General features: G+C 40.4%; 4 protein-coding genes and 1 long non-coding RNA gene across 9 annotated transcripts; 3 read left to right on the forward strand and 2 right to left on the reverse strand.

Moving 5' to 3' along the window:
- Positions 1 to 4,145: 4,145 nt before the first annotated feature.
- Positions 4,146 to 22,356, reverse strand: KICS2 (KICSTOR subunit 2). The gene is made up of 3 exons (XM_047787118.1): positions 22,090 to 22,356; positions 15,578 to 15,863; positions 4,146 to 5,382 (listed from the first exon to the last, which is right to left on the reverse strand). The coding sequence occupies exons 1-3, from the start codon at positions 22,322 to 22,324 to the stop codon at positions 4,566 to 4,568; spliced, it is 1,338 nt and encodes a 445-aa protein (XP_047643074.1). The 5' UTR covers positions 22,325 to 22,356; the 3' UTR covers positions 4,146 to 4,565.
- Positions 22,357 to 22,569: 213 nt separating this feature from the next.
- Positions 22,570 to 157,920, forward strand: LOC125131044 (uncharacterized). Its single transcript, XR_007135848.1, has 6 exons — positions 22,570 to 22,624; positions 45,041 to 45,187; positions 60,380 to 60,629; positions 97,209 to 97,289; positions 157,220 to 157,458; positions 157,874 to 157,920. It is a non-coding gene; the product is annotated as an uncharacterized LOC125131044 (long non-coding RNA).
- Positions 57,516 to 158,665, reverse strand: C7H12orf56 (chromosome 7 C12orf56 homolog). Of its 2 annotated transcripts, XM_047787116.1 has the most exons (13): positions 158,338 to 158,665; positions 132,847 to 133,009; positions 122,997 to 123,069; positions 112,412 to 112,820; positions 107,665 to 107,738; positions 97,066 to 97,210; positions 89,098 to 89,204; positions 87,888 to 87,977; positions 70,458 to 70,581; positions 68,317 to 68,391; positions 67,690 to 67,764; positions 63,923 to 64,101; positions 57,516 to 60,067 (listed from the first exon to the last, which is right to left on the reverse strand). In XM_047787116.1, exons 1-13 carry the CDS (start codon positions 158,587 to 158,589, stop codon positions 59,941 to 59,943), a joined length of 1,893 nt encoding a protein of 630 aa, XP_047643072.1. In that variant the 5' UTR covers positions 158,590 to 158,665; the 3' UTR covers positions 57,516 to 59,940. The 2 variants fall into 2 exon arrangements, with proteins under 2 accessions (XP_047643072.1, XP_047643073.1); XM_047787117.1 differs by lacking the exon at positions 63,923 to 64,101 and having other exon boundaries at positions 59,932 to 60,067.
- Positions 158,666 to 169,319: 10,654 nt separating this feature from the next.
- Positions 169,320 to 215,229, forward strand: XPOT (exportin for tRNA). The gene is made up of 25 exons (XM_047787115.1): positions 169,320 to 169,707; positions 173,230 to 173,363; positions 177,501 to 177,583; positions 180,044 to 180,100; positions 181,031 to 181,100; positions 181,881 to 182,099; positions 183,602 to 183,786; positions 183,891 to 184,059; positions 186,153 to 186,389; positions 187,380 to 187,418; positions 187,554 to 187,616; positions 189,081 to 189,205; positions 189,566 to 189,710; positions 189,871 to 189,990; positions 190,612 to 190,706; positions 191,503 to 191,572; positions 193,933 to 194,171; positions 195,637 to 195,922; positions 197,669 to 197,858; positions 203,933 to 204,049; positions 204,241 to 204,356; positions 205,632 to 205,679; positions 209,363 to 209,434; positions 211,450 to 211,506; positions 214,623 to 215,229. The coding sequence occupies exons 2-25, from the start codon at positions 173,304 to 173,306 to the stop codon at positions 214,647 to 214,649; spliced, it is 2,889 nt and encodes a 962-aa protein (XP_047643071.1). The 5' UTR covers positions 169,320 to 169,707; positions 173,230 to 173,303; the 3' UTR covers positions 214,650 to 215,229.
- Positions 215,230 to 220,658: 5,429 nt separating this feature from the next.
- TBK1 (TANK binding kinase 1) lies at positions 220,659 to 269,662 on the forward strand. Of its 4 annotated transcripts, none has more exons than XM_047787120.1 (21): positions 220,659 to 220,798; positions 223,573 to 223,685; positions 228,304 to 228,444; positions 231,694 to 231,823; positions 235,036 to 235,217; positions 239,548 to 239,708; positions 243,979 to 244,089; positions 247,949 to 248,128; positions 250,180 to 250,376; positions 251,397 to 251,455; positions 251,990 to 252,081; positions 256,827 to 256,928; positions 257,736 to 257,814; positions 263,263 to 263,384; positions 263,483 to 263,559; positions 264,161 to 264,200; positions 264,713 to 264,814; positions 264,952 to 265,048; positions 265,738 to 265,844; positions 266,068 to 266,139; positions 268,913 to 269,662. In XM_047787120.1, the coding sequence occupies exons 2-21, from the start codon at positions 223,599 to 223,601 to the stop codon at positions 268,962 to 268,964; spliced, it is 2,190 nt and encodes a 729-aa protein (XP_047643076.1). In that variant the 5' UTR covers positions 220,659 to 220,798; positions 223,573 to 223,598; the 3' UTR covers positions 268,965 to 269,662. The 4 variants fall into 4 exon arrangements, with proteins under 4 accessions (XP_047643076.1, XP_047643075.1, XP_047643078.1 ...); XM_047787119.1 differs by having other exon boundaries at positions 220,667 to 220,798; positions 223,568 to 223,685; XM_047787122.1 differs by having other exon boundaries at positions 220,716 to 220,807.
- The last annotated feature ends 18,696 nt before the right edge of the window (positions 269,663 to 288,358 follow it).

Raw genomic sequence — 288,358 nt, forward strand, 5'->3', positions numbered from 1 at the left:
TTCCTAGGCTGGGGGTCGAATCAGAGCTGTAGCTGCCGACCGAAGGCACAGCCACAGCAACATGGTATCCAAGCTGTGTCTGTGACCTACACCACAGGTCACGGCAACGCCGGATCCTAAACCCACTGAGCGAGGCCAGGGATCAAACCTGCATCCCCATGGATCTTAGGTTCATTTCCACTGAGCCACGATGGGAACTCCAAAAATCCTCATAAATTCTTATACATTTCTTTAAAAACTCCCCAGTGTCTCCAGAAGATGCTATACAAACAACTCATTATTTTTAAAAGTGGTGTAAAAGGGGTTCCCGCTGTGGTACAGTGGGTTAAGATCTGGTGTTAGGTATAGGTTGCAGCTGTAGCTCCGAGTCTACCCCTGGCCCAGGAACTTCCATATGCCCCAGGTGTGGCCGAAAAAGAGAAAGAAAAAAAAACGGCAAAAAAGAATTAAGCGTTTACCCAACCATTCCTATAGGAACTGTTCTTCAAGGTACCCTAATAGTTGGAGGTGAAATTTCTTTTTGCAGAAGATTTGTCTAATAACTGACAATGGAGTGACATAATTAGAATTATCACTATTTCGTAACCTCTAGTGCTATAACTGATCTAGGTAATGCCAGCTGCCTAGTAAAACACACGACACTTACTACCAAAAAAAAAAAAAAAAAGAAAGAAAATATTGAATCTGATCAAACATTCTGATCTAACCCCTGGTGTAAGGGGGGCGGTGAGAATAGAAAGCATGTGAAATGCTGGTTTGAGGATACCATCAGAAAAACCATGACTTCAACAATTTCATAGGAGAAATGAACTAAACATTTCAATCAAAAAGCAGAGATTGCAGAGTTCCTGTCGTGCCTCAGTGGTTAACAAATATGACTGGGAACCATGAGGTTGTGGGTTCGATCCCTGGCCTTGCTCAGTGGGTTAAGGATCCAGCCTTGCCATGAGCTGTGGTGTAGGCCGCAGACACAGCTTGGATCCCGCGTTGCTGTGGCTCTGGCGTAGGCCGGTGGCTACAGCTCCAATTCGACCCCTAGCCTGGGAACCTCCATATGCCACGGGAGTGGTCCTATAAAATACAAAAAAAAAAAAAAAAAGCAAAAAAAAAGCAGAGATTGTCAGATTGGCTAGCACAGAGTCAGTTACTCTTTAATCAATCTTCTCTTCAGTTCTTTACAGACAGAGAAATAAGTGAAAAGTGAGAGGATGGAAAAAGACAACACGCAAACAGGGAGCATAAACAAGCTGGAATAGTCATAAAAATATGAGGCAAAATGGACTTCGAAGCAAGAAGTAGTAATGGAAATAAACTGAGAACCTTCCTTATAATAAAAATGGTTAACAGATGAAAAACTATAACTATAGAAAAATGATACATGTATATGGGACTAATAAAAGGGCTTCAAAATACAAAATGCAAAAAACGGATAGAAATTCAGTCGCAGTTGGAGATTTTAATACCCCCATCTCAGTCATTGATAGGGCAACCTGATTAAAAAATAAGCAGTAAGAAAACAGAAGTGAAATGATGCTATCACCAATCATAAAAACTGGGGAATGAAAAACGCCAAAGATTTTAAAATAAGTAGAGTAGGTGGGTTGATTAGACATTTATCTGCCTCCTCTTCTAAACTAAATCTTTAAGAACTTTTCAAACTTAATGACTAAGCATAGGTTTGTCACTGATCCGAAGGGAAAGACGGAGAACAGGAGAGGTAATGAGTTTAAAGAAAGTATGGTCCATCTTTTATTTAGACAGCATTCGAATTCAAGTAAGAGTGCAAAGCCTTTTTTACACGCATGACCTTACTCTATTCTTCCACGTCCTTTGAAAAAGGTGGCCCACATTTCCTCATCCCCATTTTACACATTAGGACGTCAAGCTCAGAGGCTGACTTGCCAAAGAAACAAAACTGCAGGTGTGCTCCTGGATCAAAAGGTGAACTTAGTTTGAAAATCACCTGAGTGACTCTATTGGGAGTGCGTTGAAAAAACAACTGTTTTCTTCCTTGAAAGTAAATCTTCTCCAGTTTGTCCAAACGTACAAAGGGTACTGGCTCCTCAATTAAGAATTCAGCTCTATTTTCACATACTCCCTAAAATGACATAGTCAGATACCAGGTTGGGCCCAAAAGAGCCAAGTTGTAAATATTCACCCTGTGTCCGAACAGCATCCTAAAATGAACACTCCTTGATGGACTTGTTGGCAAACTCAGTGTTGCCCACACTCCTGGTTACCCATGACAATTAATCAAGCAGTGATTTAGAAACAAATTTCAAAGCAAGTGGTCTGTGGAAATTATGAGGATTTAATCTTCCAATCAGGAAAGCAGACTTTTTAGATCATTTCGTTACAGATTTTAGAGGACAAAGCTCAGAATAAAATGACTTCGTTTCTGGGTTTGGACCAGAATATGTTTAAGGAGAAATACACAACTCAAATATGTTATAGGCAAGGACTAATTAGTTAAATATTTTATCTCTGTTTTATTTACACTCTCCTCCCTGTTCCACTGAGGCATATTTCTTTTACGTACACAGGAGACCATATCATTAAGGCTAATGGTGGTTTTATCTGGTTAAAAAAAAAAAAAAAAACATGAACAACAAGGAATCTCTTTCGGCTTCTTGGCAAAACACAGAAGGGATTTGATTTTTTAGTTCCAATTGTTTTCAATGTTTTATGTTAAGTTCAATGTTGTGAAATCTGCCCAGATTTTTATAGAACCTAATTGAAAAAAATGCAGAGGTAAATCACTGCTATCTATTTAAAGCAAAACTGGCGTTTTACAAATCATATGATTTTTATTTAAAAAAAAAAAAGGAGAAAGAAAGAAAAGGAAAACACATGTTCTCCCCAGAAAATAGGCCAGTGGGTTCTTCCACCAGGGAGTCCCGTCTGAGGTGGGCAGGCCTCCTACACAGACTCAGAGGGGCTCCCTGGTCTCTGCCAGTGCTGCCAGCTTGCCTGCTGTGGCTGCCCAATAAAACCACGGCACCATGTACAACCATGAGAAACAGGATTGTTCTGATCTTTACACTGCACACGAATTTGAAGGAACTATTAAATTGTAACGACTCAATTACTTTGTGGCTTATTTTCATTCTGAATCAATAACCAAATGTGAAGGTCTCCACAACCTATTATGCCTCCACTGATCCTTCTCCCTCCCCACGAACACCCACTGAAGCCAAGTGTTAAGGCAGCCTGTGTTAAGATGTATCACTGCCTCTAAAAATAATGTGGAGGAGACAGCCATGAAGCCCAAGTTCAGAGGTGCTTAACTGCAGAGTTGATTTCTCAACTACCAAGAGGTCTTTTAAATGCACAATTGATTTTTAGCAAGTAAAAGGTATCAGGACCTCCATTTGGACTTTTCAAAAGTAGGCCAAGTCACATGAATGTAAAAGTGCCTAAAAAACTGAGACTGTGTGCTTTTTCAGCCTAAAAATAACCAGGGAGTAGAGCCAAACGTGAACGCACATTTCAGCAGGAAGGTGATAAACAGAGAGCCAAGCAGCTAACATGCTGAGGAATGAAGAAACTCCACTTCATGGCTTCTGCTGACTTTAAAACAGAGTGGAATTTTCAAATTTTATAAGGGTAAATACAAATGCAGCCGGGTGCGTAGATCACCCCCAAACAACTCATGGCAGTAAAGTTGCCACGAGGCTCTTCGGAATTGTTAAAACCTGATGCTGTGCTGGCCACTGTGATTCACCTTCGATTTCAATAACTGACAGAGAAGTTCCCATTGTGGCACAGCAGAAACAAATCCGACTAGAAACCATGAGGTTGCGGGTTCCATCCTTGTCCTCACTCAGTGGGTTAAGGATCCGGCGTTGCCATGAGCTGTCGCGTAGATCTCAGATGTGGCTCAGATCCTGCGTTGCTGTGGCTGTGGTGTAGGCTGGCAGCAACAGCTCCCATTAGACCCCTATCTTGGGGAACCTCCATATGCAGTGGGAGTGGCCCTAAAAAGACCAAAAAAAAAAAATCAATAACTGACAGAAATTTCTCACCAAGACCTTAATTTGGGCATCAAAAATATTAAATTGTTTTATGATCAGAATCATAAAACTTATAATTTCATGTTAATGTGCTAATTTACAAATAGAAAACCGTCCTTGACTCTAAAAAAAAAAAAAGCTATTTTATATCATATCCTGATTACTCATCAAGGGAGGGGGAGGAGAGGGCATTTGGAATTGCATTGGAACGCAATGTTTAAAACAATATAAAACATCTGGAGAGAAAAATCAAGGGCCAATAAATATTCAGTCTACATGAAATACAAGAAAACGGGAGAAAACGCCGAGAGTACCTTGCTGTACCACGGAGACTCAGCAGCCACGTTCACTTCCTAGGTTACTCTTTGGATACATAACGCAGTTGGCCTTAATTGCTTATAGCGTGCGCAACACAATTAGGGAGGCTCTGTCTCTAATTTAGCTCTGAAAGAAGCAGGAATGGATGGCAACTCAAACCACGGACCCCTGCAGCTGGTGAGAGCAATTAAGAACGCAATTTCCAGTGCTAAAACCCTTCACACAAAGCACCTGCTAACCTTTGGATCCCGGTTTGAGACCTGCAAAAACCTTGGGGTTCTTAAGGGCAAGGGAGATCTCGCTCAGGAAGGAAATGAAGTGGGAATCTCTTTCGGATTTCTTTGACTCGAAAATGACAACGATGGTGAAGTGAGGTTCTGGACGGGTGAGGAAGTAGGTGCTCTGGACTTTGTCATCGTAGAAGTGGACCACTTTCTCCAAGCTGTTTAGGTCGGATGTGCGGTCTGTCATGATCATGATGACATTGGGCCAGTGCATGACAGGCCGGTCGCTGGGCAGAGACACCACGGCCGGATACTGATCCACGCCCTTCGGAGCCTCTCTGTAGGAATGGGGGTGGTGGTAGCCGTGACCCTGGAAGCTCTCCGAACCTCGGTTGTCAAAGATTAAGGACACGTTGGCAGCATCGTATTTCCGGATGAAACTGGAAATCTTGCCAAAGAGATCTGGATTGGCTTTCGCAGTCAGCGTTTTCATTTCTGAGGCAGTCGTTTGTCGGCTCAGTGCCTCGTGAAAGTAAAAGCTAAATTTGGCAAGAAGCATGTTTTTCAGTTTCATCAGCCAAAGGAAAAGGTGTGGAGGCTGAACGGCCTTCTGAGACTGCCCTCCAAACAGATGTTTCTTGGTCTCCCTCTGCTTTTCAAAGATCTGGCCCCAGGTCTGCAGCTTGGTGTGAGCGCTGTGTAAGTTAACCAGAGACGGCAGGAACTTCCACTCAGAGACCTGAGCCTGGGCCTTCAGGAGGTGACTCAGGACATCGACCTCCAGCTGGAAACTGCTTTCCAGGGGACTGAGGATAGGGTGGTGAAATCTAGAGGTCGGGAGGGAAATAAATAGAAAGAAGTGGAAATGTGACTCCGCGAAGACATCTTCTATCCTCAATAAAGGAAAAACCCACAATGCAGTCAGACAAATAATATTGTCTGGGGGCAGGGGAAGGAAAGATGGAAGGATTCTATGTTGATTTATTTAAAGGGTTGTACTGACATAACTTCATCTCAGAATTGTGTCAGCATCATAATAGTTTCCCATGGAAATAGCCTGACATTAAAAAGAGAGAAAGACAATGGTGGCTACCTTCTTTGCAAATACAAAGAAGCTGAATTAGCTACAAATCTTTCTTATTCTGGGAATTCCATGACAAACTGGGACATAAGGTCACCCTTGCTTTGAGCCCCTTCTGAGGGGAAGTAAAAGCTACCTACGCCTTCACTCCTTTATCTCTCAAACATACGGAACATAGTAGAAATTCGGTAAATGTGGTAACTGACCACGTTAAGGTTTGAACCCTAGTTTCTGCCTCCTGGATTCCCTCTGTAGTTTATGATCTAAATGAAGTTCTGTGACAATGAGATGGAATGGTTAAGGAGAATCCTCTCTGTAAGGACCACTTAGAACTTTCCTGTTCATCTTTTTCTGCTGAGAAATATCCAGGGAGTTTCAGTGTCAGCCTGGCCTGATGCACTCTCCTTCTCAAGGAGCCTACGTGAAGCTCTTAGACACTTTCTCAAGTTCCAAGGCACCTGCAGAGGTTTCAGGAATCATTTTAGCAAGTGACCTCATTTTAAAGATGTGGGCAAGATCCAGCCCTTCCTGAGCATAGCTTATGCCCCAGGCACCATGGGAGAGATTTCCAGGCCTGAGCCCAGGTAAGTTAATTGCTTCACTGTCAGTGAGACAGAAGATTCTTACACAGCTGTTATGGCCTCTGTTGAAGAGACAAATGCTGGTTATCAATTAAACAGTTGGGGAGAAAAAACCACCACAAGTAAATCTAGAGTTTTTAAAAATCTACTTAAACAAAGGATTAAAATTAAGAGAGCCCATACTAGGATGGAGATTATAAGATAGAAACTGATTACCATGTGATTAAATAGGATGTAGTTATTCACATGACAAAAAACTGTATTGGGTTTTTTTCTTTTTTTTTTATCACCGGCATTTTATAATCAACATCCTTCAAGATAGGGAAGCTAAAACATGGGTGCGGTGTGTAGTCTAATAAGACACTCAAAGAATCAGAAAAATACACCAGATCTCAAACCCTCTACCTCATGCGCTCAATTAATTAACTTGGATCTTTCAAACATTACATGCTTCAAAATAAACATTAAGTCTAACACACACACACTCTATAGCATGTCTTAAAATTTTTGCATTCTAAGATATGCTCCTACCACCTTAGCCTTTAGACAACTTGACAATGAGCCTTAAGCATCAGAAGCTTCTGTAACCCTGGTTAGCAAGAAAGTCAGCCAAGGAACTCTGAACACAGTAAGACTGTTAATAACAGGAAAATGACATAATCTTACCCCCAAGAAACAATACTTTAAGTGACTTTTTTCTGCTTCCAGTTGGAAATCATCATTTATATCCAATATTCTCCTTGAAAGAATAGGAATACTCTCTATACACCTTAAGAATTCTGCACAAGCTCTTCCATAAACATACTAGAAGTGTCTAAGTGTTCAACATTTATTAGGATGAATGTGAATGCCAAAGCGACTTTTCATGCTTAAGAAGAGGATGAATTAAAAATTCATGCTAATTCTATTCTGCCAAGACTTTGAGATTAGCATTAATGTAGCATTTTCCCATCCCCATCTGTGCCTCATACTGAGTCACATCTCACGCCATAGGGGGGTCTGATAAACTGTTGTGTTCCAAAAATATACACCTCAGCTATGATAGCAAGCTTGAAAGAGTCTGAATACAGAATAAATGGACAACTATGCAAAAATGTTTGCAGAGAACATTTGCTCCAAAATAGCCAAAAATGAAGACAGAAAGAGAGGAGCGAGAGAGCTTGTGTGAACTCCCTCCTTCAAAAACCCCCATCAAGAAGTTCCTTCCAAAATAACTATGCAGGTCCCATGCATGTGAAAAGTCAGAAGCCCAATTAAAAACACAGCTGGGAGTTCCTGTCGTGGGGAGCGGAAACGAACCTGACTAGTATCTATGAGGACATGGGTTCAATCCCTGGCCTCACTCATTGGGTTAAGGATCCGGTGTTGCTGTGGTTGGGGTGTAGGGCGGCAGCTATGGCTCCAATTCAACCCCTAGCCTGGGAACTTTCATATGCACAGGTGCAGACCTAAAAAGACAAAAAAAAGAAAAACCAAAAACACAACTGTAGCACAATGTGAATATATGAAATGTAGAAATATGCACTTAAAACGATTAAAACAATAAATTTTAGGTTTTCTATATTTCACATTTCAAAAATCTATAATCTCCTTTAAAACAGTTTACTAGTTTTTAATTTTTTTTCTTTTTATAGCCACACATGCAGCATATGGAAGTTCCCAGGCTAGGAGTGGAACTGGAGCTGCAGCTGCTGGACTATGTCACAGCCACAGCAATGCTGGATCTGAGCCATATCTGGGACCTACACCACAGCTCATGGCAATGTGGGATCCTTGATCCACTGAACAAGGCCGGGGATTGAACCCACATCCTCATGGATACTATGTCATGTTCTTAACCCGCTAAGCCACAATGGGAACTCCTAGTTTACTAGTTTTTAGAAGTAAAGACATTGAAGATATAAAGATGAAGTAGCCAAAGGTTTGCCCTACAGGACCTCTCTTGGCAGAAGGAGGTATTTAAAGTAGATAAAAGTAGGAAGTAATACATCTCTTATGAAGGGTACAAATCGAATTAACAGTTTAGAAAAAGGAGCAATTCCTTTTGGTTGAAAGATTGTGCAGGCCATTGAGGAGATAGGAGTTGAATTGAACCCTAAAGCTTAAAAAGTAGGTAAGATTAAGGCATGCAAGGATGAGAACTTAGATTTCTGGCTCCAATTCTTTTCTTTTTTGTTTTTTTTTTTGTTTTTTTTTTTTTTTTTGCTTTTTAGGGCCACACCCAAAACATATGGAGGTTCCCAGGCTAGGGGCAGAATCGAAGCTACAGCTGCCGGCCTATGCCACAGACATAGCAACGCCAGATCCGAGCCGCATCTGCAACCTACACCACAGCTCATGGCAATGCTGGATCCTTAACCCACGGAGCAAGTTCAAGGATTGAAACCTGCATCCTCACGGATACCAGCCAGATTAGTTTCCCCTGAGCTAAGAGGGGAATTCCAGTCTGGCTCCAATTCTTCATCACTCCTGATTCCACAGCTTCGCTGTGTGACTTTGCAGCCCGTCCCACCAGAGGTGGAGTGTACTTTCCCATTCCTGGACCATGGATTGGACTATGTGACTTGCTTTGGACAAAGGGAAATTAACAGTTCTGATGCAAGCAAAGGCTTAAAATGAGCTTGACTGAGCTTATTCTTCTGCACTTGGGCCATCACCACTGGGTAGCTGCTTCCCTAACCTTGGGCTCAGAATGAACACACGTGGAGCTAAGGCCAAAGCAATAAGCCAATCCCAATGAGACCAGCAGTTTTAAGCAGAGCTGTCCAACTAAGCCTAGCATAGGTCAGCCAACTCCCAGTAGACCTGCAAGCCCACCAGTGTGAATTGGGGGTGGTCTGTTATACAGAATGATTGTCAAAACAGCTAATACATGATAGAACGCAATAGGGTTCAGAACATGCTACCCCCAAATATACTATTTTAAGCTGAATAAATTTGAGAAATGACATGAGCAGGGAGGACTTTCTGACCCTCTCCTGAAGCAGGTCATAAACCCTCAAGTGAGAAGTTCCCTCCCTGCACCCTGAAGAAAGGAGCATTCTTATCTCCAAAGACAAAAGGTCACAGCGAGGAATCTGAGGCCTTGCTGTTTCCCCCAGTTAGGCACACTTAGCTCATACCCTTTTTCATGCTAGCGCATTTCCCCACAGCTCTCCACTCTTCATCAATCTAGCATAAAAACACAGGTTTAATGACTTCCCCATGATGGCTCTCATGCCGCAAAAAACCTACATTAAAAACACAGGTATGCTTTTCTCTTGTTAATCTGTCTTTTGCTAAAGGGTCCCCAGCTGAGAATTTAGCATGGGTGAGGAAAAAGATACGTTTTCCTCTCCTACAAATTCGAGGACATACAAAACACACAAAGTAGTAGGGACCAAGGTGGGAAATGGCAAATATTCATGGAGAGTACATTAGATTATGGACTGGTTTCTTTCCTTTTTTTTTTTTTTTTAGCTTCTGCTTAAAATACTCAAAGTTTTCTCTTGAAAGCTGCTACCTTTTTACTAAGAGTTTGAGTGCAATTTAAGGCATTTGATGGGCCTTAGATAACTGGAAAAGGTACACTGGGGCAAGATCACAGAAAGCCTTGAGTCCCCACTGGTAAGATTCAGAATCTTAAATCTAAATAAGAGTAGAATGCATCCCACAGAAACTGCACTATTGTTGGTTTGCTTATGAAATTTTCAGTGAGCAATAGTTAACTGAGTTGAACTACATACACACAACTGTTTCATTACCAATCTTATCATCACAAATCTTTTTTTGAAGGAAAAAGGGCATCAAGCCTAAATGAATCACAGTTCTGCCTTTGGTGAGAATTCTGTTATTTGAAGCATTCAGATAAAAAAAAAAAGTGCTTCCTAAAAGGCAAACAGAGGAGTTTCTGCTGTGGTACAGTGGGTTAAGGACCCCGTGTTGTCTCTGTAGCAGCACCGGTTCAATCCCAGGCTGCAGGAAGTAAAGGATCTGGCATTGCTGCAGCTGCTGCATAGGTCACAGCTGTGGCTTGGATTTGACCCCTGGCCCAGGAACTTCCATATGCCTCAACTACGGCCAAAAATAAATGAAATGGAGCGAAATGAAATGCATTAAAATGGAATGAAATAAAATGCAAACAAGTTTAACTCAATTTTTTTTAAATGTTCTTTAAATCCTAGCTATAAAGTTATGATTAAAGAACAAAAATCTCTTAATGGAATATTATTGCCATATCAGACAGATTTTTAAAAGCTATCTGGAATGAATAAATGCTGACTTCTTTAAAAGAATTATTTCTTAAAAATTATGTTCTAAAACTTACCAGTGGGGAGAGGGAAAAAGGAGGGGCAATACAGGGGTAGAAGTTTGAGGTACCAGATATTATGAATAAACTACAAGGATATATTGTTCAACACAGGGAATATAGCCAATATTTTATAATACTGTAAATGGAATAGCGCCTTTAAAAATTTTGTATTTTCACTATACTGTATACCTGTAACTTATATAATACTGTATATCAACTATTCTTCAATTTTTAAAAATTATAATCGTGATTTAGGAGAGTAAATATTAATTTGCATTTATAATCTATCTTGTTTTTGTTCTGGCCACACTGGTGGCATATGGGAGTTCCCAGGCCAGGGATCAAATCTATGCCACAGCTGCAACCTATGCCATAGCCGTGGCAGTGCTGGATCCTTAACCCACTGTGCTGGGCTGGGGATTGATCTCGTACCTCAGCAGTGACCCGAGCTGCTGCAGAGACAATGCCAGATCCTTAACCCACTGTGCCACAGTGGGAAGTCCTCTTCCAGTTTTGTTTTAACCATGAAACAGAAAGATTAGCCAGTTTTCTTTTATGTCCACTGTACAAAACAGGTAAATAAATTCAAAACAAATTCTACAAAATCAAAAAACATTCCACCAACACTTCCTTGGAAAAAAACCCCAAGTTCTACCTCTCAAAAGTATTCAAGGAATAGTAGTTACCTTGACCCCGTATGAGTTAAATCCATATTTTTTTCTTCTAAAGGGCACAGAATGAAAACTCAAATGATTAATGTTAGTTATTCAATTTGAAATTCAGCAAAATGACTGTGATTCTTAAACAAGGATTTACATTTGGTTAATAATTTGATAAGTTTGCCAAAAGAGGAAATCTTTAACAGCATTCTACTCTGAGTACAACTGGCTTCTAGGGGAAAAAAACAAAACATGCTTCCCCTTCATCTCTACAAGCAGACTTGACATTGCAATAACTCATACTGGATCTGCATCTCAAATCAGGGCCAGAAGTTCAGATTCCACAATATACATCACGTTTGCTAATTTTTTAATACAAAAGCATTTCATTGCTTGAAAGATGAAAGGTTCACATGATTTTTTACAAGTATTCTGACATGGATCAGGTATACGGTGCAAGTAAATATTCCCTGAAAGATAAATTGGGTCCTTTGGAGAAAGGGTTAACTCTTTCAATACAACAGAATACAATTATTTCTCTACAACATCTGAACCATCAAAAATTTGTGTTTCATTGGGTTGTGATGGTCGTTATACAACTTAAATGTAATAAAATTCATTGAGTTAAAAAACTGTTTCATACAGCACAGATGCCAAATCAAAAAGTCTACAGAAAAAAAGGATGTCATCCTAGCAAAGAGAAAATCATGTTAATTTATCTCTAAAACAATTTCACTTCCCACAGAAAATCAATATACTATACAGAAGAATTATTATATTTTCAGAAGTTCTAAAGAATTCATGTTGTTCAAATTAATCCCAAGCCTTTAATTTAGATCATTTTCAGGCTACAATGTGTCTATGATCGGTAATTTCCTATTAATTAGACAGGGCAGCATTGGTGGAGGATGAAGACTATAGATGAAAACATCCATTGACCATATGTGACCTTACAGCCCAGCTCCATCAGTATCCATTCAGCAGGGGCACAGCCAAGTACAGCCCTAAGATCTTCAGATCTTCAAGAATGAAATCTAGGCTTTTGTTACAGCAATGGAAGAAATTCCTAAAGCTCTGGGAAGTGGGATGTTTCAAAGAAGGTTCAAAGATGATAGACAACAAATCTAATAAAATAAAAATGAAAACAGTTAAATAGAAATAACCAGTCATTACTCTGATACAACATTTACACATACACACACATTGGTAAGGTTCAATACCAGATATACCCTAGTGTTGGCATCTTTCTCTTATTTATCCAAGTTTTTCTTATTTATTTATTTATTTATTTTTTTGTTTGTCTTTTTGCTATTTCTTGGGCCGCTCCCTCGGCACATGGAGGTTCCCAGGCTAGGGGTCCAATCGGAGCTGTAGTCTCTAGCCTACGCCAGAGCCACAGCAACGCGGGATCTGAGCCACATCTGCAACCTACACCACAGCTCACGGCAATGCTGGATCCTTAACCCACTGAGCAAGGGCAGGGACCGAACCCACAACCTCATGGTTCCTAGTCGGATTCGTTAACCATTGTGCCACGATGGGAACTCCCAAGTTTTTCTTGCAGACTTACGAATCAGTATCACAGGTAAATTTTAAAACAGACAAGTTTCTGGACACCCAATCCAGAATTGCTAAATCTTACTCCCTTGGGAAAGAAGGACCCACATATTTCTCTAAAGCTCCCCAAATGGTTCAGCAAACACTTTCCCATTAGTATTTGGTAATAAGATCTCTTCCCCTTGAGAATTACATCTTCAGTTGTACTATAGTTTGGGGGGGGGGTTCATTTGTTTGTTTTTATAGCTGTACCCATGGAATATGGAAGTTCCCGGGCCAAGGACTGAATCCAAGCCATAGTTGTGACCTACGCCACAGCTGCAGCAATGCTGGATCCTTTCACCCACTGCACGGGGCTGGGAATCGAACCTGTGCCTCCACACAGGGTATACAGCCACTTGGGTCACTGCAATAGGATTCTTAACCCACTGCACCACAGCAGGAACTCCTGTAGTTTCGGGTTTAAAATAAATATATTTTATTAAAAGAAATTATATACTCGGGGTGTTCCCAGTGGTGAAATGATCCGGTGTTGTCACTGCTGTGGCACAGGTTCGATCCCTGGCCTAGAAACTTCTACAATGCTGCAGGCATGGCCAAAAACAAGAAAAAGAAAAAGAAAACATATACTTTTCAGATTTGAGGGAGGAATAAAAGAATATTTCAAAACATAAAAAAAATGTGTAAACATGGGAGTTCCTGTTGTGGCACAGCAGAAACAAATCCGACTAGTATCCATGATGTTGCAGGTTTGATTCTTGGCCTCGCTCAGTGGGTTAAGGTTCAGGCGTTGCCGTGAGCTGTGGAGCAGGTTGGAGACACAGCTTGGATTCTGCATTGCTGTGGCTGTGGCATAGGCCAGCAGCTACAGCTCTGATTCGACCCCTAGCCTGGGAACCTCCAGATGCCATTGGTGCAGACCTAAAAAGCAAAAAAAAAAAAAAAAAAAGGGTTTGAACATGTAAAATTTGTTTGAAAAAAGAAAATGTGTGTATTTATATGCACAGACTATGTCCTGAGAATGATGGAACGTGTTAACATTCACTGACTCTTAGGAAGGGAATTAAGCTGCTGAAGAACTAGGGCAGAAGGTGGACTTTTCACTAGTACATTTTTTTATACTTTTATGTAAATTCTGAGCCATATTAATATATTACCTATTAAAAATAAATAAAAATCGATCCTTGGATGACCTGGGTTTGAACTATGATGGTCCACTTATATGCAGACTGTTTTCAATAGCAAATACTTTGAAACCTTGTATGTGGAACCATGGGTACAAAGGAACCACAGATTGCTTTGTTTTCTACCTACCTTTGTTTTCAAAATCCTACCTGCCCTGAAAAATCTGCCTCCACCATGAAGTCTCTTTTGATCTCCCCATTTTGCCCCCGATCCCATTAATCAGATGAGTATTAGCCTTCAATTGGGAATATAAATTAACATATTTGTCTTTCTTTTTTAAGAAAAACTATCCCATCTCATATATCCAAAGGAGTGATATTCCTCAAAGTTATCACTTCTCATTTAGTTCATCATAAAATTATTGAGCACCTACTATTGCAGGGCTCTATGCCAGGCTCCAAGGACCCAAATAAAGCTGGGTCATGCATAGTCAATGACAATCCTAACACTTCTCAAATTTTTCTGAAATTGCTTTTTGGGTCAAGGCTGTGAGCAATACAAAATTACAACCAGTCTCATTTCTTTATAAGTAGCAATTTCCTTCAAAACATTTTTTCCAGTTGATCAATATCTTCTAAAAAATATTAAACTGGCTACAAATATCTTTTGACTATCAAAAAAACAAGGCCTCCTCTAAAACATATATGCCTGCCTCCACCAAGGAGGTTTTTTGTTTTTTTTTTTGGCTTTTCTAGGGCTGCACCCATGGCATATGGAGGTTACCAGGCTAGGGGTCAAATCGGAGCTGTAGCCACCAGCCTATACCAGAGCCACAGCAACGCAGGATGCGAGCCGAGTCTGCAACCTACACCACAGCTCACGGCAACGCTGGATCCTTAACCCACTGAGTGAGGCCAAGGATGGAACCCAAAACCTCATGCTTCCTAGTCGGGTTCGTTAACCACTGCACCACAACAGGAACTCCCCAAGGAGGTTTAAAACAAAATCAAAACTATGCCACTCGTGCTGAAAGCAATTATAAAGGCTTTTCCAACACATGTTAAGTAAAGGTTCCATCAGAGGAATCAAGTGGATAACTCACCAAGGTGATGACTTTGAAAGGAACATTTCCTTGAATAGCGGTTTGTCAAAAAGTCACATTATTGGATACACGACTCTCTTGCTGTGTGAATGCTTTCATAAGCAGAACAAATCAGTTACAATACATCTTTTAGGGATTACATAACTCCTTTTTTTTTTTTAGGGCCACACCCTTGGTATGTAGAGGTTCCCAGGCTAGGGGTCGAATTAGAGCTGTAGCCGCCAGCCTACACCACAGCCACAGCAATGCCAGATCGGAGCCGCGTCTGCAACCTACACCACAGCTCACGGCAACTCCAGATCCTTTAACCCACTGAACAAGGCCAGGGATCAAACCCGCAACCTCATGGTTCCTAGTCGGATTCGTTTCCGCTGTGCCATGATGGGAACTCCGGATTACATATCTCTTGATCTTTTGTTATTGCTCAGAGAAGCATCCATCCATCCCAACGAAGATGCCTAATGTATACCTGTTGATTGATTATGTGCATAAAATGTAATACAGCTATTTCTCCTTCATAGTTATTCCAGCATAGATTTCCATAGGCAGGTGGGGGAAAAGAGACCCTCTGTGGATTTGTGTGGCTGCCACGTTCCATCTCTCCCTCCATCCTCATCTACACTGACCTGGAGCTGTATTTCTTGAGGATGGTGTCCAAAAGGCCAACGAGCTCTTCAGCATTGATGAACTTCTGCGTGCTGAGGGTGTACATCTTCTCATAGAAGTCTGCGATCTCCATCCGCGCCTGAACGAAGAAGCAGAGCTGCTCTGATAGGTGGGAAAGGAGTTCTTCCACGTGAGGAGCAGTCCCACCAAGGGCACCTCGGCCAGTCACCACCTTCTTCAGCTCATTATGCAGGGAAGTGTAGATGGTGCGGATGGAATCCTTCCTGCTGAAGAAAGACTGGCCCCCTGGTAGGCAAATGACATAAACACATGACAGGTAAGGAGGAGAAACCAGAAATACAAAACACCTCCTGGCATCCAAAAGGAAAGAATCCGAACAGCTGAGTTTTCATCTACCATCGTCTCTGACTTCCATGATTTGGATTTAAATATTTTGTGATTCATAATTTCACTGTGGAGTTAAGTTACGTGAATGCCTGATACAACCCTTAGTTGCAGCAAGGGACCTATGTTTCATTTCCTTACCCATGCACCAATCAGCCCCCACCCCACTTAAATGAGGATTTATATCGAATTCAGAGGATGATGAACCTAGCAAGTGGATCTATCTCAACATTAACCTGGATCTAAAAAGCCCTCCTTCCACATAAATATTTAAAATAAGAGAGAACACCCAATTATGAAACACTGTTCTTATTCCTAGTAAATCAGAAAAGTTTACTTCTGCTCTAGAGTTGTATATTCCTTTTAAGCTGTAGCAGAAAATGGAAAATACAGATTAGTAAGATCTGAGGGGATAAAAAAATGTTAGTGATCTTAACAAGGTTGACACTAAATGTTAGTGATCTTAACAAGGTTGTGGCTATATCATAAGCACCACATTGTGAATTATCCCCCCCCCCTTTTATTTTGTCTTTTTGTCCTTTTTTAGGGCCCCACCCATGACATAAGGAGGTTCTGAGGCTAGGGGTCGAATCGGAGCTGTAGCCTCCAGCCTAGGCCACAGCCACAGCAACTCGGGATCTGAGCTGCATCCTCGACCTACACCACAGCTCACGGCAACGCCGGATCCTTAACCCATTGAGCGAGGCCAGGGATCGAACCCGCAACCTCATGGTTCCTAATCAATTCGTTAACCACTGATCCATGATGGGAACTCCACACATCATGAATTATTAAGAGTAGGAAGCAATTATTAATAATTGCTGCTGGAACAGAGAGCTTCCAAAGGAAATCCACAAAGAACAAGACCAAATACATCCTTTTCAATAGTCAAAAAGGTTCAAGCGGCATTGACAGCATTTCCTTACTTCTATATTAAGACATCATCAACTATATGTCTATAATTATGATGCCAGCTTCATAGATGTTTTCTTAAGCAATTCTGCACCCAACCAAAGGGTCAGAGGCAAGACTGTAGAACAAAAAGAAACAGGGCAAGTTTAAAACAGTAATTCTTAGAAATATATAAAAATCTCAGAGATGCGTGACAGTTTACTTTTTCCACTGATATACACAGAATGCTTTAATGAATGAATTACTATTCTAAACATACCAATTAGGAGTGAAAATTACTTAAACGGGGCATTTGTAAAGTATCCTCTTAATTAATGAACATTTCACAATATTGCTTTAGTTCACTACCCAGTTTGTATTTTAAGAAATGATTCTTATCTCCTGTACTACTACAGCAAGCACCTTGTCCCAGCTCACTCGTGTCTTTCCAGGTTTTATCGCTGAAAGTCTGGCTTCTCAGGAAACCCTTAGTCCCATGTCCTGAACAACCCCTCAAACCTAGGCAAACCTACAGGGTTGGTCTCCTAGACAAACTGGTCTCCGTAGACAAACTACTAATTCTTTTTTTTTTTTTTTAGGACCACACCTGCAGCATATGTAAGTTTCCAGGCTAGGGGTCGAATCAGAGCTGTAGCTGTTGGCCTATGCCACAGCCACAGCAATGCCAGATCTGAGCCACATCTGCAACCTATGCCACAGCTTACTGCAAATGCTGGAACCTTAACCCACTGAACGAGGCGAGGGATCGAACCCACATCCTCATGGATACTAGCCAGGTTCTTAACCCAAATGCCGCAAGAGGAACTCCCTAAACTACTAATTCTTAAGAAGTGTTTTCTCCAATGTACTGCCCAGACTGACGACTACCATTCACATCATCTCTCCTACCAAAGCAGTAAATCCCATATGGTACAGGCGGATTGACCCTGACACCAACATCCCATACAGGACTGTATCCTGGAAGACTTGCCTTCCTTCCCCACTCATGTTCAGTCTAGCTTTGCAGAGTTTGTAAAGCGATGGTATGTCATAAACAGACCTCTGTGCCCAGGTCTAGGACAAAATCTCTTAGGTTAGGAAGGTAACAAGAGTACCAACTAAAACCTAAATGCTCTTGAAGTCTGACAGACTTGGTTCCAAATCCCCAGGATCCAAACTTACAAGTGGTGTCGTGTGCTCACAACTTAGCCACTTTGAGCCTCTGTTGTTGTTTTAACGTGAAACTAGTACTAGCTGCTAAGAAGACAAAATGAAACAACATTCGGTATACAGAATGTCTGGAGCAAAGTATATATTCAAAAATGGTAATCCTGGAGTTCCCTGGTAGCCAGCCTAGTGATTAAAGAGTCTACACTGTCACTGCTATAGCCTGGGTTGGATCCCTGGCCTAGGAACTTCGGCATGCCGTGGGTGTGGCCAAAAAATCCTAATCCCGTTTCTTTCCATTTATAACTAATATAAGAAGCTCTCAATGCCACATAGTTGGGCTTCTGAAACTCTGTGGTAAATTAGGAGCTTCTAATAATATGAAATGAAAAGCTAGCTATTTGATAGACAGCTAGGTGTCTTCAACTAACTGTGTACTCATTTCCTCTGTTAACAAGGTGAATGTGGGTAAATTTTTAACTCTGGATGAAAAAGGGATACCTTCCTTCATCAGATTATCCTTATCTGGGGACATGGAAACACCACCTAAATATAAAGCATACCTTTTAAAACTTATCGATAAACATCAATCACTAGTTCCTGAAACCAGGTAACCTGACAGCTGAAGGAAGAGAGAGACCACCAGCCAGCCCATTTCTTTTAAAGAAGTCTCTCTTCTCAAAGCATTCCAGAGCAAAGCTGATTTGGTGACTATCCTGGTTAGGAATATCCAATGGGAACTGGCCTTCCTACTGGGAAACACGGAATCGAAGACATCAGACTTCTTTCTCTTTTCAGTTTTTTGAACTTATAAAATGATTATTTTGAACTATTTCCAAAAGGCTCTTTTTATGAATGCTCACTATATTTCAAGATTTCAGCAGTCTGTCTCACATCAGGAAATTGCAAGTAACAAGTATATTAAAGGAGTGCGAAAAATATCTAATGGAATATTTTATTCTACAGCTTCCTGCTAATGATAATCTTTAAACATTAGTTCTTAAATTCATTTTTACCATGGTAACTTCCAGCACAATCAGAAGTTGAGGAAACTTTCCGGTATTGAAACAAAGAGGAGAAAGTTATGACCTTCCAAAGTCTTCCTCAGGTATTGAGTCAGTTTTTTATTTTATTTTTGTCTTTTGTCCTTTTAGGGCCCCACTCTCGGCATATGGAGGTTCCCAGGCTAGGGGTCTAATAGGAGCTGTAGCTGCTGGCCTACACCACAGCCACAGCAACGACAGATCCGAGCCACATCTGCGACCTACACCACAGCTCACAGCAATGCCATATCCTTAACCCACTGAGCGAGGTCAGGGATCCAACCCGCATCCTCATGGTTCCTAGTTGGATTCATTTCCACTGCACCACGACGAGAACTCCGAGTCAGTATATTTTAATCATTGGTCCTTCCCCAAACAGGTATGGTCTCCTCACAAAGAGAAAGCTCCGAAATAAGGGCTCTGCCCATAGTTTTGCTGCTGAGTCAAGACAGGAACAGAGGGCTCCCTGCCAGGTCTGTTCTTTGTCTAAAGACTCACGCTTGCATCTTTAATCAGGATTCACTGCTAAGGTTTCCAATAAACACCACTCACACCACTCAAAAAGACTCACTTTTTTAAACCATGCTTTCTACATGTTTAAAAAATACACATAAACTTTTTGTTTTGCTTTTTAAAGAAAACCATTTAAATGTTCTAAATAGCAAAGCAGCTGAAGAACATGGGACTGTTTTATGTTGCAACACAAAAATTTTCCCAAGTTCTTAAGAAAATGGAGAGTTAATCATGAAGTTACAGCATGTTGATATCACAAATACTGCAGAACCAAGAAAACTGTAAGGTATTTGCAAAGTTAAAAATTTACATCTGGAACATATACTTGCTGTACATGCAAGTAAATTATTAAGTATTAAAGTTAACATGCCATTTTCAGAACATTCACTCCAAAGTGACAGGTCACCTGGGAGCCTGAACAGTGCATGAGAAAGTTTCACAGTATAAATTGCTCTGTGGATCAATTTCAAAGCACAGCCCTCAGGCTCACCTATACAGGCTGGGGTCCATGCAGAACTAATCGCTTTACATAATAAGAGCCACTTCACAGAACCCAAGTCGGAGACAGTGATAGCCTAATGCATATTCTTAGGCATAGCCAGTTCTACTTACATAATATCAGCCATGTATAACAAACTACAGTAGCAGATTTCGTCACTGAGCTCTATAAGCAGGCTTTAGGAAATCCAACTGAACCCTCTCAGACTGTATACAAAATTATATTACATATATATTTTTCTGGGGAGTGAGGCCACAGGTGTCATCAAATTCTCATAGGTGAGCTTAAAAAAAAAACCCTAAGAATCATGGCATGGCAATCAATCACCATTCTTCAGGGGGTGGAGGAATCTAAAAACACTAAAACTGGGAGTTCCCGTTGTGGCGCAGTGGTTAACAAATCCGACTAGGAACCATGAGGTTGCGGGTTCGGTCCCTGCGCTTGCTCAGTGGGTCAAGGTTCCGGCGTTGCCGTGAGCTGTGGTGTAGGTCGCAGACGCGGCTGGATCCTGCGTTGCTGTGGCTCTGGCGTAGGCTGGCGGCTACAGCTCCGATTAGACCTCTAGCCTGGGAACCTCCATATGCCGCAGGAGCGGTTCAAGAAATAGCAAAAAGACAAAAACAAAAACAAAACAAAAAAAAACCACTAAAACTGCCAGCAAATTAGCCACATTCAATTTAACAGCCAGAATCCATTTTCATATATACATAATAATATGTAAATTACATAATGTATAATATGTAAATTATAAAACAGCTACGATTTTTATAAATCATATGGATACAAACACAATCTAACAGTTCAAAGGTAGGTATTCTGATGTGGGCTCTGTCACCTACCCACACAACTGCACACCCACTATTTGCCAACCTATACAAAGGGGAATAATAACACTGCAACACTAATTGTAAATTTACGAGAAGTGCCACTGTTAAAAGGGGAGGAAAGATACACCAGGTGAAACTATTTCACCAGTTTTGGCCAATAAGTCAAAATACCAAAAAACAAATTAATCGAAAAACTACAGCAAAGTTAAGATCTCAGAAAGCCCTGCTCCTTGAGTGTTTACTTAAAGCTAGATGTACATGGTCACCTTCAGGCAATATGAGGAAACTGAGGGGGGGGGGGGGAGCGCCTCGAAATGGAATCAGCACTCGATTGTACATTTCTAATTTTATACTGTATATATGTGCCCTTCATTCACACCAGACCCTGTGCCTATGATATTCAAGGGCCGAAAATAGGCCAAAGAACCAAAACAACTCTAAAAGCTCTGGGATTCATAATATTGGTAATTATAAATAGTAATTTTTGTATGTATAACCCTTGGCCCTCATTTACATTATTTCCTTCCGATCTACTCATACTAATTGGTTCTATTAGTGAAAATCTGCTGAATAAGCTCCTCGTCTTATTTCCAGGGGCAAGATTTATCACGGGATGATAAGAATGTTTGCCATTTTCCCTGTAAGGCCCTTCATGCTAGTGTTAGGCATATCTCTTGCCTTTCCTGCCCAGTATTCATTTATTTCTTCCTTCATTAAATATTTATTGAAGATCTACAAAGAGGGGATAGGATTCCACTTACAACTCTCCGGGGCCTTAACCTTAAGAGGATAGACAATAGTGTTCATTAACTCTAACTAGGTTGTACTGCCAACTTTTGCTCCTCTGACCGCATTGTCACTGGTTAAAAGAGCGAGGGCACAGAGTTTGTTTAACTTCTCATTTATGGCACCAATCCATGCATGAATAAAATGGATACAGCCATCGGTTTGGAGCACAGCCTTGCAAAGAGCATCCACCCAATCCGCCAATCTATCTGCAGCGGAGGCCGGTGGGCGGGGTTTGTGGAAACCGAGGGAAGGAAGGGATTCGTGGGAGGAGACCTGGGAGTGCAGAGTCGAGCCTGTGGCTAGGAGTGACAGACACAGGGAACCCAAGCCACTGCCGATCGGGGAATATATTCCCTTTCTTTCCTCCTCAAGGGGCATAGGGGGCGGGGCGGAGGTACCTAGTTTCTGCCCCAGGTAGGTGAGGCTGTGATAGACCTTCTCGGCCGCAGCCAGGTGGGCCAAGGCCGCCAGCAGCGACAGCCAGCTGCCCCCCGCGCTCTTGTTGGCCTCCCGTTCCTTCTCCACATTGTCCTTGGCCTTGTCGTAAGAGAAGATACCCAGGTGAGAGAAGAACGTCTCCAGCACCGCCTGTTCCACCGGGACCGGGGCGGCCAGCGGGATAGACTCCCCCATGCGAACTGCGCTCCAGCTCCACCCACGTGGCTCTCCTCTCCCTCGCACTTCCGGGTTCTCAGGGAACGTGCGCACCAGCGTGCGTGCGCGTGACCGCCGCAAGCGGCGGGTTCGTGAGCGCGCTGCCGCCTGGGCTTTAGAGAGAAACTCTGTCAAGGGCCGAGGCGAGAGAGAGGTGGCCACTCCTCATCTCTTGAGTGACTTCTGCGCTTCGGTTCCCGCAGCTCTGATTATTCGGACCCTCAGGCCAGAGTGCGAGGCTGCCAACTCGCTGCTCTGTGGAGCTGACGGCGTTCTGAGGTGAGCTGAGAAGCACCTCCCTGCAAGACTGCGTCAGTGCCTATGACGTCACGTTTCCGTGACGTCAGTAGTTCTTAACATCTGGCTGGGGCTCTGCGGTCCGGTAATACGCGAAGCGAGAATGCGAGACGCGAGTTTGGAATTGTGCTGACTTTCACAAAAACAAGTCTGTAGTCCTCATTGTTTTTAATCCAACTCCATTAAGTGGTTTCTAGATTAGAAGCCCCACATGGGTAAAATTATCCCCTTGTCTGATTTTCATCCAGTCACACGTGGTGGTTAATGTTTGCCTTGATTCCATTTGTTGTAGTCATCTCGGAGTCGTGCTAACGAAAGGGCTTACAAGCAGAGCTGCTCCTTAAGCTCGGCCATTCTTCCCACACTATTAGGCTTCCTTAAAGAGTTATCATCATGAGGGTTACGTTAATGTAACGTCTGTTAAAGCATCTGAATTGATACTTTGTCACTAAGATTAATTACAAATCCCTCTGACGTTTAGGAAACACCGTAAACTCGGCTCATAGATATGTCCGTTATGTGAAACACTCCCCACCGCTCCCGGAGTTCGCAGAGTTTTTACCTTTCTCTTTCCTTGTACATGCTTATTTATTTTATGCCGTTTAGTCATGTTGTATTTAATCACATGTATTTGCATGTTTCTTTTTCCTACTAAGTGGTGAACTCCCTAAAGCAGAATCTAGGGTTCATCCACCTTTGTAATCTTTTCATCATGGCTGGCACAATGATGTTTGTTGGACAAATGAAGGAATTGCCTATTTTTTTTTCTTTTTTGTTAAATGAAATCTGTTATGCCATCATTACCTGTTAATGCAAATCCCATAATAGGATTTTAATGAACATATAGTATACCTGTTCCTTTCTGTTAAGAATATAATTGAGTAAGATCAACTCTTTTACTGTGATATTGTTGCCGCAAATTTGGCCTCTGTCAGTGCCAAATAGAGACTCAAGACAAGAGTTTTTGGTGAAGGAGAAAAAAAAATAGCTTTTATTGCTTTGCCAGGCAAAGGAGGCCACATCAGGCTAATGCCTTAAAGACTGCCCTCCATTGGGAAGGGAGTTTTATAGTAAAAATGAGAAAGGTTTTTAGATAGGAATCAGGATTGGGGCAGACACGCATTCTTCTTTCTTTGGGGGAATCTTAGTCATCAAAGCTGGCATCAGGAGATCTCAGAATGATCGTGATGGTGGTCTTCTGAGTTATTGCCTAGAATAACAGTACTTGCAAAAAGGGATATTGATCAGAGATTAGAACAAACACAGGAATTTCCTGAAAAACCGTGTGCTAATAATCTTTAACACACAGACATGCTCAGGGTAGTTGTGTTCAGAGTGCAGTTAAGCCAGGGAGAAAGACAAGGAAGGACTCTAAACTCTTCAATTTTAAAGTCTTCATTTCTAAAAGAAGCATACGGAATATAACTTTTCTCTTAGGTGTGTCAGATGCCTGCATCATTTTATATATATATATATATCCCTTGAGACGGAACCAGGATTCTGCCCCAAGGCTGTACTCTTGTTGCTTGACTCTTCCTCCATTGTCTTTGCATCCCCTTTCTTCCCTGATGAGCAACTGTCTGAACCTGTCCCTTGGAACTCAGGGAAGGCCATGGAGGCTGAATGAGGCCGATTTCCTAAGAACAAGAAATGGGGAACACAGAAAGGCATTTGTGCCCAGGAGCCCCACAGAGCCCTGCTCAGTTTCAATACAAGGCAGAATTTTATATGTTATAAAGGTGGAAAAAGAGGCAGCAATAGTATCTTTTTGGGAGAATCAGGGAGGATTCCTGGAAGAGAATGTGATGGTTCTTGAATGAGTAGAAGTCAGCAATCAAAAAAGTTGTAGTACCAGCACCAAAACCAATACAGAGGAAAAGTGTTATAAAAGTCATAAACATACTCAAGTAATATAAGAATTCTGTGGATGGTAAAGGTGGCATCATAAATCAATGCAGAAAGGAAAACTTACTCAATTAATAGTAAAGGAGACATGATTATGGGGGGGGGGGACACTTTTACCCTGTATCCTACAACACAAAATAATTACATGTGTAAAAGCAAAACCCTAAACTCGAGAGAAATACAAGTGAAAATTTAATTGATCTAGAAATAGAGAAGAATCTAATTACAAAAGAATTAAGAATTGGAAAAAATTACAAAGCAAGAGATTGACTTGACTGAGAAAATTTCAAGAAATTGCCAACTTGGGGTGGGGGTGAGGGTGGGGGGATATTTGTAGCATATGTCAAAGGTTTGATGTGCTTAAAATATCAAGATCTAGTAAACACAGAAATGCAGATTAAAAAATTCTATTTTTGACCTATCAGATTTTTTAAAAACTTTTTTTAAAGTGCTGGTAAACATGCAGTGACTCTGTTCTTATACCTTGCAGATGGGAGTATGACTTGGTATGATCTTCCTAGAAAACATTTGGCAATATATATTAAGGTTAAATGAGAGTATATGCTGTGTCTAAAACTCTAGGAGAAAGTAGATGCTTGATAAATATTGGTAATATTAGCACTGAGAACTATGTCTAGTGACTTGTGATGGAGCATGATAATGGGAGAAAAAAGAATGCATACATATATGTGTAAATGGGTCACCATGACATACAGTAGAAAAAAAAATTGTATTGGGAAAAAAACAATAAAAAATAATTTAAAAAATTTTCATAGAATAATGGAAAAATGTATTAGTAATATTTATTGTTACTATTATCATTGTTTTTATCATTCACATAATCATACCTTTTAACCAGCAGAACACCTAGAATAATGCTTTGAACTTATCAACTTTAATAATAGTTACTTTACCAGCAAAAACAAGTTTATCCAGGAATAGCCAAAGGAATTGCAATTCAGTTATGGGAACAATGGTGGACAAATCCAGAGAATATGGGAGGGGAGCTTGCTTTTACAGAGAAAAGGGTGGCCTTGGTAGGGGCTGTCATAACTAAAGAGTTCATTGGAGGAAGCTGGGAGTCCAAAGTATGGAGGATTCTCATTGGTTGGGGTGCTGCAGTCTCTGATTGGCTGGGCTGTGGCTGACCAGAAAGATGTTTTTTCCTGCCTGTTGGGTATTAAAGTAGGCAGTACCTTCCTGTGGGAGAGATGTGGGGATGTCTCTTCCAGTTTGGAGTAATTGATGATGCAGAGCTGTGAGACTCTCCCTGCAGACACATCCTGACTCTGATTTTATTTATTTGTTTTAAAATTTTTACTGAAATATAGTTGATTTAAAATATTGTGTTACCTTCAGGTGTACAGCAAAGTGATTCAGTTGAAAAAAAAACATATATATATATTCTTTTTTTACATTCTCTTCTATTATAGGTTATTACAAGATATTGAATAATAGTTCCCTATTCTATGCAGTAGGTCCTTGTTGATTATCTATTTTATATATACTAGTGTACATATTTTAATACCAAGTTCCTAATTTATCCCTCCCCCCCTTCTCCTTTGATAACCCTAAGTTTTTTTATCTGACTCTGGTTTTAGCTGAGGCTTCTTTAATTCCACAAGCTTAATAGATGTTTGCTAAATATTTGATTGGCTGATAACCTTGTCTCAAGAATTTTATAGGAAAAGACTTTTTTTTTAAGGGCCACACCCACGGCATGTGGAGGCTCCCTGGCTAGGGTTGAATCGGAGCTACAGTTGCAGGCTTACACCACAGCCACAGTAATGCAGGATCCAAACCATGTCTGCAACCTATACCACAGCTCACAGCAACACCAGATCCCTGACCCACTGAGCAAGGCCAGGGATTGAACCCACTACCTCATGGTTACTAGTCAGATTCATTTCCACTGAGCCACAACGGGAACTCCAGGAAGAGATGTTGAGTTAATGACATGACGAGCTGGTAAAACATTGATGTTACAAAGGTGCAAGTTACTTAAATGGATGGTCATCTGGTTCGGCCCATAAGAAGGACACTTTGAACAGTAGCAATAAATTTTTGGCATTGATGATATTTTGGCCATCTATTGCTGCATATTAAATAACCCCAAAATTGAGTGGCTTAAAAACAATAAAAATCATGTGTTCTCTCACACAGTTACATGAGTCAGGAATTCAAGGGTGGCTCAATTGGCATTTCTGTTTCAGTGTTTCAGAAGGTGGCAGTCGATGTTGGCTAGGCCTGTCGTCATCTGAAGACTTGTTTGAAACTGGAGAATCTGTTTTCAAGGCGGCTTTCTTACATGTTCAGCAGGTTGGCACAGGCTTTTGGCCACATGGGCCTCTCCACAGGATGGCTTGAATGTCCTCTTCACAGCATGGCCCCTGGCTTATCCTGGAGCAAGTGATCAATCTGATGGACCAAAGCAGAAGCTGCGGTGCTTTTTTATGACGTAGTCTTGGAAGTCACACATACCCTGGCCATATTCAGGGCCATCCTTTTTTTTTTTTTTTTTAAATTATAGTTGACTTAAAATGTTGTGCCAATTTTCTGCTATATAGCAAAGTGACCCATCCATATATGTTTATATATCTGTATCTATATATATAGATATCCATATCTATCTATCTATCTATATCTATGTTCCCTTTCTTATGCTATCTTCCATCGTGGTCTGTCCCAAGAGACTGGATATAGTTTCCTATGCTGTACAGCAGTACCTCATTGTTTATTCATTCTAAATGTAGTAGTTTACATCTGCTAACCCCAAACTCCCTGCCCCCTCCCACTTGGCCACTACAAGTCTGTTCTCTATATCTGTGAGTCTGTTTCTGTCTTGCAGATAGGTTCATCTGTGCCACATCTTAGATTCCACATATAAGTGATATTATATGCTGTTTGTCTTTCTGACTAACTTCACTTAATATGATAATCTTTAGTTGCATCCATGTTGCTGCAAATGGCATTATTTCCTTCTTTTTTAATGGCTAAGTAATATTCCGTTGTATAAATGTACTACATCATCTTAATCCATTCTTCTGTCAATGGACATTTAGGTTGTTTCCAAGTCTTGGCTATTATGAATAGTGCCACTATGAATATAGGGGTGCATGTATCTTTGTGAAGGAAAGTTTCATCAAATACATGCCCAAGAATGGGATTGTTAGATCATATGGTAGTTCTGTATTTAGCTTTCTGAGGAACCTCCATACTGTTCTCCTTAGTGTTGTAACAGTAACATTCCTCCTAACAGTGTAGGATGGTTCCCTTTCTCCACACCCTCTCCAGTGTTTGTTATTTGTAGACTTATTAATGATGGCCATTCTGACTGGTGTGAGGTGGTACCTTGTTGTAGTTTTGATTTGCATTTCTCTAATAATCAGTGATGGTCACCACTTTTTCATGCACCTATTGGCCATCCATATGTCTTTGGAGAAATGTCTGTTTAGGTCTTCTGCCCATTTTTCTATTGAGTTGTTTGGTTTTTTGTTGTTGAATTGTATGAGTTTGTATATTTTGGAGATTAAGCCCTTGTCGATTGCATCATTTGCAACTATTTTCTCCCATTCTGTAGGTTGTCTGTTTTTTTAATGGATTCCTTTGCTGTGCAAAAGCTTGTGAGTTTAATTAGGTCCCATTTGTTTTTGTTTTTATTTCTATTGCCTTGGGAGACTGACCTAAGAAAACATTGGTATGGTTTATGTAAGAGAATGTTTTGCCTGTGTTCTTATCTAGGAGTTTTATGGTGTCATGTCCTATGTTTAAGTCTTTAAGCCATTTTGAGTTTATTTTTATGCATGGTGTGAGGGTTTGTTCTAGTTTCACTGATTTATATGTGGGTGTCCAGTTTTCCCAGCACCACTTGATGAAGAGACTGTCTTTTTCATATTTCAGGGACATCCTTGATTGAATTTGGACGTAAGAGGGAAGGGCATGAATTCTAGGAAGTAAGGTTCAATGGACTATCTTGGAAGCCAGCTACTACAGATGATGACATTTCCAGCATGGAGAATTACCTGTCTTTTTTTTTTTTTTTTGTCTTTTTGCCTTTTCTAGGGCCGATTCCCGTGGTATATGGAGGTTCCCAGGCTAGGGGTCTAATCTGAGCTGTAGCCACCAGCCTACGTGAGAGCCACAGCAACACCAGATCCAAGCCTTGTCTGTGAACCACACCACAGGTCACGGCAACGCCAGATCCTTAACCCACTGAGCAAGGCCAGCTGATCAAACCCGCAATCTCATGGTTCCTAATTGGATTCGTTAACCACTGCACCACGACGGGAACGTCCCAGAATTATCTGTCTTTTAAAAATTTTTTTTTTTATTTCATGGCCGCACCTGCGGCATATGGAGGTTCCCAGGCTAGGGGTTGAATCAGAGCTACAGCTGCCGGCCTACACCACAGGCGCAGCAACTCGGGATCTCAGCTGCGTCTGCGACCTACACCACAGCTCATGGCAATGCTGGATCCTTAACCCACAGAGCGAGGCCAGGGGTCGAACCTGTGTCCTCATGGATCCTAGTCAGATTTGTCAACCACTGAGCCACAAAGGGAATGCCCTGTCTTTTTAAAAAATTTTAAGAATGGAAGCTCTTAACTGCTCCTTTAGCAATATTGCTGAAGAAGATGTTTCTTCATTTCAGACCTAGTATTTCCTATCTCTTAGAAAAACAACTCTGCTTAAGACCATTGATTTGATACCACTCTTTACAGGGTCTTTGAAAATATCCCTAGTTACAATGCCAGTGACAAAAACTATTTTAGTGATAAGCTTTTGGAGGGGCAAAATTATATTAAAAACAGACAAGGCATTTATTCATTCATTTATTTAAGTTTCCATTTTTTCATTCATTTGACAAACCATTGACTTAATTTTATGTATGGTCGAAGTACATAGCAAGCAACATATGCCAAAAATAATTTGACAATTTAATGATTCTGCCAGTTAATTGCTACCACAGTTTTTAAGTATTTGGGCTTACTTCATTTTTGCTGATCTATTTTCTTGATGTTATACTAACACAATAATACAATTGTCATTGATTTAGCATTTATTATGTGTCAAGTGCTTTGCACATTACTAATCTTCCAACAAGTCTTCAAGGTAGGTGTAGTTATTGCCATTTGATTCTGGAGCAGTTAAGTAGTTTATCCAAAGTACAAGCAGCCAGTTACTAGCAGGGTGAAATGCAAACCAAGATCTGCCTCTCTTTTCTCCACAAACATGGCAGGTGTTAGTGAATTTTCCCCGTATACTTTGCCTTCTACCATATACATGTGCCTCCCACTATCTCCATATGCCTCCCACCATCTACGTATGTCTCCTACCTGAGAGGTAAAAGACTTCTACATTTTTATTCAGGCATTTTCAAATTGCTTCTGTAGTTATCTTCCTTATTATATTGACATTATGGTTGAAAGACATGATTTTAGTGAGAAATCTATTTTAGCTTACCAAGGGGAACCAGATATTTGATAGGAAACAATCTTTTTTCATTTTTTCTTCAGATTATTTACTACAACATACCATATAATTAGCAATACATTATGTAGCTCTTTAGCACCTAACTTTCACCTAAATTCCTTTGTCCGTTGTATGTAAAAAAAAAAAAAAGTCCGACAACCTTTTTTTTTTTACACTTAACTCTTCCCATTTTGTTTTTCTACATATGTAAATATAATGTGGTTTTGAAATCAAGAGTAGGAGATTAGACAAGGTATTGAGTTGAGGAACTAATCCAAACGTTGAAAGAATATTTTAGATCTGTTCTCTAAATAACCAGTGCTTAGTATTGATATGGAGCTGCATAGTCCAATATGGTAGCCACTAGCAATATATGGCAATTTACATTTAAATGAATTGACGCTAAATAAAATTTAAAAGTTGGCTCTTCATTTGCTCTAGCCATATTTCACATGCAGCCACCTGCAGAGCCACCTGCAAATGTGGCTAGTGGCTACCATATTGGACAGCAGAGATAATGAAATTTCCATCACCACACACAGTTCTCTTGGCTGTGCTAGAAAGAAACAATGTCGTAAGAATTTCACAGACTACGAAGTAAGCAATAAGGAACAGGAACTTCTGCTATTATTTTAATCCTATATCTTTCTTCTTGACAATATCCACATTTATGTGTTCTCTTTAAAGTCTTACATATATATGTGTATGTATATATAAGCACAAAATAATTATAGCTAAATTTATTGAGTACTTAATAAATTCTAGGAACTGTGCTTAGTGCTTCTTGTGAATTAACTCATTTAATCCTTAGAGCAGTGCATGTTCATTGTGGAAAATTTGGAAAATATGTTTTAAAAGAGAGAAAACCAACCTTAATCCCCAAACCCAGAGATCGTCACTGTTGACATTCTGGTAGAGGCTGTGGTATGCTGCCCAGATCCCAAGATACTGCTGCCGGGAATGTTGGCTGATGATGACTCACAGTTGAATTCTTCTCCAAAATACCTTCTGTAAAGGAAACTGCCTCATACTAGGTTATCTTCCTTCCCTGGGGACAGCCCAAATCCCATGACTGGTCATTTGTGGAGGTTCAAAGGTGCAGTCCCTCAGGCAGAACAATCTGGGACCTCCCACTCAGAACCTCCCATGGGGCCAATTATAGTCTCTGTGGCATCTGCCCTGCAGTTCACCTTCTCCCTCTGCCCAATCCTGCCTGCCTCCTTTACAGGTACTGTTCTTGAGCACACTCTCCCCTAAATCACTGTCATGCACATCTCTGCCTCAGAGTCTGTTTCCTTGGATAAACCTAAGCTAAGTCACCATTTTCAGAGTATAAGTTCCATTTTTCCCTTTTTGGCATATATGTATTTAACTTTTAAAAATCTGTCTAAACTTAGTTCACCCTAACAAATTTGATGTTTTCTTATCTGTTTCATATGATAATTTTTTAGTTGATAACATTTCATGAATAATTTTGCGTGCAACTAAGTATTTTAACTTTTTTGAAAATATTAATTGAAGTATGGTTGATTTAGTGTGTTAATTTCTGCTGTACAGTAGATTCAGTTATATATATACTTTATATATGTATATATGTATACACTCTTTTTTAGTATTCTTTTCCATTAGGTTTTCTCATAGGACATTGAATATATTTCTCTGTGCTCTACAGTAAGACCTTTTTATTTATCCTCTCTAGGGATAATAGCTTACATCTGCTAACCCCAACCTCCCATTCTATCTCTCCCTCAGCCCCCTCCCCATTGGGTCTGTGCCACAATTTTGAACAACTACTTGGGATCCATATGGTACATCATACTCAGCTAGTCTTGCATTCTTGAGTTACCTCTGGATTTCTTGTTATGATGAGGGGAAAAAATGTTTTTTAACTTACTTGTATTTGGATTTTCTGTTATTTATAGCTGAAATTATTTCTAAGTGTCACTAATCCCTGATATTCATGATTAGAAGTAATGCAATGATAAACATCATTTTATGTAAACACTTGAGTAGGAACAACTTAACATAAATGTTAGGGAAGAAGAGAATTAGGATCCTGCATTTCCAGGATTTCTTCTTTTTGATCTTATGCAGCTCTGTCCTTCATCATCCCATTTTCCTTTTCTTGTGGGGACCAGAAAAATAATGCATGTAAGTCTTCCTAAATTCTTCCAACAGTCACTAGTAATTAGAAAAGGAAATGGACCTTTTATAAATCAGAATTCTGTCTCTTTGAATAGGATATTTTAGCAAATGCAGCATGCTGTAGTGTTCATACCCACGAATACAGAATCAGCAAAGGTTTTTTGGGAGCAAGGATTGTATGAACTGGCTTGTATTTTAGACTAAGTTATGCATTTACTTTATATATTTGACTGGAAATCATTAAGGTCTCTACGATTGGGATGTTTTACCTCCCAGGATAAACATGGACAATCAAATAAGCTGAACTGAACTACTGTTTGAAGTAAAAAGGAGCAGTGATAAATTGCAAAACAGATGTGAAAATTGTTTGGTTTCAGCTTCTTAGTGGCAGGCACTTGGCAATGCAAAACCTGAGTCTGGTGAATCTGCTTTCATGATTTCCACTTACCTGGTCTTGAGGCAGCCCCAGAAACCTCTGGCTGGCTGTTTCTGGTTCAAAGTAAAGCATGGGGATACTTTTTGATCTTGTAGGGAATAAAGATATGTAAGACCTGAAGTGTTTAAGATAGAGATATTCTGGCTCATTCCCACTGGTGTCTTTAGCATGGAAGATGGCTCCAGATCTGGCCAGACTGCCAGCAAGTTGCTCCAGACTAGACTTCCATTTATGAGCATGGACTAAAATTAGACAGGCATAAGTAACGGAGTGAAAAAGCAACCTAAGGAAATCATATATCTGATAAGGGGATAATGTTTAGAATATATAAGGAACTCCTACAACTCAACAACAACAACAAATATAATCCAGTTTTAAAATGGGCAAAGAAGATAAACAGATGGCCAACAAGCATGTGAAAAGATGTTCATTATCACTAATGATTACGGAAATGCAAATCAAAACCACAGAGAGGAGTTCCTGTTATGGCTCAGTGGAAATGAAGCTGACTAGTACCCATGAGGATGCAGGCTCGATCCCTGGCCCCACTCAGTGGGCTAAGGATCTGGCGTTGCTACAAGCTGCAGTGTAGTTTGCGGATGCAGCTTGGATGTGGCATTGCTGTGGCTGCGATGTAGGCCAGCATGTGCAATTCTTATTCAACCCCTAGCCCAGGAACTTCCATATGCCATGGGTGTGGCCCTTAAACACACACACACACACACAGATGTGTTTTCGCACTCTTTAGAATGGCTACCATCAAAAAACCCAGAAAATAACAAGTGTTGGCAAGGATGTGGAAAAATTGGAACCTTTGTGCCCTGGTGGTAGGAGCATAAAATGGTACAGTCCCTGTGAAAAGCAGTGTGGTAGTTCCTCAAAAAATTAAGAGTAGAACTACCATATGACCCAGTAATCCCACTTCTAGGTATATATCCAAAAGAACTGAAAGGATCTCAAAGAGATATTTACACAACCATGTGCATAACAGCATCATACACAATAGCCAAAGATGGAAGCAACCCAAGTGTCCATAAACACATGAATGGATAAAGAAATTGTGACACATGCATTCAATGGAATTTCTTCCACTTTACAAAGGAAGGGAAGAAAGGTATCCTGTCACAGGCTACAACACAGATTATGAGGACATCATGCTAAGTAAAATAAGCCAGTTAGGAAAAGACAAATAGTGTATGATTCTACTTAAGTGAGGTATCTAGAATAGTCAAATTTATAGAGACAGAAAGTAGAATGGGTTGCCATTGGGGAGAGGGGAACCGGAAATTGTTCTTTGAGTATAGAGCTTTAGTTTTACAAAATGAAAATATGCTGGACATGGTTGCACAAAAATGTGAACATACTTAACACTTAGGTGGGAGAGGGGAAGGAAGAGGAAATCAAGATCATAAGCATCCCACAATGCTTAAAATACATATTTACTCTGGTGATCCATTAAAGCAAAAGCCTGCTGACCCCTGAAAATACTACACATGACATAGTTTTCCTTTTTGTATTCTTTCGGTGTGTTCAGTGCAAGAAATAGGAACCACTCACTCATTTTAAGCAACTAGGGATTTAATATAGGGAATTGGAATCTCACAATTATTAGAAAGGCTAAGGGAATAAGTGGGGGCCTCCAGGAATGATTACTAGGACAAAACTGCTGGGCTGATCTACCAGGGAAGCTGCTACCTGCAGTAATCAGAGGGATGGGAGTCAGGGGATTCCAATGATGCTGTTGACTTCAAAGACATACCACTGTAGCTGTTATCCAAGGATCAGGAAAGCAGTGCTGCTCCTGTAACTACCTCTCCACACCCATGGAGTTCCTATCTAGACACTAAAATAATGCTGCAGAAAAGCCCAACGTGTTCACTGCGAAGTTTGCCTGCAGAAACAAAGCAGATGGTTCCAGCCTGCGATCCACCTTCCAAGTGCTTTGAATTGGCAGAAGCAGAGCCTGAACTGCAAAGAGATGGGGGGGATGTGGTTTTTCCTGCTTTAACACCTGCGATATAAGAAAGTACACTAGAGCTTTGGAATGGATACCGAGAGCCAGTTCAGAGTACCCACCACAGCTGGGTTGTGGCTTTAGGCTCTTTCCAGCTCTTGTCATCTTTGGCCAGCTCTGTGTTGCCTTATTTGAGATACCTCTGACACCCTCTTCTTGACCTTCACCCTTAGTGGGTTCCTTTTTTAGCTTCCATAACTCTTAACTCTAGTATATCACTCCATATCCTAACAGCCTGGTTTCTTCCTCCACCAGACTACAAGCCCCTGGAAAGCAGAAACTTGGTGTATAGTTGTAGAGAATAATAAACAGTTCCTATATTATAACATCCCAAATAGCATTCCTTTCTTTTTTTTTTTTTGTCTTTTTGTCTTTTCTGGGGCCATACCCATGGCATATGGAGGTTTCCAGGCTAGGGGTCTAATCGGAGCTGTAGCCACCGGCCTACTCCAGAGCCACAGCAACGTCAGATCCAAGCTGCGTCTGCAGCCTACACCACATCTCATGGCAACACTGAATCCTTAACCCACTGAGCAAAGTCAGGGATCGAACCCACAACCTCATGGTTCCTAGTTGGATTCATTAACCACTGAGCCACGATGGGAACTCCCCAAATAGCATTTCTTTTCCTATTTCCTTTGTTCCATACTTTTGTGTGTTGATGTCTGTATATAGTGAAAGCTTTAAAAAGTGTTTTTTTCTTTTTTCATTTATTTTATTGGGGTATAGTTAACATTTTTAATTTTCTTATTAAAGTACAGTTGCTTTAAACTATTGCATTGGAGTGTATAAGCATTGAGGTTCTGCTGTGTAGCACAGGGAATTATATCCAATCACTTGTGATGGAACATGGAAAATATTATGAGAAAAAGAATGTGTATATATGTATAACTGGGTTACTTTCCTGTACAGCAGAAATTGATAGAACATTATAAATCAACTATAATAAAAATGTTTAAAAAGTATAGCTGCTTTATAATGTTATGCTAATTTCTGCTGTACATCAAAGTGATTTAGTTATACGCACACACATATATATATTCTTTTTAAAATATTCTTTTCCATTATGGTTTATCCCAGGAGATTGGATATAGTTCCCTACGCTATACAGTAGTAAGACCTCATTGTCTATCCATTCTAAATGTAATAGTTTGCAAAATCCCAGTCCATCCCTTTCCCTTCCCCCTCCCCTTTGCAACCACAAGTCTGTTCTCCTTGTCCATGGGTTTATTTCTGTTTTGAGGGTAGATTCATTTGTGCCATATTTTAGATTCCACATATCATATGGTCTCTGTCTTTCTCTTTCTGACGTACTTCACTTAGTATGAGAATTTCTAGTTGCATCCATGTTTCTGCAAATGGTATTATTTCATTATTCTTATGGCTGAGTAGTATTCCATTGTATATATGCACCACATCTTCTCAATCCATTCATCTGTTAATGGATATTTAGGTTGTTTCCAAGTCTTGGCTATTGTGAATGATGCTCCAGTGAACATTGGGATGCATGTACCCCTTTAAATAATTTTTGTGTGGGTATATGTGCAGAAATGGGACTGATGAATCATATGATAATTCTATTTTTAGTTTTCTGAGGACCCTCCATACTGTTCTCCATAGTGAACCAGTTTACATTACATTACCAGTTACAGTGTTGGCGGGTTCCCTTTTCTCCACACCCTCTCCAGCATTTATTATTTGAAAGTTTTTAAATGATGGCCAATCCATCAGTGTGAGTTGGTACCTCATTGTAGTTTTGACTTGCATTTCTCTAATAATTAGTAATGTTTAGCATCTTTTCATGTGCCTGCTGGCCACCTGTGTATCTTCTTTGGAGAAATGTCTCTTCAGGTCTTTCTGACCCCCCCCCTCCTTTTTTTGGCCACACCTGCAGCATATGGATGTTTCCAAGTCACAGCTGTGGCAACTTTGGATCTACTATGCTTGGCCAGGAATCTAACCCACGCCTCAGTAGAGACCACTCCAGATCCTTAACCTGCTGAGCCATAGGAAGAACTCCTGCACACTTTTTGATTGGGTTGTATTTTTTTGTTGTTGTTGTTGAGTCATATGAGCTGTTTGTATATCTTGGAGATTAAGCCTTTTTCAGTCACATTGTTTGCAAATATTTTCTCCCATTCTGTAGATTGTCTTTTCATTGTTTTGTTTTTTTTTTTTCCGGTTTCCTTTACTGTCCAAAAGTTGTAAGTTTAACTAAGTCCCATTTGTTTATTTTTATTTTATTTCTATTGCCTTAGGGGACTGACCTAAGAAAACATTTGTTCAATTTATGTCAGAGAATGTTTTCCCTATGCTCTCTTCTAGGAGTTTTATGGTGTCATCCCTTATGTTTAAAACTTTAACTCATTTTGAGTTTATTTTTGTGTATGGTGTGAGGGTGTGTTCTAACTTCATTGATTTACATGCAGCTTGTCCAGTTTTCCCAACACCATGTGCTGAAGGCTATCTTTTTCCCATTTTATATTCTTGCTTCGTTTGTCAAAGATTAATTGACTGTAAGTGTGTGGGTTTATTTCTGGGCTCTCTGTTCTGTTCCATTGATCTATGTGTTTGTTTTGTACCAATACCACACTGTTTTGATTGTAAAAAATGTTAATTTTCTGGCTTTCTTTTTGACAGAGCAAAGAGAAGTTCCATGAATACTCTGTATGTGTATCCTTGTTTAATTCTTTGTAAACCTATGTATATTAATAAATACTATGGAACAGCTAATGTTTGAACATACTCAAACATGTAATCCTCACAGCTCTCCCTTCAGTAGATATTTTTTAATTCCTATTTTATAGATGAAGAAACTAGGGTCTGGAGAAGCTAAATAGCTCATCTACCTACAGTTACACAGCAAGTGGCAAAACTGGAACTCAAGCTCTGGCTAATTACCAAAATTTGTACTCTTAACCATTATAATTATAATAATGATTATGATCCATGATGACAGCTGATGTTTCCACACATAGTGCTAGGCATTTTACATATGTAACCTCAAGCTGTATGTTTCTTGCATAGAATTGATGCTTAATTGTTGTCATGTGGTAAGGCAGACAAAGCTGTGGTCTCTTCCTGGCTCTGCCACTAATTCACTGTGTGATCTCAGGTAACCTCCTAACCCCTCTAGTCTCCATTTTCTCCTCTACAATCATCAAATAATCTTTAAATACTTCTAGTTCTAAAAGTCCAGAACTCTGAATAAATTATACTTTATTTTTCATTCTGTAATTATTACTTCAGTATAGTAAAATTCCCCCCCCCCGAATTCTAAGCTCCTATGGAATTTGAATTTGGGTTTTTTTTAATTTTGTAGTTTTTAATTTGTCTTTTTATGGCCATACCCATAGCCTATGGAAGTTGCCACGCTAGGAGTTGAATCGGAGTTGCAGCTGCAAGCCTATGTCACAGCCACAGCAATGCCAGATCTAAGCTGTACCTTCGACCTATGCTGCACCTTGTGGCAACACTGGATCCTTAACCCAGTGAGTAAGGCCAGGGATCGAACCCGCATGCTCACAGACACTATGTTGGCTTCTTAACCCGATGAGCCACAATGGGAATTCTCTCAATTTTGTTTTATTATTTGCTCTCATCTTCTGTCGTTCCTAGCCCAGTGCTCTGCATAGTACATAACAGGCTCAGAAGAGGTGTATGTATAAATATACAGACTGAGATCTTTCCAAGGAGAAATACCACCTTCACGAGCATCTGTACTTGCTGTCATATGTTACTTTCCTTGGGGGATGATATTAAAATGTAATTTAGGGCTGTCTCAGAGAAATCAGTGCTTAGCACCTTTAGAAATGTTTCTGTAGTTAGAGATAAGATTCTTATCCTTAAAGCAGAGCTGTGGTCACTGTCCAAGCATCTACTCCTGTGACTGAATGTGAAAGGATTTCTTTTGTGAAAATTGTGTGCCTGCCTATAAAATGGTCTTGGTCTATGAAAAATGCCAGGTAGGGAGTTTTCTGCAGGGGACCAGTTCTTACTCTGCTCGCTATCTCTTAGGGCAATCAGAATATCACAAATCATGCAATACTTTTTCTTAACCTTTGAGGAATCACTTTTTTAGAAAATGCCTTTTTAAAAAAAAAAAAAGGAATTGAAATTCTCTCTAAATGTGAATGACCTATACATTAGGCAAAATGTTTTTTGACTTCACATCTGTAGTTCAGACTTAAGAAAAAGATTAAATGGGAGAATTAAGCCAAGAAGCCTATAAACAGGGAAAGAAAATAAATAACTCTTAAAAATAAGTATATTTAGCTGCTATTTTACATTCTAGGGGAATGGCAAAATTCACCTCTGAGGTAACTGGAGATTTTGTTTGAGGAGAGAGAGGAGAAAAACAAGATGAGCCTTTTAGGATTGTGAGTTAGTCTGTACCAAGGATGATTTGACTATGAGAATTACATTTCTTGGAGTAATAAAATGACAGCAATTTGGACCTGAAAACCCCAGAAAAGAGATGGAGAAGGAAATTTGGGCAAAAGGGCAGCAGGCAGGGCCTGAGAAGAAAATAGTGAGAAATGGCCATAGAACTTTTGGGGACTTATATTTCCTGTCCTCTGCTATAGTATCCTATCTCTTCTTATCATTCCCAATCTTCCAGTAAAAGTCTTTTATAAACAACTACTTGTATGTCATGGTTCTTGGGGAATAAAGGAGGCGACAATGGTTAGCACTGGGATGAGGGGGAGCAAAGAGGAGCTAGCAACCACTAAAGAGACAAAAGCAGGAATTTAGAGATGATCCAGAATTCCTTCTTAACCTTGGGGTAACCTTGGGGAATCATGCTTGTATATTAAAGGATGAAGCGGAGTTCCCCTGTGGCACAGTAGGTTGAGGATCTGGCATTGTCACTGTAGTGGCTTGAGTTGCTGCTGTGGCACAATCTCAATTCCTGGCCCAGGATCTTCCACATACTGTCTGCATGGCCAAAAAAAAGGGCAGGGGGGGGAGGACATAAGGTAAACTTAGAAGCCTGGGACAATTCAGGTCATTCCAAAGTACACGTGAAGGGTTAAAGCCTGATCCCCAAGCAGTGGGAAAACCTCCAAATTGTGCAGGATCCACATGCTCTTGAAGGGCTTCATTACAGAAAATTCATAGAGAAAATTGGAGAGTGATATTAAGAACCATTCATCTCGCTTGAGAAACTGTGTTTGAAAACAGCAACAACAAGGAAACAGAACTCCGTGACCTGTTTGTATGTGAATCTGTGTTTTTCTTAGTAGTCACCATGGTAGCAAGGCAGTTTGACAAGGGTGCCTTCGAAGCACATACAAGGGAGAGAGATAACAGCTAATCATGTCCTGTCTTATACTTTAACTGTGTTGATCCTCTGCCTCTGACCATTAGCCTCTGATGCTTTTCTCCCTAATAGCATCAAGCACAGTGCTAGACATATATTAGGCACTAAAACATATATTCTGATTGGCTGAATTAAATATATGGTGTTTCTGCTATGTCTTCCTTTCTAAGCTATAGAGAGAGTCACCCTACAGAAATTTGATTTAAAAAATGACTCTTGGGAGTTCCTGCTGTGGCTCAGTGTAGCGAATCCAACTAGTATCCATGAGGATGCATGTTCGATCCCCGGCCTTGCTCAGTGGGTTAAGGATCTGGCGTGGCCGTGAGCTGTGGTGTAGGTCACAGACGCAGCCTGGATCCTGCATTGCTGTGGCTGTGGTATAGGCTAGCAGCTTCAGCTCCGATTCAATCCCTAGCCTGGGAACCTCCATATGCCACAGATGTGGCCCTAGGAGAAAAAAAAAAAAAAAAGGCCCCTACATTTGTCGAGGGGATCAAAACTAGGCCATTCTCCTGACTGGATTTCAGCCTGAGGAGGAAAAGGACAGAGATGAGACACTATTATTAGAAGACTACCATGTAAGTGCTAAGTAGAATCCTAAGTAAATTCACTTTCATCAGTGAGGCCCAGAAGCTTTGTGTAAAGACGGGGAGTACTGTTTTCTGCCTGGGTGCAAAGACAAGTTTGGCAGCAGTTTCTAAAGTGAGTAATGTCAAGTCTGAGTTAAAGCCCTAAGGATAGGGAGTTCCCGGATTTCAAACTGAGAAAGCTTTTTAGGTCCCTACCCCCACTCAATTAACACTCAGCCTGGGAAGCCTTCTTATTATAACGCCTTGAGTTAATGATAATCTTTTATTATAGCTTTCCCCCCTAATATATTCTTACATTTCAATTGTCATCTCTGTAATTGCTCTGCATTTCAATTACTTCCACTTCTGTTTTTAATGTTTTGTTATTTCACATTTCTTTTTAAAAGCATTTTACCCTAGACATATGCTCTTTATTTTTATAGCCAGGGTGCCCAAATTTGCCACTTTAAAATCTGGGTTCTTATAGTTTCAACAAATCCTCAAAGTGTGTCACCTCCAGTTTATAAATTGGTATTCCAGTCATGTTCAAGGCTGAAAACAGCTGCAAGAATTTGTCCTTAGAATTCTTTAGCAGTAGCTTCCATTGATAAAGCCTAAATTTGGTTGGTCTGGTGGATCAGCTACTGGGATGTCATTATCATTACGAGATCAGCCCGCTGGGATAAACTGAGTAGGACCAGCCTCTTGTGGAACAAGCTGCAGAGGTCATTGTTCCCAGAGAGGCACAGGTTAAATCCTTCCAAACTTGCTAAGGAATTTGACCTAGTTCCTTGAAACTAGAGTGTAGCTGGAAAATATAATTCATTGCAAATGCATTTCTTTCTTCCTCAAAATTACTTTTGAATCCCCATCAGATAGGGATCACATGGACTCAGATCACCACTGTTAATAAGCCTGATTGATTCAATATGAAAATTGGGGAGCACACAGATAATGTGAACTCATTTTCTGAAAAGAATGTTTAGGCCTCTAATTATTGAAACTTTATGAAGATACTGTTGATATGGAAGTTCCCAAGCTACAGGTCATGTTGGAGCTGCATGTGCAACCTATGGCACAGCCACAGCAATGCCAGATCCTTAACCCACCAAGCGAGGACAGGGAGCGAACATGCATCCCCAGGAAGGCAATGTCGGGTCCTTAACCCACTGAGCCACAATGGGAACTCTTTTTTTTTTCCCCTGCCCACTGTGTTTAGCACAGTGGCAGGCTCAGGTGTTCAGTGAATGTTGAATAAGTGAGTGAATGAATTTGAAAGTTTCTCATAATCTGACTCTTACCTACATGTCCAGTTATAGTATTTTCTACTGATCTCTTCCCCCAAAACATATAGTTTATACTTCAACAAAATAACTCTTGAGTTTCCTAAAAATCTCTCCTGCTTTTCCACTTCTGTACCTTTGCTGTTACTGTACCCACTGCCTGGGATGCTTTTCTTTCATATCCTCAACTATGAAAACGTTACTGTTTTCTAGGCCCCACTTCAAAGGCTGCTTTCTTCATGAAAATTTTACTGATGATCTCAATAAGATACAAACCTTTTTACCTTCTGTTGTAAAACTCGGAACCTCCTGGCCATTTATTATCAAATACTTTGTAATTATTTTTGCAGTTAACTTATTATAAGCTTGCTGTATCATAAGTTTCTTGAAGACAGCCACTGGGTCTTATTAATCTTTTTAGTGACTAGCACATAGTTGATACTCAATAATTAGTCATTGAACTAATTGCAGTAATCAGTTTTGCTAATGCTATACTATGAACCCTACACATTTTTATCACTTTTCTTAGTAAAATCTAAATATTGTCCTCATAAATGGACAACTCCCAAACTAGACTGGAATTGTATCTTTGTCAGCATTTCTCTGCAGTTAATTCCATAGGAGATTGGAGAGCTCCTTAAGACGAGGGGACTCTCCCTTTGTGTTGTAAATCACTATGGACTTGTTTGATTCTTTTAGTGACATCATTAAAATTCATACTGTGTGCTCTTAAGAGAAGACTCTTTTGAGTATTTTTTTTAAGTATGTGTGTATCATCAAATTCTTAATTCCTCTGATCATTCATTCTTGTTCTCACCTACATTGCTAAATGGTGGCATTTCCATCCATTTAAACATAAGGCAAAGGTCTTCATGGAGACCCCTGGGGCTTTGCGTTCTGCATATTATCAAACATTTTTTTTTTCCTACAAATGACCTCTTCTTGACACCTGATGATAAAGCCAAAGATTCTCATGCATTTTTAAAAAATTAGCTGTCAGCAACTGCAAGAAAGAGGAGGAGGCTGAAAGTGAACTGGAACACTGCTATATGTTTTATTTCCTAATACATCTAGCCCTCATGAAGAAGGCTTGTAATATCTCATTTAGGAGATAATACAGATTTAAGACAAAAGATATAAAGAAGTGGACAAAATTGTCCTTTTCAAAATTTGGGATGGTCTTTATTCTGACCAGTATATGGGTAGCAGTCTTGGATTGCAACTTTCAAAGTCTTCTAAAAGCATTATTCCCAAAATAAATGCTCCTTCCATCAAGGCCTCACCAGTTTTTAAGTAAAATTTTCTTTTTACCATGCTCCTTCTCTCGCTTATTGCTACAACTCTCCCTGTGTCCTCTTTCTTTTTCACTTTTTCTCCATCTCCTTTTCTACTTTGCTAATCATATTTCTGTTCTTTTTTTTCCATTCTCTTTATTCTCATTTATATCATAGTATTTGATAATAAAATACTTTCCCATTTTTAAGGTAATTTCATAGTTTTCCCGTCTTAATTGATGTTTTTCAAAACGTTTCATATCAAAAACATCTGTTGAGCATCTGTGATGAACCGAGTCCTGGGCTAGGTAAGGTGATAAGTCAGAAACAAATCATATAAGGCCTTGCCTTCATGGAGCTCATAGTCTACTGGAGGTAGCATCCATTAAATAAGTAATAGCTTAAATAACTATCTAATAACTAAAAGTGTATAATAGAGTAGAAGGTGACATTTAAGCCAAATCTTGTGAATGCAACTATGAATGAGATATGAAGGGACTTGGCATCTTTATGATAAGATAGAAGTCTGGTGGGGCAGGGGGAGGGAAAAAAAGGAAAAGAAAGAGAAAACCAATGTGGTAGGAACATTTTGAGCCAAGGGTAGACTGATTTGAGAAGAGGTAGGTGGGACTAGGATATTCAATGCCATCACAGGCCAAGTTTTGTTTTTTGGACTTAATCCGAAGAAAAATGAACAAGCCACTGGAAAGTTTTAAATCAGGAGAGGATGTGATCAGATTTGATTATTTTAACAATAACTGTGGGGCAATTGAAGATTTAAGGGACCCACAAAAAAGCTAGTGCAGTAGCCTCGGTGTTAGTGATGTTACTTTGGATCAGTAGAAATGGAGAGAAGTGGGTATTTTAATACTGTTCTGTGGACAGAATTCATTGGGCTTAACACTTCCATCTGGATGAGTGTAGATCTATCCTGCCTAGAGGCAGAGGGAGCGGTGAAATGACCTCTCATGAAGCATAGGAATCTTACTCAAGATTAATTCATGATAATAAAGTATAGTATTTCATTATGGAGAGATGCAGATAAAAGAAGGGGAAGGAGTTCCTGTCATGGCTCAGTGGTAACGAACCCAACTAGCATCAGGAGGATGTGGGTTCCCCGATCCCTGGCCTCGCTCAATGGATTAAGGATATGGCGTTGCTGTGGCTGTGGTGTAGGCCAGCAGCTACAGCTCTGATTCGACCCCTAGCCTGGGAACTTGCATATGCTGCAAATGCAGCCCTAAAAAGACAAAAAAAAAAAAAAAAAGAAGGGGAGACTCCGAGATTTCCCTGGTGGCCTAGGGGTTAAGGATCCAGCATTGTCACTGCTGTGGCATGGGTTCAGTCCTTGGCTTGGGAACTTCCACATGCTGTGGGAACATCCAAAATAAATGAAAGAAGGGGAGACTCCATCTTATTAGATTATAAATGCTATACCATGAAGGCAGGGATTTTTTTTTTTTTACTTTTTCTTCACTGCTGTGTTCCTAGCTCTTGGAATAGTGCCCGACATATAGCCACTAAATAAATATTTGTGGAGCAAATGCCTAGGGCCACAAGTGCAGCCTGAAAGCTATCTAAGCAAGTTGCCTTGGCTAATAGTCTGATTACAAGAAGAAAAATTTAGATTAAAATTTACCATCACCCCCTCAAATTACCTCTCTAAGGAGGCACTGAGATGAAGCTTTGTTTTTTATTTTTATTTTTATTATTATTATTTGCTTTTTAGGGCCACACCTGCAGCATGAGGTTCCCAGGCTAGAGGTCAAATCAGAGCCAAAGCCGCCGGCCTACAGCAAAGCCACAACAACACAGGATCTGAGCTGCATCTTCAACCTACACCACAGCTCACAGCAACACTTGATCCCCAACCCACTGAATGAGGCCAGGGATTGAACCCAAATCCGCATGGATACTAATTGGATTCGTTTCTGCTGCACCACAGTGGGAACTCCAAAGCTTTGTTTTTTATTCATAGGAAGCTGAGGAATTTCAGCTGACCAGCTAACTGATTTAGAAGAAGCAAGATGGACAAAATGATTGCTTGCTTGGGAAGTTTGGCTAAGACCAAGTGAAGGTCCTCGAAGACTAATGGCTGTGCAAGACCCCGGTGCTGGAAACCACAGTGAGTCTAAGTCTATCCGAGTGTGTGGGCTGAATTCCAGGCTTTAATGACAAATGGGATTTCATCATGGCTTACATCATACATCTAGAAGACATATAGATCCCCTCACCAGCAAGACCCATGAACAAAGGCATATCTGACTCGTCGTCTTCCAGCTCTTCCAAATTGAATTTTCCAAGTTTAAATAGCTGAACCCACTAGTAAGCTTCCGAAAGGAGCCAATTCATCTGGTGTCCATAGCAGAGGCTGGCAAACTGTCACCTACCAGACCAGCTAGCCTTCAGCCTATTGTTTATTTTTTAACAGCTTTTACAGAAACATAATTCACATACCATGCAGTTACCCTTTTAAAGTTTATAGTTTATTTTTTTAGTCTATTTATTGAGTTTTGCTCCTATCACCACAATCTTTCAACATTTCATCATACCCCAAAAAAACCCTGCATTCATGAGCAGTTATTCCCCCTGTCCCCAAAACCTGCCCGGCCCTAGGTAGCCACTAATCTGTTTTTTGTTTCTAGATTTGCTTATTCTGGACATTTCATGTAAATTGAAGCAGATGATTTGTAGTCTTTTGTGATGGGCTTCTTTCACTTAGCATGTCTTCAGGATTCATCCATGTTGTAGCACAACACTTTGTTCTTGTTTTTTTTTTTTTTTTTTGCTTTTTAGGGCCACACCTGCGGCACATGGAAGTTGTCAGGCTAGGGGTCGAATCAGAGCTACAGCTGCCAGCCTACACCACAGCCACAGCAACATGAATCTGAGCAACATCTGCAACCTCCACCATAGCTCACTGCAATGCCAGATCCTTTAACCCACTGAGTGAGGCCAGGGATCGAACCCGAGTCCTGCTCAATACTAGTCGGGTTTGTTAACCACTGAGCCACGAAGGAAACTCCCAACATTTCATTCTTTTTTATTGCCAAACAATCTATTATATGGATGTTTCCACATTACGGTTATTACAATTAATGCTGCCTTGAACATTTATGTATAATGTTTTGTGTGGACATATATTTGAATTTCTCTTGGGTATGTACGTGGAAGAGGAATTGCTGGATCATATGTAACTCTGTGCTTAGCCATCTGAGGAACTGCCAAACTGTTTTCCAAAGCTGCTGTGACATTTTACATTCCTATAGTAACATACGACGATTCCAGTTTCTCCATATTCTTGCCAACACGTATCATTGTCTTTTTGATCATAGCCATCTAAGAGGTGATAAATGGGATCTTATGGTTTTGTTTTGCATTTCTGTAATCTGCAGCCTATTTTTATATAGCCTGAAAAGTATGGATGGTTTTTACAAGTTTTTTGTTGTTGTTGTTGTTGTTGTCGTTTTTTGTCTTTTGCCCTTTTAGGGCTGCTCCTGCGGCATATGAAGGTTCCCAGGCTAGGGGTCTAGTTGGAGCTGTTGCTGCTTACCTATGCCACAGCCACAGCAACACCAGATCCGAGCCACATCTGTGGCTTACACCACAGCTCACAGCAGCACTGAATCCTTAACCCACTGAGCAAGGCCAGGGATCCAACCCACAACCTCATGGTTCCTAGTCGGATTTGTTGCCACTGCGCCACAACGGGAACTCCACAAGTTTTAAATGTTGAAAAAAAAAAATCAGAAAAATACTTCATGATACATGAAAGTCATCTGAAATTGCAATTTCAGTGCCTATAAATAAAGTTTTAGGTTAATAATGTATTGTCTGTGGCTTCTTTCTCCCTACAACACAGTTGAATAGTGGCAACAGACATCCCATGGCCTACAAGGCCTAAAATATTTATACCTGGCCATTTACAGAAAACGTTTACCAATGCCATGTCCACAACATCGTGGGGTAAGACTACCAAGCATCTAGGGCAGGAAAGAGGAAATATGTCTGCCCAGGAGAAATGGATTTTTAAAAAATAAAAACAGGGGGTTCCCTTGGTGGCGCAGCGGTTAACGAACCTGACTAGGAACCATGAGGTAGCGGGTTCGATCCCTGGCCTTGCTCAGTGGGTTAAGGATCTGGCATTGCCGTGAGCTGTGGTGTAGGTTGCAGAGGAGGCTCGGATCCTGCATTGCTGTGGCTCTGGTGTAGGCTGGTGGCTACAGCTCCGATTCGACCCCTAGCCTAGGAACCTCCATATGCCAAGGGAGCGGTCATAGAAAAAAGGCAAAAAGACAAAAAAATAAATAAATAAAAAAAGTAAAAACAGGATGCAAGCAGGCAGAACAAGGGAGCAAATCAGGATGTTATGGAGCTACCCTATTTTCATTTAAATCGCTGTTGTAAGGTCCTTCCAGATCTGGGCTCTCCCCATCTTGCAGTTCTCTCCCAGAGTTCTGTTCTTCATCTACTGCTCTGATTATGTATTGTTTATCGGAAGCCTCCAGGGATTTCCCACACCTGCAGACCTCTTATTCAGGACCGCTTAGCCGGGGTACTGCGTGATCAGCCACATCTTAATTTTCCAGCCTTATTTTCCAGCACTCACCTTCTATCGGAGACACCTAGCCTGCATCTCAGGATTCTGTGCTTCCGCTCATACTTTCTTTTCTAGTTGGAATGTTTTTCTCTTCTCCAAATTCTGGAGACATTTTTTTATTGTCATCATGAAATATTTTCAAGCATACAGAGAAGAGAGTAATATAGAAATATCTGTTCACTCACCACCAAGCTTTGTCAGATCATACCATTTTGCCATGTTCTTTAGTGGTATGTTATTGTTGTTTGTTTGCTTGTTGCTTTTTAGGGCTGCACCTGTGGCATGTGGAAGTTCCCGGGCTAGGGGTTGAATCGGCCAGGTCCTTAACTCACTGAGCTCCGATTCGACCCATAGCCTGGGAACCTCTGATTGCTATAGGTGTGGCCCTTAAAAAAAAAAAAAAAAGACAAAGTATTCCTTACTATTATCATTCCCGTAGTTATACAAAGACTATTTTAGATAGTCCAAGGAAAAGACATTCACAAATTTTTTAATTGTGTTTTTTTTTCTCTTTTTGTATTTTAGGGCTGCACCCCCTTGCATATGGAGGTTCCCAGGCTAGGGGTTGAATCAGAGCTGCAGCTGCCAGCCTACACCACAGCCACAGCAACATAGGATCTGAGCTGCATCTGTGACCTACACCACAGCTCACGGCAGCACCGTATCCTTAACGCACTGAGCAAGGCCAGGGATCAAACCCACATTCTCATGGATCCTATTCAGGCTCGTTAACTGCTGAGCCACCAAGGGAATTCCAAAATTGTGTTTATTTTTAGAATGTACATTAGCAGGAGTTTCCTTGTGGCTCAGCCAGTTACAGATCTGGCATTGTCAGTGCTGTGGGTCTGTTATGATGCAGGTTTGATCTTTGGCCAGGGAACATCTGGTGTGGATGTGGCCAAAAAAATTAAAAAATACAATATAAATATGTAAATACAAGTATTTAAAAATAGATATCTAGAGGAGTTCCCATCATAGCTCAGTGATAACGAACATGACTAGTATCCATGGGGACGCAGGCTTGATCCCTGGCCTCGCTCAGTGGGTTAAGGATCTGACATTGCCGTAACTATGGTATAGCTGTAGTGTAGGTCGCAGATGCAGCTCGGATCTCATGTTGCTATGGCTGTGGTGTAGATTGGCAGCTGCAACTCCAATTCAACCCCTAGCCTGGGAACTTCCATATGCCATGGGTGTGGCCCTAAAAAGACTATATATAGGTCATATATGACATCTATATTCTATGGAATATCAACTCCATTATTTCCCAGATAGTCTTTATGACGTAGCTAAAGTAGGTGGAAATACTAGGAAAGTACTGAATGAATAATGATGTTTAAAAAATAGGAGTAAATAAGAGTTTCCACTGTGGCTCCATGGGTTGAGAACACAACATAGTATCTGTGAGGAGGAAGGTTCGATCCCTGGCCTCGCTCATCAGGTTAAGGATCCAGTGTTGCTGCAAGCTGCAGTGTATGTGGCAGGTGCGGCCCAGATCCTGTGTTGCTATGGCTGTAATTTAGGTTGGCAGCTGCAGCTCTGATTCAGCCCCTGGCCCAGGAACTTCCATATGTCCAGGTGCAGCTGTAAAAAGAAAGAAAGAAAGAAAGAAAAGAAAAAAAAAAAGAGCAGCTCCCATGGTGGTGCAACAGGATTGGCGGCATCTTGGGAGCCGCTGGGACACAGGTTTGATCCACAGCCCAGCACAGAGGATTAGAGATCTGGCGTTGCCACAGCCGTGGCTTAGGTTTTGACTGTGGCTCCAATCTGATCCCTGGTCTGGGAGCTCCATGTGCTGTGGGGGCAGCCAAAAATGACAAAAAAAAAAAAACCAAGAATGAGAAATATGTAGTAAATAAAAATACAGGTGATATGGCGAAACTCTTAATGGTTGTACTCAGATAATTTAGCTTAGAGAGTTTAGTTTATTAGAACAGAGACCCAATTTTATTTATTTTTGTATAGCCTAAGTATCCAGGTAATTCCAAATAGATGTTTATTGAGTTGAACTAAGACAGCAAGATCCTGGGAAATCACATGGCGCCTCCTGCACCTCTGACAGACCACGTTTAAAACCTTGTCCCCACATTGAGTGTCCCCAGCACATATGCCAGGGACAGATGGTGCTTTCTTCCCTCTCCCTTTCCTGCCATTATGACAAGTTGCCCTAGTTGGGGCTTGATAAATATGAAATAATGCTAATAGGAGTCATCATCTGAAGGAATGAGGACTCAGAATTTACAGGATGCTCTCATTAGTATCACTGCAACAGCCCAATCTCAGCACGTCTCAGCTTGTGGGCCATTTTTAGAGAGATATTTCTCAGTCTCCTTAAAAATGACTATTTCGTAGCATCTTTTCATTATTGTTAATACTGAACACTAAGTTATGTTGGCAACTGAATTTGGTCTTGAGACTTGGAGGCGAGGAATCATTTTGTTGTGTAGCAAGCCCAATGCATGATGTTAGCCAAATGATGTCATACATTACAAAACTGCTGTCCTGTCGTCCAGCTTTTCCGAATAAATGTGACTCTCAGAAGTTTTGCTCCTCCTACCCTAAAATGACCTTATATGCTCTCAAATATCAGAGAATCCTCATTGTGGTGAAATCTTTTGCTTTGTGTATTACAGCCTGTGTTTCGAGATGGTGTTTTGGGAGTGTGGGGAGTCAGCAGAACCCCTGAGGCCTCTGAGTTACAAGAGGAGGTCAGAACAGGTCTAAAGTTTGGTTTAACTCACATGGCTTCACTTGAGACATTGAGCAAGACAAGCTTCTGAGAGACACTGAAGAAGCTGCTGCTGCTGCTTCTTCATCCTCCTCCTCTGTTTTTTCTTTTCATTTCATTGGAGTAAAGTTGATTTACAGTGTTGTTTCAGGTGTACACCAAAGTGAATCAGTTACTCTTTTTCAGATTCTTTTCCCATGCAGGTTATTACAGCATATTGAGTAGATTTCCCTGTGTCACACAATAGGTCCTTGTTACTTATCTATTTTATATATATATTATATAAATCATATGCTATATACGTGTGTACATTTTAATCCCACCTCCTAATGGCTTTAACTTCGCCTTTGTTTCCTAACTCCCGCTGCTAAGGCACAGGTCTTTCCTGCTCTCTTAAGCTCCACGCAAGGACTGGCATCTAACCAGGGTACGGGTAGAACCTGGTTACTGTATCATCCAAATGAGAACACTATTGAAAATGAAGTCGGGGAGTTCCCGTCGTGGCGCAGTGGTTAACAAATCCGACTAAGAACCATGAGGTTTGGGGTTCAATCCCTGGCCTTGCTCAGTGGGTTAACGATCTGGTGTTGCCATGAGCTGTGGTGTAGGTTGCAGACATGGCTCGGATCCCACGTTGCTGTGGCTCTGGCGTAGGCTGGTGGCTACAGCTCCAATTCGACCCCTAGCCTGGGAACCTCCATATGCCGCAGGAGCAGCCCAAGAAATGGCAAAAAGACCAAAAAAATTTAAAAAAAAAGAAAATGAAGCCGGGAGTGCTGGGGAGAAAGGCAGAAACCACCCAGGGAGACTGTGATGCTAAGTCCACAGCACCTAAAACATTTTAAGCCCCTTAACCTCTGCAGCAGAGCCTCTTCGAATTGGGGTCTAGATTTCAGCTTGAAAGACTGTGGGGTTTCTAAGAAAATTTTAAGTTTTGATTTCATTTCAGGGCAGTGCCTGTGTTTGCATCGTCTTTGTCGATCCATTGTTTGTTCCTAAGTGGAAAAACCTTAATTGTCCCTGGCTAGAAAGAGAACCAAAGCAGACGTCGTTCATAGTGAAATGTTCAAACCACGGGACAGTCAGAGGTCATCCTGGCCTGTCCATAAAGATGTGTAGTAGTTCTGAAAGAGAACATGAAATGTGATAGCAGGATACTGAACCAAGAGCCTGTGTGGTATGTTCTACCATCTTTGTTTTGCGAAAGGAGATAGAGTTTGAGCGAAATATCATGCATTACATTAGTGACAGTCATTTGCATTTAATTTTGTAAACTTTTAAGTAATACCTTTGTGTTGATTTGATAAGAGCATATGGAGCTTTCCCAGGCTTATATTTGTATTATTACATATTAAAGAAGCATGGCAAAAATTAATTTTGAAAGTCAGCAGGAATTTTAAAAGTTTAAGAATCAATGCTCCTGGTTTAAAGTTTTGCTTTTCTTTCTCTGTCTTCCTAGTCCAGCTCTGCCCTCTGGTGGTTGTAGTTGCTAATAGATGTAAAATACTCCCTTTATAGTTGTGTCCTTTCCAGATTCATTTGTAGGTCAGCTGTGAGGAAGACAGAATCATTTCCCTATAGAAACAGTGTTATAAATAATGGCAGAAATTGCAGGATAATCCACAAAAACCCACAGTGGCCCTGTGCCACTTGATCCCCACCCTCCACCCTCTTCTACTGGCCTCCTTGCTCACAAAACAAACAAATCAGCACATCCACTATTACTGCCACCACCACCACCAACTACTCTGTCCTCATCACCACCAAAAGTAGAAAGAGGAGGGAAGGAGGTTAGCGCTTTGGTCAGATCCAACTTCTTTATTTATAGGCACAACTTAAGCCCTGAAAATCCCACACCCCTCCTGTGGTCTTCAAAGGAGTGGCCCGCCTGGAAGGAAACTTAAAGGACCCCTTTGCTTCTCAGAATCTTGGGATAAATATCTTCCTTCCTTTTCTCTCGCGCCACCTGTAGCCCCTCTTAGATCTCCAGGGCCAGAGTCCCCTTCTAAGTAGAAGACAACAAGAAAGGAAAAGAAGACCGGAAAGAAAGAAAAAATGAGAAGAAAAGAAAACCCTTGGCCCCAAGGTTTCCTCAAACTCAGAAACTGGAAATCTCTCAGATATATAATGAACACACCTTCTAAACCTTATCTCCTCCAAGCTTTATAATTTTCCCTCAGCAGTCCCTCTGAGGCTCTGGCTGGAAAAGGAAGGGTTGAGGGCAGAAACCATCTCTGTCCACGTGGTGTTCACCATAAACCATCAACACTTAAGTGGCCTGCTCTTATTTACGCTGTGTGACTCCAAGCCCCTCCCCAGTAAGAGACAGTGACAGCGTGGACTCTATGGTGTCTTGACAGATAGAAATCACATTTTCAAGGGAGGAGGAGAACTGTGTGGAATCCTATCAAGTAGGACACTGTCGAATCCATTTAAAGGGACGAAAGGGAAATTCGATATGATTTTAGTAATGTAGAAAAAAGCTAGAAGAACATTTAGACAAGCAGAATACTTACGCTGGCTAGAGTGCCTGATTGTGGTGATATATATATTTTTTGTTTGTTTGTTTGTTTGTTTCGCTTTTTAGGGCCACACCCGTGGCATATGAAGGTTCCCAGGCTAGGGGTCCAATTGGAGCTGCAGTTGCCGGCTGACACCACAGCCACAGCAACACAGGAACCAAGCCGCGTCTGTGACCTACACCACAGCTCACAGCAATGCCGGATCCTTAACCCACTGAGCAAGGCCAGGGATCGAACCCGCAACCTTATGGTTCCTAGTTGGATTTGTTTCTGCTGTGCCACAGTGGGAACTCCTGGTGAATTATCTAATTTGGAATTACCCTAATGCTGATATAATGTTGTAAGGTTTTATTCAAAAGGGAAATGTTCTCGTTTTGTTTACCTATTGCTACATAACAAATCACTCCAAAACTCAAAAGCTTAGAGTAACACTTTATTGTTTTAAAGAGTCAAACTCATACAAACAGAGAGTAGAAAATGGTTGCCAGGGTCTAGGGGGTGAGGGAAATAGGAAATAGGTTGGTACTTCTCCAAACTTTCAAGGGTACAGACTTTCAATAATAAGATGAATAACGTCTAAGGATCTAATTTATGACATTACATGAGATCCTCAATGTATAACATGATGACCACAGTTGATAACAATATATTATACAATTGAAATTTGATAAGAGAGTAGAACTTAAATGGTCTTCCCCCACCCCCACTGCCACCAAAAAAAGGTAAATGTGTGAGGTGAGGCATGGATTAACTTGGGGGAGGGAGGGAGAATCCTTTCACAGTAAAGAAAAACATCACATCAGCATGTTATATACTTTATTTTACAATTTTATCTGTCAATTATACCTTAATGATATCAGGAAAAATATAACCCTTTGTTATATCTCACAAGTCTCTGGATTGCCTGGGTGGTTCTTCTACAGGTCTCACTCGGGGTTTGTTGTGAGTTTGCTGTCACGAAGCAGCTGGGGCAGGCGCTCCTCTCTGTGGCCTCCTTCTACATGTTTCTTTAGCCCATTCTTTCATTCAACGTAGAAGAGGCACTTTGTGGAGTTCCCATTGTGGCTCAGCAGGTTAAGAACCTGACTAGTATCCGTGAGGATGAGGGTTCGATCCCTGGCCCCGCTCAGTGGGTTAAAGATCTGGTATTGCCATGCTGTGGAGTAGGTCGAAGATGCAGCTCAGATCTGGCGTTGCTGTGACTGTGGCATAGGCCAGCAGCTGCTGCTCTGATTCAACCCCTAGCCTGGGAACTTTCATATTGCCACAGGTTTGGCCTAAAATGACAAAAAAGAAGAAGAGGCAGTTTGTGCCAAGGACTATTGCAGGTGTTAGGGTATAGTAATGAACAAGGCAGATGAGGGCCCAGCCTTAAATTCTTACATTGTAACAAACAAGTGGAAGGTGACGTAGGTGGATGGGAGGCCAGCTTTGGATCAGTGAAGCCCTCTTTGAAGTGACATTTGAAAATCTGGGGGGGAAGCACTTGCTAGTGCATATGTCCAGGGCTTGAAAGAACCTGGAGAACTGAAGGAAAACCATCAGGGCTGGTGTGTTTAGGGAGTAATGGGTGAGCAGAGTGATTAGGTAGGTCACAGAGGTAGTTCGAGGCCAAGTCATGAAGGGCCCGGAAAGCCATGTTTAGGACTTTGGATTTCATCTTGGGTAACAGGAAGCAGTGGGAAGTTTTTTTTTGTTTGTTTGTTTGTTTTTTGTCTTTTTGCCTTTTCTAGGGCCGCTTCTGCGGCATATGGAGGTTCCCAGGCTAGGGGTCGAATCAGAGCTGTAGCCACCGGCCTGTGCCACAGCCACAGCGACGCAGGATCCGAGCCTCGTTTGCAACCTACACCACAGCTCACGGCAACGCTGGATCCTTAACCCACTGAGCAAGGCCAGGGACCGAACCCGCGATCTCGTAGTTCCTAGTCGGATTCCTTAACCATTGCGCCACGACAGGAACTCCCGTGGGAAGTTTTTAAATCAGCAATTATATTGATTTCCTCATTCAAAAAGAACACTCTGGGGTTCCCGTCATGGCGCAGTGGAAACGAATCCGACTAGGAACCGTAAGGTTGTGGGTTTGATCCCTGGCCTCGCTGTGTGAGCTGTGGTGTAGGTTGCAGGCACAGCTCGGATCTGGCATTGCTGTGGCTGTGGCGTAGGCCAGTAGCTGTAGCTACGATTCAACTCCTAACCTGGGAACCTCCATATCCCAGTGAGGCCCTAAAAAGAAAAAACAAAAAACAAAAAACACTTACCTTAGAGAAAGGATTGTAGGGGCCAAAGGTGAAAGGGTGACTAAATCATGTGTTGCAGTAGGTGATGAAGGTTTGGACAAGAGCAGCAATAATTATAAGTCAGTAGATTAGGCATAGATTTTGAAGGAATTTCCAGTAACCACTGCTGATGGATTGCATTTGGAGGATGAAGAGAAAGGAGAAAATAGATTTCTCAATTGTTTCTTTTGAGCAATAGATTGAATGAAGTACAGTTCACTGAGGAGGAGACTGGTGGAAGAAACAGATTTTTTTTTTCTTTTTTGGGGGGGAAAGCAAGGAACAAAATTTAAAATTACATGTGAATATGTTTAATTATATTATGCCCACTCAATAATTTGTAATTATTGAGATCTGTGCAAGAATAAGCCATGTTATAACAGTGCCATACTGTCTGGGAAATTAGAACTAATGACATGTATTTAAAGTATAAGTTCTCAAAGAAAGTTAGTGTTTCTTTAGGATAAGTGCTACCATTTATTGAGGAGTTTTTATTTGAAACCATATGAAATTGCAGATATTGACAGTTCTAAACTTGAAAATGACAATGCCATATGGTTTGTCTCTGTATATGCTGGCCATAGAATGATTCGTTTACATATAAATGAATGAACATTCACAAAAACCCTTAAGGCAGTCTTTTTTATTAACTTATGATTGATAAAACGGAAGTTGTGAAAGAAGTCAAAGAACCTGCCAAAAGTCTGATAACAAGAAAGAAGGCAGGCAAGAATCAAAACAAGGTCTTTCTGACACAGAATCTGGACTCTTCCAAAGTTACACGACCCAGATTTCCAGCCAGAGTCATGCTGCCTTAGCTTTAGATCCAAAAGACAGATATCCAGACACAGAATGCTTGGTCTGACAGGATGAAGAATTACTGTCTCCCTCCTTTTGAGAGCCAAATCCAAGTGGACCTTACAAGTCAGTATTGCATTTTAGAAGTCAATACAGTGAAGAAAGAGAAATCAGTGAATTAAAACTATTAAAAATTGCTCAGAAATTCCCATCAAATTCATTCCTTCGAGAAATTTCCGGGAGTTTCCATTGTGGCTCAGCCAGTTAAGAACCCGATTAGTGTACATGAGGATGCAGGTTCAATCCCTGGCCTCACTCAGTGGATTAAGGATCCAGAGTTGCTGTGAGCTGTGGTATGGGTCACAGACGCGCTCAGATCCCGAGTTACTGTAGCTGGGGCTGGGGCTGGCAGCTCTAGCTCTCATTCGATCCTTAGCCTGGAAACTTCCATGTGCCACACACAGGTAAAACCCTAAAAAGCAAATGAAGAGAGAAAGAAAGAGAGAAAGAGAGAGAGAGAGAAAGAAAGAAAGCAAGAGAGAGAAAGAGAAAGAGAAAGAAAGAAAAAGAATTCCAGCTTCCCTTCCACATTTATCAATGAACCTCTCTACTCTACAAATACATTAAATATAAAACAAGTGATTCTAACCTCAGAGAAAATATAATCTCCTAGACTGGAGAATATCACCAGGCAACAAGCTGTGACCATTTTTATCAAATGCCTCATAGCACATTTAATGCCATACTCTCAGGCCTTTTCATCCACCATGAAAAGTCGTACTACCGGTCAGAGTCAGTATAGAAATAAGTGAAATATATTATCAATTATAGGAACTTCATGCTTTGCCCTCTTTGCATAGTTTCTAGATTATCTAGATTTCAGTAAAATGAAGAAAGTCTTCATTTACTTATCCTAACACTACCTGTGAATCAATTAGGAACTGCATAAGGACAGAATGGCTAAGTCTGTTTGATCAGTTAGTAATTAGCTATTTAAGTCAAAGTTTAAAAAAAAAAAAGTTTACATGACTAAAAAAACTTCCTGTCCACCCTTGGGAAGAATATTTCCCACACAGCTCTTGTATTGGGAATGTCAGAGTCAACAGTCCTTCGTGGTAGTGCAAGGTAGAAATAGTCACTTGTCACTCCTGCTAATGGAAAACTGAATTTTCAGTTTAATAACCACATGGATCTGTTCATCAATCCCACATGGATTAGGTGCCGAGTGTAGTAGCTAATCCCCAAATTGGTTCAAAAAATAAGGGTGGAGTTCCCGTCGTGGCGCAGTAGTTAACGAATCCGACCAGGAGCCATGAGGTTGTGGGTTCGGTCCCTGGCCTCGCTCAGTGGGTTAAGGATCCAGCGTTGCCATGAGCTGTGGTGTAGGTTGCAGATGTGGCTCAGATCCCGCGTTGCTGTGGCTCTGGCGTAGGCTGGCAGCTACAGCTCCGATTGGACCCCTAGCCTGGGAACCTCCATATGCCGCGAGAGCGGCCCAAAGAAATAGCAAAAAGACAAAAAATAAAATAAAATAAATAAGGGTAATACTTAGGAATCTCGAGGTTCTCAGGCAGCTTTGACAGTATTTTAATAATAAGTACTGAATCCTTACTGCTTCCCACATTACCATGCTACGTGCTTTACCAACACTTTTTCATTTAATTCTAACAACCCTATGAGGTAGGCTATAGCTTTGTTTTTTTTTGTTTGTTTGTTTGTTTTTTAATTACTCAGGCTATAGCTTTGTTTCGACTAAAGCTTAGAGATGTTAAGTAATTTCCCAAGGTCCAAAACTAGTGCAGATCTGGAATTTCAACCAACTATTTAACCTCAACACATATGTTAATGACAGAGCTCATTACTACGACTTTACTCTTAGTGGAGGTGGTAAGTGGCAATGTTTATAGTATCAAAGTGCTCAGAGTTTAGAATCTCTAAACTGAAAACTGGCTGTGTGCGCTGGCATTTTTGGTGATTCTTTGTATTCTTAAAAGGTCACCTGTGGTTTTCCTATTCACAATTTTTCTACAGTTAGTTTCCCTGAAAAATAATTATTTGGTGGTTGAGATCAATATTTAGTCAATCACATGTGTTTGACCACTAATAGAGATGGATTATTTAATGGTTTTCTTGGCTTTGGCAACAATGCAAAAAACACATAGTAGGAAAGAACTGCGGCAGGATAACCTTCCAAGTATTCATTTCTGGGTTTTCCCTCTTCTCCCAGACTATGCAGATGAATAGCCATGTGTCATAAGAAAATCAGGACAACAAATATTCAACCACTAGCTTTCAAAAAAGCTACTGACTAAGCCCTATGTGGAAAGATTCAGGTATATTTGGATGGGGCTTTTGCTCCCAGAGGTGAGATAAAGTATGCTCTCAGAGTGAAGAGAAGAGTGAGAGAGAAGAGGCAACATGCACAGGAAAGCACATGGCAAAGAAGCCCCAAGCCCTCTCCAGAGCCTCACTGCCACTAGCCCAGCCAGGGCACTGCCGAGAAGCTGAGCCAGAGCTGAGTTGGTCCTGTGGTTCATCCACAGGCTCCATACTCAACAGTAGACAGTCCATTATTTGTCCGGTTTGAAGTGTTGCTCACCTTTCTCTTAAGAATCTTTTTCTGTTCTTCTGATTAACCATCCCTTGGGAATAAATCCCTTATCTAACAGCCCAGGACACTCATAAACACCATTTTGCTCCCCTTTCTGCCCGCAGATTGGAGAGTAGAAGACTTGTAGTCCTGGCTTAGTGGAGAAGACTGGACACTTTCTGGGCAAGGCTGGTAGCAGCCGAGACGGAAATGGTTAGTCCAAAGAAAGCAGGATTATTTGGAATCAATGTGAAATAACCCACTGGGCAAGACTAGCAGAGGAACACACCCCCCTGTTACAGAGTGTTTAACATTAGTGTCTCATCACAGGCAGAGAATGTTAGAGCTGGAAGAAAATCTAGAGAACATCTAATCCTGTCCTTCCATGTAGCAGAGGAAGCCCCGAAAGGAGACCCGACTTTCCAGGTCAACCAGCTGGCTAGTAGCTAAGCCACAACCAGAAACAAGATGTCCTTAGTGAGTTGAATTCTCTCTCTACGGCATCGCACAGGCACATCTGGCTTGCGAGCGCTTTCTTGGGCTGTGGATTTTTCTTTGATCCTCCTTCAAGTTGAATGGAGGGCCTAGTTCCTAAATTCTGAGAAGCCCAAATTCAGTAGCTTAACAGTGGGGCCACAGTTAAGGGTTTTGTTGGGTTAAGTTAGAGCACTGCCCTAAGAAATAGTGAAGACATTTTTTCAAAATAACCGGAAGAGCTATAACTGCTCATAGACCGTTTCTCTTTCATAGTCAGTCTACAAGACTGCTCACGTTACCCCCCAGGTGCCTGAGACGGAGGGAATACATTTAGTTTGACAAGAAAGCCCCAGCATCCTTCCCTGTGATAAATGAGGAACTGGCCTTCCCTGTAGCTGTGGCTGGATTCTCCTGCTCACTCGTCCATGAATACTTATGTCACTAGAATTTCTTACAGGTGAAGAAGGGGGATGTCATCCAGTTGCCCAGCATTTCTCTAATGTGATCACGTGGTAACTTATACTCCCCACAACAGTTTATCTTTGGATGTTTCAGAAGCTTCCTGCCACTCACCATTATTATACCAACAAAACTCATCAGGGTGCACTTTCTACATTTGCTCTTTGTGGGTTTCTGTTTCCTTCATGTCTAGAAAGTTTTTAGGTGTTTAGAAACCTTTTCTCTTAGAAAAATGCACGTCTTTAGCACCACATTATGTATGTCAGTGTATTTAAACATTTTTTTTGTAGCAGATTAAAAACTTCTCTGAGAGAGATATTGATGGAAGCTTCAAATAAAATCTTTGTTTATAGGATACAGGAATAGCCAGATAATGAATCAAAAATGTTTCTCATAAATATTGACTCCCAATCAACATTTTATAGTCATTAACATTTCAGATATTGTTTCTGTTCAACCAGTTTCAGAACTTCATGAAAAAGTTGAGTGGTAGGTTGGGTAATAGGGTAACATAATGGAAGCCTTTTTTCCAAGGCTGGCATGTGAATAAAATACCTGCAAATCATAAAAAGAAACAAAACAGAGAGTTTTAAAAACAAGAATTTTCACACTGGCCACATCCGTACATATGCACTTACTGGCAGTGGGAGAGTCTAACCCACAAGACTGCTAGCATTTTTCACCCTCCAGCCTCCCCCGTTTGTAACCTAGAAGACCTCTGCTGTGTGAGTCTTTCAGCTCGCTGAAGCACTTCAGCAAAGAAAGCAAACTGCATTATTAATGTAACAATTATCAAAGCATTACTAAGGAAGCCAGCACTGACCTAACCACAGTGTGAGCTGAGGCTCCTGCCTCTTGTTTTCACAGGCCATACACAACAGGGAGTTGAAATGAGTCAAGGTGGGGTGCCCACAAGGGCCAAGTCAAAAGGGAAGAGGAGAGTTCACCCCCCACGGCCTCAGGAAAAGTACAGCGACCCTTGAACAACACAGTTGTGAACTGCACAAGTCCACCTATATGTGGATTTTTTTCCCCTAAGTATATAAAAGTAAATGTGCAGGACGCCGTGTGCAAGACTTGTAATGAAGTGGATAACCTATCCTTACTAAGGCTTAAGGTGAGTGATGTTTAAATAAAAATTAATAATGTGTTAGTTTTCTTATGACTGTTGTATAATTTTGCTTTCCAAGAATTACATACCATGCATTATGCTTCTCTCTTTTGCAACTGGAAAAACTTTGTATTAGCCTGTGATCACAGGTAAGTGTTTTTTTAAAATGTAACAATGTTTCCAATACTATATTATGAATATGACTATAATACTCTATGCCATAAAATTTTATACCAGTTCATTCATTATTGTATAAGCTAAGCTACCTTGAAGCAGTCACCTTGCTGCTTCTTTGTTATCAGTACATCAATTGTTATACCTGTAAATAAGTACAAATTTCTTTTTCACATTATCTTTTCATTTTTGATGTCCAGTGTTAGAAATATGTGTAACAGTGTTTGATATCATATAAGACAATATTGATTAGGTACTGATAGACAGCCCGTTTTGTAAAGACAACATAGGAGTTCCCGTCGTGGCGCAGCAGAAACGAATCTGACTAGGAACCATGAGGTTGCGGGTTCGATCCCTGACCTTGCTCAGGGGTTAAGGATCCGGCGTTGCTGTGAGCTGTGGTGTAGGTCGAAGATGTAGCTCGGATCTGGCATTGCTGTGGCTCTGGTGTAGGCCGGCAGCTGTAGCTCCGATTTGACCCCTAGCCTGGGAGCCTCCATATGCCACGGGTGCGGCCCTAAAAGGACAAAAGACCAAAAAAATAAATAAATAAAGACAACATAAACTTACAGTATCAATAAATATAGTACAGTACTCTGAATGTATTTTCTCTTATGATTTTCTTAATAATATTTTTTCTCTACCTGACTTTATTGTAGGAATACAAAATATAATACATATTACATACAAAATATGTGTTAATAAACTGCTTATGTTATCAGAAACAACATTGGGCTATTAGTAGTTAAATTGGGGGGAATCAAAAATTACATGTGGATTTTCAGCTGTGTGGGGGTTGGCACCTCTAACCACAATATTGTTCAAGGGTCAGTGCATAGGCCAGGGTCAGTGTATAGGCCAGTGTTTCTAGGGCCAGGGAAGAAACAAAAGTAAGAAAATCTTTAGCCAACCCCTTGGATGGCTTGAAAAATGGGTTCTCAACCCTGGGCACACATTAGAATCACCTGGAGAGTTTTTATTTTAATGTCAATGCCCAGGCCCCAAACCAGACAAACTGAAGAGAACTCTACATGTGAGACCTGGGTATCAGGTATCAGTATTTTTTATTTATTTATTTTTGTCTTTTTGCATTTTCTAGGGCCACACACCCTCAGCATATGGAGGTTCCCAGGCTAGGGGTTGAATCGGAGCAGTAGTCACCGGCCTACACCAGAGCCACAGCCATGCGGGATCTGAGCTGTGTCTGCAACCTACACCACAGCTCATGGCAACGCCAGATCCTAAACGCACTGAGCGAGGCCAGGGATCGAACCCGCCACTCGGATTTGCTAACCACTGAGCCTTGACGGAAACCCCAGGTATCAGTATTTTTTAATAGTCATTCTGCTGACTCTGTTGCGTGGCAGGTTGAAAATCATTTTGTGTAAAAAATGAGGATCACAAACCTCAATGCCCACAGATAACATTTTTAAGAGGAAGGGTTAAGAGGAAAGATGGAGAAAGGAGACGGTGGCATGATAAACAGTACAGGATCCACCTAAGGAAGTAGCTGCTTTTGAGCCCCATCCAACTGTTGTCGTGTAGGAGCGTGATGCTATTTTTGCCATTGTTCTGATTTTTTAATGTGCACAACTAATTTTTAAAAATTGGTTTTTGTGATCCACTCTACAACAAGGATGAACCTTGAAAACATGCTAAGCGAAAGAAGCCAGACACAAAGGCCATATAGTGTATGATTCCATTTATATGCAATGTCCAGAATAGGTAAATCCACAGACAGAAAGTAGATTAGTGGTTGCCAGGGGCTGGAGTGTGACTTCTTCACAGGTAACAGGTTTTTTGGGGGGTTATAAAAATGTTCTGCAGTTAGATAGTGGCAATGGTTGCACAACATTATGAAATGTATTAAAAAGCCACTGAATTGCACACTTTAAAATGTTTAAAATGATGACTGTCATGCTATATGAATTTTATCTCCAAAAAAAGGTGAGGAAAAAATTGGGTGTGTGGCCCAGAGTGGGCCAAAGAAACCCTTTTATGAGAGGCAGAATGGGAGCTATGGTATAAAAATCACATGGAGGAAAAACAGAGTCCACAAATTGGGCGAAAAGAAATTTTTAAAGCAAATCTAAGGCCATAATATATGCCTTCACATCCTTGCATGTCTCTATGCAAACTGGTAGCAAAGCTATGCCTGCTGCACGCTTTTCATCTTAAGTTAGACATAACCTGAGGTTTTTTCCCTCAATGGGTGCTAATGCAGGGCTGTACTGCTAAGTGCATTTAGCTTTACCAGAATATAAATAGAAGTAGGAACCCCTGAGGTACAGAACAAGCTGGCTGATGAAACCAATGCTCACTACTGTTCTTTCATACTGTTTTGTTACTGAAAGTAAGAGAGGGATAAATGAAACAAAACAAAACAAAAACCCTAGTAACTGCCTTCATCGTTCCTCCTTTATCAGTTGTTTTTCTTTCCCAATGACTCGGTGAATTCACAATCCATAATATATCATCTCTTTAAGTAAGGTTTGTTATTTTTAATTACCCATAGCATGTTAAAATCATTACTAGTTCTGTGAGATAGATGCTGGCTACAATATAAAGACAATGGATAAGAAATAGTTCTCAGGAGTTCCCATCGTGACACAGTGGTTAACTAATCCAACTAGGAACCATGAGGTTTCGGGTTCAATCCCTGGCCTTGCTCAGTGGGTTGAGGATCTGGCATTGCCATGAGCTGTGGTGTAGATTGCAGATGCAGCTCGGATCCTGCATTGCTGTGGCTGTGGTGTAGGGCGGCGGCTACAGCTCCGATTCGACCCCTAGCCTGGGAACCTCCATATGCCAAGGGTGCAGCCATATAAAGACAAAAGACAAAAAAAAAAGAAAGAAATAGTTCTTCAGAGAGAGCTTGATTTTCACTAGTCTTTTCTGGCCTAGGAATATACTTCAAGTGACAATATACTTCAACAGCTCCCCTCCCCAAATCCTACCTTACCACAGTAAGGTAACTATTTAATCAAAGTAAACTGTTATTAAAAATAGAAATAGAATTTCCCATTGTCACTTAATCATCCAAATATTGGGCCATGTTGTAGTTGTGTATGAAAAATCAGAAATGAGTGGATCTTAGCGCACGCAAGATTCAGACTTTCTCTTACCTGAATTCTTCTCTGTAGTCATTCCTAATATACTCAGCTAAAGTCTTGCTATACTGCAGACAGCTCTTGAGGATGTAAAGTCTTTGGTACAACAGAACTGCTTGGCTAGGACTGAACAGCTGAAATGAAGCTGAAAGCCCCTTCACCACTTCTTTCACAATACTGGCCACAAAAGTAATCTAGGCAAGGAAAATGAAGTTACATGTAGGCTGCACGCCACCTGTAAGAGCACCTACTTCATCTGGAAGCTGAACTGTAAATCTAGGCTGAAGACCTCCCCACCCTTACACCAATGCCCTTGCACCATTTCTTGTTGAAATAGTACTCAAGGAGCACCAGACCATAGACCAGTTGGGTTTACCAGTTGCCCCACTACAAGCAGGATCAGAACTAGGGCTGACTGTCAAAGAAGTTTGGCTCCAAAGTGGAAGGATAACATTGGAAGCAGGAGTGGAGATGAAAGGGGAGCTCAGAAAGACCATGGCCTCCTCTAGAAGGGAAGATGTTTCTCTTCTGTTCTCCTGTTAAGAACAAATGACTCACAGAAATAAACTGCCTGTAACTTTTAAAGAAGGTTCCCATAAGGCAGCCATTCTCAATATTTAGTATGCATAAAAATCACCTAGGCAAATCACTAACCATGCAGAATTCTGAGTCCCAGGTCTAGACATTTACCATAAACAATTCTGATGAATTTGTTTCCTGGACCCCACCTTGAAAAACAGTGAGAAAGCAAAGAAAACCAGTCTTAAAACAAGCAAGCAATGTTGACATCACTACTAGCTGGAGTTTTCACCAAGAATATTTCTGCTATCATTTCTCAAGGGGGAAATTAAAACGGAAAAAGTAGCAGTAAGATGAAACCATTGGTTTCCTGTTTCTCGCACACATAACGAAGCTGCCATCCACAACAGAACCAAAGAAAAAACAAACAAACAAACAATGGATTACACAAGTCTTTTCTTTCTTTCTCTTTCTTTCTCTCTCTTTCTCTCTCTCTCTCTTTCTTTCTTTCCTTTGAGGGAGAGGGGTGCATTTTCAAACTGCTATCCATAAAGTTAGGCTACTGTAAAACACAGAAAGCAATACTAGTGCCTTTTCAGGCACTAACCAGCAAGTCATTCTGGATACTGTTAAATTAGTACCAATGAATGTTGCCTTTTCTATTAATGTTGCTACTGAACCCTCCTAAGTAAGGTGGTTTGAAGTGAGTTTTCCCCAGTCTAGAGCCATTTACACATAATTGTCTAAATATTGTGTCAGGAAAATGCAGATTGAAATCAGAGAGTCTGGAGCAGTGAAACAAAGCAATGCCTGTTTGGGGATTAAATTTTTAATTTTTTTGAGCATCTCACTCTAACCAAGTAAGAACATCAGCCAGAGCTGACTGGCATGCAATTATATTCAATGACCCCCAACAGTTTCCTTGCTAGCAAATGGTCTCAAATGGTCTGTTTCTACCCAAACTCTTTAGAACTGGGTTAATATTGAAGCTTTCAACTGTGTTAGTGGTCCTTTTGCCATCTTTCCTCCTGACATGCTTTGTGGTTACAGACTAGCCTCATATTCAACTCAATTCCTTTGGTGAACCAACCCAAAAGGTTGATAAGGAAATTTTACAATTATTTGAAGTTCTTAGGACCCCAAATTTCACATATCGGTTTAGATAATATGGTCTTCAGATACCATACAAAAAAGGTAAGGGTCTTGCCTCTTGCATATCTAAGCTTCTGTTGGTGGGAATGACTAAGTTTACAACACTCCTTGAAAGGAGCCTGAGACTGATTAGGGTCTAAATGCTGCTAAAGAAACCAAGTTCTTGGGCTCAATCTCTATAGAAGGCAATTGGCTGTACTACTGAGAAATGTACCTTCTGACTCCATGCAGGTTTTTGTAAACAAATGTCAAAGAGATCTGGTAAGAGAATCTAAATATTCTAGGACAGTTTCAACAGCACTTAAAAAAATAGCTCAAAGCCTGAAATTGCCAATGGTCAAGAGAGGCACATTCATATGTGGAAAGAGAACACATATGTCAAATACTCCTTTAGCAATGAAAATTTAGTTTGAATTATTACCTTTTTTTTTGGATTATTACCTTTTGAAAAGATTTCCAATTAAATCTGTGTGGATTGAATGTATGAATACATAAATGAATAAAGGGAAAGTAGATTTGGGGAAATGACAAGGAATTAAGAGATAAAGCCTTTATTAGAATGAAATCAGCAGATATTTTATTTAATATCTATTATGTGCTTAGCACAACAGACATATCTCCTACCTTTATGGCACCCGGAGTCTGTTTGGGGAGAAAGATATTGTATCAATCATGGTAAACTAGATTATGTTGTGGTAGCAAATCTCACAAAATATCAGTGCTTTGCTTAATATAGCAAAGGTTTATTATTTGCTCATGCTGTATGTCCTTTAAGGGTCCGTGGGGGGTTCTGCTCATTGTAGTCACTCAGGACCATATGGAATCTTGCCAGTCACCATGCCATAAGGAAACTGAAGACAGGGAAGCATGCACTGACTCCTAAACCTCTGGGCAAAAAGTGACATAGGTTACTTCTGCTCACATTCACTGGCCAAAGCAAAAAGAGAGAACTGCCTAATTTCAAGTAGGGAGGGATGTACATTCCTCCTATGTGCCTGAAAGGAGAGGGAGCCAGAATATGTGTGGATACTAATGGCTATCACAAGAAAGAACCAAATAATAGCACAAACAAATGCAGACTGCAACAGTGACAAGTCCTATGAAGAAAAGGAAGAAGACACCATGCTATGACCATGTGTGCCCACAGTGGGGTATCTGACCTAGTCAGAGGTGAGAAAGTCATCCCCCCAAACCCCCAGGAGGAAGGAGCACTGAGGCCTGAAGGACAAGTAGGCGTTAACTAGGTGGAAAAGGGAGGGAAAAGCATTTCAGCCAGACAGAGGGAATGGTAAAGATCCTGTGATGGAGTTGGGGATCCTGGGCTTAGGCAGTGAGTATGTGACCCACAGAGCTGGAAGAGTGAGGGACCAGATGAGGCTGTACGGTCATAATGTGCACAGCCTTATAGGCCATGTTGAGTTTAGCCTTTATTTGTTATGTTTTTATTTATTATGGGTGATTTTTTTTTTCTTTCTATTCATGGCCACACTTATAGCATGTGGAAGGGTAGGGGTCAAATCAGAGCTGCAGCTGCAGGCCTACACCGCAGCCACAGCAACACAAGAGCTGAGCTGCATCTGTGACCTACATCACAACTTGCGGTAACGCCAGATCCTAAACCCACTGAGCAAGGCTGGGGATCAAACTTGCATCCTTGCAGACACTATGTCAGGTTCTTAACCTGCTGAGTCACAGTGGGAACTCCTATTATGAGAGATTTAAAGCAAGGGATGATATAATCAGGTTTTTATTTTGAATAAATTCCTCTAACTGTAGTTTAGTGGGAAGATAGAGCAGACCATGAAATGCAATTGTAGTGTCAAGGAGGAGATGGTAATACTACAGACCATAATGTTTAATATAAATGTTCTTTTTGCATTTAATTATAGAGATGATATTTTAGGGCTTTTCATTAGAGATTATATAAATGTCATTTCAGTACCTTAAACATTCAGGTACCAAATATAAAAACATTTTGTTTTTATTAAAGTAAAACTTCTGTTTTATAAACCTGACTACATATAGAGAAATTTTGTTTCATTAATTAAGCACAAGAGCATCTGTTTCATTAACCTTCAGTTGTAGTTTTATTTCTGCTTCTAGTTACTTACTGTGGGAGGACGACTTTGTAGAAAGGACATCATCCAGCTAATAGCAAAATTTGTTGACCCCGAGCCAAGATTTCCCTAAAATATTCAAGGAAATAAACACATTATATTCATGAAGTTCAAGTTATACCTAAAAAGATATTCATTCTTGAAATTGCCGTTGTAGCTCAGCAGTAATGAACCTGACTAGTATGCATGAGGAGGCTGGTTTGATCCCTGGCCTCACTCAGTGGGTTAAGAATCTGGCATTGCCATGAGCTATGGTGTAGGTCACAGACACAGCTCGAATCTGGCATTGCTGTGGCTGTGGCTTAGACTGGCAGCTGCAGCTCCGATTCGACCCCTAGCCTGGGAACTTGTATATGCCGTGGGTGCAGCCCTAAAAAGATGAAGAAAAGGATATTCATTCTCAAATATATTTTATGCTGATTAATCAAATCTTAATATCAGTATTTAGGAAAATAAGCTGGATAAATACTTAAGAGCAAAAGTAGTACTATCATTTAAATCAACCAATTTTGGACATTAATACAAGCATTTTTAAGATACATTATTAATGATATATATGTAGAAGTCATGACTTATACAATAATCATACAATACAGTATGCATAATAAAAACATTTTGTACCTGCTGAAAGACAAGAAGTATCTCATATAAAAGTGCTGTAGCTGTGTCTGTATATTCCAGGATAAGCTTCTGTAACTAGAATTTTAAATAGTAATCAATGCAGTGTCATTGGCAGAGCTGGAATGAATGAAGTGGTAATTTCTCCTGGTTCTCTTTAGGTACTTAGAAAAGAATTTCTTCTAATTAATGGAATACTCTATTAGTGTGCTCAATTTTCTCATTCCATTTGATTCTGTCATTCTCAAAACAGTGACTCTCATAAAATGACCGCACACTTAATAATGGCTAAGAAAGTAGGTCAGGAACAGGAGATATAATGGCCTACAGAATACTAACACACACAAAAATTACACACTTGATTTGCAAAATCATTCATATCAACAACCCTGCTTCCTTAAAGAATGTAGACAATATGCTTCCCAGAATTAAGGTGGACAGTTCTCTGGGAAATTTAGTCTTATGCCCAACTGAAAGTATCACTCTTTCTGTGTGTGATATGGGTAAATATAGGGTTAGAGACATTAGGCTGCTCTTGTTCTCAGGAACTCTAAAAGTTGGTGAGGCTGTCTTCTAGCCCATAGGCCACATGGTGCCTGAGAACTGTGTCTGTGGGCATGCTATAGGCCACACACTTTCCCTGACAATATTTCAAGGAAGGGCTCTAGTTTGAAATCTTACACTCAATTAGACCTTGGAACCAGAATTTATATGATTTGCTCATGGCTTCACTAATAGCCCATGTGCAAAAGATTAGCAGGTCCAAAACCAAGAAATTCAGACTTATCTATGCTGCCCACTAGACATTTTCATATGAAAATATAAAAGGCAAATCAAATAAACTCATCCAAAATCAATCTCATTATTTCCCATTTAAACCTATTCTTTTTGTAATTCTCATCTGATACACAGGCTAGAGTCTAAAAGCCATCTAATCTTCACTCTTTATTTTCCATCAACCTATCAACTCTGTTTCCTAAAAATTTTAGAATCTATCCTCTTCACAACTACTGTCCCTTTTCTTCACTTGTTCATGCAACAAATATGCATCACACACTGTACTAGTTGGGGATACAATGGAGAGTAATAGAGACATGGTCCCTGGCCTCATGGAATCAACAATCTACTGGGGAGTGGACATCAAGCTCATAATCACATAAATAAATGCATAGTTACAAACCGAGACAAGTGTTGTGAAAGAAAAGCACAGGAAGTTAGGAGAGCTCTAAAAAGAAAGCCTAGTCTCTTTTGGGGGTTAAGGAAAGCTTCTTTCTGGCCCGTATTATCCCTCGCCTGGACTATAGCACTAGCTTCTTAACACCTCTGCCTGTCAGTCTTGCCTCCCTCATCTTTCATCCCTAATCCACTCACTCCACTATTGAAATTGGTATCATAGTATCATAGATGCTCTATATGCAGTCTGTAATAATACACTGATGTTATATTTGACTAACATCTGTCTCTCTAACCAGACTACAAACTAATGGGGGGCTGAGAGTGTGTCTTTTTTGCTTCTTTTTTGACTCCACTGCCCCCACTCTTTAGCTTATAACAGATGCTCAATAAACATTTATTGAATGAAAGAGTGAATTTAAGAGTTTTCTAAAACATAACTAATTGTATGTTCAAGAACTATCAAATCCTTTGAAAAAAGTATATGTTGGCCTGCTCCAAACAAAACTAATAATAATCTGATTTATTCTGTCAGAATAAGCGCATTATAAGTACTTTGATATCTCTGATGTTTTACTAAGATTTTAGAAAAACAGGCAACTCTCACTGCTTGTGCTACTTAAATAGGTAAGGAAATGGTAAACTAAGGCAAAAACATTAATCCTAAAATCTCTAAGACAGTGCTTTTTTACCCATTAGACTCCTGCTGTGGAATCATATAGTCGTAAATATTTTATATAGACACATACAAAAATAGATTTATTGAATATATCCTGAATACTGGTTATTTCTTACTAAACATAAAGTGGATATAATATTAATATTGAGAGATAGATAAGTTTTGAGGTTAATAATGAAATATTTACTCTTTGATTTAATATATTTCTATACTTTACAATGTCATGGTCCACACAGAAGAACTCAGGACCGCTATATATTATATTTAGTCTATTCCAAAATTCTCATCTCACCTCAGCATCAAAAGACATCTCAACTAAAGTTGAATCAGCCACCAATTGGATGTCAAACACAGGACATGATTTTGGAATCTGAGGCTCGCTAATTAAAATTACCACGAGATTAAAAAGTGTTCCCCTGAAAAAAAATAAAAGCAGTTAATGAGTAAATTTCAAAAAAAAACAGTGACACTAAATTTACAGACACTGAATATAATAATACTTAAAAATATGAAATATTGCACACCATCTTTTTTTAATTGAGATATAGTTGATTTACAGTATTAATGTCAGGTGTTTCAAAAATTTTATAGGGAGTTCCCTGGTGGCCTAGTGCCTAAGGACTCAGTGTTGTCACTCCTGTGCTTGGGTTACAGCTGTGGCTCGGGTTCAATCCCTGGCCCAAGAACTTCCACATGCCATGGGCACAGCCAAAAAAATTTATGGATTATACTCCACATATAGTTATTATAAAATATTGGCTGTACTCCCTATTCTATGCAATAATTACATTGTAGCACATTTATTTTATACCTAGTAATTTGTACCTCTTAATCCCCTACCTCTATTTTGCTATTTTGCCCCTCCCCATTTCCCTCTCTCCACTAGTAACCACTAGTTTGTTCTCTAGGTCTGAGTCTGTTTCTTTTTTTGTTATATTGACTGGTTTTATTTTTTTTAGATTCCACACATAAGTGATATCATATAGTATTTGTCTTTTTAATGGCCAAATATTATTCCTGTGTATGTATATACCACATCTTCTTTATCCATTCATCTGTTGATGGACACTTGGATGGCTTCGATAGCTTGGCAATTGTAAATAATGCTGCTATAAACATTGGAGTGAGTATCTTTTTGAATTAGGGTTTTCATTTTCCTCAAATATATACCCAGTAGTGAAATTGTGGGATCATATGGTAGTTCTATTTTTAGTTTTTTGAGGAATCTCTGTACTGTTTTCCACAGTAGCTATACCAATGTGCCTTCCCACCAATAGTGTAGAAATGTTCCCTTTTCTCCACATTCTCACCAATGTTTGTTATTTGTGGTCTTTTTTTAGGAATGACTTTTATTTTTTTCCATTATAGCTGGTTTACAGTGTTCTGTCAATTTTCTACTGCATAGCAAGATGACCCAATCACACATACATGTATACCTTCTTTTTTCTCATATTACCATGCTCCATCACAAGTGACCAGACATCGTTCCCACTGCTATACAGCAGAATCCCTTTTTTTATAATGATTTTTATTATTTGTGATCTTTTTGATGACAGCCATTCTGCCAGGTGTGAGTATCGCATTGTGGTTTTGAGTTGCATTTCTCTGATGATTAATGACATTAAGCATATTTTCACATGCCTGTTGGCCATCCGTATGTCTTCTTTGGAGAAATGTCTATTCAGATCTTATTGCCCATTTTTTTAATCAAGTTGTTTGTTTTTTTTTTAATATTGAGTTGTATGAGTTGATTATATATTTTGGCTATTACCCCTTATCAGTCATATCATTTGAAAATATTTTCTTCTATTCAGTAGCCTGTCTTTTCAATTTGTCAATGGTTTCTTTTGCCTTGCAAAAGCTTTTAAGTTTAATTAAGTCCCATTTGTTTATTTTTTGTTCTGTTTCCTTTATCTTAGGAGATGGATCAAACAACATTGCTACAATTTATGTCAAAGAGTGTTCTGCCTATGTTTTCTTCAAGAGCTTTATAGTTTCTAGTCTTAAATTTAGTTCTTTCTTTTCTAAGTATTGATTAGACCCCACAGACATCTGTGTCCCACCATGTAAAAACAGATACTAGTATAGGCAAAACTTGCCAGTAATCTCAAACAGATCTTTAAGCACTGGCTAGTAAGTGCTTGTCCCTGAAGCAGAACACCTTACTGAACTGAAGTGGTCAGAGGCAGAATCTGGACTGCAGGAGCTCATTCACTGTTCCTGGAGTTCAGATAGACAACACCTGAGAAATTGTTCCATCTTCCCAGCTTAGCTGAGATACTTTGGTAATGTGTGGATTACAACAGTTAAGTTGGGGAGGAGGTGCTTCTGCCACTTTACTCTTGGTTGCTGTTTACGCTTCTGCCAGAAAGCCACCTTTTATGATGAGGCAGTAGATAGCCTTAACTATCACTGAATACTGCCTTTCTATAGGTGATTTTATCAGCCAGATGTATTGCTTTATATTTGTACATACTGTGAGATTTTGATCAGTGTGTCCCAGTTGTGTAAAACAATTTTAGTGATTCATTAACTGAAAATAAGTAAGAAATACAACACAAGAAGGGTGGACTGAAACCTTTCTTGGTCAAGTTTGGGTGAATACAAAGAATGTATTGCCTATATGTGGCTAGGTGCTAGAGGCTGAAATTAGGGACAGTGAATGAGAATGGCAATATGTGAGACTGAAAAAGCAGGCATAAAATGAGAGGAATTATAAAACTACCCAATCTTAAGATGTAAAAGCAGCACAAGGTTTTCCCATAGCCAAAATGTTTATACATCTGTGAATGTTGTTGTGAGAGAGAGAAAGATTTTAGGTGGGTGTTTACTAGGGAATCATTTTCACACTGATTTAAATAATGTCACACATTTGACAGTAATTTTTCCTGTCCTACTGACTATGACAGCAAGACATATTAGCCAGAAAAAAAAAAAAAATAGGATGGAGAAACAACAGGACTGAGTTGTTTTTATGGAAATACTCTCAGATCAAGGAGTACATTTAAGAAAGTAACTTTTTTTTTTTTTTTTGTATTTTCTAGGGCTGCACCCGTGGCATATGGAGGTTCCCAGGCTAGGGGTCTAATCGGAGCTGTAGCTGCCAGCCCACGCCAGAGCCACAGCAATGTGGGATCTGAGCCGCATCTGCGACCAACACCACAGCTCATGGCAACACCAGATTCTTAATCCACTGAGAGAGGCCAGGGATCTAACATGCAATCTCATGGTTCCTAGTCAGATTCGTTAACCACTGAGCCATGACAGGAACTCCAAGAAAGTAACTTCTAGTCCTATCCTTCTAAGTCTGCTTAGGTTAATTTAAGGCCACAAGTATTTCCTCAAATATGATTAACTAAAAAAGCTTATATATCTATAGTGTAGATGTATTTACACTACCATTTACCATTTCCATAAAATGTTTTACTCTCAAGAAAATATACAGCACTAACTTCTTTTCATTGAAATTCAATACCCTGGGTTACAGCAAGTTTACAAGAAAGGTAAAACTTACAAAACCAAATTATAACTGTATATCATAAGTAAAAACAACAGATTATTTAACAGTTTATTTTCTGAAAATGGGCTTGGGTTCATAATTTAAGAAAAATGGTTGGCTTTCATCTTTTCATTCAAGAGCCCTTTGGACATGTTTGTCAAATGAGAATTATGATGCCTACTTGACCAGCTGATTGTGAATAGGAAATGTGATCATATGTGTAAAATACAACAAAAGTGTCTAAAAAAACCTATGTGATCAATAAATGTTTATTTCTCTAAAAAAAAATTTAGTTCTTTCATTTTGAGTTTATTTTTCTGTATGGTGCTAGAAAATGTTCTAATTTCATTCTTTTATATGTAGCTGTCCAGTTTTCCCAACATCACTTATTGAAGAGACTGTGTTTTCTCCATTGTATATTTCTACATCCTTTGTTGTAGATTAATTGACCATAATTGCATGGGTTTATTTCTGAATTCTCTATTCTATTCTATTGATCTGTGCCAGTACCATACTGTTTTGATAACTGTAGCTTTGTAATATAGTACAAAGCCAAGGAGTGTGATACCTCTAGCTCTATTCTTTGTTATAATTGTTCTGGCTATTTCAGAACTTCTTAATTTTCCATACAAATTTTTAAATTATTTGTTTTGGTTATGTGAAAAATACCATTGGTATTTTGATAGGGATTGCATTGAAACTACATATTGCCTTGGGTAATATGGTCATTTTAGCAATATTCTTCCAATCCATGAACACAGTATATCTTTCCATTTGTGTCATCTTCAGTTTCTTTCATCAGTGTGTTATAGATCTCTGAGTACAGATCTTTTACTGCCTTAGGTAGGTTTATTCCTAGATATCTTATTCTTCTTGATGTAAATGGAATTGTTTGTTTCATTTTCAAGAAGTGGTAACTCATCATGTTTTGTTTTTTTTTCTTTTCTTTCCAGGTATGCACCTACAGTATATGGAAGTTCCCAGGCTATGGGTCAAATCAGAGCTATAGATGCCAGCCTATACCACAGCCATAGTAGTATGGGATCCAAACCACCTCTATGACCTACACCACAACTCACGGCAAAGCCAGATCCTTAACCCACTGAGCAAGGCCAGAGATCAAACCCGCATCCTCATGGATACTAGTTGGACTTGTTTCTACTGAGCTACAATGGGAACTCCCATCATGGTTTTTTTATTGAAGTATAGTTTATGTACAATATTGTATAAGTTACAGGTATATGATATAGTGAGTCAAAAATTTTAAAGGTTATACTCCATTTATAATTATTATAAAAATATTGGTTATATTCCCCATGTTGTATAATATATCCTTGTAGTTTACTTTATACTTAATAGTTTATACCTCTTGGAGTTCCCGTTGTGGCTCAGTGGTTAACGAATCCAGCTAGGAACCATGAGGTTGTGGGTTCGATCCCTGGCCTTGCTCAGTGGGTTAAGGATTGGGCATTGCCGTGAGCTGTGGTGTAGGTCGCAGACGCAACTCGGATCCCGAGGTGCTGTGGCACTGGCGTAGGCTGGCATCTACAGCTCTGATTCGACCCCTAGCCTTGGAACCTCCACATGCCGCGGGAGCAGCCCAAGAAATGGCAAAAAGACCAAAAAAAAAAAAAAAAGTTTATACCTCTTAATCCCCTACCCTTATATTGCCCCTCTTGTGATTGTTTCCCTTTTTTTTTTTTTTTCCTGTCTTTCTAAGGCTGCACCCTTGGCATTTGGAGGTTCCCAGGCTAGGGGTCAAATCGGAGCTGTAGCCACTGGCCTATACCAGAGTCACAGCAATGCAGGATCCAAGCCGCATCTGTGACCTACACCACAGCTCACAGCAACACCAGATCCTTAACCCACTGAGCAAGGCCAGGGGTCAAACCCGAGACTTCATTGATGCTAGTAAGATTCGTTAACTGCTGAGCCATGATGGGAACTCCATTGTAATTATTTTCTTAGTTTTTCTTTCCAATATTCCATGTTAGTGTATAGAAATGCACTGATTTCTGCATATTTGTATCCTACAACTTTACCAAATTCATTTATGAGTTCTAGTAGTTTTTGGTGGCAATTGAAGACCATTCTTGACTGAGCTTTTGGATCCTCAGACATGCAAATGGATGTCTACTGGTAAGATGTTTTAGTATAAATATAATTTCTTGGTCTTTTGACTCAGAGCAAATATAGTTCTAGAAGTTCACATAACTTGGAAAGCTTAGAAAATCTGGATTTAAGGGAAATTTGAGTGATATCAATTTTAGCAATATTTTCTTTCTTTTTTTTTTTTTTATTTGTCTTTTGTCTTTTTAGGGTCACACCTGGGGCATGTGGAGGTTCCCAGGCTAGGGGTCCAATCGGAGCTAGTGACCTAAGCCACAGTAGTGAAAATGCTGAATCTGTAGCCTGCTGAGCCACACAGAAACTCTTGTTTTTAGACTTTTTTTTGTACACACATCCATTCTCTCTCTCAGATTCTTTTCCCACATAGATTATCACCGAATAGTGGGTAGAGTTCCCTGTGCAGCAGTTTCCTGTTAGCCAATCATTCCATGTACTACAGTGGGCACATGCCAATCCCAAACCTCCACCCCCACATTTCTCCTTTGGTAACGGTAAGTCTGTTTTCAAAGTCTGTGAATCTGTTCTACAGATAAGTTCATTTGTATCTGTTTTTTAGATTACACATATAAGTTATATCATATGATGTTTGTTGTTCACTGTCTAATGTCACTTAGTATGATAATTTCTAGGTCCATCCACCTTGCTGCAAATGTCACTGTTTCATTTTTATGGCTGAGTAGTATTCCATTGTATATATGTATCTTATCTTCTTTATCCATTCCTCTGTTGATGGACATTTAGGTTGTTTCCATGTCTTGACCATTGTAAATAGTGCTGCTGTGAACACTGGGGTGATGTATCTTTTCAAATTACAGTTTTCTCTTGATAGATGCCCAGGAGTGGGATTGCTGGATCATATCATAGTTCTGTTTTTAGTTTTTTGAGGAACTTCCATACCATTTTCCATAGTGGTTGTACCAGTTTACATTTCCATCAATAGTGTAAGAGGATTTCCTTGTCTCCATACCCTCTTGAGCAGTTAGTATTTGTAAACTTTTTGATAATGGATTTTTTGACTGGTGTGAGGTGATATTTCATTATTGTTTTGATTTGCATTTCTCTAATAATTATTGATGTTGAACACCTTTTGATATGCTTTTTGGCCATTTGTCTTTGGAGAAATATCTGTTTTGATCTTCAGGCCATTTTTTGATTGTGTTTTTGATATAAAGCTGTATGAGATTTTTGTATATTTTGATGGTGGTTTGGTTTGCCTGCAAAATTGTCTTTCATTCTGTGGGTTGTCTTTTCCCTTCTTTTTTTACGGTTTCCTTTGCTATGCAAAAGCTTTTTAGTTAAATTAGGTCCCACTTGTTAATTTTTTGTCAGAAACCTTTTCATTTGCCCATGCCCATGGCATGTAGAAGTTCCCCGGGCCAGGGATCGAACCTGCACCACAGCAGTAACCCAAGCCATTGCAGTGACAATGCCAGGTCCTTAACCCACTGAGCCACATGAGAACTCCTAGAAACTGTTTTTTAACAAAGCATTTCAGAGGTTTACTGTTCTACTAAAGATCACTACATATTATCAAATAAGAACTGTATTAAACTTCGTCCTGTGCTTTTAAACTCAGTATGCATCCACTAATATATACTAATAACTCACTTAAATGTTACTATGCATTGGAATAATATATTGTACTATTTGAAAATAAAAAGGCAAGCAGCAAAAAAATCAAAATTCAAAATGTGCATCCTGAGAAGCTAGGTTAGTAATCCCATTTTCAAATATTTAGTACAACCCATGTATGGTTGAAAAGGAGCTGAATGCAGACCACTGGAGAAATCAATTGCCTAATTGAAGACAATATCAAAGTAGCTTTGACAGATAAGAGCATAAAATAATTTACATATAGAACTGTAGAAAAATTATCACCCTAACCATTCCTTTCATAATAGAATAGAGAAGAATATAAACAATCTTTTTTGAGTAACATTTTAGGCTTCCTAATATTTTTATAGTGATTTAAATCATTACCATGATTACAAGTTTACCAAAATTCTAAAAAAAATATAATTCCTCTCCTTTCTCCAACTCAAAAAAAACAAATCTAGTTCTCATATCTGCAAAAGAATAAGAAGGTCACTTAGCACATTGCTCAAAAAAGCAGCATATGTCCTACAAGATATTTGCTAATGTCTTATTCAGGCTGTTTTAAAACAGCCAATCTATTTTCAAAAGACACTTCCAAAATCACCAAAGCACTCCATTTAGAAGCTTTTCCTGATATTATGTTTGAAAGGACATTCCATTCACTGTTATATTTAATTATAGTCCTTTATTTTCAGCAACAGCTTCTTTTCAAAGTACCATGTATCCTAGGCTAAGGGAAGGAACTCTCAAATTCTGGGTTGCTTGCTGTGATAATACAGGAATTCAACCATAACTATACTGGGGAAAAAAAGGAAAGGATTACGGCACTTTTTAAGAACATAGTGAAGTGGGTTAAATTAATACAATCTCCACTTATAGAAAAGATAAAGAGGAAAATGTTGAAATGAATAAAATCTTTTTTTTTACTTGTTCAAATGGAATTTAATTTGAAATCTATCCTTTCTCCCAACTCAATTTAAAATCCATTAAGCCACTAATAGATAAGAGAAATTTTTTTTTGTCTTTTGTCTTTTTTGTTGTTGTTGTTGTTGCTATTTCTTGGGCCGCTCCCGTGGCATATGAAGGTTCCCAGGCTAGGGGTCGAATCGGAGCTGTAGCCGCCAGCCTATGCCAGAGCCACAGCAACGCAGGATCCGAGCCGCGTCTGCAACCTACACCACAGCTCACGGCAACGCCAGATCGTTAACCCACTGAGCAAGGGCAGGGACCGAACCCGCAACCTCATGGTTCCTAGTCAGATTCGTTAACCACTGCGCCACAACAGGAACTCCTAATAAATAAGAGAAATTTTAATCTAAAATGGTAGTTTCAGAGTTCCCATTGTGGCTTAGAGGGTTAAGAATCTGTCTAGTATCCATGAGTATGCAGGTCCGATCCCTGGCCTCGCTAAATGGGTTAAACATCTGGCGTTGCTGTGACTGTGGCATAGGCCAGCAGCTATAGTGCCTGTTTGACCCCTAGGCTTGGAACTTCCACATGCTGCAAGTGCAGTCATGAAAATCAAAAAAAAAAAAAAAAAAGGTACTTTCATCCTGAGAATAGACTTATTATAGGATTGACATCACACTCTTAAAAATGGTACCAACAGTTTGATACTACCATTGTTTAGATCGTTATTATTTCCAATGTAAGAAATTTTTAGGATTTTTTAACTCAATGAATTTTATTACATTTATAGTTGTACAACAATCATCACAACCCAATTTTATAGCATTTCCATCCCAGACCCTGAGCCCATCCTCCCTACCCCCCAGACAGTCTCATGTGGAAATCGTATGTTTTTCAAAGTCTGTGAGTATCTGTTCCCCAAAGTTCATTGTATAGTTTTTTAAGATTCCCCATATAAGTGATAGCATATGACATTGGTGTCTCACTGTCTGACTAACTTTACTTAGCATGACAGTTTCTAGATCCATCCATTATTGCTGCAAATGCCATTATTTCTTTCCTTTTATGGCTGAGTAATATTCCATGTGTATATGTACCACATCTTCTTTATCCACTCCTCTGTCAATGAACATTTAGGTTGCTTCCATGTCTTGGCTATGGTATATACTGCTGCAGTGAACATTGGAGTACATATATCTTTTAGAGTCATGGTTTTCTCTGGATGGATGCCCAGGAGTGGGATTGCTGGATCAAAAGGTAATTCTATTTTTAGTTTTTTGAGGAATCTCCATATGTTTTCCATAATGTTTGCACCAATTTACATTCCCACCAACAGTGTAAGAGGGTTCCCTTTTCTCCACACCCTCTCCAGCACTGTTTGTAGACTTTTTTTTCGTTTTAGAGCTGCACCTGTGGCATAGGGAGGATCCCAGTCTAGGGGTCGAATCAGAGTTACAGCTGCTGGCCTATGCCACAGCCACAGCAACACTGAATCTTTAACCCATGGAGCAAGGCCAGGGATTGAACCTGCATCCTCATGGTTCCTAGTCAGATTTGTTTCTGCTGCACCATGAAGGGAACTCCTGTAGACTTTTTAATAATGGCCATTTTGGCTGGTGTAAGTGGTACCTCATCGTGGTTTTGATTTGCATTTCTCTAATAATTAGTGATGTTAAATATCTTTTCATGTGTTTTTTTGGCCAACTGTGTGACTTCTTTTTTTTTCCCCTTATTTTTATTTTTATTTTTTTATTACTCAAATGAATTTATCACATCTGTGGTTATATGACGATCATAACAATCCAATTTCACAGGATTTCCATCCCATTACCCAAGCACATCCCCCCACCCCCCAAAACTGTCTCCTCTGGAGACCATAAGTTTTTCAATGTGAGTCAGCATCTGTTCTGCAAAGAAGTTCAGTCTGTCCTTTTTTCAGATTCCACATGTCAGTGGAAGCATTTGATGTTGGTGTCTCATTGTATGGCTGACTTCACTTACTATGATAATTTCTAGGTCCATCCATGTTGCTAAAAAAGCTGGTATTTTGTTCATTTTAATGGCTGAGTAATATTCCATTGTGCGTATATACCACATCTTCTTGATCCACTCCTCTGTCATTTTGAAGCAATGGTAAATTGGATTATTTCCTAATTTCTCTTTCTTTCTTTCTTTTTTTTTTTTTTTTTTTTTTTTTTAGGGCCACACCTCCTGTGGCACATGGAGGTTCCCAGGCTAGGGGTCTAATTGGAGCTACAGCTGCCAGCCTACACCACAGCCACAGCAATGCAGGATCCTTAACCCACTGAGTAAAGCCAGGGATCAAACCTGCAACCTCAGGGTTCTAGTCGGATTTGTTCCCTTTAAGCCACAATGGGAACTCCTTCTAATTTCACTTTCTGATCTTTTGTTGTTAGCATATAGAAATGCAGTCGATTTCTATGTATGAATTTTGTATCCTGCAATTTTGCCACATTCATTGATGCACTCTAACAGGTTTCTGTTAGCATCTTTTTAGGATTTTCTAGGTATAGTATCAAGTCATCCGCAAACAGTGATAGTTTTTCTTCTTCCTTTCCAGTTTGGATTCCTTTTATTTCTTTTTCTTCTCTGATTGCTGTGGCTAGGACTTCCAAAATCATGTTGAATAAAAGTGGCAAGAGTGGACATCCTTATCTTAATCTTGATCTTAGCAGGAATTCTTTCAGCTTTTCACCATTGAGAATGATGTTAGCTATGGATTTGTCATATATAGCCTTTATTATGTTGAGCTAGGTTCCCTCTATGCCCACGTTCTCAAGGCTTTTTATCAGAAATGGGTATTGGATTTTGTTAGAGGCTTTTTCTGCATCTGTTGAGAGGATCACATGGTTTTTATTCTTCAGTTTGTTAAAGTGGTGTATCACACTGATTGATTTGTGGATGTTGAAAAATCTTTGCAACCCAGGGATAAATCTCATTTTATCATGATGTACAATCCTTTTAATGTATTATGGGATTCAGTTTGCTAGTATTTTGTGGAGGATTTTTGCATCTATGTCCATCAGTGATATTGGTCTGTGATTTTCTTTTTTTATGGTATGTTTGCCTGGTTTGGGTATCAGAGTAATGGTGGCCTTATAGAATGAATTTGGGAGTGTTCCTTCCTCTGCAATTTTTTGGAATAGTTTCAAAAGGATAGGTGTTAGCTCTTCTCTAAATGTTTGATGGAATTCACCTGTGAAGCCATCTGGTCCTAGACTTTTGTTTGTTGGAAGTTTTTAAATCACAGTTTCAATTTCAGTACTTATCATTGGTCCATTCATCTTTTCTATTTTGTCTTGGTTTAGTCTTGGAAGATTGTACCTTTCTGAGAATTTGTCCACTTCTTCTAGGTTGTCCATTTTATCAGCATATAGTTACTTGTAGTAGTCTCTTATGATCCTTTGTATTTCTGTGCTATCCGTTGTAACTTCTTCTTTTTCATTTCTAATTTTATTGATTTGAGCCCTCTCTTTTTTTTTCTTGATGAGTTGGCTAATGGTTAATCAGTTTTGTTGATCTTTTGAAAGAGTGAACTTCTAGTTTCATCAATCTTTTCTATGGTTTTCTTCATTTCTATTTCATTTATTTCTGCTCTGATCTTTGATTTCATTCCTTCTGCTACCTTTAGGCCTTGTCTGTTCCTCTCTATTTGCTTTAGGTGTAAATTTAGGTTGTTTATTTGAGCTCTTTCTTGTTTCCTGAAGTAGGCTTGTATTGCTATAAACATCCTTCTTAGAACTGCTTTTGATACATCCCATGGGGGTTTTTTGTTATTTTTTGAGCGGTTTTGGAGTTTGTTTTGTTTTGTTTTAGGGCTGCACCCTTGGCATATGAAAATTCCCAGGCTAGGGGTCAAATCAGAGCTGCAGCCACCGGCCTATGCCACAGCCACAGCAATGCCAGATCCAAGCTCCATCTGTGAACTACATGAAACCTCACAGCAACACCAGATCTTTAACCCACTGAATGAAGACAGGGATCGAACCTGTGTCCTCATAGATACTAGTCAGAGTCATTTCCACTGAGCCACTATGGGAACTCCTTAGGTTTTTGGATTGTTGTGTTTTTGTTGTCATTTGCTTCTAGGTGTTTTTTAATTTCCTCTTTGATATCTTCAGTGATCCATTGGTTGTTTAGTAGCATGTTGTTTAGTCTCCACATGTTTGTGTTTGTTGACATTTTTTTTTCTTGTCCTTGATTTCTAGTCATATAGCATTGCGGTCAGAAAAGATGCTTGATAAGATTTCAATTCTCTTTTTTTTTTTTTTGTCTTTTTGCTATTTCTTTGGGCCACTCCCACGGGATATGGAGATTCCCAGGCTAGGGGTCAAATCGGAGCTGTAGCCACTGGGCTACGCCAGAGCCACAACAATGCGGGATCCTAACTGTGTCTGCGACCTACACCACAGCTCACGGCAACGCCGGATCCTTAACCCACTGAGCAAGGCCAGGGACCAAACCCGAAACCTCATGGTTCCTAGTCGGATTCGTTAACCACTGCACCACGACGGGGACTCCCTCAATTTTCTTAAATTTACCAAGGCTTGATTTGTGGCCCAGAATGTGGCCTAGAAAATGTTCTGTGTGCACTTGAGAAGAATGTGTATTCTGCTGTTTTTGGATGGAATGTTCTGTAAATATCTATTAAGTCCACCTGCTGTGTCAATTAAAGCCTGTGTTTCCATATTGATTTTCTGTCTGGGAGATCTGTCCATTGCTGTAAGTGGGGTGTTAAATTCCACTGGTATTATTGTGCTATTTTCAGTTTCTCCTTTTAAGATTGTTAGCCTTATATATTGCGGTGGTCCTATGTTAAGTGCATATATATTTACAATTGTTATATCTTCTTCTTGGATTGATCATTTGATCATTATGTAATGTCCTTCTTTGTCTCTGAAATATTCTTTATTTTGAGGTCTGTTTTGTCTGATATGAGTATTGCTACTCAGTCTTTCTTTTGATTCCCTTCTGCATGGAATATTTTCTTCCATCCTCTCACTTTCAATTTCTATGTGTCTCTACAACTGAAGTTGATCTCTTGAAGACAGCATATATATGGATCTTGTTTTTGTATCCATTCAGCCAGTCTATGTCATTTGGTTGGGACATTTAGTCCATTTACACTTAAGGTAATTATTGAAGTGTATGTTGTTATTGCCACTTTATTAACTGTTTTAGATTTGTTTTTGTTGGTCTTTTTTCTTCCCTTCTTCTCTTGTCCTCTCCTATTGTGGTTTGATGACTATCTTTAGTGTTGTATTTGGATTGGTTTTTCTTATTTGAGTGTGTATCTATCGTAAATCTTTGGTTTGCAGTTACCCTGAAGTTTTGATATAGAAGTCTACATATATACAGGATTGTTTTAAGTTGTTGGTCTCTTAGTTGCAAGTGCATCTCCAGTGTCCTGCATTTGTACCCTTCTCTTCTCATGATTTCTGATTTTGGTAGCATATTTGCATGTGGATGATTTCCTACCTTTAGTATATGTATGCCTTTACTGGTGAGCCTTGTCACTTGTAATATTTTTGCTTCTAGTTCTTTTCTGCCTAGAGAAGTTCCTTTAGTATTTGTTGTAAAGCTGGTTCGTGGCACTGAATTCTCTTAGCTTTTGCTTATCTGTAAAGTTTTTGATTTCTACTTCAAATCTGAATGAGATCCTTGCTGGGTAGAGTAATCTTGGTTGGAGGTTTTTTCCTTTCATCATTTTAAGTATATCGTGCCACTCCCTTCAGCCTGCAGTATTTCTGCTGAAAAATCTGCCAATACCTAATTGGGATTCCATTGTATGTTATTTGTATCTTTTCTCTAGCTGCTTTCAATATTTTCTCTTTGTCTTTAATTTTGGTCAGTTTGATTAATATGTGTCTTGGGGTGTTCCTCCTTGGATTTATTTTATATGGTACTCGTGCTTTCTGGATTTGAGTGATCTCTTTCCCATGTTAGGGAAATTTTCGGCTATTATATCTTCAAATATTTTTTTCTTGTCCTTTCTCTCTCTCTTCTCCTTCTGGCACCCCTAGAATATGAATGTAAGTGTGTTTATCATTGTCCCAGAGTTCTCTTAGACTGTCTTCATATTTTTTCAATCTTTTTTTCTTTTTTCTGTTCCACATCAATGATTTCCACTAGTCTGTCTTCCACCTTACTTATTCATTCTTCTGCCTCCTGTGTATTCTCCTGTTGGTTGCTTCTAGTGAATTTTTTATTTGTTATTGCATTTTGCCTCTCTGCTTACTTAATCCATAAATCTTCTATTTCTTTGCTCATTTTTTTTTGTAATTTATCAATCTTTGCCTCCAGTTTATTTCCAAGATCTTGAATCATATTTACTGTCATCAGTCTAAAATCTTTTTCATGGAGGTTGGTAATTTCCAGATCACTTAGCTGTTTTTCTGGGGTTTTTTTCTTGCTACCCTACCTGAGTCATAATTCTCTGCCTTTTCATTTTGCATAATTTATGGTGTGGCCTCTCTTTTGCAGACAGGAGAGTTGTAGCCTCTCTTGCTTTTGTCCAATGTAAGAATTTTTAATGTATTATAATATCTTAAAATACAGACTTTGAAGGGAAAACTCATGGTGTCCTAAGCCATCCTGTTAGTGTGGTAGGCAGAATTTTAATAAGGCTTCTAAGATTTCCATCCTCTGGTATATTCACTTTATATGATCCCTTCCACTTTAGTATGGTTAGGTTAGGATCTGTGAATACATTAGGCTGTCACATTTGTCATTTATGTTATGTTAGATGAGAAAGGGGAAGGGGTTTTTGCCAGTATAATTAAGATCCTCAATTAGTCGATTTTTGAGTTAATCAAAGGGAGATTATTTAGGGTGGGCCTGATCTCATGGAATGAATAAAAGAAAGTTTAGGCCTTCCCTGAGGTCAGAGATATTATCCTGCCATGAAGCAAGCTGTCATGAGTTTTACAGCCATAAGGAAATTAACTCTGCCAATGACTACCCAGATGAGTTTGGAAGAGGACCCCAAGCCTCAGATAAGGCTGCAGCCTTGTGAGACCCTGAGCAGATGATCCAGTTAAACTGTGCCCATATTTCCTTATCTCTATAAACTGTGACATAATATAATTATGTTGTTTGAAGCCACTAAATTTGTGGTAATTTGATACATGGTTGTAGAAGATTATTAGTTGTATTAGACATTTACTGTGCAAGTTAATGGTCTAGGTAAGTGATTTGACCCTATGGATATCAAAAATTGACCGAAAAGTTAGTATTATAACCAGACTCTACTATAGCAATACAATATATGTATCAAAGGACATGAAAAGAATTAGTCATATCAAGAAAGTAGCCTGATATAGTAGGACTGATGTGGTCAAACCAAGAACAATTAAAATGCAACATTTTCCAACATAGATTGGTAAGAATGATTTTTTCCAACTTGGATAAAGAAAAGTAAGGATAAAAATTTGGACAAAAAGAGTAGCATGATCTAGCAATAATTTCAATATAGGAGAAGACATAAATATCAGAAATAATCTTTAGTCTCTATCTTAGAGATGGGGAAATGGCAGTACTGTCAACTGCATAAAGAAATGTGCAGAGTAAATAACAGAGTATATTTTCCTTGTATACTGTAAAGCAAGGGTAAACAATTGGTAGCATGCAGGTCAAATAGCCCAGAGCCTGTTTTTGTAAATAAAGCTTTATTGGAACACAGCTATGCCCATTCCTTTGCATATCATCTATGGCTGATTTTGTGACAATGGCAGAATTAAGGAGTTTCAACAGAGATTATATGGCCTGAAAAGCCAAAAATATTTGCTATATGGCCTTATAGAGAAACATTTGAACACCCTTGCTATAAAACAGTATGCCTATATAGTTCCCGGCACATAGCAAGTTGCTTAAGATATGCCAATGAATATTTTCATTAAAATGTATTTGTAAAGGTCTTTAATAAATAGCCTGGATAAATATTACTAAAAGTTCTTATTCTTCCCTTTGGTTCAAATGTTTTAGGGTCTATGGTTCTCCTCTTTCTCCCACCTTCTTAATACGAGAAATGTAGATAGACAATTGATAATGCTGGTAAAAAAGTAAGATTTTAGCCAGAACATTGCCCAAGGATGTAGTTCATAGCCTATGAGCCTCATAAAAAGGTCAAGCAGGGAGTTCCCATTGTGGCTCTGTGGTCATGAACCCGACCAGGATCCATGAGGATGCAGGTTTGATCCCTGGCCTCACTCAATGGGTTAAGGATCAGCATTGCTGTGAGCTGTGGTGTAGATCTCAGACACATTTGGGATCCCATTTGGCTGTGGCTGTGGCTGTGGTGTAGGCCAGCAACTATAGCTCCAATTTGACCCCTAGCCTGGGAACTTCCATATGCTGCAGATGAGGCCCTAAAAAGAAAGAATAAAAAGGTCAAGCAGATAATATGCAAACCATGTAAACATATACTTTCTATGGCAAAGAATGCTCTTGTCCCTCACTACACATTCTTCATTTAAATAATAGATGTCCCCATTGCCATCTGAAGTGTAGCTAGGTGCTTAGCCAGCCAACTACAGACACATTTTGCAGCCTCTTTTGCAGCTAGAAATGCCATATGCCTAAAGTTCTCACCAATAGAATGTAAGCAAAAGTCTTACATGCTTTGCTTAGAGGAAATCTGCTTGCCCTATACTTCTCTGCCTGCTTCCCACAAGGTGTAATGAAGGCAAGAAGTCCAGCCAGCTAACCCATGAGGACAAAGACAGCAGGATAAACGATAGCAGAGCAAGAAAAGAAGGGAACCTGGATCTCTAGCTGATGTTGTAGAAGAAAGCATGGCTATTTACTCTGGACTGTTATGTTAGGAAAGATGTAAATCTCTATAAATTTGAGCCACATATTTTTGTGGGGTTTTTGTTTGTTCGTTTGTTTTGCTTTTTAGGGCCAAACCCACAGCAAATGGAGGCTCCCAGGCTAGAGGTTGAATTGGAGCTGCAGCTGCTGGTCTACACCACAGCCACAGCAACTTGGGATCTGAGCCATGTCTGTGACCTACACCATAGCTCACAGCAACACCAGATCCCTGACCCACTGAGCAAGGCCAGGGATCGAACCCACATCTTCATGGAGACTAGTCGGATTTGTTTCTGCTGTGCCATGATGGGAAATCCAGGGCCACATATTTTGGAGTGTCTTTATAACATTTTCCTCTCCAGTGTCATTTATTTCAAGGTTGCGCAATTTTATATTAAAGTCAGCTACTATAATTCTTGCCTTTACAATGTAATTTTTCTGTTATATTGATAAAAGAGTACTCTGGAAAATTCTAGTAGAGACTCCCTGGTTTTTACCATATGATGAGTCATTTGCTCTTTTCCAGACAATGACCAAAATAAACTTATGCTAACAAAATCTTTGTGCCCTCAATAATCAGAGAGAACTCAGTATGCACCAACTAATTAGTTCATCACAGAAGGAAGTGAGTGATGAGTTTCATATATTTACAAGGGGATTGAACAGAGAAGTCAGAGAGTAACGAGTTCTGGAAGACTTTCCACAGAGTATTTAATGGGTTGCAACTACAAGGTCTCAATTTTTAAAAAGACTTACTTCTTAGCTGCCAATGTGTTCAGGCGTGATGACTCAGTTTCTGTTTCTCTGAACATCAGTCCCAGAGTCTGTATAATTTCAATGCATGCTCTAGAAAACAAAGGCGGAAAAAAATCACAGAAATGGCATGATTTCATTTATAAGTTCAGAATTCCACACAATCGGTTATCACTGATAGAACTGCATTCAGATACCCATGTATAAAAAAATAGAGGAAGGAAATTCTGTATATCAAACAACCAAGGTTGGTTGAGTGGCTACTCTATGATTGCTACATAGTAAGCATGCAGATATGTTTGTTGAATGAATTAATTGTGTAAAGATTTAAAGTCATTTTCATATTGGTTTTTGTACTTATTTTTTGCAAAGTTTTTATGATAATCACACACTATTTTTAAACTACATTTAATAATTTTAACTATTTCAAGTAGGATATTTATTTATTTGTTTATTTATTTATTTATTTATTTTATTAGGCCACACATGCATATGGAAGTTCCCAGGCTAGGGGTCAAATCGGAGCTGCAGCTGTTGACCTACACCACAGCAACAGGAACACCAGACAGGAGCCACATCTGTGACCTATGTGGCAGCTCACTCAATGCCAGATCCTTAACCCACTGAGTGAGGCCAGGGATCAAAACCACATCCTCATGGACACTAGTCAGGCTCGTTACCACTGAACCAGAATGGGAACTCCTCAAGCAGGTAATTTTTGGCTCAGAATTTCAAAGGTAAAAAAAGGGAACAGAATGAAAGTTATCTTTCCTTCACACATTCATTTTTTTCCCTTTTGGGACAGCCACCATCACTAGTTTCTTGTGTAGTTTTTCTTTAAATATTAGAACAAAATGAACACTATTTTTAAAAACCCATGTGATGCAAAACTTATAACACCATTAATCATTAATGCAGTATATATATACATACATATATTGCTTTTTATGGCCACACCCACAGCATGTGGAAGTTTCCAGGCTATGGGTCAAATGGGAGCTACAGCTACCGGCTTACTCCACAGCTCACAGCAGCACTAGATCCTTAACCCACTGAGCAAGGCCAGGGATTGAACCTCATGGATGCTAGTCGGGTTCATTACTGCTGAGCCACAACGGGAACTCCGGTACAATATATATTTTGTCCAGTGCATTCTATTTATCTTTAACATCCTACAGAAAAAAATATCTCTGAATATCCAGTTAGTACTTACAGCAGCTCATCAGCCCTTTGGCTTTTATTTTGAAGTGCATTCTTATCCCTAGACTCTGGCAAGTACTCATGAAGTTTGTTCACGAGGAAATAGAAAAGGTCACTGGTCTGTGAAAGCAAACGAGAAAGAAGATGATAGTTGAGGTATCTGTTGGCAAAACTATCCTTACATAATAAAAATAAGAAGAAATGACTTGTTCTTTGATTAGAGAGGAAGTGATTTAGAGCTTCATTAACACTAGCATAACCCAAATTGAACATACACCTTTACTTAAAACCAGGAGACCACTGTCGTGGTGAACAGAGCCAGAGCTAAAACCTAGCAGATGATGCTGGGAGATGCCTTTTGGCCCAGCTTGACCATTAATACTGAAAGTCATGCAGAAGTAGGTGTATAGGAGTTCCCGTCGTGGCGCAGTGGTTAACGAATCCGACTAGGAACCATGAGGTTGCAGGTTCGATCCCTGCCCTTGTTCAGTGGGTTAACGATCCGGCGTTGCCGTGAGCTGTGGTGCAGGTTGCAGATGAGGCTCGGATCCTGCGTTGCTGTGGCTCTAGCGTAGGCCGGCGGCTACAGGTGTGAGTCGACCCCTAGCCTGGGAACCTCCATATGCCGCAGGAAGCGGCCCTCGAAAAGGAAAAAAAAAAAAAAAGGAGTAGGTGTATAATCTTAGGCAAGTCATTCAGTCACCTTGGAATAATCATATTAAGTGGGGACCACCATATTTCCCACCTTTCCAAAGTAATTTGCCCTTTATGAGGATATAATGAAATAATGGATAGAAAAATGCTTATTTTAACATGTTTACTAGTTCAAAAACAAATGTACAGCACTGGGCAGCCTGTGAAGATGGTACAGAATGAGAGTAGTACTTAGGTTAATACAGCAGAAATGTAGATCACCATTCCTGCCAAAATAAACACTGACTTAAAAGTGGGAGAACCAGTTTTTTTGTGTTCCTATATAGTCTCGTAGATAAGTGAGCATGAAAATAAGCATTGGCCCATGAAGTCAGGCAAGTTGGTACTAATGAGAAATAGAATGCAAGTGCTTCTCTTTTCTCTTCCTTTATTGTTCATTTTTTCCCCCAGCACTTTTGTTTGTTAGCGGCAACTTACAACTTAAGACTCTTTGCTTAGACAGGTATGTGTGTGCTCTTATCTGGGTGATATGGCATGAGAAGAGGCTGAGGATGGCAAGAGGTACAGTAAGAAGTGCTGGGGTTTACCCAGTGCCCTAATAAATTAGCAGAGTGTGGTAGTTTTCCACACTGACTCTGAAGCCAGGTTATTTGAGTTCAAATCCCCAGCTCTTTCCTTGGGTCCTAAATGACATTTGGCAAATTATTTATACATTCTATGACTTGGTTTCTTCATCTCTGAAATGGGATTAATAGTTAGGATTACATAAGATATATTTATAAAGCCTGGAGTTCCTGTTGTGGCGCAACGGAAACGAAACCAACTAGGAACCATGAAGTTGCAGGTTTGATCTCTGGCCTCATTCAGTGGGTTGAGGATCCAGCATTGCTGTGAGCTGTGGTGTAGGCCGGCAGCTGTAGCTCCAATTCGACCCCTAGCCATATGCTGCACATGCACAGCGTGTGTGGCCCTTAAAAAAATAAATAAATAAATAAATAAATAAAAAGATGTATTTGCAAAGCCTGAACAGCTCTCAGCACATTGTAAGTGCTTAGTAACTATCAATTATCACTGTGATCTCCCTCCTGCTCAGTGGTGCAGGATTTTTTACTTTTACCATATCTTAGGGTTCCCGTTGTGACTCAGTGGTAATGAACCCAACTAGTATCCATGAGGACATGCCTTTGATCCCTGGCGTTGCTCAGTGGCTTAAGGATTCAGCATTGCCGTGAGCCTGTGGTATAGGTGACACGTGCTGCTCAGATCTGGCATTGCTATAGCTGTGGTGTAGGCCGGCAGTTGCAGCTGCAGCTGCAGTTCATCCCCTAGCCTGGGAACTTCCATATGCAGTGGGTGCGGTCCTAAAAAGACAAATAAAATAAAATAAAACAAAAATCTTCCACCTACCAGCAACAGCATGAAAGAGTCTCAAAAATATTGTGTCGAAAGAAGCTAAACATAAAAGAATACAGAGTCTACAATCCCATCTAAGTGGAATTCTAAGACAGAAAACACAATAGTTGCCTACCGTCAGGGTCAGAGAAAACTGACTGCTAAAGGGCATGAGGTAGCCCTAAGGAGTGATTGAAATGTTCTCAATCTTGACTAGGGTGGTGGTTATGTAGAAATATACTTCTGTTAAAACTTTAAACTGCACTCTTAAAATGGGTGGATTTCATTATATGTAAATTGGCCCCCAATAATTTCTTCAAAGAAGATATACAAATTGCCAGTAAGCGCATGAAAAAATGCTCCACATCTCTTATTGTTAGAGAAATGCAAATCAAAACTGCTAGATCCCTCACACCCATAAGAATGGCTGATATCAAAAGAATCAGTAAATTATACGTATTGGCAAGGATATAGAAAAACTGGAACCCTTGTACACTGTTGGTGGGAATGTAAAATGGTCTAGCTGCTGTGAAAAATAGTATGGTGGGGCCTCAAAAAATTAAAAAATAGAATTACCATTACAAACTGGACATGGTATCTGTACTCCTAAAGTTTCCAGTTTAGTCAACCTATGGAAAAGTGTTTCCATAATTTTAAATATCACTTGTAATAAAATTGAAGAATAAAAATTACCTAGCAGAAAAAAATTATACCCTAACAAAGATGATTCTTTTTTTTTTTTTTAATGGCTGCACCTGCAGCCTATGGACATTCCCAGGCCTGGGACTGAACCCAAGTCACAGCTGTGACCTACACAGTAGCTGCAATGCTGGATCCCATGAAGATCAAATCTGTGCCTCCTGCTCCAGTCAGGTTCTTAACCCACCGCACCACAGTGGGAACTCCAGTTCCTAAAAGGGAAAATAATATACACTTGGCCCTTAAACAACATGAGGTGGGGGATTGAAGGGAGCTAGAAGTGCCCATCTTCTTTGCAGTCAAAAATCTGATTATCACTGGAGTTCTCTTGTGGCACATCAGGTTAAGGACCCAGTGTTGTCACTGCAGCAGCTCAGGTTGCTGCTGTGGAGCAGGTTAGATCCCTGGCCCAGGAACTTCCACATGCTGTGGGCATGCCCCACCCCCAAAAAAATTCTGAGTATAACTTACAGTCAGCCCTCCATACCTGTGGTTCCACATCCATGGACTCAACCAATCACAATCATGTAATACTATAATATTTACTATTGAAAAAATGCACATGTTAAGTGGACCCATGCAGTTCAAACTTATGTTGTTTAAAGGTCAACTGCAGGAGTGCCCGTCGTGGCTCAGCAGAAACGAATCTGACTAGCATGCATGAGGATGCAGGTTTGATCCCTGGCCTTGTTCAGTGGGTTGAGGATCCGGCATTGCCGTGAGGTGCAGTGTAGGTCACAGATGCAGCTCAGATCCCGAGTTGCTGTGGCTGAGGTGTAGGCCAGCGGCTACAGCTTCAATTTGACCCCACTGCTGGGAACCTCCATATGCCATGGGTGCAGCCCTAAAAAGAAAAAGAAAAAAAAAGTAAGGGTCAACTGTATATATTATTATAGTCATATAGTATTATATGTTTATTATAGTAATATACCTATATGTGTTACATGTTGTTATTATAGGAATATACCTATAATTATTAATTATGTTAATTTTATTATAATTTATAAATACATATAATTTTCCATCCTCTTACCCAAGAACCAAAAAATTAGAGCTGCCTCTAATCTACCCTCCCCAGCATGGGTTCTTAAGGGAGTTTCACATAAACGTATGTTCCCAGGGAGCCCAGCACAGAGTTGGGAAAAAAACACTGCTTTAACTTAAGGCTAAAATAACCATTTAAATGTAAAAGCTCCTAAAAGAAGATTAAAATGTTGGGTTGTATAAATCATGTTTGTTAACTGTGAAAATGAATATAAGACTAGATTCTGGTTGCGGGTTAGAGAACATGACAGCTTCCGGGCCTGAGGGCACAGTGGTGGAGCGGGACACAGGGTCCTCCACTTAGGTAGGGAGAGACCTCACAAGAGTGCCTTTTATTTCCCTCGTTATGCATTTTGACCTTTCATTTTTGACAACTAAATTAGAAGATATTCTATTTAGTTTGTCCGAAGTAACATTACATTAAAGAACAGCTGTAGCATTTTCACATAAGAAACCAAACATGAAAGCTTTACTCCTAGACTTCTGATCAGAGGAAAATAAATTTTTAGTTCATTGTGAATTGATTGTGGGACCTGGTATATGCTGGCACTGTGTTAGGCCTTAGGGAGAGCACAAAGATGAGTAAGACACATGCCTATCCTGAAGAAGTGCGTAGAATATTATGGTAAACAAAAATATCTCAATAACTATAGTAAAAGAGAGAATGACTGTGTAATTCTTGAAGGTAGGAACTGTATCTTAGTCATGCTTGCATTTCTAGTGGCTGTTACCATGCCTGGCACAGAACAGACATGCAATAAATGTTGGTTGACTTGTTAAAGAGAAAGTGCTAAGAAAGATGCATTAGACTGCCTTGTCCAACACAGAAGCCACTGGCCACATGTGGTTATTTAAATTTAAATTGATTAAAACTGAATAAAATTAATATTTCACTTCCTTAGTCACTAACAACATTCAAGTGCTTAATAGCCACATGTGGCTAGTGGCTACTTTATTGAACAATGCAGATTACAGTATATCAAAGAACATTCTGTAGCACAGAACCGCCATAATAGATCAAAAAGAGGAAGGTACCAAAGCCCCCAATGAAGATGACAGAAAAGGCAGAATAGCCTTTGAGATGAGCCTTGGAGAATGAGTGGGTAGGGTTTTTTTTTTTTTTTTTTTAAGAGCCCCATCACGGCATATGGAGGTTCCCAGGCTAGAGGTCAAATCAGAGCTATAGCCACAGGCCTACACTGCAGCCACAGAAACGCCAGATCTGAGCCGTGTCTGTGATCTATGCCACAGCTCACAGCAATGCTGGGTCCTTAACCCACTGAGCAAGGCCAGGGATTGAATCTGTGTCCTCATGGACACCAGTCAGGTTAGTTACTGCTGAGCTGCAACGGGAACTCCAAGTGGGTAGGATTTTAACAGGAGAAAATGGAAGGAATATTCCAGAGAAAGCAAACAGTAGGGAAAACGTGGAGGGGCTGGAAAGAGCAGGGTGTTCAAGTCATCCCACACGGTTCAAGCATTTGCAGAAAAGAGTTGAAAGTGGCGAGGTGGTGGGTTGAGTGGGTTAGACCTGGTTTTACTCTCTTTCTCTGCATCCCTCTTTTGCTGCACAATGGAGGCCATCTATCAGGCCTGTTTTAAGATGTGTTAAATGGGAGTTCACATCATGGCTCAGTGGTTTAATATCCATGAGGATGTGGATTCAATCCCTGGCCTCACTCAATGGGTTAAGGATCCGACGTTGTCATGAGCTGTGGTGTAGGTTGCAGATGCGGCTCAGATCCTGAGTTGCTGTAGGCCAGCAGCTGTAGCTTTGATTCAGCCCCTAACCTAGGAACATCCACATGCCACGGGTGTGGCCCTAAAAAGACAGAAGACTAAACAAATAAATAAATAAATAAATCACATTTTTTTAAAAAAATGGCTTAAATGACCTGTAGACCAACACTCAGGTATTCAGCATCAACACCCTTCTTACGTCCAACCCTTACATGGTAGCTCAATTCTCCTACCTAGACACATCTGCTTTAAATCCATCCCTGATCCTGTCCAGTTTGTCTAAGTGGACTTCTTCTTTGGGCTCTGTGCTAAGTCCTTTGCCTGTCCTTTCCCAGCTACTGGCTGTACTCTTGACTTTATATCCTTGCAACCCCCCAACCCCACATTCCATGAAGTCCCTGTTCCCAAACCCTAAACATGCTCTTCTTCCCGGTGCCAAATGTTTATGCAGACATCTGGGTGTAATCTGTCCACATGCGGAAAAGCCCTGATACTTCATTTCACACATTCTCTGTGTAGTGATCACTCTCACCCTTGGGTCCTGTGCCTTCTTCCTTAGCATCTACAGCTGGATTTGTTCTCCTGGCACTTGCCCTCTGCAAATGTCGGCCCCTTCCTGCTAATCCACCCCACTAAAATAAAGGTCATGCTTGTGCAAATTTGGAATGGGGGTCATTAATGGAGACCTTAAATGCCAAAGCCAAAGTGTTTGTACCTCAGTAAGGAGAGCTTCAAGAGGTTTTTGAGGAAGCAGAATCCTCACAATCAGGGTTATAGATTAATACCATGTGTGGGATGGACTGGAGAGGTTTATTTGCATGGGGATAATACCAATTTCCTTAGTCTTTCCGAGTAGACTCTTCATAACTATATGTAAGTCATTTTTTTTTAATATGTAAGTCATTTTGATGACTGTCCCTATATTTTCCAGAATTCTCTGAAGTTCCAGAGTTAAAACTTGGATGGTATATTCCCAACAGGGTCTATCTCATATAAGCATTTTAGACTATACAGCACTCCATCATCCCTACCTCCCTCAATGTTGGGGGACCCTTGACCTACTATTCTCTGTAGCTACTACACCCTCTAAATAGGGTGATCAGCCATCTCAATTTGCTTGGGACTGGTCTAGCTTTTGCACTAAAAGTCCCACATGCCATACTTCCTCAGCCCCAGGCAAACTGAGACACTCTGTTACCTAGTCTAGGCGAACTAGGATAACTGATCATCTAACACATGAATCTCAGAAATGGCCAAGACCCTGTTGTACGGCTGGGAATACTATGCACTCCCCATCTGTGCTGTAAAATGCTGGCAACTGTGTGTGAGACCACTAACCAGAATTACCCTCCTTAGCACTGCACCAGTGCTCACCTGGGTTCTCAATATGTTCACCTAAACCTGAAACTGACGCTAAGTCAGTCTTACAGAGGAAGTATCTTGCCAAGTGATAACTAGGTTGCTTTGACTCCCCAGGAGTCACCTTTTTATTTATTTATTTATTTTTGTCTTTTTGCCATTTCTTGAGCCACTCCTGTGGCATATAGAAGTTGCCAGGCTAGGGGTCCAATCAGAGCTGTAGCCGCTGGCCTACACCAAAGCTACAGCAACTCGGGATGGGAGCCAAGTCTGCAACCTATACCAAAGCTCACAGCAATGCCAAATCCTTAACCCACTGAGCAAGGCCAGGGATCGAACCCACAACCCCATGGTTCCTAGTCGGATTCATTAACCACTGAGCCATGACGGGAACTCCCACCTTTTTATCTTTTATTATTATTATTTTTAATCTTTTTAGAACTGCACCCACGGCATATGGAGGTTTCCAGGCTAGGGGTCAAATTGAAGCTGTAGCCTCCAGCCTATGCCACAGCCACAGCAAAGCCAGATCCAAGCCATGTCTGTGACCTACACCACAGCTCATGGTAACGCCAGATCCTTAACCCACTGGGCAAAGCCAGGGATCAAACCTGCGTCTTCATGGATGCTGGTTAGATTCGTTTCTGCTGAGCCACGACAGTAACTCCAGGAGTCACCTTTTTAAAAACAACAATCCAACCCTCAAAAGTAATTTTTTAATTACATTTTTATTGTAGGGGAACCTGCATATAAAACTTTTGAAGTCTACTTTCTCATCTCATGGTCTATGCTCATACTTCTCACATGCCAAAAACTTCCCCTCTATCTCTCTTTTCTTTGACTCTGCTAACCCCACCCCTGGGAGCTACCACTCTCCTCTCTTCCGTCTCCCCGACTCCAACATACACATTTACACTGATTACATCACAGCGTTTCAAGGGTCAAAACGATTGCATTCAATTCAAGCGATATTTTAAAACACAGCATCAGAATGCAAGACATTTATTTATATTTTACCTTATGCTTGAATATGCTGCACTTGATAAACAAGTGAAACAAGTTTTAAAGATTAAAAGTAAGACAAAACACCTACTTTCCAGAAAAGCCTTTTCAAAATGAAGTTTTTCTGGGCTGCTCCTTTAAGTTCTGTGGTTAAACAAAGTATCTTCCTCAAAGTATTGTCTTTAAGAAAAAGTTCAGATTTAAGTTGACCGAAGTGCTTAATTTTCTCCTCAGATCTACAGAAAGAAAAGAAAAATGTCCATGGGAAGAAGTGACAAGAAACAGCAGTGGAGGAATATCAATGATTATTGACAGGTTTGTAAAACTTTATTACTAAGGAATTTTGTACTTTTGGCTTAATTACTTATCAGCAATGAAACCGGCTCCTCCCAAAATGAACTATTTCTTACTCTCCAAACATACTTTTTGCCTTGTCCCTTTACTCAAGCTGTACACATCTTGAATTTTCTCACTGTGCCTGGTAAACTTCTGTTCCTCTTTCATAGTTTACCTCGGAGTTTGTCTGCATACCATTTACCGCAATCCATGAATCACACGTAATATTATTTGCTTAATGTTTTCCCTTTAAATCAACTCATTTTTTTCCTTAGAGTAACTTATCTATACAGAAAACTTTGTATCACTACTTCACAAGGGAAACCAGAACAGTTGGCTATAAATTGAGGGTAACTTCAAAAATAGCATGAGGAGTTCCCATGGTGACTCAGTGGGTTAAGAACCCAACACAGTGTCTGTGAAGAAGCGGGTTCAATCCCTGGCCTCGCTCAGTGGGTTAAGAATACAATGTTGCCACAAGCTGCGGCACAGGTCACAGATGAGGCTCAGATCCAGCATTGATGTGACTGTGGCACAGGCCTCAGCTGCAGCTCCAATTCAACCCCTAGCCTGGGAACGTCCATGAACTTCCATATGCTGCAAGTGCGGCCTTAAAAAGAAAACATAAATAAATAGCATGAAAGCAACAAATTTCTAAGTATCTGCTCCCTATTCTGAGCCTGAAGTCTGCCCTCCTTCTGACAAAAAGCAGACGAGCGTGTGTTAGAGAGCTGCCACCACGGGCACCAAGCACAGAGGTTCTCCCTAACGAGATCAGACGAGTTGGAAAATTCTACTTTTTTACTGTGGAATCCAAAGTTATTTGACCCCAGGGCAGAATACTACATGAAGTCATCTCCCATGACAGCCCCAGGTGTCTCCCACACTTTGAGAAAAGCTGGCTTAGCTGAAATGAAACCTTCCTTCTCTTTAGCGCTTTCCCAGCTCCACCAACGAATGAGGACCCTCTCCCTCATGAGCACCTGCTCCACACTTAGACCACGCTCATCCTACTTCATCCCATTATAGTTATTTGTGTACTTGTCCTGGCCCCTCAGCAGATCTGCAGCAACTTGGAAAAACGTTATCAGGTTAGATATTGTTTGCATCACTAATGACAACTTGCACTTAACTGAGCACTGACCCTGTGGCAGGCTCTGGCCTGGGTACTTCCCATGGACAAGCACATTCCTGCCATGAGGAGGACTGAGCTGAGAATTACTATTGCATTTATAGGATGTTAGGTTAAGTAGCCTGTTTGGGTTTACACAGCTGGTGATTCAGAAAAGCAGGGTGAAGAGTAACCATAAGAGAAATGTTTCATGTTCTGTGTAGGTTAATTGAAACGTTTTAGAATGTCTGACCTGAAGTTAAAGGTGTTTTTACCACTTACTCTGTAAATCTTGATATCAGCCACTTACTCCAATAATACTACATGGAATGTTGGTTACTGTCCACTGCCTAGATCTTTATTTTAAAAAGATCTAAGATGCTCTCCTCTATCCAGCCAATGAACCTCTCTTAACACAAAAATTAAGACTTCCTGAGAAAGTCTCTTTTCTAATGGAGACACTGAAGGAGAAATGATCATTAAGAATTCAGTCTGGAGTTCCCATCGTGGCTCAGTGGAAGCGAATCTGACTAGCATCCATGAGGACGCAGGTTCAATCCCTGGCCTTGCTCAGTGGGTTGAGGATCCGGTGTTGCCATGAGCTCTGGTGTAGGTTGCGGACACGGCTCGGATCTGGCATTGCTGTGCCTGTGTAGGCCAGTGGCTGTATCTCTGATTTAACCCCTAGCCTGGGAACCTCCGTATACCGTGGGTGTGGCCCTAAAAAGACCAAAAAAAGAAAAATATTCACAATTCAGTCTTAGCCATCAAAAAGACCACAAATAGCAAATGTTGGTGAGGATGTTAAAAAAAAAAAAAAATGAACAAGCCTTGTACACTGTTGGTGGGAATGTAAATTGTTGCAGCCATTATGGAAAAGAGTATGAAGTTTTCTCAAAAAAACTAAAAATAGACCTACCATGGAGTTCCCATTGTGGCTCAGTAGAAATGAATCTGACTAGCATCTGGGAGATGCAGGTTTGATCCCTGGCCTTGCTCATTAGGTTAAAGATCCAGCTTTGCCCTGAGCTATGGTGTAGGTTGCACATGCAGCTCAGATCCCTGGTTGCTGTGGCTGTGGTATAGACCAGAAGCTATAGCTCCGATTCAACCCCTAGCCTAGGAACCTCCATATACCACAGATGCGGCCCTAAAAAGACAAAACAAAAACAAAAACTACCACATAACCTAGCAATTCCATTCCTAGGTGCTTATCTGAAAAAAATGAAATCACAAATTTGAAAAGATACGCGCACCGCAACATAGCAACATTATTTACAATAGCTAATATATGGAAGCAACCTAAGTGCCCAAGATGAATGGATAAAGATGTGGGGTGTGTGTGTGTGTGTGTGTGTGTGTGTGTGTGTGTGTGTGTACAATGAAATATTGATCAGCCATAAAAAAATAAAAGTTTGGGGGTTCCCATCTTGGTGCAGTGGAAACGAATCCAACTAGGAAACATGAGGTTGCGGGTTCAATCCCTGACCATGCTCTGTAGGTTAAGGATCTGGCATTGCCATGAGCTGCGGTATAAATCGCAGACACAGGTTGGATCCCAAATTGCTATGGCTGTGGCATAGGCTGGCAGCTGTAGCTCCAATTCGACCCCTAGCCTGGGAACCTCCATATGCCATGGGTGCAGCCCTAAAAATATAATGATAATTTTTAAAAAATGTTTTTCACTTGCAAAAACATAGAGGGCATTATGTTTAGAGAAAGGCAAATACTATATGATATCTCTTATATGTACAATCTAAAAAATAAAGTGGTGAATATAACAAAAAAGAAAGAGACCACAGATAATGGAGAAAAAACTAGTGATTACCAGTGAGGAGAGGGAAGGGGGTAGGGGCAACATCGGGGTAATTCTGAAGTACAGACTCTTATATATAAAATAAATAAGCTACAAGGATCTATTATACAGCACAGTGAATATAGCCAATATTTTATAATAACTATAAATGGAAAAAAAATAAATGGAGTATAATCATTAAAAATTATGAATCACTATGTTGTATACCTGAAACATAAATAATATTGTAAATCAACTATACCGGAATAAAAAGAAAATAATTCACTAATAGCAATCATAGAGGCCTAAGAACATGATTTTGTGCATGGGGACAATTCACACGGGCCAATAAGTATCCTAGATCTGCCTCTATTTTGCTAGGTAATTACCACAGGCAAGTTTCCTTGTCTCTCTGTACCTCAGTTTCCTCATCTGTAAGATGGAGTTGATGATAGTATCTATCCCTTTGTGCTCTTTTGATACTTTAGTTACTGCATGTGCTTATTACCACATGTTGAGTGTATAACAAATGTTACCTAAATAAAATAGGATGGGAGTTCCCATCGTGGCTCAGCGGAGATGAATCTGACTAGCATGCTTGAGGACGCAGGTTGTGCTCAGTGGGTTAAGGATCTGGCGTTGCCTTGAGCTGTGGTGTAGGTCCCAGATGCGGCTCAGATCTGACGTTGCTGTGGCTCTGGTGTAGGCCAATAGCTACAGCTCTGATTCAACCCCTGACCTGGGAACCTCCATATGCCTCGGGTGCAGCCCTAAAAAGACAAAAAATAATAATAATAAATAAAATAGGAATAAGCTTTGAGATCCTGCTTCCCTGTACATCCATTTCTAATTACTGCCCAATTTCATTTCTTTTTTTATTAAGGTATAGCTCGCTGATTTACAATGTGCCCATTTCAACTGTACAGCACAGTGACCCTTTCTTTTATTATCTTCCATCATGGTCTCCAAGACACTGGATATAGTCACCTGTGCTGTACAGTAGGATCTCATTGCTTATCCACTCTAAATGTAATAGTTTGCATCTACTAACACCAAATTCCCAGGCCATCCCACACTCTCCCTCCTTCTCCATTCATTTAAAAAATAACCATAAAATCCTTCTACTCTCGGAGAACTTCAAAAAACAGCAGAAATGTAGTTTTCACAAACAAATGCACTTAGAAAAGCAAAAGCTCAGAAAAAATACAATATCTGCAATTATTTTGAAATTGATTTTCCATTTTTTCCTATTAGGAGTCAGCAATTCAGGGAGATCCATATAGATTATAATACCAAACAATTTTTTTTCAAAAAAGCCAGAACAAGTTTCATAAGAAAAAACACACTAACCTCTTCATACTAAAAATCAATTCACATATAAATTAAGGTCTCACATACCTCATAAATTCAAGTTAGATTCAGTTGCCTGTGTTTCTACAAAGAAGCTATGCGTAATTACAATTTCTTTGAACATTCAGAGAATATTTGCTTTTAGAAAGATGACAGACTTCCTTTGGCTCATTTAAATAAGAAAAAGTCTAGTGCCAGAAGACTTCATTATTCAATTTAGGAATAAGAGGAAATTTTATATTAATGTTTACAGATATTCTATGTTTTCATGGGCCAGAAAACATACATTCACTGAGCAATGTGGCAAGAGGATTCTTGATCTAATGATAAGCTCTGTTTTTCCTATATTTGTTCATTTCCCCAGACATTTGATATGTCATACCTACATTTGTATAATGCTTTATATCTGGAAAACCTTTTCATACATTACCTCAGAAGCACTGTGTGTATGTTCATGATGGTCAGATTACAGAACTCACCACTGTACAAAATCCTAATTTGAAAACCCAAAGAATATTCACTTCTTTTAAACTGAAGGTGCCTTGCAGGCAGAGACTGTTTCCTGTGTATTTTGTGCATATATTTGTATCCTTCGTGGTGCATTAAATTACTACATTTTAAATACATTGCCTTCAGAAATTAACTTTGCAAGAAATAGGCTTTTCCTGAGTCAAGAGTGGCAGACTCTCATTGCCTTCAGGGATAAATTTCATGCCACACACACAAAGTTAGAGCCTCTTTTATTACACAATTAGCTTTAAAATCACTTTGCATACGGAGTTCCCCTTGTGGCTCAGTGGTAACGAACCACAATAGTATCCTTTCTCAGTGGGTTAAATATCTGGTGTTGCCATGAGCTGCAGTGTAGGTCGCAGATGCGGCATTGCTGTGGCTGTGGCTTAGGCTGGCAGCTATAGCTCCAATGCAGCCCCTAACCTGGGAATTTCCATATGTCCTGGGTGTGGCCCTAAAAAGACAAAAAAAAAAAAAAAAAGAATCACGTTACATACTATAGCACCAAAATTAAAACTGATACTTTCCTTTTTAAGAGTAAACATATTAAAACAAGATGGAGTTCCCACTATGGCTCAATGTGACATTGGCATCTTGGGAGCACTGGGACACAGGGTTTGATCCCTGGCCCAGAAGAGTGGGTTAAGGATCCAGCGTTGCTGCAGCTGCAGTGCAGGTAACAATGCAGCTCAAATCTGATCCCTGACCCAGGAACTCCATGTGTCACAGGGTGACCAAAAAAAAAGCAAATAAAATATGTAGAAGAGTTCCTATTGTGGTTCAGGGGATTAAGAATCCAAAACAGTGCCTGTGAAGTTACAGGTTCGAACCCTGGCCTCACTGAGTGGGTAAAGGATCCACTACATTGCCGCAAGCTGCAGTGTAGATCATAGATGCAGCTCAGATCCCCCATTGCTGTGGCTGTGACTTAGGCCTGCAGCTGTAAATTGACTCCGGGGCCCAGTTTGACCCCTAGCCCGGGAACTTCCATATGCCACAGGTGCAGCCCTAAAAAGAAAGAAAAGAAAACAAACATGTAGAAATTCTAAGCTATCTGTATAACCATCTTTTTTAAAAAGAAATCCCAAACAATATTATTTAACCCCAACATACCTCAGAACATATCTCAAAATAAAAGGAAGATTTCCTTAAAAAATCATCATCACACCAACAAAATTATCAGTAATTATATGATATTATCTAATACCCAGTCCATATTTAAATGTTCCCTGTTGTTTTAAAAATATTTTGTTTTTATATTTGGTTTATTAATATCAAGATCTAAATAAGATAATTGTCATATTTGCTTATTATGTTTCTTAAGTCTTTTAAAATCTTTACTATGGAAATTTTCAAACATACACAAAAAATGAAGAAAATCTTATAGAAACCCCCACATATCCATCACCTAGCTTTAATAATTTTCAGTATTTTGCCAATTTTATTTTATCTGCTCTTTTACACATGCACACACACCTTTTAAAATTTTAAGATAAAATAGGAGTTCCTATTAGTGGCACAGTGGAAACGAATCCGAATAGAAACCCTGAGGTTGCAGGTTCAATCCCTGGCCTTGATCACTAGGTTGAGGATCCGGCATTGCCGTGAGCTGTGGTGTAGGTCACAGATGTGGCTCAGATCCCGAGTTGTTCTGGCTGTGGTATAGGCCGGCAGCCCTAGCCTGAGAACCTCCATATGCTGCGGGTGCGGCCATAAAAAACAAAATTAATTAATTAATTTAATTTAATTTTAAGATAAGATATACATAACATAAAACTTAACATTTTAGGAGTTCCAGGAGTTCCCGTCATGGCGCAGTGGTTAACGAATCCGACTAGGAACCATGAGGTTGCAGGTTCGATCCCTGCCTTTGCTCAGTGGGTTAGGCTCTGGCATCACCGTGGGCTGTCCTGTAGGTCGCAGACGCGGCTCGGATCCCGCGTTGCTGTGGCTCTGGCCTAGGCTGGCAGCTACAGCTCTGGCTGGCAGCTACAGCTCCGATTAGACCCCTAGCCTGGGAACCTCCATATGCCACAGGAGCGGCCCAAGAAATGGCAAAAAGACAAAAAACAAACAAACAAAAAAAACATTTTAGAAGTTCCCATTGTGGTGCATCAGAAACGAATCCGACTAGTAACCATGAGTTTTCGGCTTCGATCCCTGGCCTCACTCAGTGGGTTAAGGATCCAGTGTTGCTGTGGCTGTGGTGTAGGCTGGCAGCTGTAGCTCCAATTCAACCCCTAGCCTGGGAACCTCCATATGCTGCGGGTGTGGCCCTAAAAAGCAAAAAAAAACAACAACATTTTAACCATTTTAAGGTGTACGAGTGCATTCACAATGTTGTGCCATCCTCACTACTATCCATTTCCAGAACTTATTCATCTTCTGAACAGAAACTCTGCGTCCATTGAACCATATCTCCACTCCCCTCTCCCCACAGCTCCTGGTAACGTCTATTTTGCTTTCTGTTTCTGTGAATTTGCCTGTTCTAGATGCCTCACGTAGGTGGAATCATACAGTATTTGTCTTTATGTTTGGCTTATTTTACCTATTAGCATAATTTCTCCAAGGCTCATCCATGTTTTCACCTGTGTCAGAATTTCATTCCTTCTTGGAGTTCCCATGGTGACTCAGTGGTAACAAACCCAACTAGGATCCATGAGGACACAAGTTCGATCCCTGGCTTCAATCGCTCGGATCCCACATTGCTGTGGCTAAGGATAGCATACCCACACTTTTAAGTCAGTCTTCAAGTTTAATTGTTTGAACAAAGATATATCATGGTGCTATATGCTTCATGCTACATCCAATAATGAGGCACTTCATTATAGCATCCACTTAAGTGATGCTAAGACTGACCAACGGGCTTAGTTATTTACATGATCCCGCCGTTTTGAAGTTCCATTTCACCTTTGCATCAAATGGCTCCAACCACTAAGGATCATCGCATGCATCTTATTTCATCAGAAGTTAAACAATGGTAATTTTCTTTCTTTTTCTTTTTTCTTTCTTTTTTTTTAGGGCCAAACTTGTGGCATATGGAATTTCCCAGGCTAGGGCTTGAATTGGAGCTACAGCTGCCGGCCTCCACCACAGCCACAGCGACATGGCATCCGAGTTATGTCCGCGACCTACACCACAGCTCACGGCAACACCGGATCCCTGACCCACTGAGCAAGGCCAGGGATCAAACCTGCATCCTCATGCATACTGGTCGGATTCATTTCTGCTGCACCACCACAACGGGAACTCTGGTAATTTTCTAATTGTATTAAACTTTCCACATTCATTAGCTGGGATTCTGTAAAATGCAGTTTGCTGTCATCAACTTAGGCTACTTGGTTACCCCGAACTAATTACAGTTTATGCAGGAAAGGCAGGATAAATGCATAATTCTTGGCATTTGTTTGCTGATTTGCAGAGAAGTAAATTAGTGCCCTGTTTATGCCTACTGGAATTCAGCGCATTTTTTCTTCTTACTGGGGGTGGGGGAAGAATGTAGGAGGGAAGACTTTCTCTCTATGATGCATCATTATACACTTTGGAATTTTTGTGTATGTGTTGTGCTTCAACCATCTCATTCATTACTTTTTTGAATTCCATCTTTGGTTATTAGGAACCCCATCATGCAGGCTCCTGTGTCCTCTAGTTGGGGCTCTATTACTCTTTGCATTCTGGCACAAGCTGGTTCAAACTCATGTGTATATTTCCTGCCCTAGACCTAGAGTCAATCATTCTTCCAAGGAACTTTGGCTCCTTTTAATGGGGAATGGATATGTATCTTTTAAAATGAAACTTACCCTTAGTGCATTTACACGACCCCCAATATACATCACTGTCATAAACCTCTCAAAACTTACCCATGACCTAATATCAACATTATTGGCACCCTCAATTCACAGAGGGTGTGTTTTCTATGTGCCAAACACAGTTTTAAGCCTGAAAAATAGACAAATTAAAAAGACAGGAGTTTCCATCGTGGCACAGTGGCTAACGAATCCGACTAGGAGCCATGAGCTTTCGGGTTCCATCCCTGGCCTTGCTCAGTGGGTTAAGGATCCGGCGTTGCCATGAGCTGTGGTGTAGGTCGCAGACACGGCTCAGATCCTGTATGGCTGTGGCTCTGGCGTAGGCCAGCGGCTACGGCTCCAATTAGACTCCTAGCCTGGGAACCTCCGTATGCCTTGGGAAGCGGCCCTAGAAAAGGCAAAAAGACAAAAATAAAAATTAAAAAAATTAAAAATAAAAAGAGAGCTCCTTGCCTTCCAGGGGCTCACAATCTATTGGAAGAAATAGTCACATCACAAGTCACTACTTCAAAGTAAGGCTGACTATGATAAGAACATGATAGAATCATGAAGTCTGGATAAAATCCAAACTCCTTAGCTTTTCATATAAGATCCCAGACTACATCTTATCTCATTCATTTACTCATTCATTGCATAAAGGTTTATTGGCAGCCTACTGTATACCAGTGACCAAGGTATAGTCCCTGCCCTTAAGAGCACATTACCTAATAACGCAGCACATAAACAAACAACCCATAATATAGACTCGGCAGTGCTGTAAGATATGTAAGCACAGGATATTGTGGAGGGCGACTCTCTTAATTTAGTTTTGAGAAATGATTCTCAGACAAAGGGATAGTGAGCTAAGATTTGAGGAGTTAAAGGGTTTTTTTGTTTTGTTTTGTTTTTTGTTTTTTTTAATTTTAGCTGTACCCAATGCAGAAGTTCACGGGCCAGGGATCAAAACCACACCATAGAAGCAACACAGGTTGCTGCCATGACAAGCCTGTATCCTTAACCTGCTGCACAAGGGAAGTCCAGGAGTTGAAGATTTTTTGGAAGAGGAAGAAAAGAAGAGAATAGGGTTCTAGGAGAGGCCATCGTGTTAGGGCCCAGATTAACAGGGAGCTTCCTGAGAGCTATGAGTTTATTTGAATGAGGAGCTTGGGCAGGAGTGTGGTGGACACGATAGTTGAGGATGGAAAAAAATAAAGAGACATCAGGAAGATTTGTAAATCTTCTAAAGGAATGGGGAGCTATTCAGAGGCTTTAAGGGAGGAGCTACATGATCAGATCTGTGCTTCTGAAAGACTCTGCTGTTGTCTTGAATGATCTAGAGAGGGGCAAGAGGGAAGGCAGGGGCCAGCCAGGAAACTAGTATAGGAGCCCAGAACAGAGACCTGAGCTTGTGGCAATAGAAAAAAGTAGGTGTTCTCCAGATATATTCAATAAGTACAGTAAATGGTGTAATGATTGGTGGATGTGGAGGATGGCAATCTGGGCAATCTAGGACTCCAGCTTAGGCTCTCTGGAGGTAGTGACATCAGGCCCTGCGTTAGGAAACACAGACAGAAGTTCAGGTCCCAGAAGGAAGATGCTGATGTCTGTTGTGAATATGCTGCTTTCATGGCTCCTATGAGACATACAAGAAGTGATGTCCAGTGGGCAAGTGCAGTTGCAATCCAAGGCAGAGAATTAATGTAGATATAAATATGTTGATTAACAGTACGTAGAGTTGGGAGAGGCAAAGAGAGAGAACACCCCCCATGCAACTTTGCCCTGTCGATCACTCCTTACCTGTATGGTCTTTGACTTCCAGTAGCAAGACTGAGCTCACTAACATATAGGGGATCTTGCAAAAGAGTAGCTTTCTGAAAGAGGGGAAAAAGTGGGAATAGTTAGAATTTTTGTTTACCAAAAATCAATTCCCCCTACTTTTAGTCAATATCATATATCTATTCTTTAATCCCTCCTACAGTACATGACTTTTAACTCATTCCAGTATTTGATAATATCACAGGGAATTTTTTCCTTATGTCGTTTTTTAAAAAGTTTTAAACAGGAGTTCCCATTGTGGCATAGCAGAAGTGAATCCGACTAATATCCATGAGGATTCGGGTTCAATCCCTGGCCTTGCTGGGTGTGTCGGGGATCTGGCACTGCTCTGAGCTGTGGTGTAGGTTGCAGATGCAGCTCAGATCATGAGTTGCTGTAGCTGTAGTGTAGGCTGGCAGCTATAGCTCTGATTCGATCCCTAGCCTGGGAACTTCCATATGCCGCAAGTGCAGCCCTAAAAAGCAAAAAAAAAAAAAAAAAAGTTTTAGGCATAATATGTGCTCATTATAAAATGAAATAAGCTATAAATATTAAATACTGCAAAAATGCGTAAAATAAATGATCAAAGTCACCTATCTCACCCTACTTCTTCTGTATCAGTATTCAGAATACTTTACTTTTGTTAGTTTGGTTTATATTCTTCCAGGCATGTAAAAACATATTACTTATATGCTTCTATAATATTTACATATTAGATGATATATTTTTATAATGTGTATTAAAGGCCGTTCCCATTGTGGCTCAGCAGGTGAAGAACCCGACTAGTATCCATGAGGATGTGGATTTGATCCCAGGCCTCACTCTGTGGGCTGGGGATCCAGTGTTGCTGTGAGCTGTGGTGTAGGTTGCAGATGCAGCTTGGATCCCACGTGGCGGTGGCTGTGGTGTAGGCCGGCACCTATCACTCTGATTCAGCCCCTAGCCTGGGAACTTTCATATGCCTTGGGTGCAACCCTAAAAAGAAAAAAAAGTGTATTAAATACCAGCTACATCACATCAAATATATTAATCTGGAAATTTTTTTCACTTAATACATGGTGGAGAGGTTTTTTTTGTTTTTTTTTTTGTCTTTTTGCCATTTCTTGGGCCACTCCCACAGCATATGGAGGTTCCCAGGCTAAGGGTCGAAACGGGGCTGTAGCCGCTGGCCTACACCAGGGGCACAGCAACGCAGGATCCGAGCCGCATCTGCGACCTACACCACGGCTCACAGCAACGCTGGATCCTTAACCCACTGAGCAAGGCCAGGGATCGAACCCAAAACCTCATGGTTCCTAGTCGGATTCGTTAACCACTGAGCCACGACGGGAACTCCTGGAGAGTTTTTCTTGTCTATGTAAGTAGATTTACTTTAGTCTTCTTTAATGATTACCTAGTATTACAATATTACATAGCTGAGATATACAATACTTTTGTTAACTATTCCCCCATTGGTGGGGTTATTTTTTCTTAAATCTATATTGTTGTCATTTCCCATTCATTCTGGGTCTTATATAGTGTTCAGCAAGTTCTCTAAATAATTTTTTATTTATACTGAGGCTTAACAGACAGGTCAGGAAGAATTTCTGAAGTGTTGCTGATTTACAACTCCAAACAAGCTTTCCCGGTCTTACTCCTTCATAACAGAGAAGGTGGGGTTGGGGTGGGAGGAATTATGTGCTTTTTGTTTGTATTTTCATCATTGCTCTACATTAAAAAAAAAAAAAAAAAAAAGCTGCCCTTTTTTCCTCTCCAAATGTTTATACTTGCCTTAAATCTAAAATTTCAATTTGAGGAAATTCCATATTTATTTAGATTTCTAGCAGTTATCGTCACAGCATATGATGGGCAAAGTATTGCCATATTTAAAAAAAAATTTTTTTTAAGGGCCACATTGTGCAGCATATGGAAGTTCCCTGGCTAGGAGTTGAATAGGAGCTGCATTCAGTGGCCTACACCACAGCCACAGCAATGCGGGATCCAAGCCGCATCTCCAGCCTACACCACAGCTCACGGCAAATGCCAGATCCTTAACCCACTGAGCAAGGCCGGGGATCAAACCTGCATCCTCATGGTTACTAGTCAGGTTCCTTACTGCTGAGCCATAATGGGAACTCCAGAATTCCCATATTCTGTCCGTAGAATTTAAGATGCTAAACAAGCAGATGTAATTACTTTTCGTGGACGTTACATGTAAAACCAGTTACTGACAGAGGTAACTCTTTAGAAATTCTTCAAATAAATATGAGTACTAATTTCTAACTGGATGGTTCAAGTTAATTTTACCTGAAAGTATACAGAGTTCAGATGTCTAACTCCTTTCCCAGGAGCATTTACATACCCAACAGGAAAGAAACCTTGAGGCATAAGAGATCAAGATAAGTCTGACTGATTTAGGAGATTTTTTTTTAATTTCCTAAAATTTATGAAGATAGCACCAAGACTAATCAAAGGTGACCAGCCTAATGAAAACAACTCAACAATGTCACAAAAAAATCACAACTTTTAAAACGGTTATATTGAGTTAATATCTTATTCTTACTAGAACAAATGCTGACTTGACTGATTCATCATTTATGTATGAAATATTTACTTGTTTTCCATCTTTCAAGGGATAGAACATCGTTTTAATGATAATATCTGCCAGCTTATAAAGATAACCCCCCTTCACTCACATTATTTTGGTAGTCATAGAAAAAAATTAGACCATCTGGGTTCAAATCCCAGATCTATATTAGTTGTAAAAACTTGACTATATCATTTAATTTCCCTGTGCCTCAGTTTCCTCATCTGTGAAATGAGAATGGCAGTCCTAGCTCAAAGGACTGTTTGCAGATTAAATGAGTTAATATACAGACAGCGTCAGAAAACTCCTACCAATAACAACAATACGTATTAGTTGTTATTTGTAATTGCTTTATAATCAGAAGGGCTCTGAATTGGACTATCTGACTTGCCCCAGCCATCCCTCTGCTGCAGAATCAAACAGTAGTACTTGAAACTGGGAGCTAGCTATGAAAAAGAATATATATATATATCTGAGTCATTTTGCTGAACAGCAGAAATTAACACAACATTGTAAATCAACTCTACTTCAACAAAATTTTCTAAAAAACTGGGAGCTGGAGTTCCCACTGTGGCACAGCAGAACGGATCCATATCCGAGTAGGAACCATGAGGTTGCAGGTTCGATCCCTGGCCTTGCTCAGTGGGTTAAGGATCTGGCATTGCTGTGGGCTGTGGTGTAGGTCACAGATGCAGCTCAGATCCTGCATTGCTGTGGCTGTAGTGTAGGCCAGCAGCTGTAGCTCCGATTCAACCCCTAGCCTGAGAACTTCCATATGCCATGGGTGGGGCCCTAAAAAGCAAAAAATAAAACAAAGCAAAACCAAACAAAACTGGGAGCCAATTATATAATAGTTATTTTGAAATATTTAGGTAGATTTTTCAAAGTCAATTAAGTTTTGATTTTTCTATTAGAACATATGAAACCTTCTTTTAATAGATCAGAATTTTTCCCTCTGTGATTTATTTACATCTTGATTTGGAGAAAGCTGGTTAAATTTTTGAGAGGAGTTTTAAACCTTTAATGTTTAATTTAAACATTAAACATTCTGAACCATGCTATGAGAAAAAAAAATTAGAGTTATCTTGTAATCTTTCACAGTTTGGGGGCACTTATAACCCCTCCCACCCCCGCTTCCTAGCTTCTTCTAAGTGAAAAGAATCCTGTTTTTAGGAGTTCCCGTCATGGCGCAGTGGTTAACGAATCTGACTAGGAACCATGAGGTCAAATGTTTGATCCCTGGCCTTGCTCAGTGGGTTAAGGATCCGGAGTTGCTGTGAGCTGTGGTATAGGTTGCAGACGTGGCTTGGATCCTGCATTACTGTGGCTCTGGCGTAGGCCGTCAGCTGCAGCTCCAATTAGACCCCTAGCCTGGGAATCTCCACATGCCATGGGAGCGGCCATAGAAAAGGCAAAAAGACAAAATATATATATATATATATATATATATATATATAAAATTATATTAGAAGATCGATAATAAAAATGATGTATCCCTAAAGATAACTATTATTATTCTTGATAAATTACTTATTTTAAAATTGACCCTAGTATAATAATAAAGATCCCTAAATGAGAGTTCTGACTCTGCCCTAAACTTATTATATAATGTTGAGTAAGTCACTTAAATTTTTGTGCTTCGGTGTCTTCCTTTAGGGACATAGAACAAGTGATCTCTATAAAATTATCTGATCCTATGACAATGGCTCCCACTGAACTACTCTCAGCAGTGTAGCTAAGAAATACAAAAACATATTGACAGTGCTGAACTTTATCCGAGCTCCATGCTCTCTGAAAGCAGAATGGTTGAGAAATCACCTCGGATAACTGGAAGAGACCACCCTGCTCACACATATTCTAAGACCTGTCTGCATCCTTCCTCACTGATTGCCATGAGACTCACTGCTGACCCGTTTGTTTCTTATCTGCCTCTATAATATCTCAGGTCCATCTCTTTTTCTTTAAGATATTTCTCATTTAACAAGCTTTTTCCCTATTGCAATAGCTTGAGTAATCTAGCTATCTCCTTAATTGTTTAGTACATTGTGTTTTTCACAATATTATTAAATTCCAAGGTTAAATTTCCAAAATGGGGAAGAAGTGCAGGGACACCTACTCCAAAAAACAACGCTCAAGTCAAGGTTAACTGAAGAGGACACTTACTATAATATAATTGTTCCATGAACTTTTCAGGTGCAGAAACATTGAAGAGGTTGTAGAAATAATGTACAAATGAAGTTCTGACTCCTTTTTCTCTAAGTTTGGGTTGCTCTGTAAAGGAGAGGCCATGGAGGAATTTCCTAAGTAAAACTCATTTCCGTTCCCATTGCACTTGAAAGGGATTTCACTTAGAGACTCTTTGTGATCTGAAAGCCCCTGGGGTTCTTTTGTGTTTGTTGTGCCAAATGGCACACTGACAGCCTTGCCAGTGGCTGATGCAGACTGACAGCTCCTCCTGGAGGGGGTAGGTAAGGGTCCACAGGCACTTTGGCCATGAAGGGACAGCTTCTTGAGGTCTGAAGGAGGGCAGAGTGTGAAGTCCTTCGATGGTGTGCTGCTCTCTTGATGGTACCTGTCAGGCAGAATTTAGAATTAAATGTAATATTCAGAATTTAACAGTAAGGAACAAAGAGAACCCAGTGGCCCAATTGTAGCAACTTAAGTCTGAAAGGAAATGTCTTCATATAAAAAGAATGCTTGTTAAGAGAAAGGAATGATTTACTCTCACCTGCTATTGACCATTGATCTAGCGGAAGTAGAGCACAATTCTTCAGTATACTTTCCTGCTTTCAGAAATAAAATTCTACCCTCTGTCATATAAAGAAGCATTTTTAATATCTAAAGCATTATGCTTTATCCTTCACAGAGCCCAATATTCCCAGTGACTTCACATTCGAGTTTTGAAACTTGATCGTTTTTTCATTGTGCATTTCTAATGGATCCTATAAAGAAAAAAATATTCATATTGAGAGACAAAGAGAGTTTTTTGGGGGCCACATCCACAGCATATGAAAGTTCTTGGGCCAGGTATCAAACCCTCACTGCTATTGTGACTGGATTATACTGGGTCCTTAACCCACTGTACCACAGGGGAACACCAAAGAGAGATTTTTTTTTTAAAGAATGGTTTTTTTATTCATATTTTGCTAATATTCTTCTGATTTTTTTCAATATCATCCAGTGTTTTCCAATAACATCAGCACTTTTTTCAGAAGCAGTCCTGGATCCCCGTCTCTTACCTTCCCTGTTCTCTCCAGCTCACCACAACCCCATTTCTTTTCTCTGCAGCACAAGAAAGCAAGTGGTGGATGCTAAGAGGTTGTAAAGTATGAGATCTAGTTCTAATCCAGGCTCTGCCACTCAGTGGTTATATGACTTTGATTGACCTAAGCCTCAATTTCTCCTAATTTTAAAATAGGAGCAATAATAGAACCAATCTCATAGAGTTTGTATAAGGTTTAAATAAGAAAATACATGTTGGAGTTCCCATTGTGGCTCAGCAGAAATGAATCTAACTAGCATCCATGAGGACACAGGTTCAATCCCTGGCCTCACTCAGTGGGTTAAGGATCTGGTGGTGTTGTGGCTGTGGCCAGCGGCTACAGCTCCGACACACCCCCTAGACTGGGAACCTCCATATGCCACGGATGCAGCCCTGAAAAGATTTAAAAAGAGAGAGAGAGAGAGAGGGCGTTTCCCTTGTGGCTCAGTGGTTAATGAGCCCGACTAGGATCCATGAGGATGAGGGTTTAATCCCTGGCTTCGCTCAGTGGATTAAGGATCCGGCGTTGCCATGAGCTGCAATGTAGATTGCAGACATAGCTCGGATCCCATGTTGCTGTGGCTGTGGTGTAGTCCGGCAGCTACAGCTCCACTTCAACCCTAGCTTGGGAACTTACATATACTGCACGTGCAGCCCTAAAAAGGAAAAAACAAACAAAAAAAGTGTTTAAGAATATACATTGCTCGGGGATCCAGCTAGGAACTATGAGGTTGTGGGTTCGATCTCTGGCTTTGCTCAGTGGGTTAAGGATCCGGCATTGCCGTTGCCATGAGCTGTGATGTAGGTCACAGACACGGCTTGGATCTGGCATCGCTGTGGCCTAGGCCAGCGGCTGCAGCTCCAGTTCGACCCCTAGCTGGGGAACCTCCATATGCCGAGAGTGCAGCCCTAAAAGACAAAAAGACAAAAAAAAAAAGAATATACAAGGCTCATACTAGGATTTTCACATCAATGAATACATCTAGTCCAGAAATGGATAATACATACTCAATCTTCTTGAAAGTAATAGCTTTTCTTTATTCTTGCAGTTAATATTTTCTAAAAGTTTCTCTAAAGAAATTAAGAGTTAAATAATCAGTGTACCTATTATGTTAGATAATGTTATGAAATCATGTTAAAATGTTCATTTTAAGCACTGAATATGTTTCATGTGAAAGGTCAGCAAAAATGATTTCAGGTAGTTATAAAAAGCTCCACTTCGGAGTTCCCGTCGTGGCGCAGTGGTTAACGAATCCAACTAGGAACCATGAGGTTGAGGGTTTGATCCCTGCCCTTGCTCAGTGGGTTAAGGATCCGGCGTTGCCGTTAGCTGTGGTGTAGGTTGCAGACGCAGCTCAGATCCCACGTTGATGTGGCCCTGGCGTAGGCTGGCAGCTATAGCTCTGATTCAACCCCTGGCCTGGGAACCTCCATGTGCCACGGGAGCGGCTCAAAAAAAGGCAAAAAAAAAGCTCCACTTGAAGTGACTGTTACTCAGTTTTATGAAAAAGTTATTATTTTACAGAATTAACAAGGATTTCTAAAAAGGATTACTTTTTTGGTAGCATAAATTAAAATGCCATGGACCTTATAGCTTCAGCAGTTAAGCAAGCTAATAAAGCTAAACTGTAGTCTTCATTTGAAATTCAATAATATCTACTCTTACCAGTCTAATTAAAGAGTAGTTCATTACTAACCAAGAGTTCTAGAAACTTGAGTTTGCACATATGTCAACTTCATATTTACAGAACTAAGTTGCTAAAAGTCAAATGTTCTTCTTTTTTCTTTGGGGCCACACCTGTGGCATATGGAAGTTCCTGGGCCAGGGATCACATCAGAGCTGGAGCTGTGGGCTATGCCATGGCCATAGCCACAGCAACACCCACCAGATCCGAGCCACCTCTTCAACCTACCCTGCAGCTTGCTGCAATGCTGGATCCTTAACCCACTGAGCGAGGCCAGGGATCAAACCCAAATCCTCACATAGACAACTCAGGTCCTTAAACTGTTAATTCACAACAGGAACTCCAGGTGTTTTTCTAATGAGCTGATTATGTATCTCTAGGGAGAACCCAGCTGCAAAGGAGAAAGCAATGAGAGAACTGAAAAGGAGAACTCCAAAATCAAAAGTATGACAGGAGTTTTCTTGTGGCACAGTGGGTTAAGGATCCGGTGTTGTCACCACAGTGACTTGGGTCAATTCCTGGCCTGGAAACTTCCACATGCAGCAGACACAGCACTCCCTCCCACCCCCGAAAAAAATATACAGAAGTCATTTTTCTCCTTTCTCTCTTTATGCAAAGTACATAAATACCAGCATATTGACTCCATCAAGAAATGAAGAAAAATAGTAAATAGAATTTAACTTTTTTCTCATTCTTTTAAAGTGTTTTAAAGTCAAATAGAAAAGGTAACTATTTGATTTTTTAAATGCTAAAAAAAAGATAAGAAAAAAGTTAATGTCAAAATGGAAAATTTAGTTTTCATGGAGAGCAAAAAACCTATCAGACTGAAATAGAATAACAAGCAGAACAATAAAGAACAATGATTATTCCATTAAAAAAATCTTATAGACTTAGATCTCAAGATGTAGAATTGAGCAAAAGCAGAATTGGTGAGATATAAGCAACTCTATGTAAAATAACTTAAAGCTAGAAAATAATTCTCAGATACCTAAGGGTAATCAAGAGGCTGGCAGAGTCACATAACATAATATCCAGAATTACTTGACATTTGAAAACCCAGGAAAATCTCAATAACCTATGAAGACAATTAACAGATATTCGGAGTTCCCATTGTGGCTCAGTGGTAATGAACCCAATTAGTATCCAAGAGGTAGTGTGTTTGATCCCTGGCCCCACTCAGTGGGTTAAGGATCTAGCATTGCTTTGAGCTGCAGTGTAGGTCTTAGACATAGCTCAGATCTGGTGTTGCTGTGGCTGTGGTGTAGGCCAGCGGTTGCAGCTCCAATTTGACCCCTAGCTTGAGAACTTCCATACGCCACAGGTGCAGCCCTAAAAAAACAAACAAACAAAAAATAGATATCAATTCTGAGATGACAAAAAATGTTGGAATTATCAGACAAAGGCTTTAAAGCAGCCATCATAACCATGTTCCAACAAATAAGAGTAAGCCCCTTTGAAATAAATGGAAATATATAAAGTCTCAGCAGAGAAATAGATATGAAGAGGAACCAAATGGAAACTTTAAGAGGAAAAAGTACACTGCCATAACCAAAAATTTAAAAATCCTCTGAATGGTCTCAATAAAGAGGGTAGAAGTGACAGAGAAAAAGAGTCACTGAATTTGAAGGTAGAGGAATAGAAATTATCCAGTTTGAACAACAGAGAATAGGAATTGAAGAAAAAATGAACACACTCTTAAGGGACTGTGTGACAATATGAAAAGATCTGATATTCATGTCTTCACAGTGTCAGAAGAAAAAAGAGTGTGAGACAGAAAATAGTATTTGAAGGAATAATGGTCGAAAACTCTCCAAATTTGGCGAGAGGCAGAAATTTACAGACTTAAGAAACTTGGTGAATCCCAAATAAGAAAAAACTTGAAGAATTCCACACCAGACACATCCTAATCAAACTACTGAAGATAAAAAAGGAAATTAAGAGATACTTTGAACTGAATGGCAATATGTGTCAAAATACATGTGACTCAGCTAAAACAGATTTTAGAGGAAAACTTACAGGTTTTGTTGACTCTGGGTCTTATTTAACTTCTATGGGGAATTTTTTTTTTTTTTTAAATCAGGCAATCAACTGCTGGGTGCATTCTGTTCAGGACTTTTATTTGCATTCAGAAGGAGAGGTAGGGGGAGTTCCTGTCCTGTCAGTGGCTAATAAATCCGACTAGGAACCATGAGGCTGCAGGTTCAATCCCTGGCCTCGCTAGGCGGGTTAAGGATCCAGCATTGCTGTGAGCTGTGGTGTAGGTCGCAGACACAGCTCAGATCCCGAGATGCTGTGGCTGTAGCATAGGCCGGCAGCTACAGCTCCGATTAGACTCCTAGTCTGGGAACCTCCATATGCCGAGGGTATGGCCCTAGAAAAGACAAAAAAAAAAATATTACATCAAAATTTAAAGTATATTCAGTAAAAGACAGCACATAGAATAACCTAATAGATAGTTGACAACATGGGAAAAGGTATTTTTAATGTCTAGAACAATAAACAGAGTAGTAGAATATATATTGGTAGAATATCAAAGCAATTCTGCTCCTGAGTATATGTCCCAGGAAATTTTTCAAACAGGATAGAAGCGAGTGAGGGGAAGAAAAATGAATACTGGTTCTACCCAAACACTCAATATTTTTTGTATTTTTATAAATGTGTAATTGATCAGTGAATATTTGTTAATAATTATAAAGTGGGCAAACAGTGTAGAAGAGAATATATATTTTCAGAGTCAATTTTGAGAAATAGCAAGAAATAAGGCTAATTACAAGAACAGCTTTTGAAGGCCTTAACTCCTCTTGTTTCTAAACATCCTGAATTCATGTACTTAACACACATGGTATATTTACATAAACTCAGGACTTTGTCCCTTAATATAAATACAACAATCTATTAAGAAATTCTTAGAAAATTAACACAGATGGTGCCTCATGGCAAATTATTGCACAGTAGCATTTTTATTTTTTTGTTTTATCCCATTTTTTTGGCCATGCCTACAGCAAGCAGAAGTTCTCAGGCTAGGGATCAAACCCATGCCATGGCAGTGACCTGAACTGCCGCAGTGACAATGCCAGATCCTTAACCCACTGCGCCACCAGGAAACTCTGCATTATTATTTTTAAAATACCGTGGTATTCATTAGTGAGAGTAGAAAAGAAGAAAGTTATTCTGTTCCAAGACTTGAGCAAAGATTTTGAGGATGCTGACTAGATTGTTGCTCAGTGACTGACTCACAGATAATCAGTAATAACAAAAGAGCTAAGTTTAATAGGGATTTACTAAGTGCCACATACAGTGTAAGCACTACATGCACAGTTTAACACTAGAGTTGGGGGTGCTGACCCTCTGCACAGTTGAAAATCAGCATACAACACTTTACAGTCACCCTTCCATATCCAAGGTTCCACATCTTAGTACATGTCTATTGAAAAAACCTGCCTGTAAATGGACCTACAGGAGTTCCCATCGTGGCACAGTGGTTAACGAATCCTACTAGGAACCATGAAGTTGCGGGTTCGATCCCTGGTCTTGCTCAGTGGGTTGAGGATCCAGCATTGCCGTGAGCTGCGGTGTGGGTTGCAGACTCGGCTCGGATCCTGTGTTGCTGTGGCTCTGGCATAGGCCGGCAGCTATAGCTCCGATTAGACCCCTAGCCTGGGAACCTCCATATGTCTCAGGAAGCGGCCCTAGAAAAGGCAAAAAGACAGAAATAAATAAATAAATAAATAAATGGACCTGCAGAGTTCAAACAAACCTGTGTTGTTCAAGGGTCAGCTGTACATGATTTAGTCCTTTACGTGTCATCTGTGGGATACATACCATTGTGAGCCCCATCCTGCCCAGGAGGAGGGAAGCCTGGGAAGATTAAATAGTCCAACACAGAATCCAGATTTGAACTCAGCCACTGTGGCTACAGAGCCTTCATGGTTTTTTTTAGTTTGTTTTTGTTTTTCGTCTTTTTTTTTTAGGGCCGCACCCGAAGCATAGGGAGGTTCCCAGGCTCCTATGGGTGGAATTGGAGCTGTAGCCACTGACCTACTCCACAGCCACAGATCCGAGCCATCTTTTCGACCTACACCACAGCTCACGGCAATGCCGGATCCTTAATCCACTGAGCAGGGACAGGAATTGAACCTGCATCCTCATGGATGGTAGTTAGATTCATTTCCACTGAGCCACCCATGGGAATTCCTCCACAGAGCATGCATGTTTTTATCAACTTTGCCAGGAAGAATAACACAGTTCCTTTTTTCTACCTTCTGCCAAGAAATGCTTCTTCTAAGAGAAAAATATATGGGTTTTTCTCCCTTCCACTTTGCTAATAATGTGCAATTAAATGCAACACATTCTCATTTCATAAGGATGCCAAGGTGGTCAGCTCTATATCTACTTATTAAACAGATGAGTTTCTTCAAAAGTTCATCCCTCTGCTTGCATGCACTGTGGTTAGAAGATCTGCTTTTAAGTTTTCATTAGCTAAGTATCAGTAGAAGCTATAAATACATGTAAACTCAGATCAAAATCTACCCTGGTGGGTCTGAGCTTAGCAGATCTGGACTAAGGTGCTAAGTATTGTTACTCTTTTCCTTTTGGATTATTCAGGGTGAGCTCAATTAAATTTATACAAATCTTTTCTTTTCCAGTACTAGAACAATAGCACAGTAAAAATGTTCTAATGATCTCTATGTTCTTTTTTATACTTGGAAGCAATAGGCAATCTTTTTTTTCCCCAGCTTTAGGGGACGCTTAAGTAGATCACAGTAAACTTCTCCTAAAAGAACACTTTGGTGCAATACCTATTGGGGTTTCCTCCTGTACAATTCATGAGTACATGGAACTCACGAAGAGATACACCAAAGACAGAAAAACATAAGTACTAAATCTCATTATCAGAGATCATCACAGGTCTGTTTTCTATCCCTTAGGTGTTAAAAGGCCTGTTGTTTACTCTTACCTTGAAAAGTATTCATATTTATGTCAGTCTGATGTCCCAAGATAACCGCATGCTTCTTGTGACCTGCAGCTACTCATAATTAAGGCCAAAACTTTATACCTCAGAGGTGTTTCAAAGCTCCGTACATGATAACATTCCTTAGTCCTCTAATTAGTGCTTTCTTTCATAACCTGACTTCTGTGTACACCTTTGACTCACATGTTTCATTATGAAGATGACAATAATAGAAAACTGTGGGATTGTAGACCTAACCCCACCACCCCCACTTTTACTTGGAAATCACTCCTTCCTTCATACATGGAGCACACAGAAGCTGCCAGGTTTTAAACCTCTTGGCTATGGTGGATATTTTTCAGCAGGCAGTCATTTATTCAAGGTAGGCATTGGAGATTTTTTAGTTTGGTGCAAGAAAATGTGTGAGTTAGCCTTTGTGTGGCCGTTGGAGCAATAAAAAGTGAACTTAAAACAGTCAGTGGAGGAGTTCCTGTCATGGCTCAGTGGTTAACAAAACCGACTAGGAACCATGAGGTTGCGGGTTCCATCCCTGGCCTTGCTCAGTGGGTTAAGGATCTGGCATTGCCATGAGCTGTGGTGTAGGTCGCAGATGAGGCTCAGATCCTGCATTGCTGTGGCTGTGGTGTAGGCCAGCAGCTACAGCTCTGATTGGATCGCTAGCCTGGGAACCTCCATATGTTGCCGGTGCGGGCCTAAAAAGAAAAAAAAAGTCAGTGACTTTGTTTGCTGTCCCACAGAGGACATGGTATCAGTGAGATAAAATGAGAAAATGAAGCTGATTCACAAACATCAGAGGAGACAAAGACAGAGTTTCTTGGCACTCAAGTTCCCAGTTCCAGATATGCCTAGATCCAACTTCATCCTTACCATTCCTACATTCCTATGATGTGGTTTCTAACTTCTGCTGATTGCTGATTTTGCTCACCACTGTACTTCTAAAACTGAACACAGAGTCTAACTAATAGAATATGCCAGATTTAACAGGTAAATAGATAGGCCTACATTTGTATCTATATGTATGTCTATATCTATATACATTTGCTGAATGGATGTTGAATTGCATAAAGTGCCTTGTAAGTCCAACAAATTCCCCTTTTAAACTAAGCTGGACTTCTGCCATTTTTAACAGAGTTCTGACCTCCACAATAACCTAAAACAACTACTATATACATTACTTTTATTTTTCTAAATGGGAAAAAACAATGCGGCTATCAGGGTAGTGGAGAAAAAATGGGGCATTACATGCCAATGTGAAGTGAAGAATCTTGAATCTGATCCACTGGCCCTGCCCCTCCCTCAATACTTCAGTTACAAAGGCCATGTTAGGAATTTTACTTAGTGCCCTGAGACAAGAAAGCAGAGATCCCTCCTCCCAGAAGCTAGTAATTTATGGCACTTGGGGTAACGATGGAAGTGCATCAACCCCTTAAAACATGGTTTATTATCATGTGAATTTAGATCAAATCCTGCTCCTCTAAGTCAATGTGATGCAAGCCAGGCTTCCTAAACCAATTTTTTTTTTTTTTGGCAAAAAAAAAAAAAAGGTTATAATAATGAAATTTATGTTTAGAAGAGATTTTGTATGTCATTGTTCAGTGAGAGAAGGTGAGGATGAAAGTAGAGTGGAAAAAGGCCCCTCTCCAGTAACCCAAGTTATTGCACAGCTTGGTAAACCATAGGTCCGTACATACTTCCCAGGTAGGAGATCACTTTTCTTTTGCAGCATTTTGCAGTGTTTTCCTAACGTGGCTATTTCTCCCCGTGCCACTGCCTGGTTTCAGGGCCCCAACCCACCTTAATTTTCCCCATGCCCATAATCCCCTGACTCAGAGCTCTTAGACTCCTATGCTCCCCTCCTCCTTCTAACATCTAAATACCTAAAGCGTATAATCGAATCATACTTTGAGTTATGTAGTGTAGGAAACTCCTTTTTCAATGTATATGTGTTCCATTTTGCCTGCCTCTGTCCTAGCTTCTTTTCCCTCCAGCTGAGAGAGCCTCCCCTCTCAGTGGCACTGTTCCTTCAGCCACTGTCACGGGGCACCTTGACCTCTCCCCACAACTGAATAGGACCTTTCCCCTCAGTAAATCTCTTTGACAGTTTGCTCAGACTCATTTATGACACTGAGAATATGTTCTCTCCAGGTATCTTTACTTATGCAGATGTCATATACCCTGGTTAGAATCAGCTTCTTTTTTATTTTTTTTTTTTTGTCTTTTCTAGGGCCGCACCCGCAGCATATGGAGGTTCCCAGGCTAGGGGTCTAATCGGAGCTGTAGCCACCAGCCTACACCAGAGCCACAGCAACACAGGATCCGAGCCACAGCTGCAACCTACACCACAGCTCACAGCAATGCCCAATCCTTAACCCACTGAGCGAGGCCAGGGATCGAACCTGCAACCTCATGGTTCCTATTCAGATTCGTTAACCACTGTGCCACAATGGGAACTCCAAGAATCAGCTTCTTAAGGATGGGAACCATGCCTTTACCCATCTGGGTATCTATTACAGGGCCCAACCTGGCACTCCACAGAAGCAATAAATGTTTAATGTTCAATAAATGTTTTTGAATTTAATTTTGGTCATTTATTTATATTGTCACATCTATATATTCAATTGAAGTGAAAAAAATTATTCTTTAGAACTGGATTTGAACTTAGAAGAACATCTTCCAAAATACTTTCATTATTACATATATGAGAGAAACAGAACTCAATGGAAAGACCTCAGTAGAGAAAAAGCATTTTAAAAGCCATTTGAAATTAAAATAACTTTTGGTCAGCAAGTTCAAAAAAAAAAAAAAAAATACTCCAAACAACAGTCTCACCTGAAAAGGGATTCATTCAGACTTTCAAGCTTTTTTCCTTTCCAAAAGACAGGGTCATTATTCTCTTCTTTAACTAAAAAAAAAAAAAAAAAAAAAAAAAAAGGTGGTTACTAATTACATGATTTGATTAAGTTTATGAAGATATAGATACATGAACTGATTTTATGGCTCCATAAATCTTCACAAAACCTTGCAAAAAACTTGCAAATTTGAAATTATAAGGTGGACAACATGGGGGCAAAAGGAGCTTTGGCTCAGATATTAAAACATGAGCTCAAATTCAAGCTCTTATAAAATGTAAACTTTACTAGTTACTTCACTACTCTAGCTCAATATCTTTAATTTGTAAAGATGAGGACGATTCTGTGAATAAAATAGGGTAATGTGTATAAAAATGATTCATGTGGAGTTCCAGTCATGGCACAGTGGAAACAAATCTGACTAGTATTCATGAGGACGCAGGTTTGATCCCTGGCCTCACTCAGTGGGTTAAGGATCCAACATTGCCATGAGCTGTGGTGTAGGTCGAACTCATGGCTCAGATCCCAAGTTGCTGTGGCTGTGGTGTAGGCCAGCAGCTGCGGCTCCCATTTGACCCCTAGCCTGGGAACCTCCATATGCCATGGGTGCAGCCTTGAGAAGACAAAAAAAAGCAAAGACTCATGTGATGCCTGGCAGAGCAGGTATACAATAAACATCAGCTTAATTTAAAGAACCAATCATAATTTACATCAAGAAAACATTCAGGAGTTCCCGTAGTGGCACAGTGGTTAACGAATCCAACTAGGAACCATGAGGTTGCGGGTTTGATCCCTGGCCTTGCTCAGTAGGTTAAGGATCCGGCGTTGCCATAAGCTGTGGTGTAGGTTGCTGACGTGGCTCGGATCCCACGTTGCTGTGGCTCTGGCTTAGGCCGGTGGCTACAGCTCCAATTCGACCCCTAGCCTAGGAACCTCCATATGCTGCGGGGGCAGCCCAAGAAATGGCAAAAAGACAAAAAAAAAGAAAAAAAAAGAAAACATTCATATCCTCTCCATTATGCGAGTGCCCATTTTGTTTATTTGGGGATAAATAATAATAGTATCTGATAATTATTCTGAACAAGAACCAAGCTTACTTTCCCATAAGTTGCTTCAAGATGTCCATATTAGCTTACACATTCTAACCTCCAGTGGAAATGAGTGCTCCCTGTCTAGCCACCCCCCCATCCCCATCCCTTCTGTATGGATGGGGAGGATCATTACTCATAGAGCCAGGAGTGCACAAGCCATCCACAGAGCAAGGGAGGGAACGAGGAAAAAACCCTTGCTCCCACAGAGAATCCCCTTTGAGGATTTCCCTGCCTCTCCTAATAACTTCTTCGTGTGGTTTGCTAGCTTCCCTTTCTACTCCGCTCCCTTTTTTCATCAGTTTACTTTTCTTTTGAGGTAAAACTTACAGAAAATGAAATGCTGGAATTCCCAGTGTGGCACAGTGGTTTGAAGATCAGGCTTGTCTCAGTCACAGTGCGGGTTCAATCCCTGGCCCAGCACAGCAGGTTAAGTATCCAGCGTTGCTGCAGCTGTAGCATAGATCACAACTGTGACTCACATTCAGTCCCTGGCCTGGGAACATCCATATGTCAAAGGTGTGGCCAAAAAATAAAAAATAAATAAAATAAAATGGACCAAAAAAAATGAAATGCAAAATCTTAAATGTACTAGCTCTGCATACACTTGTTTTTTGTTTTTTGGGGGTTTTTTTTGTCTTTTTGTTTTTTTGCCATTTCTTGGGCTGCTCCCACAGGATATGGAGGTTCTCAGGCTAGGGGTTGAATCGGAGCTGTAGCCTCGGGCCTAAGCCAGAGCCACAGCAACGCGGGATCCGAGCCACGTCTGCAACCTACACCACAGCTCAGGGCAATGCTGGATCCTTAAAGCACTGGGCAAGGACAGGGATAGAACCACAACCTCATGGTTCCTGGTCAGATTCGTTAGCCACTGAGCCACGACGGGAACTCCTGCATACACTTTTAAACTGCTCTGTGCAACTCTTCTCTTTCATTCCTGTGGGTCTGAGAGGAGCTGGAGGCACCTCCACACTTGGGAGAAAGAACCTTCTCACTTCAGAGGGCGCAAGGCAATGCAGTGGGGCCTATAGAAGATGCGTGTGGGGCCTTATGACTCATTCTGTTCTAAGGAAAGAAGTTAACACAGCCCCCTTGAAGTCCGGCATAGCTCATCAGAATTGGAGACCATGGGGTTCCCATCCTGGCTCAGTGGTCACAAACCCGACTAGTATCCATGAGGACTTGGATCCAATCCCTGGCCTGACTCAGTGGGTTAAAGATCCGACGTTGCCGTGAGCTGTGGTGTAGGTCACAGATGTGGCTCGGATCCTGTGTTGCTGTGGCTGTGGTGCAGGCTAGCAGATGCAGCTCCAATTCAACCCCTAGTCTGGGAACTTCCATATGCCACAGGCACAAGCCTAAAAAGAAAAAAACAAAACAAAACAAAAAAAGAATTGAAGACCATCTGGGGATTTGAGGCAAAAGACCTGATAAAAATATTCTTCTGTAACCTGCAGCTGCAGGAAGTGACTGCTGGAGGGGCCAGGGTGGAGTGGTCATCTGCCATCTGCCGGCCCAGCACCTTCCTTCTTGAACTATCCTCTTCTTATAATTAACCACCAGTGCCTCCATCTTAAAAGGAAAAAAAAAAGACTGCTCCTTCCATGAAACTAATGATGCTTAAACTTCACTGCCCCTCACTTGCATGTACTCTTTCCAAAGTCTTGAGAGGCCCTACCAATGTGTTCACATGGTCAAATGTCTTCATGAAATGTGCAAGGGGAAGACATTTTAACCACAATCATTTGAGACCACAGGCTCCTCCTTCTGTCTCATTTCTCCTCTTGGAAGTGGCCATAGGTACTTTATATTTGTGATTTCTCCTGCCCTGGTTTCTTCCAAGTGCTGCAATCAGTGTACCTGGTATTACAATTCTTTTTTCTTTCTTTTTTTTTTTGTCTTTTTGCCTTTTTTAGGGCCGCTCCCATGACATATGGAGATTCCCAGACTAGGGGTCTAATCGGAGCTGTAGCCACCAGCCTAAGACAGAGCCACAGCAACTCGGGATCCGAACCGCATCTGTGACCTACACCACAGTTCACAGCAACACCAGATCTTTAACCCACTGAGCAAGGCCAGGGATAGAACCCGAAACCTCATGGTTCCTAGTCGGATTCATTAACCACTGAGCCATGACGGGAACGCCACAATTCTTTTTGCTTAAAGAGGGTTCTGCAAATAGTATGTCTCAGTCCTCTCAAAACCCAGATCCACCCCTGCCCTGGCCAGAACCGACTTGATTGGGGGGGGGGGGCTTCTGATCCGAGTTGGGCCAAGCAATGTCTCCCCCTAGACTTGAGACATTTGGACCTGAGAGACAGAACGAGGAGTCTTTGAGCTGACTGGACCCTAGAGGAAGCCAGATCCCCCATGGGCTGTTCAGGCCCTGGAAGAGGCCCCTGCATTTCTAGTCTTCCATTCTTTGGCTTTCCTCTTCCCCTTCTGATTCCCTAACAGACTCCAAAATCCTTCTGATAGATTCCCTTTGGCATAATGGCAGAATCGGGGGTTTTTTTTGGTACTTGCAAGCTAATGACCTTTACTAACAGACGCTTATAACATAGGCCTTGCACAAATGTGGGTACTAAATGTGTACAGATAATACCTTTGGTTTTTGCTGGAGTTAAATAAAACAGATTGACACTTATGGCCCAGGGATCAGACAAGTTCAAGCCTAGCTCTTGCTTCAGGACCACATATTACAGAATGTCTGGGACGTGAGCCACAGGAGGCCTATATACACAGCAGTACCTAACCCAGGAAAGAGGCGGCTTGGAGGAGAACTGGAAACACAGCACAGCACTGCTGACATGCTGGAAAGGAGGAAGAGACCACCTGCTGGCATTACCTACATGATCAGCCTGTACTTAGATTCAAGTCATCTCTTAAACCTGATTTCATCCAAGTTCACCAACCAAACCTGAACTTTCTGCTTTAGTGTGTGAGTTTACCAAAAGGTTGTAACAAAACAACTTTAGCATCAGTGTCCCTGACTCTCTTTATGTTAGCTTTACATTTTATTATTTATTTATTTATTTATTTATTATTTATTGTCTTTTTAGAGCCACACCTTTGGCATATGGAGGTTCCCAGGCTAGGGGTCAAATCGGAGCTGTAGCTGCCGGCCTGCACCACATCCACAGCAACGCCAGATCTGAGCCACATCTATGACCTACACTGCAGCTCAGGACAACGCCAGATCCTCAACCCACTGATCGAGGCCAGGAATCGAACCTGCAACCTCATGGTTCCTAGTCGGATTCATATCTGCTGCACCACGATGGGAACGCCTAGCTTTACATTTTAATTTGTAACAGTGGGGTGGTGAAACTTAGGACCATCTGTTATCCACTGAAGAAATGAAGTATGGCTTAAGCTCTGTCCCAGCACTTGTGGGATATCTGGTCTCCTGAATGCCAACTACCAGAACCTGGCAGGGGTAGGGCAGTAATGACAAAAGAGCTTGAATGCAGATAGGCGATAACAGAGCCATCTGCCCCTGTGTTCTCTAGCAGGCATGCAGCCGTCTTCACTTTTCTTCAGTGGTTTGGATAGAAAGTCCTTCAGCCATTCAGCACAGTGTGTATCTGATAGTGTGTTCAGTGGTGCTGGTCAGGTAAAGAACACTTTTAAAAGTGACGCTCCAAAGAGAATGCACCTATTATCTCAACTGTAAGAGGTTTCATTATATTTGTCAAATTCTATTCCTGTGGGGAAGATAGGCAAGCTTATGTAAAAGTTAGCCATTAAACCTGAGAGACTCCTCAGTGCCTTGTTATTTTAGTTTTACCCCCATTCATTGGTTTTAGCTTTTTTTGGCCACACCTGTGATGTGTGGAAGTTCCCAGGCCAGGATTGAACCCATGCCACAACAGCAACCTGAGCCACAGCAGTGACAATGCCATATCCTTAACCCACTGAGCTACAGGGGAACTTCCTCCACATTATTGATTTTAGAAAGCATCTAGGTTTTAGGGAGCTCCGTTGTGGTGCAGTGGAAATGAATCTGACTGGTATCCATAAGGATGCAGGTTCAATACCTGGCCTTGTTCAGTGGGTGAGGGATCCGGTGTCGCCGTGAGCTATGATTCAACCCCTAGCTTAAGAACTTCCATATGCCACGGGTGTGGCCCTAAAAAGAAAAAAAAAAAATCTAGGTTTTAGGTTTAGAATAAAAATTATGAAATTAAAATTAAATTAAATTAAAATCCAGTTAGTAGCACTAGTCACATTTCAAGTACTCAATGACCACAGGTAGCTGATGGCGATTATTTAGACATAATTAGACTAGAGATAGTCTTTTCTTCCATCACTGCAGAAAGTTCTATTAGATAGCGCTATTCTAGAATGTACCAAGGGGCTAATAACCCAATTCCTTCTAGAGCTTTTGCTGCTACTACAGTTCACCACTGTTACTCTGCTCCCACCAACACTGTTCATTTACTAACCATTCCCTTCATCTAAACATAAAAAGTACAATTCAGAGGACACAGATCAGGAGTTCCCGTCATGGCTCAGCGGTTAACACATCCGACTGATATCCATGAGGACACGGGTTTCGATCAATGGCCTCGCTCAGTGGGTTAAGGATCTGGTGTTGCCGTGAGCTGTGGTGCAGGTCACAGACACGGCTCAGATCCTGAGTTACTGTGGCTATGGTATAGGCTGGCAGCTGTAGCTCTAATTCGACCTCTAGCCTGGGAACCTCCAAATGCCTCCTGTGAGGTGCTAAGGGGAAAAAAAAAAAAGGGACATATATCAAAGCGCCAACTGTGGCCCATATAAGAGCACATGTGTGCTTATGAAGAAGAGAAAAGCCTCTTTTTCTCTGTCTCTCTAGAAAAGTTGGGCCTAATTGGAATTCCTGCCTTAAAGTGCAATGATTAAACTAAATATCTTTATTACAACTGATGTGCAATTTCAAGCTTCCTTTGTTAAGATGACCTAGTTGATTGGAGTGTGAGCACCTTTGGCACATGACACAAATATTCCCTCGGCTTTCACCCAAGAGATTCAGAGTCGGGTCTAATAATTACCTTTATTTAAATACTCCGTAATTAACGTGAGTGGCTTCTCCAGGCATGACATCATCATTATTAAAATGAAGGACTCTAGTAATGACTATTGTCAAAGTGAGGCTCAGACAGGTTTGAGCCTGTCTCTTGCTTCAGATTATATATTACAGAATGTCCAGGAGGTGAACCACGGGGTTCTGTGCCCACGGGGAACAAGCAGCTTAGAGGTGAACAGGAATCAGAGCATATCACTGTCAGCTGGCTGGAAAAGGGTGATGTGTTTTATCTTCTAATGTGTGCTATGTATGACTCCTTCTGACAGTGCTAGTTTTGTGTTTTCAAATATCCCTGCACCAAACTGTCTGATGGTACCTCTGGAGATGCAAGTAAAGAAGAGCTGAGGAAAGATGTAACTCTATGAATAGCCATAGGCATGAACACAAGCTTAATTTTTTTTTTAAACCCTTCACTGCTTCTACCATCATTTGCAAAGTTTCTAGGAATTTAAATTTCATAAAACTTCCACCTATAATTGGCTTCTTTAATGTATGTTTTCATCTTCTTATACACTGTTGGGGAAGAAAAGAGCCAAGAATAATTATGCTTGTGGACAGGGATAAATATGCATTTAAGGCAACCAACACCAGTTAGATGTCCTAATTAGTGTGACAAGAGACCTGGTGAGCAACTAGGGATTTAATAAGTTTGCTAATTAGTACAGCTTCTACAAACAGTTGCCATGCTGTCACATGTCAGGGTGGAAAGGTGCTTATCCACAACAGGGTACAAACACTGGACAGTTTTCTCACACTCTGTAGATAATTCAACACTCCAAGAAGGTTAAGTTTGACTTGGAGTGAAGTCTAGTGAAGAGTGAAGTCTAGTGAAAAGTGAAGTCTAGTGAAGAGTGAATGGGGAGGTATGGGCTGGTCTAGCTATACTGGCTAGCTGCCAGGAGTGGAAGGGCCTATCCAGGAGCCACCCAGAACCTCATTCTTCTCTTCTCCTTCCATGCTAAGCATGCCATCTTAACAGCTGCCTCCTTTCCTGCTCTGTGCCCAGCTCTGGCCGCATCATTTCGCAATATACAGCAACCCTGGGAAGCTAGTAACAGAAACAAGGACACTGAGGCTCACAAAAGTTGAGTGACTTGCAGTCACCCAGCTGGGAAATATGAAAGCCAGGATTCAGATCTGTGCTTAGGAGATCAGTGGCTCAGTGGGTTAAGGATCTGGCATTGTCACTGCTGCAGCTCGAGTCGCTTAAGTGGCACAGGTTTGATCCCTAGCCCTGGAACTTCTGCATGCTATGGGCATGACCAAAACAAAAACAATAATAACAACTCATCTGGATTTAGCTGAGTCCAAAGTCCATGTTCTTTTTCTCTGCTTTTCACTAACCCCCAATTATATATAGGGATGGATATCTTAAAGGGCTCCTTTATATACATATACATTTCGTATAAATATATATACTATATATATATTAAGAACATGAAAATAGTGTAATGCTCAGCTATATATTCTATTTTTATCCATTTATCCTTGGATTTTTTTTTTTTTTTTTGGTCCTTTCAGGGCCGCACCCTTGGCATATGGAAGTTCCCAGGCTAGGGGTCACATCGGAGCTGCAGCTGCTGGCCTATGCTACAGCCACAGAAACACAGGATCTGAGCCATGTCTGAGACCCACACCAGAGCTCACGGCAATGCCAGATCCCCAACCCACTGAGCAAGGGCAGGGATCAAACTTGCAACCTCATGGATACTAGTCGTATTTGTTTCCACTGCACCACAATGGGAACTCCTATCCTTGTATTTTTAAAATCTCCACAAGAAACATTTAGGTAGGGCCCAAAATGTGAAGCATAAAAGCAGGACAGCTTTGGTTGAGCTGGGTGACTCCTAGGCCTCCCCTCCTCTCTAGATCATCAAGAGCTCCTTGGGCAAAATAGAAATATCACATGCTGAACTCCCTAAAAACAAAATCGAAAACTGATTTTTCACCTTTTTAATCTAGGCGTGAGTCATATTCTTGGGAACAGATTCCCAACCAATATTTTTCAATGAAGAGTGAATGCTGTTAATAACCATAATAAACCACAGTTACCAACGCAGCACATTGTGGTTGCCTTGCTGGTGGGAGGCCCAAGGCTCACAGATATGAACCTCAGGAGTTTTTCTAAAGCCAGGTTCACAATCTTTCTGGTTACTTGCTGCACTTCTTCACCAGGTTTTTCATTAAAATCTCTGATTGTTAATAAGGTTATTAAAATCAAGAACTGACCAAATGGAATCCAGACTCTAACTCATTCTTTTTTAAAAATCAATATTTAGAGGCGTTCCCATCGTGGCGCAGTGGTTAACGAATCCGACTAGGAACCATGAGGTTGCAGGTTTGATCCCTGGCCTCACTCAGTGGGTTAAGGATCTGGCGTTGCCGTGAGCTGTGGTGTGGGTCGCAGGCGCGGCTCAGATCCCGTGTTGCTGTGGCTCTGGCGTAGGCCAGTGGCTGCAGCTCCGATTAGAGCACTAGCCTGGGAATCTCATATGCCGTGGGAGTAGCCCTAGAAAAAGCAAAAAGACAAGAAAAAAAATTATCAATATTTAGTGAACATACTATCTCTCTTTCTTTTATCTCCCCTCCTTCCCTTTCTTCCTTCCTATTCTTTTTTTTTTTTTTTTCCTTTCCTTCCTCTCTATTTACCCTTCCTCATGACAAACCATGCCTGGGCATTATCCTTCTGATAATGGGTGGTCAGCGCATCCTCAGTGTAAAGAACACGATGTTCTCAACATCACTAACGATCAGGGAAATGCAAGTCAAAACTTCATACCTGTTATTATGACTATTATCAAAAGGTCCAGGAGTTCTCACCGTGTTGCAGTGAGTTAAGGATCTGGCATTACCGCAGCTATGGCGTAGGTTGCAGTGGCAGCTCAGATTCGATCCCTAGCCCAGGAACTTCCATCTATTGCAGGCACAGTCGAAAAAATAAATAAGTTCCGGAGACCAAAATGTGTGGTATGGTGACTGTAGTTAATAACACTGTACTATGTACTTGAATTCTGCAAGGAGAGTAGAATGCAAGTGTTCTCAAAAGAAGCAAACAAAGGAGTTCCCGTCATGGCGCAGTGGTTAACGAATCCAACTAGGAACCATGAGGTTTCAGGTTCGATCCCTGGCCTTGCTCAGTGGGTTAAGGGTCCGGCGTTGCCGTGAGCTGTGGTGTAGGTTGCAGACGCGGCTCAGATCCCGAGTTGCTGTGGCTCTGGCGTAGGCCAGTGGCTACAGCTCCAATTAGACCCCAAGCCTGGGAACCTCCATATGTTGCGGGAGTGGCCCTAGAAAAAAGACAAAAAGACAAAAAAACAAAAAAAAGCAAACAAAAAAGGAATTGCATGGTGACAGATATCTTAATTAGCCTGACTGAGGTGATTATTTCATAATGTATATGTATATCGAAATATTGCTGGAGTTACCTGGTGACCTAGTGGTAACCTGGTTCCAGTTACTACTGTGGCTCTGGTTCAGTCCCTGGTCCAGGAACTTCTGCAGGCCACAGGTGCAGCCAAAGCAAAAACCAAAACAAAACTTCACTTAAATACATGGATTTTTAATCTGTCAATCATACGTCAATAAAGCTAGAGAAGAAAAAAAGAATATTAATTTTTTTGTCTCATATAGAAACGTATCTTTTGTGTTACTTTAAGAAATATATTACATACCTTTTTTGTTGTTAGCATTGGTATGATGAAATGGAAATAAGAATTTCCTGACACCTTTTGATTTTTCACACTCATTTTTCAAAAGAGTCGAATAATAGATGATACGAATGTGTTGATTGGTTTCTCTATTTGGTGGAGTCAAAAATTCTGGGTAATCATCAATCTGAAAAACAAAAATTGAGCTGATTGAAGACAAATACAACTGCTTATTTATTCTAAGACAATAAATACCTAAAGATTACATCAAGTTTAAACTGCATTTTTTCTTTTTCTTTTCTTTTTTTCCTGGCCACATCCACAGCATGTGGAAGTTCCCAGGCCAGGGATGGAACCTGTCCCACAGTAGCGACCCAAGCCACAGTAGTGACAACACTGGATCCTTGCTTAGCCACCAGGGAACTCCTTTCTTATTTTTTCTTTCCCTGGGAAATCGTTCCTCTTCATGTTGTTAGGTTTCCCAATTCCTCCTTTATTTGTTTTAGTCCTTACTAAACATGTTCTCAGCAACAAAATCCAAGAAATTGTTTACCCTATAGGATTGCTAAATCAATAGTAACTGTTTTTATTTAAAATATATCCCTCAGAGTTCCCGTCGTGGCTCAGTGGTTAACAAATCCGACTAAGAACCATGAGGTTGCGGGTTCAATCCCTGCATTACTCAGTGGGTAGAGAATCCGGCTTTGCCGTGAGCTGTGGTGTAGGTCAAAGGCGCGGCTCCGATCCCACATTGCTGTGGCTGTGGTGTAGGCTGGCAGCTAGAGCCCTGATTAGACCCCTAGCCGGGAAACTCCATAAGCCGCAAAAAGACAAAAAAAAAGACAAAAATAAATAAATAAAATATATCCCTCACCATTTCCAGCTTAAAAAGAAATTTTTAAGGTCTTTAAATGTGTAATTAGATTTAAACAAGGATTTTTCTCTGCAGAACACAGTATTCATTTGTAGAGAACATTCTACAAAGATTCTGTGAATACAAACATCCAGTTTTGAACTGTTGGAAGTTTTCTGTTCCTAAATAGCTTTTCCTTATCTCCTAAGTACTTGTTTTCTATTCTTGACTAAAAAGGGAAAAGTCTCGGAGTTCCCATCGTGGCACAGTGGTTAACGAATCCGACTAGGAATCGTGAGGTTGCAGGTTTGATCCCTGGCCTTGCTCAGTGGGTTAAGGATCCGGCGTTGCCATGAGCTGTGGTGTGGGTCGCAGACGCGGCTCGGATCCCGCGTTGCTGTGGCTCTGGCGTAGGCCAGTGGCTACGGCTCTGATTGGACCCCTAGCCTGGGAACCTCCACATGCCGCAGGAGCAGCCCTAGAAAAGGCAAAAAGACAATAAATAAATAAATAAATAGATAAATACATAAATAAATGAATAAATAAGGAAAGGTCTCAATAAATACTTAGGACTTTTAGATCCTTCCTTTAACAACTACTTCCCTTTTTATGACAGGTAGGCAGTAATAGCATCTGATTGAAAAGTTAAGAGTAGGAGTTACTGTTGTGGCTCAGCAGTAACGAACCAGACTAGTATGCATGACGATTTGTGTTCGATCCCTGGCTTCACTCGGTGGGTAAAGGATCTGGTGTTTCCGTGGGCTGCGGTATAGGTCGCAGACGTGACTCAGATCTGGCATTGCTGTGGCTGTGGCTTAGGCCGGCAGCTGCATCTCGGATTCAACCCCTAGCCTGGGAACTTCCATATATTGCAGGTGCAGCCCTAAAAAGAAAAAAACAAAAAAAGAACGAAAAGAAGAAAAAGAAAAGCCAGAGAAGCACTTGACACATACTAAAAGTATTAATTCAAGCATCTGGAGGGATTGCTTTGTAGACTTTTTGCAAGCAGTTAGAATTAGGATAAAAATGTTTCTTGTGATCATTAAGTTCTATCATTCCCTTTTCACAATTATAAAAAGGAAACTAATAATTAAAATTTTAAAATATAATTCACAGTAACCAAGGATAGGAAGGTGGATTAATGAAAAGCTCTTGGGATCTTCCCAAAATAAATTTTTAAAATTATTTTCAAATATATAGAGTAATTCAAACCAGGCTAATGAAGAAAAATCTAGCAGAGGGCTTCAGAGGATGTGCTTAGTTAATATAAAGTTTTATAGTTTGTAAAGGAGTTCTCTTCTGCACAAGAGATTTTTCAGAAATGCCTTTTAAATTATTTGAAACCTGCAAAGATATGTTTATAACGTTAGAATGTTACACAAATAGCTAAATTTTCTGTTTTGTGTAACTGTATTCTGAATATTTTTCTCTTGCTTTCGTCAAGAAAAACTATGAAAGGCTTTGAAATAGGCAAAAAGGATTATCTGGGTGTTCATCTTTTATTGTCTTTGAGCTGTTTTAAAACTGTAAGTTGCAAGATCAGCTCCTATTCGACCACAGGCCTGGGAACTTCTGTATGCCACAGGTGCAGCCCTAAAAAGCAATAAAAATAAAAATAAACCAATTGTAAGTTGTAAAAAACTGATAATAATGCAAATAATTCTTCATGCTAATACAGATTGTGTGTGTCTAGTGAAATAGAACTGACTATTGCCCTTTGATAAAGAGGACAGCTATTGGATATCTGGTCATAGACAACTCTCAAGACTACACCAATGGACTGAGTCAGGATTGCGAGGATGCTAGGTCAAGAAACAGGTGGCTTCATGAGACTCCTAACCCAATCTCTAACAGAACAAGAATTAACCTTTTAGGATGAAATGAAACTGATGAGGGGAATTTTATTTTTGTTATTTGTTTGGAATATTACTAATGTTGTTTTAATGTTCTATTTTCTGGATATGTAAGGAAGCTCTTTCTCTTTCTTTTTAATCAGTATGTAACCCATAACAATTTAGTAGATTCTGCTTTTGGAAACTGAAAATGTTTAATTATCTGATTTTCACTGACTCCCCCCAGAATTCAGAAACTCTTACTAGATTCAATAAGCATCTTCCTTCCTTTTCACCAGGATGTAACCAACAGACACACTGGTTGTACAAACAAGGCCTTATGTGAAGTGTAATATTTAAGAAGATGCTCGTTTAACCAGGTATGGCAGGCCATTTTAAGGAACAAGGGTTGGCTATACTTAGGGAGCCAATGCTGACAAAGACTTCCTAGGAAAACTGGCCTGAAACCTAAAAGACAGGGTCCCAGACTTACAGGTATGAGGAAGGTCACTCCCTGGCAGGCTAGAAAACTCAAGAAATTTTCAGCACCTCGAGAAGACCCTCCAGAAGAAATTTCAGGAACTCAAAAATCACTCAAAAATAGGTAATACAGGAGAAACCTGGTGGCATTTTTTAAAGCTTGATTCCCTAGATTTGAGAAAGCAAATTTGGGTTTTAAAAATCTAACCTTCATTTGTTATGAAAACTTACAGTTTACAGCAGTGGCAGAGCTTCCATGCCTACCTGCTTGCATCTCTCACAAGCATCCTATCTTAATAAATTTATTTCTTGCCTATCAAAAAAACACACAATTTACAGCAGCAATAGTTGTTCACTATTCTAGATTTGTAATTTTTTTTTTTTTTTTTTGCTTTTTAGGGCCACACCTACAGCATATGGAGGTTCCCAGGCTAGGGGTCCAATCGGAGTTGTAGCCACTGGCCTAAACCAGAGCCACAGCAACGTGGGATCCAAGCCGCATCTGCGACCTACACCACAGGTCACCGCAACACTGGATCCTTAACTCACTGAGCGAGGCCAGGGATCGAACCCAAAACCTCATGGTTCCCAGTCAGATTCCTTTCTGCTGTGCCACAATGGGAACTCCAAGAATTTTTGTTTTTAATGGCCACACTCATGACATGTGGAAGTTCCAGGCCAGAGGTTGAATCCCAGCCAGCACTGCAACCTATGCCACAGCTGTGGCAATGCCAGGTCCTTTAACCCACTGCGCCAGGCCAGGGATTTGAATCTGCACTTCAAAACTGGCCCAAGCATCCACTACAGTTGGATGCTTTTTTTTTTTTTTTTAGAGCCGTACCACGGCATATGGAAGTTCCCAAGCTAGGGGTGTAATCGGACTGTAGCTGCCAGCTACAGCCACAGCAACGCCAGATCTGAGCCACATCTGCAACCTCCATCACAGCTCACAGCAATGCCGGATCCTTAACCCACTGAACGGGGCCAGGGATCAAAGCTGCGTCCTCATGGATACTAGTCAGATTCATTTCCACTGAGCCATGATGGAAACTCTTACAGCTGGATTCTTAATCCACTGCACCACAGTGGGAACTCCTCTATCAACTTTTGTCCTTCTCATTTCTTCCTTTGATTTAGAAATGCCTCCTACACCCTAAAATCAGATAAAAATTCACCTATATTTTAAATTTCCTTTATGGCTTTCTCTTTTACTGTTAGCTATCTCATCCTTCTGGAGTCTCTAGGGGGGATGTTCCTTAAGACCTTGCTGTAACTATGATTCCAAGTGTATTTAGTATTAATCAGATGGAAATTATGCTTTAAGTAGAAACTGAATTCAAATAAATATGTAAATATTTCTGAGCCAAATTACTTATTAGTAATTTGGGGGAGAGACAAAGTATTTATAATAATTCAAATAATTACATAGCTTGTGGAACACATCACATATTTTAAATAATAATACTTGCAGCACATCTGTGAGGTAGTCATTATCTTATTTTGCAACAAACACTAAGATTTAAAGAGTTTAGTTTACGAATAGTAGCTAAACAGTAGAACTAGAATTACAAACAAGGCGGTCTGTCTCTAAAGCCAATTTTATAAAAGCAGCTAAGGTTTAAGGGCCTCGCTACTTAAACCTTAAAGCACTTACTATGGATCCAAGGTAGGGATTTTGTCAGGGAGAGAAAGAATTTCTTCTAAAAACAAGGCAAGAATCCAAAGTGTAATTAAGCCTCTGGATTCATTATTGTGTCAGAGATTCAGTCAAATTATGCTAATTCCTTCATTTGGGCAGAAATAGAGTCAGCCCCTTTTTGTGGTCACTGTAGTCATCGAATTTGGTTCACTCTGTCACTGTAGAACATAACATCGTCCTTAAATACACTAGGGTGGCATTTATGCTAAGCAGTCATGTAATTTTTTTTTCTGTATTCAAAGGCATGGAAAAATGTCCATGATATGCCTTAAACTATAAATAACAAATTACAAAACAGTTAAGTAGGGTATGTTTCCTTGTGTGTGTTAATTCATAGAAGAGTATGGAATGCTGCACACCAAATTTTCTTGAGGGTGTGGTTAACTGTGGTTATCTCTGAATGATGGGATTATATGTATATTATTTTATTGAAATATTTATTTATTTCATTGTAAGAATCATATTGTTTGCTGATTTTTTTTTTTTTTTATTATCACACCCAGGGCATATGGAAGTTCCCAGGCTAGGGCTCAAATCTGAGCTGTTGCCTACACCACAGCCACAGCAGTGTCAGATCCAAGCCACATCTTGTGACCTATGCTACAGTTTAGGAACTCCTATTTGCTGATTTTTTTACAAAACATTTCAACTGATAGTCTGGCATCTCATAGTCATAAAACACAAATGGATACATTCTCCCCTGAAAATCTGTCACCCAAAGAGCTAAGGGAGGAGCAATAAGGACAACATCTAATATGACTCATGAGGACAGTTTGTTTACAGCAACTTCACTTTTAAGAAGCCACTTTTCAGAGTTTCCGTTGTGGCTCAAGCCTGACAAGTCACCATGAGGACTCAGGTTTGATCCTGAGTCCGCTCATTGGGTTAAGAATCCAGTGTTGCCGTGAGCTGTGATGTAGGTTGCAGATGCGGCTCAGATCTGGCATTGCTGTGGCTGTGGGGTAGGCCAGTGGCTACAGCTCCAATTGGACCCCTAGCCTGGAAACTTCCATATGGTGTGGGTGTGGCCCAAAAAAAAAAAAAAAAAGCACTTTTATGCACACCACAGGCCCCCATCACTATAAGGGAGGTGGAAGATGATTACACTAATGACTGCTACACAGCTAAGGGGATACGTCTGTGTCTGAAAAGTGGGGAGGATGACGAATGTGACAGACGACTACTAATAGTGGTGATGCCAAGATCATCTATCACTTTTCACTTCCCCTCTTCTCTTATTGGTTCATCTAACAGTCAGAACCTCAACTGCAAAGCCTATGGCTACAAAACTATAAATAGAACAAAACTTTAGCAAAAACAGTTGATTCACCTGGACTTGAATTACGAAGGCGAAGCGTCAAAGAAGGTGGTCTTTCTCTTTCTCTCTTGCTTTTAAAATTTTTTAAAAAAAGTTCCCATCATGGCACAGCGTAAACGAATCTGACTAGGAACGATGAGGTTGCAGGTTCAATCCCTGGCCTCTTTCAGTGGATTAAGGATCTGTCGTTAGGCATTCCTGTCGTGACGCAGTGGTTAATGAACCACGAGGTTGTGGGTTTGATCCCTGGCCTTGCTCAGTGGGTTAAGGATCTGGCGTTGCCATGAGCTGTGGTGTGGGCCGCAGACTCCACTTGGATCCCGCATTGCTGTGGCACTGGTGTAGGCCGGTGGCTACAGCTCCAATTAGACCCCTAGCCTGGGAACCTCCATATGCCACTAGTGCAGCCCTAAACGACAAAAGACAAAAAAATAAAAATTAAAAAAAAACTAATCAAACTCTTTTTGTTAAGACTCATAGCGTGTTTGTGAAACTCCTCCCACCTAGGAGCCAAGCAGGCTGATTTACACATGCTTGGGGGGTTAAGAGTTTTCTGACTAGAAAGCCTCTGCAGGCAGCAAAGAACAGAGCAAGGACACTTAGTCTAAATAATATGCTGTCCATGCCTAAGGGAAGAAAAGAAAGCTCTTAAAAGGGATATAGCTGAACTCAGTCCCTTGTTAGCAATTTATTTTAGACATGGTGTTATGTGGGGAAAAAAAATAATGTTTTGCATTTACATCAGAATATCCGAGATATCTTTAGGAAATTAAAAGGCCAAGGCATCTTTTTTAGCCCAAAGCAGAGAGAGAAATGATAGATGGATGGATAGATAGATAAGTTGATAGAGAGAAGAGAAGGAGGAAGGGAGGGAGGGAGGGAAGAAAGGAAGGAAGAGAGGGAGGGAGGGAAGGAGGAAGAAGGGAGAAAGGATATTATAATGGTCCTATAGAACTACCTTTGTTTAAAATTTTCTAACTTTTTAATCTTCAAATAAGCCTTAAGTATCATGACAAATTCTATTTTGTACATGAACACTTAGCTTATTTCGGTTGGAAATGAGGTAAGATTATTCATCCTTTCATACAGCATTGAATTTATGTTTTTAGGACCATTTTTCAAAGTGGAAAGAATTGCTTCTACCCAGATACCTTCTAGCACAGGTAGTAATATGTGCAGAATATCTACATGAAAATAATTGTAAACTCCAAATCAAGACACATGACAGATTTTTTCTATGTTTTTCTGACATAAAAACTCTTACAAATAATTAAATTACACTATTTATATATATATACTTGATAAATCACCTCTTTTACATACAATTGCATTAAATTATTATTGATCCAGTGCTGTATTTATACTGCTCCACCACTATAAATGGCAAATTTAGCTGTCTTTTCTCATTAGAAACTGAGGCTAACAAGTTGGAGTTATTGCAACTGGCCTCCTAAGTTCTCCCTTCCAGTCAATATTATAAAAACTCTAACACCATTCATAACTTGTAGTGCTTCCTAATATATGACGTGACTTTCTTTGCCTCTGATAAAGGTGCTGACTATCTATATAACGCCTCTCACTGGTAATTTGGAGCCATGTGCTCCAGCCATGTCCAATAGCACTAACTGCCATTCTCCCAGTAGAAGTTGAGTCATATATTACCTGTGTGAAGGAGAAAAAAGAAACCATGCTGGCTCCCCAACCAAGAACACCTTCCCTCAATCTGTTAGGTTATTAACTCAGTAGGTCTGGATTGCTTCTACCCTTGCATGGCCAAAGAAAGGTCTATCTTCATAACTGGCCTGATCCTGGGAGATAAACTCTGAGCCTTGGAATATTCTGCCTGATAAGAGTGCTTGTGTATGCCTGAGACCTTGGGCCACCTGTACCGCTTTGATTAGATAAACTTTATTCTGACAATGTAGTTTATAGTAAACACTGGATTTTGCCAGGGGTGAGGGTGCAGAGGTAAAGGGGTGGCTATGGTATGAGTAGCTGAGGTGCAAGCCTATATGACTGACCTCCATAAAAACTCTGGACACTGGCGTTCCCATTGTGGCTCAGTGCTAACGAGGCTGACTAGTATCCATGAGACACAGGTTCCGTTCCTGGCCTCACTCAGTGGGTTAAGGATCCAGTGCTGTGGTGAGCTGTGGTGTAGGTCGCAGATGTGGCTCAGATCCAGGGTTACTGTGGCTGTGGTGTAGGCTGGCAGCTCAGCTCTGATTTGACTCCTAGCCTGGGAACTTCCATATGCCAAGGGTGCAGCCCCTAAAAAAAAAAAAAAAAAAAATCTGGACACCAAGGCTCAGGTGAGTTCCCCGGGTTGGTGATTTGCATGTGTTGTAACATATTGCTGGGAAAATTATGCATCCACATCTGTGCTATGCCATTGGGAGAGGACAGATGGAAGTTTGCACCTGGTTTCTCCTGGTTTTCAACCCACGCATTTTCCCTTGGCTGAATTTAATCTGTTTCCTCTCACTGTAATAAGCCTTTTCGGAGTCCTGTGAGTCCTTCTCTAAAAGTATCAAGCTTGAGGGCAATCTTGGGGACTCTCCCACAGTTGGACAACCGTACACAAGCATGAGGCCATTGGCTGCCTACGCCACTGGTTCTGCCTCCTTTGAGCACCGTCTTGCCTTTTTCCAGGCTATAAGTGCTAGAGGGGCCAGCGCACCCACCCATCCTTCCTTTTCAAAGGGACTCATAAGGATTCTGATGCTTGTGGCCAGATTATCTCCAGAGTAAAGATGGGGAAAAGGAAGAAATTAAATGTTCAAACAGCATGCTATCAAATGTCATAAAAAGTTAACATTTATCTAGCACTTATATGTTCTTTTAAGTGCTTTAGAGGCATTACCTCACTGAATCCTTATACAACCCCATGCTCAGGTAAAACTATTCCCATTTTACAAGAGAACTCAAGGAATCTAAGGCTCAGAGAGTTAAGTGGCCTGCCCAAGTCTCCACTGCTAGAAAGTGGCAGACCAAAGATTGAATGAATCCTATGCTCTTAACTTATACAAATGACAGACATAGTAAAACATATATATTCCAAGAAATTAACATACTATGGATCTAAAAAATCACTTCTATTATGAGATAGTCTAATGCTATGATGAGGTGGAGTTTTATATTCTGTATTCTTGTGAGACAATGTTTTAGGAGAAAGACTGCTGTACAAACATTATTACTATGCTAACAAATGTCACAGAAACCCTAAAAATTCCATATTTCCTAATTATTGAAAGGGCCCATCTTGCTCATGTGGCTCTCATTTCTTTTCTATATTTTTAAAATCAAAGTATAGCTGCTATACAATTACTATATGAGTTATGGGGTTACAGGTATACAATATAGTCATTCAGTTTTAAAAGTCATACTCCATTTATAGTTATTTTAAAATATTGGCTATATTCCCCATGTTGTACAATAAATCCTTGTAGTTTATTTTATGCCTAATATTTTGTAACTCTTAATACCCTACCCCTACATTGCCCCTTCCCTCTCCCCACTGGTAATCACTAATTTGTTCTCCATATCTATGAGTCTTTTTCTTCTGTGTTTTATTCACTTTTTTTTTAGATTCCACATATAAATAATATCACACAGTATTTCTTTCTCTAACATTTCATTTAGCAAAAGTGCCCTGGAAGTCTATCTATGTTGCTACAAATGGCAAAATTCAATTCTTTTCTATGGCTGAGTAGTATTCCAGTGTGTGTGTGTGTGTGTGTGTGTGTGTGTGTGTGTGTTTCACATCTACTTTATCCATTCATCTGTTGATGGACACTTTGGCTGCTTCCATATCTTGGTAATTGTAAATAATGCTAAGTACGCTGGAGTGCATGAATCTTTTCAAATTAGTGTTTTTGGTTTTGGATTTTTCTTCAGATATACACCTAGGAGTAGAATTGCTGGGTCGCATGGGAGTTCTAGTTTTAGTTTTTTGAGAAACCGCCATGCTGTTTTCCACAGCAGATGCACCAATTCACCTTCCCACCAACAGTGTTGAAGGGTTCTCTTTTCTCCACATCCTCACCAAAATTTGTTATGTTCTTTTTTTTCTTCTTTGTCTTTTTTTAGGGCCGAACCTTTGGCATATGGAGGTTCCCAGGCTAGGGGTCGAATTGGAGCTGCAGCCACCAGCCTACGCCACAGCCACAGCAATCCAGATCCAAGCCTGGTCTGCAACCTGCACCACAGCTCACAGCAATGCCAGATCCTTAACCCACTGAATGAGGCCAGGGATCAAACATGCATCCCCATGGATACTAGTCAGATTTGTTTCCCATGAGCCATGGCGGGATCTCCCGTTGTGTTCTTTTTGATGGTAACCATTCCGACAGGTATAATGTGATAACACATTTTGATTTTGATTTGCATTTCCCTAGTACTAGCATTGTCGAGCATCTTTTCATACACCTGTTGGCCATCTGCAGTTCCTCTTGGGAAAAATGTCTGTCCCATTCTTTTGTGCATTTTTAATCAGGTTGCCTGTTTTTTTGATGTTGCGTTGTATGAGCTGTTTATATATGTTGGACAGCAATCTTTATCAGTCACATCACTTGCAAATATTTTCTCCCATTCATTAGGTTGTTTTCATTTTGTCCATGGCTTCCTTTGCTGTGCAAAAGCTTTTAAGTTTAATTAGATCCCATTTGTTTATTTTTTGCTTCTATTTTCTTTGCTTTAAAAAATGGATAGGTGGCTCTCATTTCTTATGCATTTTTTTCTCCCCCCCCTTTTTTTGTCTTTTTGCCATTTCTTTTTTTTTTTAATTTTTATTTATTTATCTTTTTTTAAATTTTTATTTATCTTTTTTTTTGTCTTTTTGTCTTTTTTCTAGGGCCACTCCCGCAGCATATGAAGGTTCCCAGGCTAGGGGTCGAATCAGAGCTGTAGCCGCCGGCCTACACCACAGCCACAGCAATGCCAGATCCTCAACCCACTGAGTGAGGCCAGGGATTGAACCCGCAACCTCATGGTTCCTAGTCGGATTTGTTAACCACTGAGCCACGACGGGAACTCCCTCTTATGCATTTTCATGAATCGTCCACCTACAGTGTTCCTATCAAAGGCCTGACATCAAAGGGATATAGAAACATGAAAGAGAATTTTAGACTAAGAAGGCCTAAAAAATAAACTCAATGTAAACTCGTGTACAAAGATGAGGATTAAAATCACTTGGAGGGAGTTCCCATCGTTGCTCAGTGGTTAACGAATCCAACTAGAAACCATGAGGTTGCGGGTTCAATCCCTGGCCTTGCTTAGTGGGTTAAGGATCCAGCATTGCCATGAGCTGTGATGTAGGTTGCAGATGTGGCTCGGATCCCGCGTTGCTGTGGCTCTGCTACAGCTCTGATTCGACCCCTAGCCTGGGAACCTCCATATGCTGTGGGAGCAGCCCAAGAAATGGCAAAAAAAATAAGAATAAAAATAAATAAAAATAAAAATAAAATCACTTGGAAATCAGATTTCTAAGTGGAAGGCACTATAGGGTCCTAAAGGAAAGCCATCAGGAAGGCAGAAATCTAATTAATGATATCAATTATTCTAATTAAATTCTTATGAACCAATTCATTGTTTTGTGCCCTAATTATTAAGGACATTATGATCAAACTAGTTAATCAGTCGACAGCTTGAGAGAAATTTGGAATGTTGGGAAAACCCTATGAACTAGCGGTTAAGAAATCTGATTTCTAATGTGGCTTCATCATTAACTGGCAGTGTGACTATGGTCAAGTTACTTAATCACTCTTAGCTGTGATTTCCTCAGATGAAATATGGAATTGATTTAAGGTCTCTTTCAGCTTGAACATATTTTAAAACAGAAAACTTATAACTTTATAATATTAAAGCTTAACTTTATTAATGACTGTATTTTAGGAAATGTATTTACATGATCAGGAAGAACCACATGAGCTTCTTTGAAAAAGATGCAGGCAAGGAACATCCTCAGAGTTCTGTCTTGTGGGAAGAGTGTATTTATATAAATGTGTAATTTATCTGTGCATTTTGTTAAGAACATTCCTTGTAAAGAATTCAGTATAGGAGTTCCCACTGCGGCGGAATGGGATCGGCAGCATCTCTGCAGCACTAGGGCACAGGTTTGATCCCCAGCCAGGCACAGTGGGTTAAAGGATCCAGCATTGCTGCAGCTGTAGCGTAGGTCACAACTGCAGCTTGGATCTGATCTCTGGCCTGGGAACTCCACATGCTGAGGGTGGCCAAAAAAGAAGAAAACAATATTCAGTGTTCATATCCCAAAGAATTTATACCTTCTTAAAAGGAGATATTGGTACTAGCAGACCTACAAGAAACACTAAATGCAGTCCTTCATTTTAGTTTCTTTATGCTTGAAATTTTCCACACGAAAAAGTTAACGCAAGAGAGAGATAACAACCAAATGCAACATGTGGTTCTTGATTGGAACCTAGCTTGAACAAACTATAGGTAAAAGGCTGCTAGAACAGAAAAGTTATCTGGCCTTCATTAAAACAGGCTCTACTTGGTTCCAATGATTTGGATTTAGACCTATTACAGAAAGCTGATCAAGACCATTCTAGTCCCTCCTTTTCTAATACACTACCTGCCCTTTTTTTCTGCCAAGAAACATCATTTCTTTCTTCAAGACTAAGCTTAGAAGTTAATTCATCGTTGAACTCTTACCCCATGCATCCATCCAACAGAATATATCACTTCCTCTCATCCTATAGTATTCTGTTTATTACATCGATTTTCAAATTCATTACTATTTGCATAAAAATTTTCTCCTTTCCTATCTGCTTGCCATCTTCTCTAAATTATGAGTCATTCAAAAGCAGGTACTATTTTTTTATTCATTTATATATCTGTAGTCCCGGGTAATTCAAAAGACTAGTAGAGTGCTCCATTTAAATCTAATGTCTGTTCAACAGAACTATTCAGTGTAGAGAGAAGAAAAACATAAATCAGAAGGAAAGTAAAAAGGGAAAAACTGAAGACAGACTTCATGAAGTGGACCACAGTTTGGAGATTATTTAATTTTATGTTATGTTATTTTTTGGCAACCCGTCAGCATATGGAGTTCCTGGGCCAGGGATTAGATCTGAGCCACCCTTGCGACCTAAGCAGCAGCTGTAGCAACATCAGATTCTGAACCTGCAGTGCCAGGCTGGGGATTGAACCTGTATCCCAGTACTCCCAAGGTGCCGCCAATCCCTGTTGCGCTGCAGCGGGAACCCTGGAGATGACTTTACTTAATGGGACATTAAGTAGTGGCAGTAAGGCCCCAATAGAGCTAAATTGTGAGACGTTTTTCAACATCCCTTGTCCTTTCAGGACCTAACCTCTTCTGCACAGCAAGCTTGAACTCTACAGTCTCCCACAAAGGCAGGAAAGCAAGTAATAAATTAATTTACTCAAACTGCAATGTAATGAATTACCTGCTCCAAGAGTATGTCAGAGAGACTCTGAAGGAGGACCAATGGCAAGGCCAGAAGATTTAATCTATTGCTGAACTGGCCCATCAGTATATGGAGATATCTTCAGTGAATTTCCTTGAAATTAAAGCACATGTGCAATTACCTATGTCACACTGTAGATAAGCTTACTCCCAAGTAGAAGCTATCTTTACACTTAGCACTTGGCAAATCCTTCCACTGTCATAATTAAAAAACTCAACCAGGTGGGTTTTTTTTCCATTGTATTCTACTTGGGCTTTCACCTACCAATCCCTAAGGAAGTCTGAGTAGATGAGCTATTTTTGGAAACTATGAATATCGCTGGCATGAATGATCCACCCACATACTCCAAAAGGAATTACCAACATGATGGGTACTGCCCCATCATAATAGTGGAGACTCCCTAAATTATTTCAGTGTTAGGTTTGAAAAATCATTGCCTCATGACCAAGAGGCATAGCTTAGAAAGACTAAAAGAAAAAAAAAAAAAACCTTTCAAGTCTTGGCCTTGTAAATATGATGCTACATCCCATACAGGTCTCTCATTAGCAACAACAATGACAACAGTCAATGACACCAATCTCGACTGTGAAGGACAATGATCTTAAATACAGAGAGGTTGTATGGGAGAACCAAAAAGGTGTTTTGTTTATAATTTCATTCCCTCCTTCCTAACAGAAATCATGCAATATGCATACTGAGGGGAACTCCCATCATTTTTTACCATATTTATATTTGCAACTGGTACTGATTTCTCTTACATTAAAATATTGTTTTAAGGGAGTTCCCATGGTGGCTAGGTAGTTAACAAATCCTGCTAGGAACCATGAGGTTGAGGGTTCGATCCCTGGCCTTGCTCAGTAGGTTAAGGATCCGGCGTTGCCGTGAGCTGTGGTGTAGGTTGCAGATGTGGCTCAGATCCTGCATTGCTGTGGCTCTGGCATAGGCCAGTGGCTACAGCTCCAATTTGACCCCTAGCCTGGGAACCTCCATATGCCACAGGAGTGGCCCTAGAAAAGGCAAAAAGACAAAAAAAATTATATATATATGCATATATATATATGTATATATATATTGCTTTAAAAATGCATGATGGGGGGAACCCCTTATTTCTTATTTTCAAATATTTTGTAAATAATTCCATATTTACTTTATCCCTTAGTCTTAGTTTCATAGTCTTCATTCAGATTTCTTCTATCAGCTTTTAATTTCAGAGGAAAAAATAAAGATCCCCAAGCTTTCAGCAGTTGATTATCTAGTTTCTAAATTATTCAGTTCAATTCATCATGGATATTTTTGAGTTCCTATTGCAAAGCACAATATTGAAACACACAAAACATAAGATGGAGTTTCTGTTTTCTCTCTCTCTTTTTTTTTTTTTTCAGGGCTGCACCTGCAACATATGGAAGTTCCCAGCCTAGGCGCTGAATCAGAACTACAGCTGCCAGCCTACACCACAGCCACAGCAACACAAGATCCGAGCCATGTCTGCGACCTACACCACAGCTCAGGGCAATGCCGGATCCTTAACCCACTGAGAGAGGCCAGGGATCGAACCTAGGTCTTCACGGATACTAATCAGATTCGTTTCCACTGAGCCTCAATGGGAACTCCCTGAAAATGTTTTTTTCTTAATGACCTATTATGGAGTTCCCATCATGGCTCAGTGGAAACAAATCTGACTAGCATCCATGAGGATGCAGTGAATTAAGGACCCAGCATTGCTGTGAGCTGTGGTGTAGGCCAGCAGCTACAGCTCTGATTTGACACCTAGCCTGGGAACTTCCATATGCCACAGATAAGGCCCTAAAAAGACAAATAATAATAATATTTTTTTAATTACCTATTTATATCAAAGCAGCTGTAGCCTAAAGATTAAGAGCACTAACTCTGGAGCCAGGCTACCTGGGTTTAAATTCTGGTTCTGTCACTTAGTGGATGACCTTGGGCAAACTGCTTACATTCTCTGTATTTTAGGTTCCTTATCTGTACAGCTGAGCTTAGAATGACAGCTGGGTGGCATATAGTAAGCACTCAATAAAATGTCAACAATTTGAGGTAGGCATTAGGGCTATTCACAAATATTCCTCTCCTCTCCTCCAGACACATGGAATGCACACATGGTAGGATCACATTTTCCTGCCCCCTTTTAAGTTGGGCAGGCCATGTGCCTGACTCTGGCTAATGAAATGTGAGAAGTACTGACATGCATCTCTCTGGAAGTTAACTTCCCCCTGCCATGGTGATTAAGCAAGCATATGGAGCCTCGGATACTAAGATGTGTAACTAAGTATCACATATCTAGTGACTGAAATGAATGGTCCTTGCTAACCCACTATGAACAAATAGCTGAGATGTAGACCCTATGCTATGTTAAAGCACTGAGTCTGAAGTGATTTCTTAGTGCAACTCAAGCTATTCTGACCAATACACTGTATCATTCCAATAACTATGGATAGAGCAGTGAATCAGAGTGACAAAATGCTTGCTCTTATGGAGTTTCTCAAGACTTGAATGCAATATCCAAAATATTCTTTGCATACAAGCCATTAAGGAGTAGCCAAAATGATGGAGTTCCCAGGGAGCCTGGTGATTAAGGATTTGGCATTGTCACCGCTGTGACTCAAATTCAGTCCCTGTCTGGGGAACTTCCAAATGCTGTGGGCAACAGCTGGAGGAAAACAAAAAAGTAGCCAAAATGACTGATAAGAGTTTACCACCTCTTTTGCCTCCTACAGTGAGATCTTGAAATGCAGCAAAAGAATCAAAAAAAAGGGGGGGGGGGAACCTCAAGATGAAAAGCAGTATTCATAACTCATCTGATACAACTCTTACTACCTCTCAAAATGCATGACACAGATTAACAACACAGGTAGCATCTCATACAAACACAAAATAAGCATGAAGGAAGCTGTACCTAAGCATCGGGAGATGCATGAGAATAGACTCTGACTCTGCCACAGCGTAATCCCGGCAGTGTGATGAGCTGTCAATCTCCCAAAATAAGAAAATATGATCTCCCTTTCTAAGTGGTAAGCTGTACGATGGATCTGAGCATCCATTCATTCACTTATTCACTCTTCCAATTTTACTAATAGTTATTGGCCATCTGCTGTGTGTCAGGGAATATAATGCACGGCCACACAGGGAGGAAGAAGACAGACAAGGTCCTGCTGTCCTGCAACTATTACTATGGGACATAGATAATAATAAATCACTAAACATGTTACTCTTATAATGCAAATAGTAGTAAGTGCTTTGAAACAAACAGATGTGTTAAGTATGATGGGGAAATGGTACTTTAGATTGCATGGTCACAGAAGGCATCCCTGTGGGGGTGATGCTGAACTTAGAAACACAACTGACAAGAAGGAATCAACTCTCTAAAGAGCTGAGGAAAAGTGTTCCAAGACAGGATGGCAGGTGCAAAGGCCCTGAGGCAGGAAGAGCTCTGGGAAGAATGGTAGGAGGTGAGTCAGAGATGGAGGAGTCAAATCATGCAGGCTGCTGTAGTCAATACAGAGTTTGCAGATTCATGAAGACTTTGAAACAGAAGAGTGATATAGTTTAATTTATAATTTATATTTTAAAAATTATCCAAACTTAGAGTTCCCATCGTGACTCAGAGGTTCACTAACCCAACTAGTATCCATGAGGACACAGGTTCCATCCCTAGCCTCAATCAGTGGGTTAAGGATCCGGCATTGCTGTGGCTGTGGCGTAGGCCAGCGGCTGCAGCTCCAATTCAACCCCTAGCCTGGGAACCTCCATGTGGCCCTAAAAAGACAAAAAGACCAAAAAAAAAAAAAATTATCCCAACTGCTCTGTGGAGAGGCATCGATTTGGAAGCAGTTTTAATAATCTAGATAAGGGACTGGATATGTGCACTGAAAAAAGGTAAGAAAAAGGGGAAAGTCATAGTTCCATATGTTTTGGAAGACAAGTGACAGGGTTCAGAACACAGTATCCCCAAGTGAGTCACCCTGGCATACTGAATATTTTGAGATGAAGGAATTCAAGAAAACATAGATGCAGAAAAGTCTTTCTGCCCTTCCCCAGCCCTCCTCCCCTGAAGAGGTCATGACGCCTTCATGAGAGAGGTGTCCTCCCTAGACAGGGATGCTGAGATGAATCCAAACAAGCAGGCCTTTCAAAATTTTTTGCTTGTTTTTCTTTTTAGGGCCGCACCTTCAGCATATGGAAGTTCCTTGGCTAGGGGTCGCATCGGAGCCACAGATGCCAGCCACAGCCACAGCAACACCAGATCTGAGATGTGTCTTTGACCTACACCACAGCTCATAGCAATGCCAGATCCTTTAACTCACTGAGCGAGGCCAGGGATTGAACGCACATCCTCATGGATACTAGTCTACTAGTCGGGTTCTTAACCCAATAGGAACTCCAGCCTTGACAAATTTTCCCCAGTTTATTACCCTTAGTTTTTTTTGTTTTTTTTTTTGAACTATTACATTTTTCTATGACCCGCCATTCCTTTTTTTTTTTTTTTTGTCTTATGGAAGTTCCCAGGCCAGGTGTTGAATCGGAGCTGTAGCTGCCGGCCCACACCACAGCCACAACAAGGATCCGAGTCACGTTTGTGACCCACACCACAGCTCATGGCAACACCAGATCTTTAACCCACTGAGTGACGCCAGGGATCAGATCTGACTCCTCATGGATACTAGTCGGTTTTTCATTAACCACTGAGCCATGACAGGAACTCTCCGACTCTCCATTCTTCATCAGACCTAGTATTAAACATACACAGGTTTAACTGTTTCTTTGGGACTTCATTTTCTTGTAGAGGCTTCCATGTCATGTAAAATTCATGTCATAAATTTGTACACTTTTTTCCTATCCATCTATTTTTTTCATTTTAATTTTCAGACCCAGCCAGGGTCCCTAAGAGGATTGAGGAAAACTTTTCCCTCTTCTACACAAGTCAAGAGGCTATATTGATGTGTAGGTTGTGGGGCGTGAAAGAAAGAATTAAAGATGATGGGAGATGATGTCACTTCTTAAAATAGGGACAGCTAAGGGAGTAACAGGCTTAGGTGTGGAGATCAGGAATACTGCTGTTGGACTTTTTTTTTTTTTCTTCTGTGCCTTCAACATGTGGAAGTTCCCAGGCCAGGGATCAAAAGAGTGCCTTAGCAGCAACCCAAGCTGCTGCAGTGACAATGCCAGATCCTTAATCTGCTGCACTGTAAGGTTAAACACATTAAACTGTTGATTAAACATATTAAACTTGACAAACCCAGTGGGCAAATTTTCACAAAGAATAAATAAGATAGGAGTTCCTGTTTGGCAGAATGGGCTCAGTGGCATCTCTGCAGCACCAGGACACAGGTTCGATCCCTGAGATCCTTAGCCCAGGAACTCCATATGCCTGCACTATGGCCAAAAAAAAAAAAAAAAGAATAAATGAGATAATATATTTTAAAATGCCTAATACATAACCAAAGCTCAAAAACCAGGGCTTTTTTCCCCCAAGTTTACTAAATCTCTTAAAGAGATATCAATCTTACAGATTCATGGTGAGCCTTAATTGACTTAATATATGTGAATAAAGGTAATTAATAATAATGAAACATGTATGTAGCTCCTACCATGTGCCAAGCACTATTTTAAATGTGTTACATTTTTTGGAATTCCTGCAGCAGCTCAGCAGTAACAAACCCAACTAGTATCCATGAGGATTTGAGTTCAATCCCTGGCCTCACTCAGTGGGTTAAGAATCCAGTGTTGCTGTGAGCTATAGTGTAGGTTGTAGATGCAACACAGATCCAGCATTGCTGTGGCTGTGGTGTAGGCTGGCAGCTGCAGCTGTGATGTGACCCTTAGCCTGGGAACTTCCACATACTGTAGGTTAGTCCCTGAAAAACAAAAACAAAACAAAGCAAAAAAAAGTGTTGCATTTTTTAATACAGTTGATCCTCCCATTGGCTCTATAAGGAAGATGCTGTTGTCTCTCTTTTATTGATGAAGAAATGGAGGTATAAAGCAGAAGCTAAAAACTTGAGCAAATCCACACAGGTAGAAAGCCAAAGCTGAATAAAAGTGTATTATTAGGAGTTCCCATGGTGGCTTAGCAGAAACAAATCTGACTGGCATCCATGAGGATGCAGGTTCAATCCCTGGCCTCACTTGATTGAGGATCCGGTGTTGCCATGAGCTGTAGTGTGGGTTGCAGACACAGCTTGGACCCCGAGTTACTGTGGCTGTGGTGCAGGGCAGCAGCTGCAGCTCCAATTCGACTCCTGGCCTGGGAACTTCCATATGTCATGAGTGCGGCCCTAAAAAGCAAAAAAAAAAAAAGTATTATTAAATGCCCCCAATGTATACTGCAGATAATAAACTGAGGAACAAAGAAACCGATTATGTTGTATATTTAGCAAAAAGATTAATGGACCATCTCACCTGTGTCCTATGGAAACCAGACATAGAGCAATGAACAAAATAGACCAAAAGAACCGCCCTCATGGGCTCCTTCAAAGGAAAGTGATTTGGAGAAAAAACAGCTAGGGCTTAGCCTAGAAACTGTGTAAGATCTGAATACAGAAAGGGGAAAGCAGGGATCCATTAGCAAAATACAGTGGCCTTTTTGGCACAGATTGTGACCTGTTTTCTGCCTGAGTTGAGAATGTTTTTTACACTTTTAAAAGGAGAGAGAGAAGTAGGAGGATTGTAAATATAATATTTTGAACCTCCTGGAAGGAGGAGGAAACATACTGCCAGCAAACATGCCCAACTGTAAAAGGTGCATTCGTTGCCTGTTTAAGAAGCCACACAGATCCTGGGATGGCTGGAGAGCTGATATTCACTGGGGAAAGTGGTGAAGGGACAAGGAGAGGCAAGAAGTAGAGACAAGGGTTGCTGAAGTTGACAGGTGTTTTTTTTTTTTTCCTCTGTAGCTGATGGGATGGCACTGAATGAGAATGGGTCCATAGGAAATTCACTGTTTGAAATAGTTGATTCTTACACTTGAAAAATGTGTCTAATCTCAGAAAGGCTTCAAGGCAACAGAAACAGAACTCTGGAGCTTTTGAAAGTAACTTTTAAAGAAAACATCTTCCTTTCATAAAAGCTCTGCCCAAGCAACCTTGGAAACCCTTTCTTTTAGGAGATGAACCATATCAAACACCTACTGAGTGATGATCATTTTGTAAGGTATAGAAATATGGAACCACTGTGTTGTACACCTGGAACTAACAAGGTGTTTTTTTGGTTGTTATTGTTTTTCTTCTTTTTTGGCGGTCTGGTGGCATATGGAGTTCCCGGGCCAGGGATCAGACCCAGGCTATAGTCGAAACCCAAGCCATCACAGCAACACCAGATCCTTAACCCACTGTGCCAGGCGGGGGATCAAACCTGTATCCCCATGCTCCCAAGACATTGCTGATACTATTGGGCCACAGTGGGAACTCCAACATGGTGTTAAAAGTCAATTATACTTAAATTTTTTAAAGAGTTTTTTTTTTTAATAAATGAGAAAAAAAACACTTAAAATTATTTAAATAAATTTGACATTAATTTTTTTTTTTCGTTTTTTGTTTGTTTGGTTTTTTGCTTTTTAGGGCTGTACCTGCGGCATATGGAGGTTCCTACACTAGGGGTGGAATCAGAGCTACAGCTGCCAGCCTACACCACAGCCACGGCAATGCCAGATCTGAGCCATGTCTTCGACCTACACCACAGCCACAGCAACGCTGGATCCTTAACCCACTGAGCCAGGCCAGGGATCGAACCCGAAACCTCATGGTTCCTAGTCGCATTTGTTTCTGCTGCGCCACAATGGGAACTCCGACATTAATTTGTTTAAAAAAAAAAAAAAGAAACCTATTGAGACCTCCAAGCCTGTCTTTGCTGGAAGGGAAAACTTACTTCTATATTCTTAATGTTTTGTTGTTACCTTCATTTCTTTTTTCCTTAGGGGAAAAGATGGACTTTTTAATCTGTATATTTGGACATTTTTTTCCTGATGTGTAACTGAACACATGAACTAAATGGAAGAATCTGGCTGAATGTGGAACAAGGTGGCGGGGGGGGGGGTGGGTACTCAGAGGCACAAAGGACTTATTTGCTTAGGGCTTTTATTGATGAGTCAGTAAAAAACAAAGGCAAAGTGGGAACCTAAGCCAACCGAAAGTCAAATAACAAGAGAAACAAATTTGTACAGTAAAATGAGAAGACCTTGAGAATTGAAAAAAATGTCTTAAGAGGTAGCCGTAGAAAGAGGACAGCGCCCTAGGAGAAAAGGAGATTAAACACTTTATCTTTCAAGAAAGGAGGAACCCATTCCAAAAAAAACAAAGCTGCTGGGCACTGAAAGAGTGTAATCCAAGGTAACAGACAAGGTAACCTGAGGTATAGACAAATATATATGACATAACACAGAAATCAGGAAAATTCACGTGGTATTAAGGACAGACAGGAGTTCCCATCGTGGCTCAATGGTTAACAAATCCGACTAGGAACCATGAGGTTGAGGGTTTGATCCCTGGCCTTGCTCAGTAGGTTAAGGATCTGGCGTTGCCGTGAGCTGTGGTGTAGGTGGCAGACGCAGCTCAGATCCTGCGTTGCTGTGGCTCTGGCGTAGGCCAGCAGCTACAGCTCTGATTAGACCCCTAGCCTGAGAACCTCCATATGCTGCAGCAGTGGCCCTAGAAAAGGCAAAGACAAAAAAAAAAAAAAAAAGGGACAGACATCGTGTTCATAGAGGGATTACTAGTCAACTACATCTGTGGTTATTAATTGAGAAAGCAATTCGAGGACAACCATTTTTCACACACCCTATGGAGCTTAGTACAAGGCACTGAACTATAATAACTATAATAAAAACTCAGAAAAAGAGATTGTTAAGGCATTTGTGCTTAGCTCAATTATACTTATTTCTCACTGAAACAGTATTTTTTTAAAACACTTATCCATTTAAAAACACCACAAGAAGAAACACTTCTGTACTGATTTCCTATTGCTAGTGTAACACATTACCACAAACTTGGTGGCATTAAACAACACAAATTTATTTTCTTACAGTCAGAAGTCTGAAATGGGTCTCACTGCTCTAAAATAAAGTTATCAGCAGGACTGCATTCTTTCTGGAGGCTCTAGGGAAAAATCTGTTTCTGTGCCTTTTCCAGTTTTTCAAGGCTGCCCACGTTCCCTGGCTCGTGGCCCCCTTCCACCCACAAAGCCAGCAGAGTCTTTTTTTTTTTTTTTTTTTTTAGGGCCACACTTGCAGCAGATGGAGGTTCCCAGGCAAGGGGTTGAATTGGAGCTGCAGCTGCCAGCCTACACCAGAACCACAGCAATGCCAGATCCAAGCCATGTCTGTGACCTACACCACAGCTCACAGCAACGCCAGATCCTTAACCCACTGAGCAAGGCCAAGCACCAAACCTGCAACCTCATGGTTCCTAGTCGGATTTGTTTCCTCTTTGCCACCACGGGAACTCCCCTGGCAGCATCTTTTTTAGGCTGCATCACTCTATTGCTGACTCTTCTTCTGCCTCCCTTTTCTTACATTGGCCCCATGCAGATAATCCAAGATAATCTCCCCATTTTAAAGTCAGCAAGGAGTTCCCATTGTGGCTCAGCAATAACAAACCCAACTAGTATCCATGAGGATGCAGGTTCGATCCCTGGCCTCGGTCAGTGGGTCAGGGGATCTAGCATTGCCAAGAGCTGTGGTGTAGATTAGCACAGCTCCAGATCTGGAGTTGCTGTGGCTGTGGTATAGGCCAGCAGCTGCTCCAATTCAACCCCCAGCTGGGAACTTCCATCTGCTATAAGGGTGGCCCTTAAAAGGCAAAAAAAAAAATGTCAGCGATTAGCAAGCAACCTTAATTCTATCTGCAACTGTCATTCCCCTTTGCCATGTGATATAAAATACAAGTTCTGGGGATATCTTTTAAGAGCCATTATTCTGCTTACCACAACTTTACCTGAAAATAAATTATGTTGTGTAGGATGGACATTCAATCTATCAACAATGCTGAAATCTTAGATTTGTTCAGCACCTTTATAGACACTGCACATTCTTCTGGGTGCCTGCAGGGTATATAAAGCATGACCAAATAAATAGGTATGCCTTTTTGTAGGATTCTTGGCTTGGGCAGACCTACGGAGCTTTACTTTGTAGATTCTGAAAGCTTAAAAAGGAAGATCTACTGATATATGTATACTGTCTATTTTCAGGGAGAGTAACAATATCCTAAAATCATTACTTTCAAAAGAATAAATGTCTACACTGCAGACACTAGAAAAAGTTGACCATTTAATATTTCTGAAACATTTGGGGAGTTCCCGTCGTGGCTCATCGGTTAATGAATGGGATTGGCATCCATGAAGACACCGGTTCGATCCCAGGCCCCACTCAGTGGGTTAAGGAGCCGGCATTGCTGTGAGTTGTGGTGTAGGTCGCAGACATGGTTCAGATCCTGCATTGCTGTGGCTCTGGAGTAGGCCAGCAGCTACAGCTCCAATTGGACCCCTAGCCTGAGAACCTCCATATGCCACAGGTGCAACACTAAAAAGACAAAAAATAATAATAATAACAATAAAACATTTGGTCAGAAATTTGAATTTTTAAAAATTTCAGTTCAAGAGAATGCAAATAGAAGCAGTGAGGAAAAAGCAGTTCTACTTCCAGCTTTTGCTCAAGTGAAGCAAAAAATTTGCAGAGTGATATTAGCCCACAGAGATATTTTAAGTAAAAAAAGAAAGCATTTACTTTTTTCATTTAATTTTATTATTTTCTTACAGGCATGTTCCAAACAAGCTCTGATTTTCTTGGCAAAACAGCCCCATAAAGAGTCTCACCAACTTCTCCCTTGGGAGACTCGGAGACTCAGGCAAGGGAAAAAAAAACGAGGCTAGACACCTGTCCCCAAAGGAAAAAGGAAGAACACACCTGGAGAGCAGATCAGACAAAAGGAGCCAAGGGGGAAAAAAAAAGAGTAATTGGAGAGGATACTGCTTCCAAGCTGTTGCTGATTTATAAGGTAAATCTATTCCTGGGATACAGTACCAGCACACTAAAAACTGGGATAGATTTTATCTCCTTCAAGGCTCCACTCTAAATTGACACTCCTTCCTGTAAGTTTTCCCAGCATGGCCTGGGTCCAGAACAGTGGCCAGCCTGAGACCACCAGGTGTCCGGTGTGCATCTCATTAATGCATTCATTCATTCATACTGAGTACCTAACAAGCTCTAAGCCCTAAAGATAAAAAAGTGAACAAGGCATAATAGCACTTATTCCATGGCATTTATTTGCGCTGTTGTTGGCTTTTGGGAGGGTGCCCTATTTCACTTTTGTATCCTTAGTGTCTAGCACAGTGCCTGGCACAGGCTAGGTGCTTAAAGAAGTAACTTTTAAAGTACCTTTTTTTTTTTTTTTTTTTTTTTGGTCTTTTTAGGGCCACACCTACACCAGAGCCACAGCAAGGTGGGATCCGAGCGCGCGTCTGCAACCTATACCAAAGCTCATGGCAACGCCCTGATCCTTAACCTACTGAGCGAAGCCAGGGATCGACCCAGCGTCCTCATGGATGCTAGTCGGATTCGTTTCTGCTGAGCCACGAGGGGAACTCCTAAAACATACTTCTAATACGGAGCTATGTGTATAAATCTGTCGCCCAAACCAGGGGTTTAGGGGATGATCCGTACAAATGAGGAGAAAGGGAAAAGCATCTTTATTCAGACTGCATACAGCTATCCAGTCTTCCTGTGTGGCTGCTCGTAAGGGAAGTTAGAGTACCGGAGTCCCGGCGCGGGGTGAGGAAAGCCCTCCTCCGCTTTCCCGCGTACAGGAGGGACTGGGGGCGAGGGTGGTCCCAAGAACCCGGATCTCGCGATCCGACTGCCCGCCCGCGCGCCTCACCAGGTCGATGGCCACGACGTCCCTCAGCGCCACTACTCGCCGGATAGACTTGGGCGGGTTCTCGGTCAGGTAGATGAGCCGGTCGCTGAGCACCACGTACTTTAAGGTGTGTTTCTCTGAATCGGAGGCCACGATGCACGGCTCGTAGGCGCGGATGGCGTCGTAGACCTCAGGCGGCAGACGCCTCCGCAGGAACGCATCCAGGCGGCTGTTGGTGCGCGCTGGGAAGCCAGACGGCGTGGGGCTAGCCATAGGGGTGCCCGCGGCCGGGCCGAGTGCCTGGAGCGGCGGACGCTTCTGGCCCGCCCAGCCCCCGCCGCGCCCGCGGTGGAACCCGCGCGCGCCACAAAGCCGCCGCCCTGCCACCGCCTCCCGCGGGTGCTGGGGGCCAGGCCCCCCTCTTCGGAGCCCAACGCCGGGTCTCGCTCCCTAGAGCCCCCGGTCCGGCCCCGCCCGCCCCAATCCTGGTTCCCAACCCCAGACTGCAGTGGGAGGGGCAAGACACCGCTCCTTGAGGTTCCTCGCTGCCAAGCATCTTGGGGCCCTCCGCTCACCCGCCCTCTCCTACTCTAGCTGCTGCCCACCAAGGCCGTCCCTTGCAAACTGTGTGGAAGCCCCAGCTTTAGTCTGGTTTTCTATTGGAAACTTGGGCGAGTTGCAATTTACCGATTTATTTTTAAATAGAACAATCCCAAAGCCTTCTTAAGGTCAATCACACAGGTTTAGCTTTCCGTTATAACATTGCCCGGCATAACTCTCTTAAGTTTTCTTGAGCTACGTAAGAGCTCTCTGACAGAAGAAAATTTTATAAATTGATTTGAGCACACCCAGACCTGTCTAATGGATATGCTTCTGTTCCCAGTGCCCAGGACAATGCCCCCCTGTAGGCAGTTTAAACAACCTGTGTAGGATGAGAGACTGCGTGAAGCCTGAATCTTGAAAAAATTGAAGCTTAGAGGTTGAGAAATGTTGGTCAGGCAGGCTTGAGGCTGCAGGGTAGTAAAAGTACCCTTTAGTTTTTACAGACCAGGAATAACATTATAAATTAGGTCAGAGACATGAGAAGGGCACAACAATAGATAGAAACTTGCCTCCAATATATCCTAGGTGAGAACTTTCATTTTAATTTCAAGCCCTAGGAAGTCATTCTCCCTCCCTGCCCTTTCACCCAGTAACCTGGTAATGTAAACCATGTATTTATATTTTGTATGTTTTCTTCCAGCTACCTGCAACTCAGAATCAAATCCTATATTCTATATTGCATTTTATATTCTCCTTTTCCTCATATTTTATTATTGTGTACTGTGTGTTAAAAGCAATTTCAAGTCCTTTGTGGAAAGAGAGTATACATAAAACGCATAAACAGATATTGTAGACTAAATCCCTGCAAACGGGAACTGAGGAGAAATGTTTGGATGTGCTAAAGAAATCTGAGGAACTCAGCAGCAGCAAAGAAACAGAAACAGTATTTCTTTTTGGAGAGACTTGTATTTGGTAAGGAGAGAAGTGCCATCTGCTGACAAAAATCTTAAATGACCTCGAATTTAAAGTTTCTTAGAAGTTAGTCATGGATCAGCGGCAACAAACCCCACTAGTATCCATGAGGACTCGAATTCGGTCCCTGGCCTCGCTCAGTCGGTTAAGGATCCAGTGTTGTCATGAGCTGTGGTGTAGATATCGCAGATGGGGCTCAGATGTGGCATTGCTATGGCTGTGATGTAGGCCACCAGCTACAGCTCCAATTTGACCCCTAGCCTGGGTACTTCCATATACCACACCTGCAGCTCTAAAAAGATAAAAAAATAAAAATGCATAAATAAATAAAGTTTTCTTAGAATCAGATTATATGACTGACTCTTCATAACTTCATACCAGGATGAAGAGAGAACCCCAGAGGCATGGCTATTTCCTTTGAAATAAAGACTCTTCCCAGGAGTTCCCTTCGTGGCTCAGCAATTAATGAACCCGACTAGGATCCATGAGGATGTGGGTTCCATTCCTGTCCTTGCTCGGGTTAAGGATCCAGTGTTGCCCCAAGCTGTGGTGTAGGTTGCAGTCGCCGCTTGGATCCTGTTTTGCTATAGCTGTGGTGTAGGCCAGGAGCTGTAGCTCCAACTCCACTCCTAACCTGGGAATCTCCATATGCCGTGGGTGTGGCCCTAAAAAAAGCAAAAAAAAAAAGACTCTTCTCCGTCTAACCTATTCTAGAATTTGTTGTATCAAACCAATAGAAAGCAAAGCCTCCTCACCTTTGCCAAATAGCCACACCTCACAAGAGTGAAAGGCAAATGACTACAGGTGGAATGTGAGGCCCACATGGGGGAAAAGGCCTCAGTTCAGACAGCTATTCAGTGTCTTTCAGGCTCCCTGTTCCATACTCACCTCCTGGGACTAAGGAACAGAACGACTGAGTCAGGACCAGAAAAGACAGCATGGTCTCTCTGCCAGGAAGCCCATCATAAATGAGCTTTTGGTGACAAGGGTACTAGGGTTAACAAACATAAAGATGAAGCATATGAAGGAATTTAATAAAGGGTCTGGTGGTTAAGGTGACCTCAGTTAAATTTTTAACTTTGTGGCATACAGAGAAGGCAGTGTCATGGTTTCCAGGCACTCATTGTTCTGTACTGTGGCTGTTACCTTGGCAACAGCAAAGTTCAGATCACAGAAAGGGGGTTTTATATAGGAGAAAGATCCCTAGATTTGGAGTCAGGAGAACTGGATTAGAGCACTAATCCTGTTGCTCGCTATCTGAGATTTTTGGAAAGTCACTTCACCTTTTGAGCCTGTTTACCATCCGTAAAATGAAACTAACTACTATTAACAAATGCCCTGCTAATCAAGGAGTGGGTGTGAGGAGTGAAGGTAAGGACTTAGGAATTCTAAAAGCACCACAGACATGTAAAACATCCATATTCCCTTATCTTTTGGTAGGCTTTATGAGGATCATTAAAATAACACACCCTACCTAGGCATTTACTCCTTATCTTCTAAATCCATCCAAACTCAGCAAGCACTTTGACAGATCTTGTACAATCAAGCACTTAACCTGATAAACTTTCCTGATAAAACTATCAAAAGGAATGGGAATTTTTCAGTGGTTCATTGGTTAACAAACCGACTAGTATCCACGAGGACACAGGTTCCATCCCTGGCCCAGCTCAGTGGGTTAAGGATCAGGCGTTGCTGTGAGCTGTGGTGTAGGTCGCAGCTGTGGCTTGGATCTGGCGTTGCTGTGGCTCTGGCGTAGGCCAGCGGCTGCAGCTCTGATTAGACCCCTAGCCTGGGAACCTCCATATGCTGTGGGAGCGGCCCTAGAAAAGGCAAAAAGACCAAAAAAATAAATAAATAAAATGTGCTGATTTCTGCTGTACAACAAAGTGACTCAGTCATATGTATATACCTTCTTTTTTTATATTATTTTCCATCATGGTCTATCTCAGGAGATTGGATATAGTTCCATGTGCTGTACAGTAGGAACTTGTTGTGTATCCATTATGGGGGTGGGGGGTTGTTTGTTTTTGAGCTTTTTTGGCTCCCCTAGGCACATGGAATTCCCAGGCCAGGGATCAGATCCAAGACACAGTTGTAACCTAAGCCACAGTGTGGCAACACCAGATCCTTTAACCCACTGTGCTGGGCTGAGGATTAAACCTGCATCCCAGTGCTCCCAAGATGCTGTGGATCCTGTTCTGCCACAGTGGGAACTCCTCCACTACATTAAAAAAATTTTTTTTTTAATTTTTTAATTGTTGCCTTGTAGGGTTAAACATGCGGTATATGGAAGTTCCCAGGCTAGGGGTTTAATTGGAGCTGCAGCTGCCAGCCTACACCACAGCCACGGCAACACCAGATCCTTAACCCACTGAGTGAGACCAGGAATTGAACCCACATCCCCATGGATACTAGGTGGGTTTGTAACCCACTAAGGCCACGGCAGGAAATCATTTTTAAAATGAATGTACTACATGTTACCTGTGGAGAATTTTTTTTAATCCAAAAAGTTACAGGTGTTCCCATTGTGGCTCAGCAGTAGTGAACCCAACTAGTATCCACGAGGATGCAGGTTCGATCCCTGATCCCCGGCCTCACTTAGTGGGTTAAGAATCCATCCTTTCTGTGAGCTTGGTATAAGTCACAGACGTGTCTTGGGTCCCATATTGCTGTGGCTGTGGCATAGGCCTGCAGCTGCAGCTTCAGTTCCACCCCTAGCCTGGAAACTTCTATATGCCATGGGTGTGGCTCTAAAAACAACAACATCAACAACAACAAAAAACAACAAAACAAAACAAAAACCCGAAAGGTACATAACAAAAATCACCTGTCATCTCATCACCTAAAGATAAGTTTCAAGTAATGGAAAAATTTCCTTCAGTAAGTCCAAGAGAGACACTTTGAAAATCTAATCTAAGGTTGAGGAAATAAGGAAAGGAACAGAAGAGATAGATGTGACAGCACTACACTGAAATTGAATTGGGTCATTGAACATGAAATCAACAAAAGTGACCCTAAGAGCATTGAGTTATGTTGAGGGGTTGAATGCATTAGCAGCAATAGCCATGTCAGGAGCGCAATATATTTTGTGGGTAAGATCATGACTTTGGTTTTGGATATGTTAGAGTTGGCCTGCTGATGGTATGTGTAGGTGTCTAGTAACACAAGTTGGGAGTACAGAATCTTAGAACCAGAAGTAGAGAATGGGAGGTCGTCTTCATAGAAATGAGTGTTGAAGCTGTGGAAATGATTACTGGAAGCAAATGGAAAAAACAGAAAGCCAGATGGCTAAGAAGGCAGCCTTGGGGAAGACATGGTAAGAAAAAAAATTAGGAGTGCAGTGAAGACAAAGAGGAGTGGTCCAAAAAATAAAGGGCTTGAGGATAACACAGGGTCAGAAGTCAAGGGAGGAGAGAATTTCAAGGAAGAAGGAAATATTCAACCATAGAGTTGAAATAAATAAATTAATAAAAAAGGCCACAAGTTTGGATAATATGTAAGAGTTTTAGTAGAGTGATTTGGGAGTAGAAAACACAAAACGTGAGCGATTGGAAGATCAAATGTAGGCGACATATATGGTGTCCTGAAGACAGGAAATCCGGAATCAAGAGTAGGGTTCTAGCCCATCATTCACTTCTAGCTATGGGATTTAGGATAAGTTAGTTAAAATAGATCCACCTTAGTTTCCTGTCTGTAAATCAATGATGATGAGAAATTCCCATCATTGCTCAGTAGTTAACAAACCCGACTAGTATCCATGAGGACGAGGATTCGATCCCTGGCCTCGCTCAGTGGGTTAAGGATCTGGCATTGCTGTGAGCTGTGTTGTAGGTCAAAGATGTGGCTCAGATCCCCCGTTGCTGTGGTTGTGATGTAGACCTGCTGCTGTAGCTCCCGATTCAACCCCTAGCTTGGGAACCTCCATATGCCTGGGGGAGTTCCAGTCATGGCACAGCGGAAACTTATCCAACTAGGAACCATAAGGTTGAGGGTTCCATCCCTGGCCTCTCTCAGTGGGTTAAGGATCTAGCGTTGCCATGAGCTGTGGTGTGGGTCACAGACATGGCTCGGATCCTGCGTAGTTGTAGCTGTGGTGTAGGCCAGCAGCTGTAGTCCGATTGGACCCCTAGCTTGGGAACCTCCATATGCTGCAAGTGCGGCCTTAAAAAAAAAAAAAAATGATAATGATATCTTCTCCATCGCTACAAGGTTTAGAGGAACAAATTAGAAAAGTTATATGATGGAGTTCCCTCTGTGACACAGGTTAAGCATCTGAATTCAGTGGCTTGGGTCAATGCAGCAGTGGGGGTGGGGGGTCGATCTCCACCCAGCACAGTGGGTTGAGGATCTGGCATTGCCATAGCTGAGGCATAGCCAGGCTTGGATTTGATCCCTGACCTGGGAACTTCCATATGCCATGGATGTGGCCAGAAAAAAAATTACATGAAGGTATGTTGTAAACTGTAATGAAATATGTGTTATCTATCATAATTGTTTCAAGTACTCTGGCAATTAAAAGTAATGGGAAATATGAGACAAAAATATTTTATTGTTATAAAAGTTGCCTCAGCATATTTATAGGAGGAAGAGCTGATTTAGTACAATGTCATCATCCTTTAATGGACCTTCAGTTGAGAGACAGGGGTTAGAAGCACAGACTCTAAGGAGTTCCCATTTTGGCTCAGTGGTTTAAGAACCTGACTAGTATCCATGAGGATGTGGGTTCCATCCCTGGCCTTGCTCAGTGGGTTAAGGATCCAGAGTTGCTGTGACCTGTGGTGTAGGTTGCAGACACAGCTCAGATTGCACATTTGCGTGGCTGTGATGTAGGATGGCAGCTGTAGCTTCAATTTGACCCCTAGCCTAGGAACTTCCCAGGCCCTAAAAAAAAATAGAAGAAGCAGAGACTCTAGAATCCCAGCTCTGTTACTTAACCTTTATGCACTTCTTTCCTCATCTATAAAACAGGCGTAATGATAGTACTTTAAAAAAATAAATAATGATAGTACCTTATTGTGATGATCAATGTTGAACACTCAGAACTGTTTGTGGCACATAATAAATGCTTTAAAAATGCTGGTAATTAGTATATAAAAGCATTGCCATATGCAAGCACGCATAAGGTAAAATAAATGTTGTGCTTTGTCAACATTTTGATAACTGGCATTTTATTTTATTTATATATTTTTATTACTCAATGAATTTATTACATTTGTAGTTGTACAATGATCATCACAATCTAATTTTATAGAATTTCCATCCCATAACCCCAGTTCATCCCCCACCCCCCGAGCTCTCTCCTTTGGAGACCATAAGTTTTTCAAAGTCTATGAGTCAGCATCTGTTCTGCAAAGAAGTTCATTCTGTCCTTTTGTCAGATTACACGTCAGTGAAAGCATTTGATGTTGGTGTCTCATTGTATGGCTGATTTCACTTAGCATGGTAATTTCTAGGTCCATCCATGTTGCTAAAAATGCTGGTATTTCGTTCCTTTTAATGGCTGAGTAATATTCTATTGTGTATATGTACCACATCTTCTTGATCCACTCCTCTGTTTATGGACATTTACGTTGTTTCCATGTCTTGGCTATTGCAAATAGTGCTGCAATGAACATAGGAGTACATGTGTCTTTGAGAATCATGGTTAGTTTTCTGAGGAATCTCCATACTGTTTTCCACAGTGGTTGCATCAATTTATAATCCCACCAACAGTGTAATAGGGTTCCTTTTCTCCACACCCTCTCCAGCACTTATTGTTTGCAGACTTTTTGATGATGACCATTCTGGTTGGTGTAAGGTGGTACCTCATAGTGGTTTTGATTTGCATCTCTCTAATAAAGAGTGATGTTGAACATCTTTTCATGTGTTTTTTTGGCCATCTGTTTGTCTTCTTTGGAGAACTGTCTGTTTAGATCTTCTGCCCATTTTTTGATGGGGTTATTTGTTTTTTTGGTATTGAGCTGCAGAAGGTGTTCATAAATTTTGGAGATTAATCCCTTGTCAGTTGATTTATTTGCAAATATTTTCTCCCATTCTGTGGGTTATCTTTTCATTTTGTTTAGAGTCTCCTTTGCCATGAAGAAACTTTTAAGTCTGATTAGGTCCCATTTATTTATTTTTGTTTTTACTGTCATTACTCTAAGAGGTGGATCTGAGAAGATGTTGCTGTCTTTTATATTGGAGAGTGTTTGGCCTATGTTTTCCTCTAAGAGTTTTATAGCGTCTGGTCTTATATCTAGGTCTTTAATCCATTTGGAGTTTACTTTTGTGTATGGTGTTAGGGAGTGTTCTAATTTCATTCTTTTCCATGTGGCTGTCCAGTTTTCCCAGCACCACTTATTGAACAAGCTGTCTTTTATCCATTGTATATTCTTGCCTACATTGTCATAGATTAGTTGACTGTAGGTGCATGGGTTTAATTCTAGGCTTTCTATCCTGTTCCACTGATCTGTATTTCTGTCTTTGTGCCAGTACCATACTGTTTTGATGATTGTTGCTTTGTAGTATAGTCTGAAGTCCAGGAGCCTGATTCCTCCAGCTCCATTTTTCTTTTTCAGGATGTCTCTGGCTAGTCTGGGTCTTTTGTGCTTCCAAACAAACTTTAAAATATTTTGTTCAAGTTCTATGAAAAATATCCTTGGTAATTTGATAGGGATTGCATTGAATTTGTATATTGCCTTAGGTAGACGTTTTGATAATAGTAACTCTTCCAATACACGAGCATGGTATATCTTTCCATCTATTTGTGTCATCTTTGATTTCTTTCATCAGTGTCTTATAGTTCTCAGAGTACAGGTCTTTTGTCTCTTTAGGTAGGTTTACTCCAAGGTATTTTATTCTTTTGGATGCAATGGTAAATGGGATTGCTTCCCTAATTTCTCTTTCTGATCTTTCATTGTTAGTGTATAGAAATGCCATCGATTTCTGTGTATTAATTTTGTATCCTGCGACTTTGCCAAATTCATGGATGAGCTCTAACAGTTTTCTGGTAGAGTCTTTAGGATTCTCTAGGTATAGTATCATGTCATTGGCAAATAGTGATAGTTTTACTTCTTCCTTTCCAATTTGGATTCCTTTTATCTCTTTTACTTCTCTGATTGCCGTGGCTAGGATTTCCAGAACTATGTTGAAGAGTAGTGGTGAGAGCGGACATCCTTGTCTGGTTCCTGATCTCAGTGGGAATTCTTTCAGCTTTTCATCATTGAGAATGATGTTCACTGTGGGTTTGTCATATATGGCCTTTATGATGTTGAGGTAGGTTCCCTCTATGCTCACTTTCTAAAGGGTTTTTATCAGAAATGGGTGTTGGATTTTGTCAAAGGCTTTTTCCGAGACTATTGAGAGGAAATATGGTTTTTATTCTTCAGTTTGTTAATGTGGTGTATCACACTGATTGATTCACGGTTATTGAAGAACCCACTTGATCATGATGTATAATCCTTTTAATGTATTGTTGGATGCGGTTTGCTAGTATTTTGTTGAGGCTTTTTGTGTTCATCAGTGAAATTGGCGTGTAGTTTTCTTTTTTTGTGGTATCTTTGTCTGGCCTTGGTGGCATTTTATTTTAGTCTTGAGATGAGAAACTGTCCATCCCTTTATGGATGGGGGAACTAGAATATGGAATGGTCAAATTTAATCTCTCTCTCAGATCCTCTTCAGGTGGATACAAAGTACTTCCTTATTTGTTCCTAAAACACAGGTTTACAAAATTGAATGGGATTTTTGCAGTCCTAGGTATTTGAACTAGCATAAAGGGCCACTGTTACTAGATAAACTATATATAAGCTGTAGATTAACTTCCTATGATATTTAACACATTTAGTATCCGTAAAATACATTTACAAATGAAAAGGGCAAAATATAGATAGTAACAACACGAAAGATTGTGTTTCAAGTTTCTTAGGATGATACAGTGGAATATTAAAGACCATATTAAGGACCTTGGAGCCACTTAGACCAGGATGAGAACTGGGCCTCCATAGTCAGAGCTGATCCACACAGCTAATGTAAGAATGCATGTAAAGTATTCTTTTATTGAGTAGTAACTACGGGCTGCCACTGTACTAGACTTGGGGATACACTGAAATAGGGCAGGAATCCTAGCCTGACATTTTAAACAATTACAAATGTGAAGCAAAAGTGATTCAAGATACTTTACATATGAAATGCCTGGTGCCTTGCACATGGTGGGTCACTAAATGTAGCTATTCAATTGTTACATTAATTTAATTTTATTTTACTTGGTTTTTTTAGGGCAGCAGCCCACATACCAGCAGCATATGGAAGTTCCCAGGCCAGGGGTCCAATCCGAGGCCTACACCACAGACACAGCAACTCAGGATCCATGCAGCATCTGTGGCCTACACCAGGGCAACTCCAGATCCTTAACCTACTGAGGGAGGCCAGGGATGGAACTGCATCCTCATGGGTACTAGTTGGGTTCGTTATCACTGAGCCACGACAGGAACTCCTGTTATATTCATTTTATTCTACTTTTCTTCTCATTTCCTTTCCCAAGTTTTTTTCACTGCAGTCCCAGTGAGGACAGCCTACTCTGTATTCAGTACATGCTTAACAATTACTGCAAGTATGTACTGAAACCTGGATTCCTGCCATGGGGCAATGGGTTAATCTGACTGCAGTGGCTCTGGTCACTGTAGAGGTGCATATTTGGTCCTCAGCCCAGTGCAGTGGCTTAAAGGATCCCATGTAAGAGTCAATCCCTGACCCTGGAACTTCCATGTGCGGTAAAAGAAGCAGAAAAGAAAAAAGAACGAAACCTAAATATCACTTTTGTGTGCCAAACACACGTATTAACTCAATCCTCACAACTCTGAGGTCAGTACTATTATCATCCACTGTTTTACAACTGAGTAAACTGAAGTCCAGATAGATTATGAAACTGAGGTTAACAGCTAGTGAGCAGGACAGCGGGTGACAGGAAGCTGGGATTCAAATCTGTGCAGCTTGAGTCTGTCCTACCTCTATTCAGTATGAATAAACTAAACGGTGAATGAATACATGAAGTAACAGTATCATAGAAGGAACCTAAGAATGCGCTCCTTTTTTTCACGACCGACAAAAACACTAGTATGTTTAAAGTGAGCATGAACATTTTTAGCGCTCATCGGAGGATCCGCACGCGGGAAAACACGTGGGACCACAGAAGAGGAATTAACTGACTCACACGTGTTTGGACCATGTAAAGAGCTTTCCAGAGCTCCGTACTCTAATACACTAAGCGTTTACGGAACGTACTAAGCAAACTTAATCCTAGGTCGCCGATTCAGCGCAAAAGCAACAAGGGACTCAAAACTCAACAGTCGGAAAAGACTCATGTCAGACCCCCATCCCGGCATGCACTACAGGCCCTGGCGACCACACCTCCCGGCGAGCGCCCCGCGCGCGTGTGCGCCCCCGCTGCCCGGAAGCGTCGCCTGCACATTGCATGCTGGGAGTTGTAGGCTCCCGATCCGGGCCCGCTGGCCGTCGTCCGCACTCTCCATGAGGCTGCTGGCTTCGGTCCGCGCGGCGCCGACACGGGGAGCGCGCGTCTCGCTGAGTCAGCGGCTACGGCGGCTGCGGCGTTAGCCGGCCCTCGCGCTCTTTCCCTTCTTGGGGCACCGACCCCGCCTGCTTGCTTGCTAGCTTGCCGGCCCGGCGCCACGCAAGAGAAGGCGTCAGGGGACGCGGAGCAGCGAGAGGCGCGCCGCCCGGGCCAGCTCCGTCCCCGGCGTTAGCGCTGCGGCCGTGGTGGAGGACGACGGCGACAAGGACTAGGGCCGTTCTCCCCGCTCCCTGCTTGCTGCGCTGCTCCGCTCCGCTGACCGGCCCTCAGGAGTGCAGGCGGGGAGGCGGGATGGAGTGATAGGGAAGGTGACTCGGGGCTCGGGGGCGGCGGGACTCGGACCCGACTCGGTCCGCGAGAGGCTGCGGGAAGTTGGCCTGGAGGACTGGCCCCGGGAGCCCCCATGCCGGGAAGGGGTACGGGCCCGGGGGGCGGCCTCCAAGGCGTTGCGCCCCGAGGCTGGGCGGACTGGGTGGGGGTGGGTATGAGTTGCGGCCGCCCAGGCGGAGTGCGTCCCGAGTGCGTGGCCGCTCGTTGCTGGGTGTTTCATCACCCGAAATGCCACGAGGCTTCCTTTAGGGGAGGGATCCGGGGGAAGAAAAGGGGCCACGCCGGCCGAGGAGGGCCCCATCGCCTGTGGCCCCCGGTATAATAGAAGAGGCCAAGCCCATTTGTAATAGTTTGTAGCGTTTCTCACCAGTTTCCTCTGCAGAGACCTCAAACTTGATCCACTCACCACCCCCCACCCTCCGCCCCAAGGACCAAAAAAAAAGTATTATTTCTATGTAGTAATTTGCCAGCACGGACACGCCATTTTTGCTCTTCCTCACGATTCTGCAGGAGTAGGGAAGCTTGGTCTTTCCCTGTAACCAAAAAAAAAAAAAGGAGTACTTTTTGAAAGTGCTAATTAGTTGTTACAGGGGGGGAAGTTAACGTTTTATTAAAGCGACTTGTCAGCATGGTGCTAAAAAGCTGGAAAGGTTCAGTTCTGGTCTTTGAACAGTCTTCAGTAGGTGTAGTAAAATTTTTCCATGTTTTGATTCTTGACTTCATGGCTATCCTATCGGAAAGTTAGGGCTCAATTTTTTAAGTATGTTGCTCGCTGTCCCCCAGAACATTTGCTAGATGCGCAATTGAAGTGTTTATCGCATTGTAACTACTGTTTAAGTCTGAATGACCATGCTGTGTTAGAACATTGTGTTCATGCACAATGTTTGTTGGAAAAATTGTCACCTTTTTGCACAGATTGAAACTTTTCAGTTGTTTGCATATATGTAGGTAACTTACCATTGCATATTGATTATCCAAGTGCTGTCTCCGTGGGGGATTCTTTCTGTACTGACAACTGTAACATGTTTGTTTCCTTAGGTTGTTTTATTTGCACTGTTTTTATTTAGGACCACTTACTATTTCCTGTGATTGAATCAGAGTCACCAAGCGTATAAAGTATTCCCTAATGCCATGCCAAATTCAAGGAATTTTTTATAGGACTTCTCAATCTGGGATTCTTAGAAACTCAGATTGTCTTTTCTTTCTGTGTGTGCATTTTCCAGGGGTATCATCATCAAAATTTCTTGCCTTTGGTGGGGGGTGGGTGATGGGGATCAGTGCATTATTTTTTGTTTCTTCATCTGTTCAAAGTCTGCTGGTATGATAAGACAAATCTAGAGTGCTTCAAGTAGTTCCCATCCCTGGTGTGCCTAGCCCTGCATTATAAATAACCTATTGAGGGACCACTATGTGCTAGGCAAGCTTTACATACCTTATCTCATTGAAGTCTACATCTTTATGAGGCAGATGCTCTCTTTCCCATTGTATGGAAAGGGCTCTCTCAGGTTTCATAGTTGTCCACATGTCCCTCCCCCGCCCCATTTGAAAATGACGAGAGTGGACCAATTCAGGTCCAAATCTAAAACCAGTGTTGTATTATGTCCTAGGGACATAGTGATGAATATTCAGTCACTCCCTCCCTTTAAATAGTAAGCAGCATATCAGCACCTAGGAAGGGCATCTAATCCAGTTTAGGAGAGTGGAACAATAGGGGTCAAAGAAGGGTTCTAGAAAGAGGTGACCTCTAAGCTGAATTCTGAAGGATAAGCAGGGGTTAACCAAGTAACAAAAAAAAGAGCAGTGTGTGCAAAGAAGATGAAAGGCAGAACACCACTGGTCTTGCTGCGTTGGGGTGCAGAATGATGAGGAGGCATTGAAAAGTGTTTGGATCTTAATCCTAAGGGCAGTGAGGAGTTACACTGCCTTGCCGTAGTCTGCAAGTGTGATGGTAACCATGAGAGAAGGGGCTAAGCTATCTTCAAGGCTCTCAGCACATATCCTGAGTTATCATTTGATTCCAGCAAACCTGGGGGAGACCGAAAAGCATGTTGCTGTAGGAGTGGTCTAACCTAGATTCCCTTCCCCCTGACCATTTAGTTTCTTGGCCTTTTTTTGAGCTCTGATCTCTTTGCTTATGATAAATATGTGTGTGTATATATGATTTTTAAGCCTCACCACCTTTTAATGGGAGTAGTAAGACCTGGTCTCCTTACTTCTGGTAGAGTTTGTTCCTTGTTTCTGAAAATAAATAAACATTTTACCAGAAACCAGGTTGCCTTTTGGGGCTGATCATGTTCTTAATTCAAAATGTTAGGTCCTTGGAGTTCCTGTCATGGCTCAGTGGTTAACGAACCCAATTAGCATCCATGAGGATGTGGGTTCGATACCTGACCTCGCTCAGTGGGTTAAGGATCTGGCATTGCCATGAGCTGTGGTGTAGGTCACAGATGCGGCTCAGATCCTGCGTTGCTGTGGCTGTGGCATATGCCGGCAGCTACAGCTCTGATTCAACCCTAGCCTGGGAACCTCCATATGCCTCCAGTGCAGCCCTAAAAGACACCCCTCCAAAAAAAAAGTTAGGTCCTATATTGTGAAAAAATGCATAAATTCTCTAGAGACTAAAAAAAATTTCTTAAGAATAGTCAGTATTAAGTTGTCAACTTTTGTAGCTATTATTAGAAAAAAGTTTTTGAAATACATTTCTGGAATTGGGCTGGCAAGAGCAGAGATCTGTAAAAGGTAGAACTAGTCCATTGTTAAAAGCTAAATGACTTATTTTTCATTCTTCTCTTAAATACTTTGTAGACTCTCATATAAGGAATTTTGAGGGAGTTCCTGTCATGGCTCAGCGGTAACAAACCCCACTACTATCCATGAGGACACGGGTTCGATCCCTGGCCTGTCTGAGCTGTAATGTAGGTCACAGGCTGGGATCTGGCGTTGCCGGGACTGTAACGTAGGCCAGCAGCTCCAGCTCCTATTTGACCCCTAGCATGGGAATTTCCATATGTTGAGGGCATGGCCTTAAAAAAGGAATTTTGAAGTCAGTATTTAGTCAGCCATTCTAATTTTTAAAGATTTGTGATATTGATAAACGGCAGGCAAATTATTATAATTAGTATAATAAGATAATATGAGTTTGTCATTTTGTCTTTACGTAATATAGTTGTGCTTTACTGGAGACAGTGAATAAAACACTCCATAAATTAGATGCTTCTGTTAAAAATAGAAAAGAATTACTTTCTGTACTTTATTGATGATCTTGAAGAAAAAAAGTTGAGAACCTTAATGTCATACCTTAGATTTTTAGAAATTACAGGGGTATTTAGCAGGCCCACTTTTCTGAGACTTAGGCTCCTTTAGTTGTAATTTGGACGGTTTCAAAATAAGTTCTTTTAAACTTCTTTGCATAATGTTATCCACCGGTTGCAATATTCTGGATAAGCATATTCTGTTTTATCAAGTAGTGTTTTATTTCAACTTCTTGTATGTGTGTGCAGATGTTTGTGGATTCTTCTGTGGGATCAGAGGGCACGCCTATTGTAATCAGAAAACTCCAAGTATAGCAGCAAGGATGGATGAACAGGCTCTTTTGGGGCTAAATCCCAATGCTGATTCAGACTTCAGACAAAGGGTAAGTTCAGTCGGCTTAACCATCTTTTAAAGCCTGTGACATAAAGATTTGCATTAGAGGACTTGAATCAGAAATATGCATCGGGTGATAAAGGCTTCATTTGCGTGGAAATGAATAGAGAAACAAATTTGAAATGCTGGAGAATATTCTCACTACAGAAAGTGAATATGATTTATTTTATCTTTCATTTGCTTAATAAGAGTATTAAAATCTCAAGTAATTCAAGGCAAGTCATTATGTCACATCATTATTTCTAATCATTTAAAAGTTGTAATGCTAAGAATTGTTTAAGGGACGTTCCATAGTGGCAGGTGTACATATTATATTTTCCTCTTGCTTGGCTTGATTTAAACAAGTTGTTTGTTTGTTTTATCTTTTTTAGGGCTGGCACCTGCAGCATATGGAAGTTGCCAGGCTAGGAGTCAAATAGGAGCTGGAGCCACAGCTGCCGGACCATGCCACAGCTACAGCAATGCCAGATCTGAGCCGCATCTGCAACCTATGCCACTGCTCATGGCAACACTGGATCCTTAACCCACTGAGCAAGGCCAGGGATCAACCTGCGTCCTCATGAATACTAGTCAGATTCATTTCCGCCGAGCCATGACGGGAACTCCTACACAAGTTGTTTAACCCTCGTGTTAGTGATAGTTAATATCCTTGTTATTTAGTCCAGGGAGACATGGTAATGAGCATTTATGATATGCCATGTCTCAGGTTACATAAAATGATCACATGGTAAAGAATCCATTATGAGATGCTGGGATATTTGGGTAAGTATAAACAGTTAAACATATTGTAGCCTACACCTATAATCATAACTATAGCTGAATGATAAAAGAAGACTCCAGAGAACAAGCCTGTAATTAAAATTTTAAAAGATATGTGGGTGGTTTGATGTATAAGGTAAGTGGAAGATGAGGCATTTTCTTCTTTCTACTTCTCAAAGCAAAGGACATTTTTAATAAATGAGCTAATAAACAAGGTTAACAATCTCACAAAATAGAGCCGTTTTTCTGCTTTTAAGCCAAAACTTGTTTAAGTAGTAAAAAAAAATCTCCAGTGGTTTCCAGCATAGTACCATGTGCATGCCCCTGCTGTTAAAAGATAACCAGCCGTCCAGATCAAGGCAAAAAGTAAGAATTGAGATTTAGGTAGCTAATTATAAGACACCCATCGAACTGGTTAGGACATGAAAATCATTAGAAGTCCATGCTTTCTGTGTATGGACAAATATTTCTTTTCATAGGAGTGTAAGCTACCTACCTTTATTTTATTTATTTTTATCCTTTTAGTGCTGTACCCATGGCATGTGGAAATTCCCAGGCTAGGGGTTGTCAAATCGGAGCTGTAGGTGCCAGCCTATACCGCAGCCACAGCAACACAGGATCTGAGTGGCGTCTGCAATCTACATCACAACTCATGGCAATGCTGGATCCTTAACACACTGAGCAAGGCCAGGGATCGAACCCATATCCTTATAGATACTAGATGGGTTGGTTACCACTGAATCACAATGGGAACTCGTATTTTAGTTATTAAATAAAGTTTCTTGGTATTTTTTATGTTCCTTTTTAAAAACCCTTCTTTTTTTAACTCTACCATCTAACGCATTTTTTTAATGTGCCATCATTTCCTTTTTCAGAAAACTAAAACTGCTACATTGACATTGGCTGTGGTTTTAATGTAGAAGTTATGCTTTCATCAATAAAAATGAGTTATATCAGTCATAGGTATATGTTAGGCAGCCTGGTCCAGGCTTAATTTGATACCCCATTAAACCAACCTGAGTAACAATTAGGATGAAAAAGAAGTTCTCATAGTCCTGATGCTGGAGTTCAGGAGTAGTGGGAACTTAATTCCATTTCATAGTAAAATAAATGGATGCCAACCCCAGTTCCTGTTGTCCCATTGTCTGTCTGTAGTTTCCTACATGGGTAGTAAAAGTAGCTAAACTGACTTTTTTGCCACTTAGAGACAATGAAACATTATAAAGATATGCGATATAAGAACTGGGTGATAAAAGCTTTGACTTGTTCACATTGCCACAGGTGGTGCTGGTGGTGGTTTTTAAATACTAGTGTCTCTTGGATTCAGAGTGCAAAGATATTTTAAACCAGCATCAGGACTATCAGAACTTCTTTTTCATCCTAAAAGAAAATGGTATGTCAGTGACAATTCTAGCAACCAAATCACACCTCCTTCCCCACTTTTTTGTTAAGTGAAGGTGCCAGTGCAACGTACATGATTGACTTCAGCCTTGTCTCCTGCCCTGGCCACTGAGATATTCCTAAAGGAAACCCTAGGTTTCGTGGAATAAATGTTAGACATATGAACTGGATTATCTTGTAGTGGCTTGGATTCCTGTATTCTTAATTTCTAAAGATAGCCCTTACATACACTTAAGATGGTATTTAGTGATCTTCATCAGCTCACCTTCATTTGCCTGGTCAGGGGGAGCAGCCATTGAGACCACATATGAAAACCCATCCCTCATTCATGCAATTACATAATATGGGGAACTACCACCTAAATATAGTGGCTTTTTGCTTCTTATTTTCTTTAATCTCTAACCCAGAGAAAAAAATAATTTTATGTCTTGACCCATTACATATGTAAGTAGATATAAACATAAATACATACAAATATATGACATATACACACATGACTAAAACAAGTTACACAAAATAATTGTTACTCTTGCTCAGTCCAGTGCACTCTGATACTCTGTTTCATTTTTTACATTTCCTGATCTAGACCGATAAAATTGACTTGTCACTAATGGGACACAAACCACATTAAAAAAGAAAAAAGAAAATACTGGCTAATTGAAATTAGGTTCCTGTAAGACCTAATTTTTTTTTTTTTTTTTTTGGTCTTTTTAGGGCCACACCAATAGCATATGGAAGTTCCCAGGCTGGGCGGTCTAATCAGAGCTGTAGCCGCTGGCCTACACCACAGTCACAGCAACACCAGATCCAAGCCACATCTGCGACCTACACCACAGCTCATGGCAATGTCAGATACTTAACCCACTGAGCGAGGCCAAGGATCGAACCTGCGTCCTCATAGATATTAGTCAGATTCCTTTCCACTGAGCCACAGCAGGAACTCCATATAACACTTAATATTGTTCCTAACTCAATTCAAGGTTGGTATCAGTACACAGTTGCTCTAAACTCATTTAGCAGTGTTTGTAGAGATTACATGTAATTTTCTTGGCTGTTGGAGATATTTTTTATAAGTTGTTGAGATTACCGTTTGTCCATTGTCATATGTGAAAGCTGCGTCTATCATTGCTGCCACTTGCAGCATACTAATGGAAGAGAGCGGCATTTTCCCAAAGCGGTCTGGTTGAGAGCATGTGAACTTGGTGCTGCATCCATTCTAGAGTATGCTTGCTCTTATAACAAGACCCAGGATTCATGAATAGAGGGATGAGAAACACATTTCCTAAAGCTTTGACCTTTTTGTACTCTGACTTTAATGTCACTTTTTAGGGAATTTACAAGATAAAGTTGAAGAATTGAAATACTCCTTTTCTGTTAAACAGTTGATCAGATGATATACAGAGTACGTTTCATCTTTTGTGTGTTTTAGGGCTGCATGTGTGGCACATTGAAATTCCCAGGCTAGGGGTCACATCGGAGCTACAGCTGCTGTTCTACACCACAGCCACAGCAATGCTGGATCTGAGCCCCATCTGCGACCTACACCACAGCTCACGGCAAGCGCCAGATCCTTAACCCACTGAGGAAGGCCAGGGATCGAACCCACAACCTCATGATTCCTAGTTGGATTCGTTTCCGCTGCACCACAACAGGAATTCCAAGTATTTTTTGTCTTCATCTTCCTAATAACCCAGGCAGGTCTGCAGGCATTTTTGTGTTGTTTCCTATGCTGTAGGGCAACAGGTTTGAGTATCCAACTCATGAAATTTGGTTTTTACTTAACTTTTTTCTGGGAATGATCACCAAGTTGCATATGCTCAGAAGCTTGAATTCAATGTTTAGCTTTTTTTTTTTTTTTAAGAATCAGTGATTTATTGTTGGTTGGTTACTTCCAAAAAACTTTGAGTATTGGCAGGGAATTGAAATTGACTATTCCAAATGCATTTTCTGCTTTGCAATCTTATAGGCCCTGGCCTATTTTGAGCAGTTAAAGATTTCTCCAGATGCCTGGCAGGTGTGTGCAGAAGCTTTGGCCCAGAGGACGTACAGGTAATTAAAACTTGCGTGATTTATAGAAGAATTTAAATTTTTGTGAACTTGACAGGGTTGTTATATTTACCTGTTTAGAAAATGCCTTTATAAAAACATTTTATGACTTAGGTTTTAGAAAACTTCAGTGTAGAAATGAGAAAAATAGTAAAATAATAACTTGACCCTTCCAAAATTGACTTTTCATTGAAACTATCCTTTGCGTTATTCTGAATACCTGGCAGCAGATCCCAACTACAGCATAGTACAATAGAAACTTCCTTATCTTCTTATGATGGTGAGGGATAATTACCTTTCTAAAAAGTTGATAAAGGACATAATCATTAATTATGTATGTCTTAATTTTTTTTTGTCTTTTTTAGGGCTGTACCCGTGGCATATGGAGGTTCCCAGGCTAGGGCCGAATTGGAGCTGTAGCTGCCAATCTATGCCACAGCCACAGCAACGTGGGATCCCAGCCACATCTGCAATCCACACCACACACGGCAACACCAAATCTTTAACCCACTGAGCAAGGCCTCATGGATACTAGTTGGGTTCATTAACCACTGAGCCCTGATGGGAACTCCTTAATTTTTTATTTTAATTTAAAGTATATACATATCCAGTTACTAATCTTTGGATTAGTGTATGCACCACTGGCATTCACTTCATCATTCTTAACATTGATCACACCCATAAATGACCCAATTTATTCCCATCGCTAATTTTTCTGATTGTCTTTCCATTCCATATCACATTTGTACAAGTTTTCCTCCCTGCAATGTGACTTTCTATGAAGTCTTTCTAAAGCATTCGACCTAATTTTTACAAAAATAAAAATTGTTATTTATCTACAAAAGAAGTATAGCTGACATAGTGAGACTTGGGGAAACACAACTGACATTGTAAACAAACAACTCTACTAGTGAGAGTAGAAGTTCATGGGGTCATTGATGGTTACCAGCTAGAGTTTTTGGCCTGCTATAGGTATCAGTTACTACATTTTATAGCCAGAAAGTAAATGCTCCAGTTTAGTGAAAGTTGATTTCATGAACATTTATATGTCTTAAAATAAATAAGGGCTGACTTTTAGTTAAAGGCTCCCTATAGTTTATATTTGAGTGGAAAATCTAAGGCTTATATATTTAGTTAAAGCTTCAGTGCCACCCATGACAGGAATAGAAAACCTGAGGTCTTGGAAGAGATGCTCATTAAATGTAATTTTTTTTTTGTCTTTTTGTCTTTCTAGAGCCACTGTCATGGCATATGGAGGTTCCCAGGCTAGGGGTCAAATCGGAGCTGTAGCCATCAGCCTGCGCCACAGCCACAGCAACGCCAGATCTGAGCTGCATCTGCGACCTACACCACAGCCACAGCAATGCCAGATCCTCAACCCACTGAGAGAGGCCAGGGATCGAACCTGTAACCTCCTGGTTCCTAGTCAGATTCATTAACCACTGAGCCACGATGGGAACCCCTCATTAAATGTAATTTTTTTTTAATTGTTTCATTTTGTTAAGCTTGAAGTTATTTTGTTTGGTTAATTGATTTAGTCTAAATGAAGATAACATATCCTTTTTTTTTTTTTTTTTTGCCGTTTCTTAAGCCCCTCCCATGGCATATGGAGATTCCCAGGCTAGGGGTCGAATCGGAACTGTAGCCGCCAGCCAAAGCCAGAGCCACAGCAATGCTGGATCCGAGCCGTGTCTTCGACCTACACTACAGCTCATGGCAACGCCAGATCCTTAACCCACTGAGCAAGGGCAGGGATCGAACCCGCAACCTTATGGTTCCTAGTCGGATTCGTTAACCACTGCGCCACGACGGGAACTCCAACATATCCATTCTTATGTTGACTAAGGTGACTCTGCTTGTTTTGGATTTGGCTGCAATAGAACTTGTTAGTATGACTTGGATGATGATCATCTCTGATTTGACTCAGACTCTGGCTATTCTACCATTTGTCCTCTTTTTTTTTTTTTTTTTTTTCCAAATGGCCACCCTCTTGACATAGCCAAGTTCCTGGGCCAGGGATCGGATCCAAGCCACAGCTGCAACCTACACCACAGTTGCAGCAATTCTGGATCCTTAACCTGCTGTGGCGCAGTGGGAACTCCCATTTGCCATTTTACGTATAGCCTTTTATTGTAAAATGTAGGAGTGGTTCCAGGAATCCTAACATCTAAAATTTAGGAGGAATGCCTTATGTTTGCAAAGCAATGTATGTACTTAAAATGCATCTTAATTTTTGGGGGGGGGGTTATTCTGCTTGCCAGATTTAATGGAAGTACTGAATATTGTATGCTGTTTAAGTTCTCTTAGCTTTTTAAACAGATGGAGGTGAATGTAATAATTGATTAATAAGCCAAAGGGCTAGTTTGAGAAACTTTGCAACTGTGTTATTCATTACTATTTAACCTTTAATTTGTTTTCCCCAATTTATATTCTTCTTACATAATTTTTTTGTTTGTTTTTCAGTGATGATCACATTAAGTTTTTCTGCTTTCAAGTATTAGAACATCAAGTTAAATACAAGTAAGTCTTCTCTCTTTCTCTCTCTTTTTTTTTTTTTTAAGGCTCAAACCGTGACATATGGAAGTTCCCAGGCTAGGGTTGAATTGGAGTTGTAGCTGCCGGCCTACACCCACAGCAACGTGGGATCTGAGCCATGTCTGCAACCTACATCACAGCTCATGGCAACGCCGGATCCTTAACATAGTGAACGAGGCCAGGGATGGAATCCACATCTTCATAGATACTAGTCCGGTTTGCTGCCACTGAGCCATGACGGGAACTCCAAAGTAAGGCTTTTCTTACTAAGATTTGTGAGGAGAGGCCATTTTTTAAATTTATTTTTTCCTCTTTGGGGACACTGTAACATATCCAACTTAAGGGATTTTTTGATTTATCCCAAAGTGCTTTCTAAATACTGAGTTCATTGGTTACTTGTAAAAATTCATTCTTTTCACAGGAGAAAAAAAGAGATTTCCAGCTTCTCTGGAAAAAAATCAGAAGATCAAAAACACCGTGCCTGTTTCTCTACATGGTGTCTCTTCGTTAGAGTTAGGTAGCAATGTGGGCACTTGTATTATGAACGCCTGCTTTAATTAAGCAAAAACAGTGAATCATTGCTCAGAGGATGCTTAGTTTGCCTACAGATTTATTTTGTAAACCACGGACCTCAGACCATGGACGTATTTCCATTTGAAAAATTGTACAGCCGCCCTTTTTGTTTTAACATAAACTGAATTACAGATCAGACTAAGATCAGTGTTGATACCCCCACGTGCCACTCTGACCTCTATCTTTAAAGCAGTGATGAGAGCGGTATTATTAGTTTATTTTAGGGAATTTTAGATAATTGAGTACTATGCAAATGTTCTCTTTCAAATATAAGAGGCTGTTACTTTTTTAAAACCATGGACACCAAATATAGCCATTATTTTTCTTCTTTATTTTGAACAGATATTCAGAACTAACAACTATTCAGCAACAACTCATTAGGGAGACGCTCATATCTTGGCTTCAAGCTCAGGTAAAATAGTAGTTTTTACATTTAGTACTTTGAATTAGCAAATGTTTAAATTTTCATTTTTGTAGCAGTTTGCAGCTTCACTTCAAAAATGTCAGTCATTTATCCTCCATTTGATCATGTAGCTCTTTTGGAAAGTGCTGGTTTTAAAGATCTTGGGTAGATAAAAACTTAGCAATAACTTAAATTATATCAAAAATTGAAACTTATTCTTTCTGTGACACATGGTGGAAACTTTGGTTTTAAAATGTAACTTTTTTTTTTAAACTACTTGATGAAAGTGGCTTTTCTGTTGACCCTTAAGGTGAGCCCCCCGGGACAGCCTCTTCACAAAGAGCCCTTTTCATAGGAGCCAATAGAGTTCTTTATTCACAAGGTGTTCTTTTTCCTTAATCTTAGCAAATCCTAGCATGTAAAGCAGTTGTGCAGCTATGATTTTTATTTTCCTTAAAGAGCAAACAGCTAGAAGAAAAACCATGGAATTTTTTTGCTTCTTAGAAAACAGTTATAGGAACTAGTGAAACTTTGCCCATGGAACTTTTCTCTGAAAGTGTGAGGGTGAGAAATAACCATTAGCACCCTGGTTCATTTGATGGTTCTCCATCTGGCCATCTGGCCAGTTACTTCAGTACTTTGGTAATTTTCAAAGCATGTTTGTTGCACAGCTCTTCTAGACTATAATGAAGTTTGGTAGGATTTTGCCTATTAATGCTAAATAGGAAAACATTGTCTGAGTCTTTACAGCTTACATTTAATTTTATGAACTGTTTCTCTCTCTGTCAGATGCTGAATCCCCAAGCAGAGAAGACCTTTATACGAAATAAAGCAGCCCAAGTCTTTGCCTTGCTCTTTGTTACAGAGTATCTCACTAAATGGCCCAAGTTTTTTTTTGACATTCTCTCGGTAGTGGACCTAAATCCAAGGGGAGTAGATCTGTACCTCCGAATTCTCATGGCTATTGATTCAGAGTTGGTGGATCGTGATGTGGTGCATACGTCAGAGGCAAGTAACTATCTGTTAATTTTAAGTTTTTGTAGCAGATAATGGGCACATAATAAAAGCATCAAGAATTTTTTTTTTTTTTTTGAGATTAAACTTTATTAAGAGTACTGTTATGTAGAGTTGCCTGGTGGCTCAGTGGGTTAAGGATCTGGCATTGTCATGTTGTGTTTTGAGTCCAGTCCCTGGCCATGGAACTTCTACATGCCACAGGTACAGCCAAAAAAAAAAAAAAAGAATACTTATAGATTTACTCAACATTTTGAATTTTGTTTCACAATGAAACTTACACTTGGGTTTTTTTTTCCCCAGCTGTAGGGTGAAATTAGAATATTTAGGGTTGGAGTTCCCATCATGGCGCAGTGGTTAACGAATCCAACTGGGAACCATGACCTTGCAGGTTCGATCCCTGGCCTTGTTCAGTGGGTTAAGGATCCGGCATTGCCATGAGCCATGGTGTAGGTTGCAGACACAGCTCGGATCCCACATTGATGTGACTCTGGCATAGGCTGGCAGCTACAGCTCTGATTCAGCCCCTAGCCTGGGAACCTCCATATGCCGCAGCGGCCCAAGAAATGGCAAAAAGACCAAAAAAAAAAAAAAAATTTAGGTTGGTTTGTTTGTTTGTTTTTGCCTTTTAGGAGTGCACACCTGGCATATGGAAGTTCCCAGGCTAGGGGTCAAATCGGAGCTACAGCTGCCAGCCACAGCCACAGCAGTGCAGGATCTGAGCTGTGTCTGTGATCCTTAACCCACTGAGCAAGGCTAGGAATATAGAACCTGCATCCTCATAGATACAAGTCAAGCTTGTTAACCACTGAGCCATGACAGGAACTCCCAGAGTGTTCAGGTTTTTTCTTTAGCTAGACAAGCACAGCCTATGGTGAAATATACAAACTGATTTTTTTTCCTGTGAATTTGTTAAGAAATGTGGCCTATATTTACTACTGCTTTATAGTCACTGGGTGAGAAAGAAACATTGCTTATGAGTCAGTGCTGGGTTCTTCTGTATTCTCAGTCACATAGCTCATCACCTTAGTCTTTATTTCTTCATTACACAATATAACTTTCTCCTTTTTCTTAAGAAACACAATAGAAATACCTTAATTCAATGTATATAATAATGTTAGGTGATTGTATGTCAAATATGTTTACAACATTTATAAAGGATATTATTGTTTATTTAAGCTATTGCTATTAGTTAATTTAAGTATGTTTGCATAATATTGGGAAATAACTTATCATGTCTTAGGATTTCTAAATAATGTTTATAGTGTGTAATAAGAAATTAAGTCTCTCATTGAAGAATAGAATAAAAGGAGCAATTAGAATCACAGGTTCTCTTTTAAGAGCTAATAAATAGGAAGTAGGGGCAGGGAAGGTGTTAACAAGTCTGGAAGTTTAGTGGTGAGGAACTTACTGTATGCAACTATTCTTTCATTTGTCAAGCATTATTTTGGGACGTAATGTATTTTGCTTATAAGGCATTTTGTTTTGTCTTTTAGGAGGCTCGTAGGAATACTCTCATAAAAGATACCATGAGGGAACAGTGCATTCCAAACTTGGTGGAATCATGGTACCAAATCCTACAAAATTACCAGTATACTAACTCAGAAGTGACATGTCAGTGCCTTGAAGTAGTTGGGGCTTATGTCTCTTGGATAGACTTATCCCTTATAGCCAATGATAGGTAAGGTAAAATACCTGTATTTTCAAAATATAAACCTGCAAAGTACAGTCTGAAAAACTCATAAATTTGAAAATGTTGTAACAATTTTATTTCTCCATTGCTAGGTTTATAAATATGCTGCTAGGTCATATGTCAATAGAAGTTCTACGGGAAGAAGCTTGTGATTGTTTATTTGAAATTGTAAATAAAGGAATGGATCCTGTTGATAAAATGAAACTAGTAGAATCTTTGTGTCAAGTATTACAGTCTGCTGGGTTTTTTAGCATTGACCAGGTCAGTAAATGTACGTGTAATGTTTTGGAAATTGTTAGAACTAGGATAGGTACTAATTTAAATGTGCATTCCAGCATTCCCTTCATGGCTCAGCAGTTAACGAACTTGACTAATATCCGCGAGGATCTGGGTTTAATCCCTGGCTGTGAACTCTGGTGTAGGTCACAGACGAGGAGGCTTGGATCCCATGGGGCTGTGGCTGTGGCCAGCAGCTGTAGCTCCAGTTTGACCCCTAGCCTGGGAACTTCCATATGCCGTGGGTATGGCCCTAAAAAGAAAAAAAAAAAAAGCATTTCTTTTCTTTTTCTTATTGCTGCTTTTTTTTTTTTTTTTTTAGTGTTAGAAACTTCCTTGAGAGTATAATAATGAAACATTGTATCCAGAAAGCCATAATGTTATCTGTAACATTAGCCTGGAGCAACAGATGCTATAGACTAAAACTTGAAGATCTGGGATGGTACTTAAATTTGTGCATTTCTAACAAACACTCAATGATGCTTTGATACCATTGATTCATGGATCATACTGTAGGAAGCATAACCCCTACATTTTGACCAAAATAGATTCAATTATAAATGTTATATTTCAATCATATTTTTTACTGATTTTTTATTTTTTTATTTTATTATAGTTAATTTACAGAGTTCTGTCAATTTCTGCTGTACAGCAGAGTGACCCATTACATTCTTTTTCTCACATTATCCTCATTATATTATATCACCAGTGATTAGATACAATTCCCTGTGCTATATAGCAGTATCTGATTGCTTATTCACTCCAAATGCAATAGTATGCATCTACTAACCACATCAATCATATTTTTGAAGCAGTACAAATTTGAGCTATTAGAAATGAGCCTCAGGGGAGTTCTGTTGGGAACCATGAGGTTGTGGGTTCAATCCCTGGCCTCGCTCAGTGGGTTAAGGATCCAGGGTTGCCGTGAGCTGTGGTGTAGGATGAGGCTCAGATCCTGCGTTGCTGAGGCTCTGGTATAGGCTGGCAGCTACAGCTCCAATTGGACCCCTAGCCTGGGAACTTCCATATGCTGTGGGTGCGGCCCTAAAAAAGGCAAAAAGACAAAAAAAAAAAAAAGAAAGAAATTAGCCTCAGCAGAATTAGGGCTCTGAGTACGGCAAATTAGTAATTTAGAAACAGAATTAAAAGATCTTTATTTTAATTTTACCTGTGATTAGTGATAAAGAATTACTAAGAATTCTTTTGTCAGCAGTACAGCTCTGGTGTTTTCCTGGCTGACAAATAGTTTTCTTACATTGGTAATAACTTTCTTACTTACTCTCTTATAAAAGACCTAAAATGCTGAAAGTAAAATCTCTTTCTATAGGAGAACAGCATAAGGATAATTAATGAAAATTACCTAAGTTTGAGTTCTAGCTCTAATGCTGATGTGATCTTAGCCAGGTTACTGTAATAGCAGTTTTATCTCTGTAGTTGAGGTTAAAATTAAGTAATACCAGAATGAACTGTAGTGAATTATTACCCACAGCATAGTATGGCAGCATTAACCTTTTTTTTTTTTTTTTTTTGCTTTTACACATCTGCAGCACTTGGACGTTCCCAGTTTGGGGTCAAATCGGAACTGCAGGTGCCTGCCTACACCGCAGCCATAGCAAAGCCACAGCTGAAACTTGTGCTGCAGCTCACAGTAGTTGCGGATCCTTAACCCACTGAGCAAGGCCAGGGATCGAACCCGCATCCACATGGGTATTATTTGGGTTCTTAACTTGCTGAGCCACAACAGGAACTCCTGGCAGCATTAACTTTATTAGGTTGTATATACTAAAATAGTTTAGAGTTTTGAAACCACAGATCTTTTTTTTTTTTTTTAAGCTTTTATAAGTTTGCAGTGTCTCGTGACTATAGTCATTCAAACTAGCTTTAAAAAGTTAGTATTAGTGGATAATAATGGAAGAATTCAAATTCAGGTTTTTAAAATTTTCCAGTCAAAATAGTAGACTTAAATGTCTAATGTTAATTTAAAATTGAATCCTATAATTGGCATTTGATTCATACTTAAGTTTAGAGTTTTCCCTCTTAATTGGTTGGTTTTAAATTGATATCTGTATTATTTGTAGGAAGAAGATGTTGACTTCCTGGCCAGATTTTCTAAACTGGTCAATGGAATGGGACAGTCATTGATAGTTAGCTGGACTAAATTAATTAAGAATGGGGATATCAAGAATGCTCAGGAGGCACTACAAGCTATTGAAACAAAAGTGGCGCTGATGCTGCAGCTCCTAATTCATGAGGATGATGACATCTCTTCTAACATTATTGGATTTTGTTATGATTACCTTCACATTTTGAAACAGGTAAATCTTTATTTTAATCTTTTATCCAGTAGATAATATTAAAAAGACCATAGAGAATTGGAAAATACAAGTGAAAATACCCATAATTTTAACAGATATTTACTGTTAAATATTAATACATTCTCCCCCCACTTAAGCTTCTTAGCCAGAAAACAGAAATGTCCAGGTTCTAAAGTTCACTAGAATAAAAAACTTCAGAATTAGTTACAGGTTTAGGTCATTTTTTTTCCTTTTTTTTTAGAATCTGTGTTTATTTCTAAATATGGTAGAAATTTTATTAAACATAGTTCATTATTTCTTATAAACAGATTTTTTTACAATTACAAATATCCCCCTAGAGAGTTGCTTCCAATAATAGAATAACTTAAAATGTAGAGGAGATAATAGAACTTAAAATGTAGAGGAAATGAATCTCCCGTATTATATAGCATGTTGTCTTTTAAAGAATTAACTTCTCGTTATGACATTAAATGAGAGCTATCCTATTTTATTTACATTAAATTAGTTGAATCAAGTCAAGCTTAAAATAATTTTTTTCCAAACGGAGTTTAGCTTCTCTTTATTGTTGTAAACATGTGATGCATGCATACTTTAATAAATTTTAGACAAGGTGAAAGGTAAGGAGAAAGTTAAAATCACAATTGCTAATCCACACTGTGTATCTCATAGTGGGTTTCTAGGCTTTTTTGGCCTTTTTTAAAAACAAGATGAGATCATACTTTACTGTTCTCTAACCTACCTCTTTGCTGAGTATAAGTATCTTTAAAAGTCAAATTTATCTACTTGTCTTTGCCAACATGTCAAGTTACTTACTAGAAGTAAAATTGCTAGATTTTAGATTAAGTAGATTTTAAATATAGAAAGATACTGCCATGTGCCCTCTAGAAAAGTTGTGTGTGTGTTTGGAAAGATTTTAGCTGATTAGAAAAATGTTCTGATAAATAAGTATAACTTCAGGAGATCTAATAAATGATTGCTCTCTTTCAACAGCTTACAGTGCTCTCAGATCAGCAGAAAGCTAATGTAGAGGTAATTGACTTCTTTCTGCTTTTTTTAAACCAATAATAGAATCTATGTCTGCAGTCTGCCTTAACATATATCTTAATTTCAGATTATATGGAATTAAAGGAAACAAACAAAAGATAATTTTATTCTAAATTTTAGGCAATCATGTTGGCCGTTATGAAGAAATTAACTTACGATGAAGAATATAACTTTGAAAATGAGGTAAGAATTTTGCATTGAGGAGAAATCAGTTTTAATTTTATTGCGTACTTACGTCAAATTAATATTTCAAGTTTTGATTATCTCTTAAGAGTTTTTTAAAACAAGAAGTATTTTACCTTTTCTTTTTTGTTTTTTGTTCTTGGTTTTTTAGGACTGTACCCATGGCGTATGGAAGTTCCCAGGTCAAATCACAGCTACAGCTGCCGGCCTACTTCATAGCCACAGCAACGCCAGATCCGAACCACATCTGTGACCTATGCCAAAGTTTATGGCAATGCTGGATCCTTAGCCCACTGATCAAGGCCAGGGATTGAACCCACATCCTCACAGACACTGTGTCGGCTTCTTAACCTGTGGAGCCACAATGAGGACTCCCTACCCTTGTTTATTGACCTCCACTTAGGCGAAATTAATGGAAACCTCATAATCCTTCATTTTTTGTGTGTGTTTTATCCCTTATTAAAACACTTTGTAGCTCTGGACTTCACAAAATATTGAGAGTATTGTTGGTAGCTGTATTTCAGTTTATAAAGTGATTAGTTGAGGACCAGCTGGTGGACCTCAGATCATAAATGTCAGTGGGAGAGTGAGAATGAGGCACTTAACTGTCTCTGCACCTCTTCTGGTTAAAATCTTGTCTGGGGCTGTCAGTCATCTTCCTAGCAAACACAGGGTTATCAGAGCTTTCTTGCAACTTAGTCTTGGCAGATACTGTTTAGCTGTGTGCTAACGTATTCTACTACCCACCTCAGGCAGTCAAAACTTTAGAACTATGAGAGGATAATGGTGATGATCACCAACACACTGTGCAGTTACAATGTGCCAGGCTTGTGCCATCTATCTTCAATCATGTGGTATTATTAAAGTTTTTGTAACAGTGAAGATACACGGAGTATAGATAAGGTACCAAAGTTATAGAGCCCAGTGTGAACCCATTCTGGCTTAGACTTTAGTTTTTAACCTCCTTCCTATGCTGTTTCTGGCTCCAGGTTTTCATGGTCTAGTGCTATGTTTAAAATGAGGTATTTGTGGGCAGGCGGGGAAAAGCTCCTGAGTACAGTAAGTTTTCCTACAAAAGTAAATAATTAATGAAAAAATAAAAGTGCATTTTAAATTTGTAAGTACAGAAAATGGGAATTCACCATTTATGTGAATTTTGTGATCTTCTAAGTTTTTTATTTTTATTTTTTATTAATTAATTAATTTATTTATTTTTGTCTTTTTGCCTTTTCAAGGGCCGCCCCCACGGCATGTGGAGGTTCCCAGGCTAGGGGTCTAATCGGAGCTGTAGCCACTGGCCTACACCACACCTCATGACAACGCCGGATCCTTAACCCACTGAGCAAGGCCAGGGATCGAACCCAAAACCTCATGGTTCCTAGTCTAGATTCGTTAACCACTGAGCCACGACAGGAACTCCATATGATCTTTTAGGTTTTTTTTAATGGAAATTTTAAACTATAGGGTGAAGATGAAGCCATGTTTGTAGAATATAGAAAACAACTGAAGTTATTGTTGGACAGACTTGCTCAAGTTTCACCAGAGTTACTGCTGGCTTCTGTTCGCAGAGTTTTTAGTTCTACCCTGCAGTAAGTTCGGAACACTGTTTCTAACACTGTTTTCTCCCTGATGATCTATCCTAAGTGATTCACGTGCCTTATTAATCTCTGTCACTTATTAAGATCTTATTTATATCTCTGAAACAGTGCACTTGTCTCTTTAATTTATCTTGATCCTTTCGGGAAATACTGTTATTTGGAACATAATAAAATGGATTACATTCATTATTTATACTTTTGTGATAGGAATTATGTTGCCTGGCAAAGTTAACGATTCCTATGACTTTTTAATCATTAAAGAAGCCTTTGTTGGTGACTTTTTATCCTGTGCATCACTGGTTGTATAGAAAGTTTATATTACGCTCTCACCGACATATTATACCTTGGTAGGAATTGGCAGACTACACGGTTTATGGAAGTTGAAGTAGCAATAAGATTGCTGTATATGTTGGCAGAAGCTCTTCCAGTATCTCATGGTGCTCACTTCTCAGGTGATGTTTCAAAAGCTAGTGCTTTGCAGGATATGATGCGAACTGTAAGTATACTACAGATAATTTATCTTGAACCTAATTTTCTGTTTTTATTTAAGCTAATGAGAGTTCCTTAATTGTTAGTGCTATATGTTAATGTTAATAGGGGGGCATTTTGATGTTGCAATAAATAAGGATAGATTTCTTAATTTTTTCCTGCTCCAGTTGGTAACATCAGGAGTTAGTTCCTATCAGCACACATCTGTGACATTGGAGTTCTTCGAAACTGTTGTTAGATATGAAAAGTTTTTCACAGTTGAACCTCAACACATTCCATGTGTATTAGTAAGTATACATTGTCATTTTCCATGTGTTTCAGCTAATGAGCAGATAGTATTCTATCTTCCTTTCATAACTTTTCCACAACCAAAAGCTCTTAAAAAACACTTGACCACACTGCAAATAACCTCTCTTCCATTTTCTTAAAATGGAGTTTCTGGGAGTTCCCGCCATGGCTCAGTGGTTAACAAACCCAATTGGCATCCATGAGGATGAGGGTTCGATCCCTGGCCTCGCCTAGTGGGTTAAGGACCCGGCATTGCTGTGAGCTGCGGTGTAGGTAGCAGATGCGGCTCGGCTCAGATCTGGCATTGCTGTGGCTCTGGCGTAGGCTGGCGGCTACAGCTCCTATTTGACCCCTAGCCTGGGAACCTCAATATGCCATGGGTGCGGCCCTAAAAAAAAGACAAAAAAAATAAAATGCCGTTTCTGTCTAGTTCGTCATTTAAAAACAAGTCCTCAAGGGTCTATTTGTGTGTAATGTTGGGCTACTTGTTATGTATGTACCTGGTTCCTCCCTTCCCGAGCTAAAAGGTAAAATTGGATGTGAACAAGCGTGTTATGGCAATGGCGACGAGCGCCTTACAGAAGTGCAGAAATAATAAAAAGTTTCTCTGTTTTCTTCAGATGGCCTTCCTAGATCACAGGGGTCTACGACACAATAGCGCAAAAGTACGAAGCAGAACAGCTTACCTGTTTTCTAGATTTGTCAAATCTCTCAAGTAAGTACAAAATTTCAGGTATGTTTAATTCTTGTTTTCCGGATTGGTAAGTAAGATATAAATTATTTCCCCTAAGAACCTGTGGTAGATACGGTTTTCTGTTCTTAGGCTTTTTTTTTTTTTTTTTTAATTTAGGTATTTCTTTTTTGTATCACGGTGTTATGATTTCTTATACATTTCATTAGCCCAGGTACTTTGTTCATCATTAAACAGTGGTTTGTTTGAACACTTTGATATGTAACAACTGTCATCACTAATGATATTAATTACTTAACAGCTTTATTGCTGTGGATCAGTATATGGCTTCTTTGAAATTCTAAAGATGATATTCCTTGGAGATACATTTTTAATTTAATCTGTTTTATACTATATTGTTCTTTACTAGTACCATTTTTTGGTATGAAAACTACTCATTCTTAGGCTTATAAAGTTGTGATTTTATTTTTGTCTTTTTAGGGCCATACCTTCAGAATATAGAAGTTCCCAGGCTAGGGTTCATTTGCAGCTGTAGCTGCTGGGATCCTTAACACACTGAGCAAGACCAGGGATTGAATTCGCATCCTCATGGATACTAGTCGGGTTCATTACCACACTGAGCCACAACAGGAACTCCCATAAAGTTGTAATTTAAAAAAATCATAACTAGTCTTAATAATCACGTGTGACTGGCTTACAGCTGAACTTTTTTTGTTTGTTTGTTTGTTTGTTTAGTTCTGCTTTAGGATTTGGTATTTCAGCACTTTTTCCAAACACTATTATTTACATGATTGTGGTTTTCCTTTTTGCCTTTATTCAGTAAACAAATGAATCCCTTCATTGAGGATATTCTGAATAGAATACAAGATTTATTAGAGCTTACTCCACCTGTAAGTATCTGTCCTTCTAAGTGATAAGTTTTCCCCAATATTGAGGGTGCATATCCCTTTGACCTTTAGTATTAATGCCTTCGTGGGTAGTTGGTTGTTTTTGTTTTTGTTTTAATGGCAACAGGAGGCACACAAGGATTAGTTCTGTTTACCAAAACTCTTAAGATACAGTAAACATCCATGAGGACACCGGTTCAATCCCTGGCCTTGCTCAGTGGGTTAAAGATCTGTTGTTGCTGTGAGCTGTGTTGTAGTAGGTCTCAGACGTGCCTCGAATCTGGTGTTGCTGTGGCTGTGGCATAGGCTGGCAGCATAGCTCCAATTCAACCCCTAGCCAAAAGACAAAAAAAAAAATACAGTAAAACCAATCATAGTATCTCACCAATGTGAGATATGGTCTGTGCCCTGTGCTCCTCAATGCTGGTGAAGTACTTTTTAGAAAGGAAAAATTCTGTTTCTGAATTATTCTGTTTAGTACTGTGATCAAAGTAGCCATTCTCAGTGACTGCTACTAGTAAACTGAAGTTTTTCTGTGAAATTTCTGGCTTGGGGTAAAAAAATTTAAATACTGGTTGATCTATATGTCACTGTCCGTTTCAGTAGAGAGGTTTGAGATACTCTGTAGCACGTTTTGACTGATAAATGTTTTTGTGTAAAGCAAAATACCGACATTGACTTTTTTTTCATTTTATTTTATTTATTTATTTTATTATTTTTTTGTCTTTTCTAGGGCTGCTCCCGCAGCTTATGGAGGTTCCCAGGTTAGGGGTCTTATCAGAGCTGTAGCCACTGGCCTACCCCACAGCCACAGATGCTCCAGATCCGAGCCGCGTCTGCAACCTACACCACAGCTCACAGCAACTCCGGATCCTTAACCCACTGAGCAAGGCCAGGGATTGAACCTGCAACCTCATGGTTCCTAGTCGGATTCGTTAACCACTGAGCCACGACAGGAACTCCCTTTTTTTCATTTTAATGAAAGTTATTATTAGAGCTGCCACTTGAAAAAGTGTTAAACATAAAATAATACTTTGTTTTTTAAAGTAAATATCAGTATTTAGAGTACAAAGTTTGTGCTAGAATTCACTAGCAACCTTTCATATGCCGAGGGAGCGGCCCAAGAAATGGCAAAAAAAAATAGATGTTTTAGTTACTTCTCTTTTTTTTTTTGTCTTTTTGCCTTTTCTAGAGCCACTCCCACGCATATGGAGGTTCCCAGGCTAGGGGTCTAATTGAAGCTGTAGCCACTGGCCTAGCCAGAGCCACAGCAACGCAGGATCCGAGCCGCGTCTGCAACCTACATCACAGCTCATGGCAACGCCAGATCCTTAACCCACTGGGCAAGACCAGGAATTGAACCTACAACCTCATGGTTCCTAGTCGGATTCATTAACCACTGAGCCACAACAGGAACTCCTTAGTTACTTCTAAATAGGTACATTTCTCTTTTAAAAGATGAGGATTTTTTAAAATAATAAAACCACCACAGAATTTATCTGTTTTAAGACTAAGCTGTTAAATAATTTCTTAACAGGGAGCTTTAGTGATGAACCTAGAGGATCTTCTGATATTTTCCTGACCTCTTGGCTCCTCAGATTGCATAAACGTAAAAAAATAACAAAACTCATTAATAAAAATTGATCAATATATGAGATGTTTACTCATGACTGAGATATTTTCGTTTGCATTTGCAGTCTTATTTTCAAATGTTCTAAAGTAACAGCTGTTGTGTGTGTGTGTTTGTAGTTAAACACTAAAATATTAACTCGTGTGACCTTGGTGCTAAGATTCACACCTTAATACACCTCATTTTTAGCCCCCTAATGAGAACTGTTTTACAAAAGAAACCAAGTTAGAAGACAAACTAATAATTACATAATTATGTATGACCATTTATGAAGTCAGATGTAGAATTAGAGCCATGGTCTTTTTTTTCATGTCTTTTTTTTTTTTTTTTTTCAAGGACCGCACCCGGAGCCTATGGAGGTTCCCAGGCTAGGGGTCAAATCCGAGCTGTAGCTACCAGCCTACTCCACAGCCACAGCAGCGCCCAATCCTTAACCCACTGAGCAAGGCCAGGGCTTGAACCTGTGTCCTCGTGGATACTAGTTGGGTTCAGGTTCATTAACTACTGAGCTACCACAGGAACTCTAGACCCATGATCTTTTAACCTCTAATTGTGTTTGTTTGTTTGTTTTCCATTATACCGTCCTGGAAAAAGTTTTATTTTATAAATATTTGATCTTTTTCAAAACAAGTAGATGTGATAGATTACATCTCCTGTCCCTCTTATTCTTATTCTGGTTAAATGAGAGGAACTGAATGAAGAAAAACTTTAATAAGACTAAGTTTTATTTTAGGAGAATGGCTACCAGTCTTTGTTGAGCAGCGATGATCAATTATTTATTTATGAGACAGCTGGAGTGCTGATTGTTAACAGTGAGTACCCAGCAGAACGGAAACAAGCATTGATGAGGAATCTGTTGACTCCACTCATGGAGAAGTTTAAAATTCTGTTAGAAAAATTGATGCTGGCACAGGATGAAGAAAGGCAGGCATCTCTAGCAGACTGTCTCAACCATGCGGTTGGATTTGCCAGGTGAGTGTGATTGCATTTAAAATTATAAAGTCATTTTCCCAGCATGCACAGAATCATTTACTTTGATTTTTTAGAACTGAGTATACATTTCTCTGTTTCCAAAACCAGGTTGTCCAGTTTTTAGACAATTAGAAAAGTTGTACTTTTCTAAATTCAATGAGTTAGAAGATTTAACTGAAGAAAGAAATAGATCACATAACATTGTGTGTTTTGGGCTTGATACCTATATAAATCCTTAGCTACTCTAATTTCTTTGGTATACATTGATTGTGTATTTAAGGAGACTAGCTTAAGTATTTATATACCAATGACCTTGGGGGCTCAGTTTTGGAACCTTAAAGAGAAGGTGCTGAGGCTTCTTTTTAGTTGTTGCACTGTGTCCCAAAGATCACTCAAGCTGCCCTTTCTTTCTCTCTACTCTTTTTTTTTTTTTTTTTTTTAAGGGCTGCAGGTGTGGCATATGGAAGTTCCCAGGCTAGGGATCGAATCAGAGCTACAGCTGCCAGCCTGTACCACAGCCACGCCAGATCCAGGCCACATCAAGACCCACACCACAGCTCACAGCAATGCTGGATCCTTCAGCTGACTGTGCAAGGCCAGGGATTGAACCTGTGTCCTCATGGATACTAGTCAGATTCATTACCGCTGAGCTACAAAGATAACTCTTTCTCTACCTGTACTTTTTATTTGCAAACAATAACATCATGAAAATTATAGAGGTTTCTAACTGGAAGTTATTTAAAGAAAATATTCTACAGAAGTCTTCAGTGCAAAAGCTCATGTTAGAGATGCTGTACAGATAACCTGAATCTGGAGTTCCTGCTGGGGTGCAGTGGGATTGGTGGTGTCTTGGGAGTACTGGGGTGCAGGTTCAATCCCCAGCCCAGCACAGTGAGTTAAGGGTCCGGCATTGCCATATCTGCAGCTTAGGTCACAGCTGTGGCTCGGATCTGATCTCTGAGCTGGGAACTCCATAAGTCTCAGGGCAGCCAAAAATGAAAAGCAAACAAAAAAAACAACTTGAATCTAAGATTGTTTTCTAAATATAAATTGGTGGTTTCCAGATTGTGAAGTGTAGCATATTCATAGTATATAGATTTTTTTTTTCTACATGCCTTTTGTTTTGTTTTGGCCATGCTCAAAGCACGTGGAAGTTCCCAGGCCAGGGATTAAACCCACACTACAGGACCAACCTGGGCCACTGCAGTGACAACACCAGATATTTAACTTGTTGTGCCACAGGGAACGCCTCATTCATTTAATTTAACTTGAGCCCTTTCTAGAATAACTGGAAGCAATAGTTTACAAATGACCATATCAGCTAAAGGTGGGCATAACTGTGATATGGAAAACAAAGAATTGGCTTCCTTGTCAGTTTTGTAATTTGTTGTGTGTTATTTTTTATTACTCCTTAAAGCATTTGAAGACTATACTTAAAACTAGTTACCTAATTTTGTTTATGCAGTCGAACCAGCAAAGCTTTCAGCAACAAACAAACTGTGAAACAATGTGGTTGTTCCGAAGTTTATCTGGACTGTTTGCAGACCTTCTTGCCAGCCCTGAGTTGTCCACTGCAAAAGGATATTCTCAGAAGTGGAGTTCGGACTTTCCTTCATCGCATGATTATTTGCCTGGAGGAGGAAGTCCTTCCGTTTATTCCATCTGCTTCCGAACACATGCTCAAAGATTGTGAAGCTAAAGACCTCCAGGAATTCATTCCTCTTATCAACCAGATTACAGCCAAATTTAAGGTTAGCACAAACCTTCAGAGTTCAGAGAACTTCCTGATTATAAAATCTCCTGGCTTCAAGATTAAATGTTTTTATCTTTAGATATATTTTGGCATTTGCCCCTTGGTTTTTTTAAAGCACAAGTTACTTGGGGGCATGAATCATAAGTATATTTATCATTCTAAAGTCAACAACACTGCCGGAACACTTAGGACAAGCTTAATAGATGTTTTTGCTTTTTTGTTTGTTTGTTTTGTCTTTTTAGGGCCACACCCACGGCCTATGGAGGTTCCCAGGTTAGGGGTCTAATTGGAGCTGTTGCTGCCAGCTTACGCCAGACCTGAGCCACGTCTGCAACCTATACCACAGCTCACGGCAATACCTGATCCTTAACCCACTGAGCGAGGCCAGGGATCGAACCTGCAACCTCATAGTTCCTAGTCAGGTTCATTTCCGCTGCACCATGACAGGAACTCCTTAATAGATATTTTAATAAGAGTAGATCTTATCTATTTTATGCTGCGGAAGAAAACTGCTAGTCTGGTGTTTTAGAGAAGAAAATAAAACAGTATTGAATACTAAGTGTTTAAAGACTAAATTGAAAGCACTGTAATATGGGTGCTCAAGTTGTTTTAAAATAATTCAATCTCAGTTTTATGTACAAGGAAATTTAAACTAAGCATAAGCTGGCTAGTAAAAATGGGTAACACTTAGGTAGTGCTTTCTATGTTAAAAATCTGTTCTGAGCATTTTCTTATACATTCATTTGATCCTTGTAACAACCCTAGACGGTAAGTAGTAGTATTTTATTGATGAAGAAACTGGGACACAAAAGGTAAGGAATTTGCCCAAGGGCATGTTAAGCCTGAGAGAGCAACCAGTCATTTCTAGTTTAGCAGGAGAATTTATTTACTGAGAATTTAAACTTGAAAAAAAATTTTTTTTTTGTCCTTTGTCTTTTTGTTGTTGTTGTTGCTGCTATTTCTTGGGCCGCTCCCGCAGCATATGGAGGTTCCCAGGCTAGGGGTTGAATCGGAGCTGTAGCCACTGGCCTACGCCAGAGCCTCAGCAATGCGGGATCCGAGCTGCGTCTGCAACCTACACCACAGCTCATGGCAACGCCGGATCGTTAACCCACTGAGCAAGAGCAGGGACCGAACCCGCAACCTCATGGTTCCTAGTCGGATTCGTTAACCACTGCGCCACGACGGGAACTCCATAAACTTGAAAATTTTTTATGGCAATATTTGATTGTGAGTTATGTCTGACTCGGTGTTATTTGAACCTGAATCTTGAACTGTAGAAAATGGGTTGAACTTTGATCTTGAGGCTTTCAATACTGGGTATGTGCTATAGATTTTTGTCTTAACATTAACATATGCTGGGAGTTTCTGTCATAGCTCAGCAGAAATGAATCTCACTAGCATCCATGAGGACACAGGTTCGATGCCTGGCCTTGCTCAGTGGGTTAAGGATCTGGCGTTGCCATGAGCTGTGGTGTGGGTTGCACACTCAGCTCGGAGCCTGCATTGCTGTGGCGTAGGCCAGCGGCTACAGCTCCGTTTTGACCCATAGCCTGGGAACTTCCGTATACCGTGGTTGTGGTCCTAAAAAAGCAAACAGAAAAATAATATATGCCAACTGAATTATGTAAGTATATATCCTAAATAGAATCTCTAGAAAAAGGCTTTATGTAAATTTTGTTTCTTAAGTTTCATGTTAATTTTCTTATGTCTGAAATAGTTAATAGTTGTTTCTTCTCTTCAGATACAGGTATCCCCCTTTTTACAACAGATGTTCATGCCTCTTCTTCATGCAATCTTTGAAGTGTTGCTCCGACCTGCAGAAGAAAATGACCAGTCTGCTGCTTTAGAGAAGCAAATGTTGCGGAGGAGTTACTTCGCTTTCCTGCAAACAGTCACAGGCAGTGGAATGAGCGAAGTCATAGCAAATCAAGGTGGGGATGCATGCGGGGCCTAAATTAAGTTGTCTGTTAAGCACTTAACAGTTCAACATCTATGTGAGCAAGAGCTAGTTGAAATAAACACTAAACTTTTGGGGATTTTTTTGGTGGTTTTTTTTGTTTGTTTGTTTTTTTGTCTTTTTAGGGCCACTCCCACGGCATATGGAGGTTCCCAGGTTAGGGGAGGAATCGGAGCTGTAGCCACCAGCCTACGCCAGAGCCACAGCAACGTGGGATCCGAGCCGCATCTGCAACCCTACACCACAGCTCACGGCAACGCCGGATCCTTAACCCACTGATCGAGGCCAGGGATCGAACCCGCAACCTCATGGTTCCTAGACAGATTCGTTAACCACCGAGCCATGACAGGAATTAAACTTTTGAAGTGGTTGTATGTTGGCCACGTGGATGACAGCTCATTACTGTCAGGGTGAGGATCACTTTGACATAGACAGCGTTAAAATTAATTTGTATTGTTCTCTTTTGCCTAAAGCAGTATTCCTTTTTTTTTCCCTCCAAGTTGATGTACAATGTTGTGTTAGTTTCAGGTGTACAGCAAAATGATTCAGTTGTGCATGTGTATACATATCTTTTTTCAGGTTCTTTTCCATTATAGGTTATTGAAAGATACTGAATATAGTTCCCTGTGCTATACAGTAAATCTTTGTTGTTTTTCTGTTTTATATATCGCAGGATATATCTGTTAATTCCATACTCCTGGTTTATCCTCTCCTCTCCCTTTGGTAACCTTAAGTTTATTTTCTATGTCTGCGATGAGCTTTTCTCTTTTGTAAATAAATTCATTTGTATCATTTTTTAAGATTTCGCATATAAATGATATTCTAAGATGAGTCTTTCTCTGTCTGACTTACCTCACTTGGTATGATAATCTCTAGGTACATCCATGTAGCTGCAAATGGCAATATTTCATTCTTTAATGGCTGAGTAATATTTCATCGTATATATACCCTATATCTTCTTTTTCTTTTTCCCTTTTTGTCGGGGGGCAGTATATGGAGGTTCTCCAGCTAGGGGTCAAATCAGAGCTTCAGCTGCAGGCCTACACCTCATTCACAGCAACGCAAGATCCCAACTGCATCTGTGACCTGCACCACTGAGTCAGGCCAGGGAGCGCACCCAAATCCTCATGGATACTAGTCAGATTCATAACCCGCTGAGCCTCAGCGAGAACGCCTACCCTGTATCTTCTTTATCCATTAGTCTGTTGATGGATAGTTAACTTGCTTCCATGTCTTTTTTCTTTCTTTCTTTCTTTCTTTTGGCTCCATGTGTGGTCACACCCTTGCCACAGCAGTGACATTGCCAGATCCTGAACCTGTTGAGTCACAAGAGAACTCCTTCCATGTCTTGACTATTGCAAATAGAGCTGCTGTAAACATTGATGTGCATATATCTTTTTGAATTAGTCTTTTCATCTTTTCCAGGTGTCTGCCCAGGAGTGGCAGGATTATGTGGTAGTTCTGCTTTTACTTTTTTAAGGAACCACCATAGTGTTTCCCATAGTGGCTGTACCAATTTACATTCCCACCCAACAGTATAGGAAGGTTCCCTTTTCTCCATACCCTCTCCAATATTTATTGTTTGTAGCCCTCTTAATGGCCTTTCTGACCACAGTGGCACGTCGTTGTAGTTTTGATTTGCATTTCTCTAATAATTAGCAATGCTGAGCATCTTTTCATGTGCCTGTTGGCCATCTTGGTATTGGCCGGTTGTGTCTGATCACTATGCAGAGTGATAAACATACTTCATGATACAATCCTCTATTTGCGTATCTATATGTATATGCATAAGGAACTGAAAGAAAAACATGATGAAGTAGAACAACAGCCTCTGATTTTCTATTCACATCATTCTGTTTCACTGATGTTAGCTGGTCATGTGTGTCTTCTCCAGAGAAATGTCTGTTTAGATCTTCTGTCCATTTTTTGATTGAGTTGTTTGGTTTTTGGGGTTTTTTGGTTTTTGCTTTTTAGGGTCACACCTGCAGCATATGGAGGTTCCCAGGCTAGGGGTCGAATCAGAGCTGCAGCTGCCAGCCTACACCACAGCCATAGCAATGCCAGATCCAGGCCAAATCTGCAGTGTACACCACAGCTCACAGCAATGCCAGATCCTTAGCCCACTAAGCAAGGCCGGGGATTGAACCCACCGAGCCACAACAGAAGCTCCCAGTTTGGTGTTTTTTTTTTTATTGACTTGTATGAGCTATTGTATATTTTGGAAATGAATCCCTTGTCAGTCACATTGTTTGCAAATATTTTCTTTCAGTCCATATATTATTTTTTCATCTTGTTTATGGTTACTTTTCTGTGCAAACTCTTATAAGTTTGATTAGGTCCCCTTTCTTTTTTTATTGTCTTTTTGCCTTTTCTAGGGCCGCTCCCTCAGCATTTGGAGGTTCCCAGGCTAGGGGTCCAATCGGATCTGTAGCCGCCGGCCTACACCAGAGCCACAGCAACGCCAGATCCGAGCCACGTCTGTGACCTACATCACAGCAACCTTGGATCCTTAACCCACTGATTGAGGCCAGGGATCAAACCCTCAACCTCATAGTTCCTAGTTGGATTCATTAACCTCTGCGCCACGATGGTAACTCCCCCCATTTGTTTATTTTTGCTGTTATTTCTTTTGCCTTGCAAGACTAAGGAAATATCATTGCAATTTATGTCAGAGAATATTTTGCATATGTTCTCTTCTAAGAGTGTATGGTGTCCTTTAGGTTTTTAAGCTACTTTGAGTTTATTTTTGTACATGGTTTGAGGGAGTGTTCTGAGTATATTGATTTACGTAAGGCTGTCCAGCTTTCCCAACATTACTTGTTGAAGAGACTATCTTTTCTCCATTGTATATTCTTGCCTTTTTTGTTGAATTTTTGACTGTGGTAGGTGAGTGTTTATTTCTATGCCCTCTGTTCTGTTCCATTGATCCATATGTCTGCTTTTGTGCCAATACCACACTCTTTTGTTTTGTTTTTTGTCTTTTGTCTTTTGGGGGGGGGGCTCTACCCGCAGCATATGGAGGTTCCCAGGCTAGGGGTCTGTTTGGAGCTGTAGCTACTGGCCTATGCCACAGCCACAGCAACTCGGGGTCCAAGCCACATCTGTGATCTCTACACCACAGCTCAAGGCAACGCCAGATCCTTAACCCACTGAGTGAGGCCAGGGATCAAACCCTCAACCTCATGGTTACTAGTCAGGTTCATTAACCACTGAGCCATGATGAGAACTCCTGTTTTGTTATAGTATTGTAGTATTTATTTGGTAATATTATTGTCTGACGTCTGGGAGGGTTATTTCTTGGTTCTTTTTCCTCAGGATTCTTCTGGCAATTCTGGGTCCTTTGTAGTTTCATATAAATTTTTGGATTATTTGTTCTAGTTCTGTGGAAAATGTCATGGGTATTCAATAGGGATAACATTAAATTTGTAGATTGCTTCGGGAAGAATGACCATTGTAACAGTATTCTTCCAATCCAAGAATATGGGATATCTTTCTATTTCTTTGAGTCATCTTCACTTTCCTTTATCAATATTTTATAGTTCTTAGTATATATATAGGTCTTTCACTTCCTTTGTTAGATTTATTCCTAGGTGGTTTTTTTGTCTTGTTTTTTATGTGATCTGTAATGTGATTTTTTGTTTTTGTTTTTACTTTTTCTGATATTATGTTGAGATATGTTCCCACCATACCTACTTTGGTGAGAGATTTTTTTTTAATTATGAATGGATGTTGACTTTTATCAAATGCTTTTTCTGCATCTACTGAGATGATCATGAGGTTTTTGTCTTTTGTTTTGCTGACGTGATGTATCACACTGATTGATTTGCACTGTGTTTAACCATCTTTGTGACCCTGAAATGAATCCAACTTGATTATGGTGTATGATCCTTTTTATGTGTTGTTGAATTTGATTTGCTCTTTTTATTTTATTTTATTTTTAGGGCCACACCTACAGCATATGAAGTTCTCAGGCTAGGGGTCAAATCAGAGCTGTAGCTGATACCTACACCACAGCTCACGGCAACGCTAGATCCCCGACCCACTGAATGAGGCCAGGGATTGAACCCAGATCCTCATGAATACTAGTTGGATTCATTTCCACTATGCCACTGTGGGAACTCCCTGATTTGCTCATATTTTGTTGAAAAGTTCTGCATTTGTATTCACCAAAGATAGTGGCCTATAACTTTCTTTTATGCAGTGTCTTTTTTTTTTTTTTTGCTTTTTAGGGCTGCACATGCAGCATATGGTAGTTCCCAGATTAGGAGTCAAATTGAAGTTACAGCTGCTGGCCTGTGCCACAGCCGTAGCAACACAGGATCCAAGCTGTGTATGCAACCTACACCACAGCTCACAGCAACACTGGATCCCTGACCCACTGAACAAGGCCAGGGATCAAACCCAGATCCTCATGAATACTAGTTGGATTCATTTCCACTGCGCCACAATGGGAACTCCTTTTTTTTTTTTTTTGTAGTGTGTTTGTCTCATTTTAGTATCAGGGTGATGGTGGCTTCATAAAAGGACTTTGGGAGTGTTCCTTCCTCTTCAGTCTTTTGCAAGAGTTTGATAAGGATAGGTGTAAGTCCTTTGTATGTTTGATAGAATTCCCCAATTGAGCCAAATGGTCCTGGACATTTGCTTGCAGAGAGGTTTTTTAAATTATGGATTCTATTTTACTTAGTGATTAGTCTGTTCAGATTATCTCTTCTTGATTCAGTTTTGATAGGCTCTGTGTTTCTAGAAACTTGTCCATTTTCTTCTAAGTTGTCCATTTGTTACATAACTGTAGTATTTTCTTATGATTTTTTGTTTGTTTTTTTGTATTTCTGAGTATCAGTTATTTCTCCTGTTTCATTTCTTATTTTGTTTCCTTGGGTTCTCTTTTTTTCTTGGTAAGGCTGGCTAGAGGTTGATTTTTGTTTATCCTTTTAAAAAAAACCCAGCTATTGTTTTTTAATCTCTATTTATTTCCTCTCTGATCTTTATCATTTTCCTTCTGCTGACTTTAGGTTTTGTTCGTTCTTTTTCTAGTTCTTTTAGGTGATAGGTTAAGTTGTTTATTTGAGATTTTTCTTGTTTTTTGAGGAGGGCCTATATTATGAGAACTTGCCTCTTAGGACTGCTTTTGCTACATCCCAAGATTTTGTATGGTTGTGTTTTCATTATCCTTGTCTAGAGGTTTTTTTTTTATTTCTTAATTTTATCACTGACCCATTGGGTGTTTTTTGGTTTTTGGTTTTTGGTTTTTTGTTTTAGTAGCGTGTTGTTGAGTGTCCATGTAGCTATTTTTTTCTTGTTTTTCTTTTTTGAGGTTGATTTCTAATTTCATGCCATTGTAGTCAGATGGTGGCTACTTGCCAGAATTTGACTCTTAGGGCCATTGTGCCATTTTGAAATTAAAAATAAGTGAGATTATATAGATTAACAAAGAGAATTTTTCTATTTGAAATGCAGAGAGAAAAATAATAAGAGAATAGTGATTTTTTTTTAAGCTTTTATGCCTAAAATTTAGGAACTAAATTGATCAAAATTGAGGGGTTTGGGGGGGGGTGTTTTTGTTTTTCATTTTGGTTTGTTTTTGGTTTTTTTGCCGCCCTGTGGCTTATTGAGTTCCTGGGCCAGGGATCAAACCCAAGCTATAGTTATGAACTAAGCTGGAGCTGAGGCCACGCTGGATCCCTAACCCACTATGATGGGTTGGGTATCACATCTGTGTCCTAGAGCTCCCAAGATGCCTCTGATCCCTTTGCACCACAGCGGAAGCTCTTTTTTTTTTTTTTTTTTTAATGGCTGCACTCGAGGCATGCAGAAGTTCCCAGGCCAGGATTTGAATCCTCGGGTGTGGCAATGACCAGATCCTTAAGCTCCTGTGTCTGCCAGGCCTGATGACCAGAGCCACTGCAGTTAGATTCCTAACCCACTGTGCCACAGCGGGGATTCCAAATTGAGCAATCTTACCTTGTCTTGTTACTATATACAAAGTGAGAACTTGGGTTTCCCTTTTAGTTCTTTCAGAGATTGAACGCAAGTTTTTTTTTTCTTCAGGTGCAGAGAATGTTGAACGTGTGCTGATTACTGTTATTCAAGGAGCAGTTGAATATCCAGATCCAATTGCCCAGAAAACATGTTTTATCATCCTCTCTAAGTTGGTAGAACTCTGGGGTAAGATGATTTTCTTATAAAAACTTCATTTCCCAACCTGTTTCTTAAGAAAATAGAGATGAAATGGGATCCTAGCCTTAACATAGACAGGAGCTGGGAGTTGATAGACAAGAGCCAGGAGTTGATTTTCCCCCAGTGTTAAATTAAATGACTTTCTTCATACAAGATGAAAATTTGAATTCTTTTAACAGGAGGTAAAGATGGACCAGTGGGATTTGCTGATTTTGTTTATAAGCACATTGTCCCTGCATGTTTCCTAGCACCTTTAAAACAAACCTTTGACCTGGCAGATGCACAAACAGTATTGGTAAGCACCTAGGAATCTCTTGTTTACCTTGTAACAAGATCTCATGTGTTCCAACTTAGAATTTCTTATTTAATACCAGGTTAATTATAGTAGATTTCAATGCCTTTTTATTTTTCTTTGACAATTTCAAATTAGGATTCATTTTTTAAGTTTGATAGCTTTTGGAGTTCCCGTCGTGGCGCAGTGGTTAACGAATCTGACTAGGAACCATGAGGTTGCGGGTTTGGTCCCTGCCCTTGCTCAGTGGGTTAACAATCCAGCGTTGCCGTGAGCTGCGGTGTAGGTTGCAGATACGGCTCGGATCCCGCGTTGCTGTGGCTCTGGCGTAGGCCAGCAGCTACAGCTCTGATTGGACCCCTAGCCTGGGAACCTCCATATGCCATGGGAGCGGCCCAAAGAAATAGCAAAAAGACAAAAAAAAAAAAGTTTGATAGCTTTTGTACAATCAGTGGATTGTTATTAAAATCTTTATGTTAAAGTCGAATATATGAAATCTAAGCATTTCCATTGTGGCACAGCAGAAATGAATCTGACTAGTATCCATGAGGATGTGGGTTCAATCCCAGGCCTTGCTCAGTGGGTTGGGGATCTGGTATTGCTGTGAGCTGTGGTGTAGGTTGCAGCTGCAGCTCAGATTTGGTATTCCTGTGGCTGTGGTGTAGGCCGGCAGCTCTAGTTCTGATTCGACCCCTAGCCTGGGAGCTTCCATATGCTGTAGGCGGGGCCCTAAAAAGCAAAAAAAAAAAAAAAAAAATCTAGCTCCTCCAACTTTAACAGCCAAGACCATGAAAGGGTACATAATGCAAACATCCCTTAAAGCTTGACTGAGTTACTCATTTCCTGCCACTGCTTTCATTCTAAAGCTTGTGTTTAATGTTTTGGGGTTTGTTCCTAACCATTAAGAGTAACTTCCTCTTCCTTGATGATAGATTCCCCAAATCTCATCTTCAGATTGCTTAATGTCAAGCATTTGTCCTTTATGCACTTCCCCAGGACCTAGTAAAAGCTAGATTTCATAATTATCCTTTATTCTGTTGAGAGCATTTTTGTATTTTTCTGTTTTTCTATTTTTTTAAATTTTCTATCTCACCCATTTGTTCCATCTGCCCACCTGTTACCTTTCCTACCTCCATCCTTTCTTTGGAGGTAAATGTTAATGAGCAGTGGCCAGGGAAATAAAAGTTGGATTAGTAACCAAGAAATGACTTTATTAAAATTCTTAAACTTGTTTTTCATAGGCTTTATCCGAGTAATTCTTAAACTTGTTTTTCATAGGCTTTATCCGAGTGTGCAGTGACGCTGAAAACAATTCATCTCAAACGGGTAAGCTTTGTACTCCATGTTTTTATCTCACATGTTTATTTATTATGGTTTTAATTGAGTATGTCTTGTTCCTGAAAGCTGTGTTTTTATAACAAGTTAATTAATAACTTCATTTCTGACTTCTTCGGATATGAGGGAGAGATTGAATCAAAGTAGCAGTATCCTTTGTTGTCCTTTTTGTTTTGGGTAACAGGAAGGTTAAAAGAGTTGTTTGTTTGGTTTGACAAACAATGTGAAAAATCTTAAGCAGAATTTCAAGATTCAGATTTCACTACCTAGTAGGATCTTCACAGATTTGTCCACTTTCTTTTATTTATTTATTTTTTATTTATTTATTTATTTTTTGTCTTTTTTGCTATTTCTTGGGCCGCTCCCGCAGCATATGGAGGTTCCCATGCTAGGGGTCGAATCAGATCTGTAGCTGCTGGCCTACGCCAGAGCCACAGCAACACAGGATCCGAGCCGAGTCTGCAACCTACACCACAGGTCACGGCAACGCCAGATTGTTAACCCACTGAGCAAGGGCAGGGACCGAACGCGCAACCTCATGGTTCCTAGTCGGATTCGTTAACCACTGCTCCACGACGGGAACTCCTGTCCACTTTCTTAGTGTTACAGATTGTTTAGAGCACTTCCCTATTTTAGAATGTTCTTTCTCCTTGTCATTCTAATCACTTGTATCAATCACAAATGATTCTCGGTTCAGTCTAGCCGATGTGTTGTTTGCCTTATTCAGTATTTTTAAATAATTGAAATTGTGTTTAATTCAAGTTGATTGCCAACATTTAAAAATCAGGGGGTGTTTTTGTTTTAAACAAAAATTTCAGTTTCTAACTTCTCAGAGTCAGGATGCCAACACAGGACTAGCATTCCCATATATCTACCTACAATCATCTAATGAGCATCAGCTTCTCTCAAACCACCGCCCCTCCAAAAAAAAGAGCATGGGATCTTGTTCAGAGTTTCCATCCAGTCTACTTCCTTGTCTGAACTTGAATTTTGATTCTGAATGAGATTTGAAGGGCTTTGAATCCAGCATTTCTCTATGCCTGTTATATACTAGGGTGAGGGGTATGTGTTTGAGGGCCTCAGGGGACCTGTATAAAGATTAATTAAAAAGTCCCCCAGGGAGTTCCCGTTGTGGCGCAGTGGTTAACGAGTCTGACTAGGAACCATGAGGTTGCAGGTTCGATCCCTGGCCTTGCTCAGTGGGTTAAGGATCCGGCATTGCCATGAGCTGTGGTGTAGGTTGCAGACGTGGCTCGAATCCCGCGTTGCTGTGGCTCTGGTGTAGGCTGGCAGCTACAGCTCCGATTCGACCCCTAGCCTGGGAACCTCCATATGCCGTGGGAGCGGCCCAAGAAATGGCAAAAAGACCAAAAAAAAAGCCCCCCAATATTTTGGGGGTTTAGAATCAAAGGAGACTGGTTCATAAATAATGGGTAAATAAGTACTTTAATAAAGATATATTAAACTAATATGTTTGTACTCAATGCAGTAAGGTCGAACTATGATGAACAAAGAGCTTTGCCTATGAGGGCAGTCTAAGACAGCCATTGGAAAGAACAGATTTTTTTTTTTTTTGATAGACCTTACAATGTAGATTTATTGGACTGACAAGGAGGAACTGGCCTTCTGGAGAAAGTTAAGTGGTGGTGTGTGAAGACAGATTAGATGTCACATGATAGACCTAGTAGCAAACAGTGTTATTTTTTTTAGCTACGGTTTAGAGGCAGAATAACTAAAAATGGGACAAGGTATATAGTATGTGTGAAAAGTTGGGAAGTCATTAGGCAGTGGGGTTGTAATTTAGGATAGTGAAGTGGAAAAAATGTTTACAGAGCTCTTCGAAATATGGGTCTGAAGCAGTTAGAACTAAATACTGATTTTGGAGTCCTCAGTTTATAGTTAGTTCAGTTGAAGTAGTGGGAATTAGTGAGACTTTCTAAGACTAGGACAGAGAGAACTTAGGCTGAAGTAAGAATCAAGAGAAAGCTAGAAGTAGAACCAAAGGTATGAAAGTTAAGGGAAGAGAGTCATGAGAGAGAAGTCTGGCTAATATTGTTGGATGCTAGAGTCAGAGGATGAGGAGTAATAAACAGGAAGAGTGGTATTTGTCTTGTCTTTAGAGCTGTCATTTAGAATTGAATCAAACGGAACATTTTATTTGAAAATATTTTGCTTCATTATTCTATTTTCTCACTTATTTACCTGACTGATTTCCTCATGAAGTGTAAGTTTACTTTTCCTGATCAAAACAAACAAACAAAAACTATACGATCTTGAAGTGCAAAGATAGGGTTTATGTGGTGATGAGCAGTGCATGGGCAGTAAGTATTGGGAGAGGAGACTAAAGAAAAAGGTGAGAAGGAAAGTAGAAGTGATCTGAGAAACATTCCCAAGCAGTGCAGTGCTACCTCCTTTCAGGAACAGGTTTTCTCTGAAGGGTCCTTAAGTTATGACCTAGACTGACTGGGTTAGAGGTCCAGGAGTCAAAGAATCCTTTGACTGAGGAGCAGTAATATTAATAGGAAATCCAGGTGTTAATGCAGGGAGAAGTATATCAAGGAGAGTTAGATTAATTTCACTTTGGTAATTGTTAGTTTCATTTGGACCAGGTTGGAGTCATCAACACATAAAGCTTTTAAGATAGATGCAATGTTTGTTTTAAGTGTTAGATTTATTACATTTGGTTGAGTCCACGGTCTCAGAAACAAATTGCTATAGGAAAACTATTTTTGAAGTATATCCTATGTTCCTTTGTAACTGAAGAGAAGGGGTGAGGGTTAGGGGTTAGTTTGTGGAATTCTACCCAATTCTCTCTACCAAGTTTACCCTTAGCACCCCCCCCCCAGAAAACTATTGTTATAGTTTAAGCATCTAGAATTACTGGAGTTGACAATGAAGAGCAATGGTTTTATTAATTTTTTTAATATTTTATGTATCTTCACACATTCTATGTTTCCTTTTTTTTTTTTTTTTTTTGTCTTGTGTCTTGTCTTTTCAGGGCTGTACCTGTGGCATATGGAGGTTCCTAGGCTAGGGGTCGAATCGGAGCTGTAGCTGCCGGCCTACACCACAGCCACAGCAATGCAGGATATGAGCCGCCGTCTCTGGCCAACACCACAGCTCACAGCAGTGCCGGATCTTTAATCCACGGAGTGAGGCCAGGGATTGAACCCTTGTCCTCTTGGATACTATTCCGGTTCGTTAACCACTGAGCCACGGTGGGAACTCCAAAGAGCAATGGTTGTAGAAGTCAGGTGACCTGCTTTTTACTTAGTACAGACTTAATAAACAACAGACTGGACAAATCACCCTATATTTCTGGGTCTTGGTTTCCTCACTTGGCTATGAAGTTGCTGTTTCCTAGTTTGTTGAACAGGAAGGCAGATGTTCCTTATCTTGACGTTACCCAAGGACTTCTGCTCCTGTACCCAGAGACACCCTCCAGTCCATTCAATGATAGACTGAACAAGGAGCACCTCTTCTTTGCTGTTTCAGGCTCTGAAATTGGGGCCTCCTGTCTTTAGAAGACTATTTGTGTTCTCTACATAACACTAAAGCAGAGACTCTAAAGCCAGACTTCAGAACAAAGCAGTCTGGCTTTAGAGTCTCTACTCTTAATCACAACACCATGTTGTGTTTAAAGTGTACATGTGTTGTTCCAATTTAATTTTCAGGGTCCAGAATGTGTTCAGTATCTTCAGCAAGAATACTTGCCTTCATTGCAAGTAGCTCCGGAGATAATACAGGTAAGAGCTGTTCTAGCAGATTTTCCTCTTAAAGAAATATAGCTTTGTAATTGGATCTAAATTTTGATTCAAGAAGGCAAAACTACATTCACCTTGATGTTTTACTATGTATAGGATAGCAGAAATCCAAACTTCAAGGAAAAAATTAAATTTTTATTTTCACTACCTTTAACAGAAATTCAGTTTCCTACCATTGTGTAGATGACAGATCACTGCGGTATTTCCATTACCCATGGCTTTGTCACCAGTAGAAATCACATATTTTGATATCACATTAGTTGTTATAGAGATCTTGAAATACTGTTTCTGTGCATCAGTTTTTTGGGATCGCAAGTTAAGATATTCCACTAGACCTGTTATCTTGAGTCAGTAAGTCTTATTATTCTACCACATAGCAAAATACATTTGATAGCAGTAATTCATTATAATTAGTTTCCTTTGTAATCCCATCTATTGTAAGTATATTTTTTTAAAAAACACTCTGAGGCATTCCTGTTGTGGCTTAGTGTTTAACGAACCTGACTAGTATCCATAAGACGTGGGCTCAATCCCTGGCATTGCTTAGTGGGTTAAGGATCTCATGTTGCCATGAGCTGTGGTATAGGTTGCAGACATGGCTTAGCTCTGATTCGACCCCTAGCCTGGGAACCTCCATATGCCGTGGGTGTGGCCCTAAAAAGACCAAAAAAAACAAAATCACTCTGAAAGAAGTTCCAGAAGGTTCACCCAGACTATCGGAGGGAGCTGTGGCACACAAACCTCTGTTCTGTAGGCTCGTGCCATGTACTTCATTTTACACAGGCCAAGCTTGCCAGTTCTTTTTTTTTTTTTTTTTTTTTTGGTCTTTTTAGGGCTACACCCATGGCTTGTGGAGGTTCCCAGACTAGGGGTCTAATTGGAGCTGCAGCTGCCAGCCTATGCCAGAGTCACAGCAATGCCAGATCTGAGCTGCGTCTGCGACCTACACCACAGCTCACGGCAACGCCGGATCCTTAACCCACTGAGCGAGGCCAGGGATCGAACCCACAACCTCATGGTTTCTAGTCAGATTCGTTTCCACTGTTCCACGATAGGAACTCCCAAGCTTACCAGTTCTTAATTTGTAAATCTGAAACCATATTTTGATATAAGTGGCTGAAAGCTATCTTATAGTTTTGCACCATTTCAGTCATTTTTATGATGGCATTCAGTTGTTTTCTGGGCATACAATTATCCAGACTTCTGATCCTATACCATGGAGAGCTAATGAAGTATCACAGTTCTGATTAGAACTAGAGTTAGAATCTCAGAACTCTAAAAATTGTTTCTTTGTCAACAGTGTTTGATAATGCTGTTTTGTAAGAGGACCTGGAGTTCCGTCATGGCACAGTGGAAACGAATCTGACTAGGAACTATATATAAGAGGAACTGAAAAGATTGAACATAGGAGTTATCATAAAACTTATTTTTAATGAATTTATGGCTCTTAATGACATATCTTCAACTTGGATATTTCTTAGTTATCATTTGCATAAGTAAATTAATATTTTATGAAAATAATGCATTACTGATTATTCGTACGATCTTAATGCACATGAAAAATAGAAATATACCAGAGTTCTCTTGAGGCTCAGCGGGTTAAAAATCTGGCATTGTCACTGCAACAGTTCAAGTTCCTGCTGTGATGCAGATTCGATCCTTGCCCTGGTTGCAGTAAGGATTCAGCTTTGCTGCAACTGCAATCAAAAAAAGGGAAGAAACAGAAAGTAGATGACAGGGACTGGTGGAAGGGGAAAGGCGGGATTGTTCAGCGGATGCAGAGTTTCAGTTTTGCAAGACGAAAAAATTCTAGAGATCCATCATGTAACACTGTGCAAACAGTTAACACTGCTGTACTGTACACATAAAGACGGTAAAGGTGGTCAGTTTTGTGGGTTTTTCACTCACAATTTAAGAGGAGTATTGTGGTTTTGAAGTATGATGAATTTAATACAGATACTCATTCTTTTTTCTCTACTTCTCTCCCGGTCCCTCAGGAGTTTTGTCAAGCACTTCAGCAGCCTGATGCTAAAGTTTTTAAAAACTACTTAAAGGTAGGTATTTAGAAGTCTTCATTCAGTTAGGTAATGTTTCAGAACCAAGAGAGAAAATTTATTGCAGGTTACTGGGTCGTACTGTAGTTTGACTAACAGGTATTTCGGGGTCTCTTTGCTCTAAAACCTGCCTCTAAGAATCCACAGTTAATAGACGTTATACTTTATTTATTTATTTTGTCTTTTTGCCTTTTCAAGGGCCACTCCCATGGCATCTGGAGGTTCCCAGGCTAGGGGTCCAATCGGAGCTGTTGCTGTCGGCCTACGCCAGAGCCACAGCAACTCGGGATCCGAGCCACATCTGCGACCTACACCACAGCTCATGGCAACGCCGGATCCTTAACCCACTGAGCAAGGCCAGGGATCGAACCTGCAACCTCATGGTTCCTAGTCGGGTTCGTTAACCACTGAGCCACAACGGGAACTCTTAGATGTTACACTTTAGAGTTTTCTGTAAAACCCCTTTCATCCGAGCTCCTGCAAAAGATGATAGAAAGTTAGATAAGCACACTGAATGTGTGTGTGCCTGAGCATGTTGGTATGAAAATGTCAGTTTTCTTTTACAGTTTTGTGATATAGTTAAATAGGAACTAGAGGATTGGGGGAGCGAGGAGAACGAGTAATGTTTAAGAACAGCTGCTCACGGAGTTCCCATTGTGGTGCAATGGAAATGAATCCGACTAGCATCCATGAAGATGTAGGTTTGAGCAGCTGTAGCTCCGATTTGACCCTGGGAATCTCCCTATGCCACGGGTGTGGCCCTAAAAAGCAAAAAAAAAAGAACAGCTGCCCATATTGAGTTGAAAGAGCTAAAAATAAAAAAACAGAAGTATGAGTTATTTATATCCTATCTTGAAACTTTTGAATTTCTAAAGGAGACCAAAAATGGAATCCTCAAACTTGGCCATTAAGGCTCTTTTTACATTCATAAAAGGACCAATTTCCAGCAAACCTCCAAGTTGGCAAGAAATACCAAATGTTTATTTGGTATTCATTTATACTGTTAAGTCTGTGAAACAGAACTGTCTTGCTGTCACCCAGGTAGTCAGTCATTCAGTACTCTGTGACTGCTTTTTATGTCACAGGTACTATGCTGACTGCTGCAGATGCCAATATGTGTGACTTGTCCCTGCCCACAAGGAGCTCATGGTCTAGAAATACAAAGTTACATTGTGACAGGATGAGAAAGAGTTCTTTATTTTCATTTATTATTTTCACTCAACAAACTTAAGGGTAAAGCACTGCTAAATTTCTTGTTGGCAGGCAACTTCATGAGTGGCTCTCTGGTACCTTTGCCCAAGGCATTCAAGACAAGGGGCTTTGCTGATAAATAAGTGTGCTTTTACTTTGGCTCACACATGGTCCCTTGCCAGGTCTCCCCCACCCCCAGTAGTAGTTTATCACCTTAAACTGACAAAAGAGTTTGTGAGAAGATAGTGAGAGTTACTTTTTATCATTGAGAACAATCCCCCGCCCCACCCCCCCATTTCCCCAAAACACAAAGTGCCTGTGGCAGTGACCTCTGTTGAAGGGCTGTTAAAGGACTAAAGGACTGAACAACGAACTCTGTTAGAGGTATCTGGAGCAGCAGATCTAGGAACTTTGTAGCAGGCTTGTGCTTTAAACATATGCATCCAAACAGCGTGTATAAAATCTTCCTCCCAAGCCCAACTTCTCTTCAGTGATAGCATTATCTCAGTGATAGCATTATCCTTCTAGTTAGAAAAAATGAAGTGCCTTCTTTTGTGCCCACTCTCTTCCTGTGTGATTGATCCTTACATCTTGCTGATTGTTTCCTCCTCGCTCTCTCCCTTCCTTTCTGTCTGTACTGCTGCCACTCCGGTGTAGGCTTCTGTTATCCCTCTAACTTCCCTTCTCTTGTTCTGTCCAAGCTGATCTGTCTGAAAACATTGACGAGTCCTCTGAAATTCATTCCCCTTCTTCTTCATAATCTTCATAAACCTATTGTTAACTACAAACAAGGACAAATTTCTTAGTTTGGCATTTAGGTGTTTTCTTTTTATTTCCATATTCTGATCTCAGACTACCTTCATCCTCTTTTTTTTTTCTTTTGTTTTTGGTCTCTTTTGGGCCAGACCCACAGCATATGGAAGTTCCCAGGCTAGGGGTCAAATCAGAGATGTAGCCACTGGCCTACTCCACAGCTCACAGCAATTTGGGATCCTTGACCCACTGAGTGAGGCCAGGGATCGAACCACTGAGTGAGTCCAGGGATCGAACGTGACATCCTCATGGTTACTAGTTGGGTTTCCACTGAGCCACAACGGGAACTCCAGGAACAACAGTCTTTACTAGTCCTGCTATTCTTCAAAAATTCTGCCTTATTAGCGCCTTTCTCCTTTATGAATTTTGCTCATTTTTCCAGACTTAGCTCAAGCATGGTCTCTTTAATTAAGGCTATTTTTTGTCCACATAGTGATGATTCTTTTCTCTCCCCTTAGTGGACTGCCAATAATTATTAACTGAATGTCTGCTCTACTAGGTGTTAGGAATATAATTAATGATCAATACAATCCTTATCAATACAGTCCTTATCCACAATGAGCATACTGCCTACATTTACTCTTTCTAGTGCTCACTCAACATGTCCCTAACTATGGAAGGTAGTAATATTGGGCCAGTGCCTAGCACAACCTCTAGCCTCATGGTCTCAAGTGTTGAATTTAAAGTATTTTTTTAATAATCAAATAAACAGTAAATTCCATAAGGGATAACAACTGCTGTCTTTAGCTTTGACTTGTTTTATTTCTTCCTCAGAATTTATTTTCCTAGCGTTAACTTTGACAGTAGTGCTAGTCAGCAAAAAGGTGTCGAGAGCATATTTTCCTCTGACTGCTTGAATCTCAGCATTGGAGGTCATACCATATTTTTCCTAGTTTCCCAACTCAGTATGGCAACATAAGTTATCTCTGGACCTTACCAAATTGTCCAGAAGAGAAAGTTCTTAACTTAAATTATGCGTGGATTTTTTGAGGTCTGTGAAATGTTTTAAATCATCTATTGTATTTTACAAAAGAGTAATTAGGAGCCATTCTTCAGGTAAAAAGTGGTATCTTCTGACAGCAGTACTAATTGTACTAATACTTTATTTACAGGTATTCTTCCAGAGAGCAAAGCCCTAAGAACTGGATCTCCCCGTGCCTACTTCATGATCAGGAATTCCAGTTAATAATTTATAAAGAAACAGTTTTTGTGTGCCATTCACACTGGTCTTTTTAACATTGCTTTGAGCTTATTGCGGTATATGTATTGGGATTTTTCTGTAAAATGGGTGTAATTTTCCCTCAATTACAGGTATGTGACAACTAAAAAAGTTGCTTGCATGCCAATTCAAATCACTCTATATAAAAGGTTATAATATACAGCAGAGTTATCCCAGTACCTTTTTTTTTTAACTTGAAACTTTAAGTCCTTTATCAAAGACCATAGCAGGAAAGCAGTGTACCTTTTTTTTAATTGCTGAATATAGAATGTTTGAAAATTTTAATTTTCTTTTATGTGTGCAGACTCATAAAGTACAGGGAAATACAACAAATCAAAACTAATTTTTTGTAGATAGCCATTACATTTCTTTAAACTGTCTCAATGCCAATGTGTATTCTACAAAAGAGAATGGTTTCATAAATTAACTGATTGAAGAGTAGGTGCTGGTGTTATACATTTTTTATAAAAACAAAAGCAAATAAATTTTACGTAGTGAAATACTAAGTCTTTAATACTTTACCCTTATTTTCTCATCTCTCTGTGATTTCCCACTAAAAGGATTGCACAGAAAAGTTTATGGAAGATTTATTTAAATATGCTCCTAAAAGATTATATGAACATAGTTCTGTTAAACGATTTAGGCTCTTTTTTTTTTTTTTTCCTTGTCTTTTGTCTTTTGTCTTTTTTGTTGTTGTTGTTGTTGTTGCTATCTCTTGGGCCGCTCCCGTGGCATATGGAGGTTCCCAGGCTAGGGGTCTAATCGGAGCTGGAGCCACCGGCCTACGCCAGAGCCACAGCAACGCGAGATCTGAGCTGCGTCTGCAACCTACACCGCAGCTCACGGCAACGCCGGATTGTTAACCCACTGAGCATGGGCAGGGACCGAACCCGCAACCTCATGGTTCCTAGTCGGATTCGTTAACCACTGCGCCACGACGGGAACTCCTAGGCTCTTTTTTAAGTGCACTAGAAAAAAGCCTATGTGACTGTGTTGATAGAATTGAAAATCTGATATTTTCCCTCTTAATGGATTTACTTAGGGCACAAGATACCTGTGTGTTTATGACATTTATAAATAGTAGCTGCCTATTTAATTCCCCTCCCTTCCCCCATTTTTATTCATGACTATGCAAGAAAGCAAAAATACAAAATCAGTACTAGTATTAGAAAATTGAGAAAGGAGAGACAAAACGGAGCAGCAGAATCACTACAGTCATCATTTACATTTAAATTCTAAAAGCCCAAGTAAGATTTTAGGGGGGGTTGAGGGTTTGCTTGGTTTTTAGCTTTTTGGCTTTTTTGTTGTTGTTGAGGGATTTGTGTTTGGTTTTTTGTTTTTGTTTTTAAGTGTCTTTTTAGGGCCACACCATGGCACATAGAGGTTCCCAGACCAGGGGTCAAATCGGAGCGGTAGCTGCAGGCCTACACTACAGCCATAGCAATGCCAGATCTGAGCAGCATCTGCAGCCTACACCACAGCTCACAACAACACAGAATCCTTAACCCACCGAGCAAGGTCAGGGAGCGAACATGCGTCCTTGTGGATGCTAGTCAGATTCCTTTCCACTGAGCCATGATAGGAACTCCTGAGGTGTTTTGTTGTTGTTGTTTTTTAACCTTTGTCCTAAAAGTTTCATGGATAGGCTTCAGTGGTCTTCTAAATTCCCTAAAATTATATTTTTAGATTTTGCATAAAAATCTTTTCCTGGGGTTAATTCCAAAAGAGATTTAAGACATTTTCCTTAACGTCATCTAATAAAGGTAATAAACTGTGTTGACAGTTAATCATAAAAATAACATAGTGGAATGTATACTACACAGTCGGCCCTCTGTACCTGCAGATTCCATGCCCATGGATTCAACCAACCTTAAATCAGAAACACGGGAAAAAAATTTCTAGAAAGTTCCAAAAAGCAAAACTTGAACATGCCAAACTTGGTAACTTTATATAATATTTACATTGTACTAGGTATTATAAGTAATCTAGAGATGATTTAAAGTACATGAGAGGGGGAGTTCCTGATGTGATGCAGTGGTTAATGAATCCGACTAGGAATCATGAGGTTGTGGGTCTGATCCCTGGCCTCACTCAGTGGGTTAAGGATCCGGTGTTGCTGTAAGCTGTGGTGTAGGTCGCAAACGTGGCTTGGACCCCGAGTTGCTGTGGTTCTGGTGTAGGCCAGTAGCTACAGCTCTGATTAGACCCCCTAGCCTGGGAACCTCCGTATGCCGCAGAAGCAGTCCTAGAAAAGGCAAAAAGACAAATTAAAATAAAATAAAGTACATGGGAGGTAGGAATTTCCGTTGTGGCTCAGCAGTTAACAGATCTGACTAGCATCCATGAGGACGCAGGTTCAATTCCTGGCCTCACTCAGTGGGTTGAGGATCCAGTGTTGCCATGAGCTGTGGTGTAGGTGAAAGATTTGGCTCGGATCCCATGTTGCTGTGACTGTGGTGTAGGCTGGCAGCTGCAGCTCCGATTCAACCCCTAGCCTGGGAAACTCCATATGCTGTGGGCATGGCTCTAAAGAGCAAAATAAATAAATAAATAAAAATTAAATAAAGTATATGGGAGGGAATTCTTGTTGTGGCTTAGTGGTAATCAACTCGACAAGTATCCAAGAAGACTTGGGTTCAATTCCTGGACTCACTCAGTGGGTTAAGGATCTGGCGTTGCTGTGAGCTGTGGTGTAGGACACAGACAAGGCTCGAATCCCAGGTTGCTGTGGCTGTGGTGTAGGCTGGCAGCTGTAGCTCCAATTCAACTCCTAGCCTGGGAACCTCCATATGTTACGGTGCAGCCCTAAAAAGCAAAAACAAACAAACAAAAACATGGGAGGATGTGTGTGTATTACATGCAAATACTATGCCATTTTATATAAGGGACTTGAGCATCCAAGGATTTTGGTGTCTTGGTCAAATCTTAAACCAGTTCCCTTGTGGATACTGAGGGACAATCGTACTTCAATAAAAATGGTTTTAAAAGTAGATGAGTGAGAGCTAATTGTTCCTTTGACAAGTTCCCCTGTACTATGAAGTAATTTTTGAATTAATTTTTCAAAGTATCCTGAGTTGCATAGCATAGTGGATAAGAGCTCAGACAGGCTCAGAATCCAAATTAAGTAGTTTCAAACAGCAGTTCTGCCAGTAATTACTTTTAGAACCTTGAACAGGTTAAATAACTTCTCCCTGCCATGCTTTTCCCATCTGTAAAATGGGGAAGTTAGGATAACTACCTCTAAAAATTAAAAGAGCCTATTACATCATCTGCAAACAAAGGTTGACAATAGCTTTTATTATTGGACTGTTTATTCCATAGATGTAAAGGTAGTACCTCCTTTTCCCTGGCTCTTTATTTTTATTTATTTATTTATTTGTCTTTTTGCCTTTTCTAGGACCACTTCTGCAGCATGTGGAGGTTCCCAGGCTAGGAATCAGAGCTGTAGCCACTGGCCTACATCAGAGCCACAGCAACACGGGATCCGAGCCACATCTGCAATCTACACCACAGCTCACGGCAACGCCAGATCCTTAACCCACTGAGCAAGGCCAGGGACTGAACCCGCAACCTCATGGTCCCTAGTCGGATTCGTTAACCACTGCGCCACAATGGGAACTCCTCCCCGGCTCTTTAAAGCCCTTTAGGAGACTCACAAGTGTTCAGAGCTAAGAGAAATGAAAACATGGAAATTAGTAGTCTATAATAGAAATTAAATTTCATGTTATCTAATCATGTGTAATAATTTTTATCTTCCTTCTTTAAAGTTGCCTAGAGCTCTTTACTTAGGGAGTACCATAGCAATTAGGAAACCGTTCCATCATGAATTACTTTCTTTGTATTGAACTTAGGCTCCATCATGAATTACCTTCTTTGTATTGAACTTAGGCTCCAAAAGCAAATACCCAAATAATTGGTTCAAGGGTGAATCTCAGGTAAGTCATTGAGGCAAAAAGACTGAAGCATTTGTATGACTTAATTATGGATCCACAAGAGTTTTATGATGCCTGGTATAGTTCTGTGCCTGATGACTCATTTATTTATTTAGGGCTGTACCAAGGCATATGGAGGTTCCCAAACTAGGGGTCAAATCAGAGCTGTAGCCTCTGGCCTGTGCCACAGCTCACAGCAATGCCAAATCTTTAACCCACTGAAGGAGGGCAGGGATCAAACCTGGGTCCTCATGGATGCTAGTCAGATTCGTTTCCTCTGAGCCACAACAGGGAGCTCTGCCTAACTATTTATTTAAATCCTCATTAATTGTTTCACAAAAGATTTGATCTTCTAAGAAAATTTATTTCAGTGTTCCTGAACCATATGGTAAACGTGAATTAAGGCCTTCAGCTAATCACATTTTCTTCTATTCATTTGGAGATGTGACTTACACTGTTAAGGAACTTCGGCAGGTTTTCTTGGCATTAAATAGGGGAGAACTAAAATTGGTGGGAATTGTAAGCAGTGACTAGATTTGTTAGAATGATTCCATCATTTGGAGTTCCCAATCATGGCGCAGTGGTTAACGAATCCGACTAGGAACCATGAGCTTGCGGGTTCAATCCCTGGCCTTGCTCAGTGGGTTAAGGATCTGGCGTTGCAGTGAGCTGTGGTGCAGGTTGAAGACGTGGCTCGGATCCCCCATTGCTGTGGCTCTGGTGTAGGCCAGTGGCTACAGCTCCGATTCAACCCCTAGCCTGGGAACCTCCATATGTCAGGAGAGCGGCCCAAGAAATGGCAAAAAAAAAAAAAAAAAAAAAATTCCATCATTTAAACATTGTTTCAAAGTTTATTAAAGTAACTTTCTTTGGGAGTTACCTTCCAATCTGACTAGGATCCATGAGGTTGTGGGTTCGATCCCTGGCCTTGCGCAGTGGGCTAAGGATCCGGAGTTGCTGTGAGCTGTGATGTAGGTTGCAGAAGTGGCTTGGATCCCAGGTTGCTGTGGCTGCGGTGTAGGCCAGTAGCTACAGCTCTGATTGGACCCCTAGCCTAGGAACCTCCATATGCCGCTGGTGTGGCCCTAAAAAAAAAGACAAAAAAAGTAACTTTCTCTGCAACAAGCATTACATTGGGCTTTTGTCATTTCCACTGTACACATGATATGTGAGAAAACAGGCTTAAAGCGGTTTAAAAAATTGTTTAGCCAGAATTTGACAGGGAGACCTAGAACTGCAACCCCAGGACTAACGCATTCAAAAGCTTCTGCTTTTAACCACTCTGCCCTGGTTTCCTAATTTCGTCGTTAGTTCATCCTGAAAGAATTCTCTTCCCTCGCTCAGAAATTTAGCCCCCATCAGCAGCTATTTCTGCGGCTCTCCTCGCGTTGAGAAAGGCAGGGCTGTCAGCGAGCAGAGGAATCACTGGGGAATAGCTGCTTGATATCCTAGCGGCACAGATACTGCAAGGGGCCTATTTTAGTCCTTAGATTCCCCAATATTGCCATTTTTCCAACGTATCCTCTAGAGAAAGGGAATTAAATGAGTTTATTTACGTTAAGAATTTTACATCCGAATTATTGTGAGACGATAATCTGGCTCCCCTGGGGCCAACGTGTTCTTTAAAATACGTACACATATATCCCTACAGACTATATATATATCGCCCAGTGATGGCCCCTCACGTGTCCTGCATTTTGCACACTCGGGATTATTTGCATGTTTGTAATCAATGGTCCACCGCCTTCCCCACTGTCACCACACTCCGCCTCTGACTGTCGAGTACGGGGCGGGATTTGCAGTTGCGGGAATCTGAATTCTCGCGCTCAGTGCGCAGAGCTCTCTGGCTTCACCCTCAGAGCAGGAGGGGCACAGGCAGAGGGTGTGGACCGGGTCGGACTGCAGACACCCTGTACCCAGCCGGCTGCTAGCCATAAAGGCTCGGGAGCCGGCCGCTGGGACAACATCCGCAGCAGAAGCGGAGGCCCAGGTCCGTCCGGCTGGCGTGCGCACGCGCACCAGCGCGCCGGCCGGCCATCACGTGGCCCCCGGCCAGGGCTCGCGAAGCCGGAAGTGGCCTGAGGCTCAAGGAGGCCGCGGGAGCCCGCTGGCGGTGGCGCGGCGGAGACCCGGCGCGGTAAGCAGGGTGAGGACGGGCGCGGGCTGGGGGCCTACGCCCCTTCGGGCACCGGCTGCCCAGCTGGGCAAGGCCCGCGCGGAGCTCTCCCGCCCCCTGTGGGAGACTGGAATGCTGAGTCAGGGCGGGGGCGGGGCGGGCGACCTGAGGAGCCCAGCGAGCCCCGAGGCCGAGCCCTCCCAGACCTGGTGGAGCGGACACCGCCTCCCGGTGTCTGGGGCGTGCGGAACCAGGGGGACTGGGCGCGTGGGCCCGTCCCCTACGTCTGGACTCCTCGCCCCGCGGTCGGCCCCCTACCCCCGACCCTCCCCGCTGTAGTGGCATTGGGCACCGAGAAAGAGGATGTGTCTGGCTTGGGCCCTGGCCGCCCGCACAGGCGGGATGTCCCTTTCCCTGGAGTTAGACTGGCCGCTTTCTACCCCTTTCCGAGCATGGGCACGATTGGCAGTGTTTAAATCGATTGATTTTTCAAACGATGAAAAGGAGACGTGTCATTAGGGTTTTAGTGATATCAGCGGAGATTGACTCACCGGAAGCTAGAAGCTGAAGCCGTTTTTAATGTACGCACGTATAATGCAAATTCCCAAACCTTTCCTTTGAGAAATGGCTTGAGTATATTTTCCAATGCGTTTCCCGGGTATTTTCAGTAGGTGGCCACAAAACAAATTCTACCCAGTAATTGTCAAATGCATAACCGGAGACCGACTTTTCTCACTCTAGAACCGTGAACATATCTTTTTAACAAAATGATTCACGTAGTGGTAGAGTTTGGAAATCCTGGAACTTTGTCCGTTTGTCGCGTCACCAAACCTGTTTTCATCTATGGACAAATGGTAACTTTCATTTTGGACTGTATGTATAAGGAAGTAGACTTGAGGTAGGATCACCACTATCACACTTGTTGAGTGCCTGCCTATACTGTGGCAAAATTTGGGGAAGGTTTATATAGCGAGCACCTTCTGGGTGTGCTGAGTCATATTTTAGCATGCTGTTGTTGTGAGGTTATTGCAAGATAGTTTCAGAAGCATCTCCCCTCATCATTGTGACACTGTAGTTTTCTATCTGCATATGGAGAGCAAATACCTTAGCTGATAAATGTTTTGTATTATCCACTAGGCATGTACCTAATGATACTATATGCCGTTTATAGTTATCTCCAGCATTAAAGTTACTTTTTTTTTTTGCTTTTTAGGGCCGCACCTGCGGCATAAATTTACATTAATTAGGGAAGATTTTCAATCTTGAGAAATATTTGAAATTATTATTGAAAAGGTATTTGAGAAGTTAATTATTACCTCAGTATCTGACAAATGTGTATCTTGTATTTTGAAAAAGGAATCTTACCTTTATTCCTTTTTTCCAATAGTTGCTGTGTGTAAAATTACCTTATCTGAATTAAATGGGTGGTAGCATAACATGCATACATTTTAGTATATCAAAAATAGGCAAAATTTAGAATCCTGGCCATTCTTTGTGTTCCTAAGCCTTCGTGGAATATTGGCGGTCATTAATTCATCACTAAATACCTAGTCTACGGAGTTCCTGTCGTGGCTCAGTGGTTAACAACCCAGTTAGCATCCATGAGGATGCAGGTTCCATCCCCGGCTTCAATCAGCAGGTTAAGGATCTGGCATTGCCCTGAACTGTGGTGTAGGTTGCAGACACGGCTCGGATCCCACGTTGCTGTGGCTATGGTGTAGGCCAGCGGCTACAGCTCGGATTGGACCCCTATCCTGGGAACCTCCATATGCCGTAGGTGCAGCCATAAAAAGACAAAAGCAAAAAAATAAATAAATGCCTAGTCTGTTCTAACTAACTATGAAGGGGTATTAAGATTTGTTTTGATTAAACCTGACATTACATCAGGTTCAAGTGGCGTGCTGTGACACGTGTTTACACTACGTAGCATACATCATTTTTATTCCATAATGGAACTTAAGTATATTTTTAATATCCTTATAGTTATACATTTTTTTTTCAATATTAAGGGGCAAAGCTGGGGTGATGCTTTTTTAAAAAATAGACTATACTTTTAGAGCAGTTTTAAGTCCATACCAAAATTGAGCAGAAGATAACAAAGATTTTTCATATGCCTCCTGCTCCCGACTATACATAGCCTTTCTTCGCTTATTTTTGAAGACTTGTCAACATACACTTGTATGTGTATCTTTATATACTTGGCAGTTGGAGAAACTATCCTTAAATTAATTTCAGAATTTACAGCTGAGAGGTTACCTTCTGTCATGGTTGTCTCAGGCTCTGTGTAAATGAAATTCTAAGTTATAGAAGTGTTATCCAGTGGCAACAGTTGCTTTCATTAGTGTTGCCCTGCCCTTGAAGGAAACAAAGTAATTCTTTTCTATATTTCTGTTGTATTTTACATTACTACTTTATTTTAAAACACGTTAAAATATCTTTTGTCACTGATTAATCTTTCAAGACATTTTAAGGAGGTAAATAGCCAATATCACTTTCACTGACAGAGACAAACTTAGAGGGGAAATAGATGGGTTTTTTTAGCCCTGTGAATAAATGAATTAAATTGAATATATTAGATGTCATTGGTTAATGTTTTCTCACAGCCCACAAAGCACTTTAGCCTTTAATATTGCTGAAAAGTTAGATTTTTACATTGAACTGTTTGTACACTTCGATTTAGCAATAAATAATAGATAAGCTTATTCGAGACTAAAAATAGCTAGCATTTGTTTCTTAAATGTGTTATTCGCTTAAAACAAAAAATGCAGTTCTTTTTTTCTTCTCTCTCAGTATAGCAAGAGGATCACCTGACCAAGCCGAAATGCAGAGCACTTCTAATCATCTTTGGCTTTTATCTGATATTTTGGGCCAAGGAGCTACTGCAAATGTTTTTCGCGGAAGACATAAGGTTGGTACAGAGAGTATCACGAAAGGCTGTGTGTGTAGTCTTCTGAGATTCACACTCAAACTAATGGGAGACTTGGCAGTGTTGATTATTTTGTCTAAAGAGAATGTCTGTTTTTGTGGTTATTTAAGGTACAGCTTGTGTCAGAGGCAGTGATATCTACTCATTGGTGGGAGGGGTCATGTGTTGGGGGGGTTGGGAAAAAACTGGAAGGTCGGTTGAAACAAGGGACTGGGGAAGATTAGGGTTGGACCCTTTGGTTCTTTCCTCATCCTAGTCCTCCTCTGGTGAGTGATCTTGCTAACAAGTTCTGTGCGGCAGTGATCTGGGTAGGAGGGAGTAGAGGGAGGCCTGGTGAGGAGGTAGATGGGTAGTTTGGAGGGAAGCCCACACGTGATGCTCCTGTGCTGTACTAAGGCTTCATGTTCCCACTCAAACTGATTATATGCGTTAGGGGAGTAAAGTGCGGTCATCAACAAGGAGCCCAGGTAGAAAAGGCTGTATATCCTGGTATATGGTAACTAGAACTTGTTAGTGGAAGTGATGATAGAATAGAGGGGCTAATCCTGGAGGCATTCCAAGAACCAGAAAGATTTTGTGTCAGATTCTGTATTGAAGGATGGAATTAAAGATAATTAAAATCATTTAAAACACAAAAATTTTACTTTAAAATCATTAAAATTTCTATTCTGGGAAGGAAGCTGAAAAAATAATGAATGAAAAAATCCTTTTATGGGAGTTCCTGTTGTGGCTCGATGGAAACGAATCCAACTAGTATCCATGAGGATGTGGGCTCCATCCCTGGCCTTGCTCAAGAGGTTAAGGCGTAATCTGTGGCGTAAGCTGCAGGTGCGGTTTGGATCTGGCATTGCTGTGGCTGTGGCTTTGGCGTAGGCCACAGCCCTAAAGAAAAAAATAAATAAATTTATAATACAAATAATCATCCACAGAGTTCCCGTTGTGACGCAGTGGTTAATGAATCCGACCAAGAGCCATGAGGTTGCGGGTTCAATCCCTGGCGTTGTTCAGTGGGTTAAGGGTCCGGCGTTGCCATGAGCTGTGGGTAGGTTGCAGATGTGGCTCGGATCCCCCATTGCTGTGGCTCTGGCATAGGCCGGTGGTACAGCTCCAATTCGACCTCTAGCCAGGGACCCTCCATATGCCTCGGGAGCAGCCCAAGAAAATGGCCAAAAGACAAAAAATAATAATAATAATCATCATCATCATCATCCACTAATTTTCCAGCACTATGAATACAGCACAGGAGTGCTAAACATTTTAGTAAGGAGGAGTTTCCTTGTATTTTTCTTAAGACTACCAATCAGTTCTGTTTGTGACAATGAGATAAACATTCATAGGGGATGGGCTGTTCCCATGGTTCTTAGAGGATGTAGTACAGTATTTAGCTTTTTTTCCCCCTCCAATTCTAGAGTTGGCCACAGGTCCTAGTACTTAAGTTCATAGTGATCAACCTTGGATATTCCTGTCCTAGAATTATTTTTGTTTTGTGCACTGTGCCAAGAAGCAACACAGAATTTAGCAGTGAGATACATCTGATGATCTGTCTTCCTGTGACCCAAATTAACAAACTAATAGTCACTTGGTATGTGTCAACCACTGTGATGAACCCAGTGATTTTAGCTACAATTAATATGCAGTTCCTGCCCATAAAGAGTTTTGGTTTAGAAGCAAGGTCGAATTAGAAGGAACGTAAGTTAGAGACTGAAGGAGTGACGGTAGTTAGTGATAGAAATAGAGGGAGGCATGTTTAAGGTTTCTGGCACTGGAGTTCCCACTGTGGCTCAGTGGGTTAATGATCCAGCTTGTCTCTTTGGAGGCGCCAGTTGGATTCCCAGCACGTGGGTTAAGGATCCAGTGTTGCTGCAGCTATGGTGTATGTGTCACAGCTCCAGCCAGGATTCCATCCCTGGCCCAGGAACTTTCCATAGCTTTGGGGGCAGCTGAAGAAGAAAAAGGAAAAAAAAAAAAAAAACTCAGGTGCCTGGAACTAGCAAATACCTCACATGTTGTGATTCTCTTTCCTTACTGAGGTACCCAGTGTCCTTCACCTAAGTGCCCGCACTTGCTTAGTAGGCACTCAAAAATTTGTTGACTGAAAGAATAAATGAGTGAATGAGGACAGAGCAGACTGCCCTTTGACAACCTGAAGTTCATTAAAGGCAGTAGAATATTCTTTACCTAGTGTAGTTTGAAAGCTTCAAATAAGGATTTGAGAGGCCTAAAAATTGACCTAAAATATTGCTAACAGCCAGTTTAGTTTTCAGTCGGTAACAGTCTTCCTTGGGATGTGTTTTGAGAAACCATGTTTGTTCTCAATGCCATCAGTCTTGAGGGTTTTGGACTATACCCCCAAATCCTGCTTGCCCTTAGTAACTGTTTAAGGACCTTTAATTGTAAAGGCTAAACCCTTTTATGTTACTGCTTGGAATGACCACATCCCTAAACTTACTATTTGTTATTCAGAGTGTATTACCTGTTTGATCTGTCTCTTTTTCATTTAGTTGCCTTGAGCTACAAAGGTGTGTGGATGGTTGTATATGTGTGTGATACCCGTGGTGAAGGTAAAGGGGAGAGAGCCGTAGGAAGGATGTGTTGATCTGCACATTGTAAATATTTATGTATATGTGGGACTGCATATATTGTTTGTAATGTTTTGACTTGGGGACAGTGAATGATAGATACTGTGCAGTTGAACAGAAAGAAAATGGTACGTTCCCACACATGTCCTAATAATCTCACAGGTGTGATGTAGTCTGCAAAAAGCTTGGCAAATACTGGCCTCGGTCGCAGTGGATGCGTTGCAACATTTGTACTTTTTCCCCTGCTTGCTCTTCTGTTAGGATTCTCCTAATTTCAGGCTATGTTTGAGACAAGAGTCGCTAAGAAAAATGTCTCTGTTGTGGTACAGATTTGGCAATGCCCTTACCTTGACTGGTCATATGGAAAAACAGGAAATGTAATTGAGCTCTAGTTAAATTGATCCATTTTCATACTCTGTGAAAACAGTCAATGGTCTTTTCCTCTGGAAAGAATGTAGAGGAGCAGTGGGGGATGGGGAGGGAGAGGAGTGATCACATCCCGCAGATAGTCGTCTCCAAAGACTGATCTTGAAGAGTAAGACTGTGATGCAGTTAAATGATTTTAGGAAGATCGTGAAATTCTGAGATGAGGGGAGGAAGGTGATGGCTGCAGGTATTGAATCGTGTGGGGAGCTGTAGAGGGGGCTTCAAAGCAGGAAGAACACAGAGGTCGTAAAAGATAGGGAGCCATGAAATACCTTTAGGCAAATCATGCTGGAACCCCAAGTTCGTGGAGGAAATGAATGCTCTTTCCACTAACTCCAGGCAAGTTCAGCCTTGAATTGTGGGAAAAGTAAGGGTAAACTCAAAGAATCTGGCCTGAGTGATTGGAAGGAGATAGGAGGGACTGGAAGAGAGCCTTAAAGTAAGGTTTAATTAGGTGAGCAACACGAGAATGTAATGTTTACCTGAAATTAAGCATGTATTTTGTACTTCTGAGATTCTCCCCCACTAGTTGCACTATGCTGTGCCTTGTAATTCTGTGTTAGATCTACTTCAGTATGCCATGGGAAAGTGAAAGTTGGGTCTCACAGGTGCTTTGGTTGAGAAAAGGAAATGTCTTTGACCCTCTAGAAATGGTCTGCGAGGCAATAATCTACCCTAGTCACATAGGTGAAGTTGCAGAAAGTTACCCCAGGTCCAGTGAGAATGGTCTGCTTTAACCTTACTCTCCACCGCCCACCTCCACACACACATACACACTTTGTCCAGCTGGAGAATCTTAATAGTTAAGTATAGGAGTTCCCTGGTGGTTCAGTGGCTTAAGGATCCAGCATTGTCACTGCTATGGCTCAGATTCAGTCCCTGGCCTGGGAACTTCCACATGCCACAGGCACAGCCAAAAAAAAAAAAAAAAAAGTTAATTGTATTACTTTGAGATTCTTACTAAAAATTTCACGTGAAGTATAATTTTCAATCTTTCCTCTGTTTTGATTAATTTAAAATTATTAGGCCCTGAAGAAGCCCTTGTGAGTTTCACTTTATATTTCTTATTCAAAATGTGTACACTCACATTTGGTACTGTTAGAGCTTTTCTGATATGTAAATGGTTGTCTTTGCCATGTGTGTGATGATGGAAGCTTTATTTTTAATATAAAGAAAATAGCCTTTTCTACTTTCCAAAGCATCCAATTTGAAAGAAATATTGAACAGTGGATAGATTTATTTTAGCTTAAAAAAATAAAGTCAGGAGCCCTAGTACAAATTACCTATGCTTAAAAATATTCAAGTGTTCTGGAGTTCCCGCTGTGGCACAGTGGGTTCGGTGGCATCTCTGGAGCCCTGGAACACAGATTCTGTCCCTGGCCTGACACAGCAGGTTACAGATCCAGTATTGATGCAGCTGCGGCTCAGATCTGATCCCTGGGCTGGGAACTCCGTATGCCACGGGGTGGCCAAAAAAAAGAAAAAAATATTCAGAGTGTTCTATAAAAAAGATAAATTGCTTTATCTAGTTCTAATAGTACCTTTTTATCTTTATAATATTATAAATAAATAAAACCTTTCTCTTCTTCTCTTAGAAAACTGGTGACTTATTTGCTATCAAAGTATTTAATAACATAAGCTTCCTTCGTCCAGTGGATGTTCAAATGAGAGAATTTGAAGTGTTAAAAAAACTCAATCACAAAAATATTGTCAAATTATTTGCTATTGAAGAGGAGGTAAGTAGTCAAGCTTTAGTTACACCTGTCGTGTTTATTATTGTTATTATAATTCAGGAGAAATAATCTAATATAAAAATTGTTTTATAAACAGTGGGTTTTTTTAAATGATGAAAATGAGAGCACCAAATATTTATTGTCAAAGATTCTTTTTTTTTTTTGTCTTTTATCTTTTGTCTTTTTAGGGCCGCACCTGCGGCATATGGAAGTTCCCAGGCTAGGGGTCCAATTGGAGCTACAGCTGCTGGCCTACGCTACAGCCACAGCAACACAGGATCCGAGCTGAGTCTGTGACCTACACCACAGCTCACGGCAACACCAGATCCTTAACCCACAGATCGAGGCTAGGGATCAAACCCACAACCTCATGGTTCCTAGTCGGATTTGTTTCCACTGCACCATGATAGGAACTCCAAGGTTTCTTGAATAGATATAACAATGGAAATAAAATATCATGGAATCAGAAAAAGTAGTATAAAAAATAAAAAAATATAGAATATGGTTACCAGTATTATTACTACAAGTAAGACTAAGTGAGGTTAAATTGACATAATTATATAAGGAGCAAGGGGAAAGTCAAACAATAAAAAGAAGGCTTTATAAAACAATAAAAATCCTTGGAATCCAGAGATTGATATATCAAGTCCAGTTGCAAAAGAAACAGTGAAATTAAAATGTCATGGAGTTCTCATTGTGACTCAGCTGCAAACTCGACTGGTATCCATGAGGACATGGGTTCAATCCCTGGTCTCACTCAGTGGGTTAAATAAAGAATCAAGTGTTGCCGTGAGCTGTGGTGTAGATGCGGCTCGAATCTGGCATTGCTCTGGCTGTGGCATAGGCCAGCAGCTGCAGCTCTAGCTCCTATTTGACCTTTAGCCCCAGGGACTTCCGTATGCTGTGGGTGCGGCCCTAAAAAGACAAAAAACAGAAAAAAGATGTCATTAGAAAAATAGATATGAGTAATCACACCTTTTGAGACACAGTTTGGCAGTTTATACTCCTTATATCAGTGATTTCATTTTTAGTGATTACTTCTTAGGAAGTAATCAGAGATGTAAATTAGAATTTTATGCAGGAGGATGTTCATTGCTGCCCTGTTTTTAATAATGACAGATTAAATAAGTTAGACTGTTTGATGGATAATTACCTGGAGTTAGCTACATTCGAGGTTAAGAGAATAGCCTTACAGACTGCCAAGTCTGTTCAAGACTTCTAATACAAGTTCCAGAGGAGTTTGGCAAACTACACAGTCAGAGAGACAAGTTTCCACCAGACTGCGGATTCAGATAGGAGCTACAAGTTCAGCAGTCCCCAGGGCTACCTTCACTTAAGACCAGCTGGCTACAGATTCAGGGCTTCACAGGACTGCTCTGAGATCTGATAATTTGCTCGAACATTGAGTGACTCTCAAAACTCAGAAAGGCCCTTTACAGTTCACCCTCAAACAACACAGGTTTGAACTGCATGGGTTCACTTACAACAACGCTGTTTTTTTTCTGCTAAATATGTACTGCAGTGCAACACGATCTGAGAGTGGTTGAATCTGCAGATGCAAAACCGTAGATACAGAGAGCTGACTGTAAAGTTATATGTAGATTTTGGACTGTGTGGAGGGTCAGCCCTCACACCCCTGCTTTGTTCATACTGCCTGCATGGCTGACCTTTAGTCTCCAGCTCTTCCTGGAGGTTCTGGCTAATTACCCTTAGCCTGTATTTGCTCTGAAAGTTAGAAGGGATGTGCATGTCCTGAAATCCCCATCATAAACACTTGTTAGACTGTCATGTGGCCAAAGCCCTAAGACAGACACTTGTAACAGATGGACATTCCAGAGGCCTAGCAAATCACCTCCTGGTAGCCAAGGGCAAAGTAACATTCTTTACTACACAATAGTTAAGCAGTAATACAAAAGAGATATTTAGGAGTTCCCTTGTGGTGAAGCAGGTTAAGGATCTGGCATTGTCACTGTAGCAGTTCAGGTTGCTGTTATGGTTTGGATTCAGTCCCTGGCCCAGGAACTTCCATATGCCACAGATGTGGCAAAAAAAGAGAGAGAGAGATAACAAAATTTCAGTCACCTCAGAGCATGCTTATATATAACGTTCTGTGAGAAAATCAGTGTTGGAAATATGTATGCACTATGATCTTAATATATACAGTATGATATGCAGAGTGTTATGTGTATAATGTGACTTGATACATAGAAAAAAGACTGAAAGGAAACATCAGAATGTTAACATAGTAACATAATTATCTCTGGGTGATGGGATTATGGGCATTTCTCAAATTTTCAGTTCATTAACATTGAATTATTTCGTTATTATAAAACAAGAGTTTTCTTTCAATTATTTTATATCTACTCAATAGTAGAGAAATTTAAAATATTTTATAGCTATTTTTTGGGGATATGTAGAAAAAAATTATAGAAGAAAGACGGATAAAAAGTTGGAGATGGGAGTTCCCACTATGGCTCGGTGGTTTAAGGATCCAGCACTGTCTCTGTGGCAGCTTGGGTTGCTGCTGAGGCCTAGGTTCAATCCCTGGCCCAAGAACTTTCCTATGCTGTGGGTGCAGCCAAAGAAAAAAAAAAGGAGGTGAAAATTGGATTTTTAAGACTCATTTTCCAGTTTCTGAAATGAGCACATATCATATAATCAATGTGTATTTGTAATTTGGTAATTTTTTTTGATAAAGCAGTTATTAAATTGAGGATGTATCTTATAATCAATAGTGCATTAAAATCAAGGTTTAAAACAGATCAGCAGCTCAGATTCACATAAGCACCCTGCAACTTTGTGGCAAGAGGAACACTCACCTATTCTGCTATCGGTATTTAAGGCTAGAACTCCATTCTTTGAAGTAAAAGTATTTGTCACAGGAGGAATTTCAGGTGTCTTAAGCAATTTGTTAGAAGAGCTAATATCTTAAGTGTACTATTATGTGTGAGAAATTAAAGGTAATTTCAAAAGAATCCTTATAACATCATAGCAGTGACTTTCTAATTAGATTTAGCCAGCTTTTACTGTGGTTTGTCTTCAAAAACTAATTGAATTTTAATACGAATTTAGAGGATATTAATTCTCATATGTATAGTTAACAAATATTTAACAAACCCCAGGTAAAAAGCAGTTCAAAGTGCCTTCATTATTGTAACATATCCAACTTTTAGATGAAATCAGATAATTATTGGCATATAATAAAAATTTATTTTTTATATTGTGTCTCAATCAGTAAATTTTTTTTTTCAGACAACAACAAGACATAAAGTACTTATAATGGAATTTTGTCCATGTGGGAGTTTATACACTGTTTTAGAAGAACCATCTAATGCCTATGGACTACCAGAGTCTGAATTTTTAATTGTTTTGAGAGATGTGGGTACGTTTGTTTATGTGATTTATACATACATATATTTATATATAACTTAAATACATAAGAATTTTTCAAGATAAATTTTGGGTTTTGTTTTTTGTTTGTTTGTTTGTTTTTGTCTCTTTAGGGCCACACCCACAGCATATGGAGGTTCCCAGGCTAGGGATCTAATCAGAGCTGCAGCTGCCGGCCTTCCCCACAGCCACACCAACCATGGATCCAAGCCAGGTCTGCAACCTACACCACAGCTCACGGCAACGCCAGATCTTTAACCCCCTAAGTGAGGCCAGGGATCGAAACTGCATCCTCATGGATATTAGTCAGATTTGTTTTTGCTGAGCCACAACAGGAACTCCAAGATAAATTTCTTATATTCAAAGCCAAATACCTTTATGTAGTACTTTCTTAGATTTGAACCAAAAGTACAAGTGCAAGAAGAAAAAAAGCAGATAGATTGGACTTAAGCAACATGAAAAATTTCAGTGTTTCAAAGGACAACTTCAAGTGCAAAGACAGCCCACATAGAACTAGAGAAAGTATTTGCAAATCATATGTCTAATAAGGAACTTTTACCCAACAACTCAACAATGAATTAGACAACGCAGTTTAAAGTTGGGCAAAAGATTTCATAGACATTTCTCCATAGAAGATAAACAGATGGCCAGCAAATATATAAAAAAGGTCATTGGAGTTCCAGCTGTGGTGCAGTGGTTTAATGATCTGGCTTGTCTCTGTGGCCTTGCTGGTACAATTCCCATCCTGGTGCAGTGGATTAAGGATGTGGAGTTGCTGCAGCTACAGTGTAGATTATAGCTGTGACTCAGATTCACTCCCTGGCCTATGAACTTCCATATGCCACACCATTTAAAAAAAAAGTCGTTAGGGAAATGTGAATCAAAGCGAGTTCCCTGGCAGCTCAGTGGGTTAAGGATCCAGCATTGTTACTGGAGATAAAAAACACACCAAGATATGTCACTGCATTACCCACTAGGAAGGCTAAAATCAAAAAGACAAAACAAGTGTTGGGAGGATGTAGAGAATTGAAACCTTATATACTGTTGGTGGTATTGTAAAGAGGAACAGCCCCTTTGGACAACAGTCTGACAGTTCCTTAGAAGGTTAAACAGAATTACCATGTGGCTCAGCAATTCCATTACCAGGTATTTATCTAAAAAAAATTTAAAACAGATCCACACAAAAATTTGCATACCACTATTTATAACAGCAAAAAGATGGCAACAACCTAGTGTCCATCAACTGATGAATAGATTTTTAAAATGTGGGAGTTTCTGTGGTGGCTCAGTGGTTAGTGAACCAGACTAGCATCCATGAGGACATGGGTTCGATCCCTGGCCTCGCTCAGTGGGTTAAGGATCTGGCGTTGCTGTTGAGCTGTGGTGTAGGTCGCAGACGCAGCTCAGATCTGGCATTGCTGTGGCTGTGGTGTAGGCCAGTGGCTACAGCTCTAATTGGACCCCTAGCCTGGGAACCTCCACATGCCGCAGGTGCGGCCCTAAAAGACAAAAAGACCAAAAATAAATAAATAAAATGTGGTATATCTATACAGTGGAATATTGTTCATTCTTAGTAAGAATGAAGTGGTGATACGTGCTGTAATATGAATGTACCTCGAAAAATTATGCTTAGTGAAAGACACTCTACAGAAAAGGTTACATTATTTGTATGATTTCATTTATGTGAAATGTCCAGAATATGCAAACCCATAAAGATAGAAAACATTAATGGTCATTAGGGTCTTGAGGGGAGAGTGGAGTTGCGAAGTGACTGCTGATAAATGTGGGGTTTCTTTTTGGCATAATGAAAGTGTTCCGAAATCAGTGGTGATGGGTGTACGCTCTGACTCTGATTATACTGAAAGCTACTGAATTGTATTCTTTAAAAGATGAGTTTCATGAAGTTCTTGCTGAAGTGCAACAGAATCTGCACTTGGGACTGTCTCTGGAGCCTTGGGACACAGGTTCAGTCCCCTTCCCGGCACAGTGGGTTAAGGATCTAGGATTGCCACAGCTTTAGTGCAGGTCACAACTCCAGAAACTCCATATGCTGCAAGGCAGCCAAATTTTATCTCAATAAAACTATTATTAAAAAGAAAAAAGAATATGGCAACCTAAGAGAATAATAACTTCTTTAAAAGAATATTCAAAGAATAGGAAAAGCCCAGCAATAAAGAAGGTATGGGGTTAGTGGGAATTCTTGAACCTGACACTGGAAACTGTAGAAACTATTTAGGTAAAGGTAAAATGAAAGAGAAACAATATATGTGACAGCCTATTAAATCAAACAAGTTTTAGGTAATTGATACTTTCCTAAGTGTACTGGTAGCCCTGAGTTTTCATACTTGAATGTTGATATTCCTAAACTTATTTTTATATGTCATACTTAGACATTCATCTATCGGCTGTCAAAGAAATGTTTCAAACTATCACACTGCATGTCAGCCCGAACAGTTTAATTTCAGCAATTTTGTCACCTTTTCCCTTAAAAACAACAACAAAAAAAGGAAAATGGCCTTTTTAGAATAGCCATAAGCATATGAGAAATACATTTTTATGGAAACAAGTCTGACACTTTGCTGCTTTCTAGTATTTTTTTTAATGTATTGAATCTACTTTTTTATGAAATTTTTTTCATGAAGATGTAAAATTGTGGTGAAACATTATTTTGGTGGTGGGGAGGGATCTTTATTCTTAAGTTTAGACAGATGGCCCAGAGGCATGTAACCAAAAGTAATTCAGGAAGTCATATGCTTAAGAACATGCTTAAGATCATTGTGCATTGTGTTCCTTTTTTTTTTTTTTTTTTTTTTTTTTTTGTTGCCACATCTGTTGCACGTGTAAGTTCCTGGGTCAGGGATTGAACCTGCACCACGGCAGCGACCTGAGCTGCTACAGTGACAACAGATCCTTAACCCACTGTGTCACAAGAGAACTCCACTTGTTCCCATTTTCTTGATGGTATTTAAGAGAGATTGGAATCTTCCTTAGACCATGTATCATTCTAAAACTCCTCATAACCCAAACATGAAATATAAAATACAAATATTACTGACTACTTCTTTGATTAAAATGACTTTGGACCAACTTATGCAAACACTTATATTGAGTGACTATGAGTAAATATTAATGTATTTGATGCACACACCCTTCTGCAGAGATAGCTGCATTATGATTGCCTTTCTTTTATATTTATTGTTGAAGTGGGTGGAATGAATCATCTCCGAGAAAATGGCATAGTCCACCGTGATATCAAGCCAGGAAATATCATGCGTGTGATAGGGGAAGATGGACAGTCTGTGTACAAACTCACAGATTTTGGTGCAGCCAGAGAATTAGAAGATGATGAGCAGTTTGTTTCTCTGTATGGCACAGAGGAATATTTGGTAAGTCATGCATCTCTAATAATTTCATTTTTAAAAGATCGGGAGTTCCCATCGTTGCTCAGTGGTTAACGAATCCAACTAGGAACCATGAGGTTTCGGGTTCAATCCCTGGCCTTGCTCAGTGGGTTAAGGATCTGGCTTTGCTGTGTGCTGTGGTATAAATCGCAGACATGGCTTGGATCCCATATTGCTGTGCCTCTGGCATAAGCTGGTGGCTACAGTTCCGATTAGACCCCCTAGCCTGGTAACTTCCATATGCCACGGGTGCAGCCCTAGAAAAGACCAAAAAAAAAAAAAAAGACTTCCTTTTTTGGATCAGAGCAGATAATACATTACAAGCGTATTATAATACTATTCCCTGTAGATCAAACTTCTTTATAATTCTGAAGCAGAAGATTCTGTTCAGAGAGGTTGTTATTGAAAGACGGAAAGAACCATTTTAGAAACACACACACAAAAATGAAATGCCTTTAAAAGACCTAACTTGAAATGCTAAAAATCTAGCAGAGCTCTGTGGTAGAAACAGTTTATGTAGGTGTGTTTGTGTGAAGTTAGTAAACATTTGAAACCCTTAAGAAAATTCAGGTTCAATCCCTGGCTTTACTTGGTGGATTAAGGATCCAGTGTTTCTGTGAGCTGTGGCATAGGCCGGCAGACGCAGCTTGCATTTCAGCCCTTAGTCTGGAAGCTTCCATATGCTGCAAGTGCAGCCCTAAAAAAAGGAAGGAAAAAAACCACCTAGCAATACAGTACTAGCCTTCATGAGGTTGATCCCCTGTTATCAACTCAGTCTTTCACATTTCCTCCCTGGAATATTTTTCTCATTTTGGAGTTCCTAGACTAGATGTTGAATCTTCTTTTTATGTGTTTAAGAATGAAGAAAATGCCATTTTTTTCCCTACCATTTTTTAATATGATGGTTATCTTAATAATATAACCTGCAAACTTGCTGCAGCTTTGCCCTTATGCTCCTGTTCCAGATGCAGGGGCCCAGGCTCAGTAGGACTAAGCATATACAAGTAGAAGTAGCACATTTAGGAGAGAGCCAGTGGGTACAGACATGCCAGGCCAGTGTGTGTCAGGCCGCTGTCAGTCAGTCACTGCCAAGGAGAAGGCCTTCCAACTGTACCAGTCAGGCAGTTTATTATTGCACCTTTTGAGGAGATACCCCCTTTGTCTCCTTCTAGAATTGCTGTTTGTCCTCTTCCCAGGTTGGTGGCCTCATGTTCCAGAAGATATCAGGCATGTCCAGGTACTCTTGGCCTCTTTACAGCACCACTGATATACTAAGTACTGGCTGCTAGGTCAGAGGTCTGGCTAGCACTTCTTTGGACAGTAGTTACTTTATGTGCTGTGCCATGGAAGCAGCACAACCACTCAGATGCCATATACCTTGTAGGCATGCTTAGACACTCACTTTATTTTTTTATTTTTTTATTACTCAAATGAATTTATCACATCTGTAGTTGTATAATGATCATAACAATCTGATTTCACAGGATTTCCATCCCACAGCCCAAGCACATCCCCCCACCCCCCAAAACTGTCTCCTCTGGAGACCATAAGTTTTTCAATGTCTGTGAGTCAGCATCTGTTCTGCAAAGAAGTTCCGTCTGTCCTTTTTTTCAGATTCCACATGTCAGTGAAAGCATTTGATGTTGGTGTCTCATTGTACGGCTGACTTCACTTAGCATGATAGTTTCTAGGTCCATCCATGTTGCTAAAAATGCTGGTATTTCATTCTTTTTGATGGCTGAGTAATATTCCATTGTGTATATGTACCACATCTTCTGGATCCACTCCTCTGTCAGTGGACATTTAGGTTGTTTCCATGTCTTGGCTATTGTAAATAGTGCTGCAATGAACATCGGAGTACATGTGTCTTTGCGAGTCGTGGTTTTCTCTGGATAGATGCCCAGGAGTGGGATTGCTGGATCAAATGGTAGTTCTATTTTTAGTTTTCTGAGGCATCTCCATACTGCTTTTCACAGTGGTTGCACCAATTTACAATCCCACCAACAGAGTACTAGGGTTCCTTTTTCTCCACACCCTCTCCAGCACTTATTGTTTGTAGACTTTTTGATGATGGCCATTCTGGCTGGTGTAAGGTGGTACCTCATCGTGGTTTTGATTTGCATTTCTCTAATAATGAGTGACGTAGAACATCTTTTCATGTGTTTTTTGGCCACGTGTATGTCTTCTTTGGAGAACTGTCTGTTTAGATCTTCTGCCCATTTTTTGATGGGGTTGTTTTGTTCTTTTGGTATGGAGCTGCAGAAAGTGTTTATAAGTTTTGGAGATTAATCCCTTGTCAGTTGATTCATTTGCAAAGATCTTCTCCCATTCTGTGGGTTGTCTTTTTTGTGTTGTTTAGGGTTTCCTTTGCTGTGCAGAAACTTTGAAGTTTGAGTAGGTCCCATTTGTTTATTTTTCTTTTTATTGTCAATACTCTGATAGGTGGATCTGAGAAGATGTTGCTGTCGTTTATGTCAGAGAGTGTTTGGCCTGTGTTTTCCTCTAGGAGGCTTAGACGCTCACTTTAAACCTCTCGTGCTTATCACCTCCTTTGATTTCTTATTAAAACATATTTCTCAAAAGAGTAGTCCCACTCATCCTCCCTAAAATAATAATCCAGGGATTGTAACCCTTTGGGAGTCAGATTCATAAATTATATTTTTTAGAAACCCTCTCAGCAGTAGCATCTGCGTTGGTTCCCAGGCCCTTGGGCCACTGACAAATATCATAAAGTCATAAGGCATCGTTTTGGTTTGGGATCATTTGGGCAATGACTCTGCTTTGATCCAGAGTACACTCTTGTAACTTTGTCTTTCAGGAATCTTAGAATTCCAGTGTATAACTTACATAAAGACAGATGTCATGAGGCTAAGCATATATGACCTCTGGTTGTCCTCTACAGAGCTTAATGTCCATCAGAATCTTTGTCTGGATCTGTAAGCTCCTAAGCCATGTCCTATACGATACATCTGTTTTCCACAACTGTTATCAAAGTGTCTTCTCTGCTTAAGGACATGTATTTAACATCAGACCAGCTACTTGTCTAAGTTGCTGTAGCTCCCGCTGTACCTACTAGGCTAGTCCTCTGAATTAATTCTAGAAAATTAAATTTTCATTTCAGAGCCCATGTGACTTGTTCCGATGGATTGCATGTAAAGGATGAGGGAAAGGAATCTAGGCTGCCTGATATATTTCGGGTATGAGCAGCTGGGTAGAAGACAGTACCATTTACTTAAAGGATAAAGATTAGAAGGAAACAGACTTGAGTCGAAAGACCAAGGGTCTATTTTGGATACGTTAGGTTTAAGCTGCCTTTTAGACATTCAAGAAAACAGTAGCATTGGAATTCCCATTGTGGCTCAGTGGTTAACGAACCCGACTAGCATCTGTGAGGACATGGGTTCAACCCCTGGCCTCGCTTAGTGGGTTAAGGATCTGGTGTTGCCATGAGCTGTGGTATAGGTCGCAGATGTGTCTCAGATCCCGCATTGCTGTGGCTGTGGTGTGGGCCGGCAGTTACAGCTCCAATTGGACCCCTAGCCTGGGAGCCTCCATATGCCACAGGTGCAGCCCTTAAAAAAAAAAAAAAAAAAAAAAAGACAACAACAACAAAAGAAAACAGAAGGATACCACAGCTCAGGATAAGAGATAGTTTTGGTAAAGGATGTAGGTACCATTTAATGCCATAGGCCTGAATGGGAGATGAGGAAATAAGACAGTTGAAGCGTGGACAGTTATTTTGAGTTTTGCTGTGGTGGGAAACCAAGAATTGGGTGATAGCTACAAAGGGTTGTGGGTCAGTTTATGTTTTTTTAAAAAATGGGAGATATTAAAGTGTGTGTCTGTAAACCAAAAGGAATGATCCAATAGAAAGGAAGAAAATTGATACATAAAATAAAAGGAGTTGTTGCAGGAATTGATTTCTGGAATTGGTGAGATAATATGATGGGCCCCACAGCACAGATGGAAAAACCAGTCTTTGCTAGAAGCAGTTTTATTCTAACTGGAAAGTAGGCCTGGCTCCGGACACAAATTCAGGTAGGTTGGTATTTGGTAAAAGACGTAAGGGAGAGCTGATCTCTGATTGCTTCCATTTCCTTATTGAAATGTGAAGTGAGGTCATCAAAAGTGACGACTGAAGGAAGTGGTATTGGAGGTTCGAGGAGAGATATGGAAAGACATGAACTAGTCTTTTCAGATTGAGGAAGTAAAATTATTAGGAAAATGTGCTTGCATTTCTTGGTGTTTTAAAATACCCATTTTTGTGTATCACCCTAGAATACAAGTTAGTAGATTTTTCTTTTCTTTCTTAAAGCATCCTGATATGTATGAGAGAGCTGTGCTAAGAAAAGATCATCAGAAAAAATATGGAGCAACAGTTGATCTTTGGAGCATTGGGGTAACATTTTACCATGCAGCTACTGGATCACTGCCATTTAGGCCATTTGAAGGGCCACGTAGGAATAAGGAAGTGATGTAAGTGACTTCTCCATCTCACATTAGAAATAATTTTTTAAATGTATATCTTTCTTATTTTGTTTGTGTCTTGTTAGAGGCGTGTGCTACTGAAAATTGATTTGAACTATCATTTCTAATATTTAAGCTATTTGGTTTTTAGTAAGAATACAGCCTTGGAGTTCCCAATGTGGCACAGTAGAAACAAACCTGACTAGTATCCATGAGGATGCAGGTTCGGTTCCTGGCCTCGCTCAGTGGGTCGGCCATCTGGCATTGCTGTGAGCTGTGATGTAGGTCACAGGCGCAGCTCGGATCCAGCATTGCTGTGGCTGTGGCATAGTCTGGCAGCTGTAGCTCTAATTCGACCCCTAGCCTGAGAACTTGCATATGCCACAAGTGAGACTTAAAGAGCAAAAAAAAAGCCTTATAAAAGTATATAGGCATAGTGTTTCACACCATATTTAACTATCTTATGCACAAAGTGTAAGTGACATCCAGTCTTTGGTCCATCATTAAAAATATGCTGCTTTTGGATTTTATTTAAACGCACTGTGTATTTAGTTATCTTTGTATGCTCATCAGGCTTTTTCCTCCATATGTTTAAGAAAAATAGTACTTCTGTGGAATAATAGAACCATTACTGAATCAAAAAGAAATGTTGGAGTTCCCATTGTGGCTCAGTAGGTTAAGAACCTGACATAGGAGTTCCCATCATGGCGCAACGGAAATGAATCCAACTAGGTACCATGAGGTTGCAGGTTCGATTCCTGGCCTTTCTCAGTGGGTTAATGATCCGGCATTTCGGTGAGCTGTGTGGTGTAGGTCGCAGACATGGCTTGGATCTGGCATTGCTTCGGCTGTGGCTAGGCCGGCAGCTGTAGCTCTGACTGAACCCCTAGCCTAGGAACCTCTATATACTATGGGTGTGGCCCTAAAAAGGCAAAAAAAAAACAAAAAAACAAAACAACAACAAAAAAAGAGAACCTGACATAGTATCCAGGAGGATATGGGTTCGATCCCTGGCCTCGCTCAGTGTATTAAAGGATCCAGAGTTTCCACAAGCTACAGTGTAGTTTGCAGACTTGGCTTGGATCTGGCATTGCAGTGGTGTGGCTCAGGCTGGCAGCTGTAGCTCCAGTTTGACCCCTAGCCTGGGAACCTCCATATACCACAGGTACGGCCCTAAAAAAATGAAGAAAAAAAAAAGAGAAAGATAGTTCTTACTCAGGCCTGACCTGATTCCTTTAACAGGAATTCATTTCAAAGATAACATTTAGGGTCATATTACATTTTTTTTCTAGTTTTGCAGTTTCAGTACAAAGACTGAATACACTTTACTAGTACACTATACATACATCTACTGCCATAATTATTAGGAAATAATTACTGTGTGTAAAATCACTATTGTAGGAGTTCCCTTGTGGCACAGTGGGTTAAGGATCCAGCATTGTGCTACTGTGACACAGGTTTGATCCCTGGCCCAGGAACTTCCACATTTTGCTAGTGCAGCCAAAAAAAAAAAAAAAGTATATATATGTATATATATATTTTAAAGGCATTCCCACTATGGCACAGTGGGTTAAGAATCCAACTGCAGCAGCTCGGGTTGCTGCAGAGGTGTCACTTTGATCCCTGGCCCAGCACAGTTGGTTAAGGGATCCTGTGTAGGCTAAAACTGAAGCTCTGATTTGATCTCTGGCCCAAGAACTTCCATATGCTGAAGGTGCAACCATAAAAAAATTAAAAGACCATAAGCTCAAAGACAACTTAAGGAGTTCCCGTTGTGGCTCATCAGGTGAAGGACCCAATGTTGTCTCTGTGAGGATGCAGGTTCGATTTCTGGCCTCACTAGGGTTAAGGATCTGGCATTGCCACAAGGTGTGGTATAGGTCACAGATGCAGCTTGGATCCAGCGTAGGCCACAGCTACATCTCTGATTCAACCCATTGCCTGGGAACTTCCATATACCATAGGTATATAGTAAAAAGATAGATAGATTGATAGATAGATTGATTTTAAAAGTGCAGTGCTCACTAATAAAGGAAATAATGACTCATAAGCAAATAGGAATATCTGATGATTTTATTTGACCTAACATGTGGTCAGATAAGTACCATTAGAAGGATTTTTTTCTTTATTTGCACAGAAACTCAGCTTCTTATGACTACTGATGTTAATGAAGCAGTGTATTTATCTCACATGATAGTAGTATTGATCCCTCAGCATCTCTTTACATGTTAATGAATGTATGTATATATGGATCTTAATTAGCTAAATATTTTCAGGAATTTAATAAGCTTTTTCTAAATTAAGAATTCTGGGAGTTCCCGTCGTGGCTCAGTGGTTAACGAATACAACTGGGAACCATGAGGTTGCGGGTTTGATCCCTGGCCTTGCTCAGTGGGTTAAGGATCCGGTGTTGCCGTGAGCTGTGGTGTAGGTCACAGACGCGGCTCGGATCCTACGTTGCTGTGGCTGTGGCATAAGCTTGCAGCTACAGCTCCAATTAGACCACTAGCCTGGGAACCTCTATGTGCCATGGGCGTGGCCCTAGAAAAGGCAAAAAAAGGCAAACAAAGACCAAAAAAAAAAAATCTGCCATTCATCCTTCCACTTCTTTTTTTTTTAAATAGTTGCCTTTATTTCTGAGGATTTCACTCTTTTTTTGTTTTTGTTTGTTTTTTGTCTTTTTGACTTTTCTAGGGCTGCACCCACGGCATATGGAGGTTCCCAGGCTAGGGGTCGAATCGGAGCTGTAGCTGCCAAGCCTGTGCCAGAACCGCAGTAACTCAGGATCCGAGCCACATCTGCAACCTACACCACAGCTCACGGCAGTGCTGGATTCCTAACCCACCGAGCAAGGCCAGGGATCGAACCGGCAACCTCGTGGTTCTTAGATTTGCTAACCACTAAGCCACAACGGGAACTCCCACACTCTTTTTTTCTTTTTTCTTTTCTTTCTTTCTCTCTTTTTTTTTTTTTTCTTTCTTTTTAGGGCCGCACCCATGGCAGATGGAGGTTCCCGGTCTTGGGGTCACATATGAGCTGTAGCTTCCGGCCTATACCACAGCCACAGCAACACCAGGTCCGAGCAGCGTCTGGGACCTACACTGCAGCTCACGGCAATGCTGGATCCTTAACCTGCTGAGTGAGGCCAGGGGTCGAACCTGAGTCCTCATGGATACTACTAGTCAGATTTGTTTCCACTGAGCCACGATGGGAACTCCCAATCCTTTCACTTCTTTTCTTCCATTAATCTCACATATCTCTACTTTCCACAGTCATATTGTTCCCACATGAGTGCAGTTTATTTTTCACATTAATTTCCTTCATCTCTGAAAATTCTCTTAAGGCAGAAATCCAGGCTGCTTCTCCTAAGGAAGCAGCAAGCAGTCTAAATCACTTGTACTAGTTTTTTTTTTTTTTTAAAGACTGTATTGATTTGCTCAGCGTACACGTATTTAGAAATTAAACTAACAATTTATGCAAAAAATACCATTTGTAAACTTATGTAAGATTCTGCTGTGTTATGATTTATGTTTTCATCTGAGTAAAAGTGTTCTGGAAGGCCTGAACCTCATTTCTGTCCTACTTTCAGGTTTTGTCTTGCAAAGTGCTGAAACCTAAAGGGCTGCTTTCATTACCTTGTCTCCGTCTTTACTAGTATTCTCTTACTTCCCTATTCATCTCTTTCTTCAATTCATCTTTATTTTTATCACCTTTATCAAGATGCAGATTAAAGTTTAGCTTTTAATTTTTGTAGGCACATCTATTCCTATATGTGTATTTATTTTTCAATATGCAAAAACTTCCTGATACTGTTATTTATAGTTTTATCTTTTTTTTTTAAAGAAAGCTAATATTGTTCATTCTGCAGTAATTACATGGTCCAGTTGACTGTGCCTTTGAAAAATGGGAGTCATATGGACTAGATGCTTTTTTCATGGTTTAGATACATTCTATAATAACTTTTCTGTGTTCACTCAATTTTTTCAGATGGAAAAATTACTGTTTTTGTTGTGAACATCAAGATGCTGTTATATGGCACTGTGAAAGCCCAAATGAAAATTAATTGTGGCATATACAAAATAATCGTACAACCACTACTCTCCTTCAGTCAGTCAGATTCAAAGTATTTTGATTGTTTTATGGATCCTCTGAGCATCAATCACAAAGTTTCATCTAGTAGATAATTGTAGGGGCAACTGAGGAAATATTTTTGCAAAGCCCATTGATTGGCTATGCAGTAACAGACTGCTTATTTTAATCTGCTCTTATTTCTCCTAAGGTATAAAATAATTACTGGAAAGCCTTCTGGTGCCATATCTGGAGTACAGAAGGCAGAGAATGGGCCAATTGACTGGAGTGGAGACATGCCTGTTTCTTGTAGCCTTTCTCGGTGAGTGTTATTGTACCCAGTTCTCTCCTGTGGCGTTTGGAATCTTTGTTGACTAAAGTCACAGATGTTTCAGTGCAGTATTGTTTTGTTTAAATTTTTCAGTAGATGTTTTTAAAGTATGTGCCTTAATTTGTGATTTTTGTCTTTGTGACAATGTAAAGATTGGTTCTGATCTATGTAAATAATTTTGCCAACTCTCTGTTAGGACATAGGGCATACGTATATTTTTGAGATTGCTAGTCACTGATCTCAGAACTGTGTCCATTGTCAGGAGCCAGCTTAGGACCTTGGTGTCTTTTGTGCTGACCTTCAAAATGACAGAGCACGAACAGAGGTATAGACAGGAATAACTAGAATTCTAAAAAAAGAAATGCTCAAGAAGTTTAATGTTGTCTTCATTTTCAAAAAGTAATCGTATTATTCAAAAGGTGAGAAATAACAGTTTTCTACTACTTTTTCCCGCATTTCAGATGTTCTTATGGTTCTACTTAATATAGCAGCCAGAACTCAAATTATGTTGAATCCTGTTATCACAGAGAAAAATGTATTAGTTTTGATTATTTATTTTATTTATTTATTTATTTTGTCTTTTTGCTATTTCTTTGGGCCGCTCCCGCGGCATATGGAGGTTCCCAGGCTAGGGGTCGAATCAGAGCCGTAGCCACCGGCCTACGCCAGAGCCACAGCAACGCGGGATCTGAGCCGCGTCTGCAACCTACACCACAGCTCACGGCAACGCCGGATCGTTAACCCACTGAGGAAGGGCAGGGACCGAACCCGCAACCTCATGGTTCCTAGTCGGATTCATTAACCACTGCGCCACGACGGGAACTCCTGATTATTTACTTTAGATTTTACTCTGGAAATAAAGCTAAGACACTCATCAGTGTTTAGAATTTGTAATTACTAAAGTAACTTCTGTTTTTCCTGAGTGTAGTAATTGTATAATTTGCAAGTGAACACACACACAGGTTATGATTCACTGGCTTAATTTCCTTTTGTAATCCGTGGGTGCTTTTTTAAATATCTTTCAGCATATAAATAAATAAATTTTTATTCAAAATATTTATCTGAATTATATGTGTATATATCACATGCTAATAAAATAATAAAATATCTCCAATCATTTTATGTATTAATTTCTATGAAAACTCATTTAAACCAATAGTTCCACTGCTGAAATCATTTTGAAAACCACTGTTCTGACAGTTCTATTTTTGTGTTTTAAAGAGAAGTCTCCAAAATGAAATTGTGCCAAGAGAAAGTCACTTTATTGGAGAGCAGAGATTTAATATTATAATAGTGACCTGTGTTAAATTTTGATTTAAAAAATATCAATTTGGGGTATTTCAAGCAAAACTGATAAAATTTAAAGGGGTCAGGAAATGAACACTTGCTGTTTAATAACTATATTGCTGAAACTTAGAATCAATAATTTGACAATCTGAACTATATATTGCATATTTCAGAAGAGTAACAGGCCTTTTCTAGCTAATCAGTCTTTAACACACCAAGTTATAAATTCTTTAGTAAAAACTGCTTAGGTGTCAGAAGGTACATATATATATTTTTGTTGTTGTTGTTGTCTTTTTAGGGCCACGCTTGAGGCATCCCAGGCTAGGGATCTAATCAGAGCTATAGCTGCTGGCCTTCACCACAGCCACAGCAATGTGGATCTGAGCCACGTCTGCAACCTACACTACAGCTCACGGCAATGCCAGATCCTTAACCCACAGAGCAAGGCCAGGGATCAAACCCGCAACTCATGGTTCCCAGTCGGATTCGTTTCTGCTGTGCCACAACGGGAACTCCAATATATGATTTTTTTAAAAGAGTAAGGACTCATGGGAGTTCCCATTGTGGCTCAGTGGGAATTAATCTAATATCCATGAGGACGCAGGTTTGATCCCTGACCTCCATCGGTGGGTTAAGGATCCAGCATTGCCATGAGCTGTGGTGTAGGTCACAGACGAGGCTTCACTCTGGTGTTGCTGTGGTGTAGGCCAGCAGCTGTAGCTCCGATTCGACCCCTAGCCTGGGAACTTCAATGTGCCTCAGGTGCGGCCCTAAAAAGACAAAAAAATGAAATAAAATAGTAAGGACTCTAAGTACTACAAATCAGCAATGAAAACAACTACCAAAAATGTTACAACTGCAAAAAAAAGATAATCATCCTCTTTCTTTTATTATTATTATTATTTTTGTCTTTTCTTTTGTCTTTTTAGGGCCATACCGAGGCATATGGAGGTTTCCAGCCTAGGGGTCTAATTGGAGCTGTAGCCGCTGGCCTACGTCAGAGCCACAGCAACACCAGATTCGAGCCGCATCTGTGACCTACACCACAGCTCACGGCAACACCAGATCCTCAACCCACTGAGCAAGGCCAGGAATCGAACCTGCAACCTCATGGTTCCTAGTCAGACTCGTTTCCACTGCGCCACGACAGGAACTCCCCATCTTCTTTCTTATATGTATTAATTAGCCAAGACTGGATAGCCATGGAGAAAAAGCTAACTCACCATGTGTAAATGAAAAAGGAAATAGATTGTAATTAAAAGTTCACATGTGTATGTAACTCAAAGCCCAGCTGAATCCCCAGATTCAGACTATGTCATCAAGACTTGGTCTCTACAAATCGTTCAGTTCTGCTTTTCTCTGGTTTCTATTTGCTTTCAATCAAGCTTTTTCCTGGCAGCACAAAATGGCTGCTGGCATTCCCAGACTCATAGTCTCAGTTTTGGAAGCTCAGTGAAAAGACTCTTTCCTGATAGTTTTAGCAAATATTTCTGGGTTGATTCTTGCTTAACTAACTTATATGCTGCCATCTGGCCAATTGAGTCTGTTTAAGCACATTTTAAAATTCAGTGAAAGCATGAGAAAGAATAGTTACTTCCTTTTTTTAATATTTAAGTTTATTAGTCAAAATTATTCCTAGTTGAATTGGCACTAATTGATCACTAGATGATTATAGTAATTTTCCTTTGTAAAGAAGCATACTACAGGAGTTCCTGTTGTGGCACAGTGGTTAACGAATGCGACTGGGAACCATGAGGTTGCGGGTTCAATCCCTGGCCTTGCTCGGTGGGTTAAGGATCCAGCGTTGCCGTGAGCTGTGGTGTAGGTCACAGACGCGGCTTGGATCCCACGTTGTTGTGGCTCTGGCATAGGCAAGTGGCTATGGCTCCAATTCGACCCCTAGCCTGGGGAACCTCCATATGCCTCGGGAGCGGCCCTAGAAAAGGCAAAAAGAAAAAAAAAAGTATACTGCAAAAGGCACATAAGTTCAACATAAAAAAACTGTGTGTTGGAGTGATATAATAAAAGGACACAACAGGGTCGATAGTGTCTCAGCAGCAGCAGGGATGTGAGCTCGATCCCCAGCCTGGTGCAGTGGGTTAAGGATCTGACATTGCTGCAGCTGTGGCATAAGTTGAAGCTGCAGCTCAGATTCAGTCTCTGGTTCGGGAACTCCATATGCCTTGGGGTGGCAAAAAAAAAAAAAGGACATTAATGACCCTAAAATTAAACTGTTATCTTATCCTTATGACCACTTGGTTCCAATCAACTGGTCTCACCTGGATAGCTCTGTACATACAATGTTAGAATGTGTTTGGAAGAGTGAGGAAATTTGGAAAGAAGAGAATCAAAATAATCAGTAAAAGCTATCATAAAAACACCATAATCCTTGATTCATTCATTGATGAGTAATACTAAACTGGGATTACCTGCATCTATGGAAAGTTGCAGATTTTTAAAAATTTTAAATGAACCTAATTTGTTGGTAAATATTATGATTTTTGTACCTGAGCAAAATAGGACACATTCCTTCTTCAAGTAACTTTTTTCAATACTATTTTAGGGGTCTTCAGGTTCTTCTTACCCCTGTTCTTGCAAACATCCTTGAGGCGGATCAGGAAAAGTGTTGGGGTTTTGACCAGTTTTTTGCAGAAACTAGTGATATACTTCACCGAATGATAATTCATGTTTTTTCTCTACAACAAATGACTGCTCATAAGATTTATATTCATAGCTATAATACGTAAGTACCTCTTTATTTTTTGTTGCCATATTATAATGTCATGTTATATTATAATTGCATATCTTAGAGTTCTCTTGTGGTGCAGTGGCTTACAGATCCAGCGTTGTCACTGCAGTAGTTTGGGTTTCTGCTTTGGTGTGGGTTTGATCCCTGGACATGCCGTGGGTATAGCCAAAAATAAGTAAATAATAGGAATAATTACATATCTTCATAAATCAGGAAAGGAAATAGAAAATATGTCTCAGCTTCACCAAAGGCACCCACTTCCTGCTTAGAAAATGATGTTCAAGTGCTTTATAAACTCCTTTTCATTTATCTTTGCAGTAAAAGGATCAGTTTTCTAAAATTTACAGGTAAATTAGCTTGTTCTTAAACTGAAGTTGGATAAGATTATTTTCATTTATGTCTTCTATCCAGTTACATCATCACATAACCACAAATAGCATTCATTAATAAATGGGCCAGGTTTTATTAAGAATATTGTACTGTCACTTAAAAATAGTAAAACATAAGTCTTAAAGAGAGTATAGTTTTTATTTGCATATGTGGCATAAGCCCTGAATGCTAGGGAAATAATCATTTGTTTTATGTAAAAAAAAAAATTGTATCATGTGACCAAAGCCTACCCATGTGATAAACTATGTATAACTAATACACACACCTTTACATGTGAAACGAGGGGAATCTGAATAAGAGAAGTATTTTATATCAGTATCAGTATCCTGATTGTAATGTACTGTGCTTATGCAGGATGTTAACCAGTGGAGGAAACTGAGTGAAGGGTATACAGCATCTCTTCATATAGTTTCTTTCAGCTGTACATCAATCTACAATGATCTCACAATAAACAATTTTTTTAAATGAAAGAGAAAAAAATATTACACCTATTCTGTGTGCCTTAGTTTCTGTTTTGACAAGATTCAGATAACATTTCGATGCCTCATAAAACTTAAAAAGAGACTTTCACTGCTAGTTTTATTAAGAAATAAAATCAATTAGATGGGATAATATTTTAGATATTTTTGTCTAGTATCTTTACCTAACATAATAGTAATATTATAAATGTTAAATATAATGAATAAAATAATAGTAATGTGACATTAGGTTAAAATACATTATTCGTCTTTATTTTGGTATTTAATAACCTGAATAGATAGGTGTCATAGTTAGATGTTGGCCACTGTTTCATTTTAGTACACTTGAACACAAAAAGCCCACCAAAACCTGAGCCAAAAATCATAGCAGCAGCTTTCTGGCAGAGATACATCAGAGTATTGCTGCTGGAATGTTTCTTTGATTTCATCGATCTATTTAGGGAGAATCTACCTTTTTCCCCCAAACATGATTTTGAAAATATCTGATTTTATTAGTTTAACAGCCATTATATAGTCATGTTGTAAGCATTGTTCTCAGTACTTCATATATTTAAGTCATTTAGTCCTCACAACAATTCTGTGATGTGGGGACTGTTACTCCCATTTTATAGATGAGGAAACTCAACACAGAGAAATTAAGTAACCAAAGGTAATACAGCAAGTAAGTGGTAAGTTGCAGATCTGGAATTTGCACCCAACTGTTCTGATGCCAGAGTCAGTGCTCTTAAACTCCCTGCTATGTTGTCTCCCTATTATTAAATATTAAGACTTCTTGGAGCTCCCTGGTGATCTAGCAGTTAGGGATCCAGTCTAGTCACTTGCTATGGCTCAGGTCACTGCTGTGGTGCAGGTTTGATCCCTGGCCTGGGACCTTCTGCATGCCATAGGCAAGGGCAAAAAAAAAAAAAAAAAAAGACTGCTGTGTATTGCACATATCCAGAATAGGTGTCCAAACATAAAAATATTTAGGGTTGATTGCTGTATATACAAGTTATGTGAGGTTTTCAGTTTAATAGAGTTTATAGTAGCCATATGCACAGAGCAGCATTTCTGTGGACTGGTCATGATCTGAAAATATCATTGAGAAATGAATGTTGTGGCTCTCATCAAAAAAGAATAAAATTTACCTCTTATTTTCCCCTGATTATGTTGTCCTTCCGGATTTTTCTTCCCCAGTGCTACTGTGTTTCATGAACTGGTGTATAAACAAACCAAAATTATTTCTTCAAATCAAGAACTTATATATGAAGGACGACGTTTAGTTCTAGAACCTGGAAGACTGGCACAGCACTTCCCTGAAACTACTGAGGAAAATCCCATCTTTGTAGTAAGCCGGGAACCTCTGAGTACCATAGGATTGATATATGAAAAAAGTAAGTTGGGCTTGTTCCTGTTGTTCTTACTGGCCATTTAAGGAAAAAAAACAGTCTGTGAAAATGATTGTCATCTTCATAAAATTGGTTGGTGGTGACAATAATGTAGAACTTTTATAAAAAATTAAAATTTTAAAAATTAAAATTTTGCAAATTAGTTGAATGAGAGTAGCAGTAAAATTAAAAAGCCTTGTAGGCAGCTTAAATATTTTGTTTATAAAATGGTAAAATAGTTTGTCATATATGCTTTACTGTAGCTCTCTGCTTTTAGTATTGTACTAATACTCAGAATAATCTTTTGTGTCATAAATTTCAGAAAATTTTTATTGTGTCCAGGGTGAATAGGACACTTTGCCAGACTTTGGAGTCTAAGAAAATTAGATCTGCATTTTGGAAACTTTTAAATTATTACTTTCTAGTGGTAAAAAAAATTACCCAAACTTTTACATTTCTGTTTGAATCTTTGGGATTTGATTTATATTTAAAGAAAAGCATTGAGGAGTTCCCAACGTGGCGCAGTGGTTAACGAATCTGACTAGGAACCCTGAAGTTGCGGGTTCGATCCCTGGCCTTGCTCAGTGGGCTGACGAGCCAGCGTTGCCATGAGCTGTGGTCTAGGTTGCAGATGCGGCTCGGATCTGGTGTTGCTGTGCCTGTGGCATAGGCTGGCGGCTACAGCTCCAATTAGATCCCTAGCCTGGGAACCTCCATATGCCACAGGAGTGGCCCTAGAAAAGACAAAAAAAAAAAAAAAGAAAAGCATTGAGCTTGTTATATTGGAATATACCTAAGAAAAGAAGGGAAACTCATTAGAAATAGTGCAGGTAATTAGTTAAGGAATAAGCATTTTTTTTTCAAGTGTTTTTTTAACCAAGAAAAGAACATTAAAGAGTTTTACAATTGATGTTTAATTTAGAGGTGATTAGGAGGTTAATATTTAATTTAAAGTTTGATGTGTAAAGGATAAAATAATTCATAATTTTTCATTTCTGACTTTAGTTATTTCACTTCATATTTCAGTTTCCCTCCCTAAAGTACATCCACGTTATGATTTAGATGGGGATGCCAGCGTGGCTAAGGTTAGTATTTAATTAAATTACTATTGAAACATCTGAATTAAAATTATCTTATCAGTGGAGTTCCCTGGTGGCTCAGCTGGTTAAGGGTCCCGTCTTGTCACTGTTGTGGCTCTGGCTACTGCTGTGGCATGGGTTTGATCCCTGGCCCAGGAACTTCCACATGCCATGGGTGCGGCCAAAAATATTCATCAGTAATGGAAGCAGTAAAAAATGTATCTTATTTATATACACCTATAGGATATTTTTCATTTAGGTTGTTATCCATTGCAAATTATTTTGTGTTCTTTCTTTACTTTATATTCTTGAAGTCATAAGAAAATTTTCCCCATTGAGACCATTATCATGTTAAAGATGAGATATTTATTACAATGATATCTGTCCTTAGCTTTTAGAAATTGGCTTATTGTGTTTTTGATGATGCAAACACAAAAGCTTGAAAAATTTTGTGTGAAAGTTTTTCTTACCCTGTGCTACATACAGTTAGCACCAAATATTGATATTTGTATCAATTTGAAATTTGTATTTTTTCATTAGGCAATAACAGGAATTGTGTGTTATGCCTGTAGAATTGCCAGTACCTTGCTGCTTTATCAGGAATTAATGCGAAAGGGGATACGATGGTTGATGTAAGTAATGGATTGAAATTTGAAAATTGATCTTCACATAGGCCTCACTGAATAACTGATAATCACCTATCATTGGTACTTGACCTCTTTAGACTAGGTAGGGCCAGATGCATGATTTTTATTAAAATATGTTTGTTTCACATTTAGTTCACAAAACATTCAGCAGCTCTTTTTCCATTTGATTCCTATAAAAACCTTGTGAGATAACTAGGACAAATAGTATCTGAATTTTAAAATTTAAATCACATTTTGTGATGTGATGGCAAGTGAATTCCTTTTCCAGTGACCTCGATTTGGCTGTTATTTCTCTCAGAAGCCCTTGGCATTGTTATAAACTTCAGTACAACCTATGCTTCTTTTAGGGTTTGCGTCCTCAGAATCTTCCTCCATTTCCCTCCCTTTTCCCAAATTAAGTATACGCTCAACTTTTTTTTTTTTTTTTTTGTCTTTTTAGGGCCGCACCCATGGCTCATGGAAGTTTCCAGGCTAGGGGTCAAATTGGAGCTGTAGCTGCCGTCCTACACCACAGCCGCAGCAACGCCAGATCCAAGCCGTGACTGCAGCCTACACCACAGCTCATGGCAACGCCAGATCTTTAACCCACTGAGTGAGGGTCAGCCATTGAACCTGTGTCCTCATGGTTACTAGTCAGATTCTTTCCGCCGAGCCACGATGAAACTCCTTAATTTTTTTTAAACAGTTTTTTTTTCCCTACCTAAAAGATGCCCACCTTAATTTTTTTTCATTTTTTTAAAGTTTTAATGGATATATAGTTGATTTACCGTGTTGTGCCATTTTCTGCTATACAGCAAATGACCCAGTCATATGTTAATGTACATTGTAACAGCATTATTGAGATACAATTCACATACTGTGTAATTCACTTTTTTTTTCTTTTTTTTTGGCCTTTTGTCTTTTTAGGGCCATACCTATGGCATATAGAGGTTCCCTGGCTAGGGGTGTAATCAGAGCTACAGCTGCCAGCCTATGCCAGAGCCACAGCAACTCAGAATCTGAGCCGAGTCCGCAATCTACACCACAGCTCATGGCAACACAGGATCCTTAACCCACTGAGCAAGGCCAGGGATCGAACCCTCAACCTCATGGTTCCTAGTCAGATTCATTTCCACTTTGTTACAATGGGAACTCCATAATTCACTTATTTTTAAAATGTACAAATCAGTGATTTTTTTTTTTTTTTACATTCACAGGGTTGTGCAGTCATTACCACTAATTTTGGAAAATTTTTTATCCTCCAAAGAAACCCTGCACCCATTAGCAGTCACCACCTCCCCCACTGTTTCCCACATAACTTCTTAGCCCTGCACCACAACTAACATACTTTCTATAGCTACAGATTTGTATTTTAGACATTTAATACATGTGAAATTGTGCAGCATGAGTATACACCCACCTTGATAAGCAATTTAAAAACTTTTTTTTTTTTGCCACACCCAAGGCATGTTAAAGTTCCTGGGCCAGGGATCAAACCCACACTGCAGTTGTGACCTACACCACAGCTGCAGCAATGCGGGATCCTTAACCTGCTGCATCACACTTTGGAAGTTTTTGGAACTTCCAAAAATTAATTTTTTAATTAAATCACTATAGTTTTTCTAGGTCAGAATATTGATCATCTAGTTAAGTATTCTCTCCCTGAAAGTGAACCTAAGAAATGTTTTGTGAATGACTATGATATGGTATGTCATCTTTCCATCTGATAGAAGTGGAGAATATATGTTTTCTTTTAAGTGTCGTGCCTCTAGCAGTACCTAACATCCTTGGAGGAGTTCCCTGGTGGTCTAGTGGTTAGAACTCTGGGCTTTCACCTTGGGGCCTGGGTTCAGTTTCTGGTCTGGGAACTGAGGTCCACATCTAGCTGCTGCATCCATGGCCAAAAGAAACACAAAGTGGATCAACATCTTTGGAAGCTTTTTTTTGAATTTTATACACACAAAGTAATGGCCTCATGTTCTCTGGACTCCTGGTGCTCTTAGGCTTCAATGCTTATAATGCTTACAACAGTTTATGCCCACTTCACACTTGTCCTTCCCTTCTCGCAAGAACACGTATGAAGCATTTCATTCTTGTTCTTCTGCTGCTGCTTCTAAGAAGACAAAAAGAATAAGGATCTTTGTTTTCCTGTCACCTTTATGTTAAATTCATAAATTTATGCTTATAATATTTTTTTATGTTCTCACATATCCAGTTTGTAAGCCTATGCTTTTCTCTTTCCATTAAGAATCAGGGAGTTCCCTTTGTGGTGCAGCAGAAATGAATCCGACTAGTATCCTTGAGGATTCGGGTTCGATCCCTGGCCTCGCTCAGCAGGTTAAGGATCCCACGTTGCCGTGAGCTATGGTGTAGGTCCCAGATGCGGCTCAAATCTGATGTTGCTGTGACTATGGCGTTGGCTGACAGCTGCAGCTCCCATTCGACCCAGCCTGGGAACTACCACATGCTGCAGGTGTGGTCCTAAAAAGCAAAAAAAAAAAAAAAAAAAAAGGCCTCTTTGTTTTTACTAAATGGTTTCTGGAGAAATCTAAGTGTTGACTCCATTTTTTTTTTAATTTTAATTTTTTCTATTATAGTTGATTTACAAAGTTCTATCAATTTCTGCTGTATAGCAAAATAAACCGTTCGTGTGTGTGTATTCTTTTTCTCACATTATCTCCTTCATGTTCCATCCCAAGTGACTGGATATAGTTCCCCTGTGCTATACAGCAGGATCTCATTGCTTATCCACTCCAAATGCAATGGTTTACTTCAGCTAACCCCAAACTCCCAGTCCCTCCCAGTCCCTCACCCTCCCACTTGGTAAACATAAATCTGTTCACCAGGTCCCTAAGTTTGTTTCTTTTCTGTAGATAGGTTCATTTGTGCCATATATTAGATTCCATATATAAGTGCTATCTTAGGGTATTTGTCTCTCTCTTTTCTCTTTCTGACTTACTTCACTTAGTATGAGAGTCTCTAGTTCCATCCATGTTGCTTCAAATGGCATTACTTTCTTCTTTTTTATGGCTGAGGATTCCACTTATTTATTTTTATTTTTATTTTTATTTTTTGTCTTTTTATGGCCACACCTAAGGTATATGGAAGTTTCCAGGCTAGGAGTCGAATCAGAGCTGCAGCTGCTGGCCTACACCACAACACATAGCAATGTGGGATCCAAGCTGCGTCTGTGACCTACATCACAGCTCAAGGCAACAGCAGATCTTTAACCCAATGAGCAAGGCCAGGGATCGAACCCCCATCCTCATGGATACCATTCAGTTTCATTAACTACTGAGCCATGATGGGAACTCCAGAGACTCCATTTATTTTTGTAGCATTGTTCCTAACAGCTCTCATTTTCTCTTGCTGCAGTTACCTGCCCTGGTCACTGCTTCATGAAGCTTTTTATTCCTTTTACTTATTAGCTTTTAGTTCAGTAAGTCACGAGAAAATGGGTTTTAATATGCACAGTTGGCAGACTTTTTATCAGTCAGTAATTTTTTTTTTTTTTTAGAACCGCACCTGTGGCACATGGAAGTTCCCACGGAAGGGGTCGAATTGGAGCTGGAGCTGCAGCTGCCAGCCACAGCACAGCAACACCAGATCTGAGCTGCATCTACGACCTACACCACAGCTCACAGCAATGCCAGATCCTTAATCCACTGAGTGAGGCCAGGGATCAAACCTGAGTTCTTATAGATACTAGTCAGATTCTTAACCCACTGTGTCGCAGTGGGGACTCCCAGTTAGTAAATATTTTAGACTTTGTGGGACACAAGTTCTCTTCTTTGTTTTCACTTTGTTTTTATACCCTTTAAAAATGTAAATACCATTCTTAGCAGAAATAAGCATCAGGCCTTAGTTTGTTGACCCTTAGTATAGATCAAAAGCCCTTCAGTTATATTATATACTGTGTTATTCTGCTTCTTTAGGAATATATTAATTGATTTAAAGTATATATCTGGGAGTTCCCCCTGTGATGCAGTGGGATCGGCAGCATCTCTGGAGATACAGGTTCCATCCCCAGCATCTCTGGGATACAGGTTCCATCCCCAGCCTGGCACAGGTCACAATTGAGCTCAGATCTGATCCCTGGCCCTGGTAACTCTGTATGCCTCAGGACAGCAAAAAAGAGGAAAAAAATAATAAATAAAGTATAAAATGGGCATTTCCCTTGTGTCACAGCAGTTTAGGGATCCAGTGTTGTCACTGAAATGGCTTGGGTCTCTGCCAAAAGCTTAAAAATTTTTTTAAAAAGTGTAAATGAGACAACAGTCTACTGTGAGCAGTAAAAATTCTAGTAGTATAAAATGTAATGCTACTTAGCTTGTTTGTGTGATTATAGATTAGTTTTTACTCCTTCATATAATTTTAATGTCTTACATCTCTAAGCTGTTAATTTTTAATAAGTAGTAATCGTTTGTGCCCTGGATAGATTTAAGTGTCACAGAGATGCTTTCAATAATAAAAAGAGAATTGGCTTTCATAACATATCAGGAGTGTTAAGGGAGTTCCCCACCAGCCTAGAGGTTAAGGATCTGGCATTGTCACTGCTGTGGTTCGAGTCCCTGCTGTGGCATGGATTCGATCTCTAACCTGGGAACTTCTACATGCCATGGGAATGGCTAAAAAAAAAAAAAAGACTGTGAAGAGGTTTTTCTGAACAGAAAGTAGTACAGCAGTGTAATTAGTGGACAATGAGAAAACAATTCCTTAGCAAAACTAATGAGAATATTATTATTTTTTAGAGAATTAGTTAAAGATGATTATAATGAAACTGTTCACAAAAAGACAGAAGTTGTGATCACATTGGATTTCTACATCAGAAACATTGAAAAAACTGTGACAGTGTGAGTAGATTAGTTCCTTATTAATAGCGGTTAAAATGTTAACTATTGTTTCACTTCTCTTTAATTTGTTTAGTTATCCTTGGCATAATATAGTGTGCTATGTAAGCATTTCTATTAAAAGACAACCTTAGATTAAGTCATTTCCTCACAAAGGCAAAAATATCCAGTCCATCTCAGTAAGAAATGAGTACCCTGTCTTTGGTGGCATTTTCCCCTATCTTTGAAGAAGGAAAAGGTATCTGAATTAAAAACACCTGATTTTCTTTTTGCTTTGCAAATCAGACAACTCTGCATAAGAAAATATAAAACCTGTAACCAAAGGAAGTAGAAAGATATTCTAGAACCTTATTTTAGTATTTTTAGAATTTGGGGATTACTGTTAGTTTACTCTTGCATATTAGTCTTATCCCTGAGAATGCCTTTTGAAACAGAGTGCTATTTTTAAATGCCCTCTTCTAGGCTATACTATTTGTATTACACAGGAAATATAATAAATTAAATTAGTGTATACTGTTGACCTCCATTAATTCTGAAATCTTGTATTTTGACAATTATCCTGACATAAGACTATTTGGAATAAAGTTGTCTTTTATGGTTTAATCTCTTAATCTGCATATTTATAAGTAGAAGTGTATAAAATTCTTTCTTTAGAAAGACATCAAGTTTTCTTGGAATCTGTTGATTGTAGGCTTTACATTCAATAATATTCTGTTCTTAAATGGTTATAATAAAAAATTAGATATGATTTATAAAACTTCTTTTAAAATCTATGCTCATTTAATTTTCCTGTACTTGTTTTTCATACAGATATGAAAAGTTGATGAAGATCAACCTAGAAACAACAGAGTTAGGTGAAATTTCGGACATACACACCAAATTGTTAAGAGTAAGTATTTACAAAATTTTGATAATCATGGACTTATAATCTGTTTCTTTGCTGGCAAGATTAGATCTGAACTTTCCTAGAGAGATGGTGTGCCAAAAACTCCCCAAAGAAAAGGTAGCGTTTTCCCAACTGAAGGAACTATTTACAGTTATTTAAATACTCTTAACTGCCATGAAATTCTTTTTTTTTTTTTTTTTTTTGGTTTTTAGGGCCGTACCTTCAGCATATGGAGAGTATCAGGCTAGGGATCTAGAATCAAAGCTCTAGCTGCCGGCCTACACCACAGCCACAGCAACACCAGATCCGAGCCGAGTCTGCAACCTGTACCACAGCTCACAGCAACACCAGATCCTTAACCCACTGATCCAGTCCAGGGATCAAACCTGTTCCCTCATGGATGCTAGTCAGATGTGTTAACCGATAAGCCACGATGGGAACTCCGCTGTGAAATTCTTTATGACGTTTCCAAATGCCTACCTTATTTTATTTTATTTTATTTTTTTCGTCTTTTTGCCATTTCTTGGGCCACTCTGGTGGCATATGGAGATTCCCAGGCTAGGGGTCGAATCTGAGCTGTAGCCACCGACCTACACCAGAGCCACAGCAACTTGGGATCCGAGCCACGTCTGCAACCTACACCACAGCTCACGGCAACGCCGGATCCTTGACCCACTGAGCAAGGCCAGGGATCGAACCCAAAATCCCATGGTTCCTAGTCGGATTCGTTAACCACTGAGCCACGACGGGAACTCCAAATGCCTACCTTATTTTAAGCCCATTTCTCTCTCCCTCTTCCCTTCTCTCCCTCTCTCTCTTTAAAATCCTTCATGTTCTTGTATTGCTTCTGTGGCAGTTAAAGAAGTTCATAAGTGTAATTTAACATGCAGAGTGCTTAAACTTGTTTAGAAATAGAAGCATGCTAGGAAAATATCAATAAATTTCTAATAAAAAGTAAGGAAAGAAAGATTTGTGTTCCTCAAGGCAAAGAATCTTTTCTTTTCTTTTTTCTTTTTTTATTTTTTTTGCTTTTTAGGGCTACACCCATGACATATGAAGTTCTCAGGCTAGGGGTTAAATCAAATTTACAGCTGTTGGCCTGTGTCACAGCCACAGCAACACAGTGTCCAAGCCAGGTCTATGACCTACACCACAGCTTATGGCAATGCCTGATTGTCAACCCACTGAGTGAGGCCAGGGACTGAACCCCCTCTAGTTGGATTAATTTCTGCTGAGTCACTAGGGGAACTCCCAATGAATCATTTCTATAACTAAAAAAAATTAGGACAAAAGTCTCTGCTCTTTTAAAAAATACAGTAGCATTCAAGGTAGTCTCTGGATCTCTCTTTAAAATGTATTGTAGGAGTTCCTGTCATGGCACAGTGGTTAACAAATCCGACTACGAACCATGAGGTTGCGTGTTCGATCCCTGGCCTTGCTTAGTGGGTTATGGATCCAGCATTGCTGTGAGCTGTGGTGTAGGTTGCAGACGCGGCTCGAATCCCGCATTACTGTGGCTCTGGCGTAGGCCGGTGGCTACGGCTCCAATTAGACCCCTAGCCTGAGAATCTCCATATGCCGTGGAAGTGGCCCTAGAAAAGGCAAAAAGACCAATAAAATAAAATAAAATAAAATGTATTGTAGAAGAGCATGGAATTATGTATTGAGAGCTAACTACTTACTCATCCCAGATCTACCTCTGTTTACCTAGCTGTTCCTGCCTAGCTACTTGAGCAGGGCCTTCACTTCTCTGCATCCTTGCTTTCTTTTTCTTTTAAAAAAATTTTTATTATAGTTGATTTACAATGTTCTGTCAATTTCTGCTGTACAGAAAAGTGACCCAGTTTATTTATATATGTATATATATATATACACACACACAGACACATTCTTTTTCTCATATTTTCTTCTGTCTTGTTCTGCCGTAAGCTTATAGTTCCCTGTGCTATACAGCAGGATCTTCTTCTTCTTTAAAATGGGCAGGAAGTTCCTGTTATGGCTCAGCAGAAACAAAGCTGACTAGTACCCTGAGGAGGTGGTTCGATCCCTGGCCTTGCTCAATGGGTTAAGGATCTGGCCTTGCCGTGAGCTGCAGTGTAGGTCAAAGACGCAGCTTGGATTTGGCATTGCTGTGGTTGTAGTGTAGGCCAGCAGCTGCAGCTCTGATTCATCCCCTAGCCTAGGAACTTCTATGCCATGGGTGAGGCCCTAAAAAAAGCAAAAAATAAAAATAAAATAAAATGGGCAATTTCTTACTGTGCTTATCTCATAGGTTCTTGTACCAATTAAATTAGATAAATAAAAATGCTATTATGCTCCTGTAAGCTGTTAGCATTGGAAGTATTCTTTCATGAAATGATGTTAAATTAAAAGTGAAAAAGAATTTCGTGTTATATCCCTTTTCTCTTTCTGAGCTCAGGCTGGTTTTTAGTTGGTTTTTTCCTCAGATCTTTTTTAGATCTAGAACAGTGGTTTTCAAAATCTGAGTAATGAACAACCAATAGGTTGTAAAGTTTAGCACATTGCATTCAGCAGTGTTTTCAAATGAAGTAGAATAGAAAACCTCAGAAGGAGTTCTTATTGTGGCGCAGTGGAAAGGAATCTGACTAGGAACCGTGAGGTTGCAGGTTCGATCCCTGGTCTTGCTCAGTGGGTTAAGGATCCGGTGTTGCCGTGAGCCGTGGTGTAGGTTGCAGACATGGCTTGGGTCTGGCGTTGCCATGACTCTAGCATAGGCTGGCGGCTGTAGCTCCGATTAGACCCCTAGCCTGGGAACCTCCATATGCCGCAGGCGTGGCCCTGAAAAGCAAAAAAAAAAAAAGAAAGAAAACATCAGAATGCATCACCTATAATAAGGAAATTACTACTCCATGAAACTTTCAGTTGTTGAATATACAAACCTAAATAATACAGAGTTAAAGCAGAGTGAATTTTTTACCATAAGTAAAAAAAAAAGTTTCAAAAACGTTTGAAAAATGTTGTTGTAGAATAAAGAGTTTAAAAGTCAAAGAAACAGAAAATAGTTTTCTCCAGTATCTGTCTCTGTTTAAATATAGGCAGTCATGTTGTAAATGTTTTCTGTTCTTTTTTTGCTTTTGTCTTAGAACGTGATTTATCAGCACACACACACGTATAAATATATATATATATATATATATATTTTTTTTTTTTCCTTTTGGTCTTTTTCTGACTGCATCATGTGGAAGTTTCCAAGCTAGAGGTTGAATTGGAGCTGCAGCTGCCAGCCTGTGCCATAGCTCACAGCAACGACAGATCCTTAACCACAGAGTGGGGCCAGGGATTGAAGCCACATCCTCATAAATATTAGTAGGCTTTGCCATTGCTGAGCCACAATGGGAACTCTGTTATATATATTTTTAAATGATTATAACCCTACAAACCTCCTATTGTTATTTTTATTTTTTGTATGACATTAAAGACACTTTCCAGTTTTGTTTTTGTTTTGTTAGGTTATACTACTTTTTTTTTTTTTGCCTTTTCTAGAGCCACTCCCTCGGCATATGGAGGTTCCCAGGCTAGGGGTCTAATCGGAGCTGTAGCCACTGGCCTATGCCAGAGCCACAGCAACTCGGGATTCGAGCCACATCTGTGACCTACACCACAGCTCACGGCAACGCCGGATCCTTAACCCACTGAGCAAGGCCAGGGATCAAACCCGCAACCTCATGGTTCCTACTAGGATTTGTTAACCACTGCTCCACAATTGGAACTCCCAGGTTACGCTACTTTTAAAGTAGACACGATATTGCAGCCAAGTGATTTATTAATAGTTTTTCTTATTACCCCCCCATGTAGTTATACCTCTAATGTTCAAGTTGCTTGCTATTTCTCACACCTTTATTAATGATTTAAAAAATAATTTTGTATGTAAAATATTTTCCATATTTTGGAAGTATAATACATTCTTAACCTTAATGTTAAAGAAGACAACGTATGAAAAGCAAGTATATATTTGACTATATAAGAATTCAGGCTCTCTAACAAAAAATAATGTCAGAAAACAAATAGATGGAGAAAATGAGAGAGGGTTTTTTTAATAAAAATAGCTCATACAAATGCATATGGAAAACATTAAATCTGCAGTAAATAGACAAAGAACATTTAGAAATGATTTAAAAATGAATAGATCTAAATGAAACTCTTGAAAAAAGTTCAACTCCCAATAGTAATAGAAAATTGCATATTAACATTAAGATACCATTTTTTCTTTCAAATTAGCAGGGCTTAAACAATTATGTAATACTGATACTAACAAGAGCAGAGTAAAAAAGACACTTTGTTGCTAGTAGCAGCATAAACTGCCACCTAAAACTTTATTTGAAAAGCACTGGTATGTATCATGATCCTTAAAATATTCAAACACATTTATCCCTTAAGTCTAACCTTCATCCTTAAAAATTTGGAGTTCCTGGAGTTCCCGTTATGGCTCAGTAAGTTCGGAACCCAATTAGTTTCCTTGAGGATGCTGGTTTGATCCCTGGCCTCGCTCAGTGGGTTAAGGATCCAGTGTTGCCACAAGCTGTGATGTAAGTCACAGATGAGACTCCTATCTGGTATTGCCGCAGTTGTGTCGCAGGCCAGCAGCTGCAGCTCTGATTAGACCTCTAGCCTGGGAACTTTCATAGGCAGGTGTGGGCACTAAAAATAAATAAATAAATAATTCCCTGATGGCCTAGGAGTTAAGACTCATTGTTGTCACTGCTGTGGCTTGGGTTCCGTCCCTCACCTGGGATTCCTCAGCATGCCATGGGCACAGCCAAAAAGAAAAAAAAAAAAAGTTTCACAAATGCTCAGTTCTGTTGTAGATAAGTGATAAATTTACCAAGCTTAAAATGAGCAAGATCTTAGATGAGGTTTCTTTTCCTGTTTTTTTGGCTGTGCCTGTGGCATAGAGAAGTTCCTGGGCCAGGAATCAGATCCACACCATAGCAGTAACCATAGCCTCAGCAGTGACAACACCAGATCTTTAACCTGCTGAGCCACCAGAGAACTCCCTATTTTTTGTTTCTAAGAAGAATTACTTTTCTTTTTATCAGTAAACAAAGAGAGCCCAGTTTTGCCTGCCTACATTTATACTGGAGACACTGCTAATAGTTTTTCTGTTTGAGTTTCATGAGATAGAGTACTGACCATATTTTGTAGATAAAGAAACAGAAGCTTAATTGAATGATTAAAAGAATTTTACATGTTTTTCTAAAAAGATTTGAAATGTTTTATAAAATGTATTAATACTCATGTTTTATTACATTGTACTCTTGGTGGGATACAACCTAAGAAACTGTCCTTGTATTTAAAGATAAAAATTTTTCTGACTCTGAATTGAAGTCATCCATGAAAGAAATATTATTCAGACTTTAGACTCTATTAGCATTGTGATTATCATTTCTGATTTTTGGTCATGTAAATCTGAAACCCATTGGTTTTATTTAGCTTTCCAGTTCTCAGGGAACAATAGAAACCAGTCTTCAGGATATTGAAAGCAAATTATCTCCAGGTGGATTGCTGGCTGATACATGGACCCATCAAGAAGGCACTCATCCAAAAGACAGACAGTAGGTTATAACTTCACTGGTAGTTTCTGCTCATATTATTAAATGTCCTTTTTCACATCAACTCAATTAATTTATTTGGATTTTTCTTCCTCAAATAGTGTAGAAAAGCTACAAGTCCTGTTAAATTGCATCACAGAGATTTACTATCAATTCAAAAAAGACAAAGCAGAACGTAGTAAGTAAAATTTGCCACTTACTAATCTGATGAGGTAGCCCTGTAGTTGTAATTCGTTTGAACTAATTTGGTATATTTGTTAAGGATGGCTACTTAAGTTATTTATTTCACAGACTTGAATTCTATCAGGAAAGAGGTTGAATGTATTAAAAATTATTCTTAAAACCAACCTTTTGGGTATTTCAAATCAGGGCTTGTAAACTCCAAAACCTCTGGAGGCCGTTCCCATAACAGAAAGGAAAGAGATTAGTCAGTGGAGACCGAGGGGAGCTAGAGAGGGCCCCCCACATCCCCAGTATGACGGGGAAGCCACTATTCAGATTCATCTGATTGTTTTCCCAGTCTCAAGAGAAGCTAGAAATACAGACTTTATTTGAAATACCCTGATGTTTGAATGTTAACGGTTAATTTTTTTCTCTAATGTTACCACTGTACAGACCAAATAAAAGCATTTGTGAGCTGTATCTACCCATGGGTCACAAGTTTGTGACATCTCCTTTAAACTTCCAGGCTTTTTGAAGTAACCATCTCAAAAGAAAAAATACTGCATGCCATTTCTTGATTATGCATTTACAAAAGTAATATATATTCTTATTTTTAGGACTAGCTTATAATGAAGAACAAATCCATAAATTTGACAAGTAAGTGTCCAGATTATGTTTAGTAATTACTTCTGATTATGTTATTACTGTGATTCTTCTTAAAGTTGGAGTTAATCACAGTAAAAACTGCATTTTAATCTTAGCTTTATAGAATTGTTACTATATGTGCACATGTTTGAGGCCCACTCATCTGGCCCCTGGGTTGAGAGAGAGGTTACTGAGACGGGAGAATAAGGGGACATGCCTCTGCCTCGTGTGTGCAGATTACAGAAGGACAGGTAATAGAGAACATACACCAGGGCAGACTCAACCACCTCCTTAACCTTAAGCTCTCAGTAAACAGTTTTTGATCATTCTCTGCTGAGGATTTTCTTTTTCTTCTTTTGCTGCTCTAATGTCTATCTTGGAAACTTCAGGTTTAGTGCTTTAAATATTCTAAACTCACAATAGTCATGATAGGAAACATGAATTTCATGTATTTGAAAATTCTTTACTATTGGAAATAGAAACAGTGATGGCGGTTTAAGCCTCTGATTATTTCTAAATTGCAGGCAAAAACTATTTTATCATGCAACAAAAGCTATGACCCACTTTACAGAAGAATGTGTTAAAAAGTATGAGGCATTTTTGGATAAGTCAGAAGAATGGATGAGGTAAGTAAACTTTTTGGAGGCTGATTAGTGGTTGACTGCACAATATGCAATTTAATGTATACTGCATATTATAAATAAGAATATTTCATTAGACAGCTTATTAATCTATTTGTTGTTGTTGTTGTTTTGGCTTTTAGAAAGATGCTGCATCTCAGGAAACAGTTGCTATCCCTAACTAACCAGTGTTTTGATATTGAAGAAGAAGTGTCAAAGTATCAAGACTACACTAATGAGGTACGGCTTCAAAATCATCTAGAAAGAAACCTTTTTCCTGTTAGGAAGAATCAAAATTCTTCTCAGTTTATGTCTGATAATGACTAAGAAGAGAGAAATAGGATATAAAATGCCTATATTCAGCTCTGCTTGCCCATTTGCGTTGCGTATTTTGAGCCAAGTTTTTAGAACTTACATGTTTAACAATTAAAAACATCTGCTAAGCCATTTTTTTTTATCCTCTATAGGAAAAATATTTTAAAGAGTTATTTAATTTCTCTTATCATGATGGTTTTAAAATTAAAACTTGGAGTTTCCTTTGTGGCATAGCAGGAATGAATCTGACTAGGAACCATGAGGCTTCAGGTTTGATCCCTGGCCTCTCTCACTGGGTTAAGGATCCGGCATTGCTGTGAGCTGTGGTGTAGGTTGCAGACACGGTTCAGATCTGCCGTTGCTGTGGCTGTGATGTAGGCCTGCAGTTGTAGCTCCGATTAGACCCCTAACCAGGGAACCTCCATATGCCACAGGTGTGGCCCTAAAAAGCAAAAAAAATTAAATTAAATTAAAACTTAAAGCTCTAAAAGGCTTATTAAAACTTGTAACATTTGAGCTAAGATCTATAGTTAGTATTTTGTTCTGTAATTGATGTGGGTCTTTCTTTTCTTTTGTTTTTTGTTTTTTTGTTTTTTTTGTTTTTGATGTTTTAGTTACAAGAAACATTGCCACAGAAAATGTTTGCAGCCTCCAGTGGAATCAAACATACCATGACCCCAATTTATCCATGTTCTAACACATTAGTAGAAATGACTCTTGGGTAAGAAATGTATTATTTAGTAACTATAATGTTTCCATTTTTTAAAATTTATTTTTGTGATCTTTTATTTTGAAATTCTTGATATTTGTTATCACTGCATTTGCTAGTGTTATTTAATCTGGAGAACCAATCTAGAGAACTAAAACATAAATATAATTCTAAAGTACCTAAATCCTTTTTTTGAGTGGAGGAACTTATTTATCTTTATTTCGAATATGTATAGTATGAAGAAATTGAAGGAAGAAATGGAAGGGGTAGTTAAAGAACTTGCCGAAAATAATCACATTTTAGAAAGGTGAGTAATGCAAAAATCATTCTTCCCAGTGATTATATGCTATTGAGTTCATTTACATGTTTCTGTATTTGTATCTCTGTCTTCCTGTAGCAATAGGTTAAGTAGCAGGAAAGGAATATTGAGTCAGAACCCTGAGGTTTTGTGAATTTCGTGGTGCCTTTTAATGTGTTTGGGGTTGTTCGGATAAAGACAAGTCAACTGTTATTGATGCCATTTTATACAAGCACTGGCTAGTAGAATTCTCGGAATCGGTCTGTGGAAACAAAAATCTCTTGGACATTATTTTTCAAAACATTTTCTCATTACAATCATCGTTTACAATTTTGGAATCAGAGTCGCTTATGAGATGCCGGCACTCTAATTGGTGCTGTGTAACTCACAGAGCCCTCTCCATACCTCCTTGCATGTGACCTCCTTGCATGTGAGTGCTGTCTCTTCATCGAGTTCTTTGAAGATCTGGGTGTCTGCTTATCTCCAGAATCCTAATAGATCAAGGAGAAAGAGCTGGAAAACATACAGAACCAATAAAGCTGCTTTTGGCGGCTGTTCCTTGTTCAGGTTCCTCAGAGATGTTCAGTCATATTTGGCTTGAGAGTAGAAGCCTTCTCTGTTGAGCCCTTCGGTGCTTCTCCACAGATTCCCTCACCTCCAAGGTACTAATGCAGATACTTCACGTTTGAGGGTGTTTTGTACACTTGCAGGGCGCTTTCTCCCTGCGTGACCTCACTGAGCATGCCTTCCAGCCTTGTGCAGGGCAGAGCAGGTAGTCTTTGTCCATGTCGCTGGGTATTGAGGTTCATACCTGAGAGGGGAACTGGGGCTGGAAACCAGCTCCTGTCTCCTCACATCATCTTCTCCCCACTAGCCCTGTTCTCCCGAATAAAAGACCAAACAGAGGTTCCTAAGATTAACTGTTAGGAAATCACATGCTTTTTTGAGCTACATGCAGGAAGTTATCAGACACTTCTGTAGTATTATGTTTTTTTAATGAATTTAATGAATTGTTAAAATTTTTTTCAAACAATATATAAATGTAAAAATTGAAATAAAAGACTCCACCTGCCCTTTCTCATACCTCTCTACCCCCACGGAAGTAATCACTTCAGTGATTAATAGTTTGTTGTGCGAGTGTGTTTTATAAGAATAGAATCATTCTGTTCATACTAGTTTAGTCTAACTTTTTTTCACTTAAGGCTGTGTATCGAGGGTACTTTTCCATATCCACACATATAGCTCTGTTTTTCTCATTTTCAACAGCTGCCTGGTATTCCTGTACCAGGCATGTATGGATCTACCATATCTATTTAGGCATCCCTGTTTATTGGGCATTTAAGTTGTTTCTGGTTTTTTCGCAATTTCAAACCATGCTTCAGTGAACATACTTACATGCTTTCATGTATTTGTGTAAGAATTCATGAAGGGTTGATGTTTAGATGTTTCTAGATGTGAAATTGCTAGGTCAAGGGTATGCCTGTTTCAATTTTGATAGGTGTTGTTAGTTCTCTTAAAGGCTTATTTTGGTCCCATTGTCAACACTGAATATTATCAGTTTTTTTAGTTTGTTTAGTAAAAACTGACATTTTGTTTTAATTTGCATTGTTTTGATTAATAGTAATGTCAGACATCTTTTTATATGTTTATTCATTTTTTTTCCTGTGAGTTGCCTTTTAGGTTTGAAGTCTTTCCTACTGGTTTCTGGCAACTATGTAGTAATTATTTAACTCTTCATAACTTTATAAATCAGTTTATAGTTTCCTAAAGCTAAAGATTAGCAAGTAGAAGAGACAGTTAAAGTATATTTTAACAAAGTTTGGTTTTGAATCACTTATGTTTTGCGAAATAAAAATTCTCACTTCACAAACCATGTCCAATAAGTCGTGTTTTATGTGCAGGTTTGACAATGTATAGGTGATCAGACAGGATACAATCATAGCTTAAATGTTACGTGACCACTTAAGGATTTGTGCCAAAACTAGGAGTAGAAGCCAGGGTGTGTACACTCTCTCCATGTGGATGCCTGTCGCTTCAGATTTTCTTGCGTCTAAAATCACTTAACATCATCCTTCCCAGCTCAGTTTCCCCTCTGATTTCCTCATCTTCTTTCCCTTTCTTATACTCCTGTGAACATAAATTATTTAGATACTTAACTCTTCTTTACTTCCTCTCATCAGCCTCATTTAGATCTCCTTTCCCCTCACTTGTGAGCCGTGGTAATAATCTGTCACCTCTTTCCTTAACCAGCCCTTCTCATCTGTCATGGGTTTTACAGTAAAAATAATCTTCCCAGATACTGATCTAATAGTACCACTCGCTTGGCTCAAAAATCTCTGAACTCCTGTTACCTAAAAAGTCTAAATTCATGCTTGAATTCAAAGAGTATAATAATCCAGCCCCAGCCCAATCACCCAACTTTATTTCCCGCTATTCCCCAAAATAACATTCTGTCTAGCAAGGTCCTATTCCTGTCACTGAAGTATGTTACACTGACTCCCAACTCCACCAAAAAGAAATTATCCAACTCCTCCTAACAGTTTCTAGATTACATTATTCACCGTTTTCTTTTAAGAAGTCTTCCCAAGCGCCTGAGTTGTATTTTTTCACTTATTTTTAATAAATACCACTGTGTTTCAGTAAGAAATAGAGTAAATTGTAGTTGGTTAGCTCTTTAAAAATGATGGTTAATTCCTCTGGCTAGTATTGTATACTCTTCTGTAAAGTGTTGGAGGCCAAATAAATGAATCTTCTGAGATTGCCTTTTTTTCATTTGTTTTAGGTTTGGCTCTTTAACCATGGATGGTGGCCTTCGCAATGTTGACTGTCTTTAGCTTTATAAAGAATTTGAGAAAGTTTCAGTTTGCACAAGAAAAATACTGAGGCATTAAATGAATGCCTCTAGGTGGTCTCTTGTTTCTCCATTTCACTGTTGGATGTGGTCTTGTAAATATGTATGATACTGTAAATACATAAAAAAATATAAATTTTTGGCTGCTGTTAAGATGTAATTTTACCTTTTAACATTTGTAATTACATGAGGACGTTTGACCTCAGTGAGCTCTTAGAAGAAAGCCATGACCAGTATGTTGAGATACTGATCCTCTACTCTTCTGAGTAAGGTTAATTAAGTCATATGTCTCTGATCGGAAACATTTTTAACTGGAACCAAAAGTGGCATCTTTACAAATCATTGAAGGCTGATGGTTGACACGTTGTAATCAGTACAATGGAGAGATAGCTTCTGGGAGTGGGGAGCAGCGCCGAACCACTATTCTACTAGGATTACAGTTTTTTTGAGAAGGATGAAGTGGCATTATCCCAGTTGCCCTCATATCTGTTTAATTTCAGGTAACTTATTAAGCAGATTTTTTTAAGTGATTTAATTCTTAAAAACTGTTCATTTTCATTTTGGCCATAAATGTATAATTGTCATAAAAATTTTAGAATCATTTCAACTGTTTTAAGCTGTATATTCTTTAATTCTGCTTACTACTTCATGAAGAAATATCAATAAATTTCTCAATTTTAATGTAAAGAGTTTCTATGTTTCTTTGTACAACAGTTTGAGAAACAAGAGTTTCATTATAAAATACTGGCTATAAGACCTATGTTGTATAAAATATCCTTGTTTTTTGGTTTTTTTTTTGGTTTTTTTTTTTTTTTTTGGCTGTTTAGGACCACACCAGCAGCACATGGAGTTCCCAGGCTAGGGGCTGAATTGGAGCTGCAGCCACCGGCCTACACCACAGCCACATGGCAACGCCAGATCCTTAACCCGCTAAGCAGGACCAGGGATCGAACCCAAGACCTCATGGATACTAGTCGGCTTCATTAACCACTGAGCCACAATGGGAACTCCTTTTATATACTTCTTGATCTGTAAGAATCAGATTCTTTTTTTCTGGGATAAATTACTGCCAGGGTTTAAAATACATATTTTTTCATCAACTGTAATTTTTAAAATAATGCATAAAGTGAAATAATGAACAAAGGGAGTTCCCACTGTGGCACAGCAGAAACAAATCCAACTAGTATCAAAGAGGATGAAGGTTCTACCCCTGGCCTTGCTCAGTGGGTTAGGATTCATCACTGCCATGAGCTGTTTGGGGTAGGTAACAGATATAGCTTGGATCTGGCGTGGCTGTGGCTATGGTGTAGGCCAGCAGCTATAGCTCTGATTTGACCCCTAGCCTGGGAACCTCCATATGACACAGGTGGGGCCCTAAAAAAGACAAAAGAAAACAAAACAGCTATACTCCATTACATAAAATAAAAATTGGAATTCCCTGGTGGCTCATTGGGTTAAAGACTTGGTGTTGTCAGTGCTGGCACAGGTTTGTAACTTATGCATGCCATGGACATGGGCAAAAATAAATTAATTTAATAAAGACATTTTTTTCCAGTTTAAAAAAAAAAAAAACTTACAAAACAAATGGGATCAAGTCTGTGGCTTAAAGAGGTAGCTTGTTAATCACCACCAAGTCCTATGAGTTGCCACGGACAATTCTGTTGGATGCTGAATTAGCAGATACTGGTTGCTTTGCCTCTCTATGAAAGTGATTATATTTCTGTGGAGGGGATGGGGTAAGGGGGTGTCTGTACTTAAAAATTATCGAGGGTTGCATTAGGTTAGAGTTTCTGAAGCTTAAAAGTTTCTGAAGCTTTCTTTAGAAAGTACATCTATTAATACAGTTTCTAGTTCTGAGGACTAAGGTCCAAAGGAATGACAGGGGAAGGGGATTTAGGGCTAACAGGTGGTCCCCAGACATACTGGCTGAAAGGGAGTTCACAGCTAAAGTGTCATGTGTGGCTGTTACTGTTTCCTTCATCCATGCTCTCTGAGAAGAGTTCTTCTGGAACACACTCGGTTCTAGCTATGGCCATAAGAAGTGACATTAACAAGACATGCAGAAGAATAGCCCGACTCTTTTACTGGTTTCCCAGATCACTGACCTGCTCGAAGAATCGGAAATCCAGGTTGCCCTGGAGCCAAGGTGGAGGTAAGTTATCTGAGGCTAATGCTTCATTTGAAATACATTTTTTTTTTCCTGTTACTAAAATGGAGCTTCCCTGAAGTAGTGAGGAAAAGTTAGGCTCTCAAAGCCTTTTAAAAACGTTATTTTACATTTGCTTCCGAGGAAAAATTGAAAGAAAACAAAGAAATTTTGAAGGTGAAATAGTAAAAGCCATCAACAGTTTATAGTCCAATATATGCTCTTTGGGCATTTGTGATCAGAGAAGCTTTCTAGAGAGAGAGATGGAAAATGTTTACCTTTAAAAACCAACTTTTAAAAAGTCTCTTATTTTCGGTGAATCTCCATTTACTTGTGAAATTAAAATTCCTTAGACTAAACAGAAAAGAATAATCAAGTGTGTGCCCCTCCTTTTCCTAGAAAACGAAAAAACGCCCATGAACCTTATTTCTTCGGTTCAGTTTTTACAGCATCTTTTAGTCAGGTATTAATGCGAGATGTGAAAGCACCTTAAGTCTGCCGCTGCCAAAAGCTCTGCATTCCAGGCCAGTCCTGCCTGGCTGGAATGTGAGGGCATCGGAGGAGCTGGGGTGGAGGGAGGTGTGAGCTCTCAGTCCGAACCTGACCACCTTCAGCAGAGCCCAGCTCTCACCTTCGCCCTGTGCCCATGGGAGGAGAGCTGGACTGAGGTACGCAGGTTCCCTCCCTTCTCAGTGTTACATCTCACAACCAGCTTCAAATCATAATTATAGCTTGTAGCTCCACTTCTTTTTTTTTGCTTTGCATTTTAGGGCCACATTGCGCCATGTGGAAGTTACCAGCCAAGGGTCGAATCAGAGCCACATCTGCAACCTACACCACAGCTCGAGGCAATGCTGGGTCCCTGACCCACTGAGTAAGGCCAGGGATCAAACCCACATCCTCATAGACACTAGTCGGATTCAAACCCCGCTGAGCCACAGTGAAAAGTCCCAATCTATTCTATATTTAACAGTTTGCAGCTCTTAACCCCAAACTCCCAATACACCTCTTTCTCTTGGCAACCACAAATCTGTTCTCCATGTCTGAGAGTCTGTTTCTGTTTTGTAGATAAGCTCATATGTGCTATATTTTAGATTCCACATATAAGTGATGTCATTTTTTTTTTTTCTGACTTACTTCACTTAGTATGAGATTCTCTAGTTGCATCCATGTTGCTGCAAATGGCATTATTTCATTCTTATGGCTGAGTAGTATGCCATTGTGTATAAGTACCACATCTTCTCAATCCATTCATTTATCCATGGATATTTAGATTTTTTCCTCTGAGACCTTATGTTTAATTGTGTTGAAGGAACTTACATGCCTTTTTTTTTTTTTTTTTTGCCTCTCCTGTAGTCTATGGACATTCCCAGTCTAAGAACTGAACTTGAGCCTCAGCTGCAACCTAGGCCACAGCTGCAGCAATGCCAGAACCTTAACCCACTGTACCACCGCGGGAACTCCCATACATGCTCTTTTTAAAAATAAATATCTAGACTCTCCATATATAAACCCTAAATCTTAGGTTCCTACATGTTGAAATTGGCCTTGTTTTATGTATAACTTGTTCCAGGCTCTTTGGAGTCCTCAGTAGTCATCCTAGTCATTTTAATCTTGAGGGCAAGGCCATCACTTTCACAACCTAGCTCCTCATTCCATTTTCCAAATCATTACAAATCTCCAATTGAACAGTGTTTCTAGAAGATCTCTTTGGAGACAAATGCCTTTTATTAATTAATTTTGTAAAAATATTTTCTCCTAAACTCCTTTTCATCATGGCTCACAAGGCAACCAGACTCTCCCTCAGAATGGTCAGAAAATCAGATCTAGAAGACCTGGTGGTTTTTAGGTGGGTTTCTGGGGAAGAGTCACCAGGGACAACTTTTTTACACTGAAGGTCAGCTTCTCCCTCTTGCCCCCTTTTCACCCTAGATTTTAGCAGTTAGCTCAGTGAGCTTTGATGATGGAATGAAAGCCTATTGCTTCCTTTAAGGAGGCAGATGTGGGCACACCTGGGACACACAACAAAACCACTTCCCACCGTGAAGAAGACAAAAGGGGCAGCTGCTCCATCGGACAGCACCCCATTTGTTCCCAATATCACAGGGCAGCTCTCTGAAGGGGGTGCCCTGATTAGAATGACTGTCCCCCTTGGAGATACAAGAATAGAGAGTAGGCTGTAACCTCCTCGTGGACTTTATCAATAGGGCAACAGGCAGGCTAGTGGGCAAGGCGACTCCACAGAATCCATAAGGTCTGTCTGTGCTTAGTGGCCTATAAAAGCAAACTCCCTCAGACTATGTGAGAGGGCGAAGCTTGACACAAATAGGAAATTATCATTGTCAGCGACTGATTATCTTCCCTCTACAAGGAGAGAAGAGAAAGTTTAGATGCAGACAAAAAATTCTTTACACACACACACACACACACAAGTTTTTACAGATGGTTTAAATAGTAATTCGAGCCCTTAACAATATTATCAAGCCATGCTAATAAAAAAGGCAATACTGGAGTTCTCTGGTGGCCTAGCAGTTAGGGATCCAGTGTTGTCACTGCTGTGGCTGGGTCATCGCTGTGGCACAGGTTTGATCCCTGGCCAGGGAATTTCTGTATGCTGCAAGTGCCGCCAAAATTTTAAAAGTCAGTACTTATTAATCTCGGAAACACAGAAGCAAAGGATGGGAGTTTACTACATTCACTGAAGTTCTCTCTCCTTTAGACAGATACAACACTCTCCCCCTTTTGTTCTAAAGCATCTCGGGTGAGCAGTCATTCATGTCCAAAAGTGGCCCACAATTCCAGTTGTCCCAGTGAAGTTACACCAGGAGGTAGCGTAAGTTTATTGGAAGACAAGCCCATGAGAAACTGGCTGGTGGTTGCTCAAAAGTAAAGACAGTGTTTTTGAGTGTCTCAGCCTTTGACCTTAAAGAAGCTGCCCGAGCTCTGACCCAGGAATCAGTAGCCTCTCAGTGGGTGGACAGTGTAAAGACAAGGTCTCGCCCAAAGCCAATTTCTCAGACACAGACAAGGCTGAGGAATTCAGTCTTGAGACACACAATGTAGAGGATGGACAAGCAAACATTAACAGAAGACAGGAGAGTAATGAAAGCCAGGTTTCACCAGTAGATACCAAGGTCTGATTAGAACCTACAAATCCCAGGAGACAGAAAATAAACTTAATACTGATCAGAGTTCAGATTCAGTGCAAAGCCCATGCCTCAGAAACAGGCCTTGAGCGGATGAGATTGCAAGGGTCGTGGGATACACATTATTCCCGAGGCAAGGGTCCCAGTCAAGGCAGCAATGGTCTCAGCAAATCTCAAGAACCTCCAAGTTGTCCTAGCTCCATCAGCCTTAGCCTCCCGGAGACAAACCTGTAGACCCCACAGCAAGGGAGACCTCACACCAAAGCAGTCGTGGGTGTCTGACTAAAGAAGTGATGGAGGTAGCATAGGATTGTGGGGACAGGTGGCATTCAGGTCAGGTGTAAACCAGGCATGTTTGGCTGAGTGCAAATCAGAACTCTCTGTAAAGGGGTCCGCATCCAGCCTGGAGTGCACAGAGCACCCAGGCTCTTGTTTCCTTGGAAACCACAAAATTAAGGTGCCAACATTAAATGTCATGCTCAGAAAAACCTTCTCTAAAGTTGTGCACCTGGATTAGAAACCAAAGCTGCCTTTTTGTGTCAAAGTGACTTCAATTCCCTAGGCAAGAGTGCGATGTTTCATTCCGGCTGATATTATTTCAATCGGCAAAGGTGCTCACAGTGCATAGTTTGGAGAATTTCTCGGAGGTCTTTTTTTTTTTTTTTTGGCCATGCCTGTGGCATGTAAAATTTCCCTGGGCCAGGGATCAAACCCTAGCCACAGCAGTGACAGTGAGCCATAGCAGTGACAACACAGGATCCTTGACCACTAGGCTGCTGGGGAACTCTTCAAGGGTCTTTATGACATGTTCCAGCTGCAGCGTGGGAGAAACATTAACACTATCTCTGTCTTCCCCAACTGATGAATAAATAGTGCGTGGGGGGTTAACTTTCTTAGTTCCAGCTAATTTGCATTATCTCCGTAGTTGCTAGTGTTTTTTTGTTTTTTTGGGGTTTTTTTGTTTGTTTGTTTGTTTGTTTTTGTCTTTTTGCCATTTTTTGGGCGGCTCCCGCGGCATATGGAGGTTCCCAGGCTAGGGGTCGAATCGGAGCTGGAGCCACCGGCCTACGCCAGAGCCACAGCAACGCGGGATCCGAGCCGCGTCTGCAACCGACACCACAGCTCACGGCAACGCCGGATCGTTAACCCACTGAGCAAGGGCAGGGATCGAACCCACAACCTCATGGTTCCTAGTCGGATTCGTTAACCACTGCGCCACACGGGAACTCCAGTGTTTGTTTTTTAATTTACTTGGTTGTTGTTGTTGTTTTGTACCTATCTGCTTCTTCCCATATTTTTCAGTAGCCTCTAAACACAATTTTACATATAATGAGACATTTTGGACAGGCCGTCACCTCCCCATCTCCACAGCGCCCCCACCCCAGAGCACTGTTGCCTCAATGTGAGCAGATTGCTTTCAGGACCTGGTTGAGCCTTTACCTTGGGAATTCCCTTTACTTCTTTGGAGAGTTGGAACACCTGCTATTTCTTCTTCCTTCTTTGTTTTCTCACTCACTTTAGTGGAGAATGTCTAGTAGCTTTCTGTAAAAAGGCTTCGTGAAAGGAATTTCAGGTTTTGTGTTAGGAAAATTCCTGGAGTTCCCATTGTGGCTCAGTGGTAATGAACCCAACTAGGATCCATGAGGACATGGGTTCAACCCCTGGCCTCGCTCAGTGGGTTAAGGATCCAGCATTGCCGTGAGCTGTGGTGTAGGTCGCAGATGTAGCTTGGATCCCTCGTTGCTGCGGCTGTGGTGTAGCCCGGCACCTGAGGTTCCAATTCAACCCCTAGCCTGGGAACGTCCATATGCCAAGAGTGCAACCCTAAAAGGAAAAAAAAACAAAAAACAAAAAACTTAACAAATTCTACTGAGCAACATAAAAGGTGACTTGAGTCAATGGAAAGGTATCCCTTGCTCTTAATGAGAAGATTCAGTATTTACAGGCATTCCCCCTGAATGAAATTATCATCTTCATATGATCACAACAAAGTAAAAGGAAAAACTGGGGGGGGGGGGGGGTTGTAAAATAAAATGATTCTGGATGTCATCAGGAAGAACAAACATGGACAAATATCCAAGAAGATATGAAACAGAAGGTACTGTGCCAGAGGTTAAAAGATAAATTAGAAAGCTGCTGAAAACAAGGGACTAAATCTGGAGGTATCGTTGCATTGATGTGGAAAGATAAGAAGGAAATAGGTTGCGGAGCAAAATGAGTGTGTAGTGCCTTTTGTGCACCAAAAAAGTGTGTAGATGTACACACACTCGTGTAAACAGAGCTATAAAGTTTCTATTGGACTTGTACACACTGGGTCATCTGTGACGTGAGATTGGAAGTTTGAACAAGAAAACATGGAGAACTTTTACTTGCTTTTATTTACAGGACTTAATTTAAAAGCTAGATTATCCATAGCTAATGAGAACAAAAAACTAATTCAGAGGTCAGAATCTTCTGCAGGATGGATTTCAGTTTAGCACCTTCTGTGGTTGGCAGAACATTCACTGGTCTTAGATGTATCCATCCCACAAGTTCTGTGGTCAATGAATTTAATACCTTAGCAGCTTTGCTGGAACACCCAGCATCAATGAGCACTTTAAGAGTTCTGCAACAAAGGAAACTTTAAATTTATGGAATCGCTGTTTCCAAACTTATTTGAATTTAATTTTTGGCCTCAGCATTTTTACCCTTTTTTTTTTTTTCTGCTTTGGTCTCATTATTACACCTGCTAACCCCCAAGGATGTATTCAAGAGTAGATGCGGTTCAGAGGGGAGGATGATGAAAGGTAACAGAAAGCGATAGAGATACTTTTATCACCAAACATATCATCTCAAGGAAACATAATTTGGGAAATGCTTGCCAACACATTGTTTTCATTCTTTAACTAGACACTTGAATCCCCAAGAGGCCACAAGATTGGTTATACATGGGTATGTAATCGGAAGACCTTTCTGCCACCTCCCTCATATTATTTTCAAAAATATATTAGCTCTTAGAGCAAAAGAAATCAGATGAGTGGTTACCCAACAAGAGCTGAGGAGGCGTGATCACAAAGGACCACGAGAGATGATGGAAATGCGTTGTATCTTCACTGGAGTGGTGGTTACATGGACGTGTGTGTGTCACATCTCATTCATCTGTGCATCTTATTCTACGTACCACGAGGAAGTATGTGCGCGTGCGCGCACGCACACACACACACACACACACACACACACACACAAGAGATTTAAGATCAGATCTGAAGGGATTGCAGAGCAGAGCAGCACTGTAGAGAAAAGCCCCAGTGTTGGAAGTAAACTGCCTAGTTTATAATCCCAACCCGCTGCCACCTTCTCTTTGTGACTTTGGTCAAGTTCCTCATTCTCTTTGTGAAACGAGGATAAGAATAGCAACCTCCTTTGCAGCATTATTCATGAGGATTAAGGGAGTTGATGGAAATAACACATTTAGATCAGAACCTGGCACACAAGCCCTGAATAAATGTTAACTTCTATTTCTCATCATAATGGTGCTTTCAAAAAAGGTGCTAAACATAGGAAAATATATATGTGTATGTATAACTGAATCACTGCTGTACCGCAGAAATTCACACAACATGGTGAATCAACTATACTTCAATTTTAACAAAGAAAAGAAAGCTTCTAATTTTTTATCCTTTAAAGCAAAAAAAAAAAAAAAGAAAGAAAGCAAACAGAAAAAAGTGTTGTAGGTTCTCCAACTGGGAGCCTAGATATATGTGTTAAATATATACGTCTCTGGATTCCTGTTACTATTCCTGCTAGCTAGAAAATACTGAGGTCATTAATGAAAAGAGGACATTAAAAAAAAAGAGAGAGAGAGAAACCAAGATGACTGGGGAACAAACTTTTTTAGAATACCAGGAAGCATGAAAGCAAAGGCCTTTGGAAATGCATTGTTTCCTGTGACATGGTTTTCCAGACAGATCTGGAAAGTTCAGTCAAAGTAGAACACCTTTGAAAAATACCAAAAAGCCTATGTTATAGGATGAATCTTTTCCAGGCTCAAAACCTTCTTTCCTTCCTTCCTTTCTTTCTTTCCTTCCTTCCTCCATCCCTCCCTCCCTGTCCATCTGTCTGTCCTTCCTTTCTAGAGCATACAAAATTAAAACAGAAATTGCAACAGAGCTTCTATTCTCCAGATGTCAGGTCCATCATTTTCATCTCAACTCCCGCTGAGGGACAGAGGGAGAAATTGGCAGGGACCCGCCTTCGGCTTCTTCGAGTCACCAAGGCACCAGCACAGTGACGGGTGCGTGGTAGGACGTGCTCACTGCAGTTGATGAGCTATGTGGTTAAAATGTTTTAACCCCTCATCCCACCCTCCCACCCAGCCCAGCAGACACACAAAAGAACACAGACATGTATGCACGTACACACAGCATCTAATCAAGTCTCTTGTCGAGAGCAATTTTAGGCTGGGCCGCCATCAAATGGCTTGGATGATTTTCCAAGAGAATTAAGAGCTCATTTGTGATGATGACTATGAAAGTGGTGTACGAGGCATGCCAACCCAAGAAATTAAGAGACCAGGAGTTTCCCCCACCCCCTCCCCCCACACTATCTTCTCAGCTGTGATTTCCACAGCCGTCCACCTACTTGGTTTCAGCTAAAGAAGTTTCTCGGTCCCAGTTTGAGGTTTAAGCTGCAACAAAACATTTAGACAACTAATCCTGATAATCTAGTTCCCTGAGGAAGAAAGGGGGGTAAAGGATATCCTCACTTCCCCTCCCCTCCTTCTGCTGTGGGCTGCTGAGCCCCTCTAGGAATTCAGAATACAGTGTTGGCCACTGGACCAGCTACCTTCCCCAGACCCAGAGTGTCAGGTGTGGGGATGTGGGGTGGAGGGGTGGGAATGGAATACTGATTCATTCCAGAGCAAAGGAAGATGCCCACATTTTTTTTTTTTTTTCCTTTTTATGCCCGCACCCGCGGCATATGGACGTTCTCAGGCTAGGGGTCTAATTGGAGCTACAGCAACTGGCCTACACCACAGCCGCAGCAATGCCGGATTGTTAACCCACTAAGAGAGGCCAGAGATCAAACCCGCATTCGTTTCCTCTGCGCCACGATGGGAATTCCATGCCCACGTTTTTTAACTGCTGCTTTGTTCTTTCTCTGAAATCCCATCTCTATTCCTTTGCTTGAAAGAATGTGCTTCCCTGTACAGGCATTGCCTTGTGGATAAAAATTTCCCCCATGGCCCCCCAAACCCCCTCCTCGCCCCACAAGTCCTGCACCCACAGCATCTGGAAGTTCCCAGGCCAGGGGCTGAATCAGACCTGTAGCAGCCAGCCTATACCACAGCCACAGCAACACGGAATCCTTTAACCCACCGAGCGAGGCCAGGGATCAAACCTGTGTCCTCCTGGATACTAGTTGGGTTCATTACCGCTGAGCCACAGTGGGAACACCCTAGAGTAATGGTTTGTTTCTTTTTCTTTTTTCTTTTTCTAGGGCTGCACCCATGGCATATGGAGGTTCCCAGGCTAGGGATCTAATCAGAGCTGTAGCTGCCAGCCTACACCAGAGCCACAGCAATGTGGGATCCAAGCTGTGTCTGCAACCCACACCACAGCTCACGCAACACCAAATCCTTAACCCACTGAGCAAGGCCAGGGATCAAACCTGCAAACGTATGGTTCCTAGTCAGATTCCTTAACCACTGAGCCACGACGGGAACACCCTTAGTGTAATGTTTTTAAGGCATGCGTATGCGCACGCAGTTTTCAAGCCACACACCGTTTTGTAGCTCCCTGTTGCTTACAGCTTGGGTTCTCAGAAGTTGTTCTACTTCCCATTTTCTTCTGCACAGCTCACTCCCAGAAGAATGCCACTCATTATGCTCAGTGATACCAGGTCTAAAGAGGGTGCTGATGCTCCATTTGAGAACCACTGACTTTTTTTAATTATTAAAGTATAGTTGATTTACAATGTGCTGATTTCTGCTGTACAGCAAAGTGCCTTAGTTATACATACACACATATATATTCATTTTTCACATTCCTTTCCATTTCGGTTTATCACAGGAGATTGGATATTGTTCCTTGTGCTATATAGTAGGATGTCATTGCTTATCCATTCTAAATGTAATAGTTTGCACCACTGACCCCAAACTCCCAGTCCATCCCACTACCTCCCCTCTTCCTTCTGGCAACCACAAGTCTGTTCTCTATGTCTGTGAGTCCACTTGTGTTTTATAGACAGGTTCACTTGCACCATAGTTTAGATTCTACATATGAGTGATATCATATGGTATTTGTCTTTCTCTTTCTTACTTCACTTAGTATGAGAATCTCTAGTTGCATCAATGTTGCTGCAAATGGCATTATTTCATTTTTGATGGCTGAGTCGTATTCCATTGTGTATATGTACAACATCTTCTGAATCCATTCATCTGTCAATGGGCATTTAAGTTGTTTCCATGTCCTGGCTATTGTGAATAGTGTTGCAGTGAACACTGAGGTGCATGTATCCCTTTGACTCATTGTTTTGTCCAGGTATAAGCCCAGAAATGGGATTGCTGGATCATATGGTAGTTCTGTTTTTAGTTTTCTGAGGAACCTCCATACTGTTTTCCTTAGTGGGAGAACCACTGACTTTTAAGGTGCTGACTCCTTTATATGCCATTCAAGCCCCAGGTCCATCCAGCCCACATAGTTTCTTCACACACTGCTATCCTCCACACATCTCCTGCAATTGCATCCTCTGCAAAAACAGTAGCATCCATATTATGCTGATATGTAAACTCATATGGCTGCAGGAATCCAGACATGAACTTAACCAAAAGGAAAGGGGTCAAGTGTAAGAGTAGCAAGTGCAGGGACTATGGCAAGCTGAAGCATTCATGTTCCAGCTTCATCTTCTTCATCCATTTGTTGGGCATCAGGTCTTAGAGCTTTGAAACTCTCTGCATTCTTCTGCTCATCAAACTTGCTCTATACCCATTTCAAAATATTTGCCCTTCTCTATGGCTCTTGTTACCATCTTGTGCTTTGAATTTCAGTTATTCATGTACATTTCTTACCTATTTTCTAGACTGTGCATCTGAGAGGAACTATAAGCAGAAGGTCACCTCCTTCCCTTCAGAAGCTCTGAAAGCATCCCCTCTTCTTTTTCCTCCTTTTTTCTCTCACACTCCAGCAAAGCCATTCCTGGGTCATGGTCGTTTCTTGTCCTCATTGCCTCTTTGGAAGAGACACACATTCTTCCACTTCTTCTTTTTCAGCCTTTTTAAGCCCCCTATGCTCAGCCTCCTTGTGATCGTAATGAGCCTTGGCTGCGGAGGAGGGAAACAGGTTGGAGATGCCAGCGGTGAGCGTGGGTGAGATTCTGCAGACCCAGAATTCATTTGACTCTGCACTGAATTTCTTCAAAGTCCACTTTCCTACTGTCCTCTGCTCTGGGGTTTCTTTTATTCCTGGTAGGGGGATCAGGAACATAGAGATCTGCTGTCAGAACAGACTTCAGAATGAAGATCAGTTGATTCCTCACCACTGCTGTGATGCATGTGAAAGAACCCGTTGAAAGAGACACAGCAGTCAGCTCAGAGCTTCTTTCCCACAAGCAGCAAACAGCCGCCAAGTGGGAGTGACAAGCCAGGGGAAGGAGGGAGAAACGTCCTTGGTGAGCTCATCTCCTACCAGCTACTCATTATGCTAATTATTCTGGGGGCTGAAGCCACTTCTCAAGAGGAGAAGGCAAATCCACCTGCTTCAGAACCTGCTGGGGTGATTGTTAAAAAGCTTTGCATCCTGACCCCTGCAGTCTAAGGACCAGGATTTCTGGAGGAGGAGCTATGAATTTGCAGCTTTAACAAGCTCCCCAGGTGATGCTCATGCTGTCTTCGTGGGAGACCCCCTGAAATACACGCCCCCGCTCTGGAGTCTGGGTTAATTCTTTGCGCTCTATCACAGGCGCCGGCAGAGCATGAGGACTAAGAACACAGCTTGAGGTCAGACCCTGGCTCTGCCATGCTGGTAAGAAAGCCACTTCACCTCCCTGTGCCCCAGCGTCTTCGATAAAATAGAGATGATAATGACAGGACTTATTGCGTGAGATTGTTTTAAGAGTTAAATGCGTTAATGCTTACAAAGTGCTGGGTTCCTGGTAGGCAGTCAGTCTTAGTAAGTGGTGGCTGTCATTTCCCAATCCAGAGTGTTCCAAACGCCACTCGTGCACAGGCCATCGTCGCAATGTTTGCACACTTGCAAAAGCCTCTACTAGAATGCACTTCATTTTTTTTTTTTTACTAAATCACACCATCTTTTTACTTAGCTTCAGCGTAAGAAGTGATATCTGGGAAATAATTAACAATTAACTGATGTATTATTTACCTTTTATACATTAAAATTAGTACATAACTACCCAAAATTGAAAACGGTGATTTTAGGTACCAGCTTGTCTACCGCCAGCAGGAAATACTGATCCTCTCCAGCTTCAGAAAGTGATGGAAGTTCTCACGTGGTGCATGGGGTTAAGAGTAAGTGTTGGGGAGTTCCCTTCGTGACGCAGTGGTTAATGAACCTGACTAGGAACACTGAGGTTTCGGGTTCGATCCCTGGCCTCGCTCAGTGGGTTAAGGATCCGGCATTGCCGTGAGCTGTGGTGTAGGTCGCAGATGCAGCTCAGATCTGGTGTTGCTGTGGCTGTGGCATACGTAGGCTGGCAGCTATAGCCGATTCAACCTGGGAACGTCCTCATGCGGCAGGTGTGGCCCTAAAAACAAAAAAGAAAAGAAAAGAAAGAATCTAGTCCTGCCGCAGCTGTGGCTACAGGTCGAAATTACGTGCTGGTTCCATCCATAGCAAGAGAACTTCCACGTGCCTTGGGTGCAACCCAAAAAACCAAACAGTGAGGTTAAGTGGATTTTCAAAGGTCATGCAGAAAGCTGTGGACAAAGCGAGGAATGGAGGTCTCCTAACTAGGGCAGTGCTCCATCCTCCACATCCATCTGCTGGTTCTACGGTGTGCTTAAAAGTCACAGTGAAAAGGACTGAAAAGAACATTTCTTCTTGAGTCTATGTTAGTAAATAAAACCTTGATATATGACATTGGCTACAAAGGAAACCTCGCTTTAGCCTTAAACCCAGGAGGACGGTGGAGGCGGAGGTTCATCTCGTTTCATCCCTAACAGCCCATAAAGTGGGGCTGAATAACAGCGCTCAGGACAGGGGAGGCTGAGAAGCGGAGCCCCCCAGGAGCTGCGGGACTGACCTCGTGCTGCCGGGACTCCTGCAGACAGGCATCTGCCTGTGGAAAAGGCAGCTGAGAGCAGGTTCGAATCCCCCTCACAAGCTTGACATGACATAAGTTACTTAACCTTTCTGAACCTGTTTCCCCCCACACACACACCCCATCTGGAACATTCTCATAGGGTTGTTAGAAAAATTGAGTACTATTGAGAGAGAGGGCTTTTGTTTTTACTTCATCCAAGTGTTTTTCTAGATGGAGTGATCATATGCAGGGAAATAACAATTAGCTTTGAAGCCAGAGCTTAAAAGGTGTAAGGGGGGAGTTCCCGTCATGGCACAGTGGAAACAAATCCAACTAGGAACCAAGTTGAGGGTTCGATCCCTGCCCTTGCTCAGTGGGGTAAGGATCTGGCGTTGCTGTGAGCTGTGGTGTAGGCTGGCAGCTGTAGCTCCGATTGGACCCCTAGCCTGGGAACCTCCATATGCTGTGGGTATGGCTCTAAAAAGACAAATTAATTAATTAATTTAATTAAAAATAAAAGGAGTAAGGTGTAGAAAACCTGCTACACTAAGTGGTTAGACCTTAAATGTCCTTTCTAATCATGTGAGAAAGGACATAATTCTACGTAATTCACAATTCTATGTATCTTCAATACAAAATACAATTATTGGGAGTTCCCGTTGTGGCGCAGTGGTTAACGAATCCGACTAGGAACCATGAGGTTGCGGGTTCAATCCCTGCCCTTGCTCAATGGGTTAATGATACGGCGTTGCCGTGAGCTGTGGTGTAGGTTGCAGACGTGGCTCGGATCCCGCGTTGCTGTGGCTCTGGCATAGGCCGGCGGCTACAGCTCCGATTCGACCCCTAGCCTGGGAACCTCCATATGCTGCGGGACTGGCCCAAGAAATAGCAAAAAGACCAAAAAAAAAAAAAATACAATTATTGCCCAAAAGTCAAGTGTTCAGGAAGTACAGTTAAGCACAATGTGAAGCTAATTGATGTATCTTTGCAGGGGTTCATGCTGAAGGTGTAGGGAGTATTGATTTTCTTTGAGAAACCATTCATTTCCTACTTGGAGTTGATCCATGGGTGGACCTATGACCCAAGCCTGGCCAGTCAGCGTTTTCTAACATCTAGACATAGACATGTAAGTTCATCCAACCAGAGTCAGTTCTGGATCTTTTGACCGAACTTGAGAAGCACTATGTTTGCTGGATGTAGTCCAGGAGTTGCTGACAGTTGTCTTACCACCCTGAGGGAAGACCTTCCTGAAGATAGCACCAACATAGAGGGAAGGAAAGCAGAGAGATGGAGATAGATCAAGAGCCAATGATCTTGCTTGAGCTCCTGGATCCAGCCATACCTGAATGTAATATATCCTTGCACTTTTGAGTATGTGAGCCAATAAATTCCCTTATTGACTTTAGTTAGTTTGAGAGAGATTTCTTATTACCTGTAAACAAAATATTCTTACCAATAAAATAGGAAATATCCTGTTTGCAAAAATACAAGGAATCATAACCAAAAGATTGTTCATACAAATTATTGCTATGACAAGCAAAGAGAAGTGATAAATCTTGAAGGACACAACTTCCTATCTTGTGGCAATCCAGCTTGATAAGAGGGTTCCTCTCACATGGTATGGATTAAGTCCCTGAGACCCTCTACATTTTTCTACCAAGCTACTCCCATCTCAGAAGAACTTAACCCCATCACCTTGGAAGCCACCACAGTCAGGATAAAGAACACAGCCATCCCTCCCCAAAACTTCATGCCCCTTTATGATCCTTCTCTTTAACTCCTCTTGCGCCCACCCTGTAACCCCTGGTCTGCTTTTTGTTGCTATAGATTAGTTTGCATCTTGTGGAATCTTATAACATGTATTCTTTTTTCTGGCTTCCTTTACTCAATATAAGTATTTTGAAATTCATTTGTATTTTGACTATCAAAATAGTTTTTTTTAATTGCTGGATAGCATTTCATTGTACCACCATTTGTTTATCCATTCATCCACTGACGGACATTTATTTGAATTGTTTCCAGCTTGGGCCTATGAAAAATGAAGTTGCAGGGGAATTCTCAGTGTGGTGCAGTGGGTTAATGATCTGGCTTGTTTCTATGGCAGTGCTAGTTTGGTCCCCAATACGCCACAGTGGGTTAAGGATCTGGCCTTGCTGCTGGTGTGGCATAGGTTGCAGCTGCAGCTTGGATGCCATCCCTGGCCCTCAAACTTCCATAGGCCTTGGGCACAGTCAAAAAAGAAAATAAAGAAAGAAATAAAGTTGCTGGAGTTTCTTGGTGGCTCAGCAACTTAAGGATCTGGCATTGTTATTGCTGTGGCTCGGGTCATTGCTGTGGTGTGGATTCAATCCCTGGTCTAGGAACTTTCTCATGCTGTGGGCACAACCAGAAAAAAAAGCTGCTGTGAATACTTGTAGTCAAGTCTTTGTATGGACAAAGTCTTCCCTTTCTCTTGGGAAAGACATAGGGGTAGAATGGCTAGGTCATATTTAAGTTTTAAAGACACTGTCCCACTGTTCTTCAAAGTGGTCCTGTCACCTTACATCTGCTTCAGCAGAGTGTGAGAAAAGAGTTCCAGCGGCCCCTCCCCAACACGCACTGTGGTCACTTTCATTATAGCCATTCTAGGAGGTAGGTGTGTAGCGGTATCGCATTGTGGGTTTAATTTGCATTCCTCTAATGACTAATACTTTTTTGTTGTTGTTGTCTTTTTAGGGCCCCACCCACAACATATGGAGGTTCCCAGGCTAGGGGTCTAATCAGAGCTATAGCTGACAGCCTACACCAGAGCCACAGCAACTCGGGATCCAAGCTGCGTCTGCAACCTACACCACAGCTCACGGCAATGCCAGATCCTTGACCCACTGAGCAAGGCCAGGGATCGAACCCACAACCTCATGGTTCCTAGTCGGATTCGTTAACCACTGAGCCACAGTGGGAACTCCTCTAATAACTGATAATGCTGAACATCTTTTCATGTACTTATTTGCCATCTGTGTGTCTTTTTTTGATGAAGTCTTCAAATCTTTTGCTCTTTTTTCACATTGAATGTTTACTTTCTAGTTATTAAGTTTTAAGAGTCATTATATTTTCCTATATCAGATAGGTAGGTGGCTTGCAAATATTTACTCTCCATCTGTGGTTTGGCTTATCAAAAGTACCTTTTGAAGAGAAGAAGCTCTTAATTTTGATGAAATCTGACTTACGTTTTTTTACTTATTAAGTATGCTTTTGGTGTCTTAAGACATCTTTTTAATCTAAGAAATTTTTGCCTAACCAATGTCATAAAGATTTCCTCCTACATTTTCTTCTAGAATTGTTCAGCTTTAGGCTTCACTTTCAATCTATGAACCTTTTTTTTTTTTTTCCTTTTTCTTCTTGCCTTTTCTGGGGTCGCTCTCGTGGCATATGGAGGTTCCCAAGCTAGGGGTCGAATTGGCGCCGACCTACGCCAGAGCCACAGCAACTCGGGATCCGAGCCGCGTCTGCGACCTGCACCACAGCTCACGGCAACGCCAGATCTTAACCCACTGAGCAAGGGCAGGGACCGAACCTGCAACCTCATGGTTCCTAGTCAGCTTCTTTAACCACTGCGCCACGATGGGAACTCCTATGAACCATTTTGAATTAATTCTTGTATATAGTGAGAGGTAAGAATTGAAGTTTACTTAAGAATATGCAAAAAACACATGAATATCTAATAGTCCCAGCAACATTTGTAAAAAAAAATTATCCTTTCTCCACTGAATTTTGTACATTTGTCAAAAATCAGTTGACTGGAGTTCCTATTATGGCGCAGCAGAAACTAATCTGACTAGTAGGCATGAGGATGCATGTTCGATCCCTGGCCCACTCAGGGGGTTAAGGATCCAGCGTTGCCATGAGCTGTGGTGTAAGTCAAAGACGAGGCTCAGATCCTGCATTGCTGTGGCTTTGGTGTAGGCTGGCAGCTGTAGCTCCGATTCTACACCTAGCCTGGGAACTTCCATATGCCGTTGAGTACTGCCCTAAAAAAAAAAAAAAAAACCAACAAAAAAAATTAAGTTGACCAAGTATGTGTGGGTTTATTTCTGGACTCTCTTGTCTACCTGAATATTGTTTTTCAATTTTTTTTTATTGTGGTAAAAATACATATAACATAAAAGCTGTGATTTTTAACCATTTTAACATATATAATTCAGTGGCATTACATTCACAATGTTCAACCATCATCACTATTTTTTCCAAATTGAACATTTTTTTGTCTTTTTTTTTTTTTGCTATTTCTTGGGCCGCTCCCACGGCATATGGAGGTTCCCAGGCTAGGGGTCGAATCGGAGCTGTAGCCTCTGGCCTACGCCAGAGCCACAGCAACGCAGGATCCGAGCCGCGTCTGCAACCTACACCACAGCTCACGGCAACGCCGGATCGTTAACCCACTGAGCAAGGGCAGGGACCGAACCCTCAACCTCATGGTTCCTAGTCGGCTTCGTTAACCACTGCGCCACCACGGGAACTCCTGAACATTTTTTAAATGTCATTTTTTTCTTGAAATTTTGAATTGTATTCCATCACACCCCCAGATATGTTTTACTACAAAAAATAATAATAATATTGAAGACTCACAAATATAGAGAACAGACTTGTGGTTACCAGTGGGAAAGGGAATAGGAGAGGGATTGACTGGGAGTGTGGGGTTAGCAGATACAAACAATTGCATTTAGAATGGATGGACAATGAGGTCCTACTACATAGCACAGGGAACTATATTCAGTATCCTGTGATAAATCATAGCGGAAAAGAATATATATACAACCGATCACTTTGCCATACAGCAGAAATGAACACAACATTGTAATGCAACGATAC

This window comes from Phacochoerus africanus, chromosome 7, assembly GCF_016906955.1.
Source record: "Phacochoerus africanus isolate WHEZ1 chromosome 7, ROS_Pafr_v1, whole genome shotgun sequence".
In the NCBI taxonomy this organism is placed as follows: domain Eukaryota; kingdom Metazoa; phylum Chordata; class Mammalia; order Artiodactyla; family Suidae; genus Phacochoerus; species Phacochoerus africanus.

Coding starts and splice junctions, on each gene's coding strand:
- TBK1 (XM_047787120.1), top strand. CDS start 223,599: ATGCAGAGCACTTCTAATCATCTTTGGCTTTTATCTGATATTTTGGGC. Junction 244,090..247,948: donor GTTTCTTGTAGCCTTTCTCG/GTGAGTGTTATT, acceptor ATACTATTTTAG/GGGTCTTCAGGTTCTTCTTA. Junction 265,049..265,737: donor ATCAAGACTACACTAATGAG/GTACGGCTTCAA, acceptor TTGATGTTTTAG/TTACAAGAAACATTGCCACA.
- KICS2 (XM_047787118.1), bottom strand. CDS start 22,324: ATGGGGGAGTCTATCCCGCTGGCCGCCCCGGTCCCGGTGGAACAGGCG. Junction 15,864..22,089: donor CTACCTGGGGCAGAAACTAG/GTACCTCCGCCC, acceptor TTTGCCTACCAG/GGGGCCAGTCTTTCTTCAGC. Junction 5,383..15,577: donor CTCAAGAAATACAGCTCCAG/GTCAGTGTAGAT, acceptor CCCGACCTCTAG/ATTTCACCACCCTATCCTCA.
- XPOT (XM_047787115.1), top strand. CDS start 173,304: ATGGATGAACAGGCTCTTTTGGGGCTAAATCCCAATGCTGATTCAGAC. Junction 189,711..189,870: donor TGCAGGATATGATGCGAACT/GTAAGTATACTA, acceptor TTCCTGCTCCAG/TTGGTAACATCAGGAGTTAG. Junction 205,680..209,362: donor AAACAATTCATCTCAAACGG/GTAAGCTTTGTA, acceptor TTTAATTTTCAG/GGTCCAGAATGTGTTCAGTA.
- C7H12orf56 (XM_047787116.1), bottom strand. CDS start 158,589: ATGGCTAGCCCCACGCCGTCTGGCTTCCCAGCGCGCACCAACAGCCGC. Junction 123,070..132,846: donor CAATGCTAACAACAAAAAAG/GTATGTAATATA, acceptor TTTTTTTTTTAG/TTAAAGAAGAGAATAATGAC. Junction 97,211..107,664: donor GGAAGTCAAAGACCATACAG/GTAAGGAGTGAT, acceptor TTCTTTCTGTAG/ATCTGAGGAGAAAATTAAGC.